Raw genomic sequence first — 214,301 nt, 5'->3', positions numbered from 1 at the left:
AAACAAATGGCCCTATTCACTTCCATTGTAAGTGCCTCACTGTAACCTTGATTTTTGTCTTTTTAAAGAAAAGGAGGGATGAGTCGAAATTACTTTTTTGGTAATCGACTTTACGACACAAATGCTGTCGATTGAGCTTAACTTGTATTGAACCCAGAATATTCCTTTAATATAGGCTGTATAACAATAAAACAGACTTGAGGTTTATTATTAATATTATTTTAAACGGGTTTGTAATCAGTGTCCGATTCCATTTGTTTCAAATGGAAAACAACATACAATATTATGTCTTTGTAAGGAATATGAGTCATAGTGAAGTCAATTGGCCCAGACCTTGATGTCAAATAATAAAGGCATTTAAGACTCATTATGTTCGTTGATATACTGTATGTTAAAAGGCATCACCTTTTCTCAGTAAACAGAGGCTAAATTTAATGATATATTATGTCATAAATGAATAGCTTAATGTTCCTAGGGGAACATTTATTAGACATGTAACATTAGTGGGGTTTAAGAACTCCATAGGAATCAGTGGTATTGGTCCTCATGCAAATTTCTCTGGACTCAAATCCTAGGAGGAGGTTCAATGGGGGAGTGTGCTGACTGCAGCTATAGACAGTTCTGCTGACTGCACACTTTTGGCCAGCTCATCATTCCTTAACACTCATGTCTGTGCGGCACCTCGTGTAAAGCATAAAAGTGATACAGGGTCGATTAAGTTGCAGGTTAATTATTTATTGAGGATGTTCAGCATACAAGGTTTCAAGAATAGATTATAGACCTATGGCTCAAAGTAAATCTGCTGTGCCTTAGTAAAGAGCAGAAATTCCTTCTTTGTTATTTTGAATGTACAGTACTGTACAGTATCTGTTTTCATGTATATATTACAGTAGCACTGCAGGTCTGGTCATCAGTCTATCCAGTCAACAGCTGTGTGAACTTTGTCCTGAGGGCAGTAAATGCATACCATTCCTATCTGTACATTTGACTGTATGAGGCTGTAGACACAGAGAGCAGGAAAAAAAACATGTCTACTGAAATGATATACTGTACAGTGACTCCAAAAAGTATTTGGACACTTAAGCCACACTTAAAACTGTATGAATGTCACTGCATTAGATAACAAAATATCAGAACAAGTGGCATTAATTTTCAAGAAATATAGCACAAATACAGTTTCAAGCCAAACATTTGATAAAAATAATTGTCTTAGGTTTCAGATTATAAAACAACACATATTGTTCAAAATTAAGACGTAAATGGACACTTTCTGGTTGTCAAATGTTAGTGGAACATGTCTATAGCTAATGTGATGAACTACACCTGTGGTTACTCTGCTGACAATGTCAATATTTGGGTAAAATTAATGTCAAAAATAGCTCAGAAATGTATGAGAATAAGTCTAGCGTTGTTTGTTTCCAGATGCCTCTTTATTTGATATTTTGTTATCTAATTAAAATTAATTTGTACATTGTTGAGTGTGTCTAAATAATTTTTGGGGCCACTGTATCAGTGCCTGTTTGTAAATTGAAAATCTTCTCTTTTTATTCTGTTTTACATTTTTGTGACCGCAAAAGGTGCACTCAGTAACTTTTGTCTTTGTGTCATCTTGGACTTACACTTACAGCGACCTGGATGCAGCATAAATTAAAAACAACAGTTTTCTATTTCAGATGCCATTGTAGAAATGTAGTATTCACAGTCAGCCATGATTACTTTAATCAGTGAATGAAAGTGTCAAATAACAGGACGATTACTGAGATTAAGCGAGTAATATTGGGCTGGTCAAGTGATTCTAACATGGCAGCCCCCATGTGCGGACCCTCTCCATGTAGAATAAAACAGCTTTTATAAGGTTACTGATATGACTGGAGTCTTTATTTTAATTTGAGTGGACATTATTTCCTACACATATTGCAAAATTACATTTCATGTCTATAGGAGTTAAACTTTTTAATAAGGAAAAAATTACTGAGTGCACCTTTAAAGTACACAATGTTCTCCTGTGTGTTTGTGCTTGTGTGCCTTTTACTGTCCACTAGGGGAAAGCCTTACTGTACAAACAACACAAACTAGTACAGGGAAACATTTGCATGGTCTCAGGAACAATAGCCTCTGGTACATGTTTACAGCCTAACTGACTAATCTTCAGAACATCAATTGCGTAGTGATTCAGAAATGTTGCCAGAAAAATGGAGAATCAACATATGTAGCAACGATCCTGCTAAACAGGTTCATCTTTCTATGCAAGAAGAGGGACAGGCCTTGACATGCCCCTCGGGTGAGGCACGGTTGACTTACAGATTAAAACGGGAAAGTACAGAGCTATACTTTATATTTAGTCTTTGTATCTCAATTGTTCTTCTAGACAGCATTCCGATAAAATGTAGAGCAAATGGAGAATTTTGTTGTTGGACTGATTTATTTCCTGAGAAAAAGACCTAATATCACGTGTGAGTTTCAGAAGAGATCTCAACAATGTATCGGACTGTGCTCAGATTTTCCAAATTAACAAAGTCTGTCATTTTTGTATAGCAACTTTTTGCTTTAATGGCAGACATCACTCTGTTTGGATATGTCTCTAGCTTCACGCACCTAGATTGGTGGAGTTCAGTCAAATTGCGGGGTGAGCGGCGATGGACTGCTCTCCTCAAGTCCATCCACAGGTTTTCTATTGGATTTAGGTCAGGGCTCTGATCTGGCCACTCTAGGACTTTGACCCTCCTAACCTTAAGCCACTGCATTGTTTTTTTATTTTATTTTTTGCCGATGTGTTTAGGGTCATTGTCTTGCTGAAAGGCAAACCTTCTGCCCATCTTCAGTTGTCAAGCAGAGGGCCACAGATTTTCCTCAAGAATTTGGGCGAATGTGGCAGCATCCATTTTCCCTTCAATCCTGACCAATTGCCCTGTACCCGCTGAAAAAAAACACCCCCACAACATAATGTTGCCACCACAGCGGGCCTGAGTAGCTCAGCAAGTATTGACGCTGACTACCACCCCTGGAGTTGCGAGTTCAAATCCAGGGTGTGCTGAGTGACTTCAGCCAGATCTCCCAAGCAACCAAATTGGCCCAGTTGCTAGGGAGAGTAGAGTCACATGGAGTAACTTCCTCGTGGTCACGATTAGTGGTTCTCGCTCTCAATAGTGCATGTGATAAGTTGTGTGTGGATCGTGGAGAGTACTATGTGTGGAGTCTCCACGGTGTCATGCACAACGAGCCACATGATAAGATGTGTGGATTGACAGTCTCAGAAGCAGAGGCAACTGAGACTTGTCCTCCGCCACCCAGATTGAGGCGAGTAACCGCACTACCACGAGGACCTACTAAGTAGTGGGAATTGGCATTCCAAATTGAGAGAAAAGGGGATAAAAAAATAAAATAAATGTTGCCACGACCATGCTTCACAGTAGGTATGGTATGTTCTTGGTTTTTCTCCAAATATAGCGCTTGGAGATTAGTACAAAAAGTTCAATTTGTCTCATCTGACAAAACATTTTGCCACATGGCATCAGAATCCTCCCAAGTGTTTTTTCACAAAGTGCAAACAAAACTTAGCTTGGCACTTTTTCTGATTCCACCTGTTTAAATGGAAATCAACATACGATATTATGTCTTTGTAAGAAATATGAGTCATAGTGAAGTCAATTGGCCCAGCCCTTGATGTCAAATAATAAAGGCATTTAAGACAGTTGGAAAATTATACTCATTATGTTCATTGATATACTGTTATAGGCATCACCTTTTCTCAGTACACAGAGGCTACATTTAATGATATATTATGTCATAAATGAATAGCACAATGTATATGTGATAGACATAAAACATTAGTGGGGTTTAAGAACTCCATAGGAATCAATGGTATTGGTCCTCACACAAATTCCTCTGGACTCAAATCCTAGGAGGAGGTTCAGTGGGGGAGTGTGCTGATTGCTCTAAATATGCAAGCTCTTTTTCAGAAGCTTCTTTTTTGCCACCCTGCCATACAGGCCAGCTTTGTGTAAAGCTTGGGAGATTGTTGTCACATGCACAGACCAATCAATCTCAGCAATAAGGGCTTGTAGATCCTTAAAAGATGCCTTTGGCCTCTTGATAGCATCCCTGATCAATATCCTCTTGGCACTGCCATCCAGTTTGGAGAGATATCCCGATCTACGCAAGATTTTGGTGGTGCCATGTGCTTTCCACTTTTTTTATTATTAATTTCTCTCCTTTTCTCCCCAATTTGGAATGCCCTATTCCCAATGCGCTCTAAGTCCTCATGGTGGCATAGTGACTCGCCTCAATCCGGGTGGCAGAGGACGAATCTCAGTTGCCTCCGCATCCGATACCTTCAATCCGTGCATCTTATAACGTGGCTTGTTGAGTGTGTTACCACGGAGAAGTAGCACATGTGGAGGCTTCACACTGTTTTCCGCAGCATCCTCGCACAACTCACCACGTGCCCAACCGAGAGTAAGAACCACAAATTATAGCGATCACAAGGAGGTTACCCCATGTGACTCTACCCTCCCTAGCAACAGGGCCAATTTGGTTGCTTAGGAGACCTGGCTGGAGTCACTCAGCATGCCCTGGATTCAAACTCGTGACTCCAGGGGTGGTAGTCAGCGTCAATACTCACTAAGCTACCCAGGCCCCGACCGCTTTCCATTTTTCAATAATGCTCTGAACTTAGAGGGATAGTTAAAGCTTTTGAAAACTTTTTGTACCCTTCTCTCACATGTGCCTTTCCACAGTTTTATTCCATAGCCCTTTTAAAAGCACCTTTCCAACCATGGTAAATTCTTGAATTCATTACCATGCACAGCGAGTAATGGAATCCTCATGGAACAGACGGTTTTATTCTGAAGGAATCAAAATCACTGCAGTTGATGTCAGGTGGAGGCCAGTTAGCCAGGTATGTGACCTGAAAGATGACTGGTTACACCTGAGAAACTTTGTAATGATTATTCTTAGGGGGGCTGATCAAACCAGATATTTTAATAATTCATTTTTAAGTTTTTCAGATTTTTTTTTAGGATGTTAAAGGTTATTATGTGTAAATACAGCTGGATAAGGTTATATTGAATTTATTTGAATTTCCAGGGTGTAATGTGACAAATGATAAGGATTTTGACATGGTATGATGACTTTCTATAGGCACTGTGTATACCGTATATATGTATATACAGTATATATAATGGCATGTAAAAGTTTGGGCACCCCTGTTGAAAATTTCTGTTGCTGTGAATAGCTAAGCGAGCAAAAGATGGCCTGATTTCCAAAAGGCTTAAAGTTAAAGATGACACATTTCTTTAATATTTTAAGCAATTTTACTTTTTTATATTCATCTTTTACAGTTTCAAAATAACAAAAAAGGAAAAGGGCCCGAAGCAAAAGTTTGGGCACCCTGCATGGTCAGTACTTAGTAACACCCCCTGGCAAGTATCACAGCTTGTAAAAGCTTTTTGTAGCCAGCTAAGTGTCTTTCAGTTTTTGTTTGGGGGATTTTTGCCCATTCTTCCTTGCAAAAGTCTTCTAGTTCTGTGAGATTCTTGGGCAGTCTTGCCTGCACTGCTCTTTTGAGATCTATCCACAGATTTTCTATGATGTTTTGGTCGGGGGACTGCAAGGGCCATGGCAAAACCTTCAGCTTGCGCCTCTTGAGGTAGTCCATTGTGGATTTTGAAGTGTGTTTAGGATCATTATCCTGTTGTGAAGCAATCCTCTTTCCATCTTCAGCTTTTTTACAGATGGTGTGATGTTTGCTTCCAGAATTTGCTGGTATTTAATTTAATCCATTCTTTCCTCTACCAGTGAAATGTTCCCCTGTGCCACTGGCATCAACACTAGCCCAAAGCCTGATCGATCCACCCCTGTGATTAACAGTTAGAGAGGAGTTCTTTTCATGAAATTCTGCACCTTTTTTTCTCCAAACATACCTTTGCTCATTGAGGCCAAAAAGTTCTATTTTAACATCATCAGTCCGCAGGACTTGTCTCCAAAATGCATCAGGCTTGTTTAGATGTTCATTTGCTGACTTCTGACTCTGAAATTTGTGGTGAGGATGCAGGAAAGGTTTTCTTCTCATGACTCTTTCATGAAGGTCATATTTGTGCAGGTGTCGCTCTACTCCAGAGTCTGCTAAATCTTCCTTAAGGTCTTTTGCAGTCAAACAGGGGTTCTGATTTGCCTTCCTAGCAATCCTACGAGGAGTTCTCTCTGAAAGTTTTCTTGGTCTTCCAGACCTCAACTTGAAATCCACCATTCCTGTTAACTGTCATTTCTTAATTACATTACGAACTGAAGAAACAGCTACCTGAAAACACTTTGCTATCTTCTTATAGCCTTCTCTTGCTTTGTGGGTATCAATTATTTTAATTTTCAGAGTGCTAGGCAGCTGCTTAGAGGAGCCCATGGCTGCTGATTGTTGGGACAAGATTTGAGGAGTCAGAGTATGTATAAAGCTTTGAAATTTGCATCACATGGCCTTTCCAAACGATGATTGTGAACAAGCCATAGCCCTAACAAGCTAATTAAGGTCTGAGACCTTGGTAAAAGCTATCAGAGAGCTTAAATCTCTTGAGGTGCCCAAACTTTTGCATGGTGCTCCTTTCCTCTTTTTCATTCTAAAATTTTACACACCAAAAAAAATAATACACTAATATTGCTTAAAATGTTGAAAAGAATGTTTCATCTTTAACTTTCTGCCTTTTGGAGATCAGTTCATCTTCTACTCACTTAACTATTCACAGCAACAGAAATTTTGACCAGGGGTGCCCAAACTTTTGCATGCCACTGTATATACAGGTGCATCTCAATAAATTAGAATGTCGTGGAAAAGTTCATTTATTTCAGTAATTCAACTCAAATTGTGAAACTCGTGTATTAAATAAATTCAATGCACACAGACTGAAGTTGTTTAAGTCTTTGGTTCTTTTAATTGTGATGATTTTGGCTCACATTTAACAAAAACCCACCAATTCACTATCTCAAAAAATTAGAATATGGTGACATGCCAATCAGCTAATCAACTCAAAACACCTGCAAAGGTTTCCTGAGCCTTCAAAATGGTCTCTCAGTTTGGTTCACTAGGCTACACAATCATGGGGAAGACTGCTGATCTGACAGTTGTCCAGAAGACAATCATTGACACCCTTCACAAGGAGGGTAAGCCACAAACATTCATTGCCAAAGAAGCTGGCTGTTCACAGAGTGCTGTATCCAAGCATGTTAACAGAAAGTTGAGTGGAAGGAAAAAGTGTGGAAGAAAAAAGATGCACAACCAACCGAGAGAACCGCAGCCTTATGATTGTCAAGCAAAATCGATTCAAGAATTTGGGTGAACTTCACAAGGAATGGACTGAGGCTGGGGTCAAGGCATCAAGAGCCACCACACACAGACATGTCAAGGAATTTGGCTACAGTTGTCGTATTCCTCTTGTTAAGCCACTCCTGAACCACAGACAATGTCAGAGGCGTCTTACCTGGGCTGAGGAGAAGAAGAACTGGACTGTTGCCCAGTGGTCCAAAGTCCTCTTTTCAGATGAGAGCAAGTTTTGTATTTCATTTGGAAACCAAGGTCCTAGAGTCTGGAGGAAGGGTGGAGAAGCTCATAGCCCAAGTTGCTTGAAGTCCAGTGTTAAGTTTCCACAGCCTATGATGATTTAGGGTGCAATGTCATCTGCTGGTGTTGGTCCATTGTGTTTTTTGAAAACCAAAGTCACTGCACCCATTTACCAAGAAATTTTGGAGCACTTCATGCTTCCTTCTGCTGACAAGCTTTTTAAAGATGCTGATTTCATTTTCCAGCAGGATTTGGCACCTGCCCACACTGCCAAAAGCACCAAAAGTTGGTTAAATGACCATGGTGTTGGTGTGCTTGACTGGCCAGCAAACTCACCAGACCTGAACCCCATAGAGAATCTATGGGGTATTGTCAAGAGGAAAATGAGAAACAAGAGACCAAAAAATGCAGATGAGCTGAAGGCCACTGTCAAAGAAACCTGGGCTTCCATACCACCTCAGCAGTGCCACAAACTGATCACCTCCATGCCACGCCGAATTGAGGCAGTAATTAAAGCAAAAGGAGCCCCTACCAAGTATTGAGTACATATACAGTAAATGAACATACTTTCCAGAAGGCCAACAGTTCACTAAAAATGTTTTTTTTACTGGTCTTATGATGTATTCTAATTTTTTGAGATAGTGAATTGGTGGGTTTTTGTTAAATGTGAGCCAAAATCATCACAATTAAAAGAACCAAAGACTTAAACTACTTCAGTCTGTGTGCATTGAATTTATTTAATACACGAGTTTCACAATTTGAGTTGAATTACTGAAATAAATGAACCTTTCCACGACATTCTAATTTATTGAGATGCACCTGTATGTATATATATATATACACACACACACACAGTAAAATAGTATGCTCTTAAGGAAAGAAATTGATACTTTTATTCAACAAAGTGGCATTCAGCTGATCACAATGTACAGTCAGGACATTAATAACGTGAAAAATTACTATTACAATTTGAAAAAAAAATTCAGAACTTCTAACTTGTTGTTTTGCGAAGACCGTGGATGGCCTTGTGTTTTCAATTGTTTACATTCAGCACATGTGTACAGTATCGCTGTATGAAGTAAACTACTTCAAAGAGTTTTAGCTGTCAATTTGTCGAGTTACTCAGGTGACATTTCACCCCACGGTTCCTGTAGTACTTGCCATAGTTGTGGCTGTCTTGTCGGGCACTTCTCACACACCTTACAGTCTAGCTGATCCCACAAATGGAGTTAATTAACAGAGGTTCAGGAGGAGCATGTTAATTTTAATCTGACAAATCACAGCCCACGAGCAGGAGTATATAAGCCGCTGCTTACCTGTTTCCTGTGACAACTCACCTGACATCCCACCTCCACCCCATCTCCACCTATTCTCTAGATTCATTATCTAAATAAGTAAAGTCCGGGGGGCTAATCACGACTCGAGTCGAGTCTCAAGCTCCGAGCCCTCCAGTTTACGGACAGCAAGCCAAATACATTTACTGCTTCAACATAAGATTACATTAACATACAAACTACTGAAAAGCTCAATGGGGGAGGGCTGTGATGGAGCACGGCCGGCGCTGAATCAGCTGATCAGCAGGAGAGCGAGATATAATCAAAATCAAATCAAATCACTTTTATTGTCACACAACCATATACACAAGTGCAATAGTGTGTGTAATTCTTGGGTGCAGTTCCGAGCAACATAGCAGTCGTGACAGTGATGAGACATATACCAATTTACAGTAAACATCAGATTTACACAACACTTTCAAGCATTGTATAGCCTTCATTCCTCAAAACAATGATTGACTGACGAGTTTTTAGAGAAAGCTGTTTCTTTTTCGCCATTTTTGACCTAATATTGACCTTAAGACATGCCAGTCTATTGCATAAGGTGGTAACTCAAAAACAAACACAAGACAATGTTAAGCTTCATTTAACGAACCAAATATCTTTCAGCTGTGTTTGCTATAATGGCAAGTGATATTCTAGTACCAAATTAGCAATTTAGCATGATTACTCAAGGATAAGGTGTTGGAGTGATGGCTGCTGGAAATGGGGCCTGTCTAGATTTGATCAAAAATGACTTTTTTCAAATAGTGATGGTGCTGTTTTTTACATCAGTAATGTCCTGACTATACTTTGTGATCAGCTGAATGCCACTTTGGTGAATTAAAGTACCAATTTCCTTCTGAAACAGCAAAATCTGTACATTATTCCAAACTTTTGGCCATGAAATGGGGTGAAATGTCACCTGAGTATCTGGACAAACTGACAGCTAGAATGCCAAGGATCTTCAAAGCTATCATTGCTGCATGTGGAGGATGTTTTGATGAGAACTCTGAAGTAATTTAAGAAGTTCTGAATTTTTTTTCAAATTGTAAGTAATTTTTCACTTTATTAATGTCCTGACTTTACATTGTGATCAGTTAAATGCCACTTTGGTGAATAAAAGTACCAATTTCTTTCCATAAGAGCAAAATCTGTACATTATTCCAAACTTTTGGCCACCAGTGTGTGTATATATTTATATATAGCCTACAGCTATATACAGACAAATAGCCTACAGTGTACTGAAAAAGAAATTTGCAGTGCACTTTAACAGAAGTCCAGTGGTTGTTTGATTCCTGATATAAAGGTCTTGATCAGCCATTTATTGTAATCTAGCTTCTCAATTTGCATTCGAAATGCATGGTTCATTTTATTTTGATTTTATTATATTATAACAGCTGCCTCCATATTAATTTAATACAGTTTCATGTGTAGTTTTCCTCAAGAAAAGAAAAGGAAGACCATCTAAATCTGAGAACTGCAATCAGTCTTCATTAGCTTGTCTCAGCAGACATATCAGCATTTGACTCTTGGAAGCTTCAGCTACCTCTCTCTCTGTCTCTCTAGCCCTTAAGACAGAATGGTGAGTAATGCTGGTGGTTTTCCAGGATGCTATTTACATGTCTGCACTGTGGAAGAGAAACCGGTCTGAACCAGTGCATACCGACTCGCAGGGCCTTTCGAGAAGTTTGCTCACTCACACTCTCTCTCACTGCCTCTGTCACTGATTCAGACGTAGGACCGCATGAACTTCCCTCAAGCTATCTTGTGACATTCTGTCCCCTTTGGAAGGGGCTTTGGGTCAGATTCCTGGAAAGTGTAAAAGGACCCCATTTAATCCCAGCTGACAGAGAGCCTGAAGTGTGTGGTGTCCAGGTGTCTTGTCACATTGCATAAGATATAATGTATCATGGGGATGTCACTGGTTTTGATTAGCATGCACACTTCTCGTAAACATTTCTGATGTTGCATGACTCAGTAAATGCAATCCAGTACGTGAAGGTGAGAAATAGTCTAGACGGTCCCTTTTGGTAGAGTATGTTGGTGTCACCAGCAAATATGTACTGCTGACAACGGACAAGGTTAGCATTCTCAGCACATTTAGTGAATATGCTGTGTATGACACAATGGTGATATTTGATTCACGTCCGAATTGTTCTTTTGAATCAGTTCTTTTTAATGATTCAGTCAATATGCAAGAACGTTGTTTGGGAGTAAAACCGGGGTGGGTGAAATGTTGGAACCATAAACAATTTGACATAAACAGCAGCTTCACCACATACATCAGCTTCAACACATACAGTAAATCTACCTTACAGTAAAATAAAGGATTAACAAGCAAATATGTGCTTAATGATAATGAGAATGAAATAAGCTTGAAATCATTTACACAGTGGCGTTTTTCACCGATCTATTCCAAAATGTCTAAAGGTCTACAATTCTCTGGACAGAAAGCAAATTTACAAGGTCCTATACACTGTAAAAATATAAATAAATAAATAAATTGCTTCATGTGGTAACATCTAAATTAACTGGTTTTATTCATTTAAAAAAAAAAAAAAGGCTACCACTTTTTTCAGTGTATTTCTCTCATCTCGTTTAGAAGAAGACTTAAAAATCATTGTCACACTCAATGCTAGAGTCTTTTAGGTCCTTATAGCTATGTTGGGTCAGGGAGGTGGTCACAACCTCTGAACTCCTTAAATAAGTCATCATAAGCACATCCAGGTGCAGAGGTCATTTTTCAGCCCAGTGTTTCTAAAGGTGCCATTCATCCATCCTTCTGCACTTCAAACAATTTGGATGAGCTGCCTTTTCACCAAGTTTGAAAGAAGCAGAGATGTCCAAGTGAGGGCTAAGAATGTATTTTAAAAATTACTTCCCAAAGGCAAGGCAAAATTTGACCACTTATTTTCCCATTACATGATTTTGGCAGCAATTCATTTTTACTAAAACATGTCAAAATAAAACTAGACATCTTGCTTTCCTTTCCTGCCATGTTTAAAAAAAAATCCTTATAGTTCAATTTGGTTGGAATTGAACCCAAACAACGCCCTGTCTTTTCAGATCCCAGCTATACCTCATCATACATAGTGTTTAGAAATAAGAACAAATCAAAGTATATCAAAATCTGGACCTCACACTCATGTTTCTTCACTTCAGTGTTTTGTTTTCAGGATAAACACCTAGATTCCTGGGTTCCCCTAACACTTTACACAACAGCTGTGCATTGCTTCCTGCTGGGATTCTCTGACAGAAGTTTTTCCCAGTTGACGCAATGCACACGCAAAGAGCCCCTGTGGCCACAGGGATCATGCTAGCTCACAGGACTAGAGAGGTCTGAAATATTGTCCTTACTCACAGCAGATGCCCATACCCTGCTTACTGTTCCAGCTATAAGTTTCTGGAATTCGTTATGTTCTTGTTGTGGTTTGTCGTTCTTTTGTGCTATAAAAGTAGAACACTGCCGCAAAAAAAAAAAAAAAAAAAGTATAACTTACAAACATTTACAATGTTTACCATAGTTTCTGCCAACATATCATAGTTATTAGTTTATGTTATGACATGAAAACTGTGGTAACTTGGTTTTAGCAGCTCTGTCATTCACTCAAAAAAATATTTTAGCCTATTTTTTAGATTTACGCATTTCAATTTCATAACAAAATTTTTTACCAAAATAGTGTTGCAACAAAATGACAGAAAGTTTGTAAATGCTTCTTAAAGGGATAGTTCACCCAAAACACAAAGATTTTTTAAAAAGAATATCTCAGCTCTGTGGGTTCATACAATGCAAGTAAATGGTGACCAAAACTTTGAAGCTCATAAAGGCAGCAAAACAATAATCCATAATACTTTAGTGGTTTAATCAATGTCTTCTGAAGTGATCCAGTCGGTTTTGCGTGAGAACAGAACAAAATGTAAACATCAACAGTCTTCTTTGCAATCATGATTTCAAGCTCAATTACTCTTCCTAGCAACAGCTAGAGCTCTACGCAGGCGTCAAGTGCTAGGAAGTGTTTTTGAGCTTGAAATCAGACTGCAATGGCAAGATGTACAGTGAAAAAAAGCTTCTGTTCTCACCCAAAATCGATTGGTTCATCTCAGAAGACTTGATTAAACCACTAGAGTCTTATGGATTATTGTTATGCTGCATTTGTGTGCTTTTTGGAGCTTCAAAGTTTTGGCCACTATTCACTTGCATTGTATGGATCTACAGAGCTGAGATATTCTTCTAAAAATCTTTGTGTTCAGCAGAAGAAAGAAAGTCATACACATCTGGGATGGCATGTGGGTGAGTAGATTATGTGAGAATTTTAATTTTTGGGTGAACTATCCCTTTAAAGTGCATAAAGATCCCACATTAATTTATTTGGTATTTTATTAGTAAAAATAATAACTGTACTAACTATGAATTAATTTGGTTACAACTGAAAACTTTTATAAAGGAGAGTACAGACTGAAAGCATAAAAAATCCTCAATAACATTAAATGTCATAAACATTCATAAAGTATTTGCCAACATATTCACTTAAACACTGACAAAATCATATTTTTCTATGTTTATTAAAGCATATCTCAGTTCAGAAGGACTTATACAAACCCCATAATTAATGCTTTACATGTTTTTGTCACTGGATTCTCATGTCAACACATAGTTCTGCATAGTTTTTGTGTTACACGAGGCTATTTTTGGCTGTTCCATGTAAAGCTTTGACGGAGTAAATTGCAGTTGTATAATTACCGTACCCTGACGGTACTTGCAGTTTGAAGATACCTTAAGGACAGAAAATAACAATATGAGAACTTAAGTTATGAAACTCAAGTTGATGGGAACAAAGAAAGAGGTACTTAAATTGAGCACCTGGCCCATCCATGGGTCAGGCCAAGTTGTCCTCTTCAAAGACTGTTCCATGCAAAGGACAAACAAGGTGTGAGCTGAGCTGCCTTCTCCATCTCTGCCTTAACCCCCTCACCCTGGAGTTCAGCCAAACAAAAAGCGGAGCAAACCAGAGCAAGCCAGTACGACAGAGAGCGTAGCGTCCCACCCCTCCCAGGCATTAGCCGAACCCCTTGAACGGTCTCAGACACCCTAACACGCTCATGGGCACATGCTTACATTTCCTGCCTCTCTTTTGGGTGTCATTCTTTCTCTTTTTCTCTTTTATTTATCATATGTCATATTTGATACTGGATGACAATATTAAATCTGTCTCTCCACTGTAAGGACAGGAAGCATAAGTATCTAGTTTAAGTGGTTTAATAAATTTAGAAAACATTTGTTTTATTAGAATTAGTATTTCTGCCAAAACAATTTCACAAAGCTCAGTGTACACACATAGTCATGCCTTTTCAGCAATTTGTTGATTTGTTTCAGTGTTTTTCTCAAGGTAGGTTGGAGCTCAGTAAGGGTCATGATGTTACACCTGCTTTCAATCAGCTTTAGTGCTGGAGTAACTGGGATGTTTTCCTAGAAAAGAATATCAACTTTGGGGTAAAGACAGGCTTAAAAAAAAGACATGCATTTTTGTTTTGAACTATCCTTGATAATTATAAACACATTTTTGAGAACAACACATCTTGTATAAAGTTATTACTGCCATAGACATAGAATGTTGCGCATGCTAGGTTGATTTCGATTTTATTAGAGAATACATAGGAATCCAAGTAAATGAGATGTGACGTTGGTCATCTTGTTTACTTAAAATCAAGAACAAACATGATATAAATGTGTTTTTCAAGCTTCTATTCTGGTAAGTGACATTTCCCCCACCCCCTGCCTACACCACGGACAGACAGCCCATGCCAGGGCTAATATCTCTTAAAATAGTGCCATCCACAGCAATCAGTGATGATCAGATGCAGTGCCCTCAGTGTTGCTTTGTTCATGTCTGCCCTTTAGCCCAGTCAGTAGATTATCATTGAAGATAAGTCTATGGATCTGTGAAATACTAATGCTCCAGTGTTATTCCTCACATTTCAGTATTGCTTTGCTTTATTCTCACTGCCTTCTGCACTCATGTAACTCAACTGTAAGACTAAGTTAATGTAGTCTCAGCCTAAAGCCTCACTGTGGGTTGCTAGTTGCCCTGCTGAAAACACCAGCTTGTTCAGCATGCAGTTCCATTGTGTGTCTAGGCTGGTTTATGCTGGATCTGGTCTAGCTGGTGGTGGACCAGCGTAGCCATGTTATTTACTAGCAAAACTTACCAATGAATTACTGCTGGTTAAGCTAATCAAAAAGCCTTATTGGAAAACCAGCACACCAGAATCCAGTTTTTTCAACCAGGCTGATGTCACTTTGAATTCAGCAACAGGTCAAAAGTTCTGCTGCTCAAATCGGTTCATGTTACTATCAATCTCCACTTTCACTTTTGCATTCTTTTTCTTTTGTTTTTGGAGATTGCCATTCTTTGTGCATATCACCACCCACTGGGCAGGTAGTAGAATTTAGATTAAAAATGTCATTCAAATTGATCTGTTTCTCCCCCACACCTATCATATCGCTTCTGAAGATATGGATTTAACCATTGGAGTTGTGTGGATTACTTTTATGCTGCCTTAATGTACTTTTTGGACCTTTAAATTTCTGGCCACCATTCACTTGCATTGTATGGACCTAGAGAGTGGAGATATTCTTCTAAAAACTTTATTTATGTTCTGCAGAAGAAATTAAGTCATACACATCTGGGATGGCATGAGGGTGAGTAAATGATGAGAGAATGTAAATTTTGGGGTGAGCTATGCCTTTAAAGAAATTTGAAATCACTGCCCCCAGTGGCCGAAGCAGCAATGGTTGTTGAATGTATGTACATGTGAGCTCTAGTTTATGGGTTAAATGTCCACAGAGTGGTGCCAAAATTGATTTATAAAGCAAGTTGTTTTAGTTGTAAATAATATAATACAGTCAACCGAACTGCATATTTTAATAAACATACACCATAACCCAAACCCCAACGCTAAACGTAACTGTCAGTAGAGCAAAAATATAATTGTAGAGCAAAAATGCAGCCTCCGAATTGCGCTCATAATTGATTATGTGAACTCTTTTACTTCCTGGTTTCGACAAGATTAGAACCTGTGAGGTTGCTTTACGCAACGCACTATCCACAGGAAAAGCTAAACACATCTGAATTGATGCAAAGACGTCTGATGGGAAATGGCGCTTGTCAGTAACAGAATGGGGTTGATGTCAGGGTACTGGAATATTTGGTAGCAACATGTTGAGTTCCCGTGTAATTATGTTGATCCAACAGTATCACTGCGTTGCTGCTCATTTGCATAAAACTGAGCTCTGTTGGCCAACTCTCACTGAATAATCTCTGGTCACTTTTTTAATACATATTGCTGTCAGTGTAAACGCTGCTTCAGACAACATACTCACGGACCGGCTGAAACATTACAATCGAAATGGTTGGCTGTCATGGAACTCCGTCAGTTAGGATGCACCAGTTTGCCTCTAAACAACATTGTTTACATGGGCAGCTTGAATGTGTGTTTCCAAGAAAGACCTGATCACTAAATTTGCAAATAAAGTTTGAACCTTTGAAAGATACACAACATTTTTGTGGCACTTAGTAGCTAAATGATTTTCAGCTTCTCTGTCATACTTATATTATATATTTGAGTTATTTCAGTAAAATAATTTATACGCATCACTTTTGGACACACAGTGCCTTTATTTGAGTTTTTTTTAACAATGCTGACCTGTGGTTGGTCATTTGACATGTCAGTGAGATGGTCTTTTCCAGTGTAATTGGACGGTTCTTTCCCAGAATAAACAGCAAAGTGGCCCAGACTTTTTGCTGATAGGCAACAGTCAGGCTACACGAGACTCTTTGCCACCATTTTGCATATAGCTTTCCAGTCATAGACTTTAGCTGAGATGAAGGAATGACCAAAACAACATTTGGAATGTGGGTTTGGCCTGTAGTCACAAAGCAGGTGCCATATGAGCTGTTTCTCACATAAGTTCAATAGCAAAGCCACTAAACAAAGATTGCTTATTAGCTTTCTTGATGTTTAGTATAAAAAGAGCAAACACTGACCGTAGTTTTTAACATGATTACTGTTATCACTAGTTTCTTAGTTATCTGCCTATTATGATTTTTATCAACACTAGCATTTTTGTGTTACTTTGATCTAAACAGTAGTTTGCATAATACGGTTTATTTGACTTTTTTTTTTAAGGTAAAGTGTATCATTTCTGAACCACTAGAGGCACTAAACATAATCACAGACTGTTACACGAACACTCTCCCTGTCTGCAATTGGTCATACAGATAGTATTGCCTTAAACTGACTCTATTGGTTGAGCCTCTGATACTGTGTCGGGCTGAATCAAGTAGGTAGTGCTGGCGGCGACACTTCCACACATGTTTAGGGTTAGGTAAAGCGTTAGGTTAGGGGCTCTGTATATCTTTGCTGGCAGTTTGGAGCTCCTGCCCCTATTTTGAAGCTTGGCCTGCAGATATATCTTTCTCAAATGAATGGGATGCTCAAACAAACAGATTTGAGAGTTGAGGGATTAAATGGCAATGTATTTTTTTTAAATAAATATCAAGATTTTGGTTTAAAGAAAAGTGTTGATCCTGTAACAGGTCACCATTTCTTTTAGATTTTCACAATTGTTAATTACATTTTGGCCTTCACTGGCTCATTTTAATTGGTCTAACGATGTGACAAAATAATTTTTAAACATACAAATATTCCATCTATAAATGTGGTCATAACTGATTGCACAGTAGTTATAAAAGAATTAGCAAACTGGCCACAGGGCGTGTCATATTCCCAAATGTATTTCAAAGAGCCAAATATTTTTATGTTTTCTTGGAAATCAACCCACAAATGGCTTACTTATAGTTGTCTCTGCATATTAAGCTGGGATAGGTGAAACAAAATACTTAACCTCTTCTTTTGGTTGTCTGACAAAATTCAGTTTTACCTGCAGGTGAACTGATTTGAGCTTGTTTCTAAGAAGCAGATATCATTTCATAATAATGACCCTCAAGCCCAGCAGTCCTGGAATCCTGCTTGATCCAATCTTCACATTGTGATATAATGTTTGCATTTTAGTGAATAAATCATTTAGAACCAGATTATGCTTTTTAAAGGTTGACCCATTTACAGGCAGTCATTGCATGCACCTCTGTTGGAGATCATGGATGCCTTTTCATACACCAAGTCATTCTTGTCTATGTTTCTATCTGTTTTCGCCTCTCTCATGCAACAAAAGCTTCTCTCGAACTTTCTCACCCTCCCCAAAAGTGATTTATAAATTGTGTTAAACGCAAACAGTCTTTTGGAGTTCAATGTTCTCAGCATTCTGCAACCAACCAGAGTCTCTTTCTCTATTTCCTCCTTAGTAACAGTTTTAGGGGGTTTGACCAATCATTTACAAACAGGAAAGGCTGACTGATAGAGAGCACTTCCCCCGCACTTATGTTTTTTCCTTCTCTTCTCAGTCCTCTAAAAGAGTGAAGCAAACAAAAAAGCCAAAAGAATAAACATAGATAAATATTGTTCCCACATCATGAAAGAGCAACATCACTTGACAGCTTCCACTGTGGGGAGGCAGGAATTTGTTAACTGATTAAACATACGATGCATCCATCCATCCAAAATTAAGACCATCACAGTGGAGAAAGATACAAAAAACTTTTATTTACTAAGATCATCAACCTTGTGAATCTATGCATCATGCAATCAAGCTCTTTAATACAATGTTTTGTTTTTAGTTTTTAAGAAAAATAAATGAATTATTTTATTTTAACCTAGATTAAAGATCATTTGCTAGTTTAGAAAATAACACTGTGAACCAATGCATCATATTTCCTATGCATCTTTCATAAAAATGCATTTTATTTGAACATAAATTATAATGATTGCCAGTAAAAAAATTAAAAATAAATAAAAAATAAAATAAAAAAAATTATCATGATGCAAAAGTAAAAAAAAACCAACAAAAAAAAACATGTTCCACTGAGACACTGTTTTCAACCTGTCAGCAGGAACAGCTTGTCAGTCACATGCTTGCTTTTTAAATGTTTGTGGTTTGGTTTAAAGACCCATGTTTAATTTGAGAGTTTCAGAAGTGTTTGCAAGAAAGGGAAATTCATGCCTTCGCCTGATTGGCCAGTTTCTGTTTTGTTTTCTACAGATGCATGCCTGGAGACAGAAGGACCAATCAAAGCAGAGCTGGGGAGGAGCTGCTGCTCCATATGTTAAACCAGTCTGGTTTCCTGAACAACCACCCCACAGCACTAGTCCGGATGTCTAATGTCACACAGTTCCCTGTGCACAAGGCCAGCTGTGCCCTCTTGGCTTCTCCCCTTTTTCTGTGTAAAAGGTTACCCATAATTCCCATGAGTTCAGTTCTGCTTGGGTTATTTTGCTGGCCTTCTTCATAACTGTCAGCTGTGTGAATAATTTTATCCACAGTGGAGTGACCTCACAAGCCTCCACTGCTGTTACTCTGCCAAATGTTAAGTCACTGAACACCAGCACACAAACAAACAACAGCATGACTTTAATGCTTTTGGTATGCATGATTGATAAATGCAGATACAACGAGTGCAGTTCAAATTCACTCATAGTCTATCCGAGGCTGTGCTAACCCTAAGGGATAGACTGAAGCCGGTTTTTCCAGCAATTTTCATTTGTTAGAATCATTACATAATCGCCGGCCAGTAGGTGAGAGACGGAGCGCACACAGACCTTATTCACAGTAGTGCCATCTTTGACATCTGATTTTCCACAACTCGTGTTGTCTGGAGTTTTTTGTCAACTGAATGTTCTTGGAAAAATGTCTTTTCAATGTTTTGTCTGTGGAATGATCCAAAAACTCTTTAAACTGCAGTAAAGCCCATTGAAGAGACTGTACGTCTGTCCCTCACAGCCTCGTTGTCAAAGATGGCGCTGCAGTGAATAAGGTCTATTAGCCTCTGCCTGCGGGAGGTCATTAATCCCTTGACCTTCGGGACCTGCCTATTTAATGGTTCCAGCACCTGAAAGCACATAAAATTGTTTGGAAAAATCACTCTGTCAATGAGGCGGGCTCTTGTGTTCTAGTCAAATGACCAATGAGTTTCTTCTTTTACTGAAGAACTGAAAAGGCGTCATGCTGATCCAAACATTTTCATCAGCAATCACACTCAGCCTCATATCATCACAAATGCAGATTGTAATCCAGAGTGACTTGGTCACCAAGCATTTTTCCTGGGGTTCTTTTACACTAAAATGACTAATTAAGCTGATTTGCTGGTCTTTGTTAGTTTAAGGTGCCAATATACTGTAACTGAAGAAAGAAAAGGTGTGACCATATTTAGAACAAAATCTGGCCAAAAAGAAGGTGTTTTTGAGTTTGTTACGGTGCTTCGAAATTGCTCGCCAGCGTGAACTTTGTACCGGCTGTTTTATCCCTCATTTAAAAGGTTTTCCTTCTATATAAATTAATTGTCATTTTAAATCATATGTATAAATCATGACCACTCACATGAGATGAAGACTCCAGTCATATCAGTATCCTTATAAAAGCTATTCTACATAGAGAGGGTCCCCTCATGAGGGCTGCCATGTTAGGATCATATGACCAGCCGGATACTGCTCACTTAATATCAGTAACCACCCTGTTATTGGACACTTTCACTCAAGGATTAAATTAATCCTGGCTAACACTAAATAGTTCATTTTTACAATGGAATCTGTAAATAAAAAACTATTGTGTTGAATTGGGACAAGTGTGTTGGTGCTTTCCTGAATGTCACACTGGAAGGCAGCAAAGAATCAACACCAAGGCTGTGCTTTCTAACAAATTTCAGTTTGCTGCGAGCAGGGTCATCTCTGGCTGGCTCTGTCTACACTCAACCCCAGGAAACAACACCTTTAGCATCACATCCTTTACATTCACTCTACCTGTTAAAAGAAGAGGGCCATTGTTTACATCAAATATCTTAGACTTACCCTTGAGAGACTCCATTTAGAAAGAATTTTGAGAAATTTGTCAAAAATAACATTCAAACAGACTGTGAACTAACTATTTTAGCACAAAAACCAGCATTACAAGGAAAAACACATAACTACACCAACACTGAAGTTGAGAAAACGGCTTCAAAGTTACTTGGTTTTAGTTACTGCAATTTTCACACTCCGTTTTCTTTTAATTTTGAGCATAGATTAACCAAACTTTCGGTCACAGGACTAGGGTTGGCAACTGTCCCGTATTTTGAATTTTGCTGTATCCACACCCCTAGGTGTCAGTGTTAGTCCAAGATGACATATTCAAAATGAGTGTAACCTAGTGCTCCACCTACTTTGAGGGAAACATGTTTTCCAGTTGATTTCTTTACTCAGTCGAGATCAGTCCATACACTGAAGTGCCGAATTGGTGCAAATTTAACTACATCTCTACGATCGTTTGCATAAAGACATTTTCCAATACCAATACAATAACAGAGGGTAACCAGTGCACAGTTTTCAGATGTAATCCAAATTAGGTATTTTTAGCTCTGAGTGAAGAATGAAGAAAAACTTTGCCGTGAGTGTAAGTTCCCCAAACCCCCCTTAAACCATCAAACTGACCAGGCTGGGAGACCAGCTAAGATCAGCATACCAGCTTAGGCTGTATTTTCAGTAGGGATATTGTCATATTTTATTCCTTTTCCCCCCTTCCAAATGGTGCTGATGTTTGTGAGGTATAACACAACAGAGCTTTTGTGCCACTAGGATTCTTGGCTTTCTGTTGTTTGGCACCAGGCCCCTGTGCAGCTCTGCTCTGGTCAGGGAATTCTCTCCATCTGTTTCTCACACAATGGCTAGACCAGCCTATCAGGTCGGTCTGGTTATTAAGTCCAACTGCCCAGAATTGCTGCCAAACTCTGAGATAAGTACAAAGATAAGGGCTCTGTTGGGCTCATTCCTTGTTGTTTACTCCTCTCCCATGCAGGTCACTGTATTCAGTGAGTTATCAAAATGGTAATGAATGTAAAATGTTAGATTTAAGAACTGTTGTGCAACAGAGGTCTTTCTTTCACAGAAAGTGTCCAAATACTTTTGTCTAAATTTTTAACAGTATATCTGTTGTTTTGTCATTTAAAAACTAACAAACCTTTTTTGTGAAACTTTTGCTTGAAAAGAGTGCTTGTTCTTTCTTTAAAATAATGTTCACATGGTTGGATATTTTTTATCTAATGCAATAACATTCATGCATTTTAAGTGCCCAAATACATCCATATCTGTGAATATGAAAATATATGAATATATGAATAACAGAAAGATGTAATTATCTTTGTAACAGTCTGTATAGACCAGACTGATGTAGAAACAACTTCCAAATCAGCACTTTTTTGTTATTAAATACATGTGTCTGTCTTTGTTTAGTCTATACTCATTGACTGAAAGCTTGTGAGCAGTTGAGAAGACACACACTTATCAGAGAGATCTGAGAAGAGGCCTATGTTATGTACTTCTCAGTGCATTACCTTTAGGTTGGCCCCTGCTGTTTATCATCTGTACTTATCAGCACATAGCTCTTATTTTTTTGTAAGCTGAGACCCTTCTACAAGGTAGGGAGACCATCAAAACATTCCTTTATCTCAAAAACATAAAAAGTAGACACAATATCCTTCACAGGTGACAAAGAAAAACAATGGACAGAATAAATATGAGAAGTTGAATTGGGACAAGTGTGTTGGTGCTTTCCTGAATGTCACACTGGAAGGCAGCAAAGAATCAACACCAAGGCTGTGCTTTCTAACAAATTTCAGTTTGCTGCGAGCAGGGTCATCTCTGGCTGGCTCTGTCTACACTCAACCCCAGGAAACAACACCTTTAGCATCACATCCTTTACATTCACTCTACCTGTTAAAAGAAGAGGGCCATTGTTTACATCAAATATCTTAGACTTACCCTTGAGAGACTCCATTTGGAAAGAATTTTGAGAAATTTGTCAAAAAATAACATTCAAACAGACTGTGAACTAACTATTTTAGCACAAAAACCAGCATTACAAGGAAAAACACATAACTACACCAACACTGAAGTTGAGAAAACGGCTTCAAAGTTACTTGGTTTTAGTTACTGCAATTTTCACACTCCGTTTTCTTTTAATTTTGAGCATAGATTAACCAAACTTTTGGTCACAGGACTAGGGTTGGCAACTGTCCCGTATTTTGGCCCAAAAAAGATGTCCCTTGCAAAAATCGAAAGTTCAAATTTGCCATTCATTATTTTTACATGCAAATGAGCTTGTGATTCGCCGTAAATGTTTGCCAGATGTTTGCAGCTCTTCACTGGTAGTAGTGAACCTGCAGCAAACCATTGGCAACAATGGATAATTGACCACAAATTTGCAGAATTTGCAGAAAGTTTGCCATCAACTTTTTCTTTTTGTAAGGGGTCCCAAATGGGACACCTATTGTCCTGTTTTTTTTTTGTGGCGAAATGCTTGAGGCTAACTCCCGTCCTGTTTTGAAGTGCTCAAAATGCTCAAGCATTCCGTATTTGCGTGGCGAGAAATTGGCAACCCAAAAAAGGACGGATTATTTTGTGGAATAGTTACTGTGTTTTTCCACTACATGGCAGAAAGTTTCTCAACCGGTGGGTTTTGACAGATCTGATAGGGTGGCGAACAGCAATGAAAAAACACCCATGCTTTGTGTAACTCTAGCATGTTCAGGGCTAGCAGTAAGGAGAGAAGGTGTTGTCTGTTTTGGTTAGCAGCATTCAGCAGCTAAAAGGTCTCTGTTAGCTGAACAAGCAGGCATGCTAATCTGACCTACATAGAGAGGCCTGTAAATTCTCTTTGTACAGCCAGGACATGGGTGATGGCTTGTTTGCAAAGCACTTTAAAAAGAGAGCTTGAGTGTTGAGGGAATGATTGGCTATGTGAATGACATTGCTACATTGTCATCACATGACCTTTGTTGCATGATTCATTCAGTGAGTGATGTTATAAGAAATACATTTGGTTAATTTTTTAGTCTCCAATCTAGTATTAAAAAATAATCTTTTGGCAATAAATTAGTCAAAAAAGAGACAATAAAAATGGGCTGATCTAGCTTGTCTCCCATTCCCAGCCTGAGATCAGCTAAGACCACCAAACCATCATAGGCTGTTTTAAGTTGGATGGTATGTCCTTCGATTTGAGTGACAGACATTCTGTACATGTCATCCTGATACCTTCATCCCTTCTCTGCAGAGACACAGTTTAATGAAGAGTTTAATATAGAGCAATGTAGAGTTTAATGGTCTGTTATTTGATCTGCATTAGTGCTTTGGTCATTCACTGAAGCTACTACATAACAGTTAGTAGACCTACTTTACACAGACATTACATGACAAACATTTTAAAATGTGAAACCTGAATCAGTGTGCTGCTTATAAACTTACTGTCGGGAAAAGTTGCCAGTGCCATGGGAGAGTGCCAGTTAATGGCCATAAGGTACACTGACCTACAAACTCTCTCTCTCTCCTTATGTTTATTTTTATTTTTTTGTTCTATCTTTTGTTCCCTTTTTTTCTGGACTGTTCACCTTCAGTGCCAGCCACAAATATCTTTGTCTTCCATTTTTTGTTTGTTTTTGAGGAAGAAAAACCTTAACTGATCTCCCTGCCTGGTTTGCTGGTTTTATAGACGTTTTGGGCACTTGCTAGCTGGCCAGGCAGGGAAACCATATTAAACCAGCTAAGACAGGAAAACCAGCTTGCTGCTTTATAGGAATATTCCGGTTTCAATACAAGTTAAGCTCAATCGACAGCATTTGTGGCATAATATTGATTACCACAAAATATAATTTTGACTTCCTCCTTTTCTTTAAAAAAAAAAAGCAAAAATCTGGGTTACAGTGAGGCACTTACAATGGAAGTAAATGGTGCCAAACCGTAAACACTAAAATACTCACTGTTTCAAAAATATAGCTAAAAGACTTGGCTATAACTAGTGTGTAAAGTTATAGCCAATTTTACAACTTTGTTGCCATGACGATGTAATGTCAGCAAACCCTAAAACCCTAAAATGACTGTAAGAATTATGATTTAAACAACTTTTCAGCCCAAATAATACATGGATTTTAACAGAGGAATTAATGTCATTGCTTTTATAAAATTATAAGCTTCACATTTCTGTCTTTAAACCCTCGAAAAATTGGCCCCATTCACTTCCATTGTAACTGCCTCACTGTAAACTTTTTGCTTCTTGTTTTTTGTTTTTTTAAAGAAAAGTAGGGACGAGTCAATCAACATTATGCCACAAATGCTGTCGATTGAGCTTAACTTGTATTGAACCCAGAATATTCCTTTAAACTTTTGTTTTTCCAGCAGGGTTCTCCCTTCCTTCCTTATCAGATCTGCCATCTTGGCAACGTCCTCAATCTTATTGACAGTCGTGTCTGAATGTTTACGTCTGGTTGTTCCCCTTTGGTGCCGGTTGTTTACTTGTACATAAAGTATGACGTCGGAGAGGCTGGGAGTTCTACTTCTCTCCTGAGAGAACTGTGAAAAACAAGCCTCATTACTCCCAAACATCCCTGCATATCTGGCTGCAGTGTTAGCTGCTCCTCTTACTCAGTGAGAGTGCAGCCCTATGATTTAGTATGCATCATATTCTTCCAATTATTACCTAAATTGTACTCTTTTCTCACAGAGTCATTTGGGTGAAGTTTAGCAGACAATGATGACTGTGTGGAAAGTTTTGATAGGGAAGAGCTGTTCTATTAGAAACAAGTTCATACACATGTGACTCAGTCAAAACTTTTACAGGTCAGCATTTTGGAAACAAGCTTCCGTTTTTAACTGGATGTGTTTACAGTTCACAGATAAATTATTCATAAAGATGCACCACTGGATTTCCATCTGTGGACATGGCAACTCCTCCTAATGGCCATAAGTGGAACAGCATATCTATATGGCATGATAAATGTAACTGGGGAATGTGTATTTAGACACACTTGCATCCTGCAGACACATTTAGTGGTGCTTAATGTGTGGAGAAGAAATTAACAAGGAATTGGTGCAAAAATGTCACCAAAAGTGATAAAAAAAAAAAATGCCATAGATATTTATAAAATGTGAGGGCAAAAAGTCTACCCCTTGTTATCTAAAACTTGATAATATTTAATAATGTTCTATTTAAGCCTTTACTATTCTATCTCACTACTGCTTTGGCACTGGTTAAGTGCCCAAACAACTCAAAACAGCGATTACATCCAAATCTACTATAGAGAGCTGTACAATATAAGGACTGCCCAATTATGTAAAAAGTATTCTATCAGAACATTTATTGTGTTATGATATCTTGTGCATTATTTGGAAATAATTTAGCTTCATTTTGATGAGTTTCAAGAATTGGAGGTAATTTATTTAAAATAAATTATTAAATTGAAGATTAAAATTCACAATAAAAAAATAAATATACCCTCAAGGAGGTAATAATAATAATAATAATATTAATAATAATAATAAAAATAATAACAATAATTCTCCTGAAAATCAATTCCAGGATGCAAATATTGCCTCTTAATAAAAAAGTTAATTCCTGACACTGGTGCTGAGCCAGCACCACAAACATCTCTGACAGATGTTCAATTATCCTTATATTTCCTTCAAATTGTGAGGGCACATCAAGTACACTGGAATACTGCCGAGAATTACTGAAGGGAATCAGTGGTTGTTTCTTAGAAGACAGTGGTTTGCAAAAGTTTGACCACAGCCCTTAAGATAGAGAGAGAGAGGGAGAAACATTCTTGGAGAACGTCCTGTTCCTCTAGTCTAGTGCTACAAACACATATTGCAAGTCTAAAACCTTTTGTTTATTTGGGGGGTCATCTGGGAAAGAAATGTTCAAAACGTTCTTTTCATCCGAGGTAAATACAGTCCTTCTCAGCCCCTCCATACATTCTTCACAATATTTACCATAACTTCACAGCTCTGCCTGAGACCTGGACATGAGCCAAGAACAAATGAGTGCCAAGAACAAAAACACGCTGCCACGTGCAGTGCAGTCAGAGAGAGGAAGTAACATGCACACGCTTTCAACGCATTTAACAATGATGGCACTCATTTGCACTGGTTGTCCATGTGCGTGCAGAAAAATATTGAATCTTCTCTAAATTCCTGGTGTGACCTCTGTCCCCTTTCTTGTTAGCCAAGACAGAACAGTGCACTAACAAATTAATTGTACTTTTATCACTATCCTGTAACTTTAAAGGCATAGTTCGTCCAAAAATTATATTTCTGTCACCATTTACTCACCCTCATGTCATTCCAAATGTGTATCACTTTCTTCCGTAAAAAATAAAAGGTGAAGTTCAGCAGAAAGACCAAGCTGCTCTCTCCCATTCAATGAAAGTGGATAGGGACCAGGGGTTGTCAAGATCCATAAAGAACAAAACAACACTATAAAAGCAACATTTAAGTAGTCCATATGACTTATACTGTATTCCAAGTCTTCTAAAGCCATATGATAGGAACAGACTGAAGTTTAAGTCGTTATTCACTGAAAATCTTCACAGCTGTTGTCACCATTCACTTTCATTGTACCGATGTTCTGCTAAATAACTCCTTTTGTGGGGTTCAAGAAAGAAAAGTTTTACAAGTTTGGAACGACATGATGGTGATTAAATGTCGGCAGAATTTTAATTTTGGGAATAACTTTTACTTTAGAGGAATATTCTGGGTTCAATACAAGTTAAGTTTAATCGAAAGCATTTGGGGCATAATATTGATTAACACAAAAATGTATTTTGACTTGCCCCATCTTTTCTTTAAAAAAGCAAAAATCTGGGCCTGGGTAGACTACCACCCCTGGAGTCGCGAGTTCGAATCCAGGGTGTGCTGAGTGACTCCAGACAGGTCTCCTGAGCAACCAAATTGGCCCGGTTGCTAGGGAGGGTAGAGTCACATGGGGTAACTTCCTCGTGGTCGTGATTAGTGGTTCTCGCTCTCAATGGGGCGCATAGTAAATTGTGCATGAATCGCGGAGAGTAGTATGAGCCTCCACATGGAGAGTCTCCGTGGTGTCATGCACATCGAGCCACGTGATAAGATGCGTAGATTGACTATCTCAGAAGCGGAGGCAACTGAGACTTGTCCTCCGCCACCCGGATTGAGGTGAGTAACCGTACCACCACGAGGACCTACTAAGTAGTGGGAATTGGGCATTCCAAATTGGGAGAAAAGGGGATAATCTGGGTTACAGTGAGACACTTACAATGGAAGTGAATGGGGCCAATCCATAAACGTTAAAATACTCACTATTTAAAAAGTATATCCACAAGACGTAAACAATGTGTGTGTTAACGTGATTTTAGTGTGATAAAATCGCTTAATAACCTTTTCTGTGTAAAGTTATTGCCAATTTTACAACTTTGTTGCCATGACGATGTAATGTAAACAAACCCTAAAACAAATGTAAAAATTATTATTTAAACAACTTTACAGCTCAAATAATACATGAGTTTTAACTGAAGAATTAATGTAAGTGCTTTCATAAAATTATAAGCTTCAGATTTCCACCTTTAAACCCTCCAAAAATTGGCCCCATTACTTCCATTGTAAGTGCCTCACTGTAACTGTGTTTTGTTTTTTTGTTTTTTAAGAAAAGGAGGAACAAGTTGAAATTATTTTTGGTGGTAATCAACATTATCTGTATATGTCTCTGTATTCAGATAGAACCAGGTTTTGGCGGGGTTTAAACCGAAAGTGTGTCAAAACTAAATGAAATGCCAATTTTTAAGTGTTACTTTTATATTTATGGTTTCTATTAATAAAATATGCCTTGTATATGCCTTTTCATAATAATATCCTAATAATAATAATAATTATTATTATTATTATTATTATTATTATTATTATACAATTATTATTTTAAAAATATTATTATTATTTATATCTTTTTATCAGATGAACCTGAATGTGTAGGCTACATTAACTGTGGAATATGTTGTGGTTTCTTCTGGTATTTCACATATTAATATCTGCATGAAACAGAATATTAGTTTGTCTGTTCATGTATAACAACATTATTCTGGAGGCAGGAGGTGTCAAGCAAAATGTGAAATGTCAAGCACACATTTTGCAGTGAATAATAAATACAAATACAAACATTAAAATAAATTAAAGTAAAATCAATATAGCCTACAAACAGGTGAAAGTCCTGTAAATCTATCAGGATTTTTTACGATAGGACACTATTATTTAGTTAAATAATAATAATATTAATATTAAATTTTTAAATATTAAAAATAAATATTAAAATAAATATTAAAAGAAAATTCCAAAAGAAAAGAAAAAAACACACAAAAGAAAAATAAATGCTGAATCATCAAAAATGGAGTACACATCAATATACAAATAACAGTTCCTGATTCCTGATTCAAACACCATTTGGGTATTCAGCTTTTCAACAAAGCTAAGCAAATCGCTACTGCATATCAGTGGATCTAAGAAATGGGTGAGCAGTTGATTCCATATTACGCGATTTCTATGAATCAGAGATTGGACCACGGCACGATACAGAAGCAGTTGCTCTCGTATTTTTCACACTCATTTTTAAAAGCTCACCATTCACATATACTTTGGACAAATTGCAAAAAATTTGTCTCATTTTTCAGAGAACTGTCTAAATAAAAAAAAGACTCCAAATATTAATAAATAATGTAGTATGTGTTTATAATCTTATGATAAACAGATTTTTTTTTCATCCTAACTGTTAATTCAGCCTTGCTTTGAAAGTCTCATTTTATTCCATTAGGTGGCAGAAAGCACTAGAAAAAAAAAATGTTTCTCTATCACATTCCATCACAATATACAGATCTGAAATGTAGGTTTCGCTCAAAGGCATTTTAGCCCTCACAGATGTGCTCGTCCATAGACATTCTGTTTAATTTTCAGTTCAAGCACCACCCTCGTTGTTTCATTGAATATCTTAGCCTCTCAGTGGAATAAAAGTTCAATCTAGGTGTCATTTGAAAGCTGAGATCCTCCCCTTTGCAATGATATAAAACATTTTATCATCAATAGTCGACAACATATTTTTCTGATGATTTGTTTTGCATGCTTCTGGACATCTTAGATATAACATTGGATTATTCAGCCAAGCAAGCTCATAGAAAAGTAAGCAATGGCTCATTTTTTAGAGACCTTCCTAAGGTAAAAGCAGATATAAAGATTTTTTTGCTATTTGGGCTTACAGCTGCAGTTATTGGAGCATAAAAAATAAATTTTTTATTTGATGTCTTACAAATATCATATCTCACTTTGTGATTCTTTTGAAAATATTTTAAACTGTGGTATTAGGGCTGAGAGTAAGAGCTTTCATTTGATATATGACTTGTCCATTTATGTGTTGTATGAAGGACTTTTATTTGTATATAAATATTTCTACCCCATTACCTCTGGGGGTTTTGAGGCCTTAATTTGCTATCTTAAGTAATATAAATGCAGAAGTTTCTAAGATTCTAAGCTTTCAAATGATTCCTCATATGCTTGACTTACAGTTGTGCTCAAACATTTGCATACCTTGGCAGAAACTGTGAAATTTTGGCATTGATTTTGAAAATATGACTGATCATGCAAAATAACTGTCTTTTATTTAAGGATAGTGATCATATGAAGCCATTTATTATCACATAGTTGTTTGGCTCCTTTTTAAATCATAATGGTAACAGAAATCACACAAATGGCCCTGATCAAAAGTTTACATACCCTTGAATGTTTGGCCTTATTACAGACACACAAGGTGACACAAACAGGTTTAAATGACAATTAAAGATTAATTTCCCACATCTGTGGCTTTTTGAATTGCAATTAATGTCTGTGTATAAATAGTCAGTGAGTTTGTTAGCTCTCACGTGGATGCACTGAGCAGGCTAGATACTGAGTCATGGGGAGCTGAAAAGAACTGTCAAAAGACCTGCGTAACAAGGTAATGGAAATTTATAAAGATGGAAAAGGATATAAAAAGATATCCAAAGCCTTGAAAATGCCAGTAAGTACTGTTCAATCACTTATTAAGAAGTGGAAAATTCGGGGATCTCTTGATACCAAGCCAAGGTCAGGTAGACCAAGAAAGATTTCAGCCACAACTGCCAGAAGAATTATTCGGGATACAAAGAAAAACCACAGGTAACCTCAGGAGAAATACAGGCTGCTCTGGAAAAGATGGTGTGGTTGTTTCAAGGAGCACAATATGACAATACTTGAACAAAAATTAGCTGCATGGTTGAGTTGCCAGAAAGAAGCCATTACTGCGCCAATGCCACAAAAAAGCCCAGTTACAATATGCCCGACAACACCTTGACACGCCTCACAGCTTCTGGCACACTGTAATTTGGAGTGACGAGACCAAAATAGAGCTTTATGGTCACAACCATAAGCGCTATGTTTGGAGAGGGGTCAACAAGGCCTATAGTGAAAAGAATACCATCCCCACTGTGAAGCATGGTGGTGGCTCACTGATGTTTTGTGGGTGTGTGAGCTCTAAAGGCACGGGAAATCTTGTGAAAATTGATGGCAAGATGAATGCAGCATATTATCAGAAAATACTGGCAATTTGCATTCTTCTGCATGAAAGCTGCGCATGGGACGCTCTTGGACTTTCCAGCACAACAATGACCCTAAGCACAAGGCCAAGTTGACCCTCCAGTGGTTACAGCAGAAAAAGTTGAAGGTTCTGGAGTGGCCATCACAGTCTCCTGACCTTAATATCATCGAGCCACTCTAGGGAGATCTCGAACATGCGGTTCATGCAAGACGACCAAAAACTTTGCATGACCTGGAGGGATTTTGCCAAGACGAATGGGCAGCTATACCACCTGCAAGAATTTGGGGCCACATAGACAACTATTACAAAAGACTGCACACTGTCATTGAATCTAAAGGGGTCAATACACATTATTAAGAAGTAAGGGTATGCAGACTTTTGAACAGTGGTCATTTCATTTTTTTCTTTGTTGCCATGTTTTGTTTTATGATTGTGCCATTCTATTATAACCTACAGTTGAATATGAATCCCATAAGAAATAAAAGAAATGTGTTTTGCCTGCTCACTCATGTTTTCTTTAAAATTCTCCAAGGGTATGCAAACTTTTGAGCACAACTGTATGTATACAGAGACTTTAAGGTTTTAAGCGTAAACTTTTTTCGCGATATTGTGCCCCCCTTTAAGTTTAAGGGGTAAGTCTGAATGACCAATAAAGATCTGACTTGCATTGATGAGTTGTTTCATTTAAAATGTTTTAGCTTTCAACTAAATGCCTCCTAATACCACATCAGTGGAAGAAATCTGACTTAATCTATTTGGCAATGAGCTAAGGCTTTGATTCAGTATAATTTTCGGGAAATGGACAATGCTCAATGCTGTCCAAGGAGAACAAAGAAAACATGCAGCTCAAAATTGCAGTAAACAGCTTGGCCTTCAGTCTCTCCCAGAACCTCAAAATTTGTTCGAGATATAGTGCAAACCAAAACAAGTGCATTTCAAGTCTTTGTATATTGTCATAAACAAGGTCATGAAATTCCAGATTGCTGTTTTTTGGTCTGCGAATATGTTGAGATATTTTGGGAGATTCCTTGGCTGTAATAGTATAGCCTCTTGATCTGCCTCTAAAGTTTCCTTGCTTTCCATGAAGTCACTGCAGACTCGTGCCAAGTCAACAAGGGTCTCACACACCCAGATGCATAGCCTTTAACGTCTTGTCTCCAGTGAATAGAAGACAAGATCTCTGAGAGAAGATACATGCAAATATCATTGTTTTATCACTGATTTACCTTTGCAATGTAATGAAATGGCTCCTCTTTAATTCGATTTTTTATGTATTTATTTTGTTATCTATAGACATATTTGCCTCTAAAATATATTTCAGACATACAGTATATCACAGGCAAATACAGTATAGTATGATCGTGTTAGAAATCCACAAAGCTACAAAACTGTGCTATCGGAAAAGTTTCAAGATGAAACTCTCAGACAGTCTTGTCAGTTTAACTGAAGTTTTACTGTATACTAAGTCTTTAAATAGATACTTTAATGAAATTATATATATACATATATATATATATATATATATATACATACACACACACCGATCAACCACAACATTAAAACCGTCTGCCTAATATTGTGTAGGTCCCCCTCGTGCTGCTAAAACAGTGCCATCCCGCATCTCATTCTGAGATGCTATTCTTCTTACCACAGTTGTACAGAGCTCAGATAACCGCTCTGTACAATTATTGTGAGAAGAATAGCATCTGGGTTGGCACTGTTTTGGCGGCACGAGGGGGACCTACACAGTATTAGGCAGGTGGTTTTAATATTGTGGTTGATCGGTGTGTGTATATATATATATATAGTGTCTTAAGTAGTGTTACAATTGCCCCAAACCTCACAACATGTATTGTAGCTACCAGCATGTGTCATTTGTGTAAAATGTTCACCAACAACCTATAGATACATTTATTTAAAATCAATATGTGCCAGTGCAGGGGCTACATACTCTAAAAAAAGGACATGTACATCTCTGCCATGACATACTTGTGTTATCCATGAGTTCAAAGGTCATTAAATTGCCATAAAGGGAAGAATAAATGGTCTATGTGATGTGTCTCGATTTTATTTTAAAAGTACGTTTTGATAAGTGATATATGTGTTGGATGACCCTGATAAACTGCCATGTTTTTATCATAACAATTCCTCACTACCTCCTTAACAGTGTTGGGTAAATTGTTCCACAATGGTTCATGTTTAGAAACAATTGCCCTTCAGCAGGTCCAATTTTTCAAATGTACTTCCTGTCTCCCCAGCTAAAACAGCAGTTTACCTAAGAAAAAGATGAAGGGAAAGAACATACTTGTGCTCTAAATATCCTTCACTTAGTGTCATCGATCTAAAACATTTGAAACCCTGAAAACATACTTTGACACCTCGTGACAGTTAAATGACATCTTTGACTTATGAGAGAACGGGAACTCCAATCACCAATCAGTGACCAATCATATGCAGAGTTCTTTTACTCTTCCTCTCTAAAAGCCAGTTTATGATGAATAAACATTCATCCAGGATGCAATTTAAAAAGCATGCCTTTAAACAAGCCCAACCAGGTCTATAATCATAGGCGTCATTTAAGGGTGGGATGGGTGGGACACTTTTTGCCTTTGCAAATTTAGTCCCCAACCTCTTCTTAAAATAGCTTTTGTCAGGTAACATGTTAGGTTCTTGAGCAGGAGTTTCCATTTAGTTTGTGTGTTATAATAAGTGGTGATCCAGCACTGGAGTTACTAAATTAATTTTGCTAAATATTTATTGGAGTGCTTGAACTGGACATCAAGAATGACTATTTATTAAAACAGTAAAAGATTATTTGGACACTATCTGCACATGACCTAATTAATATTCAATTAATATAGTATACGCAATAAGTATAGTATAGGCCATGTCTATACCATGCTGAGATATGGTTCATTTTTGTAAAATTAACACTTTATAATAACTTTAATAAGTCATTAACACAACTTATATAAAGTGTAACAGATTAGCAGTTAATGTACAGTACATTCATACTTATACATATGAAAATGTGTAAATTAGATTTTCTAACTTTCTTACTATTTAATTGCACATTAACCAATGATCTAAGCACTTTATAATGTAATAATGTTAATTATTGTATTAATTACAGTTAAATTAATTTATTACTCAGTTCTTAAAAAAAGATTCCAAACATTATATTCATTTCCTAAAAGGAATCCGAGTCATGATACATGATATATTTCCTAATATTGTTCCCATTAGATAGCAGACTTCATTTCCTCTCATGTCATGAGCTTTAAATGTTCTAAATTTGAACATGTGACAGGTTCTTTGCTCTCTTGTAAAGGAGGAAGCGGGAGCCGGGTGTACACTCCAATGTAAGACTTTAATATTACCACTTTCCAGTGTAAGACAATAAACCGCTTTTCAGCACAACACAAAACATATGAGCACACAGTCAGATTTGTGCGTCTCTCTCTCCCCTTCCGTCGGTCTGGATCGCCACTCTAAGCTCTCACTGCAAACACAAAACAGCTGGTAACAGGTGTCAACCCTTACCGCGTTCACTCTCTCGGCCTCGCTCTCCACAGACGTCACTCGGCCACGCCCCCATCACCACAGAACACAGTTTTTCTTTTTGAATTATGTAATTGCGCAAGCGCGGAATTATTTTAAAAAACAACACAGGAGACAAAAGTACACTCAGTACCTCAGGTTCCACTCATGTTATATTTAGGCTAGTAAAGCACAACTATCTATGACAACTACGTTCTGACAGTCTCTTCAGAGAGTTTTTACAATAACAGTGTAGTTACAATAAAATATGATAGCAAAAATACTATGAACCTCTGGATAAAATAGATTAAGTAATCTATTTTGAACTAAAACTTTGTTGTTCTGAAACCTTAAGCTAAGGCAAAGAATATGCTGCAGAATATAATTCCAAAACCATGTGATATAAAGCACCATACTTATGTTCATTGGTTTTCTTTATTTAAAAGTAATTAACAAAAATATACTTGTCACAAATTTCAACATGAAAAAGCATATAAAATACATTCATTCAAAATGATTGCCATAAACAATCATTGCGTTTCAACCTGAAGTTACACTTTTTCATTATTTGGAAAAAAAGAAAGTCTGTGGTTTTTCTGGAATGTTTGTAAGGACACTTCAGGGAGTTAAAACAGTAGGAAAGCTTAATATAACATAATCCCTGTACTTGTTTTTTTGCTCTCCTCTAAACAACAAAGAAGGCATCTTGGAAACACATGGCTCTTTTATTTCCCCCCCTCCCCCCATTGTTTGTAAAGCAAACTTGTCAGTTGCTTCTCTTGCCTTGCATTACGTTGCAACGACTATGCTACTTAAACCCACTGGCAAAAATGACAAAAAAGTCACAATTTTTGCACAAAGATACGTTATCCGTAACAACACGGATACATTCAGCCTTGCATTACATTCAGAAATTAAGACCTTTCAGGTCATCGGCTCGACCTTTGATGAAAGCTTATAGATGAACGTCAACAACTGGAGCAGAGATGCTATCTACCACTCCAAAGACAAAATAATGTTCTACATTTGCAATTTTCCCACATCATTTTCTAAAAGCTTTAGGTTTTCCCTTTTGCATAGAACTGCCCGTGCAAACACGAACATTAAAGCACTGAGCCTGTACATCAGAATCGTATCTCTTTGGCTAAGACTAACACCAAATAAGATTTACATGATGATACAGTGTTGTAGGAGAGGATGGCTTTTCACTTTAGGTGGCAGACTTCAGACACTCATTTCACAGAAAACCTAGCAAAACATTAGTCTCACTAATGTAAGGCACTATGTATAGCATCTCTGTATGGCTTCTGAAAAAAAAAAATGTTGTCCTTATTCTATCACCACCCATAATCTCTAGTGATCATCCCCATATTGCCCTGATTCTACATAAGTGTGACTTGAAAATCTTTTCAGGCACAGACAGACCGGAGTCTGATCGGTCTTTGGGACACAAACATGGGCGAAACCTTTGTTCGCCCGATACTGAATGTCCTCTTTGTTTATTGAAAGCGCTCTGCCCCGCTTGGTCCAGACATCTCCTCCTCTCTCTGGCCCTCTGCAGGAGTTACAGATGGCTTATTCGATGCGAACAGCTCAAACGAGGAACAAGTACCAATCTCAGTCTCAGAGAGGCATCTGGGAGATTCAAATCTCGGCTTTTATTTCAAACATCACGTGATGTTCAGCTAGCAGAGAGTTCAACAGGTCATACAGCGAGGACGCATGGTGATGGGTTGAGGGTTTGGGTCCACCTGAGGGGAGAAAACCGAACACAAATGAGAAAGATTGCAATTTGTCAAACTTTCTGAAATAGTCTCATGTACACAAATAAGTCTGCATGGTCTTATATACAACTGTCTGCTCACCTCGCTGTACACCGGAGGTGGGCGTAATCTGAACTCCTGCACATAGGCCATCAGGGAGTGCTGAAGAACTCCACTGAGGTCCTCCTCATGTTGGATCGCTGTGGAGTTCTGGACTGCTTCCTCATCTGTGACGACAGAGCTGTATTCTGGAGGAGCTGTATAAATAAAGAACTCTACTTGAGTGACAAACAGATATTTCTCTGTATGATGGAGCTTTGTGGCTAATAAGAGAGATTGAAGCTCAGGATTTGGGACACTTACGCTCAGGCTGCTCAGGGATGGCCATGCGAATCCACTCCATGTTCATGCTGTATTGGCTGCTGACGCTGGATGTGCGACTGCCGAACGGATGGAGTGGGATGGTGCCCATTACCAGAGGAAGCTCCAGGGAAAGCTTGGAAGTCCCAGGAACATCTACACATACCTACGAAAAAAAAGTGCTGTTCCATAAGACCATGAACATCACATGGGAAAATTTTAGCTCACATAAAAAAAAATTTGATTGAATGCGAGATTCCAATTAGTTTGCAATGCCAACAAACTCACCCTGAGCATGTATTCCACTTTGATGATACGACACTGCAGAATGGAGGGGCCGATAGGGGGTATTTTAATGGCTCGGCCATGCCAGGTCTCTCTACGGCGTGCACCAAGTATGTCCCCACAGAGTGTGGCCACCACAGCTCGCTTCTGCTTCATGGTGCCCCTCGCAATGAAGGTCTGCGTCTGGGTGATGTAAGCTTTAGGCACCACGGATCGAGATGTGGAGTTATCGAATTCAGCGAAGACTGGAATCACCTCACCTATAAGACAAGAATGGCAAGTTAATATTTCTGCAGTGAAAACCTTATCATGTCTAACATGAGTGTGTCAAAAGTGTGTCTTTACCTGTTGTGTAGCCCTTGCGGTCTATCTTCGCAGTGATTGACACCTGCCCACAGTTGCGGTACCAGATGCGGGCCATCTTCTCTTTGGTTCCAGCTTGAGGTGCCTTTATAATACATTATAAAGTTAGCCAAATTAGCCAACGTAACTATGAACAGAAAACTGTACATAAACAGATATTCTGTCATCTCACCAGTAAACTAGGAGTGTTGATGTCAATGGGTTCGATAACTGTGAACTCTTTCTTGATCTTCTTGACAGTGGCCCATGGCCGATGCAGCTTAACCTTCACCCAGTATCGAATGCTGCCGTGCTTGCCTTCAAAGGATGTCACCAGAGTTCTGACAGACAAAATATTCATATTAATCCTTATCTCCTTGGGAAACTTTCCAAATAAAGCTCACTGATAACATTCATATGAGACTCACTCCTCTGGCAGCTGAAAACTGAAAGGGTACTCATGCCTCCCGGCAGGAAGGACCGTCAGGTCACCATTATCTGCAAGGGAACATATATAAAGAAACCGGGTTGAAACAATAAATTAGAAAAAAAGGGGGAAAAAAACAGGGTCCTAAAGTTGAAATTCAACAGGTTATAGCAAACAAAACTCAAATCACTCTCTCAAACAATGACACCAAAAGTCATCATGAAATATTTTTTGCCTGCTTAGAAAAACAACTCATTTAGAATAATTACTGAAGGCAGAATGCAAAACTTTGTCTGCAATGGCAGAAAGTTCCTTCGTTTCAGCCTCTGTCATTCAAACTCAAGAATGAGACAAAGAGTAAAAACCAATATGGATGAACTGCAAACACCTCTTGAATTATAGTTTATTCTGAAGCCATAAAGTACAGTTTACCAGAAGAACTAGATTACACATTACCCAAACTGCTGTTTTAGTTTCACTTTGGTGTTAATACTCGACTCGGACAGCTTGGCTCAGGTTAAAAAACAAGTTGAGGATGTTTTTGCACTACTGCACACTTAAGCTGTTGCAGTCACGCAGCACTCAGATGCTGCATTTTTGGTTATCATATATTGTCCCACAATACTGTCAAGAAGCAAAAGCTGAGAGTCTCTGACTGACCTGCCTGCAGCAGCACTTCTCTCCGGTTCAGATACTCCACTTCATCGCTGTAGTTCTGCGTGTACGCGGTGCTTGAGCCGGCGCTGCGAGACTCGGTCCAGTGCACTTTGGCGAAACCTTCTGCATGTAGCTTCACTGACTCGACTTTACTCTCTCCCGTGAGCTCCAGCACGACCTTTCCTGATACAACATCTCCACTGCTGAACACCGGAGGAGAGTCCATCTCCGGAGAATCAAACACGATATCGAACTTTTTCAACTTGTCGAAAATCATCTTTGGTCTTGTGAAAGTTTCCTAACTGCAACCCTTAAATCTATATCGCCTTCAGATGTAAAAAGTCAAACAAAGACCGACAATGTGCGTTGAAGTGCGAAGAGGTTTACCGTTCCTTGAGGCTCAAAACAAAACTGAAGCTGTGCATAGTCCCTGGTCGGCCTTTAACTCATGTGGGCGGTCTCACTGAATTTATTATGTAAAGCCTATGGCAGAAATCGCTGCCTGCTCATAAACATATTGACAGGGTGTGGATAGAGCTCGGATGATTGATGGTTACAGGTTCTTAGACAAAAACAAGTTGACTGGGCATGCCCGAACCAGAGGAACCTCCCCGTGCAGTTCAGCAAAACAAAAACGAGTTCATTCTGTCCTGTTGTGCGAAGGTTGTGAACGTGTGTGCTGGTTTGTCAGTAATATTTTTAAAAGATGCACATTTATAAACTTTGTTTCACATAATTTCCAAATAAATAATAATAACTTAAAGAGAAGCCATTTTTAGACAAAACACGCACATAGTAGGAAGAGTAAGTGTAACTGCCAACTGAGCATTTTGCCAAAAGCTGGATAAACAAAAGCGCAAAAGTGCTAATCTCAGATATGCCTTTGAACAACAGAAAACAGCATAACAACTTGTTTTTTTTTTTGTTTCCAGCGGGGAAAAGTTCAAGTATCGCCTCCTTGTGGAGGATTCGCCATATTAGTTTTAGTGATATCCAATGTAGTGGAGAAGGACGACTGCATTAATATCAGTGTTGAGTAAGTTACTCTAAAAAAGTAATTAATTACTAACTACTAATTACACATTCTACAGTGTAATTAGATTACTGTACTAATTACTCTGTCTGAAAAGTAATTGCATTACTTATTACTAATTACTTTCTAAAACCCTGTCAACCTCGATCAGATGAAAAAACAAGGATAGACATGAAACTGTTCTTTTAATTGAAAATAAATTATTCATGAACTGGCCAAAGAATTTAAGGGGGCAGCGTTAAATTAGAAAACATATATTTTAACATAATATTCCATTTTAAATTCACTATTGTGTGGCAGAATGATCCGCCCCTCTGGCTCGTCATCATCGCCCCGCCTCTTAGGGTCGCCCTTCAGCCAGGCTCACGACGGGAGTTGGGAGAGTGAGAAGAGGTGCATAATTAATAAGCCTCGTTTGGTCAGCGGTGACCGAAGCACACCTGATGGGGATAATGCTTCATCACCGCTGTCTTTAAAATGCAGTGCGCACCTCTTCTCGGGGAGCCAGCTTCAAATCTCCATGTGTGCACATACTGGTATCCTCGCACGCCCAGGACCAGAGCTGGGAGAGATCGGATGAGTGGATGTGCTGCCGGACCTGTTCTTCGGACCCCCGGACGCCGTAATGAGTCGCTGGGAGTGAACTGCTCACGTTGCCGCCGACGGGCTAGATGCCGGGCCGCCTTCCCCTCACGCTTGCCGTGGCCTGGGAAGACAAGCCGCCAGTGACCCGCCGCCCCACGCGCCATGGACTTTGGAGGGGCTGGGCTTTCCTATGAACACTACTCCGCCCCTTTCACGGAGCCCCGTTCACCACGAGAACGCCAGATTCCCCCTTTATTATGAACACTATTCCCCCTTGGACACTTTATTACCCCTTTTGGACATTTTACATTTATTATTGTTTCCAATAAATGCCTCTCCAAGGCTTGACACCACACCCACTGTGTCTGTCTCTTGCTCAACCTGCCACAGTGGTGGAGAATGCAGGCATTTTTGTGGGCAAATACGGCACAGCTGGGCACCAACAGTTACGTCACTCTTCCTCTCATTCGCCAGTTCGATGGAAAGCCTGGAGTGGGATGGAGAAAACACGAGGACGGCCTCCCAGCTGCAGCAAAGGGTAAGTGGCACTTAATAAGCATTTACCCTGTGGCTGGCTGAGGCTGTCATATTAATTTGTGTTTTTTCTCTGTTCCCACCTGGGTGCGAGTGAGAGGAGGAGTTGGCCCGGAGAGGTATGTCCACTCCGACCGTAGGGCCTGGTTGAGGAAGTAGCACTCCTGTGTGGGCGACTAAAGAGTGTGCACTCTGGATTCCATGATTGGATGTGAGCGTGGGAGGTGCCGATGGGGTGACGCTTGGTGGGGGGTGGGGGGGGAGATGTGGCGGAATGATCTGCCCCTCTGGCTCGTCATCGTTGCCCCGCCTCTTAGGGCCACCCTTCAGCCAGGCTCACGACTGGAGTTGGGTGGGAGAGCGAGAAGAGGTGCATAATTAATAAGCCTCGTTTGGTCAGCGGTGAATGAAGCACACCTGATGGGGATAATGCTTCATCACCGCTGTCTTTAAAACGCAGTTCGCACCTCTTCTTGGGGAGCCGGCTTCAAATCTCCATATGTGCACACACTGGCATCCTTGCACGCCCAGGACCAGAGCTGGGAGGGATCGGATGAGTAACCCTGCCACTCGTAATGAGTCGCCGGGAGTGAACTGCTTACGTTGCCGCCGACGGGCTAGATGCCGGGCCGCCTTCCCCTTACACTTGCCGCGGGCCTGGGAAGACGCGCCGTGGACTTTGGAGGGGAGCGTGAGCGGCCGACTGACCCAGCCCGTGCCTGGGCTTTCCTATGAACACTACCCCGCCCCTTTCACGGAGCCCCGTTTACCGCGAGGATGCCAGATAACCCCCCTTTATTATGAACGCTATTCCCCCTTGGACACTTTATTCCCCCTTTTGGACATTTTACGTTTATCATTGTTTCCAATAAATGCCTCTCCGAGGCTTGACACCACACCCACTGTGTCTGTCTCTTGCTCACCCTGCCACAATTTTTTTTATACAGAATTGTTCTATAGTCTATACAGTACTTAATGCAATTACATTAGAAGTAACTGTAATTAAATGACTGAAAAATTAAGAGTAATTCCTTACTTTACTTTTTTCAATGAAAAAGTAATTTAATTACAGTAATGAATTACTTAGTAATCATTAACCCAACATTGATTTATATTAATGAGTTACAGTAAATCTTTAATAATGTACAACTGCCGGGGGCCTGGCTAGCTCAGCGAGTACTGATGCTGAGTACCACCCCTGGAGTCATGAGTTCGAATCCAGGGTGTGCTGAGTGACTCCAGCCAGGTCTCCTAAGCAACCAAATTGGCCCGGTTGCTATGAAGGGTAGAGTCACATGGGATAACCTCCTTGTGGTCGTGATTAGTGGTTCTCGCTCTCAATGGGGCGCATGGTAAGTTGTTCGTGGATCGCAGAGAGTAGCATGAGCCTCCACATGCGGGATCTCCGTGGTGTCATGCACAACGAGCCACGTGATAAGATGCACGGATTGACGGTCTCAGAAGCGGAGGCAACTGAGACTTGTCCTCCGCCACCCAGATTGAGGTAAGTAACCGCGCCACCACGAGGACCTACTAAGTAGTGGGAATTGGGCATTCCAAATTGGGAGAAAAGGGGATAAAAAAAATTATAATAATAATGTACAACTGTCTATTTCTTTTAAAATAAGTGCAGTACTCATCGAACTTTCTGTTCATCCAAGAATCCTCTACTTGCAGCAATGCAAACATTCGCCATACACTGTTCATTAAATCTGCTAGTTTAGGGCCTGTGAGGAGTCTGTTTCTCAAATTAGAGACTCTGATGTACTTGTCTTCTTGTTGTTGTGCATATGTGTTGTCCACTTCTCTCTCTCTGTGCCGGTTAGATCAAGTTTGTTTTATACTTTCAAAATAGAAGTGCATAGAATATCTCCAAAAAGAACAATAGATTGATGAATTTGAGGAGAATGTTTCTTTTTGGGGGGTTTTAAAACTGATTTATGACTTGCAAGTGTAAAGTAACTTATAAAAAAATACAAGTGTACTCAACACCTCTATATACACGACACTATATTGCAGTTTCCACACTACATTAAGTAGCACAACCATTTTAACCATTCTAACAAAAAAAGATACTTAGCTTCTATATTCAGCAGATTGCTAGAATGTGTTACTTTAGTACTAAGTTAACACATTAAATTATTTCTTAGTAGACTGGAGTAATGAGAGCTGAAAATGGGGCTTTGCCATCATGGGTAAAAATTGAATTTTATTATAAATAAAAAAAAAAAAAACACTAATTTAAAAACGTAATAATAAATTGTAACATTTCTAATGTTTTTGCTAGTAATTTTGATCAATGTAATGCATCTGAGGTGAAGAGAAGCGTCAGTTGTTGTTGTTTTTTTGTTTGTTTTTTAAATGTATTAGTGTTCTAAAACCTTTGAATGGTAGTGTGTAATATAGAGGTATATAATATAGATTATATCTCTGTAATTTTAAAAATAGCCAAATCTACTGGATATTTCCCTTCATTTTAATGAATGGGCATTTGCTGTCAGCTATGCTAAACCACGCCCACAGCATTGCGCGTGTGTGTCAAGACTTCAGAACAGATTATTATTTTTGCATTAAATTACACATACTGCGTGACTTATACACTTGTGGATAGTATTGAGAGCAAAGAAAACGACCGCAACCTTTTCAAAATAGAGGACTATGTGAAATCTGTTGAAGATATTGAATAATATTATGAAGGACGGTAGCTTGACTTCTTGGATAAGTAAACGGCAATACAAAAAAACAACTATGACCGCATTTTCCATCATGCATACCTATGAAAGATGACCGAGCCAATGAGAGTAAGTTATGGGCGGAGAGACATAAGTAGTCCCGCCCCATGTATTGCCTGACCCGTTCTGCAAGCTGCAGCCAGGCAGCCTTGAAGTTATCGGCGTGGCTTGTTCTCCCTCTAGTGGTGTTCTTTTAAAATTCCAATTTGGTGACTGTGACCTCTATGGTGCTAAAATACAAGCTGACCCAAACTAATCTACCATGCATTGTAACTATATGGAAAAAGCCATGTAATGTGGATCCCTGCATAACTGCTCTCTAATTGTCAAGTGAACACTGGCATGCACAAAAGTGAGCCCAGCAAACATGTAAGTGTCTGAAATGCAGGAATATTTATATTCCCTAGAAGACTCTCCATTTTTGTGAGCTTTGTCAGATATCTTGACTGGGTGTTGCATTGGCTGTTATGGCCCTCACATCAAGCTTTCATTCTGCCCTCCGCCTCATTCCTTTTTATCACAGATATGAAATGCATGCTTAGAGTCTGTTTACATTCTGATAACTCCTGACCACTTGAGAAAACATGTTTGCATGCACTGCACCAAACCCCTTTCAAATTACTTGCTAAAGGACGGACAGATATTGTCTATGCCATCAATAATGCCTACTACACAAATTATACACTACAGTGTAGAACAATTTTGTGTTTTATCACTTTATTATTTCAATAAAATATTCCTCACTACAGTATATAAAGGCTGCTTTAATACACTTTTGGTTTCGGTGTAATTATAGGTGGATATGCTTGCAAATTTACTGTTAGTATTAATAATAGTGAATTTAATTCTTATTTATGCAATATGGACAATGCAATGTAAAATGTTACTACAACGATCTTTGCATGACCATGTGGAGCTCACATTTGTGATAATTTCACACTGGGTTCAGTTAAAAAAATATTTTATACAGAATAAATATTTATGCTCGATTCAAGATAAAACTTGTGTGAATTCTCACCCAGGTCATTGCAGAATGTCATTCATATACTACAACAGTTTGCAACTGTATACAATATAATTAAATAAAATGCTATGTATTTACCCTACATGTGCTTCACGGATTCAAGTATCCATTGTTGGGTAAGTCACTCAAAAAACGTAATTCACTACAAATGACTAATTACTACTCTGAGTGCTCAGCATTATCACACGTGTGCCAACAGTCAAATGTGACGAACGAGTCAACAAGATCACTACATGACTTTCTGCACTATGACACAGGTTGTACAAAAGAGTAACTTTAAACCCAAAAATTGTCTGGTGGACACAAGGAGAGCAAATAAACCCAAGCGAACCCACCTCGAATAAGGTGCTGTCTCTTTCTGAAATAAGTTATCTTGGATGTGTAATCGTTGTAGACGTTGTTCACGCCAACACTGCGGTTCTCCAGACACTGGGCTGTGGCGACCCCTCTTCCGTGCACTCTCAGGGCTCGGACGTTGATCTCCCGGTTGAGTTCCAGGACCACCATCCCAGTGACCATCTCTCCACCGCTGTACACAACATCATCTGGTCCGTCCAGCTGAAGAGCGAAGAGTTTGATGCTTTGGAATGCCATTACTGTGAGAGCATGCCAGAGGTTGAAATCATATAAATCGACTGTTTATGCACATGTAATGGTTAATGACAGGCTTAAATAATTCTGCATATGAAGAGACAACGGTGCTATACTCTATCCATAAATACAGTCACAATATAAAACTTCAGTGTTAATTTAATAGTTTTTTTTTTTTTTTTTTTTTTTTTAAAGTAATGGTAAAACTTAAACAGTTAGAGGGTTACTATTAAATATTAGTGACAATACAGCAAGGTCAAAAGCAGGGAAAGCTTACCTTCCGTTTGCGAAACCAACAAGCCTCAACAACACCAACACCGCCGTAAAAGTGACATTTATTACGTTTGTTGTTTATGCGACCGCCCACTTTTGATTCTGCACCAATAGGAACCAGGCACACGCGAGAGGCCGGCCCCCTTTGGGTTTGTAGCTCCGCCCACCCTTCTGGAGTAAATATGCCTCTGGGCAGATGTTTTGGACTAGTGGGAAACGTTTGAGCCTCCTAAATAAGTCAGTTTTACGTTCTTGCGTGTCTCGAATGCATCGGATATATATTTTTGTTACATACCGAGTCCTACCTTCTTAAATTGTTTTTCAGAATTGACTAATAATAAAAGTATTAGTTTTTCTCAATTGATTTTATACATTTCTCCAAACTATAGTTATAGTCAATGCTCTCAAAACAATTCACATAGCCAACTAAACAGACCCTTATTTTGCAGAACAATTCATTTTGACTATATAATGAAGCACTGTATTCGGTAACACTTTACAATAAGGTTCCATTTGTTAACATTATTTAACTACATTACATGAACTAACAATGAATTATACTTTTACAGCATTTATCAATCTTAGTTAACGTTAACATATAGTAATACATTTTAAAAATCAACAGTTGTAGCCTAGATGTTAACATCAGTTAATGCACTATTAACTAACATGAATTAACAATGAACAACTGTATTTTTATTACTAGCATTAACAAAGATTAAGAAATGCTGTAAAAATATATTGTTCATTTTTATTTCATGATACCTAATGCACTGACACATATTAACCAATGGAACCTTATTGTAAAGTGTTACCCTGTATGCTCTTCTGATAACGTATTTATAAAAAGTAAATACTTACGGGGGGCCTGGGTAGCTCAGCGAGTATTGAGGCTGACTACCACCCCTGGAGTCGCGAGTTGGAATCCAGGGTCTGCTGAGTGACTCCAGCCAGGTCTCCCAAGCAACCAAATTGGCCAGTTGCTAGGGAGGGTAGAGTCACATGGGGTAACTTCCTCGTGGTCGCGATTAGGGGTTCTCACTCTCAATGGGGCACGTGGTAAGTTGTGCATGAATCGCGGAGAGTAGCATGAGCCTCCACATGCTGTGAGTCTCCTCGGTGTCATGCACGGCGAGCCACATGATAAGATGCGCGGATTGACAGTCTCAGAAGCGGAGGCAACTGAGACTTGTCCTCCGACACCCAGATTGAGGTGAGTAACCACACCACCACGAGGACCTACTAAGTAGTGGGAATTGGGCATTCCAAATTGGGAGAAAAGGGGATTAAAAAAATCATCACAACTATAGACGTGTTTTCTTTTGAATTTATAACATATTCAACTATAGACACACAAAATAACACATTTATCATAAATATCCACAATAAAGACCTTTTTTCCATGTGTGTTTTTTCTTTTTTCTTTCTAAATTGTCCTGCCAAAAAATGTCATCCACTCCCATAGCTTGGAAAAACATTCTGTGTATATGTTTTTTCAAGCTATTGGTCTAATGAAAGAACAATATGAACGTTGATTCCATTCATCTCTGCAAGCCTCTTTCATTGTTTGGAGAAGAGTTATTTTGTCACAGAGATTGTGGGCTAACACTTTACATCTCCAGTAGGACAAAAACTCCACAAATGGATTCAGAAAAGGAGAATATTGTGAAGAAAATCCATCTCAAATTTTTGTTGACCCTCTGGAATGAGGATGAGGAAGTTTACTGTAAAAAATAGCAGTCTTGCTTTATACAATATTATATGGTACCAAAACAGGATAACAAAGCACAGATGGTGATGTTGGGTCCTTTGTTGACCCTCATCTCCCTTTAATTTATTTATTTTTGTTAAGACTGTAGTCACTGTAGATCTGCTCACATTTGGCCGAACTCTCTGTCTGTCTCAGAGAGAGGGATCGTGATTTATATCATGATTATTGGAGTGGCTCTCAGATCATTGTGACCTCCTCTGTGTCTTCTTTACTCCTCTTTTCCTCTTCCACCATGCTGTCCTGTTCCTCACTGCTCTCCATCATTACACTATCTCCACTTGCTCTTTTCTCGACTCTTTCAATGCCCACCCTTGAAGAATTGCGAAAAACTTCAGCTTTCCTCATCACATCTTCCTCCTTTTTCCTCTCTCTCCACCCACTCTACCTCTTCTTCGTCTTATTATTCCTCTTCTTCCTCATTGTTTGTTTGTTCTGAGTTTTCGCATTTGACCCCTTTTCTAGATAGCAAATTCACGATAGCTGTGTGAACAACTGAGTAAATTGCATTTTCTTCACTGTGTGCACTACTAAAGCAGCAGATATCAAAATAAAGGCATATGAGAAAATGGCTTAAATTTAGTTTTCTGTGTGCATATAGTTTTAAAAGCATAAAACTTGGATCTGAGAAATTTGTATGTCGTGTTTCGAAGTAGTATTTTGATGTAGTGTTTTAGGACAATTCATTATTGATCAGACAACTGTGTTAATCGTTTTGAGAATATTGACCTTAGTTTGGTCAAATGTGTCAAATCAACTGAAAAAACTGTAATTCAATTATTTAGTGAACCTTTACTGGTAACACTTTACAATAAGGTTACATTCGTTAACATTGGTTATTGCATTGGGTATCATGAACTAACAATGAACAACATATTTTTACGCCTTTTATTAATCTTGGTTAAGATTAGTTAATAAAAATACAATTGTACATTGATAGTTCATGTTAGTTCATAGTGCTTTAACTAATGTTAACAGCTTTTGATTTTAAAAAGTATTACTATATGTTGAAATTAACATTACAAAGATTAAAAAATCTATTGTAATGTATTGTTAATTGTTATTTCATGTTAACTAATGTTAACAAATGGAATCTTATTGTAAAGTGTTACCCCTTTTCTTTTGTTTTTTATAAAAAACTTTTTAATAAAATTAAACAAAGAAAAGTTATGATGTAAAACAAAGAAGAAATATGTAAGATTCTGCACTATCCAATGTGGCATACCCAAATACTAAGAAATTCAGAATTTTTTTTACTTTACATTGGCAATGTTATGCTGATAATAAAATTTGTAAGGACACATGTTGCAAAAAAATAAAAAAAGATGTGTGTGTATATATATATATATATATATACATAACTGAAGGATTTTCACTTTTCAGACTTTTGGACCGCACTGTATTAAAATGAATATGGCCTTTACAGGATGTTATGACCATGTTTCTTAGTCACTAACAAGTTCTATTAACTTCCTAATGCAATTAGGCATAATATCTAACAAATCAGAGTATACAAACTCTCCTCGCAAAAAACACCAACAAAATGAAATCAATTTTCCCTCTTAAATGTTGGAACCGGTGTTTGCATAAAAACCAAATTCAAGGTTACAAAGAAAGGCTGATGGCAATAAACAAGATAGAACTTGTACCATTACCCCAACAGATGGTTTGATAACAAACAAGTTCTGGTTAAATATGGTGCAGGTAGAGGTGCTGCCAAGTGTTGACAATTATGCATAGACAGACCTAAATTGAAAGGCTTCCTTGGCAAACAGCAAAGCACCATCTTTAACTATGGACCCTTTGGCACTCTCCCGTGTTATTTTGTACATTCACTGATCTACATGCTTATTAGCTGCTATTTAACACTCACACAGTTATTGTAGACTGTAATTAACACCATGAGCCACGGATTGCCATTTAACCTTGAGGACACCCCTACACACATTTGATCAGTAAGTAGGACATGTTCTGTTGCCATAACAAGCCGCAAAGCATTCTCTTCTGCTGATATGTAGTAATGACTTGTTTACTGTAATGTGCATATGTTTTACATTCTGAATTTATGATATGACATGAAAGTAAAAGGACAGAGAAAGCCAAAGCAATACTTTGAATCATGCAGATTTTTTGATAAGTCAAGAAATTACAGTATATGGCTTATGTAGGGGTGGATTGTCCAGGGATGTTTTGGAATAGGGTTTGGATGTGAAAACTTCATTGTAGGTTGTCCTGAATTCATGTTTGCTGTGTTGGGGCCTGATATGCTGGTATTTAGCCTACAAAGAGATAAGTACAAGGTAAAGATCAGAGAGCTCTAAACATCTCAACAGCTTGAGTCGGGCCACCTCTTATGGCGGTTAGTGCTCCTGAGATTTTGTGCTGTATAACATAACGGGCAGATGCACTGCCCATAGTCCTGATACTTGCTCCATCTACATGCTCTGGGAACTGTGTGTAGTTTCTCTGAGAAGGTAAACACCTTTCATTTAGGAAAGACACATTTGTAGTTGGCATTCTTTCTTGGTTTCACTGAAGTGCCTTGCTTGGAACACAGAGCTTAGAGTTAGGTTTTGCGCTCTGAGAATAGAGTACGGTTAAAAAAAAAAAAAAAAAAGCAAACACAGCAGGGGTTAAACTCTGAATAATTGAACTTAAGTGATAAACTAGATATGATTATTTGCCCAATAAGGGATTAATGTAGAACAGAAATAAAAAGCAGGTTTAGGTTCTAAATGAATGTGTTGTTTTTGAAGTCAGGGATATTTTAAACATAACAAAAGCCCAAATGAACAGTTATAACCTGCTCTTTATTTAATAAAAAAAAAAAAAAAAGAGCTCAACTTGGAATACTAGGCAATGAATAGACTCATTTGTAGACACAAGCAGGTCAATACATGATGTGTTATGTAATTACAAGATAACAGTAGACTATCAGGAAGATTGGACATTCTGTTATTTTCAGTAAAAGTTAAAATTGTAAAAACAGTTTAAGTATATGAAAAAAAAACAAAAAAAAGAAGGCATAACATTGGCTGCACAAAAGGCCTCACATGAACTGTGGTTGTTATTCACTGTAAGCAAATATTCTACATCTCATTTTTTTATATTGTCTCACTGCTTTAAAGGGATAGTTGACCCCAAAATGGAAATTATCTCATCATTTACTCACCCTCATGCCATCCCAGATGTGTATGACTTTCTTTACTTTGCTGAGCACAAACAAAGATTTTTTGCACAAAGAATGTGAATCGCCAAAAACAAAAGAAGAATGTGAAAGTGAAAGTGGGATTGATCTTCAGAAAAGACATAAATATTGATCTGTCTCTCACCCACTTATCATATAACTTCTGAAGGTATGGATTTACAGTTTTTCTTGATTGCTAACACACATTACTTGAATGTGTACTACGTTTTCTCAAAACCCTAAACACATATCTTGATACTCACACCATCTTGGCCAAACCCTTGACTTTTGACCCAAAAGTAAACATTGTAGTCAAAACCATATTATCTGTCATTGAAACCAAACTTTGCAATCAGATTTCATACAAAACCATCAAATACAAATCAAACTTCTGAATACCCTTTACACACTGCTGGGAGGAATTGAAAAAACTATTATAAACAAGTTTTCATGAACCAATAACTATTACGTGTCCCTGAATTTCAGATATGTTCCACTCCATGAGTTTGACACGATGTGAATCATACAGTCACACAAATACTACAATTGTCCTTCTTACAGGTTGTTTATTTTCCATTCAAACATTCTACAGTACTGCAATTGCTTGCTGACCGATCTTGCTTGTCACTGTAGTGGTCACAGTAATGTACTGTAAGTCACCAGCAAAAATTCACCAAAATGGAATTTGTGGAAAACAAAGGCTAAGAAAACAAGGAAAGAAACAGAGCATTTTCACCTAGGTAAGAGGGTTAGAGTACGCTACAGTACTGTAATAGCAATAACAGTTCATTCTGGGTCAGCATCCTGTCTCCGACCAGGGTCAGGCTAGAGATTTTCATCAACATCACAGGCTATGTTTTCCCTTGCCAAACAATGGGGGAAAATGCCCTGGAATACCTGAGCCATCCCTGACAGGACTCCACAGCAATGTCCCCACAAGCTTCCTCCATGGCTTGGAGAAGGTTGTTCTGTACATAGGGATTTCTGTCGTAGACCTTCCACCGCCATGCAGAGAAGAACTACTCTATCGGATTGAGGAAAGGACTGGTTGTCTTTCAGCTCTGCAAACAAACATCAGTGTTTGACATTGTCACACATTATTGACAATATGAATCCTCAACTTCATGTCATTTTCTTGTATTATCTGCTTCTGCTACTGTAATGCATATAGTTTCATGGTACGTATAGTACAGAAAAGTACAACTTCATAGTATGGTACCTGTTTTCATCCCTGAAAGTCCAGACAATCAAATGCAACACTGAAACGGCTCAGGTTTGGCTGTACTCTCAGCCCAGCTTCCCTCATTGTCATACCGTGTACAACAACATGGTCCATTACAGTAGCACGGATCATATTTGAGATTGTTGTTCTTCTTCCTCTTCCTCTGCCTCTCCCTTGTCCACCTGCTCTCATTCTTACCATTCCTCTGCCTCGTTCTCTGATGTTTGCATCCATGATTCTGAAACACAGGTGAACTTACCTTCTGTTGGGAATTGGCAAAATGGTTTCACGAGAATGGCTTACACTACCAATTTTTGTGTGTTAGCAATCGAGAAAAACTGTAACCACTGGAGTCGTATGGATTACTTTTATACTGCCTTTATGTGCTTTTTGAGCTTCAAAATTTTGGTCACCATTCACTTGCATTTTATGGACCTTCAGAGCTGAGATATTCTACTAAAAATCTTCGTTTGTGTTCAGCATAAGAAAGAAAGTCATACATCTGGGATGGCATGAGGGTGAGTAAATGATGAGAGAATTTTCATTTTTGGGTGAACTATTTCTTTAAGGCTCAGCTTGCTGACTGCAATATCAGACTAATCTGACTAACTGGAGAGGATGTGTGATAAATGCTTTCTTTTGGGTTTGTACAATAAGTCTTTGTGCAGCCTACATTAAAATGTAAGTTTTATATCTGATGCATGTACAAGCATGATATTCATACAGAGGGAGATCAGTGCCCTTGGGCACCTGATTGTCTGAATCAAAGTACTTATACAGTAATGGAGTTACCCAAAAGGAAACTCTTGATATTCGTGAATCAAACCTAAATGATAATTCATGACCTTGAAAAATATGCATGAAAACATTACTTTGAAACTAATGATTACATATTTTAATACCTTTTATTTGATTACACCACTTGACATTTTAAAGCATTAACTGGCTTCGTAGAAAATGTTATTTCTACGAACTTGACACAAAGTACTTTAAACTTTAAAGAGTACTGTACCCTTGACTTTCTTTTTTTTCTATTTTTGAGATGGAGAACTTTTACCTGGCAATAAGTGGCAGTGGTGGGAAAACAGTTTTATATAGTTAAACCTGAAGGATAATCATCTACTAGTACTCAAAACTTAAAAGAAATTACTACATGACTGATATTAATTAAATATGTTTCTCTGAACACAATGAAGAACATAATGAATATTTCATATTCCTTTTTCCCTGCCATTATTTTGATGACTGAGAAAACCCCCATTCCTCAGTGAAGCAAATTTCTTATTAGTTAACATGCAAATATTCAAAACAGTTACTCCTTGGATCTCAATTAATTAAAAACTATAACAACAACACACTTGATTCATCCTTTATTATTCACTAGCTCTCCAGTCATGTGACTTATGCAAAAATATTAAAGATTTCAAAGTATACTTATGTTTTTCAAAAGAATAGGTTTCCTTAGGTTTTATGTTTTGTAATTAAAAACAGGTAATCACAGGAGATGTGCTCACATTAAGCAAATACTTTTATTGGGAATTCATAGAAAATCACAAACAACAGGCACACAATAGAAAAATAGCACACGTACAAATGTTTTTGAGTTTGTAGGGAAAATGAAAGCAACATCCAAGCAGGGTAAAAATCAACATTTAAGATTAAACGTTTAGGCTAAATTCATGGCAGACTCGTAGGAAAATCCATATTTTATAAAGGTTGGTATAAAGATGCATGCTGAGGTAACAACAGTTTTCTATAAAGTCTAAAGTGTTGTTCCTAAAGGGTTGTTGCAGTTAAAAGTGCCTTTTTAAACTGATCTGAATGTGAAAATTGAATTCAAGTGCTCTTCAAAAAAGCTGATCCAGCTTGCAGAAATGCATCAGTACCTACTTGCATATTCAGACACAGACTGCAGCAGACCAGCTAAAAGAATGAACTAAAAAATCAAGAAGGGAAGTTAAGGTTAACTATTCATTCTTGTTATTGTCCATTACAAAGAGAAATACCATGTGCTTTGAGTTGTTAATTACAGAGCTCTAAATCAAGCAAGCTTCATGAGAAATGTAAAAATGAACTGTTAATGGCCAGTGTGATTCAACAAGCCATTAAACCACTTAAAGGGATAGTTCACCCGAAAATGAAAATTCTCTCATCATTTACTCCCCCTAATGCCATCCCAGATGTGTATATCTTTCTTTCTTCAGCAGAACACGAATGAAGATTTCTTTGAAGAATATTTCAGCTCTGTAGGTCCATACAATGCAAGTGAATGGTGATCAGACCTTTGTAGCTCCAAAAATCACATAAAGAAAACATAAAAGTAATCCACACGGCTCCAGTAATTTAATCCACATCTTCAAAAGTGATATGATAGGTGTGGGTGAGAAAAAGACCAATATTTAAACTTTTTTACTATAAATTCTCCTCCCTGCCCAGCAGGTGGCAATATGCACAAAGAATGTGAATCAGCAAAAACTAAAGAAGAAGAGTGGAGATTTAAAGTTAAAAAGGACTTAAATATTGATCTGTTTCTCATCCACACCCATCATATCGCTTCTGAAGACATGGATTTAACCGCTGGAGTCATATGGATTACTTTTAAGCTGCCTTAGTATGCTTTTTGGGCCTTCAAAGTTCTTGTCACCATTCACTTGCATTGTATGGACCTACAGAGCTGCGATATGTTTCTAAAAATCTTCATTTGTTTTCAGCCGAAGAAAGAAAGTCATACACATCTGGGATGGCATGAGGGTGAGTAAATGATGAGAGAATTTTCAATTTTGGGTGAACTATCCCTTTAATAAATGTCCCAACAGATCCTCCTAACAAAGACATGCTGGTGTCCATAAACATTGAGATACTTGAGATTATTTTTATTCCTGAATTCTATTTATATATATATATCTAACAATAATAATTGTAAATATATTGAACAGTTTATAATCTACAGAATATCCTGTTCAAAGTGTTCTAATAACTAATTTTGAGAGCTAGTCCAAGATCACGGCCAAATCACAGATCTTTCACAAGTCAACAACATTTCAACTATATTGATATCTAGTGCCACTCATCAGCTCTGATAGCTGCTTAGAAAAAGCTCTAGTTTTTTATGACAGTTTCCTAGCATTTTAGTTGTGACTTTAGTTGAGAAACATCTAGTAAGTTGAAGGTTAAAGATTATCCTACATTTTGTTTTTGTCATGCTCTGGTTTTTAATACAGCTTAGTACCATGATGAACTGCTGGCTTGTAAGGAGTGCTGCTGGGGAAGATTCCAGTAGTAAAAAGTTTCTATCCCATGATGGCATCTTTGCGGTATGGTTTAGCAGGTGCCGGTCATTTCTCCAGCAGCTTGGCTAAGTTCTGTCGCAGGTCACTCAGGTCATAGATCTTAACATCTAAAGTTTCAATGGCCTTCTGCACTTCACCTTCCACCCTGTTCCGGGCAACTTGGGAGGCAGCTAAAGCCTTCTCTGCTGTTTGCACTTGATTCTCCAGCTCTACATTCTTCACCTCCAGGTCCTAGTGCCAAAGCAAAAAAATCATTATTTCTGTATGACAGTTATATAAAGTTGATCATATTTATACTGTGGGGTCCAAAAGTCTGAGACCACAAGGGAAAATGCTTCAATTTGGCATTTTCTAATTGAATACATTTTTTTCCATTACAAATTAACAAGGTGAATATCACAAATTTGCTTATTTGATTAGTGACCAAAAATCAGTAAAGCATCTTAAACTTTGTTTTTTTTTTTTTATTTCAAGCCATAATGTTTATTTTTCACAATCTAAAACCTTTGTTATTTCTAGGTTCAAATACAATTTTGAATCGCAGAGGTTTAATGTGCTCTCAGATTTTTGATCCCCACAGTAACTTGGTATTAGTAAATTAACTTACCTGCATCCTTTTGCTGGCTTCTTCCCTTTCTTTCTCCAGCTCACTTAAATCTGATTTCTTGCCCTGCAGATTCTTTATTTCCTGTAATTATAATTTCAAATGTCAGTGCATATTCTGTATTATAATATCCATATTAAACAATGGATTTTACACATTGCATTTACTGTGTTTAAAAGGCTTCAGGAAGTTGATTCACATGGGTTGCTGCAGTAAAAATACTGAAAATGGAAGCGACCATCATGACTACGTTTATATGGACACCAGAAGCCGTTTATAGTGAGAGCTGCTTAAGGCTCAAAATTGTTGAATGCATTTACATGGACTATGTTACCGGCATTCTGTTTACTCCCGTATACATGTGGCTCGGTCAGTCAGTAGCTTTCTCCACAGCAACATAATTTCAACATAGTTGTTGTTGTGTTTGCTTCCTTAACTTTCTGTTGCGACCTGCAGCGGAATTGCACTGCAACAGTGGTTTCCCTCATGTACGAGCACAAATACGCAAACGTGAGGTACCATCGATACACTGGTGTGTATAAATGGATAAAGTTTATAGTGTATGTGCTTTTCCCACTGTACTCCCAGAAATGTTGAATTCTTTCCTCTGTGTTGACTTGTTATTGGGTTCCCTCCTATGACGTTTGTTATCCGGTCTGTTCATGCACATGCATATTCTTCAAAAACATGTACAAATTTTTTAATGTTTACATGGCCACATAAACCTCGTTCTTTGGGAGAAACCAATGCGTGTTAAATCGCTTTCTCTTATTCCCTTAAGCAGCATAAGTAAAACCGGTGTTCTCGTTTACAAGATGTTTCAGAATGCCGCTTTCTGCAAAAACCCTGGAATAAACAGTTTTCTTAAGTGCATGTAAACATGGTCATTGTGTCGTGTCGACAGTGATAGTGTCAAAGCTGTGCGTCAGCACAAAATATTCGCCCACCATGGACCAATCAGCTGTGAGCTTGAGGCTAGAATTAACCAACAGTATTTTCAATGGAAATACTGATTTCGAATGGGCTATTCTAAAATAGAGAAACCTATACATAATGTTACAACTGCATATACATTTGGTTGAAAACAAAAGATGAGAAATGCATGAAAAACATGAGGGTGTGTAAATGACAGAATTTTCATTTTTGGGTGAACTATCCCTTTAAGTATAAAACAAAAGTACAATAGCAATCAATTCATGATATTTAAAAAAAAAAAAAATAAAAAAAACCTTTCAGATGTATAGTGAAAATAAAGTGGTTGGAGTAGCTCTGCAGTGTTTTAAATATAAAAACGGGGTGTCCGTTATCAGGGGCTTGCACTGTTGAGGTAGATTTGATGCGTCACCCTACGCAACACAGTGTACAAAGTGCAAAGGAGTTTTTTGCTGTGTGATTCAGCACAATTATTACAATGTTATTGAGCTAAACATTACCTCATCTTTAGCTTTTATAAGAGCCTCCATCTCTGCCATAGACTGTGTGAGATCTTCGCCGCCCCTCTCACTGGAGGCAGAAACCCCGCTCTGAGCCTCCAGCTCTGCAACCTGAAACCAACAGATTACATCTATTCCAAGTGCTCTCACCAATCCCAGGACAAATTCTAAGACTCTAATGTATAAAATATGACATAAATGGAAAATGGTGAATTTCCTTGAAAAGTAAGTACCAGTAGTTTGCATCCCTGTCCATATTTTCAATATTTTGTTGTCATTTAGGGGTAAATGTGGTTGAGCATACAATGACTTGTGACAGTTCTTCCTTTAAGGAGATGATATGATTGACTTCAAAAACTGGGTCTACAGAACTGTCCTGCCCAAGAATCGCTGTGTTCTCCAGTGGTGTTACATTCCACACAGTCATTTACTCAGTGACTGAGCTTCTCATCTTCTGAGGTTGCTGTAATTTACAGGCAACTCTACAATCATGCTAACCCCAGAGGGAAAATAATAAACCAGGCCATCACTGCACAGGAGCTTTTAGCACTGTCACAACTCACAGCCATTTTTCCTGTTTGTGTTGGAGAGAAACTTAGCGGTCTCATTTTCCCCACGGTCATTTGTCTTTCCTACGTTCTGGGCGATGAAGGCGCATTGTCTTTTTCTATAAAAATCCTTCTATGCAGTCTCCTAAGACCTGAACTACATATGTCACCTGGCTGATGTTTGGTCTAAAAGCCCTTCAAAATGTTTTTTGTTTGAAACATTATACATAATCATACATAAATAATTCTGAGTGCTAAAGGGAAATATTCAGTTAGCTTGAGCAACTGCCAAAACAAATTGTTAACATATGTGAACATTTAAATATTGAAGTAAAAAAAAGCACCATTAGTGAAGACTTAAATCTCCCAAACCAATTAAAAACATTTAACAGAATCATTGGCTGTAAGTAGTATATGTTTATCCATACAGCCATACACAGACATCCTATGCGCATTCATAAATGACCTATGAGAAAACTCAGACGTTTTATTAGCCACACTCAAGAGCCTGCCGTGATATCACTCAACATTCCTCACCTGTTCTCGGAGTCGGTCGGTTTCTTCCTGATACTCGGCTAATTGTTTTTTCCATTGTTCAATGTTGTTGTTAGCTTCGTGAAGAGCTGCAACCAATTTAGCGTTGCTGTCCCGTAGGGAAAAAAGCTCGACATCAGATTTTCTCTCACATATTGACCTGTAGATAAACAAACATCTGGGTTTCAGTAACAATCTGATTATTTATTAGTCCAATATATTTTGGTCCAACATACACGGATGGTATTTGAAATGCAACATTTCTTTTCTGTTACCTTAAAGCATTAGTTCATCCAAAAATGAAAATTCTGTCATCATTTACTCACTCTCAAGTTGTTCCAAACAAGTTTTGGAAATTAGCTTTTCCATTAAGGTCCTATATTTGCCAACTGTATTTGATTTTCGGAGGCATTTTTTACCTTTATGTGGCCATAATTTTTTCTAACCATTTAAAACAAATTGTATGTAATGGGTTTGGCAAATACTTCAATTCAATTGATTCATTAGTACAAATTCTCAAGGTTGAGAATTTATTACTCTTACCCTAATAATTAAATCAACCATCAATTCATATATACCATAAGTATAACTAGGACTATAATATTACATTAAGAATGATTTCAGATGTTACAAATAAAAAGCCCCCATTGAATTTCAGGGGCATTTTTGGTGGCTTTTTTTTGCCACAAGCACCCCTAAATGTTTGTTCCAAACCCGTATGACAGTTTTTCCCCCCAGGAAACACAAAAGGAGATGTTAGGCAGAATGTTAGGGACCGACAGCCTCAGCCACAACAGCCTCAATGTCAAAATTCTTCACAATTACTCCTCGTGTGTTCCTTGAAAGAAAGTCATAAAGGTTTGGAACAACGTGAGGGTGAGTAAATAACAGAATTTTCATTTTTTCAAGAAGATAATCAGACAGGTAGCATGCAAAAGATTACAGACATGCTCTTTCAGATTTGAGAGTTAAAGGTGAAGTGTAATTTCTTTGATGTTACGATACTTGCATTGATACGTTGTTTTCTTAACAGTGTAAACACTGTGGCTCTGTGTTTTCAACATTACTCTGTTTGTTTGACATGTCAACCAATGGCGTGAGTTTGCGGAGAGACTACCTATTTGTCCGATCAATGTCAGATGGTTCGGGGCTTTATACATTTTTTATCAGCTGAACCTGTTGGTGTTTAAAGTTTTAATCAAGATAGTTTGTTTTTCCCTCTCTACCAAACAATCATGTGAACCGATTCCATTAATGCTAAACTCACATATTGATGTTTCCTCTTAAAGTGATATCTTCCAAAACATGTACAGTAAGCTTTGTAGAATTTAGCATTCAAGCTCTTTTATTGTAGTGTGATCATAATGAGTTGTATAAATGGATGTTATTTGACCATAAGGCCACTGAACGGGCTTTGTGTGGCTCAGTATTTAATTTAAAGCAATCATCAGATGCTAAACACAGCTATATATCCAATGCTTTATGCTTGAATCTGTAGAATATTTTATATTAAACTCACTTACCCAGTTACCCCAGAAAACTACTGAGGTGGAAGAGTATGTCAGGCGGATTGATTAGATCAACATGCATATGAGTAAGGCAGATTCAGTAAGGTCATACAACAGTGAAACAACACGTGCACCTACTGTGTCCCATAAGAAAATGTGTGGCTAATTAAAAGGCAAAATACATCTAATAAATAGTTTTTTTTATTTTTTTTTAAATAAATGCTTTTTGTCCAACTATAATGTCAACATAGACAAAGATATGCATTGGCTATATTTGTCATTACACTTATCAAAAAGTATCGTGGCTGCACAAAGGTATCAGATGGTAACACCATGGTACTCTGATATATACTATGGTACTTTGATATATACTTTGATACACTGATCAGCCACAACATTAATACCACTGACAGGTTTAGTGAATAACATATATTATTTTGTTACAATGGCACCTGTCAAGGGGTGGGATATATTAGGCAGCAAGTGAACAGTCAGTTCTTGAATTTCATGTGTTGGAAGCAGAAACATGGGCAAGCGTAAGGATCTGAGCGACTTTGACAAGGGCCAAATTGTGATGGCTAAACGACTGGGTCAGCGCATCTCCAAAATGGCAGGTCTTGTAGGGTGTTCCCGGTATGCAGTGGTTAGTACCTACCAAAAGCGGTTCAAGGAAGGACAACCGGTGAACCGGAGACAGGGTCACGGGTGCCCAAGGCTCATTGATGCACGTGGGGAGCGAAGGCTAGCCCGTCTGGTCCGATCCCACAGAAGAGCTACTGTACCACAAACTGCTGAAAAACTTAATGCTGGCCATGATAGAAAAGTGTCAGAACACATAGTGCTGCATATGGGGCTGCGTAGCCACAGACCGCTCAGAGTACCCATGCTGACCCCTGTCCACCACCGAAAGCGCCTACAATGGGCACGTGAGTGTCAGAACTGGACAATGGAGCAATGGAAGGTGGCCTGGTCTGATGAATCACGTTTACTTATAGATCACGTGGATGGCCAGGTGCGTGTGTGTCGTTTACCTGGGGAAGAGATGGCAGCAGGATGCACCATGGGAAAAAGGCAGACCGGCGGAGGCAGTGTGATGCTCTGGACAATGTTCTGCTGGGAATCCTTGGGTGCTGGCATTCATGTGGATGTTACTTTGACACGTACCACCTACCTAAAGATTGTTCCAGACCACATGCACCCCTTCATGGCAACGGTATTCCCTGATGGCAGTGGCCTCTTTCAGCAGAATAATGCGTCCTGCCACACTGCAAAAATTGCTCAGGAATGGTTTGAGGAACATTACAGAGAGTTCAAGGTGTTGACTTGGCCTCCAAATTCCCCAGATCTCAATCCGATTGAGCATCTACAGGATGTGCTGGACCAACAAGTCTGATCCATGGAGGCCCCACCTCGCAACTTACAGGACTTAAAGGATCTGCTGCTAATGTGTTGTTGCCAGATACCACAGGACACCTTCAGAGGTCTTGTGGAGTCCATGCCTTGACAGGTCAGAGCTGTTTTGGCAGCACGAGGGGGACCTACACAATATTAGGCAGGTGGTTTTAATGTTGTGGCTGATTGGTGTACATAGTATACTGTATGATTAACATATTCAGTACCATATTATTAACATGTTACTCCAAAGAATACAATAGCAAATTTTTGTGTACCCATTCTACGAAAAAACATTTCCGTTAGATAATTCCATTATAAGAAAAGTGGGGGATAATAAAATGTGTGTTCATAAATGTAAGATGTGGATTTGATGGGTTTTTGGGAGATCTGAATGTTTTACCCTTCAGAAAGCATCTTTCTCATCTGCTCTTTCTCCATGGACAGCTCCATATCAGCACTCTTGCTGCGAAACAATTTATCCTCACCGGAGCCATTGACACCGAGCAGCGGAGGAGAGTGGCGATCCACAGACAATGCCTGTATTACGGATACAAGATGGGTTGCATTAAGGACAATAACTGTCTAGCAAAAGCTTTGGGAAGGACAATATCTTGGCTAGTATGTCAATATTGGCCAATATTAACATTTCATTCAAGTATTATCAGCATTATCCTGACTAGGCCAATACTGGAAGCAGATATTATAACAGCTTAATTCAGATGATTTCAGATAAAAACAAGGAAACCATGTGAAATATTCTGTATCTATCTATCCATAATATTTTATATGTAAGGGATAATATACTGTCAGCCGGTTGTTATCGCACAATAAACCCCAACAGGGTGATCAGGACCCTGACGCAGGGGCCTCGTATCACCCTGAAGGGGTTTATTTTGCGATAACCGGCTGGAGGTACATTATCCCGCTTATTACAAGGCTACTAACCAAATAAATAAATAAATAAAAGGACATAAAATATTGATTTGTGCTGAAATTATTTTATAAGCTTACTTGAAGAGATAATGCAGGAGAAAATGCTCGCAGAACCCAGAAGAGCGGTCTGATACGTGAATGTGCGGTTGTTACAGAGCAATATCACACCACTAGATGGTGCCATTGGCCAACCAGAAACGAGTATTCCAGACAGCCGTGTAATAATTTGATATAATGTACATATTGTGCAAGACCAGTTACACTTTTACAACTGTATTTACTAACAGGTGCAACTTACAAATCACCATGTTCATATAATCTTACAAGAGCAGCATGAACTCTCCATATGACTGAATAACCGAAGTAAAGCCTCTTTACGATTCTCACGACAGTAATGAACATTGCCTGAACTATAGTGAGTAAAACAAATATAAAAAAAACCATGGTCTTATCACGACTGACATGGCATCATTTAATAAACGAGTCCAATAAAAGCATTGGTGCCAGACAGTGGCTTTGAATGTATTTTAAATTTTTAACTGAGAGTAGAGTACAGCATTTTGGTCACACACAGACCACAAAACTGATAGGAGCAAATCCGTATCGCTGTTCTTAAATGCAGCCACTGGCTTTGCTGATTTGATGCTTCACAGTCCATGGCCACATTTGAAATATCAGACTAATCCAGTTAGCACACATTTTCCATTAAACACCACACTTTTTTTTTTTTAAACAACACACTCTTAATTTATTTGTTTGAAGAAAATCTTGAGCAGTCTTTTCTGCATGTGTGACTGAATAGGCCATGAGGCAACATATGGCGTTGTTCTCTGAATAAAATTTGAAAGAACATCAGTTGATTTCAACCTGCTGTTTTTTTAACTTGACTAAGCCAGAAAAGTACTTCGAAAAGAACTCTGCGGTTTTGCTTGCTCTTTACAACACAGAAAGCCCAGCCTTGGATTTTCAGGCATGTACTGTGGTGTTTCTGTGGAGCAATATTACCCTGCACTCAGAAAAGCTTGTATAATTCATCACTTTCAAATTCGGTATTCCTCAAAGGAAGTTGTTCTATTTCCAATCCGACCACTCAGGACGATGACTCATTTGCCTTCTCTGTAGCGGCTTGCTGCAAAAGTAAAGAGCTTGAGATGGAGCTCTCCTTGTGTTTAATATATTAAAAGGAGAGCCAGAGGAATCAAAGAGAAGACAACTCCACTGCACAATCTTCAATAATATATCTTGCATTTCTGCATTTTTAATGATGGAATTATTTTGTTTTATTTTTAATCTTACAGATTCCCAACACATTATCCATTATCATGAATTGAGGCTTTTTGCTTCACAGACCACAAAAAACAATACTGGACTTTTGCAAAACTATCAGAAAGAGCACTAATAAAACGCCCATCTCTCAAATATCTTTAAGAGCCCATGAAACTGCTTAATGAGTGTAGTTTTCTTTCCTGTGTTGATATTATTTCCTATTGAAACAGGAAGTTGGGGTGGGACATATCAAAGGGCTCATCCCTTTGTTTAAAAATAGCCAATAGCTTTCAGTTTACATTAGTGCAGCACCAATCAGAAAATCTGAGGCCGATATGGATCACCAATATTTTAACATTGTGATCGTTCGAGATCACCAATATTTATTTTTAAAGTGCTCTATGCCACAATTTTACAAGTATTATTCTGCAGTAATACACTGCGATATTCCATTCAATTTACATCAATTGTGTTAAAAGCTCACAGTTTACTCATATTGTGAACTAATTGCCAAAAATTGGTCTCATTTTCTCAGAACCCCCCCCCCAAAGAAAAATGTAACTGTTTACAATCTTATGATGAATAGAATAATAAAAAATGTTTTTTGTTGTCCTAATTTTGTAAGCATGCAATTCTGGTTCTGTTGACTCCATCTCCCTCCAGAGAGTCTAATTTAGTCCATTAGATGGCAGCAATTTCTAGATTTTTTTTTTCCTCTATCACCTTCCATCACAAAATGCCAATCTGAAATGTAGGTGGCACTCTAACGCATTTTAGCCCTCACAGATGCGCTCATCCATAGACATTGTCCAATTTTCAGTTCACGCTCCACCCCCAATGCTTCATTAAATATCTTGGCCTCTGAGTGGACTAGAAGCTCAATCTATCATTAGAAAGTGGAGATACTCCACTTTGCGATGATGTATACCACTTTATCATCAATAATCGATAACATCTTTCCGATGAATTGTTTAGCATGCTTTTCCTGCTGGACCGCATATTTTGTTCTGGGCATCTAAGATATAACATTAGATTATTCACACAAGCAAGCTCACAGACAAGTAAAAACTGGCAAAAGCAGATATAAAGTTTAGATATTTGGGGCTTACAGCAATAGTGATCGGTGCATATAAGAGATGTTTGTATTTGTTGTCTTTCAGAAATCATATTTCACTTTGTGATTCTTTTAAAAATCTTTTAAACGCTGTATTTAGGGCAACAAAACTGTACAGTCGCATTTCTGAGAATGAGAGCTTTCATTTGATATATGATTTGTCTATTTACATGCTATTTGAAAGATATTCATATTAATATTTCAACCACATGACCTCTGGCACTGATTTGCAACACGAAGGTTTTCAGGCCTTATTTTGTTATTTTATGTAACAAATACATTAGTGATGGTTATCTATGAAAAGCAAAACTTTTTTTGCTACATAGTGCCCCCTTTTGGACCCACCAGTGGGTCTGCAGAGTTGAAGAGGTTAAATTGAAAACAGTTACGAATAGTTCTGTTGTCATTATCAAAGATCATTGCGACATACTGGAAACCAGTAAACACCAGAGATACGTTCAAAACAGCAGCAACACACAATGCAGTGTTTTCAGTATATGAGCGACCGGCTTCACACTTTCATTTTAAAGTGTAAAGCATATGCAGATTATATATTTGTTGAATTAAATCGTAGCCTTTTGTGGTTTAATGGACCCATTTCACAAAATGCAATGATGTGTTTCCATCTTATTTTGCAGCGTTCAGACCGTTGTCATCTAAAATTTACAACTCATTTTCTTAAGTTTACAACTCAAATTTTTGTAGTTAACACTACAGCCATCAAAAAAAAAATATATATATTTTTTTTAAAATCACATTAATCATAAAATCTATTTTGCCGGAGCAAAGCAGAGATGACAGCAGATGAGCAGAGGATGTGCGTGACAGGGCTTTATGACAGTATACCAAACATGGAACAAAAACCTTTTAAGCAACACATCAAACTGTTTTATTATACTAAAATATCTTTCAGGACAAATAATTATTTTCCAGGACATTTAGGTATTGTTCTAATTTTCCATGACTTTTCCATGACTGAAAAACTGCATTGCAAAATTCCAGGTTTTTTAGGATGCGTGGCAACCCTGGAATATCGGCTGATCGCGATCGGTGGACGTTCGATTAATGCATCCCTAGTTTACATCACAGCCATGAACCATGCTTTGCTACTTGCTATTACTAGTCAAATGTAAGTAGCATCAGAGGGAGGAACATTCTCATTAGAGACTATTTTACTGGACAAAAATGTGGATATGCCCATGAGTGCAAGATGTCATCAATATTTTTTTGTTTTCTCTGAAGAGAAACACTAAATTTAAACCATTCACACTAACTGTCCCTCACGGTGAAACACACCACAAACATTGACTCTAACAACGGAATCCATTGCCATTTTCAAAAACTGACTGAAAACACACCTCTTCTGGGAACACTTGACTACCTAACTACAGGGTTCCCACTCTTTTCAATGCACAATTTTCCAGAACATTTACAGGACATTTTATGTGTCCAACAAGTGTAATATGAAAGCAAAAACACATGCTTCCATTTAAATTGTGGTTTTATTTTGACGTTTCTGTGTGTTTTTGTTCTTAATATCTCACCTCCAGATAAGCAGTTCGCTACATGGCCCAGTGTGATAATTCCTATAAAGCTGTGATTTAATTAAATAAATACATAGTCTGTATGTGCTGCGCACTTCAAAGTGATCTGCTCTCTTTTATCTCGCACACACAAGAGCACGCGTGATGATCACGATGAGGAGTTTTTAAGTGTATAAACGGCCAGCTTTGCACATTCATTTTGATGCACACATCACTTGCAGATTATATTTTGTAAATTAAATCACAGACTTTTGCTGCTTAATTGCCACACTAGGACATATCGCAATTTCTATTTGATTAACTGTGCATTCAAAATTTGTTTGCCCAAATACATTGTATTCCTTGACATTGCGTTTTATAGCTAATGCAATTTTTATGACTAGATTCCATGATTCAGTCCGTGTGTGAAGGCAAATCACCACGCTACCAACTCAGGGTGTGAACTCATATATAAAAAAAAAAAAAAAAAATCAGTGGTCCGACTGTCACAGTCAAATGTTTTTGTGGTTAACAACAGCAATGTTGGAACGAAAAAATCATATTTCGTACTATACAATACTTAAACTATTTCGTTGTAGCAAAGCAGAGATGACAGCAGATGAGTAGAGAAAGTACGTGACAGAGATTCGTTCATGACAGTTAACATCTGACGTTGTTTCACAATGCGCAGCCGCCGGCAGTGACAAAATGACACAAATTTGTGTAGTTGACTTCTATTCCAAGTTCCAAATCGTTACTATGTTATTATACATGTAATAAAAAACCTTTTAGCAACACAGTCAAACAGTTTTATTAAACTAAACATTTTCCAGGACAAATTATTTTTTTCCAGGACATTTAGGTATTCTTCTAATTTTCCATGACTGGAAAGCTGCACTGCAAAATTCCAGTTTTTCCAGGACACAGGGGAACCCTGAACTAGCCTTTTTGCACTTACACATCTGCTCTAGGGTTGTGCTACTCTTGTAATGTGTATCGTGTTCTCTCTTGCATTGATTGTTTATGCTTGCATAATTCTCATTTGTAAGTCAGTTTGGATAAAAACTGCAATCTGCAATATGAATAAATGTAAATGTTTTATGAGCATGCTAGAATATAGCTTGTTTCAAAGCTAATATACATGGATTAAAAGCTAAAAAAAACTGTTTTGTGAGCTGCACTGGGGACACAGGTGTGTCAGTGCATATGGAAACAGATACAGATGGTAATTTGAAAGCTTACCGGAGACAGCTTAGAGAGAAACATTCCCATCATTAGAGCAGAAGCCACGAAGAGAAAGAAATAAGATTTAGTGAAAATTATCCAGATTTATTTATATATATTTTCCCCACATATTTATACAGTACTGTGCAAAAGTCTTAGGCACATAAGATGCTTCACAAAAACATTTGTCTTAAGATGGTTATTTATATGTTCAGCTTTAGTATGTCAATAGGAAATATAAATGTGAAGACTCTCAGACATTAATTTTGCAAACAGAACAGAAGAACAGATGGCATGGTCCCCACAAAGCCCCCCACTGAATATTGAGTCAGTCTGGGACTACAAGAAGAGACAGAAGCAATTGAGACAGCCGAAATAGATAGAAGAACTGTGGCAAATTCTCCAAGAAGCTTGGAACATCCTATCTGCCAACAACCAAGAAAAACTGTATCCAGGTGTACCTAGGAGAATTGGGTCTGTTTTGAAGGCAAAGGTGGTCACACCAAATATCGATTTAGCTTTTTTTATGCTTACTGAACTTTGTATGACGTTAATTGACAAATTAAAACTATTTATGGCATTATTTTTGAAGACATCCTCACTATGCAACATTTTTCACAAGTGCCTAAAACTTTTGCACAGTACTATAAATACATTCATTTCATATATAGCTATAATAAGTACAGTGGCAAGAAAAAGTATGTTATGTTAACCCTTTGGAATTAGCTGGTTTTCTGCATTAATTGTTCATAAAATTTGATCTCATGTTCAAAGTCACAAGTATAGACAAACACAATGTGCTTAAGCTAACAACACACAAACAATTATAATCTTTCATGTCTTTATTGAACAAGTTCCATTAAACATTCACAGTAATGTGGAAAAAGTGAACCTTTGGATGTAATAATTGTTCGATCCTCCTTTGGCAGCAATAACCTCAACCAAGCGTTTCCTGTAGCTGTGGATTAGACCTGCACAACGTTCAGAAGGAATTTGACCATTCTTCCTTACAAAACTGCTTCAGCTCAGCCATATTCTTAGGATGTCTGGTGTGAACAGCTCTCGAGGTCATTCCAAAGAGGGGGTTAAGGTCTAATATCTAAACTCTTCGAGATGACTTTGTAACCCTTTCCAGCTTTATGCAAAGCAACAATTCTTGAACGTAGGTCTTCTGAGATCTCTTTTTTAAGAGGTATGGTCCACATCAACAGATGCTTCTTGTGAATAGCAAACTCAAAATGTTTGAGTGCTTTTTTTATAAGTTAAAGTAGCTCTAATCCACACCTCCAATCTCATTTCATTAATTGGATGCCAGGTGTGCCAACTCCTGACTCTAATTAGCTTTTGTTGTTATTAGTTAAAAAAGATTGTGTTTGTTCATTATTGTAACTAAGATGAAGATCAAACCAGATTTTAAGACAAATGTATACATAAATGCAGGTAATTCCAAAGGGTTCAGTTGCATACTTTCTCTTGGCACTGTAGGTTGAAAGTAGACATGATGGCACAGACATCAGTTAACTGAAGCATTATTTTGGTGCTTGCTTAATAGGAAAGCACCACTATTACTATTGTGCATACCTAGGGTAAGGTATCTGAACAAACCCCTAACCCTTGGTATTTTTTCTGATTAACAATTTTTATTGATTCACATAAATGTACCTCATAGAGCAAAACATATATACATAGAATCAAACTTAACCCCAACTATTACTCCTCCCCCTCCCAATCCCACCCTAACCCCAGCAACTTAAAAGTGGTCTTAAATGACACACGTATGCACACACATAAAAAAATAAAAATAAAAAATACATAAAAATAAACAAACAAATAAAATAAAAAGAATAAACAACAACAACAACAACAACAATAAATCACACATCCACAAATGACAAATACCTGCCCCATTTCTCCATGAACACTTTATACCTCCCCGTTCCTCTGAAAGTAACTTCCTCAAAGGCCGCCACCCTTCCCATCTCCGAGCACCACTCCTGAAAGGAGGGTGCTCCAGCCAACCTCCAGCCCCTCAAAATGATCTGCCTGGCAATCATGACACTGGTTAAGACCCAATTCTTTGTGTGTCTACTTACAATGTCAATGACCGCCCCATCACCCAAGATACAGAGTCTGGGGCAGAATAATACCTGAATACCTAACACCTCACATACCAGACTCTGCACCTTTAACCAAAACTTTTGAATTTCCACACACCCCCAAAAGACATGGGTTAAATCTCCATACTCTGATTGGCATCTCCAGCAGGTGGGTGTGTCTTTAAGACCAAGCCTATACAGAGGGGATCCAATAGAACCGATGTAAAATCTTGAATTGTATAAGGCGCACCCTTGCATCTCTAGATGCAGTCTTTGTTTTTTTTTTTAAATCCTAGCCCATTCTCCCTCCTCCAATTCCAGGTCTACATCTTTCTCCCACAATCTCTTGAGAGTGGTTGAGACTCTGTCCCCCAGACTCTGAATTAATAAGGAGTAATACATTGATGTCTCATGACCTTTTCCAAAAGCAGAAATCACCTCTCCCAGAGTATCTGCCGCGCTAGGGGGTGTATGCTATTTCCAAAAATAGTACAGAGCAAGTGTCGTAGCTGAAGATACCTAAAAAACAGATCTGGGGATCCCAAAATATTGAACCAAATTTTCAAAAGGATCTCATCACACCACTCTCATAAACATCACCGAGTGTATTAACCCCCCTCACAATCCACTCAGACTCAGTCCACTGGACTTATTAATGCATAGTTTGGGGTTTAGCCATAGGCTCGAGGCAACATTCAGATAAATATCTGAATTAAACATTCTAGACACTTTTGTCCATACTGAGTGCAAATGTGAAATAACGGGGTGTGATTTAACTTCTCTGGTTAGTTTGATGGAAAGACTTTGCAATGGCAAAATAGGGGCAAGAAATTCTTGTTCAATGCAAAACCAGGGAGAGGTTCTCTCAGGTGGAAGCGACCAATGAGCCAAATGTCTGAGACCGAATGCATGATAATAAAACAGAATCTTGGGTAAGCCTAACCCACCTTTGTCCATCGGCCTATGTAACTTATTAAAATGTAACCTGGCACGCTTACCATTCCAAATGAAGGACTTTGCTATGCTTTCAAATTGCCTGCAAATAAGAGAGGGGGACATCTATAGGGAGAGATTGTAACAGGTAGCTGAATTTTGGAATGCAATTCATTTTAATTACATCAACCTTCCCAATCATCGATAAGTGTAATGAAGCCCACCTGACCACATCATTCGAAAACCTTTTTATTAAGGGATCAACATTAACTCTGACTAAATCAGACAAATTTGCTGGGAATAAAATTCCCAAATATTTAATGCCCTGTTTGGGCCACTGGAAGGCGCCCAGCTGGAAGGCCGTTACTGGACAGTACGCTGTCAAAGCCAAAGCTTTGGATTTAGACCGGTTGACTTTATATCCTGAGAACTTGGAAAAGGAATAAATAATTCTATGGAGGCAAGGCATAGATCTAGTGGGGTCGGAGACGAATAATAAAATATCATCTGCGTAAAGCAGAAGCTTATGCGCCACACCTCCCGCAATCACCCCTGTAAAATCATCCTCATTTCTTATCGGGGCTGCTAATGGTTCCAGGGCAAGACAGAACAATAATGGGGAAAGAGGGCAACCCTGCCGAGTGCCCCTATCCAGAGTATAATAATCTGAAATTAACCCGTTTGTTTGCACCACTGCTACGGGGTGTCTATAAAGTAACTTAATCCAACCAATAAATGTACTCCCGAACCCATACATTTCCAAAATTTTAAAAAGATAAAATCGCATTCATCCATATCTTTTAAAGAAAATAAATGTTTTATATTTTTTAAGCCTTTTCGGCATCAAGTGAGATGGCAGCGACCGGAGACTGATCATTCGCTACTGACCACATGATATTGATGAAACGCCTAATGTTATCAGAAGAGCTACGGCCCCAAATAAAACCCACCTGATCTATATGAGATGTCATAACCTTACTTAATCGGTTAGATCAGGAAACTTTTACACTCGCTTGAATCTTTGTCCTTTTTAAGAATCAGACTGATCCGGGCTTGTGTCATGGTTGGCGGAAGCTTTCCATTCTTTAATGATTCAGTATAAACTTCTAACAAAAGTGGAGCCAGTTCTGTAGCATATGATTTGAAAAACTCGGCGGCAAAGCCATCAGGCCCCGGAGCCTTGCCTGTAGGTAGGGACTTAATTACCTCATCAAGCTTCTCCAAGGTTATCTCAGAATCAAGAGAGTTTTTTTTGCTCAATCGTCAATTTAGGGAGTTCTAATGGTTCCACAAAGTTTCTAATATCTTCATCAATAGAAGACGACGTAGAACTATAGAGGTCAAGGTAGAATTATTTAAAAGCATTATTAATATCAATGGCAGAGGTAAATATTTCACCACCAGCAGATTTCACTGAGGGAATGGTAGAAAAAGACTCTCTGTTTTATATATCTAGCCAAAAGTTTTCCTGCTTTGTCCCCCGACTCAAAGTATGACTGTCTTGCCCTGAATAACCAAAACTCCACTTTCCGTGACAAAATAGTATTATATCTATATTTCAATCGGGTCAATCCTCTGAGGCCATCAGATGACATACGGCGCTTCAGCTCTGCCTCGGCACTTTTAATATTTCCTTCCACAAGTTCTTGTGCTTTGGATTTTTGATGAATGAGGCATATTGTATGATCCGACCCCTAAGAACCGCCTTAAGTGCCTCCCAAGCCACGCCCACAGAGGATACTGAGGACCAATTGGTCTCCATATTTCCATTTGGTCTCCAACACTGATTATATGATTTCTTTTTCTCTGTATATGACCAGATGGGTTCAAAAGTCTCTAAATATCTGTAAGACCAAGATTTTTACACATCCTGTGAAGCGTCAATGTTGCTCTAGGGGGTTTACACACTTTTGCTTCACTATGATCAAGGACTGAGTCCATCAAAAGATTAAAGTCTCCTCCCAATATTATATCATGAGGGGTGCCAGCGGCTTGCAGCATCCCTTCAAGATCTATAAAAAAGCCCCGATCATCAGCGTTAGGTGCGTAAATATTAGCCAAAATAAATTTTTTGAAGAAACACTATATCATATTTCTTACGTTTAAGAAAAGTAATAACCTTCCTTCTTTTTATGGGGTGCCCCAACCCATTTACATTCCATGTGGAGAGAGACAATCCACTCATATTAACATTTGACATTTTGATATAGTAGACAAAATAAATTGTGTTTCAAAAACAAAATTATACAGACCACATTCCCCATTAGTGAAACAATCAAACCCCTAACTTCCCCCCCCAAAAAAACAAACAGAAAAAAGAAAAACGTGCACATTAACCCCACCCACGAAAGCGCCAACCGGCAACAATCCCTCTAAACTCAAAAGGTCCATGAACGCCCACGATCCCCCACGGCAACTTTGCCATCGGATTGCTCAATTTTGCCTCACAAATTAATTACATAAAAATAAGCCCCAGCAAATAGGAAGAATGAACACAAAGGATGTGTAGATTCATTCTCAGAACTCTCTCAAAGGTGTGATCTCCCACAAAACAAATTCTAGCTGATATAAAACCATTCAGATTCCTCGGACAGACAAACAAATGTTCAGTGAGCCAGCTGTTATGAGTTCAGCGGATGACGTAATCATTCCAGTGTCCCGTAAAAATACTCAACAAAACAAACTACAGCCAGCAGGAGGAATAAGCACTAAGAACGAACAGCTTAATCCACAGCTGTTCCAAAGGAGTGTTATTCAATAGAACAATTTCCAGCTGCTAGGCGGAACCAATACAAAAAGAAACAAAACCGGCAACCCGATTCCCCGGATGGTCGAGTCAATTCACTTGGAGACCACATAAACGTATATACCATGACTTACACAATCCGTCAACTTTATAAAAGACATCCTTTGTGCGAGCATGTAGATATTTTGCGGTCATCCGTAGTGTCCACTCTCAAACTGGCCGGGAACTTCCATGCAAAAGTAATCAATGCAAAAGCTTCTTAAGGAAAGTGTTATTCACAAAACAAGCTCCAGCCACATGGTGGAGCCAACGCAGTTTACTCGCTCATTGATTCAATAAAAGACATTGCCTGATTGGGACATGTAAATATTTTGCGACTGACCTTCGTTTCTATTCTCAGTTTGGCCGGAAACATCAGAGCAAAAGAGATCTTTCGCCGATGTAAGAGTTTCTTTCATTCCTTGAACCGAAAGCGTTTCTCTCGTCGAGTTCGCAAAGTCCGGGAACAAGAAAATATTATGGTTCTTCCAAGAAAGCTTCCCTTTGCTCCTCGCCTGGTGCAACACGAGATCTTTATCGGATGATTTCAGAAATTTGACCAGAATGGATCGAGGCCTATCTCCCTCAGCAGATCTGTGAGCTTGCTCGATTTCCAGCTTGTGGCCTGTTATGTCGAGCAGACTCGGGAAAAGCTCGTCTAGGAATTTCACCATATCTCTGCCCTCCTCATGCTCAGGAATTCCAACAATTCGAACATTATTCCTGCAGCTTCTATTCTCAAGATCTTCAAGCTTTTCAAGGAGATGTTCCAAATCAACTTTGGTCGCAGGCGGATTAGCGGTTAATTCCCTCTCCGAAGATTCCAGAAAATCGATTCGTCTCTCAACATCAGTCACTCTTGTAACTAGCTCAGAGAATTTTGTTTCCATCGCCATAATCAATCGACGTATTACAGCGAGATCCTCCAAGTCAGCAAGAACCTTCGTCAACATCAGCGACATGTTGGACAACTGACGCTGGATAACCTCTCCCGCCGCGCCATCCAAATCGAGTCCCCGGTCTATAGGCTTGTCGGGGCTTTCATCCTGAACACTTAAGTGTCTTTTAATGTCTCCAGAGCCTGAGGATTTTGACTTCTATGCCATGTTTTGCCTCAAAGAGCAAATGTGTAACTGGGTGTATCAAATTTCACCAGATTATAACATTAAAATAATTAAAAATTTAGCAAAGTGCGCAGAGCTCGTCGCTCACATGTCTGTCTCTTGCATGGCGTCAAGTGACCACCACCCCTAACCCTTGGTATTAAACTTTAGTACGTAAGGGGCCATTCACACACATGGCCCCCAACTCATCCCGCAAATTTGTGCTACACATAGGAGGAGAGGTGTGCTATTATTTTTCTAAATGATAAGCCATGCAGACAATAAAAAGAGTAGAAAAAAAAATCCCATAGACTTACTTTCAAAGAGGGACCTGAGATTACTACGATTATTAAAAAGAATATTTCACATATTTCACATTATCAAAGCAGAATAGCCTACTGTATTTGTCCAGAAAGCTTTTAAAAGCAGATCCAACATAGGGACTCTGTGACCAAATAACACATCTCTCAGTTGACTTATTTATATACACTTCCATTTATTCAAGCACACTTGCTTTCAAGCAGGCCTCTCAAAAAGACTTTATTAATTAATAAAGGCAGCATTCTTTAGCCCATATTGCTGCTGTTTTGAACTCTGAACATTCAAGTTTGATTAAATATGGATAACTCTTACTCAGAGGCCCATATCACACAGCAAAAGAGAAGCACATATGAACACAAAGAGCTTAGGTCTTCATTAGATAAGATGCCTGTCATTGCACTTAAACAAGGCAAGAATAGAGTATATAACAGTGGGTGCTTACGATCTAATAATGAACACATATTATGATAAATATTCTAATCTAATGTGAAAGTAGACTTTGATCCAGTCTCAGCACACTGTAAAAGACTGTAACAGCAATGATTAGAAGAGTTTTGAATTCCCCTGGTGACCCCACAGAGTTATATAACCGCATAGAACCTACAACCTACCAGTGTCTCTCTGTCACCTTCTGGCATGTGAGGACATGCATTGAGAATCCAAACACACATTTGTGTTTCTATCACGGTGGGAGACTTTCCATTAAATACTATTGTTTGTGTTGTGAGCTAATGATATTTTCCATCCCCTAACCCTAACCTTACCCCTAAACCTAACCCTCATAGAAACCTTTTGGCATTTGTACATTTACCTTGAGACATTTAGTATGTTAAGCCGTTTTTTTTACAACCTGAGTTTTCAGAGTTCAAAACAGCAACAATGTGGGACATTTGGTCCCCACAATGCAGGCAGACCACACACCCCTTACCCACCCACCTGCACACACAATGAAACAACAATGAATATGGTAAAACACTTCTCTTTAACAATTTTTTTAATTCAATGTACCCATTTGGGTTCATCTTCAGATTTTGTTACGCTGTACCATACCATGTGTGAAGACTGCTGCATTGGGTATCATATCACCAAAGACCAGATGATACTCAGCTCTATTGTTAGTGCAGTTAATAGTGATGGAATGGAATGTTCTGGCACATTAACTGAACGGAGCAGCTGATAAAGACATGAGTAATTACATCTCTAAATTATAATCATTACATTATTCTACCATGCTGTTTTTAGTCACACTACTCAAAGGTTTGAGGTTGACTCAAGTCATTCTCAAGCTGCTGTGTTTACCTGTGGAGCGGCGATGTTTAAACCTGGACTCAGCAACTCAAACTTCTCCTGCGATTTATCCCGGACAAGACGTGCTGCCTCTTTAAACTCCTTAAACTGCTCTGAGAACTGCACAGACAAATTACAGAAACGCAATTAATGAAAGCCTCTAGATTGTGTTCAAACAAAACTTTGTAGTAGCAAACAAAGTACACACATCAGCTACATGTTCCAAAAATAATTGCAGCAAAAAGTTAAAGGAATGTTCAGGGTTAAAGGTATAGTTCACCCAAAAAAATATAATTCCCTCATCATTTACTCACCTTTAAGTTGTCTCCAACTCATATGACTTTCTTTCTTCTGCAGAACACCAACAAAGATATTTTTAATGTATGTATGATGTGTTTATATCCATACAATGCAAGTCCATGGGGTCCAAAACTTCCAAGCTCCAATAAGGACAAAGGCATCTTAAAGGTAATCCATACCACTCGACTGGTTAAATCCATGTCTTCTAAAGTGATCCAGTCAGTTTTGGGTGAGAACAGACCAAAATGTAACTCAATTGTTTTACTATAAATCTTGACATTTGCAGTTTCCTTGGCACGATCATGATTTGAAGCTCAATTACACTTTTTCACATGTGAACCACACTTGCACGTGTACAGATTTATTACAACTTCCTTTGGGGAGTTGAATTTTGGTCTGTTCACTTTGAGTAATATATAGCCTTTATGCTGCCTTTATGTCCTTTTTGGAGCTTGGAAGTTTTGGACCCCATGAACTTGCATTGTATGGATATAAACACATCATACATCTATGAAATTATCTTAGTTTTTTAAAAAAAGAATATGAGATGGCACACGGTGAGTAAGTAAAGAGATAATTATTATTTTTGGGTGAACTATTCCTTTAAATAAAAGCTCTAGAGCTACAAATAAATGTAAATAATTCAAATAATTCCATTATTTTGTAAAAACAAACAAAAAGGTGTAAAAACAAACCAAAAATGTGTTGTACTTTTGCCCTGAGGACTTCAACTGTAAGTGCGTAACTGTCGTAACATTTTTCTTTGTTTTTACAAACTAATCTAATGGTAATCACATTACCACATAACTAGTACTGGACCCATAATATTCCTTTAAAAGCTACAGTACATTCAGAAAGTATTCAGACTCCTTCATTTTTTTTCACATTTTGTTATGTTGCAGCCTTATGCTAAAATGCTTTAAATTATTATTTTTTTCACATCAATCTACACTCCATACCCCATAATGACAAAGCAAAAAACTGATTTTTGATAACTTTGCAAATTTATAAAAAAAAAATTTTTTTAAAAACTGAAAAAAAAAAAAAAAAATCACATTGACTTAAGTATTCAGACCCTTTGCTATGACACTTGAAATTTAGCTCAGGTGCATCCCATTTCTCTGGATCATCTTTGAGATGTTTCTACACTTTGACTGGAGTCCACCGGTGGCAAATTCAATTGATTGGACATGATTTGGAAAGGCACACACCTGTCTATGTAAGGTCTCACAGCTGAAAATGCATATCAGAGCAAAAACCAAGCCATGAGGTCAAAGGAACTGCCTGCAGCGCTCAGATTGTGTCGAGGCACAGATCTGGGGAAGGCTACAAAAAAGTTCCGGCTGCATTGAAGGTTCCTAAGAGCACAGTGGCCTCCATAATTCTTAAATGGAAGTTTGGAACAATCAAGACTCTTCCTAGAGCTGGCCACCTGGCCAAACTGAGCAGTCGGGGGAGAAGGGCATTGGTAAGAGAGGTGACCAAGAACCCCATGGTCACTGTGGTTGAGCTCCAGAGATAATGTGTGGAGATGGGAGAAACTTCCAGAAGGACAACCATCATTGCAACACTCCACCAATCTGGGCTTTATGGCAGAGTGGCCAGACAGAAGCCTCTCCTCAGTGCAAGACACATAAAAAAAAAGCACCTAAAGGACTAAAGGTCTGATGAAATGACGATTGAACTGTTTGGCCTCAATTCCAAGCGTCATGTCTGGAGGAAACCAGGCACCGCTCATCACCTGCGCAATACCATCCCAACAGTGAAGCATGGTAGTGGTAACATCATGCTGTGGGGGTGCTTTTCAGCGGCAGGGACTGGGGGACTGGTCAGGGTTGAAGGAAAGCTAAACGCAGCAAAATACAGAGATATCCTTAATGAAAACCTGGTCCAGAGCGCTCAGGACCTCAGACTGGGCCGAAGGTTTACCTTCCAACAGGACGATGACCCTAAGCACAAAACCAAAACAACACAAGAGTGGCTTAGGGACAACTCTGTGAATGTCCTTGAGTGGCCCAGCCAAAGTCCAGACTTAAACTTAATCGAACATCTCTGGGGAGACCTGAAAATGGCTGTCAACCAACGGCCCCATCCAAACTGACAGAGCTTGAGAAGATCTGCAAAGAAGAATTTCAGAAAATCCCCAAATCCAGGTGTGCAAAGCTTGTCGCATCATACCCAAAAAGACTTGAGGCTGTTATCGCTGCCAAAGGTGTTTCAACTAAGTACTGAGCTAAGAGTCTGAAGACTTTTTTTTTATAAATTTGCAATGTTATCAAAAATCAGTTTTTTGCTTTGTCATTATGGGGTATGTGCAAATAAATAAAGCATTTTAGCATAAGGCTGCAACATAACAAAATGTGAAATAATGAAGGGGTCTGAATACTTTCTGAATGCACTGTAAATAAAACTGTTTAGCGATTTTCAAACAATTAACATATACCTGTTGAAGCTGTTGTTCTGTGGCAAATCCTAATCCATAAACTGTATTTGCCCTGCTGTCTGCCCACTGGCCAAATTTCTGCGATGTTTTGGTGAAGGTCATGTTTGGAGTGATGGTGCTGTTTATAATTGCCTGCATTACAGAAAATAATAACAGGGTTGCTGCACAGTTTTTAAAATCAAATTTAAGACTTTAAGACCTAAACAAATAATTACTGTGTGTACATACCAGAACAAACCCACACAATCTCAAAATAAATCATGCATAACAGATTATTATACTCAAACAGGCTGGGGCACAGATTAAACAATGCCTTAAAACTGTTTATCAGCAAAACATGGTATCTGCCAGTTTAAAATACTCAACACAAGCCCAAAATACACCAGGGACTCTTATTCTGAAATGTCTGTGCATGACTGCTTCCAGCTGCACATTTAAATAGATAAGGGAAATAAAATTCGCACTCTTACATTCATCAATAACATATTACTCTATAAACACTTTAAAGTAAACATTGTCATAATTCATTAACAGTAAATAATCAGCGATCGCTTGCCATAAATGTCTGGTACTATTCTTGGTTCGGTTCGCTTTCACAAGGCAACATTTTAAAACAGACCAAAATTGTCAATAAAAGACACATGCAAGGAAACTGCCCCCTTATTGGTCAGAATGTTTGTGCGCTGTTCGGGGATTTAGCGTATTCATTGATCTAGCAGTGTAAAAATGTGTCAACTGTTACAAATTTTCTGCAAATATACTTTTTGACACACGAATGATACGAGTTGCAAAATTTACATCATAGTTATTTTTATCTGTCATTAGTTGCTTTTGCATTATTTCTGCATTGAAAATTGCCTGATCTCAAGGCCACAGAGCTCACTCTCGCACACACACGCAGCAGAGTGAAGCCAAGGAAAAAGTTTTTTACATACATGTCAAAATGTTGCTGACGCCGTCCTACCTGTTTTCTGTCACTATTCGAGAGAAGCGATTGTCATAAATTTACCACAGGAATTATAAAATAGCTCCTATTTTACATATGCAACTAATATATATATATATATATATATATGTGTGTGTGTGTGTGTGTGTGTGTGTGTGTGTGTTTTGATGATGAAATACCGTGAAGTGTGGACCTACAATGGGTCTTCTCCAAAAATCCATCAGGTATGTTCATGGTTTTTATAGGGATATTGTTTGGTTCATTAGTCCATCGGACCAGACTGCATTCTCACCACAAGTGAACCGCTCCAGGGTTAGTTTGTAATCGGTTTGAGACCACCTTTTAGTGTGCATCTGAGTGCAACTGCCGTATTCATATATGCCTAAACTAGGGCTGGGACGATTCATCGAGGTAATCGACGTCATCGCGTCACAATGGAGTAATTCAAATGGCAGCGCCCGGTTTAAGTATGGATTCCCCCAAAGAACAAGCTGCAGCTAAAAAAAAAAAAAACTCGCCCACAGTCATCTAAAGCTTGGGAGTATTTTAGCCAGAGACCCAAGAGTGTGGTGCTGTGTAAGCTATGCAAATTGGAAATGGCTTATAACAGCAGTACAACCGCCATGAACGAACACTTGAAACGAAAGCTTCCCGGAGCGCTTTGTCAAGAAGTCAGCACCGTAAGTCCTGTTTACTTTTTGTCCCCACCCAAGCATGACATATTAGTATTACAACACGTGTTTCTGTTAGTAGTAGTCACTTAAAATTTATTTTCTAAATGCTTCCTCATTGTCCCCATGTTAAAAGTAATTTCTGCACCGCTGCTAACGTAGGGTGACCATACGTCCTCTTTTTCGGACCTTAAAAAAAGCGTCCGGCCGGGATTTCTACATTTGCGAAAATGTCCGGGATTTGGCTTTAGTTGCATTATGATGTGCATCTGGTCTAATACTTCATTGTGTGCACGCGCATATTTGCATTGCTTTAACCCCTCTTTGTAAGTCCAGCCTTCTCGCACACCAATTGGTCAATTATAAGAGGCTTGCAGCAACTATTGGCCAAATTCCTGCCTGTCAATCTCTCCACGAACGTTGTTGAACTGTTGTGTTTGGCATCAAACAGCTTGACAGTAGCAGCAAAAGGCAGCGGAGTGGAAACAATGCCCAAACGAAAGTGCAAATTTACAGAAGATTTGCACAAAAAATTCCCATGCTTTTGTCCAGGTCGAGATCCGTGGGAAGCATGACATGTAAAGCTGGCACTTACAGGTGCATCTCAATAAATTAGAATGTCGTGGAAAAGTTCATTTATTTCAGTAATTCAACTCAAATTGTGAAACTCGTGTATTAAATAAATTCAGTGCACACAGACTGAAGTAGTTTAAGTCTTTGGTTCTTTTAATTGTGATGATTTTGGCTCACATTTAACAAAAACCCACCAATTCACTATCTCAAAAAATTAGAATACATCATAAGACCAATAAAAAAAAAACATTTTTAGTGAATTGTTGGCCTTCAGGAAAGTATGTTCATTTACTGTATATGTACTCAATACTTGGTAGGGGCTCCTTTTGCTTTAATTACTGCCTCAATTCGGCATGGCATGGAGGTGATCAGTTTGTGGCACTGCTGAGGTGGTATGGAAGCCCAGGTTTCTTTGACAGTGGCCTTCAGCTCATCTGCATTTTTTGGTCTCTTGTTTCTCATTTTCCTCTTGACAATACCCCATAGATTCTCTATGGGGTTCAGGTCTGGTGAGTTTGCTGGCCAGTCAAGCACACCAACACCATGGTCATTTAACCAACTTTTGGTGCTTTTGGCAGTGTGGGCAGGTGCCAAATCCTGCTGGAAAATGAAATCAGCATCTTTAAAAAGCTTGTCAGCAGAAGGAAGCATGAAGTGCTCCAAAATTTCTTGGTAAATGGGTGCAGTGACTTTGGTTTTCAAAAAACACAATGGACCAACACCAGCAGATGACATTGCACCCCAAATCATCACAGACTGTGGAAACTTAACACTGGACTTCAAGCAACTTGGGCTATGAGCTTCTCCACCCTTCCTCCAGACTCTACGACCTTGGTTTCCAAATGAAATACAAAACTTGCTCTCATCTGAAAAGAGGACTTTGGAACACTGGGCAACAGTCCAGTTCTTCTTCTCCTTAGCCCAGGTAAGACGCCTCTGACGTTGTCTGTGGTTCAGGAGTGGCTTAACAAGAGGAATATGACAACTGTAGCCAAATTCCTTGACATGTGTGTGTGTGGTGGCTCTTGATGCCTTGACCCCAGCCTCAGTCCATTCCTTGTGAAGTTCACTTCTTGAATCGATTTTGCTTGACAATCATAAGGCTGCGGTTCTCTCGGTTGGTTGTGCATCTTTTTCTTCCACACTTTTTCCTTCCACTCAACTTTCTGTTAACATGCTTGGATACAGCACTCTGTGAACAGCCAGCTTCTTTGGCAATGAATGTTTGTGGCTTACCCTCCTTGTGAAGGGTGTCAATGATTGTCTTCTGGACAACTGTCAGATCAGCAGTCTTCCCCATGATTGTGTAGCCTAGTGAACCAAACTGAGAGACCATTTTGAAGGCTCAGGAAACCTTTGCAGGTGTTTTGAGCTGATTAGCTGATTGGCATGTCACCATATTCTAATTTTTTGAGATAGTGAATTGGTGGGTTTTTGTTAAATGTGAGCCAAAATCATCACAATTAAAAGAACCAAAGACTTAAACTACTTCAGTCTGTGTGCATTGAATTTATTTAATACACGAGTTTCACAATTTGAGTTGAATTACTGAAATAAATGAACTTTTCCACGACATTCTAATTTATTGAGATGCACCTGTATGTGTCAGTTGCTAATAAAGGTGCAAGTGATTTAGAAGCACACATTAGCTCTGCGCAGCATAAAGGGTCAGCAAAAGGTGAAAGTTCATCGGGTAAATTAATGGACTACTTTTTGCGACCAGGTAAAATTATCACATTGCTTAATTTTCCATGGCCATTCAAAATAATAGTAATAGTAAATGAAGGTACACTCATGGCATCAAATATTTTATTTTAGTACATGGACATTCAAAAGAATGTTGGAAATTTATATTTATTTATATATATTTATGTTATGCTAATAGAGTGTCTTTTTCACTGTATTAAAGTTTCATAGTAACACTGTTTTGAACCCTATTTTTCTGATCAGGTATTAAGAAATGTACAAGTTTTAGTTATTCCTGTTAGAAAAACATTTGTGTGTTACTCAAACTGCACTAATTTTACTGTAAAATGATTTTACGTTGGACTGCTAAACTCGAGGTTGGTATTCCTCCTGAAAGTGACTTGAATTTTACATTTGTTTCATTTATTTTGTTGTTGGATTGCTAAATGTAGATTGCACTTTCCTTTTACTTGAATTGAACAAGTTCTTACTTTTATTTTGGAGAGATTTTATGTTGGACTGTAAAATGGAGATTACCAGTTAAGACAGGGCTATTTTTGTTGCAGAATAATGCCCTGCAGTGCACACTTTGTTTCTTGTACATCTGTTTGTGTTTGAGAAGATGATTTAATAAAATATTGAAATATTAATAAGACAAGTTTTTTATATTTATTTTGGGTTAATTAATTGTTATATTAATCAAGTAATAATTATAAAAAATCTTTAGAATAATCGGAAAAATAATCGTTTGATAAATCGATAAAAAAATAAACGTAAGGTGCAGCCCTAGCCTAAACTATCCGAGCTAAGGGAAAAAACGCACCAGGTTCCGAAATAAATGCTCCAAACGAGCCAGGTGTGAAAACACCAAGACTTTTGTTATATCGTTTAAGATATTTAAGACTTATGACCTTAAATTTTGGAAAACGTAATTTAAGACTTTAAGGACTCGTGGGAATTTAAAAAAAAAAACATTACATTTGTTCTCAGCAGAAACTGTTTTGTTTTGTTCCAGCTCCAGCATTCTGTGGCCTCCATTCCAAATGGTAGCTGGTTAGAACGTAATAAAAAAATTATTTAAACTAAACTTCATTATAAAATGAGAGTACACTCTGCTAGGGGTGGGCGATATACCAGCTGAAATCATTTCATGTTCCAATCAGTTTTAAATCCTGCAGAGGAAATGAAGAAGAGCTTGTTAGAAAAATGTCCGGGATGAATATGGGATGGGATGAATATTTTCTTACAGGAACTTGTTCTGCTGTTGGCAAACATTGAGAGAGATGTGCACTGATTAAGTGAATTACCTAAAGAATTATAAAATAATATATGGATTAACCGTGCATTTATACAGTACAGTTGAAGTCAGAAGTTTACATACACTTAGGTTGAAGTCATTAAAACTCTTTTTAACCATTCCACAGATTTCATATTACAAAACTATAGTTTTGGCAAGCTGTTTAGGACATCTACTTTGTGCATGACAGGATTAATTTTTCCAACCGTTGTTTACAGACAGATTGTTTCACTTTTAATTTGCTATATCACAATTCCAGTGGGTCAGAAGTTTACATACACCAAGTTAACTATGCCTTTAAGCAGGTTGGAAAATTCCAGAAAATTATGTAAAGCCTTTAGGCAATTAGCTTCTGATAGGCTATTTACATCTAGTTATCAATACATCTTTGTAGATAGAATCCACTTGATGCTTGAGGCGCCATTATCGGCACTATCTGTGAGCTCTGGCAAGGTTATCGCTGCAAGCAGGTCATAATGCATGGCACTTTCCTTTATTATGATGTTCTAGGTTCCTCTTTTATATAGATCGTAACATTTAAGTGATCCCTGTATCGATAGAAGACTGATGTCTGACAGATCGCGCTTGGACAGTCCCATTGATCTTAGTCTCCTCCCTGATTGTCCGTAGATCAGTCCTCTACTAGAAATGATTACCGGTAGATGGGTTATCAGGGTCTTTGTTTCAGTGCATGATGTAATTGCCGCGTTATTGTCTGGTGAGCCATATTTTGCGATCTTTAGTTTATAGCTCTCATCCATCCTATAGCCTGCAACTATTGACACGTCCATGATTGTTATTATACTTTTGTCGATCATGATGTCTGGCTTTATGAAGCTGGCCTTGGTGGGTATGACCGGTTCTATCCATGTCTGGTCTGTTTTGTCTCTAAGGAGTTTTGATATCAACTTAACTACCCTGTTATGCCTGGCACATCGTGCGTCGTGTGTAATTTCGCAGATGTGTAGTATATGATTCAATGTCTCCTTGGTGTGACATGCCCCTCGACATCGTGTCTCGTCAATATCCTTCTTCCTTCCTCTTGCCTCTCGTGCTTTCGTATGTAGTATTCCTCCGCGAAGTTGGATTCCCCGTAGATGAAGGCGTGGAAAGACGTTGCCTGGTTTCTCCAGCCAGTGGAAGCTTGCCTTATCCACCTCTGCTAACATCAGATCTCTCCCATCTACCGAGGCCTTTAGTAATTTGGTCCACTCCTCCTTTGCTTCCTTGGTTGTACATACTAATTCTTGGACAATTTTGCAAGGGATGTTAATTCTGCACAGAATTTTCTTGAATGAATGTTATTGTTTGATAGAAGTTTTTTGAATCTGTGTTTCTGTGACAGTGGAATTGAAGTCCCAAAATGTGGAATTCCCAATCCTCCAGTTGTTATGGGTGTATAAAGAAAGCCGAGGGGTGTATCCGTGGGTAGGCGTAACCACTTTCTCACTGCTTTCCGTATCATTCCATCCATCTTGGCAATAGTATTTCTATGAGCATATCCAATCACTATTTCGTGTGTTAGCTAGTTAGGTCGTGTTAGAAATTCCAACCGTTGGTATGGTTTCAGTGGTGCTGAGGTTACTTCACGCAGCATTCTCTGTGAGTTTGCTTAGGAACGATCTTTCCCTTCCAGCCAAACTTGATATTTTTGTTTGTCTATTGTTGTCATCAGTGGTATTACTCCGTCCTTGGTATTATAGAAGTGCGGAAGCAGTACCACATGTTTCCGTCTTCCGTCTTTGGCTATTGTCATCGCGGCGGATTTTTTTAACATTCAACGACAGTCCTGCCTTTTCCAGGGCCTCACACAGGCAGTTGAGCTTGTCCTGTAGTTGCTGTGGATGTTCTGCCAGCAAAATCAGGTCATCGGCATAGGCCATGGCTGCCACTAGCTGTTCTCCAATCTCTATTCCAATTTCTGGGGTTGCCTTCTGTACAATGTCTCCCATCGTCAGTATAAAAAGAATTGGGGAGATTGGGTCCCCTTGCCTCACCCCTCTTCCACATGTCGTGGTCAGTTCTCCGATGTAGTTCTGAGTGACTGTAGAGGTGAGCCGTGTATCTTAAAAGGGGTGGTGGCCTTCCAGCACCTTCCGCCGATTGGAGTATCGCTCTATGTGAGACTGTGTAGAAAGCCTTTACCAAATCCAGGAATATTGCAGCCATCGGACGGATTTCCTCATGAGTACACCTTATAAGTGCATGGATAAGTGCTGAAGCTTCCAGACAGCCATCCCTCTGTAGAAATGCATACTGGAGCGGAGAGAATTTGATGTGGTCACGCATTCTTCTGGCCAGGATTTTGTGGAGGGCCCAGGCTAGCACGGATGATACGGCAATTGGCCTGAAGACACCTGGGTTCAACGGGCACTCTACTTTTGGTATAAATGTGACTCTAGCGCATGGCAGTGTTGTAGGCAGAGCTTCTGTTGCTAAAATGAGATTGAATAGTCCTGCCACTGAGGGCTGGTGCCATCTTAGTATGTGCTGTGATGTTACTCTGTCCATTCCCCGCACTGAGTGTCCCATAGTACGTAGTGCTTCCGTGACCACCTCTGCTTCAATTGGGGCTACCAATTCCCATTTCCTCTCCCCCACTGCCGATGTTGTGCCATCCTCGCTACTCGTTATTGTTTGGTAAACCTTGGCCCAGTACTCCTCCATTCCATCAATTCCACTGTCCAATCCTCTGTAAGCCTCCCTCCATCGGCCTTGCAAGATCGTACGTGCTGCATCTTTCTTCGAGTCTGTACAGATTCTGGACGTTTGCGTATCTTGCTCGCCGTATTTGCTTATATGACGTCAGTTTCCTGTCTTGAATTTTTATTGACTTTTTTGGTTTCCACTTAAGGGGAATAAGATGTTGTACATGCTTTTGTAACCTTTCTGCTCCCTGAGCGATGGTGATATGACCTTCAAGCAAGTCTTTTGCCATTCCCTTCAGTTCGTCACTTCCTATATTCGGATCATCCAAGTTCTCCATTGCCTTTGTTAGCATCGTTTCTCTCCATGACCCTTCCTGTTCTTTGCCTTGTGTAGATGTTATCACACTTGTCGTGGGCAAGGTTGTTGTCTGTGACCCCTTCATGCTTTCCTCATTTAGCGATCTTTCAGCTATAGAGATATTGTCTTGATGTTGTTGCCTAGATGTAGGTTCAAGGGTTACTGCCTCTGTTGTTATTGGTGGTTTCCAGCCGAGCGTTTGTAGTCTCTTTCTTATGGACTCAGTAGATCTTCCTGTTATTATCTCGCTCAGGCTACGTGCCAAGTCTTTTTTCAACATTCCTTCTGCCCACGTCTTATCGGCATACTTTCGAAGGTCTTTGTCTTCCTGTTCTTCCCATATCTTAACCCTGACACCTCGCTTCTCATTCTTCCTCTCTCTTCTAAGAGTTGGAGATATTGATACTTCCTGCAATGGGATTGTTGGCGTTACTGCAGAGGAGGATGACTGGCCTAGATCTTCTTCCAGCAGAGGGGGTGTCCATTTTAAAGTTTGTAGTCTCTTCTTGATGCATCAGTTGAACGGTGGGGGAGAGTTAGGTGTAATGTCCTCAGGTGATCCTTTTTAAGCATGGACTCCCTCCATTCCTCATTAGCCACTCTAATTAGCTGTTCATTCTCAGGCGTCGACCACATCTTCCTTTTCTTGATCAGTAGTTGTACCCTCTCCTCAGGGTGCCAATGGTGTCTGTGCATATCGCGACTTCTCAAGGAAGGAAAGGTTTTCGCACAGTCGTTTGCAGGTAATCGATGTCTTAGAGGTAATCCTTTTGTTCAAAGTACTCACGCCAGCCCTTGCCAGAGCTTCAAGGCTGCTGCTTCCCTGGCTTCCAGAGGGCCAAGTTTTCCATTTTCATTTTTAGTGTCTGTAACCACCAGATCTCCCCAGGTGGGTGGTTGGCCCACATGGGGGTGGCCCGGATCTTAGTTCAGGTGGGACGGCGAATATAACACCGGATTTCCCCACCCTATCCAGCGGTTGCCCCGAGGAGGCGCCCAGACCATGTAACAGTCATAGTTACTCCCGCCTAAGGCTAATTGGAGTCAACTGGAGGTGTACCTGTGGATGAACTTTAAGGCCTACCTTCAAACTCAGTGCATCTTTGCTTGACATCATGGGAAAATCAAAAGAAATCAGCCAAGACCTCAGAAAAATAATTGTGGACCTCCACAAATTTGGTTCATCCTTGGGAGCAATTTCCAAAAGCCTAAAGGTACCACGTTCATCTGTACAAACAATAGTACGCAAGTATAAACACCATGGGACGACGCAGCAATCATACCGCTCAGGAAGGAGATGCATTCCGTCTTTTAGAAATGAATGTAGTTTGGTGCAAAAAGTGCTAATCAATCCCAAAACAACAGCAAAGGACCTTGTGAAAATGCTGGAGGAAACAGGTAGACAAGTATCTATATCCACAGTAATACAAGTTCTATATTGACATAACCTGTAAGGCTGCTCAGCAAGGAAGAAGCCACTGCTCCAAAACTGCAATAAAAAAGCCAGACTACAGTTTGCAAGTGCACATCGGGACAAAGATCTTACTTTTTGGAGAAATTTCCTCTGATATGATGAAACAAAAATTTAACTGTTTGGCCATAATGACCATCGTTGTGTTTGGAGGAAAAAGGGTGAGGCTTGCAAGCCGAAGATCACCATCCCAACCGTGAAGCATGGGGGTGGCAGCATCATGTTGTGGGGGTGCTTTGCTGCAGGAGGGACTGGTGCACTTCACAAAATAGATGGCATCATAAGCAAGTAAAATGATGTGGATATATTAAAGCAGCATCTCAAGACATCAGCCAGGAAGTTAAAGCTCGGTCGCAAATGGGTCTTCCAAAATGGACAATGACCCCATGCATACCTCCAAAGTTGTGGCAAAATGGCTTAAGGACAACAAAGTCAAGGTATTGGAGTGGCCATCACAAAGCCCTGACCTCAATACGATTGAAAATTTGTGGGCAGAACTGAAAAAGCGTGTGCGAGCAAGGAGGCCTACAAACCTGGCACCAGTTCTGTCTGGAGGAATGTGCCAAAATGTGACTCGCCTCAATCCGAGTAGCGGAGGATGAATCTCAGTTGCCTCTACGTCTGAGACCATCGATCCATGCATTTTATCACCTGGCCTGTTGAGCGTGTTACCGTGGAGACATAGTGCATGTGGAGGCTTCACACTATTCTACGCAGTATCCACGCACCCCACCGAGAGCGAGAACCACATTATAGCAACCATGAGGAGGTTACCCCATGTGACTCTACCCTCCCTAGCAAATGGGCCAATTTGGTTGCTTAGGCTGGAGCCACTCAGCACAACCTGGATTCGAACTCGCGACTCCAGGGGTGGTGGTCAGCATCTTTACTCACTGAGCTACCCGGGCCCCTGACATTTCACATTCTTAAAATAAAGTAGTGATCCTAACTGACCTAAGACAGGGAATTTTTTCTACAATTAAATGTCAGGAAATGTGAAAACTGAGTTTAAATGTATTTGGCTAAGGTGTATGTAAACTTCTGACTTCAACTGTTTGTAGTTGTTCTAAATAGTTTTAAAAGGTCTTTGGTATGTCCTCAACTAGGCCTGTCGCGATTATTAAAATAATCATCTGATAGTGGTTATTTAATCTAACCTTGATTATTTGAGATAACCGCGATTATCGTCCACTTCAAATTCCAATCACATTTTACTATCCAATAAAGGGAATTATAAGCAAATATAGAACGAGATGACAGAATGAAGGGACATATTTTCAAATACACACAGAATCTCAAAGATCTTCCTTCATGCCAAACTAAGGGCTCATACGTTTTAGAGTGCCTTAAAATAACTTGTGACAGAGAAGAGTTTCAGAAATATTTTACTTATATTGTATAATTTCATATATTATTGTATTACATTACATTCTATTATAACAGCTATTCGTGTTGGCTGGGTTCCAGAAACAACTGTGTAAATAGACCAAGACTATAGATGACCAAAATAAGAGACGTATTTTAAATATTTGGAAATATTTTGATATTTAATATATTATTTTTTCATGTCATTCTACCCCTGTGCAATATTTTCCAAGTTTTTAAAGGATACTTCTTTAATTATATGATTCCAAGTTATATACACCGATCAGCCACAACATTAAAACCACCTGCCCAATATTATGTAGGTCCCCCTCATGTCGCCAAAACAGCGCCAACCCGCATCTCAGAATAGCATTCTGAGAAGCTATTCTTCCCACTACAATTGTACAGTGTGGTTATCGGAGTTACCATAGACTTTGTCAGTTCGAACCAGTCTGGCCATTCTCTGTTGACCTCTCTCATCAACAAGGCATTTCCATCCACAGAACTGACGCTCACTGGATGTTTTGGCACCATTTGGAGTAAATTCTAGTGATTGTTGCGCGTGAAAATCCCAGGAGATCAGCAGTTACAGAGATCCTCAAACCAGCCCGTCAATGATCCATGTGATTATCTAATCAGCTAATCGTGTGGCAGCAGTGCAGTGCATAAAATCATGCAGATATGGGTCAGAATGGGGAAAAATGTGATCTCAGTGATTTGGACCGTGGCATGATTGCTGGTGCCAGATGGGCTGGTTTGAATATTTCTGTAACTGCTGATCTCCTGGGGTTTTCACGCACAACAGTCTCTAGAATTTACTCCGAGTGGTGCCAAAAACAAAAAACATCCAGTGGGCAGCAGTTCTGTGGATGGAATGGCCTTGTTGATGAGGGAGGTCAACAGGTAATGGCCAGACTGGTTCTAACTGACAAAGTCTACGGTAACTCGGATAACGCTCTGTACAATTGTGGTGAGAAGAACAGCATCTCAGAATGCTATTCTGAGATGCGGGTTGGCGCTATTTTGGCGGCAAGAGGGGGACCAACACAATATAAGGCAGGTGGTTTTAATGTTGTGGCTGATCGGTGTATGAACAAATTACTTCTTAAAGTGTATGTGTGCTTCATACACCTTAATTAGTCATTTGAAAGAATAACAGTTTATGACAATTAATCATCATAATCATGAAAAGCCTAAAGCGGACAATTAATCATCATAATTGCAATTATTTATTTGACAACTAATCGTCAGCCAAATTTCATAATCGCGACAACCCCTATCCACAACGTGCAATTAGGCAGAATTAAGTAATGTTATTTTAAACCAGTCACCAGCATTTAAAAATAAAGTTCTCAAAGGGTATTTTGTTTCTTGAACTGTTTTTAATCCCTGAAACAAATTTTTTTTTATTTATACTATTTTGATTAAAAAAAATTGCAACAATTATGGATTGAGATTGGAACTGAAAATTGGATGACCTGTAGACAATGTTTCTTACCTTAGCGCCTCCCACGCTAATGATGCGATACACACTCCTGCCGGCATCATAGAAGAAGGAAACGGTGACGGCATGTTTGCTGCCTGGTATCCAATTTCGTTTAGTGGCCGGGTCAATTTGGAAGACATGCGCCTTCAAGCTGAAAAGTGGCTGCTCCCTTTGAGGAAAAATATTCATAAATTGTGCATTATTTAATTATTAACAAGGAGGACATTAGATTCATTATTCTTGGCTGATATTCTATAAGAAGTGTGATTAGAGAAACAAAAGAGCTTGTAATGAGAGCGAGAACAACCAATACAAGGTCAAAAAATGAGGGACATTACAGCCAGATCTGATTAAGAGGTGGCACAGCTGTCCTAAAAAGCTGAGAAAAGGCCCTGTCTGGACTGTCTGCCACATCCTCTTCTCACCAAATTAACATAAGATGATTATGGACACCTTATTACCCAAAGATGTTTTTCTCTGACATGCGACAATAGCCTAGACTGTTCAACACTAAAAGGGACACAGAAGGCCATAGCAGTGCCTTAAGTTCAGGTCTGGTAACCAAAAGGTTGATAGTTCGAGCCCTGCATGGGCCGATCCATAAGTTATCACTACTGTATTTCGTTCCATGTCATTCCAAGCCCATATGAATTTCTTTCTTATGTAGAAGACAAAAGCATGTGTTTTAATGAATATCTTGTGATCTGTTTCAAAACCTTGTGAGCTGCTTCCGGAGGCAGAATTTTAAGACAATTCTCACTCTAGATCTGCGCGCTATGCTCTGCAAATGTGTCAAGTGCTAGGAAGTATTAACAAGCTTCTCTCAAAAATGAGCCAAGGAGACTGAGGATTTCACAATTTATAGTGAATAAGGACTTAAATTTCTCACCCAAATCCGACCATATTGCTTAAGAAGACATGGATTAAACTAGGGATGTCAAAAGTGCCGGTACTTTGGAACCAAAAAGTCGATACTAACAGAGCTCGACATTAAGCATTGTCAAATGCTTTTCCTTCGGAAATGTAAAAAAGTTACTTATCTGGAGAGAAAAAAGGACACGCAAATAATAGTTACATGCTCAATTAACGTAAAAGTTTCTGTTGTGTGTTTTTTAAAATTACGACAAATGCCAAACCTAATATTACTGCACACCTATGCAATTAACTCAATTCTCTGTGACAGAAATGTAAACTGCACTAGGTAGGGGAGGAGGCTATTGTCATATTGTAGTTATATTATTTTACGTACGGTAGTCAAATAAAGAAAAACCACCAATGCCATCATTTACAGCTGGGGTGCTCACAGTTCTAAGTAATCTACTTTTTCCATCATGTTATTGCAGCAAAATCTACCATGCAATATATACATTGTAACAATACTAGTGGTGCACCAATCAGGAAATTTGAAGCAGATACCGATCAATGATTTTTTTAACACCAAGATCGGCCGATACCGATCCCGATTTTCTTTAAAGTGCCTTTGCAACACTTTTGCAAATTGTATGCTGCAGTTATGTTTATACCCCACAGAGTAAAATTACATAACATTAATTGTGAATTGCTAACATTTATTTGTATTGAAAACAGTTATGTTGTAACTATCAAAGGTCATTGTGACATACTGGCAACATCAATTAAAGGTGCACACACTTTTTTCCTTGTTAAAAAAAGTTTAACTCCTAAAGACATTGTAATTTAGCAATATATGTAGGAAATCATGAGCACTCACACTAAAATGAAGACACCAGTCATATCAGTAACCTTATAAAAGCCGTTTTATTCTACATGGAGAGGGTCCGCACATGGGGGCTGCCATGTTAGAATCACATGACCAGCCGAATACTACTCGCTTAATTTCAGTAACCACCCTGTTATTTGACACTTCCACTCATTGATTAAAGTGATCATGTCTGACTGTGAATACAAAATTTCTACAATGGCATCTGAAACAGAAAACTATTGATTTTAAATGATGCTGCACCCAAGCTGCTAGGTGTCAGTGTAAGTCCAAGATGACAAAAGTTACTGAGTGCACCTTTAATGTCTTGAAATTGCATATAATATGTTGCATTTTTTTGTTTGTTACATGTTTATTGTTTACTTGCATAATTTGTACTATTTACAAGTATTAACACTGATATGTAGAACACATGCTAAATTGGTACTGTTTCTTTAAGATAAGTGCATATAATGAGAGAGGACATGCTTGATTTCTGTGCTAATAACTTCTCTACTACACTAAATCACTGGTGAGTGAAATCTGAACATTTACCAGCCAAAAAAGAGCATCACATTAAATAGGGACACAAAATAAGGGAAGTCCATATTTCTATTCCTCTAATTCATTACATACAGTCCATTTACACTACCAACTTATGTACACGCTGTTGCTGTTTATATCGCTGGTGCTTAAGGGAATGGACTATTTAACAGGACACAGACGCTGCAATAACCGGAGAAGAACTTCCAAATTAAATTGCACTTGACCCAGCCGATTAGCGCTTTGCACGTGCTATTTAGGAAAACTCACTTGCGCCTAGATTTGGCGCATGCTTGCACGAAAATATCAAAACTTCAAGGCATAGCACTGCACTAAGCGCTCTTAAAAAAAGAGCCCCATGTCCATTTTGGAGCTTGAAAGTTATGGACCCCACTTGCGTTGTGTGGATAAAACACACAAATCCTTCAAAATATCTTTCTTTGTGTTCCACAGAAGAACGCATGCATAGAGTTTGAGACAGCATAAGGGTATTCACCATGCCCTTTGAAATCAATGGATTCCCAGTAGTGTTTTTTTCTCCCAATTTGGAATGCCCAATTCCCAATGCGCTTTTAAGTCCTCGTGGTTGCGTAGTGATTTGCCTCAGTCCGGGTGGCGGAGGACGAATCTCAGTTGCCTCCGCATCTGAGACAGTCAACCCACGCATCTTATCACATGGCTTGTTGAGCGCGTTGCTCCACGTTATCCACCGCGGCAACCACGCTCAACTCACTCAACTCGGTGCCCCACCGAGAATGAACAACATTATAGCGATCACGAGGAGGTTACCCCATGTGACTCTACCCTCCCTAGCAACCGGGCCAATTTGGTTGCTTAGGAGGCCTGGCTGGAGTCACTCAGCATGCCCTGGGTTTCGAACTAGCGAACTCCAGGGGTGGTAGCCAGCGTCTTTACCACTGAGCTACCCAGGCCCCCGGATTCCCAGTAGTGGTACCAAAATACAGTAGTCAGTACAGACACCACTGAAATTTCACGGTTCTCGATACCAATTTCGATACCACAGCAAAAATATGCTAATATGACATTGTGCTATTGAACACACCAGTTTAGTTATTTTTAATTATTTACTAATTATTTTAATAATTACAGTTTAATTTCATCATCAAAATGGTGTCTAATCAATAAATTCTTAACTTTTAACATGTGAAAACAGAACTTAACATGTCATTGCAATTTTTGTTTGCCAAACTTTTATTCAACAGCTGTCTTGCTTGTGATATTTTGATTAATTATTATTATTATTATTATTATTATTATTATTACAGTGAATATTAAATTTTACTATACAGTTGTAGTATATTTTTATTCCATTTCTTCAATTTCAGGCATTTAGATTTTATTTTGAATCGTGCTTTTATTTTGACAAGTGTTTTTTCCGGATGCTTCACTTTTCCTGATAAACAGTTCTCAACATGGCCCAGTGTAATCATTGAAGACTTTTAAGTCACGTCTGAAATCTCATCTCTTTACACTGGCCTTCGAGTCTGACAAATGAAATGTAGGACACAGTTTTGGAGTGCTTGTATTTTAGGATTACTGGTGTATGTGGTAATTTTGAAATGTTATGTTTTAAATTTTATTACTGTGAAGCACTTTGGTCAGCTCTATTGTTTTAAATGAGATATAAAGCTGAGCTGAAATTAAAGCGCAAATGCTGTGATTTTAATTATATAAATATATATTTTACATGTGCTGCATGGTTCACAATGGATAAGTGCTCTGCTCTGTGATCTCATACAACGTGAATAGGGCTGCAACTAATGATTATTTCGATAATCGATTAATCTAATGATTATTAGAATGATTATTTGACTGTTTGGCGATTATTGTGATGATTAATCATTAGCTCTTAAACAATTATTCAGCTTGTGCCCCGACTTAAAAGGTTGTATTAAACATGCTTAATAACAATAAAGAGGACAAAATCATCTTTTAAAAATACCTCAATATGACATTCACTGAATTAAAGGGAAAAAAATCCTTAAGTTTAATTCAGTAAAGCAATTCACTGCAAAAAAATCCTATTGTTATCAAGCGTTGTCTTGTTTTCCATTTAAAATTGTCTAAAAATCCTTAAAACAACATATATTTACTTGAGAAGATATTTAGACTTGTTTTAAGAGAATGTATCTCAATATAAGTGTATGATGTATTTAAAAGTGTTTTTTTTTTATTTGGTTATACTTCTGCGAGCGCAGTAAAGACAAAATATACTTATATTCAAGATCTATTCTCTAAAAGCAAGTCTAAATATCTTATATGCTGCTTCTCCGGTGAATGCATTTTTTTTTTTTTTTTTTTTTTAAAGGATTTAAATATTTTAAAATATTTGTATTTTTAATATTATATTCAACATTCTCAGATTTAAAAAAAATTTATTCTGCAGTATAGCTGCTAAAGAAAATGTATGTTGTTTTAGATATTTATATTGGAAAACAAAAACAAATCAAAAACGTATTTTGTTGCAGTGTATAATGGGGCGAAGACTACCCTCTCACCTTTCTGTTCACTTCAATCCATCTTTAACTCACATAAAAACAAACTCTCTTATCAATAAAGCTGCATATTGCCAATTTTCTTCACGATAAGAAATGCACAGTGACACATATATTATGATTCAATAAATCACGAGTCATCACGTTATATTCTAGCTGCAGCAAGCGCGTGCGCTCAAGGGACGAATGTCCCTGTGCCAGAGTGTGCATCAGCCAGGTGCAGTTTCAATCACCCCCCCTTAGATCGGGACACTTCACGCAACTCATTGAAGAGACGCTGACCGCAGAGAGAAATGCCATTTTCAGAGTTTGTAGTTATTTTCATGATCTGCTTCCTTATTATTTGAGCTTTAATAAAGCTATAATGCATTGAACATAACTGCATTAAAGATGTAACGCCAGGGTGTTTCCTTTAAAGATGCTCGACACACAAGTTTTATTTCAGCGGAGTGGCAGCTGCCTTTTGTTCCACAACGAAAGTGCTTCTGTATTTACTTATTTTGTATTTTTACATTATAATTCCCTCGTACTTTGTGATCTACATCACCTGAAGCTGTTTGGAAACTTTAGAGTGCATCTGGACTGTGAGCTGCGTAATTCTTCCTTTCCTCAGTCAGGCGCGAACTGCAGTGCTGCTCTTGTGTGCAATCATTAAAGTTTAATGTGAGCTCATGTTACATTAAATGAAATCAAACGACTATTCGACAAAGAAAATTTCTGTCGACAATTTTTTCGTCAACGTTGTTGATAACTTCAGCTAATCGTTTTGACCCTAAACGTGAATGATTCTCAATGTCTGTGGAGTTTCTAGTGGATGAGTGGTCGGATTTAAAGTACACAGCTCATCCACAGTAAGACTGCAGCCTTTAGTCGTTTAATTAATCACACTAGGACATGTCATGATTTTAATTCGATTAATTGTCCATTTCAGTGTACAAGGAATAACAAAGGACGCATTCAAAATAAGCCTGTGAGCGTTTTAAAGTTGTCGCATATCAGTCATCCTGCGCGCTGGTACCAGATAGAGTTGGTTCTTGGTACTACCCGTACTGCAGAAACACTGGTATCGTTACATTTTTTTTTTTATTTTAGTATCGACTTGGTACCGAAGTACCGGTACTTTTGACAACACTAATCCTCAGTATTCTGACATAGTATAAACTCTAATATGTAGGTGCCCCATGTCCTTTTGACCCTCTCTCTGGCGGCAAGGAAACCACTGCCAGAAAGCAAGTAATGGTGTAATGCTAATGGAAAGTCAGCAAGTGAGTACATCTAATAATTTCTCATTGAATTTCACTCATCAGTCCAAGAAGGAGCTCAGATTCATATCAGACTTTGCACTGGCACATCACCCCTCTCTACGCAATGCTGAAGGTCACATCTGTGTCATCACTTCAAAACGAACTCTGGGTCCATCATTCTTTCCTGCATTAAACCTCCAGAGGCCAAAGTGACATTTTGGTAATGCTTAATCACTCTGGCATTCTGGCAAGGTTACCTGGGATAGAACAACTCAGGACAGAGCATTGCAGGTGCACTATGGAGAAACTGTTGATAAAGCACTTCTTTTGCACAGCTGTGTTATATAAAAAGGTCTTCATTCCAACTTCTACAGTAACTCCATGGCACATCCAAGGTATTCATTCATTCATTCACTAGACTAACACTTGTTTACTCTCAAATCCAATGTTAAAAGTATGGTTCACAAAAAAATTAAAATTCTGCCATGATTTACTCATCCTCATGCTATTCCAAACTAGGGCTGTGTTGATACAATCGAATAGATATATCACGATAATTTTTCTCATGATATTGTATCGATACATAGATCCATACATCGTGATATTTTCAGTGCAGTCAGAGACGCTTCTATGAGGCACGAAACTGATCCTGCAGGATTCACGGTTTCTCTCACAGACATGCTGGACCTCTCTCAATATTGATTTTCTACTTAATCTTCATTTGTACGATCTCAATGTAAATTCTTAAAATGCCAAGATCGCTCTTTCTTTCTATCTGCAATCCCCTACAATCATATGTGCATAAATACTTCCCATATGCTAGAAAAACTGCCTGTGATTAGCCACTGGCTGGTAAATTTTTTATAATTCACTCACCAGTTTTTGAGCGGTGCAGTGGTGAAGAAGTTTAGCACCGAGATATTTCAATATTTATTGATGGAATACATGGACTATATTTAAAAAAATGCTAAAATGTCAACAAAATGATGAAAAACTAATGATAAAATAATAGTTTTTAAATTAATATGTCCATAATTTAACAAGTTAGAAGGTCCCCTGTATAATGAATAACAGCATTAGCTGAATGATAATTTCTTACTGATAATTTCATACTGTAAGCAAAATGAATATTATAACTGAAATATATCCAAATTAATTATTTAATATAAGCGAAATTGTAATCTAATCATAATATTGTGATGTATCACGATATATATTTCGAATCGTGACATGTGTATTGCAATACGTATCGTGAGGTGGATGCCGATACCCAGCCCCATTCCAAACCTGTATGACCTTCTCTTTTCATGCCATTCATGTGGACCATTGCACTTTTGTAGTCCATTTCAGAGCTCCAGAGGGGAAGATTATCAGTGAAAATCGACATAAATTTTAGTTTTTCAGACCTCAACACAAAGTTAGTGTATGTCTTCAGAAGACTTGGAATATAACACAATGTTTGGACTACTTAAATATGCATTTATTGAGCTTTTTGTCATTTTCTATCTGGACAGTCTGAGCACCCATTCACATTCTTAAATAGAAAAGAACTGCTAGGATATTCTTCAAAAACTTCACCTTTAGTGTTCCACTGAAGAGAGAAATATAGATTCAGAACAACATGGAGAGTAAATACTGTAACATATATTTTTTTATTATTATTGTTTTTGGGTGAACAATTCCTTTAAACAAGACTCCATAACATCTTTGTATGCCTCTAAGATGACAGACCCGATCAAATCCTGCAAAAAATGAAACTAGGAGCTGCAGAATGTCTGTCCACACCACATAATAATAACAATGAATAGCTAACCGACAAGTCTTTCTACATCCTAAGGAAAAGTCACCTGCGGGGTAATAGCACACTGTTCTAAAATTTCTCTGAACCAAATACCAGGAACCAGTTCTCTGGACTCTCTGAACCAAATACCAGGAAATCTCCATTAGCAACTAAATGTATTTACAGAGTGCCATTTGAGCCCATCTGAATACAGCAAATCTCAATTAACTTTTCTCGCCTGCACGGAAAAGGAGGATTTGAATCCATGTCAACAAAGCCAGCCTGTCAAGCACCTTTAAACTGGCATGTTTAAACCTTTTACTCATATGAAACGAAAATGTTCTGATGTTATTATGAGATGTCTTTTTCCTCAATATCTGTGACAAAATGCAATATGAGTCAAACAAGATTGCAATGAAAAGCTGACCTTTTAATTTTACCTGAAAGTAATACTATTCCGGGTTCAATACAAGTTAAAGGGATAGTTCACTTAAAAATTAAAATTCTCATCATTTACTCACGCTCATGCTCTTTAAGTCCATACAAAGTCAACAAGGTCCAAAACACTGAAGTTCAAAAAAGCACAAAGGCAGCATAAAACTAATGCATAAGACTCCAGTGGTTAAATCCATGTAACACATGATAGGTGTTGCTGAAAAACAGATCAATATTTAAGTCCTTTTTTTACAATAAATTCTTCTTCTTGCCCAGTAGGTGGCAATAAGCACAAATCATGCAAATAGCCAAAAGCAAAAGAACTCTTAGAAGAGAAGAGTGCTTCAGAGGGCTGTAAAAAAAAAACAAAAAAATTGAGTTATAGTAACTCTAGTTTATAGTTTATAGGGGACTACCACCCCTGGAGTCGCGAGTCCGAATCCAGGGTGTGCTAAGTGACTCCAGCCAGGTCTCCTAAGCAACCAAAATGACCCGGATGCTAGGGAGGGTAGGGTCACATGGGGTAACCTCCTCATGGTTGCTATAATGTGGTTCGCTCTCGGTGGGGCGCGTGACGAGTTGTGTGTGGATGCCGCAGAGAATAGCATGAACCCTCCACACGCACTATGTGTCCGAGGTTACGCGCTCAACAAGCCACATGATAAGATGCGCGGATTGATGGTCTCAGACATGGAGGCAACTGAGATTCGTCCTTCGCCACGCGGCTTGAGACAAGTCACTATGCCACCACAAGGACTTAGAGCGCATTGGGAACTGGGCATTCCAAATTGGGGAGAAAATGCCCAAAGATAATATTTGCCATGTTGCATGCATCAATTTAGTCATAAAACAACCTATACATTAATAATGCAGAGAAAACAGTCATAATTCACCATAAGGAAACTACTTAAATGAAAAGAAACACATTTTACAGACAAATTGATTTAATTTGAGAAAGCCTATCCCATAAAACAGAACAGAGTGTGGCTGTGTCTCAAAATCTAGTGAGCTAGATTTTGCATTTTTGGGCATACAGTTGAGTTCAGAGGTTTACATACACTTAGGTTGAAGTCATTATAACTATTTTTTTTAGCCACAGATTTAATATTAGCAAACTATATTTTTGGCAAATCGTTTAGGACATCTATTTTGTGCATGACATGAGTACAATTGTTACAATTGTACAAACAGACAGATTGTTTAACCTCTAATTGTCTATATCACAATTCCAGTGGGTCAGAAGTTTACATACACTAAGTTAATTGTGCCTTTAAGCAGCTTGGAAAATTCCAGAAAATGACATCAAGCCTTTAGACAATTAGCTTCTGATAGGTGGTGTACTGAATTGGAGGTGTACTTGTGGATGTATTTTAAGGCCTACCTTCAAACTCAGTGCCTCTTTGCTTGATATCATGGGAAAAATTTAAATAAATTAGCCATGGCCTCAGAAAAAAAAATTGTGGACCTCAACAAGTCTGGTTCATCCTTTGGAGCAATTTCCAAATGCTTGAAGGTACCACGTTCACCTGTATAAACAATAGTACGCAAGTATAAACACCATGGGACCACGCAGCCATCATACCACTCAAGGAGGAGACGCATTCCATCTCTTAGACATGAACATAGTTTGGTGCGAAAAGTGCAAATCAATCCAGGAACAACAGCAAAGGACCTTGTGAAGATGCTGGAGGAAACAGGAAGACAAGTATCTATATCCACAGTAAAATGAGTCCTATATCAACATAACCTGAAAGGCTGCTCAGCAAAGAAGAAGCTACTGCTTCAAAACTGCCATAAAAAAGCCAGACTACAGTTTGCAAGTGCACATGGGAACAAAGATCTTAATTTTTGAAGAAATGTCCTCTGGTCTAATGAAACAAATATTGAACTAGTTTGGCCATAATGACCATCATTATGTTTGGAGGATAAAGGGTGAGGCTTGCCAGCCGAAATACACCAAACCAAACCGTGAAGCATGAGGGTGGCAGCATCATGTTGTGCGGGTGCTTTGCTGCAGGAGGGACTGGTGCGCTTCACAAAATAGATGGCATCATGAGGAAGGAAAATTATGTGGATATATTGAAGCAACATCTCAAGACATCAGCCAGGAAGTTAAAGCTCGCTCGCAAATGGGTCTTCCAAATGGACAATGACCCCAAGAGTACCTCCGAAGTTGTGGCAAAATGGCTTAAGGACAACAAAGTCAAAGTACTGGAGTTGCCATCACAAAGCCCTGACCTCAATATGATAGAACATTTGAGGGCAGAACTGAAAAAGCGTGTGCGAGCAAGGAGGCCTACAAACCTGACACCAGTTCTGTCTGGAGGAATGGGCCAAAATTCCAGCAACTTAATGTGAGAAGCTTGGGGAAGCAACCCAACACATTTGACCCAAGTTAAACAATTAAAAGGCAATGCTACCAAATACTAACAAAGTGTATGTAAACTTCTGACCCACTGGGAATGTGATGAAAGAAATAAAAGCTGAAATAAATCATTCTCTCTACTATTATTCTGACATTTTACATTCTTAAAATAAAGTAGTGATCCTAACTGACCTAAGACAGGGAATGTTTTCTTCGATTAAATGACAGGAATTGTGAAAACTTAGTTTAAATGTATTTGGCTAAGGTGTATGTAAACTTTTGACTTCAGCTGTAACTTCGAACATTTTTCAGTTGACTCTGAACGCACCTGTGATGCCCAAAAAAGCTGTCTGGGTAGGCAGCTCACTAGGTTTTAAGACAGAGCCAGCAACTGAGTTCAGATTCGCCCTTTGAAAACTTATCCAGTCAAAAAAAAAAAAAAAAAAAAAACGGATCAAAACTAAAGTTACACTGCATTTACAACTAACATTGACTGATAAGTGTTAACTGCAAAACGAGGTTAGTTTCGAGAGCAATCGTCGTCGCTTTTCTGGGCATTTGTAGTGTAAAAGAGGTTACTAGAGTGAACTCACCCCATTTTCACAGAAGTAAATCAGGGAATTTCTACCACTTCAGCTTTCCACCAACTGATCTAAGGAGGTTCGGATTCAGTCCAATCTGTCCTTTTTTATGTCGATAACCAGACAGCAATCCAACTGTTAAAACAGTTGTTGTGCTTTGTTTGCTCCGTTATGGAGTGTTTTTATGAAAATGAGCTCTCCTTTGTCTAGTGTCCCTGTTGGCTCGCGGTTTTTCGCCCTCATAGTCCCATTAGTTTTTTTTACAATGGCCTACTGTTCAAAGGCACGAAATACGCTTGCAACTCCGATGTTACGTTTTGCATAGTCCTCATGGTCAGATATCTCAAATAATCTGCACACCCTGACTGAATCCTACACTGTTCCCTTACATTGACCTACTCCTCTCCAAGTATCCATGGCTGCAGCTTGCAGAATGGGGCGGGGCAACATATTGGGCGTGGCTACATGTTTCGCCCCGCCCATAACTTACACTCATTGGCTCGGTCATCATTTATTGGCGGACATGATAGGAGATGTGTTTTAAAAATAGTGTAGCCCGATAATTTTTTATTATAGTGCTGTGGCTCATACGTTATATGAAATTGTGTTGTACCTCACGGTTCGTTGCAAACAGATGTAGTAGGAGTCTGGCTGAGCAGCCTTTGGTTGTTTCAGTCATGTTGAAAGCGGAGGGCAAAATTAATAATCTTACTATGGCGAAGATGCAACTCTACTGCGGTCGTAGTCTGTGTTGAAATAATTAGGAAAGATAATTTTGATATCAGTGCTTTGACTCGTAAATGACTTTTTTTGTACCTCACGTGTCATTTCAAACAAATGTAGTAGGACTGAGTCGTATGGACTGGTGAACAAATTGTGTTGTGTCTGCTGTCATTCAAATCTGTAAATCAAAAAGTTGTGCAATTTCACAAAGCCTTAATTATAACGCATGGTTAGAGAAATTAATTATAAAATATGTTAATTTTTTAATATCACCATAGAGGGAAAATTTTAAAAAAAGTATATTAGTTTTGTTGTAATATAACATTTTAATTTATAACCCCAGCATATGGGTTATGAAAACCAACAGCGCCATCTACTGTAAATAACTGTAAATTACACTCCAATTCTCACAAAAGTTTTAAAGATGTAATATAAACGTATTTTCAAATATCCTAATATTGGGGGACAGAATACAAAAACCCATGTCGTTCATTCAAACATTCGTTCATAATGCATGTGCTTGTAACGGGCAATTCTCCAAAAAACCGAGAGCATGCATGCACTTTTAGTCTCCCGGTTTCTGCCATAACAGCTCATCCTGAGTGATTATTTTACATGATTAATAATAGATTCATTCATTGACCAAATTTGCTTTATGCACGCCGTCTGTATCTGCTCGATCTACTGATTACTCTGCATTTTAGGAATTTAGTCATTTTAATTTATGCCATCAACAACAATAGCAAACAAGAGGCTGATGAACTGATGAAAATTGTAATGCCATTCTTGAGATAGTTGCGGTGCTTTCACTCGTATTCTATATCGATTCATATTAATTTCTTTGAAGGATTGTAAACGATTATCTCTCCTCCTCGATCCAAAACTGTGTGCTCCGTTATCTCTAAAAATTGCTTTCTAACTGACATGCACACAAAAACCAACTCCAGTCAATAAACTGTCTGTTACAGCGGAAAATAAGGAATATTGCATGAGGCATACAGGCTATAACTGTTAATACTGACGTACCGGTGCATGAGCACGAAACACAAAAACACACATACATGCTTTTCAGTTGGCATTTGTTTAAGAACATTTTCACGTCAGCTTCAGCCTTTATAAATCCCGATTTGTTCCTCACTTTTAACGTTAGATAAAATCCATGGAATTTAGGACTGAATATCACAAACAAGTAAGCACTATAATCAAATGGTTTGGTTCAACTATTCAATATCTCTCAAACAATAATAACACCAGCAACGACGACCACATCTACTATCATGCATGTCTATGAAAGATGAACGAGCCAATGAGACTATGTTTTGGGCGGGGCGACACATGTAGCTCCGCCCCATATGTAGCCCCGCCTCATTCTGCAGGCTGCAGCCAGGTTCTTCTCTATCATGCATGTCTATAAAAGATGAACGAGCCAATGAGACTATGTTATAGGCGGGACGACACGTGTAGCTCCGCCCCATATATAGCCCCGCCTCATTCTACAGACTGCAGCCAGGTTCTTCTCCCCCCACTCCCTCATGCAAGTGGGGTCTGCTGCCCCCTACTGGGCATTAGTCGCAATAGCAGGGTTTTCAATCTTATGTACACATCATTCATTCATTCATCCATTCATTCATCATTCTTTTTTCTTTCTTTCCAGATCTATTGTTCAAAAATACATTGTAAATGCAATTCACACCAAATAATTACTCTTCTATGTTGTACGTGTCGTTTTTATATTATTATTATTATTATTATTATTATTATTTGTGTGTGTTGATTCCAGACCATTACACCACATATGTTAAAAATATCATGTGGTGTAATGGTCCGGAAATACCTTGTTCAAGAACTGTTCAAATCAAAAGTCTCAATAAAAGCTGAAATTCTTGAAAAAAAAAAATCAAATGTTGGCATGAGTGGAGCAGAATTATCAATTATTTGTATTTATTTATTAATAAATAAGCAGTCAAACAATTTTATTTTAGAATGTGACTAATATTTGGAAAACTTTTGTCAACCAAATCAAAGTCATGTGGTGTCATAGGTGCGGGAACGAATTATTTGCAAAGGGTGCTGCAATTTAGGCGGACAATATACTGTATTGCATGCAGTGCAAAGAGGGCTTCAGAGAACCACGTGTCTCCCTGGGGATCATATCTATCACCGTACACACATGCACAAAACGCAATGAAGCGTTTTCACCAGCAATTAAGTAATTAATTAAGCCAGCCAATGCATTAGTTACACTCTACCACATTCAAAACTGTGTCAGTGTGACGTGAGAAATAACCATTAAACACAATATAATTGTAAAGACAAAATAGCTATTAAAATGAACCCATATGCTAAAATATTAAGCTATTAAGAAATGTCCTACCTGTTACTTGAATGTGGCCTTGCATTCAGGGGTGTTGCTAATAAATGTCTTCATGAGATTTTCAATAGCCAAAGTGTCAATGATCGCGATGAAACACGAGAACACTACAGCTCTAACCGGTTCTGTTCTTATTTTATTATTATTTTTTTATTTTAATTATTATAATTTCAAAGGATGATCTTACACACTGGTAAAGCACAATATTTTTCTGGAGAAAAAATACTTAAGATTGAGGTTTAATTAATTTGTTTTTATTCATATATAATCTGTAATATTTCACTGCAATATTTATTATTAATCAACAGCATTGATACAATAACACAGTTTAAGCGTAATTTACTGTCAAATAACTTTTTTATTGTTAACAATCACTTTTTGCAAATAAAAGGAAAAAATGGTGAATAAAAAGTTCACTAGTATCCAACACAAGGGCTCTCTTCAGTTCGGCAGAGCCCTGCCCACAAGCATGACAAATCTCTCAGAAACAGGACGCAATTTTTATTAACATAAATGGCAGATATACTGAAAGCGAAAATGTTATTATACATACTGCATACATGCGATTAAATATATTAAATCTTGTTGATACAGTTTTCCAGTCTTGCTGACTAGCAACTCCCTTCCCGCGCTTTTGTGTGGTGTAACCAACATGTAGGTAGTCATTTTGTTGTCGTGACAGAAAAAAAAAACTTAAAACAGAGAAGACCCCTTTAGACACTAAACACTGTTTGTCTAACACACACACACACTATGTTTTTATATAATTGTGGGGACTCTCCAAAGACTTACATACATTTTTTGGATTTTATACAGATCTAACGATAATTTCTATCCCTTAACCCTAAACCTAACTCTCACAGAAACCTTTTTGCATTTTTATATTTTCAAAAAAACATCGTTTAGTATGTTTAATAAGCCATTTCCCTCGTGGGGACCGCTGGCTGGTCCCCACAATGTAGGTGATCTCAGGTTTTACTATCCTTAAATGTCCCCACAACGTAGTATAAACACACACACACACACACACACACACTATTTTGTCATATATCATTAAATATAAACAAATGTTTTGTTCAGGTCATTTGGTATAACCCTGAGAAACCCTATTGATATTCTTGACTTAAAAATGAATGATACATGTAAAAAATATTTTTCACCTTGAAAAAATGTGTTTGAAAACTTTTTGAAATGAATGATTGTGTACATACTTGTGTATTCAGGGTGCAAGCCTGCAAGGAAAGTATTTTAATACCTTTTACATGATGGATACAACACATGACATTTTTAAAAAGTAATTAAAACAAAAAATGTTGAAAATGCTGTAAATGTTTTTCAATTTTTTTAAAAACATTTAGTATAATATATGAATATTGTATCTCTTTTCTTGCAGACCATGGTGGCTAATGTCAAGTTCCCTATGAAAATCTACAGTTTAAAGGTGCACTCAGTAATTTTTTCCTCATTAAACAAGTTTTACTCTTTAAGAAATTAATTATAATTTTTAAACAGATATAAAATCATGAGCACTCACATAAAAAATAAAGAATTCAGCCATATCAGTAACCTTATAAAAGCTGTTTTATTCTACATGGAGAGGGTCCGCACATGGGGGCAGCCATGTTGAGATCACATCACCAGTGAAATACTACTTTGTTAAAGGTGCTGTAAGCTATATTTTTTTTCATGGAAGGGTATGCAAAAAATGTTCCTACTCCCTTAAAGATATTAATGAAATAAGTTTTGAGATATCTCACCGGTCTTTGTGACAGCTGTAGACTCTGTAAACAGCAAACAAAAATGTGTCGCGAATCGCGGACATTGACACTTTTCACCTGTCAATCATTTTGCTCATTCTCATAGTATTGTAGTTGTAGTAGGGTGACCATACGTCCTCTTTTTTCCCGGACATGTCCTCTTTTTCGGACCTTAAAAAAGCATCCGGCCGGGATTTCTAAATTTGCGAAAATGTCCGGGATTCGGCTTTAGTTGCATTATGATGTGCATATGGTCTAATACTTCATTGTGTGCGTGCGCATATTTGAATTGCTTTAACCCCTCTTTGTAAGTCTTTCCTTCTCACACACCAATTGGTCGATTATAAGAGGCTTGCAGCAACTATTGGCCAAATTCCTGCCTGTCAATCTCTCAGCGAACGCACGAAGCGCTGTTGTGTTTGGCATCAAACAGCTTGACAGTAGCAGCAAATGACAGCTGACTGGAAACAATGCCCAAACGAAAGTGCAAATTTACAGAAGATTTGCACAAAAAAATTCCCATGCTTTCGTCCAGGTCGAGATCCGCGGGAAGCAGAATGTATGACATGTAAAGCTGGCACTTATGTGTCAGTTGCTAATAAAGGTGCAAGTGATTTAGAAGCACACATTAGCTCTGCGAAGCATTAAGTGTCAGCAAAAGGAGAAAGTTCATCGGGTAAATTAATGGACTACTTTTTGCAACCAGGTAAAATTATCACATTGCTTCATTTTCCATGGCCATTCAAAATAATAGTAATAGTAAATGAAGGTACACTCATGGCATCAAATATTTTATTTTAGTACATGGACATTCAAAAGAATGTTGGAAATTTTTATTTATGTATATTTATGTTAAGCTAATAGAGTGTCTTTTTCACTGTATTAAAGTTTGCATTCATAGTAACACTGTTTTGAACTCTATTATTCCCTATTATAGGGTGCTATTTTGCTGCTGTTGATTTAAACAACCGTTTCTGCACAATGTCGGTCTCAATAAAGCTATTTTTTTTTTTTTATCTTTGGAGTGGGGGGGTTTTGGAAAGAGGGGGCGTGGCTAATACAACAGCTCATTCTCATGGAAGCAGAATGGCTGAAATCGCTTACAGCACCTTTAATCTCAGTAACCAGCCTGTTATTGGACACTTTCACTCTTGGATTAAATGAATCATGGCTGACTGTGAATAATGATTTTCTACAATGGCATCTGTGATTGAAAACTATTGATTTTGAATGATGCTGCATCCACGCCACTAGGTGTCACTGCAAATCAAAGATGACACAAGCAAAAAGTGCATCTTTAATTGTAATATGTTATTTTGGTGGAAATTAGGGTTACTGCGGGTTATCACTCTACTACTAAACCACTGGCAATAAACTCTAATGTAATAGTTTTGTGATGCTCTTTTTTACCTTTTTCATTATATATATATATATATTACACTTGTACCTCTACATACTTTTTTTGTGAGATTATAATAATTTTTATTAATGATTTTTTTTAATAAAGGATTGAATCTGAATAATAGAGGATGAGGAGATCTTCATTTTGAACAATGCAGGTACATTTGTAAAAGACAGAGGGCGCACCGCTTCACTTTAGGCTAGATTGTGTGTAGGCAGAAAAGGATGATGAACTACAGTAGTTTAGCATATGCTAATTTAATTTCTGATAAATTCACATATTCCACATTCATTATTCCAAAAATGTAGAAGAGATTTGAACTAGGTGTTTGAAACCAGCACACAAAAACACACAATTGTGTTACTGGACTTTGTTTTAAACCTTACAATTAGTGTGATGGTGATTGTGGTCATTCTGACTCTGAGTTCAAAAACCGACTGAGCAGTTTTTGGTTCAGAGCTTTTTCTTCCACTGGTGAACGAGAGGGTAAATGCATTAAACATGAGAAGCCTAGTGAATCGAAGGACATTTTTATATGGTTCAGCTATGAAGGTTTTATATTAAATACATGTTATCTTACATTATGTATCATACCAAAAATAATAACCTGTTATGTGATGGAAACACCTAAAAGTAGTATGCTTCATCTAGACAGAATGAAAATTCAGAATACGTCACTTTGACCACAACAAAGTGTGTGGAGGCACTTGCAACTTCAGTAACTGCCGAGAAGCTTACACTGTTCTCAGAACTGGGTTATTTCCAGTATTATGTCTCAGGTGCACTTTGAGAACAAAAAGAAAAGAAATTTAAATGCTACTCACACCATTTCAGACTGCATCTGGTTGTAAACAAAATATGTGTAGCAGATAGATGAGGTTTGCTTATGGTTGTTTATTTGTCAGAACTTGTCATGAACAAGATGGGCTGGCAGGCCCTGTCATGACTTTGGTGATGTTTGGTCACACTCCAGGACTCTTGTTTCAAAGAAAAGGCCAGTTCTGTAAGTGGACTCAGTGTCATTGTACTTATAAGTGTTATCTGTTATGTGGATAGGCTCTGGCAGCTGTAGCATCTGTCCTCTGTAACTAGGATTCGGATAGCAACAGGATTTGATGGAGCCTAGATCACTAACTCCTTCCTCCTCATCTTCCTCTTCCTCTTCCTCAAAGACAACAAGCCCAAATTCTTGCAGTAAAGTGCTCTGTTCAGTGGGCATTTTCTGTCTGGGTTTGATCAGATCTTGAACCTGCAGGAGAATGACGTCATGCACCTCTTCTGTGACATTGCTCAAGTCCTGCAGATTCAGAAAAAAAAAAAAAAAGTTACCTACAGCACACCCCCATCCAACACTTCAACTTTTCTGTTCTTCTTTAAACAAAATATTCTTCCTTAAATTAATAGTTTACCCAAAAATCAAAATGATCCACCCCCATGACATTCCAAACTGGTATGTTGTTTAAATTAACAATTTCTTAAGAATCTTCAAAGAGTTTTTTTTTCATCTGATAAGAAGCAAAGGAGCCTTATCTAATGAAAGTTATGTGACTATGGCAACATTTTTGCAAAATAATATTATGTGGCTCCTTACACATACGTTTCAAGGTGAATGTCCATTGAGTGGTTAAAAGCAAGTTACATTTTCTCCCAAACAGATGTTTTTAAAGGTGCACTCAGTAATTTTCTGAAGTATGTCAAAGTAAGTCTTACACTGACAGCTAGTTGCCTGGATGCTGCATCATTCAAACACAATATCTACAACAGTTACCAGTGCCATTGTAGAAATTCACTATGCACAGTAAACCAGGATTCATTTAGCCCATTAATGAAAGAGTCCAATAACAGGGCAGTTACTGGGATTAAGTAAGTAGTATTCGGCTGGTCATGTGATTCTAAAATGGCTGCCCCCATGAGGCGCCTCTGCTCCATGTAGAATAAAATAGCTTTTATAAGGTTACTGATATGACTGAACTCTTCATCTCACATGAGTGGTCATGATTTTATACATATGTTTTTAAATGTCTATTCATTTCTTTAGAAAAACTTTTTAAATTAAGGAAAAAATTTACTGAGTGCACCTTTAAAATTAAAAAAATCTTAATCGAACCCAGAAATTGAGCTTGCGTAGCAAGATGAGTCTGCGTTCACAATTCACATACTTACGTGGAGTATGTTTGGGCCTTTAAAGTTAGAGTCATAGAGAGGGCAGTTCAGCAAATTCATTTAATAACAAAATATTACAAACATTATTTTGATGCATTTTAATAATAAATAGTTTCATTAGTAGAGACGCTCCATTATTTCTCTAGTCTATATGTATGTAAATTAGATGAATTCTGTCAGAGGGTTTTGAAACTAGCTTTCCTTCAATCTTTACTGTCTGATAGCTGCTAGAGTCCCTTTGTGGTACATGACATCACTGCAAATATGCTGATGTGATGTCTTGTGGTCGTTATTTTGGCCTTACCACATTTTTTTTTTCTGCTTACAGTGTTGAGGGAATTTGGAATTTGGGTCACAATCTTTTTAATGCACAACACAACCAATTATATTTTTAAAATATATTGAGGTTGTTTCATCTGAAAGATTCTTCAGCAGTTTGTGTTGCTAACCTGATCATGAGGAGAGCTGAATTCTGTTGCAGGAATCACTGGGCTGGGTACCACAGGTAACAACTTACTCCTAAATCTGGGAGGTAGACACTTAAATAAATACATTTAACAGATAAATACATGATATTTAAACTACCAGTCAAAAGTTTGGACACATTTGACTGAATTTTTTTTTTTTTTACATATGTTTACATGTGATATTTGTATTTTTTTTTTTTTACTAAAAATTTAATGAAAAACAAATTATCAAAGTTTTAATAAACATTTCATTATAAAACCTTATTGTTCATTCACTTTGGATATTTACATACTGATATGGCAGAAACTTATCATAAGGTATATATTTTTATCAGTATGTGTGTTTCTTGGGAATTGAACCTATGACCTTGGCATTAGAAGACCATACAAATCAAGCTAAAAGAATGTACAATATGGCATTTCTGTAGGCTAATCATATGGCCTTCTATCAGTTCATCAAAGTTTTGGAAATCTCACCTTCTGGCAGCTATAGAGCAGATTATTGTACACAAGAGTGCAACCACACAGACACTCAGGATGGTCTGGTCCTGCCATGATAAAGCTGAATGAAAGGGCAGAACACATTTGCTGTTGGCAGTTTCATTCTCCAACCTCATTGTGTTTACATGACATAAAGTAGACAACTTTTCAGTCTCACATAATAATTTCTGAGCATACACATATTGAAATGACTGCATGTTGAATGATAGAAGAGATGTGTAACAGTACCCATGCCTTTTGAACTTTGTGTTTCAAAGTTCACAGTAGAGTTCGGTCCTGCACCAGCTTTTGTTCTTCCGGCAATGGAAACGGTGTAAGAGGTCCCCGGTAGGAGGTTCTTGATCAAGAAGCTTGTTTCATTTGCCAGCACTTGATGGTGTGCTGAAGCAAGAGAAACAGAGAGCATGATGTTAGTGGCTACATATTTTAAGTTGATGCATGCAAGTTTTGTGTTGATATCAATACAGTGATGGCACATTTAATATTAAACTTAGCCAAAAGAAAATGTGTCTGGTAGAGCTGTTTCAGTTACAGGTGGGCTTATTACATGTTTCTCCAGTTCTAAATCAGTTGGCTTTGCCAGGCAGTCTAAGATCAACTTTATTTATGAAAACCTACAAAGGCATAAAAGAAAATGTCGCAAATAATGTGGTATATCAGTAGTTAGTGGTACTGGAGGACATGCATGATAATGCTCATAATAAGGTTTGGGGGGAGGGTTCAAAATTCAAGTCCTTACCCTAAGTAAGAAACTTTGCTTTGTAAGTTGTCCCTTAACATTTTAATACCTAAATTGTGCAGCTTATTGAGGAGAGCTATCCTATTCATTTACTAAGTGATACATTTTTGCGACCTCTCACCCATTACACAGTATTGTTGATGCACAAAAGAGCACATTTATTAGGAGACTGATTCCTTCCTCGATGCAAGAAAGAACACTACTTTAGGTTTTTTATATCTGCAGCAATTAGAATGTACAACAGTACACTGAACTGAACATATTAAGCACACTGTTTTAATTGTGTATATACTGTGTAAATTGTCATGAAATTATCAACATATATATATATATATATATATATATATATGTGTGTGTGTGTGTGTGTGTGTGTGTGTGTGTATTGTCTATATATATGTATTTATATATATATATATATATATGTATATATATATATATATATATATATATATATATGTATGTATATATAGGGTTGTATGTATTGATTAGCACTATTATGAGCAGTAAGGTTGTTGGATATACAGTATATGGAATGACATTGTGTGTGGGGGGGGCGTGTGTGTGTATATGATGTGATTTACAAGCACTGTGATTTTTTACATAAATAAACACTATCCGCCTTGCTTACATTACATTTCTGCAAGTTACATTTTTTAATTCTATTATAATTATTTCTGCAGTATGATGATGGTGTTTGTTTGATTATTTATTTATTTTATTTTATTTTTATATATTTTTATATATATAAAGTATTATCATATCATATATTTTCGTAATTTTCGCCTGGTGGATGATAAAATGGGTTTTAAAAAAAAACATACATTTACATTCACAAGCCATTTCCAGCCTGATCACACTGTGAATTTTGCAACAGTAAGTCGAACGTTTCGCTACTGAAATTGGTCTGTGCTTAACAAAATTCAAATCACTTCCCCCAGTGGCCGAAGTTGGAAGTGTTTTTTGTTTTTTTTCTCCCCTTTTTCTCCCCAATTTGGCATGCCAAATTCCCACTACTTAGTAGGTCCTCGTGGTGGCGTGGTTACTCACTTCAATCTGGGTGGTGGAGGACAAGTCTCAGTTGCCTCCACTTCTGAGATAGTCAATCCATGCATCTTATCACGTGGCTTGCTGTGCATGACACCGTGGAGACTCACAGCATGTGCAGTCTCATGCTATTCTCTGTGATCCACACACAACTTACCATGCACTGAGTGAGAACCACTAATCGTGACCGTGAGGAGATTACCCCATGTGACTCTACCATCCCTAGCAACCGGGCCAATTTGGTTGCTTAGGAGACCTGGCTGGAGTCACTCAGCACACCCTGGATTCGAACTCGCGACTCCAGGGGTGGTAGTCAGCGTCAATATTCGCTGAGCTACCCAGGCCCCTACGGTTGGAGGTGTTGTTTAATGTATGGGCACATGTGAACTCTAGGCTGTTTCTTAAAGCCCCATCTAAGAACAAACAGGTGTGGTGTTATTTAGAACAAAATCTGGCCAAAAAGAAGGTGTTTTTGCATTCGTTTCGGTGGTTCATAACAGCTTGTCTGGGCGAACCTTTTAGCAGGGACTAAAAATGAAATGTCTTTCATTTCGGTTTGTTCTGAGAAAAAACTGTATTTTTTCGTTCCGGTTCAGAATCATCCTTTCCAAAAGGTTACCGTTTAGAACAAAATAAAATGACAGTACTCTGTGCTAAGGGGTGGGTGAAATACCAATTGCAGTGTTGCTAGATCTCACAAGAGAAACAAGCAACATGGTCTGGAAAAACAAGCCCAAAATAAGCAACTTGCCTCACCAAAATATGCGAAAATATGCAATACGTTTTTTCCCCTGTGTGGTGGATTTATCGGTATAGAAATAATAGCATGCAGTTAATTAACAGTTAAGTATAATTTTATTTACAGATCTGCTTCTGAGTCAAAACCCGGCAGCATCAAATCTGAGTTAATGCATCATATCTAACAATAATTCAGTGAAGACTTGGAAACAACTGAGAAATGTACTTTTTTACCTCTAATAATGTTTTCCTTGTTTCTGGATTAGCCGTGTATGTATATGTACAGTAGTAATTATACACAGTTGTTAAAAAGGTCTTCATTCAGAGAATGCAACATCCACAATAGCAATTAGGCAAAGAAATGTGTGATACAGCAGTTTCCATCAGGATCAAAGCACGTTTCATTTTTTCAGGCAACATGCAGTGATGTAGTTCCAAAAAATATACTGTGATAAACACTTTGGCCTTTAGTTTCATGAAAAAATTATCAGAAAAAAATGTACCGTTTATTACTGGTTTACAGCATTTAAAAATAACGCTTTCACTCTGGAACAATTGAAAATCACTTTGTTCCGGTTTTCGGTTACGTTCTGCTAAAAATTCCATTCGTTTTTGGTCGTTTTAGTCCCTGCTTTTTAGCAAAATTTCTTACCCGCTGCTAAACACCTTACTGCAATTGGTCCACGTCACCTGGAGCTCCACCTACTTTGAGATTGACAGCTAATTCCCATTCACTTTATTCAGTCAGTTAATATCAGTCAACATGAACACAGCGGCGTGCAGTTATTAGCGAGCTGGTGCAAATGTACCTTTATTTGTACGATCATTCGCTTAGAGACATTTTCCAAGAACATGTCATGCATTTTTTATTTTGTTTAATTAGTCTAGAAAACGAATCAAATCTAGTCAAATACTCTAAAGTGCCCATTCACTTTTTTGTTTTATATGCTGCTTTATTCATGTACCTCCTGCAGTGAAAGCCATTCACACATCAGCCCATAGTAAGGTATGCCTATCATCATTCTTTTGTCTGTATTCTTCCCATTAACACTCTTTTATACACTCATATATGTAGTAGTATCAGTGTCATCATAAACTGCAATTACAGAGTGTAATCGGCGATATTATGGGCGAATCTAGCGTGTTAGCGCATTAGCGTAATAAATTCAGAATGTAAACGACAATTTTTTTGCCATTTTCCACTGCATATATATTACTTTAAATCATTATGAGTGGTTAAAAAAATCATCTTTTACTGATCTAGTGTGAATTCTACTCATAGAATGAGGCATAAAGTCATTGATAACACATTTTAATGTCACATTAGTTTAAGTTTTACTGAATAGTTTCATATTTAAATGCACTTCTAAACGCCTCCCACAGCGGTGTGGTTGGTGTCTGAATGTTCGCAAACAGTATACCATTGCTTGGCTGTTTCAAACTTCTTTTTACCCCGAATGAACAACGAAGAAGAACTTCTCTGTAAGTATATCAGGCCTTCAATGCTAAGAACACAAAGAATGGACTTAAGTTTTCGTGAAGGCCGGTCTTGCTTAGCTGCCTTAAAAGAAAGAAGGACGGGAGGACGTAGAGCACATCTCTGAGTTTTGAGATGAGCTCCAATAGATTCACCAACCTTTTTTTCTTTTTCTTTTTTTCCAGCAGTGGATTATGATGTCAAACGATTCCAAAAGAAACTGTTCTCCCAAACCATAACCCTAAACCTAATTGTCAGTGGATTAAAAATTTAAATTTAGAGCAAAAATGCAACCTCTGAATCACGCTCACCATTATATATGTGAATTTGATTACCTCCTGGTTTCCACGGGACCAGACCCCATGTCTCAGTGGTTGCCCAGTAGAGCTAGAGGGAAATGTAATTACACTTCATTTGATGCTAAACATGTTGGATGGGGGATAGCACTTGACAGCTATTCAGTTAAATATGGTTGATTTCAGGGTACATAAACTTTCGAAGCAACATGTCGATTTCACATGTGATCATGCTGGCCATACTTGGGAGTGAGCTTATTTAACATTGGCCAGGAAGTAACCACCTACCAACCACTCATAACAACTTAGCAAGCATACAGCTATTTACTAAAAACCACTTAGAACACCTTTGCAGCTGCATAGCAATGCACAGACAGCCACCAAAAACACCCTTGCAGTGAGTTTTGCACAGGGAAGCACCACTGTGAAAATGCAAAAATATTTAGAAAATGTAAAAATTATTTCTTTAAATCTATACTGTAGTTGTAACTAAAAGTTCTCATAGCAAGTAGTCAATACCATTAATCAATAATATTATAAACTTTTTCCTTACTTGTGTTTCCCTGTTCAGATATCCAAATTACATATTGTTGTAGAAATCCTCGCTGCGCCACCACAGGAATGGAAAGCCAACGCACCACAGCTGACTTGTGTGTGACATCGGAAAAACTCACTTTTTCCGGACCTTTAGTGGGTACTGAAATAAATGCATAAATTCCAACTGTGCATTTAGAGATTATTTTGGATTATATCTCTATTGCGGAATAGTTTACCCAGAAATGGAAATTCTTTATTCATGACTTCAATTCTAGTTCCAGAATATGCACTGTAAAAATAAAAATATACAGTGGCAAGAAAAAGTATGTGAACCCTTTGGAATTAGCTGTTTTTCTGCATTAATTGCTCATAAAATGTGATCTCATCTTCATTAAAGTCACAAGTATAGACAAAGCACAATGTGCTTAAACTAACAACACACAAACTATTATAATCTTTCATGTCTTTATTGAACGTATTCCATTAAATATTAACAGTGCTGTGGAAAAAGTAAATGAATCCCTATGCTAAAGATGACAAAAAAATCTAATTAGAGTCAGGAGTTAGCAAACCTGGCATTCAGTTAATGAAATGAGATTAGAGGTGTGGGTTAGAGCTACTTTGACACTCAAACATATTGAGTTTACTACTCACAAGAAGCATCTGCTGATGTGGACCATGCCTCACAAAAAAAAAAAAGAGAGAGAGATTTCAGAAAACCTACAATCAAGAATTGTTGCTTTGCATATAGCATGAAAGGGTTACAAAGTTATCTTGAAGAGCTTAGATATTCATCTGTCCACAGTTAGACACATTTTCTATAAATGGAAACAATTTAATTTAATAAAATTTTCCCATCATCATGGGAAAAATTAATTCCCAAGTTTATCAAGATATCCTACACGATAATGTTAGGGTGGCTGTGCACCAGCTGCAGCTCAGTAGAAGTTTGATGATGCAGCAGGACAATAACCCTAAACACTGAAGTAAATCCACTACAGAATGGCTCCAAAAAAAAGAAAATCCAACTTTTGGAGTGGCCCAGTCAGAGTCCAGACCTTAACCCAGTAGAGATGCTGTGGATTGACAGTGTTTTTTTTTTTTTTTAAGTGTATTTATGAACCCCGGTGTGAGGACCTTGGGCAAGAATGTTGGATTAAGTCTCAATTTAACACTCATGTCCGCCACACCCCAGAGGAGACATGAACGACTGACTGAAAGCACATGTAATTAACTGATACACTTGGTCTTTGACACTGCAAGAAGAAAGGGCATTTTTATGAGAGCCGCTTAATGGGAGCTTATTCAAGGCATTCGAAAGGGATCCCACAGAGAAATTCCAAAACTGTGGTTAGATCCCATGGTGGTGGTCTAACCAGCCGGGATGGTCGTAGCCTCTTTGCTCCTTTGAGAAAAGCAACTAGTAGATGATGTGAACCCAGTGAAGAGCCATCAATGATGTCTCGATGACTGGAGAGTGCAGCCACATAGACCTTAAGAGTGGATGCCAAACTCCCTGCTTCAAACAGTGACTGAAGGAATGTGAGCACTGACTCAATTGAACAGGACAGTGGTTCCAACTGGTGGTCCCTACAGCAGGCCTGAAATATCTTCCACCAGCTATCATACATTGTCTGGGTGGAAGGGGCTCTTGCATTTAAGATAGTGTGTCTGACTTATGTGGTGCACAGCCACAGCTGGAGAAACTCTGGCCGAGGGTGCCATATCTTCCCTATCAGTTGTGATAGAAGGTCCTTCTGTGGATGAATCTCCAGTGGGATCCCCAGTATAAGTGACACCAGAAGGGGAAACCATGTCAGTGATGGCCATCGCAGAGCCACCAGGAGAACACTGTGCTACTCTTTCTGGATTCTCTCCAGTGGTGCATGGATGAGAGGGATTGGTTGGAAGGCGTACAGCAATAGGTCTGGCCAAGTGTGTGTGAAGACGTCCTGACCTAATGGACTGTCTTGGTCCCGCTCCGAGAACCATAGATGGAAGGGAGTTGTGTATGCAGAGGCAAACAGATCCACCTGTGCCTCGCCGAATGTTCCCCACATGCCCCTTCCTACCTCTGGATGCATTCTCCAGTGGCCAGAGTTCAGCACATTGCGGGACATGGTATCTGCTGTGCAGTTTTGCACACCTGCCAGGTGCATTGCCCTTAGAGAGAGAAACTTGGGATGAGCCCATGTCCAGAGCTCAAGTAAGTGAGAGCAAGTAGCGCTCTTGACCTGGTGCCCCCATAGTGATGTACATGGAAAACAGTGCACAGGTTGTCTGTACATACAAGTACATGACAACCCTGTAGGACAGGAAGGAAATGTTCTAATGCCAACCACACTGCACGCATTTCGAGCAGATGTATATGTTCCTGTAGTGCATGTTGACCACCTGTCCTGTACTCCCCTGTGGTGCCAGACTGCGCCCCTGCCGGTCTTGGAGGCATCCGTTGTTATTACCTCCCTGCATGATGGAAGCTGTCCCATGGTCACTCTGGATAGGAGGAAGTTCCTCGATTGCCATTTCCGAAGAGTAACCAAGCACTTCAGAGAGATATGCACTAAAGTATGACTGTGAAGTACAGGATCTAAATGCAGGGCTGTTAGCCACATCTGCAGGGGTCTGACATGAAGCTTCCCTAACACAACCACCTGTGCTGCGGCTGTAATCAGTCTCTGCAGACTCAGTAAGGTTAGGTATGGCACTCGTGAACCCAGTCTCAGTTGCCTGATTAGTGCAAGGATTGTCTGAGCATGATCCGGTGGCAACAAAGCCATCATAGACTGAGAGTCTAATATCATCCCTATGAACTGAGATCTTTGTGAGGGTGTCAGCCTGCTTTTCTTAATGTTCACTCTGAGGCCCAGTGTTTATTTGTGTGCTAAAAATATGCGTGTGATGTTGATGGCCTTTTCCCTTGAGGGGGTGCACACTAGCCAATTGTCTAGGTATGGCAAAATTCTCAATCCCTGGAGCATCAGGAGTGTTAGGGCTGCTTGAATGCATCTGGTGAATATTCTTGGGGTCAGAGACAGGCCAAATGTAAGGACCTTGAACTGGTATATGCAGCACCTCAAGGTAAAGTGAAGGAACCTCCTGTGCTCGCTTGCTATTGGGATTTGAAAGTAAGCATCCTTTAGGTCCACTGAGGTGATCCAGTCCCCTCAGCAGATGCTTTGCAGAGCATCCACAGTACACGACATGTGGAAAGGAAGAACCATTAAATTTTTATTTAGCTGGTGGAGGTCAAGAATTGGCCGCTGGCCTCCTCCTTTCTTTGGATATAAAACCCTTTTTCTGGAACATGGTGGTTCACACTCTCTATTGCTCCCTTCTTCAGAAGGGAATCAATCACATGAGAAAGTAGCAAGGCTCGAACCAGGTTCTGAACAATGGTGACCCTGGGCTGAGAGCTGAGGGGTGGCCGGTGATGGAATTGCAGCCTGTACCCTTCTGTCATTATGCGTATGACCCAAAGGTCCTTGATGCAGGTTTGCCAGTAGGCCAGATGTTGGGCTGTTAAAAATCTTATCACCGGCCGGGGCGAGTCAGCACCTGGCCTTCCTCACCCCAATGTCGAAAGCCGGAGGTTGCGGTGGGTGTCGTAATAGACATCTTTGGGGGGGCTGAAGTGGTGGCAGTGTCCGACACTCATGGTTAGTAACTGTGGGGATAGAGTTTTGAAATTGTCTGGCTTCTCTAGGACAGGGAAACCAAGAGAGGCCTGGGTGGTTGGCAGTGGGCACTGAGGTTCGAAATTGAAAGGTTCTCCACTCGCTCTCCTGTTGGTGTGTTTCAGCCAGGGAAGCATGACGGTCCAGGGCATCTTTCACTGCTGGTCCAAAAAAATGGCCTGGGACATGAGACAAGGCCCAGATCGTGGCCCTACATGCATCTGGCAAAGGTGTCTGAGCAAGCCAGACCTGACAGTGGCCACATACCAGTGTGCCTACCAGTCTGCCTAGATCCTGGGCTATGAAGCCCACTGTCTGCAAGGTTGTACTCAGGAGGTCATCTTGAGCCCTGTCCTCTCCACTGCCTGATAATGAGGTTTGCAAAGCCAGTAGCAGGTGAGCCAGGGAATTAGAGAGCCTGCCCATTTGAGTCGCTGTGTTGTGAACCTTAACGATGAGGTCATCTGTGCGTTTGCATTATGCACTTGGGCAACTTGGGTTTGGACACAGTGCCTTGTCTGGAGAAACTACCAGTGCTGCAATGCAAGGGTCTACCGCAGGAATGTTAGCAAGGTTGTTTTCTTCAGCCTCCTCCATATTTGACAGGGTGCGGAATGACAGACTCACCCATGTTTTCTGTGCATCTGACTTAAAGGCTGCTGAGAACTCCGCCACAAATCTTTACAAACTGGCACGAAGAAGTCGCTAGCCACGGCTGCCCTCCTAAAAAAGGCACTGGATCCTGCTGCTTGAGCGGGTGGTGTATCTAGGCCCAGCTTTGCCAGAGCTACCTTTATAGTGCCCTACAGAGGGGCTGTGTGGCTTTATGTAGTATCTTGAAATGTCAGTGAGCTGCCGCTAAGACCGGAGATGCGGTAGCTGACTGTGGCTCGGTTGGTGGTGCAGACTGTGCACTAGTCATTAAGTCTTCCACTTCTGACAGGTTATTTCTATTCTAAACAACTTCCTCGAGTGAGGCTCAAGTTGAGGCGCTGTGAGGCCCAAGGGAGGGCTAGTGTAATGGTCATGCAACACTGTGACAGCTTGTTGCCGATTTGGGCTCAAAGCAAGGCTGCCAAATGTCCGTACTTGAGCGGTAGCTCACCCACTACCAAGCCGGGCTCAAGATAGGGCTGCTACCAATCTTTAACACCAATTTCGCTCAGCTCTTACCACTAAAATGTTGTTAGTTTGAATTTCCAATACAAGAGGGTAGCAAACAACAGCCCATGGAAGACAAACTAATCCGTAGCTTTGACAAAAAAGTCACCAGGCTGTAATTGTTTGAGCTCTGAGCTTATCAGTCGTGAGAAGAGAAATGAGGAAGTCTGTTGGGAATGAAAATTCTCTCGTCGTTTACTCACCCAGAGCCCATCCCAGATGTGTATGACTTTCCTTCTTCTGCTGAACACAAATGAAGATTTTTAGAAGAATATTTCAACTCTGTAGGTCCTTAAAATGCAAGGGAATGGATACCAAAATTTTTAAGCTCCAAAATGCATATAAAGGCAGCATAAAAGTAATCCATAAGACTCCAGTGGTTAAATCTATTTCTTCAGAAGCAATATGATAAGTGTGCGTGAGAAACTGATCCATATTTAAGTCTGTTTTTACCATAAATTCTCCTCACTGCCCAGTAGGTTGCGAATGCAAATCAACAAAAACAAAAGAAAGTGAAAGTGATAGTGGAGATTGATCGTAAAGAAGGATTTAAATATTAATCTGTTTCTCACCCACACCTACCATATCGCTTCTGAAGATACAGATTTAACCACTGGCGTCATATGGATTACTTTTATGCTGTCTTTATGTCCTTTTGGAGCTTCAAAATTTGGTACCCATCACTTGCACTATGAGGACCTACAGAGCTGAAATATTCTTCTAAAAATGATTGTTTGTGTTCCGCAGATGAAAGAAAGTTATACAATTCTGGGATGGCAATAGTAAATGATGAGACAATTAAAATTTTTGGGTGAACTATCTCTTTAAGCACATAAAGAGAATATTTGAGGGTGTCTGGATGATCTCCAGAGGGTTCCATCACTTGCACTGTGAGGACCTACAGAAAGTTATTCACTTCTTGGATGGCAATAGTAAATGATGAGAGAATTTTAAATGTTGGGTGAACTATCTCTTTAAGCACATAAAGAGAATATTTGAGGGTCTCTGGAGGATCTCCAGAGGGTTCTGCTCGTGTAACATTTGAGGAACCCCAAAAGGTGCCTTGAGTATCTTTTGATTTTTTCAGTGATAAAAGTTGTATAGACCATTTTAAAAATACTTTTATAATGATTTTGCATCCCTTTTGAAGCTTGAAAGCATCAGATCCCAATGTATTATAATTGCATGGAAAAGAATGACAACGTCTGTAAAATTTCTCCTTTTGAGTTCCATGCAAGAAAGAAATTCATACAGCTTTAGAACAACATGAATAAGGGAGAGTAAATAATGCCAGATTTTTCATTTTTGGGTGAACTATTCCTTAAATGTTCCAGTCACTTAAATAGCCTCAATGTACTGTACCTCCCTCTTCTGAGTAAAAAGGACACATGGCATGAGTTTGATGATGTTTCTTGGTCATCGTGTGAAGGAAGTAATAATGACGTACAAACTTCTCCACCTCTTTAATTACAATTAGACACAAAAGTTAGCATACACAGCGCATACTGTATGATTTATGAGCAATATGCTCTGCATGGGATGAAAGACTCACAATACCTGTACTATTTTCAATGTCCTTGAACAATTTATGGCTTGAGCTTTGTACAGTCGTTGGTCGGGTCTCACCGTCTTCCAGCTTGTACCATTCTAAACAGGTTCTCTTGGCTATGTTTGTTCTCGGAGGATTGGGGCAGTCTGAAAATGGTCAGAAATCTATATCAGCTTGTGTCTGATTCTGTTTTCCTTTCTTTTTATTCATTTACACTTATTGTATAAGATATATGGTATAATTGTATAAGGAATGTGGGTAATTCGAAAAATCGGAAAAGTCTTAAAAAAGAGAGGCAATACGTCTGAATGTCTTTTAATTATTTTTAAAATTGCAAGCTATTTTTGCAAAACTGCCCAAAGACATCAAAATTGACCCTTTGTCTCTGAAAGGTCTGTTCTTTTAGACTGGCATCACCAAGTCTTCTTATTTTTCAACCCCTCCCCTCCAACCACCTGGTTCCATTCTCGTTTGCAAAACTCCCTTTTCCCTGAAATTCACTTTGCCAAAGTTCATTTATGCCTTAAGTGCACATACACACACATGCAAAAATTCATGCACATATACAGTAGAAACACGTTTACACACTACCATGCACATGCTAACACACAAAGACCCTTTGTATATAAATACACCTACAGTTCAAATGTTTCACAGCAGGAATGATGATCTGGTGAAGTGGTGAATTTCCAACTTTGTTAATTGCGATGATGGACACTCTGGCCTCAGACATTGTTATTGATGTTTGAAAGGTTCGATTCACAATTATGGTTTTAAATGTCTTGGGTTTTTCACAAGGCCAGACAGAGAGATTCAGTTTGTACATCACCCCCCCAACAGACTCTTCAGCAGGTGGGGCCTAAAGGAAATTACATGCGAGCATCATACAAATTCCCTGCTAATCATGCACCATCCAATAGCAAATATTTCTGAATTCCTCTGGGGATCTGATACTTACATCCCATGTGAGATTAACATCCCTGCTTCCATTTCTCTGTTTTTCTACCCAGCGTATTACTGGTTTGAGGCTAATTTCTGCAGAAAGATGTTAAATTTGTTAAAGAGATAGTTCACCCAAAAATGAAAATTCTGTCATTTACTCACCTTTTGTCATTCCAAAGCCATCTGACTTTCTTTTATGGAACACGAAATGAGATGTTAGGTAGAATGACTGAGTTTGTTTAATCCATTCAACGAAAGTAGATTGTGACCAGGGGCTGTGAAGCTCCAAAAAGGACAAGAAGCACAATAATAGTCATAAAAAGCAGTCCTTAAAACTTGTGCACTATTTTCCAGGTCTTCTGAAGCCATATGATAGCTGAAACCATATGATAGCCATATCTTTTACTGAAAATTTAGCTTGACAGCTGTGGTCACCATTCATTTGGACATTCCGCTATTATAAAAAAATAAAAAAAAAAACTCCATTTGTGCTCTACGTTAGAAAGAAAGTCATGAAGGTTCTAAACACATGAGGGTGAGTAAATTATGACAGAACTTTCATTTTTGGGTGAACTTTTCATTTAAATGGATAGTTTACCCACATCATTAACTCCCAGATGTGTATGACTTTCTTTCTTCTGCTGGACACAAACAAAGATTTTTAGAAGAATATTCAGCTCTGTAGGTCCATACGATGCAAGTGAATGGTGACCAAAACTAGTAATTTTTCCTTTAAATTCCCCCCCGTGCCCAGTAGGTGGCAATATGAATGAAGAATGGGAAACACCAAAAACAAAAGAAGAAGAATGTGGAAGTGAAAGTGAAAGTGGAGATTTATAGTAAAAAGGACTTAAATATTGATCTGTTTCTCACCAACACCTATCATATTTGAAGATTTGGATTTAACCACTGGAGTTGTATGGATTACTTATATGCTGCCTTTATATGCTTTTTGGACCTACAAAGTTCTGGCCACCATTCACTTGCATTGTATAGACCTACAGAGCTGAGATATTCTTCTAAAAATCTCTGTTTGTGTTCAGCAGAAGAAAGAAAGTCAAGCACATCTGGGATGACATGAGGGTGAGTAAATGTTGACAAATGTTTTTTTGGGTGAACTATTCCTTTAAACAAATGTTTTATTATAGTTTGTTGTCTGGGTCACACAGATGAAATCAAACCTAGGGGAACATCCACCATGGGGCTCCAATCACTCCATAGAGCATGTATTGAGTCATTACATGGATGTAACAGCAATCTGGCCTGCCGCCTTAGTTGGATCTGATAAACGACCTGGTTCTGTAGCAGTAGCGTGTACAAATCTATAGACACAATCAACTCAATCAGTTTTTATGTTTTAATAAGGATGGACATTGAGCACACAAACCTCTAATATTCAGATTATTTAAAGGGGTCATATTATACATTTATAATTTAATTTGTATCCCTGAGGCCCACTTATAATGTTAATATTGTCTTTAGGCAATTGTATTAATCAATATAAACTGTTAATCAGGAAAAATTATGTCTTTAGGCATCCAAAAAAAAATTATTAGTTTAAAAATATATTGTTTTATTTTTGTGACTATTGTTTTTGTTTATTTTTATATTTAATGCAGTATAGTTTGCACACAAAGCTTGCATTACATAGTGACATATTAACAAAACAATCTTCGCTGAAACTGATACACACAGCCTGGAACAGCAGGTGCAAGTCTGGTGAATTTTTTCACATTTTACTCTCATTGTTACTTATTCTGGGATTTGGAATAATAGTATCCATCCTAATTCTTCCTTATTACCTCACTATGACTGGGTGGGACAAGTTTCTGAGAACCCAATAGGCGTCGTTGATGTGTAAATGTGGATGGTTATGTGTGTACTGTATATCTTTAAATGTATTCTGTTTCATGTCAGATAGTCGTGGAAGTATGGAACAAGTCGTTTTTAAATAGATGGACATTTTTCACTGGGGGAGGGTTATCATTAGTTATGAGTTTGTTATCTGGTAAATAATTAGTTTAGCCAGATACAGTTTATGTTTTAATAGTACACTGACTTATTTTATTTCAAAAGATCAAAGGATATTTTTATTTGATCATGATATGACCCCTTTAAATACGGAGGCAAAACCTGTAAAAATAATAAATAAATAAATACACAAATAAATAAATCTGCATATTCCTGCATAAATAAATATGTAAATTATTAAATGACATACAAATAATTACATAAATAAATGCACAGATCTATGCATAAATAATACAATGCAGTATACAACATAAATGGATGGGGAAATACAAAATATAAAGAAAATGCAAAATTTGAAGTTGATTTTTAATTCTACATTTCTATATTTCTTTAATGATTCATTTATATCGGTATGTAGTTCTGTATTTATTTATTCCTTCGTGCAACATGCTAATGAGAGGATATCACAACTGTTCAGGCATCACAGTCAAACTATAGAGTGACTACCAGGTAGATATTCAAGTGCAACAGAACTACATACAGAAATAAATGACTAAATAAATATAGAAATATAGAATTTAAAATCAACTTTCAATTTTGCATTCCTTTTACCATTTTTGCATGTCCACCAACAATTTATGTTTAATTTTGTATTATATTATTATTTTAATATTGTATTATTGTTAATAAATGGGTGCATTTATATATTTACTGTATTTAATTATTTGTATATCTCCTCACACATATATTTATTTATTTATTTATGCACAAATGTGTGGATTTAATTGTTTATGTATGTATTTGTGTATTTATTTATTATTTTTGCATTATTTTTGGTAATGTCAAAAGGGTAACATTCAAATCATACTATAACAACTGCCAAATCATCAACTTATTCTTCATAAATACAAGTACAAATCACTGCATCATTCAGACTACATCATGTATACACATTCGATGTGAAACTTTTGCATTCAGGATTCAGGAAAATAGACCCTAACCTTGGATAGTGTTGTCCTCGGTTTGAAATGTCTTCTGAAATTGCAAAACACATCATATTAGCAAAATAGCAGATTACGTTCAGGACATGATAGTATCAGAATCAGATTTTTTTAAATGCCTTACCGTCTGCCATTCAGAGTCTCTCTCCCTCCATCTGATCTCATATATAGCACTTTTGTTATCCTTCGGTTTGTCCAGTGTGAGATTCAGTGTGAGTTTTTTAGCAGACCTTTTCATATTGGTAATCTGAGGTGCACTATATTTGACTGTTGAGTGAAAGTGAGTACAACACAAATAAAAGCTGCATAAAACCTAAACACGAACATTATTATTTTTATTTTTTTTAAAGACCATTGAATGCTGCGATTGACCAATCAGAATCAAGTATTCCAGAAAGCCATGAAATGAATATTTATAAAGTATAAGCAAAACAAAGACAAAGTATATATAGTATACAGTACACTTAAGGTATGTTTTGCACTTATGTATTTAAGTTTCTGTTTCACAGTGAATCTTAATTCCACAATCTCCTATTGCACGAATGACATAAAATTCCCTGCATTGTATAGCCCTTACTAATCTAGTATAAACTGTCAGGAAATAGACAATATAGTTTGTGTGAAGAAGTGTGAAGAAGTGTTTTCTCACCTAAGCATTCAAGGATGACTGAGGTTTTGTCAGAATTACAGGTGAGGTTGCCCACTTGGCGCTGTACCCATATCTCCATCTTTCTGGAGGTGGTTCCTAGTTCCTCCAAAAGAAGGTATTTCTGTGCCCGCCTTCCAGTGTTCATACGCATGATAAAACTTTTCCTTTCACTGTCCCTGTACATACCAGGAATTAGTGAGAATTAGATTTATAAGCACTGACATCCGTTATCAAGTAGATAACCTGCCTCAATACCTCGTTTGACAATATAATATTCACATGTTTTGTTTTACACAAAGTGGCACACTTTGCAAATATAAATTCATCTTTTCTTTTTCTCTAATGTTTATAAAGACTTTTGAGTAACATTTTACAGTAACTTTAGTTAACATGAACTAACAATGAACAATAATTTTACAGCATTTATTAATCTTCCTTAATGTTTTTTTTTATTATTATTAACAATTTTTTTATTGATTCCATGTAGCAAATCAAATAGACTTAACAGAAAATGCAAAATCAAACCACATTAAATCATAACTTTTCCCCCTGAACATTAACCCCCCCCCCCCCCCCCCACCCGACACAAACAAGCACTCCAGTGGTCAAAAGTCAACTGGCAAAGCCACACAAATAGACAATAAAACAGCAGAAAATATTTAGAGACATAAAAAAAAAAAATAATAATAAAAAAAAAAAAACAGTAGTCTCTTTCTGCTGCCCCTCCCGAGAGCCCTCCAAAAAGGCCAGATAGCCGCCCTACTTCCTGATGTATATATCCAGGTTGCCCAGCCTTCTATATACCATCTCCTCAAACACCACCACCCTGCCAAACTCGACGCACCACTCATGAAATGAGGGCACACCAGACGACCTCCATCCCCTGAGGATTACCTCCTGCCAATCATCATGCCGGTCAGGACCCAGCTCTCCATATATCCATCACCCACATTCAGGACCACCCCATCACCCAAAACACACAGCCCGGGAATCTTAGTTAATGTTAATTTCAACATTTTAGTATTACATTTTTTAAAATCTAAAGTTGTATATGTTAACATTAGTTAATGCACTATGAACTAACATGAACTAAAAATGAACAATTGTATTTTTATTAACTAACATTAACAAAGATTAATAAATGCTGTAAACAATATATTGTTAATAGTTTGTTCATGATACCTAATGCATTAACTTATGTTAATGAATGGAACCTTATTGTAAAGAATTACCGACTTTTGTAATTATAAGGAAACTGTTATCTGCTTGTGTTACAAATGACAATGAATGTTGCACTCACCATATATGAAGCGTGTATGTTGGATTCTGCTCAGGGTTACTCTCCACCCATGTACAATTAAAGTCTTCTTCTTTTCCAGTTGAATTTTTGTAACACTGTGGACTGGTTGTAGATACGCATCCCGTTGTAACTCGCATCCATCCTGCCAGGAAATACATCTAAATACTCAAACTCAGCTGTATTTAGACAACAGTACATAAATGACAAAAATCAAGGGTAAAATATGATTTTACATTTCATTTTTTGTCGTAAGCTGTAGTGGTTGTAAACAAGTATGCATTTCTATTGATCTGATATATAAATTTAAAGCCAAAAAATATGGTGTTCAATTATTTGTGGTTTTAATGTTGTTTAATGGCGGTTTTGCAACTCAGATAAAATCTACACACCATCTCAAGACACATGGAGTATGAGTGGGACTGTCACAATCACCCAAAATTTTCATCTTTACTTCCGTTAAACCTACCAAGCAAATCTCTATATAATCTTCCTCTGTGGTATTGACTGAGCGCCATCACTGATACCATCAGCCATGACATACAAAAGTGAGTGACATACATACCTTCAGTTAGACTGACAGAAACAACAAACACCAACAAAACCACTCTCTTTGCCATCACGTCTAGTGTTCAGTCAGATCCCTAAAAACACCTCACTTATAAGAGATGATGAGTACATGGGCAGTTTATATCAAACAACCACTGAAGCCAGAGCGCACATTGTAGCTACCAGGTTGGAAGTCATCTAGACTAGAGAAACATGAGAGGGTTTAGTTTGTATACACTGTCTGGGGCAGAATGAGGTGTTAACTACTGCATCGTCACAAACCACAGCACGAGAGCAGCAGGGGAAGCTTTTCTCACTTCATGAGAAATAACACACCGTTTGGTACCCCACATCGAAATGTTTGAATGATGTTATGCTTTTACTTTTACAAGTGAATAGAGATGTTACACACACGTGAAGGACTAATAATAAAACCACTTGAGCAAACTCTAACTCGTAAATTAACAGATTTTATTCAAGTCAAAAATATTATTTAACATCACTGAATCAACTTGAATACTTATACTAACAAATCAACTTCTTAAGGGCTAGATCAGGTAGAAATAGCTCCTTAAGGTAACAGTGGCAGGTTACCGCTTTTTACATTTCGTGATGTGGGTGGCTTTTAGCAGAACGCTGCTTTAGAGTATTCAGGATTTGACCCCTGATACTGACTCCATTTTTACATCCTCATTTCATTCAAGTTTGCTCCTTCCTAAACACAAACCCTTTAAAACTTTCCATAAAATCTGAAAGCTACACAAAGTCTGTTAGAACCAGCCAGGTTGCTTAGAACTGTGTAAATACTGCATGCTAAAGGCACAAAACTGTACTGGCACCAATTAAATACTGTGCATATCTATGCTATAGAAAAAAGAAAATTCCCCTTCACCAGTCATCACCTTAATAAATCCTGTAAGATGCCTCATAATATCTCTCCCCTGCCACCTGTTAAGCTCTCTTTATTACTAATCCCCACTGGTTATCAGTAAGTCACTACTTTGCTGTTCTCTGAGATCCAGACTTAGCATGTCAATATTACTCAAGAATTATTTAGTCCTGTGACTCTGGATAAAAGTATCAGTTCTCACTTATCTATGCAGGTTTCCGACAAATGATTAGAGCATGTCGGTTTCACTTTTTATGAGTGTTCTTTTGGGTGAGATGATTGGTAAAGCTTAAGTTTAACCATACTTTGCGGCTGCTATTACAGTGATATTAACTGCTTCCTCAGTTATTAATAGTAACTGTGCAGCTATGAAGCATATAGATATTCTCTTGAATCATCAAGTTCACAACTTCATAAAAATTTCTTCAGACGTTCTAAATCCAAATTTAGGATGAAAGTAGCTAAGAAACAAATATGCTTTTATGTTTTGTTTTATGATGACTGCACATTTGTAAATGAGTCACTTTATAGCTTCATGGAAAGGGTGATACCTTTATTTCCTGTGAGGATGAGTTTCGCTCAAAAGCAAGATTGAGTTTTGGCTTGTAATATGTTACCATTGTACAAACGGTCAAAACTACCCTGAAAAAATAAAAAATTTCACCTAAAAAAAATCTGCTTCATGTGGTAAAATCTAAAGTAACTGGTTTGATTCAAGTCTGAATGAACATGAGTACATTAGGTTACACCAACAATGGTAATTTTAAGGGTTAAATCAGGTAATAATTCAGGTTACCACTTTTTACAGTGCACAAATGCTATGGAGCACATGTCTATGGCTGGTTTCAGAACCTGAATTTTTGCTTTATACAGGTCAGTAGTTATTTAAAATAATATTAGAATGTAAATAATATATATATATATATTTATTTTATTTTTTTTACTAGTTCCTAGTGCTGTTTTGTTTTCATCATGTATAGATGAAATTACTCTGACGTCACACCACACACGCTTCCGGGTTCTTGAGCAGCATATTTCAGTGGTGGATCTGGGCTGCTCTGCAGTTTTAATAATCTTTTTAGCATTATCTAATGTAATAATATATTTTTTTTAATGTTAATAAAAGCTATTATAAAGGGATATTTATGGTTTACAGTGAAGAAATGATGTAGGTTATTTCTGAACTATCGGCAAAACAAGTTTTAAGTTGGTTCAATAGGCCTGTATTATTACAGTATGTCAGACATGTAACAGATTGATAAATACACATCCTCACACACTTAAAGGGATAATTCACCCAATGATAAAAATTCTCTCATTATTTACTCACCCTCATGTCATCCCAGATGTGTATGACTTTCTGTCTTCTGCAGAACACAAACAAAGATGTTTAGAAGAATATTTCAACTCTGTGGGTCCATACAATGCAAGTGAATGGTGGCCAGAACTTTGTAGCTCCAAAAATCACATAAAGGCCACATCAAAGTAATTCATAAGACTCCAGTGGTTAAATCCATATCTTCAGAAGCGATATGATAGGTGTGGATGAGAAACATTTCAATATTTAAGTCCTCTTTTTGCCATAAATCTCCACTTTCACTTTCAAAAATGTGACAGAATGTGAAACTTACATTGCAGGGACCTACAGAGCTGAAATATTCTTCTAAAAATCTTAATTTGTGTTCTGCAGAAGAAAGTCATACATATCTGGGATGGCAGGAGGGTGAGTAAATTATTAGAGAATTTTCATTTTTAGGTGAACTATCCCTTTAACCCTCTTCTAAAGCCTGAGCAATGTGGCATATGAAAATTAAAAATACCATCAGATTTACAATATGCATCTTAACTGTTTGAACTATTATCCTACAAACAGTAAATAAAAATAGCTGACATCAATATGATCATATTCAATATTTCAAATGTAGCCATTTTCAATTGAAAAATTGTTACTTGCTGCATTCATTATAAATGCAAAGACATTAGTTTAGTAGTATGACATTATTTCTATTCGCATATCCTTTTACAAACAGTATCCTACGCGCTGCGATGGTGGTGACGGGGTCCTATTCTTCCTGGTAAATCTTACATGGGTCTTGTTCACATAAGATCATCACTACATCATGATCTACCTTATATCTGTCGCAGCAGTTGCACTTTGGAAATTAAAACAGCTGTTTGTGATTGGAGTCACTGGCGTAGCCAGAAACAAGCTCTTGGTATGCCAAAGTAAAACAGGTTGTGCAAGAACTGAAACATAATCAATGAAATGTATCATTGACAACCATTGCATTAATTTATTTTTAGCCACGTGTTACATTATAATGACTTAACAAATAATGCCACATTTATCAATGGATTAGGTAGGCCTTTCAATGTATCCAAAAGGCTTAAAATATAGTGATGAAATCTGAAATTTGTTCATGCATCGATTTGATTATTTTGGAACGAATCATAATTATTTAGCAAAGTATGCAGAAGAATGTAAATAAAGAGACAATTTGCTTTTCAATATGGGAGCTGCCCATCTGAAAAGGTGCTGAAATAAGGCCGGAACATTTGCCAATGTCCAAGAGTTTGTTTGAAAATATGTGAGAAACAATGTCAAACATGGAAATTGTATGTTAGCTTATCAAAGCACTGAAAGTTATTAAATATTATTGAATTTCATAAAATAAATAATGATGGCTTTTGTAAGATGGTTTTGGATGTAGGCCTATCTGTCAAATATACGCTTATCATGACGCATGCTCAGAGAATATTTTACAGTAATGATTTCTATCCTCTAAAAAAAAGCATACAATGCACTAATCCATTATACAATATATATCTTGTGGTACAAATGCTTTCCAAGGATCAAAATATATCAATACAGTTTATTAAATGTCACTTTGTCCTTATAAACTGAAAGATGTGAGAAAGATAGTTTCACATAATGGACTTACAATTGTTCCAATGCTCTCAGGGGATCTCCCTCCAATACAGTATGCCTAGAAAGAGATCTGTTGGTGCCCTCATTTGTGTGGTGCCCCTTATGCATTGCATATATTGCAGATAGGCTATAGTTTCTGCGGCTCTGTTTTATTGTGTAAGACCCAGTGTTAGGTGTAATCTGATTACAAATGAATATGTTACTGTAATCAGATTACTTTTTTAGACAAAAAGTAGTGTCATGCATTACATTTTAAATACTTGTAATAAGATTACAGTTAATTAAATTAATTTGGGGTAGTTACTTTTAAGTACATTACTTAGGTAACATATTTCTAAAAGAATACTGATGTAGAATTCATTTAAAACTTAGATTGGCGTTTCTATGACAGTGTGCGCCCACTAAGGAGTTGGATCCTGTGCTCCAAACAGGATAAGGGCACTTCAAAGGGAGAACTTAGTTTTACCTTGAAAACGGGCATTTCTGTAGGGTTTAACGGATGGACAATTCGCTGCCAAGCGGACCAGAACCGGTGCATATATGGAGGTTTGCCAAGTGTAAGTTATTCTAAATTAAACCAGTTGCAACTGCAATCTATTTCTATAAACAAAAACATTTGACATCTCTTCATCTCCATAGTCTATAAAAGCTTTTAATTATTATGAACTTTTAAAAATGATTTTAAACCCCTGGCTTTTGGTTTGAAACTGGTTAATGCTTGTGTTATTTTAAGGTAAATTCACTGGATCAGTTATTCTAAAGGAGTTTAAATAAAGTAATAACACAAAGTGGCATTTTCTTTATTTAATAAATGCAATGTACATTTGTTTATTGGTTTCTCTTTATTAAAATAAATAAAACACATTTTTAAACATGATGCTTACATTTTTATAAAGTCATAAATATTTAAATAACTCATTTTCAGTTTCTATTCTGGAAAGCAGTTCGTGATGCAAAATCATGTGTACATTTTTCTGATTAGATTCAAGTATTGGTCATTAGTGTCAGCCTTTGTGCGACAGCAGAGGCTCCTTTGGGGTGGATAGATGACGCTAAATTCCATTTCAAATTACTGATATGTTTGAGCCCTACACCCTTCTACCCTTCAAAGCTCTCACTCTGGAGAGCAAACCCTCTGAAGGGATTAGGGATGAGCCCTTCAGAATGGAATGCACCCATTGTAAGGGAGAAATGAGTGATGCTGAGAGTACTGTATGACTTGTGTGCGACAACGAACAAGGGCCTCATTTCCCAAAAGCATTGTAAGCCTAAGTAGATCGTAAAATCCATCTTTTGATTCATCTTACTTTTGCGTCCCGTTTCCCAAAAGCATCGTAACTTAAGTAGTACTTGAAAATGCTCATAGATTAATGAGTGCTCTGGAGTAAACGTACAGCGCTAAGAGCATCGTAAGCACACAGACTTGTGTAGACACCTGGAGGACAATCGCGAAATTACACATGATACAACTTAAACACCTATAGCTACACTTTAGCTATAATAATAATAATAATAATGAATGCATAAAATGGTTAATAAATATTGGATGAACAGATAAATTAATAAGTAGGCCTAAACAAATAAAAGTTATTTGTGGACTAGTTGGTTACATCAAAGTGGTGGCATGATTGTTGCAGAGAACTGTAAAAATTACAATCAGAGACAGAAGGAAAAAAGTTAATAACTTGCTGACGTGCATGAAAATCGTCTGTACAGTATATTGGCCCCTCATCCTTGTCTCCTCTTCCTCTCTGATGCCTAAGAGTGCTCTCGCCCGCACCATGCATTGTGTAGTACCACACATGTTGTGTAGCATTGCTGTTACCATTATCACTTTTGGGAGTAAAGAGCAGATATCCCTTTGATTGGTGAATGTCCCTAAAGTGCAGCTTCCACGTGTCTCCTTATTTTGCGCTCCGCAATAACCCGGTGAATCTCGTTATATTGAATTAATGCTTGTTGTCATTAGCAGGACCATACACAGGGCCTCCACTGTCTTCACTGATCCAGGAAGCTTTAATCTCAACCCACAGAGCCAATTTTGAAAACGAAATATTAAAATGCACATCTGATGAATGAAGCAGTGATTGTGTAAAAGAAATATAGTGTTCTGCATAAAACGTTTGCAAAACAAAATGCAATTATGTGGTGAATTAATTAATTAATTAATTAATTTTCTTTATTCATCACACATTATACATTTGCACATATACAGTGAAATTCTTCTTTTTCACATATCCCAGCTAGGCTGGGGTCAGAGTGCAGGGTCAGTTATTAAAATTAATTAATTATTATTAATTAAGTAGGCTAGAACTTAAAGCATGTCCTCGCTCCTTCATGTTAAGTGCAGTATTGGGAAACGCCACATTCATAAAATCGCTCGTAGAAACGCTCTTAGCCGCTAAGATCAATCATTATTGGGAAACGAGGCCAAGGACATTTTGAATTCGATGAACAGAAAAACAAAAAAATGTTCTATTGAAAGTGTTTTAGAAAGTACGTTTTCTTTTCTGGGCTGCCAAAAGAACCCGGAAGTGGCGGGACGGAGCGTTTGTTTGTAAACAGATAACTTCATTTATACCTATTTTTGTAGGTTTTGCACACATCTAGAGAAAACTGCCTGAATATAATAACTAAATGACTCAAATTTAATTAGATAAATAATTTTTGATTCATTGAATTAAAAATGATTTGCATTCGACGTATCTGATTTTTTTTTTCTTCATTTGCAATAAAGATTGACCATGACGTGCAACAGCATGATTATTAAAATGCTTCTGACTTTTAGCAATATTGGCGCCATCTCGTGGTCAAAAGACGTATTTACATCATATCTATCTATCTATCTGTCTATCTATCTGTCTGTCTGTCTGCCTGTCTGTCTGTCTGAGAAACTTAGTAGCCTATTCTGTATATTCACAATGTGGGTTTTCTCTCTTATTCTGAGAAATAAAAAAAAAAATTAAAAAAAAAACAAGTGCAGTGGTCAGAACTTTTCAGATTTGGATTTAGTAGAACTTGTGATATCAGCCTAAATCTCACCCAGTTTATCATTCTATGAGTATTCAAATGTGTGTATTAGAGGGCCTGTATATGGTCATGCATACAGTACATGATAAACTGCAGCCATGCTACATTTGACCAGATTGTATTGTTTCAGTACTATTCACAGCCTCTGGAACCCTTCACCACCAAAACTCTTTCATTTATAATCCAAAAAGTGACAGATAGTAATGCTGTATGTTTTCAGAGTTCACCTCTGTTTATCGGCAATGTATAATCAGCAAAAAAGGGAGGTAGAGAAGAAGGTAGGTCCTCATCACCATGGTAACTGAGAGACCTCAGCTCTCTCACTCTCTTATTTTGCAGTGTTCACGTCCTCAACACAGAAAGAAAAAGCAGAAATGCAAATGGAAAAGTCAGGGATACCTTATTCAGTCAGAGTATTTTGAAACTCCAACTTCTTTTACATTTTTATCAGAACTTTTTAACTCTCATATAGTGCTTATTAGGATGTGCACGAGTTGAATTAATTATATAAATTGTGCATTGATATAATTACAATAATTCTAACGTGCCAAATGCGTGTCTGCACTGCTGTAATGCAGGCAGGAGATGCAACCAGCTCATTGGTCAAGAGCTCCCCTGACCATGAAAACTGTAATAATTAATGACATGCTAAGGCATCAAGAAAAGATGTCTCGCGCATATTGAAATGGCAGGCCCAACTGCTGGTTTCAGTGGTCTTTTTATGTGTTGTTTGTTTTTCCACCTGTGTGTTGATGCACATTGTTCAAGCGCACCTCCCCCGAGCAGTCACGTGGGAGAGGTGACCGCACCATTCAATCTCAATCATCTCGCGCTTGCTCGCGCTGCCTACCAGAGTCAGTTTCGCGAGAAACATGCATCACTTTAACAAAAAGTGCGTATCTTATTTTAATGGAAGTGTCTGTACTTGTACAGCGGAAAACATCACGCTGTCCTTGGACTGATGTTGAACGGCTATGTGTAAACACTAGACAATTTTTTGCAGCACTTTGTGTTGTCTTGAGATCTGAAACAAGCTTTTTATTTTCACCTGATCGTGCTTCACAACCCGGGGCTTCCTAAAAATGAAGAGGAGAGACAAGCTGAAAATCCCATCCCTCACTTTGGAGTAAGCTCACATATATATATATATATATATTTTTCTGTACTCAGATATTCGTGATTAATTATTTACTCGCTATGGGGGAATCCCCTCGGAACTGGTGAGTTGCTGAGAGATGAGCCGAAAGCGACAGATGCGACTTTCTGTTTAACAGTTATAGGCTATTTATTTTACATTGTTTCCTGTGTGTTTTCAGGATTGCTGTTAATGTTAACAAAACGCTGTCAATAAGTTACGGGCTGAATTGAAGTATACGCAGAGAAGTGTTGTAAAGAGGAAAACAACAATACCGGTGTATAGGGCGCTTTGGGGTTCTGTACTACAGAATGCAATTGTTAAATTAAAGATTAAATTGCATTTAATTTAATTGAAAGATACAATTAAATTACATTAAAGGCAATTTTGTGAAGAGAAACACCCTTTACATCTGTTTCATGCTCAGTGCCTAACCTTTGTGCTTGAAGATAATAATTATGGAAATGAATGTGTTTTTAACCTTTATAGGTTCTAAAGCCTACAATTAGAATATAGCATAAACGCCAGCTTTGACATATCAACCTATGTTTATCTTCAGGTGTATGTATGGCTTATTCTGTTTCAGCAGTATGTTTGTAGCCTACAATATTGTTGGCATGGTCTTTACAGCAGTCCCTACTGTCAGTGTCATTTTATTGGATTAATTCCACATCCCACTGCGTCCTTGCTGCAGCTTTATTGTGATCGTGATCTCAGGCAAATTAGCATTCTTGTGCATGATAAAGACAATTACAGTTTATTGGCAGGCAGGCCAAGTTGTGTCTTTTTTGTGTGTGGGGGTTTGCAAATGTGCTCTATATTGAATGAATTTAAAGGGGTAGTTCACCCAAAAATGAAAATTCTCTCATCATTTGCTCACCCTTGTGCCATCCCAGATGTGTATGACTTTCTTTCTTCTGCTGAACACGAACAAAGATTTTTAGAAGAATATTTCAGCTCTGTATGTTCATACAATGCAAGTGAATGGTGGCCAGAACTTTGAAGCTCCAAAAGCATATAAAGTCAGTGTAAAAGTAATCCATTAGACACCAGTGGTTAAATCCATGTCTTTTAAACCGATATGATAGGAGTAGGTGAGAAACAGATAAATATTTAAGACCTTTTTTACCTGCCCTGTACATGGTGATATGCACAAAGAATGCAAATCATCAAAAACAAAAGAAGAAGAATGTGAAAGTGAAACTGGAGATTTATAGAAAAAAGGACTTAAATATTTATTTGTTTCTAACCTACACATATCATTTTGCTTCTGTAGATATGGATTTAACCACTGAAGTTGTATGGATTACTTTTTATGCTGCTTTTATGTGCTTTTTGAGCTTCAAAACTTTGGTCACCGTTTACTTGCAATGTATGGACCTACAGAGCTGAAATATTCTTCTAAAAATCTCTGTTTGTGTTCTGCAGAAGAAAGAAAGTCATAAACATCTAGGATGGCATGAGGGAGGGCAAATGATAAGAGAATTTTCATTTTTGGGTGAACTATTCCTTTAAGTGAATCTCTATGCACACTTTCAGGTTCCTACTATGAGTTTCGAGTCTTTGAGTGAGAACAAGAGTCTGAGTGTTCTGACACTTATCGCATCTCCTGTTGTTCTCGCAGTGTTTTCCTGCTTCTAACACTTCCTTCTGCCTGCCTTCAAAGATGATCACTGCAGCTTTTCAACCCTGCCTCCCATTCTGAGTGAATATAGCCGACCCCACAGCCCACTACATTTTCAATCTTAATGTGTAGGAGCGAACATCCAGAGACTTTCGTCAGCAAAGCTTCTCCAAAAATGATTGTGGATTACTGCTGATTTATTTAATTTACCTTTCAAATACACTGCACCATATCTATAACAAGATACGCAGCTGTTTATAATCATTAGTATGTTTTAGCAAACACTGCTGACACGCATATTCAGAAAGCGAATGCAGTGAGAATGGTTGAAAATGCCATAACATTAGATTGTTGAGCACAGGGGGATAGTATGCACAGTTGGGTCATCTCCAGTTCTCTCTCCTCACCATGACAACATCTTCACACTTTCACAGGTCTTGTTGCTACAGTTGCAATGTGCAGTGAGAATATACAAACTGCCAGACGGTGGCAGCCCCATTTGTGCAGTCATGCATATTTAACGTTCCAGTTAGCTTTAGGTCACCAAATACAAATTTGTTATGCAAAATAAAGTTCATCAAAGTTTGATTTGTTCTCGCTAGAGAACTTAGGGTATTTTAGTACAGAATAGTCTAGCACTGCCAGTACTCAAACAGCACTTTACCCTCATCAATGTCGCAATAATCAATACCTGTCCAAACTGGCTTCCTAACAACATGCCTTCAACTGCATGAAACCCTGTAAGCTTCTGTTTTGATTTGCTCCATTAATTCTGGTTTCGGTTAGATCCTAATGCTTCATTAGTGAGTTTTTACATTACATGTAAAATCCTATCTGGTTAGTTTGAATACGTAATAGGCTGTTTAACTGGTGACAACATTAAATGGCATGAAGCAAACTTTAGAAGTTATAGTTCCTTGTTCCTGCTGTTAATGGCCTTTAATCTTAATGCCACTACTGCATCAATTGTAGTGGAACTGAAAGTTGTATGCAGCTATAACCTTTCTAATAATGCATAAAGGTGTAGGCTGTCAGGTCTCTGATATATACATGCATCCCATCTTGTCAGCTATGCAATGATATTGTCATAACTGTGTATTTAAAGGGATAGGTACTCAAAAAAATGAAGATTCTATCATAATTTACTCACCCTCATGATGTTCCAAACACTTATGACTTTGTTTCTTCCATGAAGCACAAAAGATGTTAGGTAGAATGTTAGATTTAGACACCATCAACACTTTCAATGAATCTTTTCTCCAGCTATCGAATGTGAATGGCAACATTCTGCCCAACATTTCCTTTTCTCTTTTCTGCTTTACCCCAGTTTGAAAACCCCTGCTGTAAGAAATGTTAGCCATCTTACTAACTTTCGTCAGAGCACCACCCCCCCCCCCCACACACACACACACACACACACCAGCACTATACCACATGCCCTCTTTTCAAAACCCCGCCTTCTAAAGACATGTCAGCAAACACAACATGCAAAATGATTGACAGCTAGAGAAGTAACTACCAAGTTTCTGATTTGCTAAAATGAGTTGGCCATGACTCTTCTTTACTGTTTACAGAGACTAGGGCTGTAACAGAGACATATGTGATTTTTCAGGGCAGCTATTCAGTGATATCTTTTAGGTAATGGGGTCATTTTATGCATGGTATTTAAAAAAGGGCTTATAATTGTAACATGTTAATATCTGCTTTTTCAAAGTCCCTGTTCACAACCCTCATTGTACAACCCACTTCATTCATGCATTCATGTTTTCTTTCAGCCATTTCACTGTTATATGTTGCAGCACCATGATGTCACAGGATTGCTTCCTACAACACTTTTATTTGCAATGGGATACTTGCTCTAGGTCTCATGATGTACTTCCACTTTGAAATAAAGCGGCTCACTAGTTTCTGGTTATTTGTGTTTACAATGTGCCATAGTTGCCTAGTCCTCGAAACTCTGCTTAAAATGAGAGTTAGAAAGAAGATTTTAAAGTACAGACATTTTCAGAGACTGGAGAAGAAATATTCTTAACATTACTGTGTACAGCGTCTTTAAAATTCAGTGGCAGAACAGTTCTCAGAGTTTTAATTCAGCCCAAGCTGATTTGCGAATGGCTGGTAAACACTCCAAGCACATTTCAATGACTGTCCTCACATGGAGGTCTGTAGCAGACATTTTAAGGGATAGTTCATCCAAAAATAAAAATTCATTTACTCATCCTCATACCATTCCTGATGTGTATGACTTTCTTTCTTCTGCTGAACACAAACGAATATTTTTAGAAGAATATTTTAGCTCTGTAGTTCCTCACAATTCAAGTGAATGGTGGCCAGAACTTTGAAGGTCCAAAAAAGCACATAAAAGCAGCATCACAGTAATAAATACGACTTGAGTGGTTAAATTTATATCTTCTGAAGCTATATGATATGTGTGGTTAAGAAACAGATCAATATTTAAGTCCTTTGGTACTATAAATTCTCTTCCCTGTCCACTAGGTGGCGATATACACAAAGAATGCGAATCGCCAAAACAAAAGAAGAAGAATATGAAAGTGAAAATGGAGATTTACAGTAAAAAATGACTTAAAAATTGATCTGTTCCTCACCCACACCTACAGTATCATATTACTTCTGTAGATAAGGATTTAACCACTGTAGTTGTATGGATTAATTTTATGCTGCTTTTATATGCTTTTTTGACCGTCATAGTTCTGGCCACCATTCACTTGCATTGTATGAACCTATAGAGCTGAGATATATTTTTTAAAAGATTACAAATCTTTGTTTGTGTTTAGCAGAAGAAAGAAAGTCATACACATCTGGGATAGCATGAGGGGGAGTAAATGATGAGAGAATTTTCATTTTTGGGTGAACTATCACTTTAAACACAGATCTGCTTGAACCACAAATGACAGAGGGTTGAAGGAGACTAATAAAGGGTGTCAATACCAGCACTTTTTGAATATTGAATATAAGTATACACTTCAAAAACTGCAATGTTCCATTTATTAAATATATTTTAGCGCAGTTAAAGCTGATGTAACTTTTTCAGTGTTAAAATACATTCTTCTATCCCAGCTTAAAGGAATAGTTCACCAAAAATGAAAATCCTCTCATCATTTACTCACCCTCATGCCATCCCAGATGTGCATGACTTTCTTTCTTCAGCAGAACACAAATGGAGATTTTATAAGAATATCTCAGCTCTGTAGGCTCTCACAATGCAAGTGAATGGATGACAAAATCTTTACACTCCAAAAAGCACATAAAGGCAGTATAATAGTAATCCTTGCTGACTTATGTGATTTTTGGAGCTTCAAAATGTTGGCACCCATTCACATGCATGGCCCTACAGAGCTGAGATATTCTTCTAAAAATTTTCATTTGTGTTCTGGTAAAGAAAGAAAGTCATACACATCCGGGATGGCATGAGGGTGAGTAAATGATGAGAGAATTTTCATTTTTGGTGAACTATTACTTTAATATGCAGAGACAGCTATAAGTAAGCCATTCATAGGTTAATTTTCCCAAAAACTGTAAACACTGTCTCTCTGTGGCGCTTTGAAAATTCCTGTATTTGTTTTGAGTGACCCACTTAGACCCACCCAAACAACGTTACTTAACCAGTGGCGTGAGTTGGGTTGGTGACTATTGACAGTTTGATCAACGGCAGATGAGGGGCATATTCAGAAAGCTGTTCTGAAAACACTGTTTTTTTCCGCAATTCCATTCGTTGGTGCTAGTGTTGCAGAAATTACATACTTCAGCTTTAATGTATTTATTAAATTTGACATTAAAACTTCTTTCTCTTCTGAATGATTTTTAAAGCCTTGTCAAAGTAAGAGAATGGTTAATGCATTTATAAATCAATCCATCTGGGACATTTAACCAAAGTAAAGTCATTTACAATCGTAATATGTGATGTTTAGAAGAATTTTTCAGCTCTGCAGGTCCACACAATGCAAGTGAATGGGTGCTACATTTCTGAACCTCCAAAAATGTATATATAGCCATCATAAAAGTAATCCATACCTTTCCAGAGGATTAATTAATGTCTTAATTAATACACACCTAGCAAAACTCTAGGTGTGCGTAAGGGATAGATCAATATTTTTTCACCCAATTTGGAATGCCCAATTCCCAATGCGCTTTTAAGTCCTCATGGTCACGTAGTGATTCGCCTCAATCCAGGTGGCAGAGGACGAATCCCAGCTGCCTCCACGTCTGAGACCGTCAACTCATGCATCTTATCACGTGGCTTTTTGAGCGCGTTGCCACAGAGACATAGCGCGTGTGGAGGCTTCACGCCATCCACCGCGGCATCCATGCTCAACTCACCACGCACCCCACCGAGAACGAACCACATTATAGCAACCACGAGGAGGTTACCCCATGTGACTCTACCCTCCCTAGCAACCGGGCCAATTTGGTTGCTAAGGAGGCATGGCTGGAGTCACTCAGCACGCCCTGGGATTCGAACTAGCGAACTCCAGGGGTGGTAGCCAGCATCTTTTACCACTCTTGAGGGCCGAGGTCACGCAGCCTCTCACTTGACGTAAGCGCGTTGGCAAGTTCACGCGAGAACCAATGTGTGAAATACAAAAAAATATGGAAGCGCAGTGTTGTTTACAACAGAGGAGCATAGATATTCATACACAGATGCCTCATTCGGCTTGTTTGGATACGTCAACTGCAGCACCATCTTGGAACAGTCAACAGGGAGAACTGTTTTAATCAGTTTGAATGCAAGTGAATGGAGGAGATGCCTCAGACCAAGCTCCTTGCTCAGACCGCTGCATAAACTGTTGTGTGGAAACAGTATTGCGGTCCATAGGAACAGCTGTTAATAAGGTATCTACAACTGAATAACTATGTAGAGGAGGCTTATGTGCTTACGTCATGTGAGAGGCAGTTTGAACTCCACCCTTGTCAATGTGCTGGCCGGAAGCAAACATTTTTTGTAAAAAAAAAAAAAAAAAGTTTTAAATATTGTTTTAAATATTGATCTATTTCTTACATACACCTAGCATTTTGCTTCAGAAGATATGAATTTATTCACTGGAGTTGTATGGATTACTTTTATGATGGATATATGTGTTTTTTGGAGCTTCAAAATTTGGCACCCATTCACTTGCATTTTATGGACCTACAGAGCTGAGATATTTTTCTAAAAATCTAAGTTTGTGAGTAGAAGAAATAAAGTCCTATACATCTGGGATGGTATGAGGTTGAGTAAATAATGAGAGAATTTTCATTTTTGGGTGAACTGTTCCTTTAACGCCAAAAACATGATTTATTGTTTTAATCAACTGACAAGTAGAAATAATCTGCCTTCCCATGAATAAACCTTGCATGTCGGTGCGCTAAACGCTGTAACCGGAAACACTTGAGCCGCACTACATAGGTACAACGTGGAAGCAGTTGTGCAAGTATTCCATACTGCCAGAAAGCTTGGAGAAACACCAACAGACTGGCATTCAGACCACATGCACTTAGTCCGAGCGCTAATGCATGTAAACGTGTCTTGCTTTTCAGTTTGTCCCCCAGCCAGAGTCCCATCATCCTGAGTCCATGCAGTCCAGGCAGCCCCTGCAGTCCTTTACAATCCCTTCATCCATGGAGGTAAGAATTTCCATTCACATGCCAAAACCTGTTCTCATTTAGCAGAGAAACAGGACTGTCCCCAACATGGCAAACACATTTCACTGATTTTTTTTTTTTTTTTTTCTCATTTAATTAGGAAATACACTCCCCATTTATTCCCCAAATATTTATATGTGAAGCTCATTTCATGCTTATGATTCATATGGACACCAGAAGCAGCTTATTTTAGTTTTGCCCATATGGAATTTACACGTTTATTTCCTTTTATTTAAAATGTTTTGAATATTTTTTCCCCCAGTAAGACAGGAAATGTAATATGAGAACATTAATCATATAATTGCTCATATTTAGAGACATCTTCTATCAGATAGAAATATGATACTATCTCAATAGTTTTAATGTTGGTACTGCCTTCAACATGAGTGCACATCATTGTTCATCATTTAACACTCGTCCATCCCTTTTGTATTTGTGTATTTTTGAAGGAAAATTAATTAATTCAAACTTAATTTTAGAGTTGCTTTCATTTTTCGATGCATTATTTTTATTAGCTCCCACGTGAAGAGCTGAAGTCTCTGGGGAAACCATCGCGTTAGGTCGTACCATTTCTAAAAAAGCTCACCATGCCTTGGATCGTTTATATATGTATATTTAGACCATGTAGATGTAATATATATATATTTTTTTAAGTAAATAACGTATATTTTGTACTTTCCATACCCAAATGTGCTAGTCTATTAAAACTGAGATATTTCAGTCACAGCTAAGACTCGTCTCCCCCTGTTCACAAAGAGATGGTACTTCCCAAGCGTGTCACCCGGCAATTAATCAACATTAGAGAAACAACCACAACATACGCAGGGTAACTTTTACACACTGACATGGACTCATTCGTGTTACACGATGCAAGTCATATTTGAAACGTCTGGGAGCAAACAATTAACTCTCTACCAGCTCAAGATGTTTTCGGAAGATGCTTGGAACAGAATGTGAACGTCTAAACTTTCAGCAAGTTGCACGGCGAGGACTGCGAGCAGCAGCGTGTCACTGCCACACAAAGAAGCATCAACCGGCAGAACAGAGATGAAGCACTGCGAACCAGACGTTCTTTCCTCGGTCTCACTTGTGCGTTTATTCAGTCAAGAGGCGGACTCATGATTCGGAAGGGGGTTCGGATTTTGTTGCTCGGTGTTGCATGGACAGTTGGCAATCTAATCGTATGTGATTATGTCTGATCCAAGTTACTGGAGCGCTGTGCCTGGCAGCAGCATAGCTCATTTTGTGAGGGGTGCGATGCTCAAGCGATCCAAAAGGTAACTTGCAACATGAGATGCACACATTACTAACAAAACGTACTGTTGTAACAACTTTGGAGACTTCACGTGGGTATTTATTGGGTGATTTATGTACACGTATAATTCTAAGATTGTGTCCCAATACAGTGAGCTGTCTTCCTATACATCGTCCGGAATGTGCGAATAGAGCTTCTACAACTAAAAAGCTAAACGAAGCAAAACGAATGTAACAGAACGCATGTTTATAAAAAGTTGAAGTTGTTTTTAACCTAAAGACGTCTAAAAAAACGCGGCGCCCCAGCGCGAGACACCAAAACACAGCGAGACGCAATGGTTCGTCAAGCGCATGTTTACATCGAAAAACAGCGCGTGAACGGCCCCTTATCGAGTCCAATCGAACTTATCTGTTTAATCGGATCGATTTGAACAACAAACCAAAAAATGACGCAATACAGTTTCGCAAGACTATGCGAACTGTTGGTGATTCGACTTTCGATTATGGCAGAGACGGATATCTGTATGCACTGATAGAAATCTGTAGCTGCTTACTGTAACGAGGTGCAGGTGTCACCTCTGCAAGAGGTGTTGGATGAGCAAGAGAGATGTGACATGCACCCCTTGAGTGTCTGTCAATAGGAAGTCATAGGTAATGAAAACTCTGATGTCCTAAGCTTTTGATTCCCAGTGCGGTCTAAAGTGTTGCCAACACCACACTGTGCCTGCAGACATTGCAGCATTTCTCATTGTTTTAGTCTTAAACTAGCACAGCAACATTATTCTAGCCTTTTGAGAGCCAGAGCTGCATTTACTTTGCTAATCCTTTATCACTTGATCTATGTGCTTCTCCTTCCCATAGCAATGACTTAAACAATCTGAGCTGGGCCGGATTGTGATGAAAGGTTTTGTTATAATCCCTCTCTCATCTTGTTTGTGTGTGTTACAGTTGCCGTAGCAGTAATAGGAAGAGCCTTGGTGTAGGAACGCCGTCACCCACCCGGCCTCTCTCACCTCTCTCCACCCACACAGGTAATACTCACTGTCGAATGACACCTGTAGTGGGACAGCTGATATCGAGCTGGGCCACGGTTGTTGAAAGGTTGGATGTAGCTGGAGTAACAAGCCTTCCACCCCTTTCCCCCATGTCTCTTTACTGTTAGTTAAAGCTGCTCTGTGTAATTTCCGTTTTACTTGTTTTCCCTTGTTTTTCCCAACCCTCCTATATCTTCCATTTTTTGGCAAACAGGTTAAACTGATGCCATTAGTTGAGTCTGCCAGTATGTTTACATTTGCAGTTATAATCGAGCTACAGTCTTTCCATCTGTCTGTCCAATTATACATGGATGCAATCAAATATTTAAAGAAAGGACGACAAAAACATTGGGTTAAATACACATCACATCTCACCTGTTTTTTGGAGCATGCTCTCAATGCAGAGGCCAGTCGTGACTTCGCAAAAATAGTACTGTTTGGATTTCAGTCGGACTAAAGAATTTTCATGACATTTTAAAAAGACAAATAATTGTTTTAGTACAACTGAAATCAAATTTTTAAAGATGCAGTCAGTAATTATTTATTTATATTTTACTCCTAGTAGTTTTTCTCCCAGAAATTGAGTGTGATTTTAAAATATGTTTAAATCATGACCACTCACATGAGGTGAGGACTCCACTCATTTCAGTAACCTTATAAAAGCTGTTTTATTTTACATGGAGAGGGTCCCCTCATGGGGGCTGCCATGTTAGAATCTCAAGACCAATCATGGCTGACTGTGAATAGTGAGTTTCTACAATGGCATCTGTAACTGAAAGTTATTGATTTTGAATGATGCTGTATCCACACCGCTAGTTGTCACTAGATTACACAAACAAAAAAATTCCTGAGTGCACCTTTAAAGTGTAAGGAGCCGCTTAGAGGACAGGGTGGAATTCTTTTGTTTTGCATTCCCTTGCAATAAGTTTACCATGGTTTTTACTATAGTAGCCATATTTTAACCTTGATATTCATAGTTAAACCATTGTAATAATACAGGAAAATGAAAACTATGGTAATAAAAATTATAATTTTGTGGTTATGGATTTACTACAGAGGTCAAGGATATCTTTATTGTCCCCGAGGGTTAATTTGTTGAACAGTCAGCAGTAAATACTCAACCATCAGACAACATTAATAAATGGACAATAAATACAACATAAACAAAAAATCACATTGAATTATTTAAAAAGCCAATAGCAGCTGGAACAAATGTGTTTTTAAGTCTATTTTTCCTACATATTAATAGATTATATCTGCGACCAGACAGAAGCAACTTAAACTCATTGGACAGGGGTAGCTAGAATCAGCCAAAATTGACTGGGCCTTCTTTAAAACCCTGACCTGAGTTAAATAATTCAAGGTCGTGCCTGAAATTTTGCTGCACACTTTAACGATACCCTGCAATCTGTTTCTATTTTTAAGGTTATGTGACCAGTTCCAGCTGACAATGAAAACTTAAGGACAGATTCAATAAACAGGAATGATACATTTTCATCAATGTATTATCAACATTAAAACTTTGAAGTATTTGTATTAAAACCATAGTAACCACAAGAATTACCATGGTTAATAGTAAAACCTGGTTACTATATGTATACATTATACTGTATTAAAACCATGGTTTCCACCAAAAAACACAAATAAAACATGGTTGGCCTACAACAGTCATGGTTACTACAATATTACTATAGAAAAAGTATTTCCGCCAAAAACTATGGATTCCAACGTCTATAATATTACTATAGTAAAACCATAGTTAATCTATGGTATTTGTATAGTAAAACCATAATCACAAAATTATGATTTCTATGACCATAGTCGTCATTTTCCTATCATGATTAAAATATGGTTACTGTAGTAAAACCATGGTAAATGTATTGCGAGGGCACACTATTTCAGAAAAAAAATGCCCGCACTGTCGTCTAAGGAGCTGGGTAACGAGAAAGTATTTTCACATTTAAAGAAATTACACGCTTCAGCTTTAAACAAGAATTGAAAACAGTATATCAAAACGTTGAAAAAATTACACACATCAACTTTAAATGCTGTAGACGACACATTTGACATAATTGTTGCCATTGTCTTGAATTATGACTAATATACCCTTACTGAGCACTTTATAAGGAATAGTATGGTCCTTATAAATTGCCTGACGTCTTCTGCTGTTGTAGCCCATCCACTTAAAGGTTCGAAGTGTTGTGCATTCTGAGATGCTATTCTGCTCACCACAATTGTACAGAGGGGTTATCTGAGTTGCCGTAGCCTTTCTGTCAGCTTGAAATAGTCTGGCCATTCTACATTGACCTCTCTCATCAACAAGGCGTTTCCGTCCACAGAACTGCCGCTCACTGGATGTTTTTTGTTTTTGGCACCATTCTGAGTAAACTCTATAGACTGTTGTGTGTTAAAATCCTAAGAGATCAGCAGTTACAGAAAAAATTAAACTGGCCCGTCTGGCATCAACAATCATGCCACGGTCAATCGATTATGATTTTATGCATTGTGCTGCTGCCACACGATTGGCTGATTAGATGTATAAGTAGGTGTACAGGTGTTCCTAATAAAGTTCTGATTGAGTGTATATTTGTCCTAAATTAAGATTTTATTTTACGTCCTAATTATATGAGGCCATTTAGTGATTTCTCTTAAATCCTGAAACTTGCATAACACTGTGCTGTGTTGAAATGTTATTCTTGTTCCCTTTCCAGTTGCCAGCAGCCCTTTAGACAGCCCACGAAATGTGTCCACTGCTATTTGCTCACTCAACTTCCCTTTTGCCCGCAGGTAAACAAACCTTCTTTTTAATTTTTTTCTTGTTCATAAACAGATGATAGGCCAACATTCTTAATTTTCATAAACATTTATGAGACTATCAAATCAGTGTCAGGGTCTTATGTGTTGTTGATGTTTATTCTGCAATAGGGATGCACCGATACCACTTTTTCTCTTCCGATTCCGATATCGGAAATCTCAGTATCGGCCGATACCGATCCCAAGCCGATACCAGTGTTGTTTTTTTGCATAATCAGTTTAGAATATCTTTACATTATTGTGTGGAACTAACTGGGAGTACTCTTTAATATGTAAAGAAACACAAACCTCTAACTACACATTATTTCAATATAAATGTTTAGCTTAGTAAGAAACACTACAGTCTTAAGTAGAAAAGAAACCATGTTTTTTTTTTCTTTGTTTTTTTGTTTTGTTTTTTTTTAATGTTTCAACTTGCATCTGGACTTTAAAGGATTCAGATCTCTTTTTTGTTCAATTTAGTTGTAAGACATCAGTCCACTTTTCATTCACACAGTTATTTTTTGGAACCCATTCAACTTATATATTGTTATAAATTGTAAACAAATACTAATGATGACAATAATAATAAATTGTTATTAGTATTATTATTGACTTTTAAATACAACAGTAATATATTTAAATCGTGCACTTTTTAAACCCTAACGCTTTTATTTTAACATTCCAAACTCTCCAGGAAGTCCTGTATGTGCCTGTTTGTAGGCAAGTTCACAGTAGTTTAATTCGCTTCTTTTTCAAATTCTGGTAAAATGCACCTCCGGCGCCATTCTAAATGCATGTTATAAGTGAACCGAACTATTGAGCATCTACATCTGAGATGCTATTCTTGAGTAGCGCTCAAATATTGCACACTGCTGTGAATGCTAAAAATAGCCACGAGTGCATCACCAGCCTGTGCGTGAGTTTGTGTCAACAGAGCAGCGCCATTCACTAACATGCTGGCGCTGTGCATACTATATATTTACTTAGTACACACAGCCTTTTTTGATTCACAGAGCTATCGCACGTCTTCAAGTGGCTTTGAATAAAATGCACGAGTCATATGAACTGCTTTAATGGTGTTTTTATGGTTCTTTTATGTCATTTTGGAGCTTGACAGTAACGAACATGACTAACACACAGTATCGGATTTGGATCAGGCTCGTCAGACCGATACCCAATCCGTCTAAAAGCTTCAGTATCGGAACTGATACCGATCCAGGTATCGGATCGGTGAATCCCTATTCTGCAATGGATCTTTATAAATAGACCTTTACTAAGCGTATCACCTATTCTCTATCTTCATTCCTTTATTTCTTCCCAGCCACCTGGCTCGAGCTGACAGGTAGCCAATCTCTCTTTCACACTATTACCTGGCCAAGCATCAATCACGCTATGAGTTTCTGTGACTCTGTATAGCCTTTAAAGGGCTCAACAGTAAGGAATTTTTCTAATATATCATTGGCCCCACCATACAAAAAAAGAAAAAAACAACTTTTTTTTTTACATTTTTCTTTGTCATAACAATAACACGTTAATTTGCAATAATAGCTGGAAATATATTGAAGCTATTAATTCATTAACACATATTTGCTAGACAAAAGATGGCATACAATACAAAACGTTACTGATTGGTTTATAAATCATTTTTATAAACCCATTGTTACTGATGGGTATCATCAAGTCATTCTTGCAATTTCAACACAATCTCATGTATGTTAGCCAGCTAGATGACATTACCTTGGGTTTATTCAGCAGAATTCACAACATAATTGTTCAAAAAATTACACAAAACAAATAGTTTACGTTTTCAAAGCATTAAAACATATGTACAAGATCAATTAATGTAAGATTTGGTGACAAACGCAGCACTGGCCCAATAGGGCAAGAAACAGTTCCATCAACTGACCGGAAATTCTTTCACAATGACCATCCTTATTGTTGAGCCCTTATTTATACACTGCCTGGCCAAAAAAAAGTTGCTTAAACAACCATGTCGGAAGACATATCCCATGGTCGTGGGAAAGATGTTACTGTGTTTCATAAGGGGCAATTGCATCAAGCAAAGAAAACAACTAAGGAGATTGCTGAAATCACTGGAATTGAGTTAAGAACTGTCCAACGCATTCTTAAAAGCTGGAAGGATAGTGGTTAACTATCAGCTTCACGGAAGAAATGTGGTCGGAAAAAAAATATTGAATGATCGTGATCACAGATCACTAAAACGCTTGAAGTCACATCTTCGACATTAGAACTCACGGCTGTGTTTAATAGTGTTAATAAGAGCATTTCCACATGCACAATGTGACGAGAACTTAAAGGATTGGGACTAAACAGATGTGTGGCCACAAGAAAGCCACTTTTTAGTGAGGCTAATCGGAAAAAAACGACTTCAATTTAATAGAGAGCATAAAGATTAGACTGTGGAGCAATGGAAAAAGGTAATGTGGTCTGAGTCCAGATTTACCCTATTCCAAAGTGATGGGTTAGAAGGGAAGCACATGAAGTGATTCACTTGTCATGAATAGTGCCCACTGTATAAGCCTCTGGAACCTCCGTGAAGTTGGCACCCCATAAAATTAAATCGTTACCAGATCTATACCATTCGTTTATGCTGCAATTGTGCCGCAAAAATTAACATTTGTGCTGGTTCTGTGTTTGAGATATTAGACATTATTTTTATGGCTGTGTGACGTCACTTACCAACCCATGTGGTCCAAATCGCTCCAAACTGGTGCCGTTCGTTTGTGCTCGATTTGTGCCAGTTTGTGCCATTTAAAAGAAACACTGTAACTATTTCCCTTCCTTAGATATACAGTTGAAGTCCGAAGTTTACATACACCTTAGCCAAATACATTTAAACTCAGTTTTTCACAATTCCTGACATTTAATCGTAGGAAAAATTCCCTGTCTTAGGTCAGTTAGGATTTATTTGAAGAATGTGAAATGTCAGAAAAATAGTAGAGCGAATTATTTATTTCATCTTTTATTATTTATTTCTTTCAGCACATTCCCAGTGGGTCAGATGTTACATATACTTTGTTAGTATTTGGTAGTATGGCCTTTAAATTGTTTAACTCTGGTCAAACGTTTTGGTTAGCACAAGCTTCTCACAATAAGTTGCCGGAATTTTGCCCCATTCTTCCAGACAGAACTGGTGTAGCTGAGTCAGATTTGTAGGCCTCCTTGCTCGCACATGCTTTTTCAGTTCTGCCCACAAATTTTCCTTTGGATTGAGGTCAGGACTTTGTGATGGCCACTCCAATACCTTGACTTTGTTGTCCTTAAGCCATTTTGCCACAACTTTGGAGGTATGCTTGTGGTCATTGTCTATTTGGAAGACCCATTTGCAACTGAGCTTTAACTTCCTGGCTGATGTCTTCAGATGTTGCTTCAATATATCCACATAATTTCCCTTCCTCATGATGCCATCTATTTTGTGAAGTGCACCAGTCCCTCCTGCAGCAAAGCACCCCCACACCATGATGCTGCCACCCCCATGCTTCATGGTTGGGATGGTGTTCTTTGGCTTGCAAGCCTCACTCTTTTCCCTCCATACATAACGAAGGTCATTATGGCCAAACAGTTCAATTTTTGTTTCATTAGACCAGAAGACATTTTTTCCAAAAAGTATGATCTTTGTCTCCTTGTGCACTTGCAAACTGTAGGCTGGCTTTTTTATGGTGGTTTTGGAGCAGTGGCTTCTTCCTTGAGTAGCCTTTCAGGTTATTTCAATATAGGACTCGTTTTACTGTGGATATAGATACTTGTCTACCTGTTTCCTCCAGCATCTTCACAAGGTCCTTTGCTGTTGTTCTGGGATTGATTTGCACTTTTTGCACCAAACTACGTTAATCTCTAGGAGACAGAATGTGTCTCCTTCCTGAGCGGTATGATGGCTGTGTGGTCCCATGGTGTTTATACTTGCGTACTATTGTTTGTACAAATAAACGTGATACCTTCAGGCTTTTGGAAATTGCTCCCAAGGATGAACCAGACTTGTGGAGGTCCACAATTTTTTTTGCTGAGGTCTTGGCTGATTTCGTTTGATTTTCCCATGATGTCAAGCAAAGAGGCACCGAGTTTGAAGGTAGGTCTTAAAATACATCCACAGGTACACCTCCAGTTCAGTACACCTCCTATCAGAAGCTAATTGTCTAAAAGCATTTTCTGGATTTTTCCAAGCTGCTTAAAGGCACAGTTAACTTGGTGTATGTAAATTTCTGACCCATTGGAATTGTGATATAGTCAACTAAAAGTGAAACAATCTGTCTGTAAACAATTGTTGGAAAAATTACTTGTGTCATGCACAAAGTAGATGTCCTAAACGACTTGCCAAAATTATAGTTTGCTAATATTAAATCTGTTGAGTGGTTAACTTTTTTTTTTTTAATGACTTCAACCTAAGTGTATGTAAACTTCTGACTTCAACTGTATATCTAAGGAAGGGAAATAGTTAGTGTTTCTTTCAATGGCACAAACGAACAGCACCGGTTTGGAGTGATTTGGACCACATGGGGTGGAAAGTGACGTCACACAGCCAAAAAATTATGTATAATATATTCATTTTTGCTGCACAAATCAGCACGAATGCAGCACAAACGAATGGTATAGATTTGGTAATGATTTAATTATATGTGGTGCCAACTTCACGGAGGAAGTGTTATGATCTGGGGTTGATTCAGTTGGTCAGGTCTAGGCTCAGCAACATTATGCGGCAATAAAATGAAGTCAGCTGACTGCCTGAATCTACTGAATGACCAGGTTATCCCATCAATTAATTTTTTCTTCCCTGACAGCACTGGCATATTCCAGGACAACAATGCCAAGATTCATTGTGCTCAGATTGTGAAAGAGTGGTTCAAGGAGCATGAGGAATCATTTTCACACATGAATTGGCCACCACAGAGTCCTGACCTTAACCCCATTGAATGTCTTTGGGATGTGCTGGAGAAGACTTGACGGAGTGGTTTGAATCTCCCGTCATCAATACAAGACTGAAGTAAATGTTGTGACGTTGCATAAGGTTGTCGAAACAATGCCACGACGAATGTGCGCCGTAATAAAAAGCTAAAGGCGGTCCAACGAAATATTAGTTTAGTTGAGTATGCGACTTGGCCAGGCAGTGTACAATACCTCATGTTTATTTGCTATTCATAAGTTTTATCTTCTGCTTATAAAATGTGCTCTTGAGGCAGATGTGCCTGTCAGACTGTGACCGCAGTCAAAAATGGTCCAGAGGCATCTTGGGAATGCTGTCAATATTTGAATTATTGGCATTATGCAGAAAATATTAAGAAAATAATTTGTTGTGGACTAGCTCAGTGGCCGCATGCAGTGTTGAGTGATTGGCATATAATTCTGTCTATTAAAATGCTCTGTTTTCTTGTCTCAGAGCGGAAGGGAGACGGTGGTCTTTGGCTTCCCTTCCATCATCAGGTTACGGGACCAACCCCCCCAGCTCAACCGTCTCAGTATGTAGCTCTAAATACTCTTGTTATATGCTGTTACTACTGTAAAAGAGCACAGAAAAAGGGGATATTCCTGTATAAATCTGCTCATTTGAGCATTTTAAAATTACTGTATACCTAGACAGATATTGATGTATTAAAGTTTTTAGTAATTGTCCACATTGAAAAATTTGGGATTAAAATTCTAATACAATTTTTTTGTTTTTGTTTAAAATCGATAAGAAATATTTAAAGGAATATGCCAGGTTCAATACAATTTAAGCATGATCAACAGCATTTGTGGCATAATATTGATTAACTCAAAAATAAATTTTGCCCCTCCTTTTCTTTAAAAAAGCAAAAATCTGGGTTACAGTGAGGCTCTTACAATGGAAGTGAATGGGGACGATTTTTTTTTAAATGCTGAGCTTTAACTTCATAACTGACCTTTTCTGTGTGAAGTTATAGCCAATTTGACAACTTCTTTGCCATGACGATGTAATGTCAACAAACCCTAAAACGACCATAAAAATGACTATTTAAACAACTTTACAGCTCAAATAATACATGAGTTTAACAGAAAAATTATAAGCTTCACATTTCTTCCTTTAAACACTCCAAAACTTTGCCCCATTTACTTCCATTGTAAGTGCCTCACTATACCCTTGATTTCTGCTTTTATTGAAAGGAGGGATGAGATTAAATGTATTTTTGTGGTTATTATCATTATGCCACAAATGCTGTCGACTTGTATTGAACCCGGAATATTCCTTTAAGATTCTGCATTATTTCTAGGTCACTAGAAACATTCCTTTTTTTTTTTTTTTTTGTATTGGAGCACACAAGATGCTCTTTGGAATTTTCTCAAATCATGGTGGGATAACTTGGATTATTAGGGTTTGTGCAAACTTGTGTTGTTCATTCCAGCTCAAGTGCTTGCATTTATTAAAGAAAAGGGTGGACATACCAAATACTATCCTTTTTTTTTTTTTTTTTTTTTTTACTCAAATTGTTAGGCTGAAAATATTTATGAAAAAATGCTTGACATTAGAAAAATGCGAAATAGAATGTAAAATAGAAAGTGAACTCTTGAACCCCACTGTATGTTCATAAATGGTTTTGAATTGTACCCATGTGTGTATGTGATGGAGCAATGAGGTTTGTTGTTTTGCAGTCTTCATCCTCATCTCAAGAGCGACTCCACCAGCTTCCATACCAACCCACACAGGACGAACTTCATTTTCTGTTCAAACACTTCCGAAGTTCGGAGAGCATGACTGAGGAAGATGGGCGGCCCTCACCATTCATACGGCCCCGGTCACGTAGCCTTAGGTAAACAAGTATACACAAACACACACATTAATTGCAATCTATGATGTCATTGTTTACATTTTAATTTGGTTATTTTGGGTTCAATTTACGTCTTTGAGTGGAGTTTAAAGGCGACGTGTGTCATTGTTAGATGGTAAAATATTCTACTATCCCAGTTTAAAGGGTTAGTTTATCCCAAAATGAAAATGTTCTCATCATTTACTCACCCTTATGCCATTCCAGATGTGTAAGACTTTCTTCTGCTGAACACAAATTAAGATTTTTATAAGAATATTTTTGTTCTAGGTACATACAGTGCAGCTGAATTGTGACCAGAACTCCAAAAGCACATAAAGGCAGCATAAAAATAATTAATCAGACTCCAGTGTTTAATCAATGTCTTCTGAAGCGATCCAGTTGGTTTTGCGTGATAACAGACCAAAACAACTTGACCGCAGTCCCCTTGGCATTCATTATTTCAAGCTCGATTGCACTTCCTCTAGCACTTTGCACATGTGACAAGCGCTAGGAAGTGTTATTGAACTTGGAATCATGATTGTGCTTAGAGACTGCAATAACAAGATGTATTGTGAAAATTGAGTTTTGGTCTGTTCTCACCCAAAACCAACTGTATCGCTTCTGAAGACAATGTTTAAACCAATGGAGTCTTATGGATTACTTTTATGCTGATTTTTTTCTCCTTTTTGGAGCTTTTGCAGTTCTGGTCACCATTCACTTGTGTTGTATGGACCTACAGTGCTGAGATATTCTTGTAAAACTCTTAATTTGTGTTCAGCAAAAGAAAGTAAGTCACACATCTGGGATGGCATGAGGGTGAGTAAATGATGAGAATTTTAATTTTTTGGTGAACTATACCTACAATCAGCTATAAGAAAGCCATTCGTAGGTTGATTTTCCCAAATGGTTAACACTGGCGCTATCAAAACCTTGCAATGTTTGTTTGAGCATTTCAACCAGCCCAACATAGCAACATTTGCTCAGGGGTGAGACTGTCTGTTTGTCTGACCAATTGAGAAACCTGTTTTTTTTTTCTTTTTTTTTTTTTTTTCTTTTCTCCATTCCATTTGCTGACGCTAGTAGTGCAGAACAGACACGCTTCATCTTTGGCCACGTACTGACTACAAAGTTTTGGGAGTGACAACCACATTTAAATGCATGATTGAATCCCCTAAATTTTCATTTTATGCGTGTACAGAATACAGGTGTTACTCCCGCAATTGCGATGATTGACAAATGATATCCATAGCAACACTGCAGCATATCGCGCCTGTGAACAAGAAACATGAATGCCACCAGTTTAACTCGTTTTTTTGTTCTCTATTTTTGAGCAAAGCGATTATCCATCAGAGACCCATTATCATCTGGCAATGTTTAGATAGCTTCCATTGACAGAGTCACTGTGTTTTGTTTATGGGCGCCAAGCAGCTGCTGTTAAACAGTGTGCGCTCTCTGGACTGTATTGTACCAGTTATCCCGAGACTGCAGGGTTGATGAGAGAAACTACAGTGGAGAAAGACTAGAATATATAAATGAGTGAAGACAAACACCTCTGTTTGTGTGATTTGCATCAGGAGAAGACGGACAAATGTCACGCACTTTTGATCACATTATAAATAACTAGTTGTTCAGTTCGGCTTCGTACACACTTTGTGGAATATATGAAAATGCAGTTGTCACTATCTGAATTTTATGGGAGTAAAATGCAGTTGTCACTCCCGTAAATTACCGAACTCTGAGTACAGAACAGGATTAAGCACTCAGAGGTGAACTGACAACCTCATTTAGCTGCAGTGTGTACGTGGCCTTTAAATAGTTTACCTGGAGTTTTATTAAACTACAGTGACTGTAAGAGCCATGGCCTGGCGGGTAGCACATGCTACAACACATTGATCCCTGGTGCTCATGCTGGTGACATGAGTCCAGCTAACTTCATTTTCCGATCCTATCCCTCTATTTTCTTTCCATCGTTTAATGAAAGTTGCAAAACGGCCTAAAATAAATAATTTAAAACAAAAAAAGCTACTGTGACTGTAATATGTAAAGTCAAAATTAATTTCCTAAGTACTGTTCAGTGCAGTTTGTTGGTAGGCTTGCTGTCAGATGAGTGGACTCATGACTAATAAGAATATCCAGGCTTGCCCTTTCAAAACTAAAGTGTTTTTGACTTGTGAAGAACCTCCCTCAAGGCTAAGTCAGAGAACAGGAGACTGAATTCAATTTGGTGTTATTGAACACCAGGATTTGAAATTTGCATCCAGCCGCTTGTGAGAAATAAAAACCAAATCTGCCTAATTTCTTTGGAAATGTCATCCTTTCTGAGCTTAGCTACAGTCTGTTGCTTTTGCTCAGCCTGCAGTGCAGTGCCTCACCTTTAGCCCACATCTCTGCAGGACTCAGAGCTTTAGATGTCCACCCACAGTGTGATGCACCACACACCCCAAAACACACACTTCACACTGCACACTTGGTTATTAGAGTTGTGTTCCTCACTGATGATATTGAAATATAAGCGATTGCATGAACTCATTGGTGACCACTGTAGTTGGAGTCAGAAACAAATCACTCCTATGAGCTGGATTTTGTAATGGATAGTTCACCCAAAAATGAAAATTCTCTCATCATTTCCTAACCCTCATTCCTTCCCAGATGTGTATGATTTTCCTTCTGCTGAACACAAACAAAGATTTGTAGAAGTATATTTCAGCTTTGTAGGTCCATACAATGCAAGTGAATGGTCTCCAGAACTTTGAAGGTCTAAAAAGCACATAAAGGCAGCATAAAAGTAATCCATACAACTCCAGTGGATAAATCCATATCTTCAGAAGCGATATTAGCAATATGCGATATGAAACAGCCAAAAAGCATGATTATTTGTGCTTCAAAAACAATTTTGTAGAAAATATGGATCTATAAGTCAATGAAAATTGATGTTTATTAGGGCTGTCAGTTTAACATCCCTAATAAAAAATAAAATAATGCAATTAATCATGTCCCCATACCGTAATAAGTAATATTCCTTCTATAGTAGCAATTCAAGCATGGAGTACCACCTGTTTTCTCCAGGGGGCAGTAAGCGAAACTCGCTGTATAGGCAATGCGCAGCTCAAACAGACAGAACAAACCACATTTACCGATAGCAGACAACACAAGAATATGAACACGTTCTTGTGTACAAACAGCTTGATGGAGCGTAAATCCGAATGCAGGGATCTCAAGACGTCTTTTTCTAAGTTTCAAACTTCGTTTAACGTGACACAGCAACCTAAAAATTGTATGTTTATGACGCAGTGCAACCGAGACGCTCCAAAAGCGTCCGTCTGACGCAGGTGTACATTGATGCTTCCTTAGAAAAGCCCTTATAATACATCTCGGACTGATTGATTAATTCAATTGCAAAATGGATTGCTGTGAACTGTAGGCCAGTGATAGGCTTATGTTCAGTAAAACGGAAATAAACAGTATATTGCATTCTAAAACACTTTTTGTATTATCTTTTTAATGCTTAACTTGTGTGCCTAAATAATGTAATGCTTTTTAATTTTCTGTTATATATATATATAACTATTTGTAATTATTTAATCATTATATATTGAATTATTGTTATTTGAGGGGTTTCTCTGCAAATATTTATGTATTAATTTGATTAATTAATTTGCATATCATGTAATTAATTCTATTAAAAAATTTAATTGATTGACAGCCCTAATGTTTATGTTTACAGTATTTGGCCTTGAACATGCATGATTTTTATCTTTTCTTTCTCCTTGTTTTAGCCCTGGACGAACAGGTGGCTCATTTGATAATGAAATTATAATGATGAACCATGTCTATAAGGAACGCTTTCCAAAGGTATGTGGATTGATTATATCTCCAAATTATTGCCAGTTTTTCCCCTCCAAGTGTGAATTCACCTGTAAGGTGAACATCTTTCTGCTATACAGGCCACCGCTCAGATGGAGGAGCATTTGCTGGACATCATCAGGCAGTGTTCCTCGGACAGCACCCTCCCATTGGGTGATGGAGTCCTGGGATTTATCCAGCACCAGCTGGTGGAGCTTGCCAGAGACTGTCTGGATAAATCCCAGAAAGGCCTGATCACATCCCTGTACTTCATTGAGCTGCAGGATAAACTAGAAAAACTGCTGTATGAGGTGAGCCGTGAATCTCAGGCTTGGTTTAAATGATTTTAGTGTGTCGTTTTCAAAACAGTTTTAGAATTTGACCATATTACTAATAAACATTAATCAGAATTTGGATCTGATGTGCATTTGGTTGGCCTGGGTTTTGTTGTATGCTTGAATCCAAATATTTTAAATTATAAAAGAAAGAATTTTCATCACTTGTTGTTTGATGGAAAGTCATCTATGCAGAAAGTGAATCCAGACAATCGTTTTGGTATGTAGCTTAACTAATATATTAGAGACACAAAAAGGTGTTTCTTCAACTTCAGTCACTTTTATGTCTCAGGGGTTGAGTTTTATTCAAATGAACAGATTTAAACTTTTTTTCTTTTTGTTATATGTGTCACATTAAAACCATGCCTTTATCATATATTTTCGGTACTAATAAATATATTATGCCTTTTATGTTCAGATTTGAGTGTTTTTTGCCTTGTCCTAGACTCAGACTTTCAATATAAAGCTGTGAAAATCCATTATAAAAATACAAATGACTATGTTTAAAACTATGCAAATCTAATTAAAGAGTGAAATAAACAAAAACGATTTCAAGATTTTTGGTGTGAAAATAAATTGTGGTATCATTTCCACCACACTAAACAATTTTGCCTTTTGAAAGTTCTTTTAAAAGTTAGTGTACTTGCTTAACAAGTTGACATAAGTGTTAGTGAAGAGCGCATGCTTGAGTTTAAATTTAAATTGAGTTTAAATTAAAGTGATATATATATATATAAATCAAGGTAAAAATCACTTATGAGCAGAATATTTTAATTGGGCAGCATTTCCAATTAAACTGTATAACTGTAAATTATGCAATGTAAAAAAGGTATTTAATTGTGTGTATTTAGGATACATAAAATGTAAGCTGTAAAATTAGCAAGATAAAGGAATCTGCCAAATAATTTCAAAATGTTAATGTAATTTCCATCACTGTTATTTCCACCATGAAATCCTGTTAAACCAAATACAGAATTTGAGTTGTGGCGGAAATGACACTGTGGTGGGAATTTTAAATTTTCACGACTTTCATGACTTTTGTTCAGAAAGTCAGCGAGTATTGACGCTGACTACCACCCTTTGGATTTGCGAGTTCGAATCCAGAGGGTGCTGAGTGGCTCCAGCCAGGTCTCCTAAGCAACCAAATTGGCCCGGTTGCTAGGGAGGGTAGAGTCATATGGGGTAACCTCCTCGTGGTCGTGGTTAGTGGTTCTAGCTCTCAATGGGGCACGTGGTAAGTTGTGCATGGATTGCAGAAAGTAGCATGAGCCTCCACATGCTGTGAGTCTCCGTTGTGTCATGCACAATGAGCCACGTGATAAGATGCGCGGATTGACAGTCTCAGAAGCGGAGGCAACTGAGACTCGTCCTCCACCACCTGGATTGAGGAGAGTAACTGCGCCACCACGAGGACCTACTAAGTAGTGAGAACTGGGCATTCCAAATTGGGGAGAAAAGGGGATAAAAGATAAAAAAAATACAAAATTATACAAAATTGATTTTATTCATCATATTGTATTTAAGCAACACAGGCCACAAATTGTAATGCTTTTTGAGATACTATTTAGCAAAGCACTTGGTGTAGAGCGAAGTAATGACATGACCGACATCTAGTTGTCCACTGTGATTCTGTTTATACAGCTTAGATCAAATGAACTCGCTCTCAAAATTCAGTTGTTACTCTTTAAAACTGGAGGAAGTCACTTTTGGTCATGGAATGCAGTTGTCACTGTTTCATAAACAAACTTTGTATGAACAACCGTATTTAGCACTGAATGTCCTTTTTCGGGTGAACCAAAATAAGGGGGAAATAACATCTCATATTCTCAACAGTAAGTGTGACAACTTGATGTATTGATAGTGAAAATTGCCTCAAATTCCCCAGTTTATGTCAGACTAGCAGTTTTCTTACACATGGCAAGAAAAGAGCATCTCTTAACTAGAAGTTGTTCACTCTCTCTGGTTGGCGTTGTCTGGTTAATTTCCCTAAGTGTGCGCATGCATTTGCATACACGTGAGCATTTGCTTGCTGGTGTAATTGTACCTGTCATTTTGTGTATATGTGTGCGTGTACCCTGCAGCTGTGTCTTTGATTAGAGATATAGATCTCCCTGTTCTAGCTTTATGCTCATCTCAACTACAGGGTGTTCGTTTCCATAGCAACCCTTACGCCCACCCTGCACATAGTGTTCAGACAACCCCAGGCAAGATAGCTGGTGTGCTGTGGATGTCGTGCTCGTAGATAAGGCTATTAAAGTGTTCCACTTCCCTTAGTCACCCCTGCCAGGCACAGGGGTCCTTATACTGCAGTCATACTGCAGATAAAAACTGCTGTAACTTTTCCATCATGAACCTTTTGTGATTTATAGTCAAATCCTGTGCATTAGTGTTGGCATGTGGTTACATCAGTTTCTTTCCACTGTTCCACTGTCGCTACACTAATAGTCTTTGCTGCTTTCTTTCCATAGATTTGATGTTTAGAACCATGCTGCTATGTTTTAAATCTGAGGATGTTGATAATTATATGTTTTCAGACTTAAATTGAGCAAAAACTTTATTTGAAGAGATGTTATCAATGGCAATTAATTAATGTAGAACTATGCTGCAATTATGCATAGTTGATGATGCTCTTTTATTTGATGGTAACCCATTTGTACCAGTGCCACTCAATTATAATTTGAGTAATAAATTAAACTAATCATGAAATGCCTAAACATGGATAAATGAATATAAATATATGAATAAACTGAAAATACAATATGCAGGTTGTAATTAAATTAAGAATATTTTATTTAAAAAAAATGATGAATCTATTCATAATTGTAATTTGTTTTATTTTCTAAGCCACTTTATTTACAGAGACAGTTCAGAATGCCAGAATTAAACCCTTGTCTTCCACACTAGCACCAGAGTTTAAAGGAATAGTTCAACCAAAAATGAAAATGTACTCACCCTCATGCCATCCCAGATGTCTGACTTTCTGTCTAATGCAGAACACAAATTAAGATTTTTAGAAGAATATCTCAGCTCTGTAGGTCCATAAAATGCAAGTGAATGGTGACGAAATCTTTGAAGCTCCAAAAAACACAGTAAGGCAGCATAAAAGTAATCCATAAGACTCCAGTGGTTTAATCTATGTCTTCTGACCAAAATGTAACTCCTGAATTACTTTTATGCTGCCTTTATGTGCTTTTTGGAGCTTCCAAGTTTTGGTCACCATTCACTTGCATTGTATGGACCTACAGAGCTGAGATATTCTTCTAAAAATCTTTGTGTTTAGCTGAAGACAGAAAATCATATCTGGGATGGCATGAGGTTAAGTAAATGAGAGAATTTTCATTTTTGGGTGAACTATCCCTTTCATGTGTCAGGGCATGTGTGCTAAACACTAGTCTGCATCTCTGAAACATAATTACAGTTTTAATCTATTGTGTTTATCTGTTGTCCTATTATTGATATTGATTTCTTTGTTGATTGAGGGGCACAGATGGGTCTCCATATGATTTAAGGTCATTGAATATTATAGATTAGAAATTATGATGATAACCGTTCAGGCATGATTAAAAATCTTTCTAATGCATGGGCACAAGTCACTGTACGTTGAGTCTGAGTTGCCATTTGCTTATAAAGGAGGAAGACGACTGGCTGCAGTGATATAAAAGGAAACGATTCATTGTTTTTATGTGGTGGTTCGTGTGGAGGCAGAGGCATCCATGTTTCCTCTATAAAACCCCTCTTCCAGTGACATTTGGCTGTCTGCGAAACATTAGTCACACATCTCATAGCGCTATGAGGCTCTTTAATGCTGATTTGACAGCACGTCTCTCACACTTTATTCCGCTTCATCAAATACATAAAATGCAGTAATTTTAGTTTTTCGTGGGAGTCGCCCTGACCAAGTGTGAACCCTTGTTTACTCAGCTTTTCTCCTAAACAGCGTTACAGGAGGAGACAGCAGCTCAAGATAGATTAAAACAGTTTTGGCAGACACTTTTGTTCAGGACATATAATTATTTAAGATAATTTCTCTGTTTTTCAAATCCAGATGCAATGAGCATGCATAGTTTATTAAAATATACGCAAGTGCCTAGGAAGGATTTTGATCCTGTATCACCAAAGCTGATGTAGTGCTCATTACCTCCCACTCTGCATCCCACAAGCCAACAGATTCCCCTGCGCAAGCAAGAAATAACATTCCAGTCACTTAGCCAAATACTCCTGTTGTTAAGGACAGACACGGCGTCCCTATGTGTGTAGTCGTTTGATGACTGGCGCAGTATGCAGACTTGTAATGATGTGCATTTTACATTTTTTGGTTTCACAAAAATCCTCTTATGATGTACCAAAAATAAAGTTTACATGACCATTTTAAATATAATTTAAGCTCAATCAACAGCATTTCTGGCATAATGTTGATTACCACAAAAATGATTTAGACTCATCTGTCTTTTTCTTTCAAAAAAAAAAAAAGCAAAAATTGAAGTGAATGGGGACAATTTTTGGAGGGTTTAAAGGCAGAAATGTGACGCTTATAATTTTTATTAAAGCATCACATTAATTCTTCAGTTAAAACTCACTGTAACAGTATAAGGATGGGAGGAGGCGGGAACCAGCTGAACAGTCAACATAACGGTTTAATGTAACATCCTTCTTCAGCGGCCAGCAACGACCCCTCCATCCCCAGGCAGATGGCCGTGGCTGCTCCCCTGGTGGATGGTAGCGGCAAGGACTCTGCGACAGCGCATCCCTCTTCCCTCCTGGGTTTCGGCACCACTGTAACAGTATAAGGATGGGCAAGGAGGAGGCGGGAACTGGCTGAACAGTCAACATAAAGGTTTAATGATAAAAATGAACTTAAAGCAACATAAAACATAAACGAACATAGACACACATGCAGCGTGGCCGAGTGCGTCTCTCTCGAACTGGCGCCTCCGGCTCCCCTTTATCTCGCTATCCTGCTGATCAGCTGATTCACCGTGCACTCGGTCATGGCCTGGTCACGCCCTCCTCCTCGTCACACTCATGTATTATTTGAGCTGTAAAGTTATTTAAGTCATAATTTTAGGTTTGTTAACATAACAAAATCATGGAAACGAAGTTGTAAAATTGGATATAACTTTACAGTGATTTTATCACACTAAAATCATAACATATTGTTAATGTCTTGTGGCTATACTTTTGAAATAATGAGTATTTTAACGTTTACTGATTGGCCCCATTCATTTTCATTGTATGGGCCTTACTGGAACTGCTTTTTTTTTGATGGAGGGGCAAGTCATAATACATTTTTGTGGTCATCAATATTATGCCACAAATGCTGTTGATAGAGCTTAACTTGTATTGAACACAGAACATTCCTTTTAAGCTTTAATTTTTGAACAGAAGAGTTAATGTTATTTAAGCTGTAAAGCTGTCTAAATATACCATAGACATTGCTGCATTACAGTAAACACTATTTGTCTAAATATACCATAGACATTGCTGCATTACAGTAAACACTATTTGTCTAAATATACCATAGACATTGCTGCATTACAGTAAACACTATTTGTCTAAATATACCATAGACATTGCTGCATTACTGTAAACACTACTTGTTTAGTGTAGCAAAAAAATCCAAATTATTGAGTCAAAAAATTAACAGTATGACACAGATGCTGTTGATATAACTTAACTAGTATCGAAACCATAAACATTCCTTTAATGTGATTACAGTGACGATTTCTGAACATCCCATTTTTGCAGCTCGGGTGGACTATGGGTGGGTGGACTATGGAGGGAGCTTTGCACTGTGAATGTTTAAACTGCAGAAACATTATATGGCCCCTTTAACTGCATGTGTTTGTCTTGTCAAGGCTCTGGAGCGCTCTGAGAGTGAGGAGGTATCAGTTATCACCCAACTGGTGAAGAAGATTCTCATCATCATCTCACGCCCTGCACGACTGCTGGAGTGTCTGGTTAGATGCCGCAAAACACCTACACTGATTCTCAGTCCTCCAGTGAATATTCTTGATTGTCTAACATTTCCCTTACTGTGCTCCTGATTATTTTGCAGGAGTTTGACCCTGAAGAGTTTTATCATCTACTAGAGGCTGCAGAAGGTCACGCCAAGGTCGGCCAGGGCATCAAAACGGATATTCCCCGATATATAATCAGCCAGCTTGGGCTCAACCGAGATCCCCTTGATGGTGCGAGATCTGTCGTTTATCATATGATACACTTTGTTTGGAAAGCCTGGGCATTGTCCTTTGACTCATTTTGTTGCATCTGTCATCTCTTTTGATAGAAGTTGTGCAGCTAGAGGAGCAGTTTGATTCTGGCCCCACACTGACTGTTGATTTAGAAGAATCTGCAGAGGTAAATGCACCAAAAAGAGCTGAAGCATAAAATAGCCTTGCTGAGTTTTATAAAATGTCACCAATGATTTGTCTCTACCGATTCTTTTAGCAGAATAAATCCTTACCCACACCATCACGAAGGAAACCACTGGAGAGTGATTTTGAGACCATAAAACTCATCAGTAATGGGGCTTATGGGTAAGCATCACATCATGGCCCATCATGACCATGGTATGAAAATGATTATTTTAGAGGCAGCATAAGGACACCTTTCTCGGCTGGCAAAACATTCTCATCTTCCATCTTAAATCTAATCCTAGCTCACTACATTATCTTGATATCTTCATGCCAGCGAGCCTTTCAGTCATCTTGCTGTTTTTTGAAGTTCTGTGCTGAATCTTGGTCTGTTTTCAATCTGTCCTGCAGGGCTGTGCATCTGGTAAGGCATAAAGAAACTCGCCAACGATTTGCCATGAAAAAGATCAATCGACAGAACCTGATTCTGCGGAACCAGATCCAGCAGGTGTTTGTGGAGCGAGACATACTGACGTTTGCAGAGAACCCTTTTGTAGTTAGCATGTTCTGCTCTTTCGAGACACGGAGGCACCTGTGCATGGTTATGGAGTATGTGGAAGGTGAGGCACTTAACATAGATTATATCAAGCATAAACAGGTTTATAACCTAATGGAATCTATATTTTGATCCTTTGCATTATACACTTTTTTCACATTAAAATGCAGACGCAACAAGTAAAAATATACAACCTATAATTAAAGTGTTAGTTCACCCAAACATAAAAATTCACTCAACTTATACTCACCCTCATGCCATTACAGATGTGTGACTTTCTTCTGCACAACACAAACGAAGATTTTTAGAAGAATATTTCAGCTCTGTAGGTCCATACAATGCAAGTGAATGTGAATCAGGCCTTTGAAGCACCAAAAAGCACATAAAGGCTGCATAAACATAATCCATCAGACTCCAGTGGTTTAAACAATGTCTTCTGGAGCGATACAGTTGGTTTTGGGTGAGAACAGACTGAAATGTAACTTTTTCACTTTACATCTTGATAACAGTCTCCTTGGCGATCATGATTTCAGGCTTGATTACACTTCCTATAGCGCCATTCTAGTGCTCTGTGTATGCGTCAAGCACTAGGAAGTGTAATCGAGCTTGACATGATGATCGTGGATAGAGACTGCAATAGCAAGATATACAGTGAAAAAGGAGGTATATTTTTGGTCTGTTTTGACTCAACAAATTGGATCACTTTAGAAGAGATTGATAAAGCCACTGCAGTCCGATTGATAACCGGTATGTTTATGCAGACTTTATTTCCTTTTTGGAGCTTCAAAGTCCTGGTTACCATTTAACTTGTATGGACCTACAGAGCTGAGATATTCCTCTAAAAATCTTTGTTTGTATTCAGCAGAAGAAAGAAAGTCATACACATCTTAAATAACATGAGGGTGACAAAATGATGAGAGAATTTTCATTTTTGGGTGAACTATTACTTTAAGCCCAAAACAAAGGAAAGTGTAGTTCTAGCACAAAAGTCATAGAAGAAACCTTGCTAAAAACACACTTTCACCACACTTTTCATCACCTAGGTCTGATTGATGTGTGTTTACCAGTTTACCAGAGTTTAAATGACCATTATTCATATGTAGTTTAAATTTGGTAAAATATATATAAAAAAAAATAAAAAATCAGAACCAATATTTCAGAATGTTTTGCCAACTTTGCTAAATCAATGCCACAAATCTCTGAATGATGAAAATTTTTTATTTTTTTATTTTTTGTGTAACAGACATAGATTTGCACATCTACAGCTGTTGATCAAGGTTACACATGTGTTTATGCATCAGGGTTTTTCCTCCATAAAAAAAATGTAATATCCGTCTCGATAATTGTTACACATCTGAAACGCACATTTAAGTGACCTGATTGAATCCGTTTTTGCATGAGTGTGGCGCGAGCCATCGCAGAACCTCTGCTCTGCTATATCCTACTGGAGCGCATGTGTGTCTTACCTCAGCTGTCCTCGATATCCTGGTGCAGACCACAAACTATGCGACGAATTTGAATGAAAATTCTAGTTTAAAGCGCTATGGAGGAAGTCAAACCTCTCAAACAGCTTGAGAGCTCCCACATTATAAAGGCTCTGATGAGGAAAAGAAAAAACGCAGCCTTGCACCAAAATAAAGATTTTTCAAAATTCAAATCGCCCTAATTACAAATTTTCAAAATTTTATAGTAACATTAACTGTGTTGTTTTGACAAATGTAATAGTTTCATATTAAATAATCTATTAGGTGGATTCTATTAGACTTCATTGTTATTACAACTGTGGCAGTTTAAAGTTTCTAAAACTAAGGCTAGTATTTTTTCATAACAAATGCTAAAATGTATATATATTTTTTAAAGACTACTTGCATTTACCTAACTTAATGAGCAGCCATCCTCTGTCTTTCCTATGCTTATATGGCATTGTACTGTAAATATAAGGGTAATAATTGGCTTTAAAGTGTAGTCCTGTGAGACTTGTGGAGAAATTATGGGCAAAGTTTTAATCTTGTTTAATATACAGTACACTGATGAGCCAAAATATTATGACCACTCACGGGTGAAGCAAATAACATTGATCATCTCCTAACAAGGCCACATGTCAGGGTCTGGGTAGATTAGATGGTAAGTGAACAATGAGTTCTCGTAGTCAACGTGTTGAATTTAGGAGAAATGGGCAGGAGTAAAGACCTGGGCGACTTTGACTAGGGCCAAATTGTTATGGCCAGATGATGGGGTCAGAGCATCTCTGAAACGGCATGGCTTGTGGGGTGCTCCCGGTCAGCAGTGGTGAGTACCTACCGACAGTGGTCTGAGGAGGGACAAACCACAAACCGGCAACAGGGTGTTGGGCACCCATGGCTCATCGATGTGCGAGGGCAATGAAGGATATCCATCTGGTCTGAACCGACAGAAGGTCTACTGTGGCACAAGTCACAGGAAATTTAAATTATGGTTTTGGGAGGAATGTGTCACAACACACAGTGCATCACACCCTGCTGCGCATAGACCTTGGAGCAGTGAAAGAAGGTTGCCTAGTCCGATGAGTCCCGTTTTCACGTGGACGGTCGTGTGTGTGTGCGCGTGCCGTTTACCTGGGGAAGTGATGGCACCTGGATGCACTATTGGAAGATGACAAGCCAGTGGAGGGAGTGTGATGCTCTGGGCAATGTTCTGCTGGGAAATCCTGTGTCTGGCCATTTATGTGGACATCAATTTGACACGTGCCACCCACCTAAACAACATTGCAGACCAGGTACACCTCTTCATGGCAATGGTATTCCGTGATGGCAGTGGCCTCTTTCAGCAGAATAATGCATCCTACCACACTGCACACATTGATCGGGAATGGTTTGAGGAATATGATGAAGAGTTCATGGTATTACCCTGGCCTCAAAATTCCCCAGGTCTCAATCCGATTGAGCATCTGTGGGATGCGCTGGACCAACAAGTCCAATCCACGGTGGCTCCACCTTGCAACTTACAGGACTTGAATCTGCCTGGATCTGCTGCTAATGTCTTGGTGCCAGATACCACAGGACACTTTCAGGGGTCTTGTGGAGTCCGTGCCTCGGCGGGTCGGCGCTCTTTTGGCGGCACGTGGAGGACCAACAGCATATTAGCCAGGTGGTCATAATGCTTTGGCTCATCAGTGTATGCTCGAATGATGTTTGATATTAGGGGAAAAAAATGGCCTTGTTTGCCTTTAGATATTCTTAAAGATGACTTAAATCATTAGGAGCTTGATGAAAGAAAAACATCTGTCATGGAGTAGCAAACAAGACATTTTTACTTGCACAGTCCCAACTCATTAAAGTCGTATTCTCATGGGTACAGCCAGAATATTATAGTCCTAAAAGTATCAATTAAGTTTAGTTTGATTTCACATAGCACCTTAAAGTAAAAATTGTCCAATTTAAAACTTTCCTGATACTTGGATGATAAAAATATATTGTATCCAATGTAAACATGGCATTCAAGTAATTCTGTTATATATTAATTGCAATTATCTTATAATCCAACTTCGAGCATGTGGATGACCTGATCCAAATCAGCAATATCGCACAAGAAAGAGTGCTGTTGTACATAATATTAGCACGGAATTACATTGTCATATTGATGAATTATTACACGGCTCTCTGGACTTGCATCTGATTGGTCATTTGCAGATGTTTTATATATACGTGTGTGTGTGTATGTGTGTATATATGTATATGTGTGTGTGTATATATATATATATATATATATATATACAGTGGTGTGAAAAAGTGTTTGCCCCCTTCCTGATTTCTTATTTGTTTGCATGTTTGTCACACTTAAATGTTTCAGATCATCAAACAAGTTTAAATATTAGTCAAAGATGACACAAGTAAACACAAAATGCAGTTTTTAAATGAAGGTTGTTATTATTAAGGGAAAACAAAATCCAAACCTACATGGCCCTGTGTGAAAAAGTGTTTGCCCCACCTGTTAAAACATAACTGTGGTTTATCACACCTGAGTTCAATTTCTCTAGCCACTCCCAGGCCTGATTACTGCCACACCTGTTCTCAATCAAGTAATCACTTAAATAGGACCTTCCTGACAAAGTGAAGTAGACCAAAGGATCTTCAAAAGCTAGACATCATGCCGAGATCCAAAGAAATTCAGGAACAAATGAGAAAGTAATTGAGATCTATCAGTCTGGAAAAGGTTATAAAGCCATTTCTAAAGCTTTGGGACTCCAGAGAACCACAATGAGAGCCATTATCCACAAATGGCGAAAACATGGAACAGTGGTGAACCTTCCCAGGAGTGGCCGGACGACCAAAATTACCCCAAGAGCGCAGCGACGACTCATCCAAGAGGTCACAAAAGACCCCACAACAACATCCAAAGAATTGCAGGCCTCACTTGCCTCAGTTAAGGTCAGTGTTCATGACCCCACCATAAGAAAGAGACTAGGCAAAAATGGCCTGCATGGCAGAGTTCCAAGACGAAAACCACTGCTGAGCAAAAAGAACATTAAGGCTCGTCTCATTTTTGCCAGAAAACATCTTGATGATCCCCAAGACTTTTGGGAAAATACTCTGTGGACTGACGAGACAAAAGTTGAACTTTTTGGAAGGTGTGTGTCCCATTAAATCTGGCGTAAAAGTAACACCGCATTTCAGAAAAAGAACATCATACCAACAGTAAAATATGGTGGTGGTAGTGTGATGGTCTGGGGCTGTTTTGCTGCTTCAGGACCTGGAAGACTTGCTGTGATAAATGGAACCATGAATTCTGCTGTCTACCAAAAAATCCTGAAGGAGAATGTCCGGCCATCTGTTCGTGACCTCAAGCTGAAGCGAACTTGGGTTCTGCAGCAGGACAATGATCCAAAACACACCAGCAAGTCCACCTCTGAATGGCTGAAGAAAAACAAAATGAAGACTTTGGAGTGGCCTAGTCAAAATCCTGACCTGAATCCTATCGAGATGCTGTGGCATGACCTTAAAAAGGCTGTTCATGCTCGAAAACCCTCCATTGTGGCTGAATTTCAACAATTCTGCAAAGATGAGTGGGCCAAAATTCCTCCACAGCGCTGTAAAAGACTCATTGCAAGTTATTGCAAACGCTTGATTGCAGTTGTTGCTGCTAAGGGTGGCCCAACCAGTTATTAGGTTTAGGGGGCAATCACTTTTTCACACAGGGCCATGTAGGTTTGGATTTTGTTTTCCCTTAATAATAACAACCTTTATTTAAAAACTGCATTTTGTGTTTACTTGTGTCATCTTTGACTAATATTTAAACTTGTTTGATGATCTGAAACATTTAAGTGTGACAAACATGCAAAAAAATAAGAAATCAGGAAGGGGGCAAACACTTTTTCATATATATATATATATTGCTAAGGACAATGGTCAATTTTAGTGTTTATCTGTCATTATATATATATATATATATATATATATATATATATATATATATATATATATATATATATATATAATGACAGATAAACACTAAAATTGACCATTGTCCCAGTCAAACGAGTTAATGTCCATTTATTTATCTGGTAAGTAGCCGTGTAATAAGTAGGATAAAGTCAGCCAGCCATTGTGAAAATGACAAGCTGACGACATTTTATCCTTTATTACCACCTCAATAACAACATCCGTGGTTATATGATCTCCAGGTGGAGACTGTGCCACTCTGCTGAAAAACATGGGCCCACTTCCTGTGGATATGACCAGGATGTACTTCGCAGAGACAGTTTTGGCTCTTGAGTACCTCCACAGTTATGGCATTGTGCACAGGGATCTCAAACCAGACAAGTGAGAATAGAATGCAAAAATTGCTTAACATTCATGCAGCTGTATGTGAATGCTATTGTTTATAAGCAGTTATATTAACCCTTTGCAGCCTCTTGATTACTTCGATGGGACATATTAAACTCACTGATTTTGGACTCTCTAAAATCGGCCTCATGAACATGACCACCAATCTGTACGAAGGCCACATTGAGAAGGACACCAGGGAGTTCATTGACAAGCAGGTGAGCTTGTTAATACAATTAGTGGTGCATGATATGACCTGAGCGATAACTAGGGTACAGGGTGTGGGCTCTTATGACTTGGGCCAGTAACCACCCCTAGTGAACACCTTAGCAACACTTAGAGCACCTGAGCAATCACATCACAATGCTTTGATTAGAATTATTGCTAATTTACAAAACTTTTACTGATATAAGTTATTTACTATGTATATATTTCTATATTTCACTGTTTGATATAATTTGCTATAGGTTTGTGGCACTCCAGAGTACATTGCTCCGGAAGTGATCTTGCGGCAGGGCTATGGGAAACCTGTGGACTGGTGGGCTATGGGCATCATTTTGTATGAGTTCCTGGTTGGATGTGTTCCATTCTTCGGAGACACACCGGAAGAGCTTTTTGGGCAGGTTGTCAGTGGTGAGTTCAGATGAATGTGTGTTTAAACTCTATGCCCTGTTTGCTGGTGGGACACAGATTCTGATAAAAGGATCAGGAAGCTTTAGAGACTGCTTTGAAATTAAACTGCCATGAAAGGATTTGATTTACATTGTTCTGTATGCAGATGAGATTATCTGGCCAGATGGAGATGATGCCCTTCCTGTAGACGCCCAGGACATGATCACACGATTACTGAAACAAAGCCCACTTGAGAGACTTGGAACAGGTACTTTATTATTCAGTTGCTGCTAGAGTAGAGCAATATAGATAAACATTTTATTTAATATTTTTCAGGCCTTTTAATGATGTTTATAATATTTATCCTAATATTTATGTATTTAGTCCTTTTGCTTAAAATGGGTTAAAAGTGAAATAATTAAAAACAAACAGCCATTGTTGCCAGGTAGATTAAAATGTGTAAGTGAAAATAAAACGGTAAAAAATATATTTAAAATAAGGCGTGTTTTTCACACCATTTTTCACTAAATGAAATGCACTAGAATGAAATCTATAATTTTTTTATATGCACAAATATAACAATACATAATTTGTTGTTTTGAATAAGTGTTTTTAACCAATTCATTGAAATGGACCGTTTGAAACGACCGATTCATGGAAATTAACATCCCGACTCCATCACCTTTGATAATGAGGTTTATCACAGATGCTATTAAAATATTTTGATGCTGTCACATTCTCAAATCATGACACAAGGAGTTGGTGTAAAACTGGCATACTGGCACTGAAAGAAAACTTAATTGCCAAATAATTAGCAAATAATATAATTTTTGTTTATTTTTAAACCATATGCAATTTTCACAATGTCAGTTAATTTAATGGCCAACAAATTGATATTGAATGAATTATAAATATTTAATATATCGCCCAGCCCTAGTTTGAAACCGATGTAATCCTGAACATCATTCATACAACCACATTATTTAGGAATGTGCGGAAGTTGGATGAATTCCTAAGAAATTCAATGTCTGTGGTAGGAGGTGCCCCAGAGGTAAAGCAGCATATGTTCTTCAATGGTCTGGACTGGAACGGACTCCTGCGTCAGAAAGCTGAATTCATCCCTCAGCTGGAGGCAGAAGATGACACTAGTTATTTTGACAGTGAGTTGCACAAATTCAGCATACAAAGGAAATTCTTTGAGCTACATATATGCCTGGAGCCAAGCGCTCTTAAAAAAAAAAAAAAAGTCAGCTCATTCTTCCGGCTTATCCACTGAGACGCAGTTATTATTTCTCCGTTAACCTTACTTTTTTCCCCCTACATCTGTTGTTTTTCTTTTGTTTTTTTTCTTTTCTGTGTAGCACGATCTGAACGCTACCATCATTTGGCCTCTGATGAGGATGATGAAACTAATGATGAAGAATCTTCCCTCGAAATACGACAATTTTCATCTTGGTCAAATCGCTTCAGCAAGGTTGGGTTTTTATGTCTAAGCACTTTAATGCAGAAAGATGAACTGCGATATGATGAACATTTAACATCTCATATTGCTGCTGCTTAGATATCAAGATTAAAAGCATTAAAAAGGTGTAAAATTGTGTCATGTTTTGCCCATGGTCTGCTGCCAATAGAAAGATTCACTCTTTAAGGCTGTTCAGACTCGAGTCCTCTTCAATAGAGCATCTCTTTCAGTTGACCCAAAACTGATCTGAGTGAAAAAGTATATAACAAAAGTAAATAGGATTAATTAGTGCTGGGAAAATTAATTTCTGTGATTAATACTTGACAGAATAACGTGTTAAAAAAAATTAATGTAATTAATGCAGTATCCGTTTTTTTCTCTTCCTGAAATTTCCTTTGGCTAAAATTGGCATATATACATTTCCAGGAGGTTCACACTTGACTAGACTGCACGTCCTAGCACAGAAAGTGATTTTATTCATTACGCACACCACATGTCCTGGGCATAATAAACACTGGAGCGGATTTACTGTGTGGAGAATGGAGACTTCTCCTGTAAGTGGTGAGGCAGGTGTGGGAGAGATGCGGGCAAGCTGCCATATCTCTTTGCATTGGCCAAAAACGCTCACTCACTGTCATTTGAACAAGTGTCAAAAGTGAAACTGCCAGAGAGAGACCCAGGATGTGCGTGACAGAGACTGAACGGCAGCCAGAGAAAATGAACGTTATGAGATTTTAAACTTTATCAAATTGAATTTCAGCATTTGTTTCATATCTTTATGTATAGTGTCTAATTATGCATTGGCAATGTACATTTAATTTTATTTTGCCAATAAAGCTTGATATGAATTGAATCTGCCCAATCCTAAAGTCCTTTGGAAAACACCAGAAGATGTTGCCCAACTTTTAATTACAGCATGTCCACTAATTTTATGTCATGTATACATATACTTTTATCAAAGATTTATACCTGTAAAAATGTCTAATTAACTCTATCTGCAAAAAAATTAAAATAATTTTAAAATAATTAAAATAAATGATTAACCAATTTCTTGTATCATGTACTATGATGTAACACAATTTTTGTTCCTGGGTAGTAAGTGTTATTTCCTAATTGCTTTGCCTCAAAAGTATAGAATATGGCTATTGTTCCCCACAAACTTTGCTTTTGTGACCAGGACAGTGATATTTTGAAATGTACCTATTTCCATTGAGAAAATGGGTGAATTTGTGTCTTTTCGTTCACATAAAGTCAGAAAAAAAACAACATATGAATCCAAATTAACATGTATTTATACTAAAGTAATACAAAAATGACTACAAAAGATTTAGAAGTGAGTAGTTTTTTCGAGATTTACGATTATACTGTAAATCACTTTTACGAATCAGCCCCCAAATGTAGTCTCCCATCATGTTCTCGTTATAGTGTCCTTGGTAGCGTCGTTCAAAGTCCAGAATATCCTGATGGAAGCGCTCACCTTGCTGCTCCGAGTACACTCCCATGTTCTCCTTGAATTTATCAAGATGAGCATCAAGGATATGGACTTTGAGGGACATCCTACAGCCCATTGTGCCGTAGTTCTTCACCAGAGTCTCAACCAGCTCCACATAGTTTTCGGCATTGTGATTACCCAGGAACCCCCGAACCACTGCGACAAAGCTGTTCCAAGCTGCTTTCTCCTTACTAGTGAGCTTCTTGGGGAATTCATTGCACTCTAGGATCTTATTTATCTGTGGTCCAACGAAGACACCGGCTTTGACCTTTGCCTCAGACAGCTGAGGGAAGAATCTAGAGCTTTGACAAATTGTTTCATAAGGCCCAATTTGATGTGCAGTGGTGGCATCAGCACCTTCCGGGGGTCCACCAGTGGCTCCCACTTGACGTTGTTCCTCCCCACAGAGAACTTGGTCCGCTGTGGCCAGTCCCACCTGTGGTAGTGCGCCTTGGTGTCCCTGCTGTCCCAAAGGCATCCCAAAAAAACATTTTAAAATTAAAATTTTTTACAATTTTAAAAATTAAAACATTTCTACCACCCCTGGAGTTCGCTAGTTTGAATCCCAGGGCATGCTGAGTGACTCCAGCCAGGTCTCCTAAGCAACCAAATTGGCCCTGTTGCTAGGGAGGGTAGAGTCACATGGGGTAACCTCCTCGTGGTCGCCATAATGTGCTTCGTTCTCGGTGGGGCGCATGGTGAGTTGAGCGTGGATGCCGTGGTAACACGCTCAACAAGCCACGTGATAAGATGCGTGGGTTGACGGTCTCAGACGTGGAGGCAGCTGGGATTCATCCTCCGCCACCTGGATTGAGACGAATCACTATATGACCACGAGGACTTAACCGCTTTGGGAATTGGACATTCCAAATTGGGGGAAAAAGGGGAAAAAGGAAAAAAAAAAGAAAAAAATTAAACAATTTTATAACATAAAATTCAGAGCAACAATTGTCCATCTTACCTTCCGGAGTTGCTCGCAGGTGAAATGAGGTGCCCAGGGTTTGTCTTGATCCCCGACAGGCATGCCGAAATATGCCTTGTAGGCCTCACACATCTTAGCAGATGCTTCCACAGAGTACTTTTTCACTCTTGTCTTGATAAATTGGCCGCAGACATAGCAAAATGCATCTGCCGGATGCTCGCAGCCTCTTGATGCCATCTCAGAAAAATGCAGATATGTATCCACTTAGGCAGCTGGAACTAAACTGAACTGGTGGGCTGAAGGCCCCTGTATTTATACTACTATTTATATTACTGGAAAGTTTTAGAAAGTTCTAGAAGTTGCTCCAAGTTTACTCCGCACTGAATCTATTTGGAATGTTCTGGAAAATAGGTACATTTCAAAATATCACTGTCCTGGTCACAAAAGCAAAGTTTGTGGGGAATAATAGCCATTTTCTATACTTTTGAGGCATAAGCAATTAGGAAATAACACTTACTACCCAGGAACCCAAAAAAATAAAAATACATTTGTTACACGGTGTTTCGCGATCAACCGCAGAAAACTGCGATTTTGAATTTGTTAAAAAAAAAAAATGTTATCAATTCACAGCCCTAGTATTAATATAATAATTTATTAGGGGGGTCTGGGTAGCTCAGCGAGTATTGATGCTGACTACCACCCCTGGAGTCATGAGTTCGAATCCCAAAAAAAAATATATAAATAAAATATAATTTATTTTGTAGAATATAGTATTATATTGGGTATTAGAATGTGTTTTTTTTTTAATATATATATAAAAAATAGAAATATATTTCAAACCCTTGGGCCTTGAAAACTCTGGTTGAAAACTGAAGCAAGCCGTGCATGCTGACATTATTTCTATAATTAAATCGCAGCCTTTTGTGGTTAGATAATCGCACTAGGCCAGGATGCAGTTTTGATTAATTGTGCAATCCAAAAATCAGGGCAAAAAAGGTTTTAACACTGTTAACAAATGTATTCAGTTTTACATTATAACTGTGTCATTCTGTTCTGTTAATTTCTTAAAACTGATTGGAGCTTTGCTAGAACTGACCCTAGCAGAGCACACGTTTATTTAGTAAATAATGGAGAAAGACACTCTTTATGGGTTATTTATTTATAAATCACACCCACACAGGACGTTTAATCAAACTAGTCATTTGCAAGGTAATTAAAGTTATTTGTAAGGTGGAATTTAATTACCACTGAACTCAGTATGTGAATTATCACCCATGAATGCAACAATGTTATTCATTGAAACATAATCACCGGAAGAGGACTTTGCGCATGCCAGCAGCATCTTTACACAAGAAAAAGTGTTTACACATCCATTAAGTGTGGGAAATATTCTTTTATTATTGAATTGTTGCAGGTTTGAGTTCCGTATTCACATTTCCCCATTTGTTTTGGTTCAGTTTGATAAATATAGAATCTGTTGTAGCCTATTGTGCGAGTGGGACGAGTAAATGGTGCTTTTGCATAAATCTACGTTATGAGCATCATCAATGTACAAATTACAAAACCTATTCATGTTTTTTAGAACCCGATCAACTTGAATATTACATAGATTTGCCTCCGATATTTCCACAATGACCGTAAATGTTTGCTTTTGTTTGATCCTGCATCCATGGCGGTAGGTGACAAAATTCCTCTAAAACCTGGAATTTTGCGATACAGTTTTCCAGTCATGGAAAAATCATAGAAAATGAGAAAAACACCTAAATGTCCTGGAAAATAATTATTTCTCCTGGAAAATATTTAAAAATAATAAAACTTTTTAAAGGTATGACTAACATGTTTTTTTTTTTTTTTTACATGTACAAAAACATGGTAATGATCGGGACTCGGGATAGGTGGCAAATACGCAAATTCGTATTGTTTTGTTACTGCCACAGCAACTGCACATTGTGAAACGCCGTCAAGGGTTGACTGACATGAACAAAGCCCTGTTACTTACATTCTCTGATCATTGGCTGTCATCTTTGCTTTGCTTCGACAAAATAGTTTAAGTATTGATATAGTGAAAAATATGTTTTTTTCATTCTAACATGGCTGTTGTGTTAACTACAAAAACATTTCAGTTGTAAACCTTAGACAATGGCTGACAGTCAGACTGCTGACTTTTTTGAAAATGAGTTCACAACCAGAGGTGGTAGCGTGGTGATGCAGCCTTGACACCTCTGAATGCGAATACATTTTTAATAATAATTAAGCAATCCGAGTCTGCTTAAACCATGGTTACCACATGCCTTATGATTTCCACGATATGGAAAACCCATTCGGAATCACTGAATCCAGTCATAAAAATGGCTTTAGCTATAAAAGCAGAATGTCAAACATTTAGCTGTGAAACGCAGAATTTGACATATTTGGGACTAAAAAGAATGTTTGAATGCACAAATAATCAAATTAAAATTGCAATATGTCCTAGTATGATTAAACTGCAAAAAGTTACAATTTAATTAAATAAATATATAATCTGCATATGCTGTGCACTTCAAAATTAATGTGTGAAATGAATTCTGAAAAAATAACCATTCAATAACCACAATATGAATCATGTCCTCTTGTATGTTTTTGCTTAAATATGACACCCGTTGGGCAAATGAAATGTCCTGGAAAACTGTGCCTTGAAAAGAGTGGGAACCCTGAGTATACTGTCATTGACTTTCTGTCATCCACTGTTTTATAGGTTTACAGTAGCACGGAGCACCTGGCCACCCCATCCAACCTAAGTTTCTCCTCCGACCGGAGTCACAGTGAAGAGATGGAGGACCGGGCAGAAGGAAGAGAAACTCACTCCCTTGGAGAGATCCAACGCCAGGCATCCACTGGTGACAAGAGGCTCACTGCACAGAGGGCATGGTGAGAGGGCGTACTTAAATGAAGAGTTTACCAAAATGAAAATTCTTATCATTTACTTGCCCTCATGTAATTCCAAACCTGCATGATGCGTTTTCTTCTGTGGCACACAAAAGGAGATGTCAGGCAGAATGTTTACATTCTTATGCTTAAAACTGATGTGTATAGGGACGGATTTTGTCTAGCTCCTTTATTTGATTAATAAAATTAAAAGACAAAGTCTGCTGAAGTCATACGATAGCTTCGAAATATAAGTAATTATTCTCTTGAAATATTCTCACTGCTGCATATTTAAACTGCCGCGTCATTTTCAGTTACGAGACTTGCGTTGATGTTAAACACATCAATGTATCTTCGCATGCCATATTTGAATATATGGGACCAAGAATGGGATTTGAGAGCTGTGGCGAAGCAGAAGATTATCAGGAAATAACAACTTACATTTTGGTTTCACAAACAAAGCTATCAAAGGCCTTTAAAAGACTTAATGACTGCTGTTATAGTTTTTTTTTTTTTTTTTTTCATTTGTGGAGCTTGACAACTCCAGTCCCCATTCACTTTCATTGTATGGAAAAGTAAGTCATACAGAGGTTTGTAACAACATGAGAGTGAATTAAAGATGACAGAAGTTTCATTTCTGGGTGGACTAGCCCTTAGTTCTATGAAAATGTCATTTAAAGCAGCAGTCATGCTCTATGTATTTGTGATCTCTCCCAGCCTGCGTCCTCGGACTTCCTCCAGCTCCTCTCAGCCTGAGCGTGCCGTGAGCCCCCTAGTGGTGAGCAGCACACACAGCCTGGAGGCCATGCCTCGATTCACCCTGTCCACAGACGATGAGGGTAAGCTGTCTATGAATTAAATTCCTAATTTAATGTACTATTAAATATAAATTAAAGCTATAAGCCACAAGAAGCTGGCAGTGACAGTGATTTTTACCACTGTTTAGGGACGTTCTTAGGCATCACACTTAAGACACTACAGTCCGATATAAATAATAATATATTGATTTAGCACGGTAATATATATACATATATATTTTATTTTTTTTTACCCTGTTAAATCAATGTATTAGGGTGATCAATCACTTAAATTATTTTTAGTTGAATTAATTTAATAATATGCAGATTAATTAATCAAATGAATCACATGTATAAATATTTGCTGAGAGCCCCTCAAATAACAATAATTCAGTATATTCTGATTAAATAATTTAGGGCTGCAACTAACAATTATTTTGATAATTGATTAATCTTCGATTATTTTTTCGATTGATCGGATTAAAAAAAAACAACTAATTGTTTATTTCCGATATTTTATTAAAATGTGACATTTAAAAAAAAAAAAAAAAATTATAAAGGGCGAGTATTTGGTTCGATTTACGGCACTGAATTCTACTACACGATTCTATACTCTCACAAAATTTGAACAAAGCCTCAATCATCAAAAGTTAAATTTGAATTAATTATTATCAGTATTATTAATTATTATCAGTATTATTCTTATTTTCGGGACACATGCAAAACAGTTCCTTTCCTTTACATAACAAAAATGACTATTCATTAAAGAGTCAAATGATCCATCAGAGATGGAGTGGGACAAAAAAAATCAGCCCAGCAGAGGACAAAATTACACCAAAATAATAATAATTCTGCCCAGCTGAAAAAGACATAATTATGTTACTGATTACATATATTTTAAGTATTTAAAATTCATATTGTAAGTTTTAAAAATTATAGTCACTCATTACATGTTTCTATACTATTCTTTTCAGAAAAAACACTTTTAATGGTAGTGTATGCTTATGCAGTAAAATAATGTTTAGCATGGTATAAATTTACTTGTGAAATCAGATATTACATTTGGCATTATCAGGACTATCAAATATCAGGACCCTTAGCATTATTATACAGGTACATTATAGTCAGCTTACAGTTTATATAGTACAATCATCAGATTCACTCTCGCGCCGAAAGTCTCATCCTAGACGTTTTTGTGTAGACATCCTAAGGTCATTGTATTACATGCGTTTACATGATGAGGAAAAAAACATCTAAAACACTTTAAAAGGTGGCAAACTTGGACCTCTGAGACATTGTGACATCCATGAAAGCAGCATAATTGATTATATTGAAACTGAAATGATGGTATGATGTTACATGCGTGTTATCAAAATGACTGCGCTCCCTTTCTCCATTGTAATTGGTTTTATTAACGTGGATGCGCGCGCTCGCACGCTCTGTAAAGCATAACAGAGACTCGCTTGTGGTAAAGACTAACGGTTTTGCGTAATGGAAATACACACCTGATTTTGACATTTATAACATGTATACTTTACAAAACATAGAAAATAGCAGTAAAATGTAAGTTATGCGCTTGAGAGAAACAAGCCACCTTTCAGCGCACCTGATGCAGCAGCCGCTCCACTATAAACTGTATGCTTATTATGATCTTCTTACAGGGTTCCTACACATCCTGGAAAACCTGGAATTTTGCAATGCAGTTTCCCAGTCATGAAAAGTCATGGAAAATTAGAAAAATACCTAAATGACCTGGAAAATAATTATTTGTCCTTGAAAATATTTCAGTGGAATAGACTGTTTGACTGTGTTGCTAGCTAGGTTAAAAAACATGGTAACGATTGGGACTCAGAATAGGAGTCAAATTTTTATCATTTTGTCTCTGCTGGCGGCTGCGCATTTTGAAACAACATCAACGGTGAAGGGTGCTTTCACCCTCGTGATTGATTACAGCAGCGTCCAATTGTGTGCTTGGCAATCACGGTCCAACCAAGGCAGATCGCTTGATTGGTTACAGCTACAGCCAGTCGTGTGCTTGGCTACAGCAGCGCATGCACAGTGAGACGTGGCAGTGCGGCGCTCGTGAAACTTCTCATTCATAAACAAACTGAATGACCTGGTACCAGTGGTGTAGTCGGGGCCATTTGCACATATACGCCGTATGCTTGCTTTTTTCTCAGGGCTGTTTGCGTATAACGACTTCAAAGGATGAATATTTGCATATACCCTCAGTATACCCACTTGTTTTGCTGCTTCAGAAGTCCATAATCTACTGTCGTTAGTTTCCCTTTAACTGTATTGGATGCTGTTTTGTGAAACTGGAGATTCTTTGTTGTAATTGGTGGATTATCACTTGAATTCCCCACCCCTGACAACCTGAAACACAAACACCTTTCGCGTGAGTTGTGTTAGATATTGGCTGTTGGTATACACAGACGCTACACTTGACAGAAACGGTTGGGGGAAAGATCGGTGACAATCGGCTGTGTTTTCTGTCAGAAGCAAGATAATATTGTCAAAATCATATAGCATTCAAGTGCATGTTAATTGTTTCCCACCACTGGGATTTTAAAACACCAGTATACACACCTATTAATGACATGCCATTACATTTTATTGCATATGTCAGAGCTCATTCTGGAAGAGAGAGAGAGAGAGAGGTAAGAAAAACTGCATTACTGTATTAATTCAAAATAAAAGTACAGTGTTACAGGTTTAGTAAAAACACAACACGATTTTCTTACATTTACCTTATGATAAACACTATTTACTGCCAAAACAACAACACTAATCCAAGGAGAAATACACTATTTTCATGTTAAGCCTGTTCTCTCCCTTTCTCTCTTCTTCTGGTCATTGTATTAAAGCATTTTTCATTTTAAGTTTAGTAGTGGATGTTCACACTGAGCGCGTTTTTACATCCGCCTGCACTGCTTTTCATTGTAAAGCAGCGTCTCGCGCAGGAACGGCTGTAAATATGGGTCATTCCTACAATTCTGTGTCATTTAAGTCCCCATTACAAATGTGTGTGGTATTTATATTGTTTAATTTCACCAGATTACAATTTAGATAGGCTTGTTAAAAATAATAAAGGCTTTTTATGTTACACACTTCTTTGGGCTTAAAAGTAAAATTTTAAATAACTGAAATCCTTTTCTATTACACTGTCATTTTCTCATGTCCCAAAAACTGCGTCAAACATCTTTGACAAAAATAAATGCTAAAATCATTGGATTTCTATTTTTCCCTCACATACAGTTTAGTGTTACATTCTCTCACTAACATATATTCATTTGTGGTAAATGTGTAATTTTAACACTGATAGTGGAGGTTTTATGTGTGTCCCTTGATTTATTGCACACCCTGTTATGTCATGATTCCATGACCTTTCATTGAAGATATACTGTTTGTTAGGAAATGACATCACACACACTGGAGGTGGACATCAGCCATTCTGCAAAAGTATTTTGAGTTATTTTAAGTTTATAACTCTATTGTTTTATTTATGTTTTCCTTTATTTTGTGCTGTTATGGGAAGATATTTGGGAAATTAATTAATTTAAAATTTCAATATTCAGTATTTATATTAACAGAAATAAAATCATAAATATTAGTTTAAAAATATGTTTCCTAGATATCAATCACAGACCATGAAGTAGCTAATTTATTCACTGAATGTCCACCCTGTTATTGTCCACCCTGATGCTGCCCATTTAATTGGATGGACATCTGAATTTTTTAGTAAATTAGCTTGACCAGTATGACTAATACAATCTTGAATATGTTCCTGTAATGATGAAACATGAAGACATTTTTAAAAGTATGTTTTATTTTTCAAAAAATTCAAAGCTGGAACGTCACCGAATTGTAAGAATGGCCCATTTACGATATGTACAGTTGCAGTTCCGCCGATCTCTATATGCATATTACACAGTCTACAGTAACCCCCAGTCAGACGAACAAGGACTATGCAATAGTAAACCACTTTTTTTGGTAGGACTACACCACTGCCTTGTACATGTACTGACCGACTGAATGAGAGGGACATGTTGTTTGTTTACTTCAGCATCAGCATGTGAGTCTACCTTGTTCATCATGGAGAGAAAAGGGCAGAGGAGCTATTCATTTTTACTAATAACTGATGTGTACACATGACTTGCGTCAGCGCTGCCGAATACATTGAAGTCTATGAAGTGACGCATCAGCGCAACCTCGGCTTCAACTTCACACCAAAGTGTTTTTCACACACGTTTTTGCCTTAAAAATTATGTTTTGAGAGTACAAAGCTACAATAAATATTTTATGAAGAGATATTTAAATTCTCATAATTTCTTTTAATTGATTATTACCTTATAATTTCCGAGTATCCAGGGACCCCAGTTATTGAACTATAGTAATTACATACACCAAAAAAAAAACAAAAAAACACAAAGATCTAAACAAACTTGTCCTCTTTTTACCTTCTGCAATCAAAGCAATTGCCATTTTTTTTTTTCTCTTCCAAATTAATGTTTTTAATATTTATTGTGCACACCTCCCACTTTCTTGCGTGGCAAGCTTGTAAATTTGCCTCTCCATGATGCTTACTGCAATGCTTGTCATGTGGAGGGCAAAGCGCTGCTTGACGCTGGCACTGAATGGAGCATTGACATCTCGACTCAACTCATTAGGCTATTGTTGTCTTTTCTGATAAAAGTCATGCTCAGCAGTTTAAATACTGTAGGAAATTGATACAGTAGATCTGCTTTGTTCTTATAATGCTTAAACATTCTACTGAAGTCAGTTGATTTTACATGCAAATTTGAATAAAGGAGAAGGTAATGACATTATTGATTATTAGACTATTGTTGTCATTTTTGTCAACAATAGACATGCTCGGCAGTTCACAAACTGAACGGAAATTATAGATCTGCTTTGTTCTTATTGCTTAATTACTATAAAGTCTCTCTTGGCAGATTTTGGTTGTGAACATCTCAAAATGATTCAATGATTCATTGCACATAAGATGCTCATTTGTCTCCACCTAGTGGCATCTCCAGAAGTGGTCACTAAACTAATCAATTAATGAAACTGAACAAATTTGTGAAACGGAAGCAAGCCACACCAAAATACCCTTTATTTTTGCAGCTAATTCTGCACATTTGTGCAGATAATTTACTACTTAAATCATTAAAATAGCTTAAGTTGTCTCTTTCAGCTTATTCTTTAAAAAAAAAAAAAATAAATAACCCCGGACAACATGTCTGTGGATCAGTGATTGTCTCAAATTTTTTGACCCTCATGAGTTTGCATCCCTGAGTTATAAACTTTAGACAACGATGACAGTCGGGCCACAGATTGTTTTTATTTTTTATTTGTATTAATTCACACTGGGTTGGTAGTGTGGTGATTCAGCATTAATACCTCCAGGATGTAAATTAATTTTCAATAATTCAATGATTGGAGTCAGCTTATATTGGGTTACCACACGTAGTATGCGGAAAACACAGAATCTAGTCATAATGGCATTTGCAATAAAACGTAGAATGTCCTGGAATGGCATATTTGGATGAAAATGAATGTTTGAATGTACAATTAATCAAATTAAAATTGTGATATGTCCTAGTGTGATAATTAAACTTAAGTCTCTTCGAATCCAGGGCGTGCTAAATGACTCCAGTCAGGCTTCCTAAGCAACTAGTTGGCCCTGTTGCTAGGGTGGGTAGAGTCACGTTAGGTTAACCTCCTCGTGGTCACTATAATGTGGTTCACACTCGGTGGGGTGTGTGGTGAGTTGTGCGTGGATGCCATGGAGAATAGCATGAGCCTCCACATGCCCTAGGTCTCTGCGGTAATGCGCTCAACAAGCCACGTGATAAGATGCATGGATTGACTGTCTCAGACACGGAGACAACTGAGATTTGTCCTCCGCTACCCGGATTGAGGCACTCCGCCACCACAAGGACTTAGAGCATATTGGGAATTGGGCATGTCAAATTGGGGAGAAAAGGGGAGAAAAAACAAACAAACTTAAGTCTCTGGTTTAATTGAATGAATAAATAATCTGCAAGTGATGCATGCTGCACGTTGCCTATACAGCTGGAGTTTCGCTTACTGCCCCCTGCTTAAAACAGGTGGTACTACTAGCTTGAATTGCTCTGATGGTAGGAATATTCCATTTTACGGTCCGGTGACATATATATATATATATATAAAAACTGGCGGCCAAAAGTCATTTTGCTCATATGGAAAGCAATTGGTACTTTTATTCACCAAAGTGCCATTCAACTGATCACAATGTATAGTCAGGACATTAATAGCATGAAAAATTACTATTACAATTTGAAAAAAATATTCAGAACTTCTTAAACTACTTCAGAGAGTTCTCATCAAAAAATCCTCCACGTGCATCAATGACAGCTTTGCAGATCTTTGGCATTCGAGCTGACAGTTTGTCCAGATACTCGGGTGACATTTCACCCCACGCTTCCTGTAGCACTTGCCATAGATGTGGCTGTCTTGTCGGGCACTTCTCATGCACCTTACAGTCTAGCTGATCCCACAGAAGCTCAGTGGGGTTAAGATCCATAACACTCTTTTCCAGTTATCAGTTGTTCAATGTCTGTGTTTCTTTGCCCACTCTAACCTTTTCTTTTTGTTTTTCTGTTTCAAAAGTGGCTTTTTCTTTGCAATTCTTCCCATAAGGCTTGCACCCCTGAGCCATCTCTTTACTGTTGTACATGAAACTGGTGTTGAGTGGGTAGAAGTCAATGAAGCTGTCAGCTGAGAACATGTGAGGCGTCTATTTCTCAAACTAGAGACTTGTGTACTTATCCTCTTGTTTAGTTGTACATCTGGCCTTCCACATCTAATTTTGTCCTTGTTAGAGCCAGTTGTCCTTTGTCTTTGAAGAGTGTAGTGTACACATTTGTATGAAATCTTCGGTTTTTTGGCAATTTCAAGCATTGTATATTCTTCATTCCTCAAAACAATGATTGACTGATGAGTTTCTAGAGAAAGCCGTTTCTTTTTTGCCATTTTTTTTTATTACCTAATATTGACCTTAAGACATGCCAGTCTATTGCATACTGTGGCAACTCAAAAACAAACACAAAGTAATATTGCCGCAATTTTTTTCTTGTCTGTGAGCTTGCTTTTGTGAATAATCCAATGTTATATCTTGGATGTCCAGAACAAAATATGCGGTCCAGCATGAAAAGCATGCTAAACAAATCATCTGAAATATATGTTATCGTGTATTGATGATAAAATAAGATTGATTGATTCAAATAGATTGAGTTTCTAGTCCACTCAAGGGCTAATATATTTAATGAAACAATGAGGGTGGTGCATGAACTGAAAATTTGACTGAATGTCTATGGACGAGCACATCTGCTTAGGGCTAAAATGCATTAGTGCCACATACATTTCAGATCAGCATTTTGTGACAGAAGGTTGTTGTGTTTACATTAGAGTTAAAAATATTACTAAACACGTCTGCTAGGAGGTAGCATAGGAAAAGGGTAAGGGGGAGAGTAGAGTTCAGAATTAGTGATTGCAGACATCTTGTAGTGCTGTTCTGTTCTGGATTAAAAGACAACCACTCTCAAAGTAGTCTGGTGCCATCCTGCCTTTTTATTTAATTTTGGGTCCGTCCTACATTACAACAATTTGGCGACGAGGTGTTCAACATATATATTGAGTGACAATGGCTACATTGAATGCTCCATTTCCAGACTTATTTCTGACTTGCCCTGGTGAGCTTCCCTTTACCACGTGAATCAGGATGTTCCAGAATTACTTCCTCGTTGTGGGAGCAACAGGTGATGCTTGGCCAGAGGGGAGAAAAAGGGCTTTACTGCTTCATTGCCTAGAAACTGAAGGGCAAATGTTGTTTATATGCTGCCAGAGACTGGGGATACATTAGACTCTGCTATTACTGCCCTAAGTACGCACTTCATGCTATAAATGTGGTGGTCGAATGTCACAATTTCCGAAAGCGAGTGGAAGGTGCTCAGGAGTCTATAGTGAACTATATTGCTGCACTGAGACAATTAGCGGCAACAGGTGACTTCACATATATAGAGAACATGATCCGAGATCAGCTCATCGAACATGTGTCTGACCTGCGGATTTGTGAGAGACTTCTAAAATTGAACCTCACTTTAGCAGAAGCTATTGCTACTGCAGCCCAAGTCGAGTCTGCATCAGAACAAGCAAAGGCCATTGGAGAGCGGGGCATACCCGTGCAAGCTGTTCATGTCCAACAAAAGGCTTAGCGCAAGCGGCAATGAACCACTTTCACTGCAAAGACTGATTCAAAGCTTCACATTCCTGCCATGCAGACAAGCACATGTTTTCGCTGTGGCTCTGGTGGACACTTAGCCAATGCAAAAGACTGTCCAGCATCAAAAGCAGTGAGTAGGAACTGTAAAAACACTCTACTTTTAGTCCAAGGATCTCGTACGCCCAGTAAAATCCAATGTGATGTGGGCATTCAAACTGAAAAGTCTTTCACAACTGTGGAATTGACTGTGGATACTGGTACTTCAGTATCAGTCATACCTCGATCCGTGTACGAGGAATATTTCAAAGACACACTTCTTCAGCCAATCGACTGCATGACTAGTTACATACTCACGCATGCCCATTAATGTTCTTGGTTGCATGCCAGCTACTGTTATTAAAGACAATGTCAAATGCTTTTATACGTCTTTGACTGTGTGAAAAGTTTCGTCCTCTACTGTACCTTTGAAACAAAAACTGCGACACTTTCCCTTCTCAGTGCATGCTGCCGTGTCTGATGAACTGAACCGCCTCAGTGCTGGTGTAATTGAGAAAGTTGATGCTTCACCGTGGATTTCCCCAATTGTGGTAACACAAAAGATAACAGGGAATCAGGATGTGCGTTGATCTGCAGGAGCCTAATAAGACTGTTATAGTCGATGCTTTCCCTCTTCCGCACATGGATGATCTTCTCGCTGCCTTGTCAGGCGTGACTGTGTTTTCCACAATCATCCAGATAGTCATGACCTCACTGCCTTTATCACACATGACGGACTGTTCCATTTTTGCCAGGTTCCATATTGTCTTGCATCGGTCCCAGCTGCATTTCAGAAAATGATGTCAATTATTCTGAGTTCCAAATGATCAAAAATACCTAGATGGCATCATCTGTTTCGGACGTACCCACTAAGAGCATGATATGCTGCCTTGAATACTGTACCCTACTGATGCTCTCAGTCTTCACTTCTTGGGTATGCTCTCCTTGTACAACAAGTTCATACTTAATTACGCCACTTTGGTGGAGCCACTGCGTGTCTGCCTGCGCCAGGACTCTGAATTTGAATGGACCGATGAGGCTAAGTAAACTTTTGTGGATGTTAATAAACATCTAGTGGACAGTCCAGCACTTGCCTTATTCAACCCCAAACTGCCAGTCATTGTGTCCACTGATGCGTTGGATTATGGGTTAGGAGCGGTGTTGTCTCGGGTGCATACAGACCACATCGAACACACGGTGGCATTCGCTTCACGGACTTTGACTTATTCATTTGTGAAGAGAGACTTTAGCCTGTGTTTGTGCTGTCAAAAAGTGACAGACATACCTTTGGGGCAGACGATTCACGCTGCGCACTGGTCATCGGGCGCTGACAACATTGCCATCTACATGGGGAGCTGGGATGCGTATTTCTTGGTGGTCAGCCTGCCTCTTGTGTTACACAGTGTCGTAAATGTATCATGCTGGCTCATTAAACTATGCTGCTGACTGTCTGTCACGATTAGCTCTTCCACCTACTACTACTCTCGACTCCGATGATGAACCAGAGTTGTTAGCTTTACTGTCTACGTCCCTAACTGCAATCTCACCTGCTGAGTTCGAAACTGCTGCATCCTCGTGCCCGGAACTGACCGCCGTGCACACACAGATCGCCAAAGGATGGCCTGCTTCTTCAAAAGCTGTGCGTGATCAATTGCAACCCTACTTTTGTGTTAGGGATGAACTGTGTGTCAAGAACAATGTGGTTTTTAGAGGTACACGCTTATTAGTGCCAGTGACGTTACGACACATTTTGATAGTGCTCGCGCACGAGAGCCACCAAGAAATCTTTACTATGCAATGCTTACCTGAACTGTACTGGTTTCCAGGCTCAGGTTTCAATGTGCGTGTTGTCAAAAGCTGGATAAATCTGCACAGACTTCTTGTCGGTCCATTTGATACAGCTGTTTGGGACTGTAAGTACACCATTACTCTGATCGATTACCATCCCAAATGGCCGGAAGTTGCCTTCACATCGTCCGTGACTACTGAGGCCGTGATTGACTTGCTGAACAGCATCGTCAGTCATCATGATTACCCAGCAGAGCTAGTTATGGATAATGGTCACCAATTTACTTCTGCAGCATTCTTAACTTTCTTGCGAGACAGAGAAATTACTCCTGTATGCTCATCGGTGTACCATCCAGCGGTAAATGTGCAATAGAATGCTTCAACAGGGTACTTAAGGAGTGTGTACAGTCTGCCACAGTACAATCCAAGCCATGGAAACGCACCGTTACTGACTTCCTTTAGGTCTACCACTCCACCGTGCATGCCACCACTTGGGTTTCACCCTTCGAGTTGCTCCATGGGCGAAAGATGAGAACAAAGCTGAATATCACTCTTCATCCTCCTGTCTGCTCTGTTCAGCCAGCGGATGTTCACGAGAGAGTTGTTCGTAAACAATCACAGATGAAGCGTTACACAGATGCTTAACGTAGCACACAGACAGCTCTCCTTAAAAAGAGAGACAGAGTGCATGTGTGTAAACCTTTTCATGTGCCAAAGGGACATTTCAAATTCTCTGACCCTGTGGAAATTGAAGAACAAGTGGGTCCAAATACCTACTTATTAGAGGATGGAAGGAAATGGCACTCCTCGCACTTGGCATGAATGGATCATGTGCACGATCCTACCTCTGACCTGCCAGGGAACTTTTTCCTTTGATACCATTCTACATTACAACAAAGGTGATAGAGGAAAAATAAATTTTTCTAGTACTTGCTGCCATCTAGTGGAATAAAATAAGACTATTTGGAGGGAGACGGGGTGAACAGAACCAGAATTACATGCTTACAAATTAGGACGACAACAACAACAAAAATATATATATATTAATTCTATTCATCATAAGATTGTAAACATATACAATGTTATTTATAAATAAGTGTACAGGTGCATCTCAATAAATTAGAATGTCGTGGAAAAGTTCATTTATTTCAGTAATTCAACTCAAATTGTGAAACTCATGTATTAAATAAATTCAGTGCACACAGACTGAAGTAGTTTAAGTCTTTGGTTCTTTTAATTGTGATGATTTTGGCTCACATTTAACAAAAACCCACCAATTCACTATCTCAACAAATTAGAATATGGTGACATGCCAATCAGCTAATCAACTCAAAACACCTGCAAAGGTTTCCTGAGCCTTCAAAATGGTCTCTAAGTTTGGTTCACTAGGCTACACAATCAGATCAGAAGACTGCTGATCTGACAGTTGTCCAGAAGACAATCATTGACACCCTTCACAAGGAGGGTAAGCCACAAACATTCATTGCCAAAGAAGCTGGCTGTTCACAGAGTGCTGTATCCAAGCATGTTAACAGAAAGTTGAGTGGAAGGAAAAAGTGTGGAAGAAAGAGAGAACCGCAGCCTTATGAGGATTGTCAAGCAAAATCGATTCAAGAATTAGGGTGAACTTCACAAGGAATGGACTGAGGCTGGGGTCAAGGCATCAAGAGCCACCACACACAGACCTGTCAAGGAATTTGGCTACAGTTGTCGTATTCCTCTTGTTAAGCCACTCCTGAACCACAGACAACATCAGAGGCGTCTTACCTGGGCTAAGGAGAAGAAGAACTGGACTGTTGCCCAGTGGTCCAAAGTCCTCTTTTCAGATGAGAGCAAGTTTTGTATTTCATTTGGAAACCAAGGTCCTAGAGTCTGGAGGAAGGGTGGAGAAGCTCATAGCCCAAGTTGCTTTAAGTCCAGTATCAAGTTTCCACAGTCTGTGATGATTTGGGGTGCAGTGTCATCTGCTGGTGTTGGTCCATTGTGTTTTTTGAAAACCAAAGTCACTGCACCCGTTTACCAAGAAATTTTGGAGCACTTCATGCTTCCTTCTGCTGACCAGCTTTTTAAAGATGCTGATTTCATTTTCCAGCAGGATTTGGCACCTGCCCACACTGCCAAAAGCACCAAAAGTTGGTTAAATGACCATGGTGTTGGTGTGCTTGACTGGCCAGCAAACTCACCAGACCTGAACCCCATAGAGAATCTATGGGGTATTGTCAAGAGGAAAATGAGAAACAAGAGACCAAAAAATGCAGATGAGCTGAAGGCCACTGTCAAAGAAACCTGGGCTTCCATACCACCTCAGCAGTGCCACAAACTGATCACCTCCATGCCACACCGAATTGAGGCAGTAATTAAAGCAAAAGGAGCCCCTACCAAGTATTGAGTACATATACAGTAAATGAACATACTTTCCAGAAGGTCAACAATTCACTAAAAATGTTTTTTTTTATTGGTCTTTTGATGTATTCTAATTTTTTGAGATAGTGAATTGGTGGGTTTTTGTTAAATGTGAGCCAACATCATCACAATTAAAAGAACCAAAGACTTAAACTACTTCAGTCTGTGTGCACTGAATTTATTTAATACACGAGTTTCACAATTTGAGTTGAATTACTGAAATAAATGAACTTTTCCACGACATTCTAATTTATTGAGATGCACCTGTATATGTTAAAGAGTTTTGGGGGGGGGAGAACAATTTTTGGCAATTAGTCCACAGGATGTGTAGATGGTCAGCTTTTAAATATGAGTGTGAAAAATTGCAGCCGGCAGCCCAAAAATTCCCCAAAGTTGAAGAGATTAACATAAATTATAAATTTTAAATTTTAAATCAACTGCTACTGACGGAGTGACAGCAAATTTAGCATCTTTCTGTCTTCTGACTGCTTAAATCAATTTTTTGCCACTTTTTGGAAAGTTGTGGAAATGTAGTGGATTTTTTATTTTGCTGTTGAAGCAAAAGGAAAAGCAAAAATAAAATTTGGTATGGTCTTCCATTTACCTCTTTACGCTAGCAGTGCCATTTACCCTTCTATAGTTACTTCCATGTTCAAGTCAATTAATGAACTAGTAATATGGTTCACTATCCTAACTGTCAGCCGTCTTCAGTTGCTAAGCAACACGGCAGCTTTGAGCATTCATTTAGAATATGCATTCACAGGTGTTTGTTTTTATAGTCTTTTTACAACCACTTCAGATGTGGCTAATCCAATCAGATCCAGTCTAAACTATCCATTTTATAATAATAAAAACAAAACTATTAACGCACACTTAAATTTTCATTGGCAGTTTGCATATTCATGTAGAAAATTCCATCCTTACATCATGTTACATTTAGCCACAAGGTACATTTGTGCCAGTGAAGGTGCTAAATGTGTTAGGGTGAAGTTGTGTTTTGAGGTAAATCCTTTAATTCTGCAGCTGAAGTCGTCGTAACCAACCTGCGGCGGATCAGACTACGTAGCAACAGCACTGGAACAAAACACTCGTCGTCAAGGGAACAAGGGAGTCCTCAGTGCTTTGGGAATCAACTGGAGACGCCTGACAGGCAGCACCTCTCACCAGGACGCAAAGTCCCCAAATCTGCTTCAGTGTCCACTCTCTCACTCATCATCACGCCAGGTCAGAAACTAAACACGGTTACCATAGCAACAAAAATAGCCATCCTCCTCCATATTTAAGATTCTCCAGTGTTTCTAGGTCACTTGTCAAAAAAGCTAATTTTTTGACAATGTTACCTCCTTGTTTTCCAGATGATGGGAGTGGCAGTCTGCAGGCTCGATCCATTTCCCCTCGCTCGATTTCTTCTAACCCATCATCCCGAGACTCCTCCCCCAACCGAGATCTGTCCCTCAGCATTAGCAGGCTTCGCCCACCCATCATCATCCACAGCTCTGGGAAGAAATATGGCTTCACCCTGCAGACCATTCGTGTTTACATGGGGACCAGTGACATCTACACCATACACCATATGGTCTCGGTGAGCAGCAAGCAGTGTACTACAGAAACACTTGGAATTCTCTGAATGGTTTTTATTCACAAAATGAATTGTTACCTTCTGTTCTAAAACATCAGCTCAACAACAGCTCAACAAAAGAGAGGTGTATGATCAGTTCATAATACGGTACATTAAAAATACTTATCAGCTTGTTTTATGAGTATTAATCCAGTGACATAACATTTGATAGATGTTCCTTCAGTTAGATCATTTTTAAATCGGCTCCAGACCTTGGCATACCACTGTGCAACAAAGCCTTTAAGACTAATAGATAGAAACAACAGATAGGTAGATAAGCAAGAAAGAAGGGTGGGTAGGTAGAAAGAAAAAGAAAGGAAAAAAGGACCCCCATCAAAGGTTGAGTATTCATTCTACTTATTCTGAATCCTTCTGCTCTCTTTTCACATTCTCTCTCTGTGTGTTTTTCTCAGGGTGTGGAGGAGAGCAGCCCTGCCCATGAGGCTGGCCTGCGAGCTGGAGATCTGATCACTCATGTGAATGGAGAGTCTGTGCAGGGTCTCGTGCACACAGAGATGATGGAGCTTCTGTTGAAGGTGTTGGAACAGCAAGATGCTGATATTTACATAAGCATTTAAAAAAATGCTGAACTGTCTTACTGCAGCAAAAAGTGTGCCAAAGGGCAAATATAATTGCATGTGTTTTTTGTGTGTCAATCAGCTTGATCTAATTTTCTTTCTCTAAATGTGCAGAGTGGGAACCAGGTCTCCCTGCAGACCATCGCCCTGGAGGACACATCCATAAAGATTGGGCCAGCACGTAAGAGCAGCTGTAAGGGAAAGATGGCTCGACGCAGCAAGAGAAGCAAGTGGAAGGACAATCAGGAACGGTCAGGAGAAGTCAAGTTTTAATGCTGTCATTTGTTTCTGATGAGTTGTCATTTTAACTGATGAGCATGAAGTTAATGTAATTCAGAACAGTTTTACATGAAGAACAATTTTGTGTTAACTCAGGAGGCGTGGTGTGCTGAAGAAGCTGTCTAAACAAAGTACTGTCATGCATAGTAGCCGGAGTTTCTCCTCTGGGCTGCATCACTCTGTGTCCTCCAGTGAGAGTTTGCCAGGGTCTCCCACCCACAGCATTTCCTCTGGACCCACTACACCCTGCCGAAGCCCTGTCCCCGACCACCCCACTGGTATGACCTGATACATAAAAATGTTGGTGGGACTAATTCTGCACATGGTATAGACCACGAAAGGAGTCTAATGTAAACACTGCCAGTCAAAAGTTTTGACAGACCTACTCCATTATTTTAATTTCCACATTTTAGAATCTCAACCAACTTCATGAGTTATCTACCTGGGACATTTAAGCATAATTGAATTAGGGTTGGGTGATATTAGCAAAAATCTATATTACAATATTGTTTAAATTTTTGGTCGTTAAAGATACGTCACGATATACAATTTTATGGAAAAGTGATTCAAAAACGTAGCAATATAATGTAAAATATAAAGTTTTATATATACACACACACACACATATACACACTGGCGGCCAAATGTTTGGAATAATGTACAGATTTTGCTCTTATGGAAAGAAATTGGTACTTTCATTCACCAAAGTGGCATTCAACTGATCACAATGTATAGTCAGGACATTAATAATGTGAAAAATTACTATTACAATTTGAAAAATTCTTAAACTACTTCAAAGAGTTCTCATCAAAAAAATTCTCCACGTGCAGCAATGACAGCTTTGCAGATCTTTGGCATTCTAGCTGTCAGTTTGTCCAGATACTCAGGTGACATTTCACCCCACGCTTCCTGTAGCACTTGCAATGTATGTGGCTGTCTTGTCAGGCACTTCTCACACACCTTACAGTCTAGCTGATCCCACAAAAGCTCAATGGGGTTAAGATCCATAACACTCTTTTCCAATTATCTGCTGTCCAATGTCTGTGTTTCCTTGCCCACTCTAACCTTTTCTTTTTGTTTTTCTGTTTCACAAGTGTCTTTTTCTTTGCAATTCTTCCAATAAGGCCTGCACCCCTGAGTCTTCTCTTTGTTGTTGTACATGAAACTGGTGTTGAGCGGGTAGAATTCAGTGAAGCTGTCAGCTGAGGACATGTGAAGCGTCTTTCTCAAATTAGAGACTTTGATGTACTTATCCTCTTGTTTAGTTGTACATCTGGCCTTCCACATCTCTTTCTGTCCTTGTTAGAGCCAGTTGTCCTTTGTCTTTGAAGACTGTAGTGTACACCATTGTATGAAATCTTCAGTTTTTTGGCAATTTCAAGCATTGTATAGTCTTTATTCCTCAAAACAATGATTGACTGACAAGTTTCTAGAGAAAGCTGTTTCTTTTTTGCCATCTTTGACCTAATATTGACCTTAAGACATGCCAGTCTATTGCATAAGGTGGTAACTCAAAAACAAACACAAGACAATGTTAAGCTTCATTTAACGAACCAAATAGCTTTCAACAGTGTTTGATATAATGTCAAGTGATTTTCTAGTACCAAATTAGCAATTTAGCATGATTACTCAAGGATAAGGTGTTGGAGTGATGGCTGCTGGAAATGGGACCTGTCTAGATTTGATCAAAAATGACTTTTTTCAATTAGTGATGGTGCTGTTTTTTACATCAGTAATGTCCTGACTATACTTTGTGATCAGCTGAATGCCACTTTGGTGAATTAAAGTTCCAATTTCCTTCCAAAACTGCAAAATCTGTACATTATTCCAAACTTTTGGCTGCCAGTGTATAAACTGTATAGATACTGTATATACAGTATATGTGTCATAATTTCATTGTATATATTTGAACAGTCGTGTACAGTACAATTAAATCACTTTATTAGGGCCCTTTATTTTTTCACAAAAAGAAAAAAAATCCTACATTTTGTTTTCCTTTTTTCTGAATTCCATGTTTTAAAGTTAAATTCAGGTTTATCATCAAACAGGTGTCTAATTAAATGAATTCATAATCAAAATAGAATAGTTAATATTCAACATAACATAACATTGTATTAAATTAAGTGCTTCAATACAGATCCTCACAACACAATCTCAAATGCAACAGAGTTATTTTTTTGTCAAAATTTTGCACAAAAGTGCATCAAAGTATAATTAAAACATAGATGAAACTGTATTCAGTACAATAGCACTCTTGCTTGTGTAAAAGTGGAATGCGCATTTCCTACCTTGTGGCAGTATTAAGCATAATCACGATAGCATGTTCAAAATTCATATGCTTGATATTTCTACTGGTTTATCATTTTTACCAGTATATCGCCCACCCCTAGTATTGAAGGAGTTCCCAAGTAAACTGGCTTTTTTAGCAAGTCAGTCCACTTGGCGGCCATCTTTGGAATGCTCTCGGCAAGCTATTTTTCTATGTGAACAAGCAGCATACAAAAGCAGCTCCTATCTACTTGAATAGGGAAAGACCGAAATCTACAAAACTGTTGGTCAAGATTACGAACAAAGAACATATTTCAAATCAGCAGTAAAATCGGACAACACTGGAATCATAAATTGTGCTTCTTTACCTCAGTTTACACACACAAAAAATCTATTTTCCCGGCTTGTATAGCTAAAGTTTATTGATAAGCAATGTCTGTATCTAAAAGGTGATTGCCTCTTTTACCTGTAAGGCAGACTTGCTTTTTATGTCCATTGACTGTTGGGCATTCCAATTTCTCCCATTAATTTGAATAGAAATGGCCCGTCTTTGCTTAATAGTCTCTGACTACACTCACACATAATAGTTGCACTCTCTATTAAAACCAGTTTCTTTTGCATGTAACAAACTGTAACGTAACATTGCCATCCTTGCAGATGCCAGCCTCCCCCTGAACACCTCTCCATGCTCCAGCTCCCCAAGTTCACCGGCAGTCCAGATGCGACCTAGCTCTCTGCACGGTCTCGGGTCCAAACTCGGCAACCAGCGCTACACTAAAGTGGGAAGACGGAAGTCCACCAGCAGCATCCCACCCTCTCCTTTGGCCTGCACTTCCTCACCACAGGCCCTGTCCCCCCAGCGCTCCCCCTCTCCCTTACCCAGCATTTCCAAAACCCTCCACCACTCTTTCCACGGCAAGACTCTATCTCCCCCCACCATCATTCGGCATGTGGTCAGACCTCGAAGTGCAGAACCTCCCCGTTCCCCTCTGTTGAAGAGAGTCCAGTCTGCAGAGAAACTCTCGGGGGCTTTATTCGCTGACAAAAAGACCCCACGCAGACACACACTGGAGGTCCCCCATTGTGAGGTGGACGTTCCAGGGGATGTTGAGGGCGAGGGGCCAGTATATACAGCAGACCACGGCAGGCTGGGTGGGTACCTGTGTGTGCAGAGATTGCGGGACTGGCCTGGTGAACGGATGGAACAGATTGTCATAATGCGCAAGCTGAATCTTTCAGAGCGCCGAGATTCCTTCAAGAAACAGGAAGCTGTGCAGGAAGTGAGCTTCGACGAGCCAGATGACAGAGCTCCCCAGATCCCTGCTCAGACAGTCACGTCAGCTGGTGCGCGACCCAAGCAGGCAGAAAGGATGACGGGTGAAATGCAATCAGAGGACGATTGTATGGTGAGGAGAAATCCACTGGTTCCTCAGATCGCCGTGCAAGGATCAGAAAGCGAAGAGGCTGATGACTGGAGGCTTTGCTCGGATGAGGAGGAAGAAGACGCAGAGGAAAAGGAAAGCATCTCGCGTACTCCGAGTCAGGGTGACCCTCAGGCTGACTGCACTGCTACACACCTCAACAGCTGCGCATGAAGCCACTGAGACGAATGCAGATACATCAAAGCAAGAGAAAGGCAAACTGAAAAAGAGAAATAAAGGAGAGCTTCATCTGCACTGGCTTCTCAGAGCATCTGCTGAGATGTTTGTTACAACTTGGAATTCAAAGAATGGAGTTAATGTATTACAGTATGTTAAAGGATTAGTTCTCCCAAGAAGGAAAATTCTGTCATTTACTCAGTCAGTGGTGACAGTATTTTTATTTTTGGGGAAAGTATTTATTTAACGTGTAAATTGGAGTAAGCTAGTCTTATGCAGGGAGTATTTATGCTTTTTTTCATTTATGATGCACATTTGAGAGGTACTGTTGGCCAAAACAAGAAAAAAACATGGTGACTACATTTTTCTCACCTTCTGTGTACCTGCTGAGGAGAGAAATTGAATGATTAGATTTTTCTATGAAAATGTATGAAAACTTCAAGCTTTGAATCCATTTCATCCTCCAAGAGTTCAAGCTCTTAATTTTTTACACAAACTTCATGTCGGATTTAAAAGCTACTAGTTCAAATGATGTTTGAATGAAAGTGTCATGTGGCCCTTTTTATGTGTAATTACACAGAATCTCAAAGAGATGCCAGAGCAAGTCGTTTTAAATCATCTATGCTATGAATAATGGACTAAGTGTGCCTACTGTTAGGTTTCAAACTGTGGGAACCCACAGATCACTTGAAATAGTCATTTGTAGTGCATGTTGGTCATTTTATGTCTACATGAATTTCATGCTTCAAACCAAATATTCTTCGTTTTACTCCATTTAAATTGTTTTTTTGTTTTTTTTTAGATTTTAGATTATTATTTAAAAACTAAAAGTCCCTCCCTAATGCTCAGTGCTTAGTGATAAGGCTGACATTGCTATGAATTTAGCAGTCACTTTTCATACTAGATTTATTACATTTTTTTTGTTTGTTTTGTTACTAGCATCCAAAGTTTTCATCTTGTTCAACATGAATAGGTAACACAAATTTTAAAGGTAAAACTTTTCACCTATTATTTTTTTTCACCATGTTCCCACAGGTTGGTGTTTTTTTTTGGGGGGGGGGGGGGGGTTGTCTTTCCAAATAGTCTGTTGTTTTAATCTGTCAATTTAAAACCTAATAAAATGAATCAAATATTCACGTGTGCTCAGACACAACTAAATTATAAAAATTATTTGCGATATTAGGCATGCAGTCATTAGCAGCATACATTATACTATTGTGAACTTGGAATTCACTACGTCACAATCCACAAAGTTCTTGCAAGCATTTGTACCTGGAATAATGTTTACATTTTTTATAAATGTGGATTTCTACTATGCGAAAGGGATCTGTATGGACAGTTTTTAACATATGTTGACTAATGTAATGACAAATCTGTGCAGAACTGGAGTCAGGAGGCTTTAGGTAGAAACAGCTGTGTTAAAGATTGGACTGATGATGTCATTGTTAATGGGCTGATCTCACTAACACTGCACACATCAGACTGGATGTTTTCATGAGTTTTTATGCATGACCTTCCTCCAAAACACAGATGGTTGTTAATTATAGGGATGGAGTGTTTTTTTTTTTTTTTTTTTTTTTTTTTTAACTTTATTACTTATGTTTTTGTTTATTTTGACCTTTTATTCAAGTGGGCCAGAAACTATAGGACAGTATTTTATTGCATACATTGTTAGAAATTGCATGAAAATGTGCACCAGTTATTTGGATGTTGATTTGTTAGAACTTGATTGATACTGTTTATTTATATTGGAACTTCAGAGGAGCAGCACATTTACAAGTTAACAAGTTCAAGGAAACATTTCTCTGTTTTATTTGTTGTTAATTGCAACCACTTTGTGACTCTGCGCTACTTTATGCATCAGGCTACTGTATCCGGTGCTATTGAAATTGTTAGCATTCCATGTGTGACAGAAATTGGTGTAAATTTCAATAGGCTGTATTTTTTTATTTTATTTTATTCTTTTTTTTATATCAGCCGACCGATTGCATGCTGCATGTTCAGTTAACACAGTAAGCGTTGGCATGGCAACCTGAATGCAGTATGTGTTTAATGGTCAGCTATAACCAAGCCTTTACATTACAGTAAGACCAGTAATTCTATTAAAAGCTAAATGTCATGCAGACCCTGTTGTGACATCTTATCCCTCTCTAATAACAGACTTTAAATTTTGTGGATGACGTGTTTGCTGTCTCCAAACATGTTGTGTAGAGCCCAAAGCCACTCTTAAACTTGTTTAGAAAAGACAGGGTGACTGCACTTGTGTTACATTCACACTAGAGCTTTACAGGACGGAACATGAATCCTCTTTATATCCTGTTGTGCTGATGTTTTTCTTCCGTTTTTCCAGAATTGTCAGAGTTCTTGAATCAAGTTTTGTGTTTGTAAAAAAAAAAAAAAAAAAAAAAAAATTATAAATATTTTTTAATGTTGTTATTACTGTTTGTCTCATGATGTTTTGTAATAAAGCATTCACTGGCTGTGAGAGAAGATGACTGATAATTGCTTGCACAGGATGGGTTTGTTTTTGAAAGTCAGTTTCTGTGTATGCTCATTTTCTGTCTTGGCTACAAAAAAATCTAATTGAATTGCATATTTAGTGGTTTACTTTAGCACTGTATGAGAAGCACAAGAAAATTATGAAATGGCAAAAATGTAAAAAAAAATTGGCAAAAACCATTGTTGACGAATATTGCAATTAATAAATTTACCTTTATTAATAGAATATAACTTTTTCACAGCAGTGCCATCTTTGATTTTTGATGGGAATGAAAACGAGGCTGCAAGGGATAGACTTGCCTTCTCTTCAATAATATGCACTGTATAAAGCTATCAAAAAGCTCCTAGATCGAGAAGGGTCTGTCTGTGTCCTCTGAGACTATTATAAGACACGCCTACTACAAGTTACGCCCCCTTCAAATAACATGCAAAATGCTGAAGTCTTGCAACAGTTAGATGGCACATTCATACGCTGTTTTAGTACTGTTTTCTCTGTGGAGGCAAGGGAGGCAGTGCCTCCTCAAAAAACTTGGGTGAGCAAAATAACAAAACAAATTTATCACAAATTGTGAGCTCAAATCATGTGTATAACAGACATATTTTCAAAGTAACTGTGTAACAGTAACAGCAGCGGCTAAAGTTTCAGTGGAAGGCAGCGTCTCCCACGCCTCCCTTGAGGAGAAGGATATAGTTGCAGGCGGAGCTCCAAACCGCCAGCAAAGATGTAAGGAGCCCCTAACGGTGTTGAAGCGACGACCCCTTTTAGAGTTGGCGCAACCCTCTTTTGGAGTAACCCAGCCCTCTTTTGGAGATTCCGCTCCCATTTGGAGATCTTCGGCCTACAGCACATTGCGATCTCATTGAGCTTCTAAAGCGTGGCGTGAATGTGAGCCAAGAACCACAGAGTACAGGAGAACAGTCTTGTGATAGGAGACATTGATTCAACTTTGCACTGATTTGTTCAGTATGCTGTCAATCAGTTAATGCTATGGAGCCCGTCTTTAATGCTCTTGCACTCACAACAGTCTCCGCAGATCGCTATGAATGGGACGAGCTGATGGATGTGGAGAGATATTTACAGAGTAAGCAACTAACCGGCTAGGACAACTCCACTTTTGGTCATGTCCAAATCAAAATTAACTTGAAATGACTTATCAGTGAAAACCGTACATTAACAAATTATAGGCCTATGTTTTTTACATACACCGATCAGCCACAACATTAAAACCATCTGCCTAATATCTTGTATGTCCCCCTTGTGCCGCCAAAACAGCTCTGATCCATCGAGGCATGGACTCCACAAGACCTCTGAAGGTGTCCTGTGGTATCTGGCACCAAGACGTTAGCAGCAGATCCTTTAAGTCCTGTAAGTTGCCAGGTGGGGTCTCCATGGATCGGACTTGTTGGTCCAGAACATTCCATAAATGCTCAATCGGATTGAGATCCGAGGAAATTGGAGGCCAGGATAACACCTTGTACTCTTTGTCATGTTCCTCAAACCATTCCTGAACAATTTTTGCAGTGTGGCAGGGCGCATTATCTTACTGAAAGAGGCCACTGCCATCAGGGAATACCGTTGCCACGAAGGGGTGTACGTGGTCTTTAGGTAGGTGGTACGTGTCAAAGTAACATCCACATGAATGCCAGGACCCAAGGTTTCCCAGCAGAACATTGCCCAGAGCATCACACTCCCTCCACCGGCCTGCCTTTTTCCCATGATGCATCCTGCTGCCATCTCTCCCCCAGATAAATGACGCACACACATCCGGCCGTCCACATGATCTAAAAGAAAATGTGATTCATCAGACAAGGCCACCTTCTTCCATTGCTCCATGGTCCAGTTCTGATGCTCACTTGCCCATAGTAGGCGCTTTCGGCAATGGACAGGGGTCAGCATGGGCACTCTGACCGGTCTGCGGCAACGTAGACCCATACGCAGCAAGCTGCGATGCACTGTGTTCTGACACCTTTCTATCATAGCCAGCATTAAGTTTTTCAGCAATTTATGCTCCAGTAGCTCTTCTGTGGGATTGGACCAGACAGGCTAGCCTTCTCTCCCCACATGCATCAATGAGCCTTGGGCACCCGTGACCCTGTCTCCGGTTCAACGGTTGTCCTTCCTTGGACCACTTTTTGTAGGTACTAACCACTGCATACTGGGAACACCCCACAAGACCTGCCATTTTGGAGATGCTCTGACCCAGACATCTAGCCATCATAACTTGACCCTTGTCAAAGTCGCTCAGATCCTTATGCTTGCCCATTTTTCCTGCTTCCAACACATGAAACTCAAGAACTGACTGTTCAATTGCTGCCTAATATATCCCACCCCTTGACAGGTGCCATTGTAACAAGATAATAAATGTTATTCACTTCACCTGTCAGTGGTTTTAATGTTGTGGCTGTATTGTGATATATCATATATCAAGTAAATGTCAAATGTAACTGAAATATGAATTTATATTGGACAAAAAAAAAACAAAAAAAACTGCCTTCTCATTTAAAAAGTCCACCACACGCCACTGCTGTGTTTGTTGTGTTTATTTGAGTACCACAGCAACCCTACACCTATCCCTAACCACAAACTTAAAAAATTGAAAAGTCTGTAAAATTATCGAATATACCACAACTTAATGGCCCTGTGAAGTGCTTTGACGAGCATGGTTCAATTTGGTGTTTTGACGTATTTCCTACTTAAATAGGAAGTGGGGGCAGGGCATGTTGAACAACTCATCCCATTTTTAAAAATAGCCAATAGGCTTTAGTTTACAGACACCCACACACCCATTTCCACCATGCTGCTAATGTCAGAGCCAATTACAGGTGAAACTTGAGAAGCGATCTCAATACAAGCTAGCATTTCCACTGTGTTTTAGAATCAAACGATGATCTGACAGCATTAATCCATAACCAGCCCACAAACGCACATCATCACGGTCTTTGCTTTTGACAAGGCTGGAGAAATTTTGCAAGATAAATGACAAACAAGTGAGTAAAAGATTATATATCTATGTTTTGAATCACAATACACTAATCATAAGGGATAAAGAACACTTACTGGTGCTCAAAGGAGTCGCATGGTGCCATGCGAGGTTCGGATGTGTGAACGGCGAGCTCTGTGCACTTTGCTAGTTTTAATATTTTTTGTGTCTTAAACCGGTGAGATTCGATACACCCTGATTCTTAACTGTTCTAGGAAGACAATATGTCAAAGAATTCCAAATCCTCTGGCTCTAGAGACATTAAAAGACACTTACGTGCTCAAGCTGAAGCCCCTGAACAGCAGGCTGCAAGACCGGGAATCGATTTGGCCTGTGAGGTGAAGGAAATTCGGCGACAATTGATGAACGTGTCAGCAATACTGACGAAGGTCATTGCTGACTTGGAGGAGCTTGCTGTAATAGGTCAATCAATCACTGCCATGGAGACGAAATTCACTGAGATGGTTACAAGTGTGGGGGATGTCGAGAAACGGATCGATTATCTGGAGTCATCGGAGAGGGATCAGTATATGGTAGAATTCCTGGACGGGCTCTTTCCGAGTCTGCTCGACATAACAGGCCATATGCTGGAAATCGAGCGAGCTCACAGAGTTCCGGTTCAGCCATCCGCTGAGGGAGACAGGCCCCGATCAATTCAGGACAAATTTCTGAGATCATCCGATAAAGATCTCGTGTTACGCAAGACGAGGTGTAAAGGAAGGCATTCTTGGAAGAACCACAGCTTTTTCTTGTTCCCAGACTTTCGAGCAAATTCGACGAGAGAAACGTGATCGATTCAAGGAATGCAAGAAACTCTTACATCAGCGGAAGGTCACTTTTGCCCACAGCAAGCATTGTCCTTCGTATATTCAATGGAGTAAGTTATTTTGTGATTCTCACGTTGCAGCCAAGTGAGCCTGACTCACTGAACATTCACTTGACCGTCCAAGGAACTGAGCGCCTTTTTTGTTTCTTTTTGTGCTGGTTCTGCCTAGCGGCTTGAATTTGTTTTGTGGAATAATACTCCTTCGGCACAGTGTTGTGGGTGACTCTGTACGTTCTTGTGCTTATGCCTCCTATTGGTTGGAGTTTGTTTTGTTGAGTATTTCTTGCAGGACATTGGAGTGACTGGGTCATTTGTTGCACTCTTGTAGCAGCCGAGTGGGCCGGCTCACTGAACATTCGTTTGACTGCCTGAGGAAACTGAACGGCTTTTTAATTTATTTTATTTTTTTGTTGTGCTGGTTCCGCTAGCAGCTGGAGCTTGTTTTGTGGATGAATCTACACGTTCTGTGTGTTTATTCCACCTATTGGCTGGAGTTTGTTTTATAGATTATCTTCTGCTGTGTAATTCTGTCTCACAAAATGTGTATAGAAACTCTGGACTGGGCAAAGTTGTCGCGGGGGATCTCGTAGGTGTACATGGACTTTTTGAGTTTAGAGGGATGGACGCCAGTTGGCGCTGTCGTGCGCGGGGTTAATGCACACGTTTTTCTTTTTTCTGTTTGGTTTGGGGGGAAGTTTTGGGTTTGATTGTTGCACTAATGCTGGAATGTGGTCTTTATAATTTATTTTTGACACAATCTATTTTTTCTAATATGTTAAAATGTCAAATGTTAATATGAGTATGGATTGTCTCTCTCTCCACGTGGAATGTGAATGGGTTGGGGCACCCCATAAAAAGAAGGAAGGTTATTTATTTTCTTAAATGTAAGAAATATGATATAGTGTTTCTTCAAGAAACGCATCTTTCCCCACAGAAAGCTGAAAAATTTGGGAAGATATGGGGTGGACATGTTTTCTTTAGTGCTGGTTCAAGTAAGAGCATTCAAGGGGAGTCATTACACTGATAAGTAAGCATCTACAATTCAAATGTCTCAAACAGATTAAAGATAAATTAGGCAGAGTCATTATTGTTTTAGCAGAAATTCAGGGCAAAGGTTGATTTTGGCTAATATTTACGCACCTAACGCTGATGATCAGGGCTTTTTTATAGACCTTGAAGGGATGTTGCAAGCCGTTGGCACCCCTCATGATATAATATTGGGAGGAGACTTTAATCTATTGATGGACTCAATCCTTGATCATAGTGAAGCAAAAGTGTGTAAGCCCCCTAGTGCAACATTGATGCTTCACAGGATGTGTAAAAATCTTGGTCTTACAGATATTTGGAGATTTTTGAACCCATCTAGTAAGGACTATACATTTTTTTCATCAGTCCATAAGATTTATTCTAGAATAGATTTTTTATATATCTAAGTCCCTCATTTCATCTCTTGTTGATTGCTAATCTATTCAATTGGAAACAGCTTAGTCTCAGATCACACCCTGGTGAGTTTAGGGATGTTGCCACATACAGAGAAAAAGAAATCATATAGTTGGCGCTTTAATGTATCCCTTTTGCAAAATCCTGAATTCCAACAAATGTTAAAGGCTGAAATCAATGTTTATATGGAGACCAACTGGTCCTCAGTATCCTCTGTGGGTGTGGCTTGGGAGGCACTTAAGGCGGTTCTTAGGGGTCGGATCATACAGTATGCCTCATTCACCAAAAAATCCAAAGCACGAGAACTCTTGGAGTTGGAAGGAAATATTAAAAGTGCCGAGGCAGAGCTGAAGTGCTGAATGTCATCTGATGGCCTCAGAGAATTGACCCGATTGAAATACAGATATATTACTATTTTGTCACGGAAGGTGGAGTTTTGGCTATTCAGGGCAAGACAGTCATACTTTGAGTCAGGGGACAAAGCAGGGAAGCTTTTGGCTAGAAATATAAATCAGAGAGAGTCTTTTTCTACCATTCCATCAGTGAAATCTGCTGGTGATAGAATATTTACCTTGGCCATTGATATTAATTATGCTTTTAAAGTTCTTGATAATGTCTTGATTCTGAGATAAACTTGGAAGAGCTTGGCGAGGTAATTAAGGCCTTGCCTACAGGCAAGGCTCCGGGGCCGCTGAATTTCTTAGATCTTATGCTACCGAATTGGCTCTGCTTTTGTAAGAAGTTTATACGGAAACATTAAAGAATAGAAAGCTTCCGCAAACCATGACACAAGCTTGGATCGGTCTGATTCTTAAAAAGGATAAAGATCCAAGCGAATGTAAGAGTTACCATCTAATTTCCCTGATCCAGCTAGATGTATAAATATTGTAAAAATTCTGGCTAACCGATTAAGTAAAGTTATGACATCTCTTATACATATAGATCAGGTAGGGTTTATTCGGGGCCATAGCTCTTCTGATAACATTAGGCGTTTCATCAATATCATGTGGTCAGTGGCGAATGATCAGACTCCGGTCGCTGCCATCTCACGTGACGCAGAAAAGGCTTTTGATATGGTAGAATGGGATTATATTTTTAAGATTTTGGAAATATACGGGTTTGGGAATACTTTTATTGGATGGATTAATGACTTTATAGACACCCGGTAGCGGCGGTACAAACAAATTTATTAATATCAGATTATTTTACTCTGGATAGGGGCACCCGGCAGGGTTGCCCTCTTTCCCCATTATTGTTCTGTCTTGCCCTGAAACCATTAGAAGCCACGATAAGAAATTGGTGTTGGGAGGTATGGTGCATAAGCTTTTGCTCTGCGCAGATTATATTTTATTATTTGTCTCCGACCCCACTAGATCTATGCCTTGCCTCCACAGAATTATTAATTCCTTTTCTAAATTCTCAGGATACAGAGTCAGTTGGTCTAAATCTGAAGCTTTAGCTCTGACAGCGTACTGCCCAGCGACAGCTTTTCAGCCGGGCGTCTTCCAGTGGCCCAAACAGGGCATTAAGTATTTGGGCATTTTATTCACAGCAAATTTGTGTGATTTTGACCCCTTAATAATAAGGTTTACGAGTGATGTGGGCAGGTGGTCTTCATTACATTTACCTATGATTGGGAAGGTTAATGTTATTAAAATGAATTGTATTCCAAAATTCAACTACCTGCTACAATCTCTCCCTGTAGATGTCCCAACTCTTATTTCAAGCAATTTGATAGCATAATGAAGTCCTTCATTTGGAATGGTAAGCGTCCCAGATTACAATTCATTAAGTTACACATGCTGATTGACAAAGGTGGGCCAGTCCTACCCAAGATTTTGTTTTATTATTATGCATTTGGTCTCAGACATTTGGCTCATTGGTTGCTTCCACCTGAGAGAGCCCCTCCCTGGTTTTGTATTGAACAGGAAGTTCTTGCCCCTATTTTGCCATTGCAAAGCCTTTCTATTAAACTAACCGGAGAAGTTAAGTTACACCCCGTTAGCTCGCATTTGCACGTGATATGGACAAAAGTGTCCAGTGTGTTTAATTCTGACATTTATTTAAATGTTGCCTCGAGCGTATGGCTGAACCCAAAATTATGTATTAATAAGTCCCCTTTCTGCTGTTCAGAGTGGATTGTGAAGGAGGTTAATATGCTCAGTGACCTATATGAGAGTGGATTGTTGAGATCCTTTGAAACTAACCTGCTCTGTACTATTTTTGGGACTAGCATACACCCCCCTAAAGCAGCAGATACTATGCAAGTGGTGATTACTGCTTTTGGAAAGATCATGAGGCATCAGTGTATTACTCCCTGTTAATTCAGAGTCTGGGGGACAGAGCTTCAACTTCTCTCAAGAGATTATGGGAGAAAGATTTAAACTTGGTATTGAAGGAGGGAGTGTGGGCTAGGATTCTAAAAAAGAATCCTATGTCTACATCTAGAGATGCAAGGGTGCTTCTGATGCAATTTAAGATTTTACATCGAGTCTATTGGACCCCCTCTAGATTGTATAGGCTTGGTCTTAAAGACACACCCACCTGCTGGCGATGCCAGTCAGAAGACAGGGACACAACCCATGTTTTTTGGGGATGTGTTAAGATCCAAGAATTTTGGTTCGGGGGAGGGGTTTAATGTATATAGTTGATTCTGTATTTTATGTTGTGTTTGTTTGTCTTATGAATGGAATCAATAAAAATAGTTAATAACAACTTACTGGTGCTCTATACCCCTTAAGCTGCACACAAAATATAAATAAACTCCAGCAACATCTCTTGCATCCAGGTCCTGCATTAACAATTCACAAGTGATCACCCCTATGCTCTATTCCCCTTGAAGTCAATTTCCTTCCACTGTGAGAGCTTCAAATGGCTGAAAGGTGATAACAGCTAGTCAGAACTCACTTTTTAAGTGATTCTTATTGGAAAATCTGTTTGGAACAACGCAACAGAATGGATTGTGTTCCCTTCAAAGTACCCTGCAAAGGCATTATCAGCGGCAGTTAGAAAACAGTTGGTAGCGTTGAACAGATGTTTGATTGGACAAGGATCCTGAACCTCTATGTGACATCATGGGTGTTGCTTAATCCGGAAGAGATAGACAGCAGATTTTAAATGCTTATAACTTCTGAAAATTAATTTTGCAAAATGTTAAGTAGTACAATAGCATAAAGATGATCTTAAAGCCTGTAGATATGGACTAAAACCAGCACAACTTTAATTTTGATTTCATGGGGCCTTTAAAAGTTCTATTGAATACAATCCTACTGGCTTATCAGTAGGTGGCGACTGTGAGGAAAAATGTGGAGGAGAAGCTAGCATATGCTAAGCTAATAGGCTAACCCAAAGAGCTCTAAAAACCTAACCGGTGAGCAAACTGTGAGAAGAAATGTGATTAAAATGAAGAGCAGTTGAAGCTAGCATATGCTAAGCTAATAAGCTAACCGGTGAGTGAACAGGAGAAAACACAACAGAGAAATGGAAAAAGGTGGAACTTCATTTTATTCATAAGGATTTGACTGTATCCTGAAATTACTATAATATTGTTGGTTAATATATATTCCAGCCCTAGTGAAGTCAGCAGGAAAGGAAATTCATTTCAAAGTAAGTTTTTACATTTTGTTCATTGGAATAATGTGCACTGATGCATTTTGCACAATAAGACTCTTTTTCACAATAAGAGAAAAAAATAGGCCCAATTTCTTATTTCATGTTGACTTTAAAGTCTTTGAATCTGTGTTACTGTTTAACCTGCATTGTCAGTGTTTGTTTTTGTATGGATTAAACCATATATTTTGTCACTGCCCTTTTTTGGCAATTTTTAGAGTTCTAAGTTCCACAGCAGGAACACTGATATCTTCATGTTTGACCCACTAGCAATACTGGGAAAGAGAAGAGACACAAAGCCTTTTAAGCGTGGGAAATCATCCCTGCACCCCATCTCCAGCAACGACAGATAGTATTTACAGGGTTGCCCTGAATAATCACATCATCCCTGACATCACCCTAGATGAAACCATGGCAAACCTCCTGTCCCTCAATTCAAGCACTGCACTCAACCTGCAGTACGCTGCCGCCAATCAGCGCCTAACCACAGACCAACTCGCGGCTTTAGACAACAACCTGACCTCTATTTTTGGACAGAGCACAAATGTGTCTTACGGAGGTGTGGGAGTTGTGGCGCTCGCTTTGTCTCTCCTCTTTGAAGTTCTTGTGTCCAGTATTGTTGGTCAGACAGGAGGTGTGACCACAGACCCATTTAAGAGAATATTTGGATCAGACAACTCTTCCGAAATCGCCAGCATTGTGAGTGAATACCTAAAAATTGTGTCGAAGAGGGCAAATTAAAAAGAGGAAATGGAAGAAATAACTGAGCTTTATGACCAGAAGCTAAAATATGCTCTAATCAAGCTCTATGAGAGCATGACTGTGGATCATCAGCTAAACACTTTCAGTATTAAGCAGTGGATCAATGGAGCAGCAATCCACGTGCACATGAGGATTCATGGGATTCGTTTGGCAGCCGTCCCTAAGGGCACAGCTGAATCTCTGCGTCTCTCCTATAGAACAGATCTGGCGAGGTTAATACAGCTCTACACAACTTACTTGAGGCATTATGTAAAGGAGCGGTCCACCACCCAAGAACCTCCGGTAAAGGCAGGATTCTTAATCATTGAACCTGGTAAGAAGGTTAGACACCGTGTGGTCCATAACCCCTGCCGATCACAGGCTATTGCCACTGCAGTGGTGGCTCAAATTTTATCTGCACAAAATATTGGAATGATAGAAAGGTTTTTTGATGAAAGTGGTTGAATCTTAGACTGTTTGCTTCACTAGCGAGACACTTTTGAACTACACAGAGAACAGAAAATAAAATCTTAAACTGGATATGGACTTTCTTATGAGGTGACTGAAACAAATATCCCATTTACACACATTTTTTCCTATACTGTAACTATATGGTCTAAATTGTTAAATTGTTTGTTGTCTTTAGTTTGATTTTTCAGTGCAGTGTGATAACTACACTAAGTGCTGAATGTTTTATCATTTTTTGAATGAAAAAGCCTGCAAGTTATAAATAAGATGATGCCAGTATCTTGGTGGGTCTTTGACTTTTTCTATGAAATTAAAGGAGTGTCACATTTTCATGTTTGCCTTACAAGTAAATGGCCATCATAAATGCAAGAAATATTGCACATTTAAGGTTATTAGTCATTTAAATTATGATATGGCCTGCTTTCGATTATATGAACACATTTAACAGACAACCACACATATTAAAGAAGACCTTTCAAGTCGTGAGGTATCCTTGCCTTAATTCTTGACTGGTGTTGTTCCGAAATCTGACTGCCCACCAGATTCTGACTCCCCACTACCTTATTGGTCCTTTTTCCTAAAGCCCAACTCTCCACCCACCCCTAACCCTAACCTAATTGGTCCCTACCCCTAAAGCCCATTCCTACACCTACCCCTAAAAACAAGGATACTAGGGAGTCAAAATTCGATACTACAAGCTAAAATCGCATACAGTACCTTTAGACTGTTTATTTAGAGCATTTGTCTGTAAACAAGTATAGAATATGGCTAAATTTCTATTGATAATGCTGTCCTTGACAGTTGTTAGAATTATTCCTGGTGTAGAGCTGAATTTTGACTCCCTTGGATGCTTATGTTTAGTGGTAGGTTTAGGGTTGAACTATAGGAATAAGGCCCAATCAGGTAGCAGGGAGTCAGTATCTGGCAGGCATTCAGATTTCAGCATAATACAGCCATTTTGCTAACTTCTACCATTTTGCCAACTGCAACTCCATATGCTGCAAAGACATGTCAGCAACAACCCAGATAGCACATGTACATCTTCGAGATGTCTGGAAAGGACTGCATTCTAATTAACATCTAACAACCATGTTAAAAAGAGCTAATTGACATACATTCTAAATCATAAACATCTCAAAGACCTCTGCTGAAGGTCCTTTTGACATCCGAAAGAGAACGTCTTCTAGACACAGATGAGCAAACAATACATCTTCCAGATATAAACACACATTAATTAGACGTATTGGTTATCTACGTGTGCTAATCAGGAAATGGTTCAGGGTTGTTAGCATGGTCCTGTTAGCACCTGCTGGTACATCTACACCATCTGGCTGCAAAAAAGCCTTCGTGGACCATTTTCATAGACGCACCATGTTTGATTTTTGACAGGGATGAAAATGAAGCTGTGAGGGATAGACTGTCTCTTCAGTAGGTTTTACTTTTGTTTAAACTGTTTTTGATTGTTCCATGGACAAAACATTGAACAAAACTTCTTTCCAAAAATTTCAGTTGACAACAAACTCCAGAAGGTAGTTAGATTAGATGTGATCTAGGCTTTATAAAGCGAATGCCATTGTAGAGACAGTCTGTCCCTTACAGCCTCGTTTTCATACCTATAAAAAAAAAAACAAATATACCTCTACTATGAATAAGTTCTATTGATAACC

The 214,301-nt window shown here is 38.4% G+C and overlaps 4 protein-coding genes and 1 long non-coding RNA gene across 15 annotated transcripts; 2 read left to right on the top strand and 3 right to left on the bottom strand.

The window, feature by feature from the left end:
• Nucleotides 1–35,352: 35,352 nt before the first annotated feature.
• On the bottom strand, nucleotides 35,353–45,583 carry LOC127426561 (arrestin domain-containing protein 2-like). 3 transcript variants are annotated; one of them, XM_051673450.1, is made up of 9 exons: nucleotides 45,547–45,583; nucleotides 45,014–45,274; nucleotides 38,115–38,184; nucleotides 37,880–38,027; nucleotides 37,690–37,792; nucleotides 37,348–37,604; nucleotides 37,063–37,225; nucleotides 36,802–36,956; nucleotides 35,353–36,687 (listed from the first exon to the last, which is right to left on the bottom strand). In XM_051673450.1, the coding sequence occupies exons 2-9, from the start codon at nucleotides 45,270–45,272 to the stop codon at nucleotides 36,634–36,636; spliced, it is 1,209 nt and encodes a 402-aa protein (XP_051529410.1). In that variant the 5' UTR covers nucleotides 45,273–45,274; nucleotides 45,547–45,583; the 3' UTR covers nucleotides 35,353–36,633. The 3 variants fall into 3 exon arrangements, with proteins under 3 accessions (XP_051529410.1, XP_051529409.1, XP_051529411.1); XM_051673449.1 differs by lacking the exons at nucleotides 45,014–45,274; nucleotides 45,547–45,583 and adding an exon at nucleotides 38,774–39,365; XM_051673451.1 differs by lacking the exons at nucleotides 35,353–36,687; nucleotides 45,014–45,274; nucleotides 45,547–45,583 and adding an exon at nucleotides 38,774–39,524 and having other exon boundaries at nucleotides 36,811–36,956; nucleotides 37,063–37,241.
• Nucleotides 39,693–41,818, top strand: LOC127426569 (uncharacterized). The gene is made up of 2 exons (XR_007894802.1): nucleotides 39,693–39,806; nucleotides 40,104–41,818. It is a non-coding gene; the product is annotated as an uncharacterized LOC127426569 (long non-coding RNA).
• Nucleotides 45,584–53,234: 7,651 nt separating the features above from the next.
• Nucleotides 53,235–102,452, bottom strand: LOC127426564 (homer protein homolog 3-like). Of its 2 annotated transcripts, XM_051673455.1 has the most exons (9): nucleotides 102,054–102,452; nucleotides 90,873–91,029; nucleotides 78,360–78,491; nucleotides 75,629–75,736; nucleotides 61,432–61,568; nucleotides 58,132–58,288; nucleotides 57,047–57,157; nucleotides 55,617–55,697; nucleotides 53,235–55,240 (listed from the first exon to the last, which is right to left on the bottom strand). In XM_051673455.1, the coding sequence occupies exons 1-9, from the start codon at nucleotides 102,056–102,058 to the stop codon at nucleotides 55,055–55,057; spliced, it is 1,074 nt and encodes a 357-aa protein (XP_051529415.1). In that variant the 5' UTR covers nucleotides 102,059–102,452; the 3' UTR covers nucleotides 53,235–55,054. The 2 variants fall into 2 exon arrangements, with proteins under 2 accessions (XP_051529415.1, XP_051529416.1); XM_051673456.1 differs by lacking the exon at nucleotides 90,873–91,029.
• A 2,949-nt stretch (nucleotides 102,453–105,401) lies between these two features.
• LOC127426556 (interleukin-31 receptor subunit alpha-like) lies at nucleotides 105,402–140,008 on the bottom strand. 3 transcript variants are annotated; one of them, XM_051673437.1, is made up of 15 exons: nucleotides 139,810–140,008; nucleotides 128,507–128,648; nucleotides 127,207–127,382; nucleotides 126,682–126,824; nucleotides 126,558–126,591; nucleotides 124,767–124,907; nucleotides 123,602–123,678; nucleotides 123,283–123,502; nucleotides 122,652–122,789; nucleotides 122,457–122,555; nucleotides 116,273–116,416; nucleotides 111,654–111,806; nucleotides 111,402–111,486; nucleotides 110,907–110,982; nucleotides 105,402–109,591 (listed from the first exon to the last, which is right to left on the bottom strand). In XM_051673437.1, exons 1-15 carry the CDS (start codon nucleotides 139,955–139,957, stop codon nucleotides 109,235–109,237), a joined length of 2,133 nt encoding a protein of 710 aa, XP_051529397.1. In that variant the 5' UTR covers nucleotides 139,958–140,008; the 3' UTR covers nucleotides 105,402–109,234. The 3 variants fall into 3 exon arrangements, with proteins under 3 accessions (XP_051529397.1, XP_051529398.1, XP_051529399.1); XM_051673438.1 differs by having other exon boundaries at nucleotides 111,660–111,806; XM_051673439.1 differs by lacking the exon at nucleotides 139,810–140,008 and adding an exon at nucleotides 129,069–129,238.
• LOC127426551 (microtubule-associated serine/threonine-protein kinase 3-like) lies at nucleotides 136,756–201,132 on the top strand. 6 transcript variants are annotated; one of them, XM_051673426.1, is made up of 28 exons: nucleotides 136,756–137,026; nucleotides 144,195–144,281; nucleotides 146,502–146,584; nucleotides 149,299–149,374; nucleotides 150,705–150,725; nucleotides 154,776–154,854; nucleotides 156,005–156,162; nucleotides 159,936–160,011; nucleotides 160,104–160,313; nucleotides 166,193–166,294; nucleotides 166,393–166,525; nucleotides 166,624–166,694; nucleotides 166,788–166,873; nucleotides 167,102–167,310; nucleotides 172,906–173,044; nucleotides 173,133–173,265; nucleotides 173,515–173,680; nucleotides 173,826–173,927; nucleotides 174,697–174,819; nucleotides 175,021–175,133; nucleotides 180,270–180,442; nucleotides 181,157–181,278; nucleotides 194,753–194,953; nucleotides 195,085–195,311; nucleotides 195,761–195,883; nucleotides 196,040–196,176; nucleotides 196,301–196,482; nucleotides 199,130–201,132. In XM_051673426.1, the coding sequence occupies exons 1-28, from the start codon at nucleotides 136,983–136,985 to the stop codon at nucleotides 200,065–200,067; spliced, it is 4,314 nt and encodes a 1,437-aa protein (XP_051529386.1). In that variant the 5' UTR covers nucleotides 136,756–136,982; the 3' UTR covers nucleotides 200,068–201,132. The 6 variants fall into 6 exon arrangements, with proteins under 6 accessions (XP_051529386.1, XP_051529385.1, XP_051529389.1 ...); XM_051673425.1 differs by having other exon boundaries at nucleotides 166,785–166,873; XM_051673429.1 differs by lacking the exon at nucleotides 150,705–150,725.
• Nucleotides 201,133–214,301: the final 13,169 nt, after the last annotated feature.

The sequence above is a fragment of the Myxocyprinus asiaticus genome, chromosome 35 (assembly GCF_019703515.2).
Source record: "Myxocyprinus asiaticus isolate MX2 ecotype Aquarium Trade chromosome 35, UBuf_Myxa_2, whole genome shotgun sequence".
In the NCBI taxonomy this organism is placed as follows: domain Eukaryota; kingdom Metazoa; phylum Chordata; class Actinopteri; order Cypriniformes; family Catostomidae; genus Myxocyprinus; species Myxocyprinus asiaticus.
The sequence above is the reverse complement of the archived record's forward strand: the minus strand, read 5'-3'. Positions and strand labels throughout refer to the sequence as shown.

What these genes read in the sequence shown, in the direction of transcription:
- LOC127426561 (XM_051673449.1), bottom strand. Translation starts at nt 39,047, where the DNA reads ATGATTTTCGACAAGTTGAAAAAGTTCGATATCGTGTTTGATTCTCCG. An exon ending in CATCCCTGAGCAGCCTGAGC is followed by an intron (nt 36,957 to 37,062) that starts GTAAGTGTCCCA and finishes TTATTTATACAG; the next exon opens with CTCCTCCAGAATACAGCTCT. An exon ending in CACCTCCGGTGTACAGCGAG is followed by an intron (nt 36,688 to 36,801) that starts GTGAGCAGACAG and finishes TTCTCCCCTCAG; the next exon opens with GTGGACCCAAACCCTCAACC.
- LOC127426564 (XM_051673455.1), bottom strand. An exon ending in TTAGCGTGGGAGGCGCTAAG is followed by an intron (nt 78,492 to 90,872) that starts GTAAGAAACATT and finishes TCTGTAATGCAG; the next exon opens with GCAATTATAAACAGCACCAT. An exon ending in CCGACCGACTCCGAGAACAG is followed by an intron (nt 57,158 to 58,131) that starts GTGAGGAATGTT and finishes TGTTGGTTTCAG; the next exon opens with GTTGCAGAGCTGGAGGCTCA.
- LOC127426551 (XM_051673425.1), top strand. Translation starts at nt 136,983, where the DNA reads ATGAAGAGGAGAGACAAGCTGAAAATCCCATCCCTCACTTTGGA. An exon ending in AACTTCCCTTTTGCCCGCAG is followed by an intron (nt 149,375 to 150,704) that starts GTAAACAAACCT and finishes ATTTCTTCCCAG; the next exon opens with CCACCTGGCTCGAGCTGACA. An exon ending in TGATGGAGCTTCTGTTGAAG is followed by an intron (nt 195,884 to 196,039) that starts GTGTTGGAACAG and finishes CTAAATGTGCAG; the next exon opens with AGTGGGAACCAGGTCTCCCT.
- LOC127426556 (XM_051673437.1), bottom strand. Translation starts at nt 139,957, where the DNA reads ATGTTGGGCAGAATGTTGCCATTCACATTCGATAGCTGGAGAAAAGAT. An exon ending in ATGTTAATCTCACATGGGAT is followed by an intron (nt 123,503 to 123,601) that starts GTAAGTATCAGA and finishes AATTTCCTTTAG; the next exon opens with GCCCCACCTGCTGAAGAGTC. An exon ending in TCAGCTCTCCTCATGATCAG is followed by an intron (nt 109,592 to 110,906) that starts GTTAGCAACACA and finishes CTGAATCTGCAG; the next exon opens with GACTTGAGCAATGTCACAGA.